Source organism: Tauraco erythrolophus, chromosome 5 (genome assembly GCF_009769465.1).
Source record: "Tauraco erythrolophus isolate bTauEry1 chromosome 5, bTauEry1.pri, whole genome shotgun sequence".
NCBI classification, from domain to species: domain Eukaryota; kingdom Metazoa; phylum Chordata; class Aves; order Musophagiformes; family Musophagidae; genus Tauraco; species Tauraco erythrolophus.
In genome coordinates this window covers 19569327-19857684 of record NC_141469.1, presented here as the reverse complement: position 1 = coordinate 19857684, position 288358 = coordinate 19569327, and the positions used below count along the sequence as shown (strand labels likewise).

Sequence of the window (288358 nt, the reverse complement as noted above, 5' to 3'; positions counted from 1 at the left end):
ATTGTGGGCAACACAGCCGGAGCTTGTCTGAAGAAAGAAGGTACTTTGCTCCTTGTGACAAGTAATTCTTCTCAAGCTGCTATTCATAAAATCATAAATTCATGGAAATGATTTGGGTTGAGATCATTTCCAAAGATCTCAAAGATCACCCAGTTCCAACTCCCCTGCCATGGGCAGGGACACCTTCCACTACACCAGGTCGCTCAAATACTCATCCAACCTGGCCTTGAACACTTCCAGGGATGGGGCATCTACAACTTCTCTGGGCAACCTGTTCCAATGCCTCACCACTCTCAGAGCGAAGAATTTCTTCCTTATATCTAATCTAAATCTTCCCTCTTTCAGTTTAAAGCCATATCCCTTTGTCCTATCACTACATGCCCTTATAAAAAGTCCCTCTCCATCTTTCCTGTAGGCCCCCTTTAGGTACTGGAAGGCTGCAATAAGATCACCCCGGAGCTTTCTCTTCTCCAGGCTGAACAGCCCCAACTCTCTCAGCCTGTCTTCATAGCAGAGGTGCTCCAGCCCTCTGATCATCTTTGTGGCCGTCTTCTGGAAGGAACTATTATGGAACTTCTTTGGATTTCCATGCCTTCCTTTGGAAGTCAGGGTTAGTATCTAGCACATCAGCCCTCTTTTGAGGTTAAAGTGGGACAATTAAGAAACAGTGATCTAGGGTTCACTGGTAGAGAGCATATGAGCAGCTGCCTACTTTAAGTGAGAGAAAATAAACGTGGCTTATGTTTACAAACCAAACACATGCAAGTGCTCTAGAATTCATGGTGTCATGGGTGATGGATTTCGAGGGGATAGAGAGGACTGTTAATACTAGAAGGAGGCTAAAAATGCTAGAGGAGGGATCAGTGTGTGTAAATGCTTACTTTACTCCGTCCGTTTGGTATTGTTAAAAAGATTACAATAATCTCCTTCCTTTGATCCTAAATAAGGATTAGGGGCACTTTTTTTTTTTTTACATTACAGCACTTGTGACATATTTGAAGTGATCCATTTGACCAATGAGACTGAGGTTTCAGACAGATTTTTCCTGACAGGGTGTCGTGGGTTAGGCCGACCTGGCAACTAAACCCCACGCAGCTCTCCCACTCCAGTAAAATGGAGAGGAGAAAAATATAATAAAAGAGCTGAGGGTCGAGACAGGAACAGAGGAGCAACCACCAACCACAGTCCCGGGCAAAAGAGGCTGTTTTCTTAAAGCAAAACAGTTTATTAACAGCTACCTAGAAAAAGAAAAGCAAACAAAAACGGTTACTTGAGAGGATAACAAGAAAACAAGGCCAGATCTTAAAAACAACACCACTCTCCCCCTTTGCCTCTTCTTCCTGGCTCTACCTCCTCCCCCCAGCAACGCAGGGGACAGGGAATGGGGGAGCGCAGGTCAGTTCATTCCGTGCTGTTACTGCCACTTCTCTTAAAGGAGAAGTCCTTACACCATTGTCCCTTGCTCCAGTGGATCCCCTACTCACGAGAAAGCGTGAGGTCCTACCTGCTAGGAGGCAAATCCTTACCCCATTGGATTGCCCCAAGCGCGGGCTTTACCAGTCCTGGACTTTTAAGGAGCTGTAGCCACTCACTCTGGCGTGGGTCATCATACAGACTTGAAATGCGCTCTGGCATGGGTCGTCATGTTGACCTTAAATGCGTCTCCGCACAGACTTAGATGCGTAAATGCGCCTCGACCTGTGCCCAGGATTCACAACAGTCTCAGGCTCAGGCATCTCCTTTAACAAAGCACCTCCCCATCGGCGGGGGTCATCCCACGGACTCTAGATGCGTACCGTGCTCAGGCTCTGGCATCTCTTCTCGACGTGGATCCTCCACAGGCTGCGAGTGGGTCTCTGCTTGCTCCACCGAGGGCTGGTTGCAAAGGGGCTGCTCGCAAGGGGGACTCAGCCACGGCACACGTTGTTCTGTTCCATCTTCACTGACCTCTTATCTGTGTGGCCGTTTCTCTCAGATCTCAGTCTTTTCTGGGTGAACTTGGCCTGGTAGGCACCCCGGGAGTGGGGGCCATGCCCCCCTCCCTTCTCCTTGCTCCTGGGCAAAGGCACACCCTTTCGGGTTCCTTTGTCCCGACGTAAATAGGGCAATTCGCAGAGGCGCCGATTGGCTCAAGCCCCGAGGAGGATGGGAGTCCGGTGTGATGGGCAGCTTCTGCCACCCGGACCTCCCCCCCAACTTCAAACCATGACACAGGGGACATGATTCACTTGTTGTTTGGTTGCCCTTAGACCACTGTGCTCATGATTCGGGACTGCTAGTTTTAACCAAGGAACAAGCTAATGATAAATTATGAAGAGGACTGTGTAAAAGAAATGAAACTAAAGAACAGTTGCAGTGTTTGATTTTCACTGCGAAGAGGAGGTTCACCTTTCCAGCTGGAAGTTCCTTTTTTGTGTGTCTTAATAGGTTTTATTTTTTATTTATCTCAACACAGAGCTAAGCTGTCCTTTCTAGCATCTGTTCTCCAGAGGCCTTCCTGTTGGGAAAACTTGTTCATGTCAAGTCATTACCTCTGAGAATGGAAATTCTATGTTCCCAGAAGTGTTCATGTTCTTGTGTGTTTCTTGTGTGCATCTGCCTATATAAGAAGCAAGCAAATGTTCCCTTTATACTGCCGTTTTTAATTGTTGCCCATTCATGCTTTTGAATGCTCTAGGTTAAGTAGTTGAATGACCTGATGTTCCACAAAATCTGTTAAAGAGCCCTAACACAAGAGATTACTCCTTCACAGCACTTTACTAGTGATCTTGAGATACATAATAAAAAAAATTCTCTTGAGATATTAAAAACAAATACTTATGAAATGAGGCCTGTGTACTTCATAATGTGACATGCTCTCCCAGAAACGTATTTCCAGTCTTAGGAAGTTGTACTAATTTAAGAGTTTGGCATCTGTAGTACTAGATTGATTCTGAGGCTGTAAAATCCGCAAATTCAGTGTAGTCCAGGCCCAGCTCTCTGAGATACTTCAATAACAGGCCATTATGTTTGCAGACTGTTGCTTGACGTCTTGACTTGTGTCAGAACTGATGGTTGGCTGACTCAGGTGGTGCAAACCAAACCCGCTCAGAAAACGTTTTGGATGATCTTGCATTACTGGCTCAAATGATGGAGTTGCTAGCGACGCAAAAAAGATCTAGTTGCTAGGTTTATTAGTCTTAAGTTTCAAACACTTTGAATTCTATTACAAATAGAAGCTGTTCAGTTTTAAGTGCTTTCATTATTTAACCACTTGCAGGTGTTTTAAGCTTCTTGCATAAAATTCAGTTAGTTGAATGCCCAGCAAAACCAACAGTTCTGCATACAGTTATTTGCTCATTAAATGTGCTACTCAGTAGATTTTTTGGTCTGCTCTTTGGGTTGGTGTTTCAGCCTTGTTGTACTGTACAGGTCAGTTCTGTCTTACCAGGATGTTATGGTTGTGAATTTAACCAAAGAAGTAAAAAAATCAGGGAAAACCCTGGTCCAGTAGTTGAAGCACAGGACTAGTAGCAAGGCCTGCTGAATTCCAGGCTGCAGTGCAGCACAGGTGTTACCATGGTAACTTTTTTAAAATTAAAAAAGTATGTGGGTGCACAAACTTCCCCAACAGAGGCTTGGGAGACAGTTAGTTCTGTCCATGTGAGATACAGGCTCTGAGCTGTATCGCAACTGGGCTTCTTACTGAAAGCCAGGGGAATTAGGGGCTAAACGAGCATTTTAAAAGTTAATTCATTAATAACACTAATTTTCTGAGCAGTTCCTGCAAGTGGATTGAATAGTACGTGTAATGGTGTCATAGTCTGTCCTTAACTGCAATAGCAATGGGGAGAGAAAGTATTTATGGGCATGACCTGAGAGTTTCATTGTTCAATTGCTTCTCTATTCCAAATTGTTTCTATTCCAAACAGATTTCTTGAAAACTTCCTGAAGTAGCAGCTGTTAAGGGAAGGACGAGTGTTTCCAAACCTGTGCTATGCAAGAGATTCATGGGCTGCCCAGGTTGGCTTTCAGTCAGTTTTCGCTGTGGTCTCAAGCAGACTTGACACAGGATATGGATGGCTGATGGGAAAGGGCAGCGTATCTGTCTTCTGCTGACTTTAACCCTTTAAGATGTTTGTTTTCAGTGCAATATGAGACTCCTGGCAGATCAAATCTGTGTTTGCTTTCCCAGAACACAGGAAAGCTGGCTCCCTGGCAACTGTTATGGTTTCATTAAGATTGGAGATTTTTATGGGGTAGAACATTTTGTATCAGTTTCACTGTCACTTGACACCCTGGTGATGAGACCAATGAAATCCAATTCTGTTTGTATGTGTGTATGTCCTGTCCTAACCTGGGATTGCAAGGATTATTTCCTTCAATGTAGTGGCTGGCTGTTAAGAAACTCCTTTCAAACAGATCACTGTTTTAAACATTCCTGTAGACCATCTCATGTGCCCTCCCCATACAGTGGTCTCTAAAGGCTCTCTCTAAAGCAGGCATAGCTGATGTTGGAATAATACCTAGGCTTTTTTTCTGGTGCTTCAAGAGGATTTACTGTAGTCTGCCTCCTAAACAGAGGTCAGACCAAGTGAAATCCAGAGAGACATTATTCATGACACTTGCTAGGAGGGAGCAGAAGAGGAGAAGAGAGGAGACAAAAGGACGCAGTCTCCTTACACGAACTGTCTGTCAGACCAATGAATGAAAATGGTCACTGATGTGTCAGGAGGTTGAGTGATAATGAATGACATATTTTCAGTTTCAACTTTCTGGAATGGCTGCATGATACAGCCTCCATAGAGATGACCTGTCTGGAAACCCACAGAGACCATAAAAAATTAGTCACAAGTCAGAAGTTACCTCTGCAAACCCCGTGGGAGATGGTTTACAGGACTTCAGGATGATGAGCTCATCAGTTGAAGGGCTGGAGGACTGGAGATGGCTGCCACCCGCTGTTTGCTTGTCAGCTCTAGTACATCCTCTGACCCTTCACCGTTCCCTTTGAGACTACCAGATCAAATGCCAAGGGAGGACTTTAAAGCTCAGAGCTTGTTTTGATTATGCTGACGGAAAGTTGTTTGACCACTATATGTTGTGTATTGAAATCTGCTGTGTACTGGTCCTGGGGCTTGGTTTTCGCTTGAGTTCCAGATCTGGTTGCTTGCGAGTGACACAAACTCTGAAACCAAGAAAATGAAATGATGCACAGTGTCCTTCAGGTACTGATGCCTTTTTGAAGTAGGTGAAAACAGGTTTTAGAAGGAAAGAAGGAGATTTAAGGCTAGGGTTTTTCAGGTTATACAGCCAGCTCTAGATTAAGAATCTAATGCATGTTTTGGTAAAAGATTCAAGCATTGTTGTTCCTTTATTAATTAGTATCTGAGTTCTCTATACCAGTTACGTGTACTTTATTTCAAGTGTCAGTTCACAGATAAGGTTTGTTTGCATTCATACTCATTCTTGCTCTGTGTCATATTTTTCATACAGTCATAGGAATGAACTTGTTAGAACATTCCTAGTTAAGTGTAAAAAAATTATCTTCCCGTGAATATTATCTTTTTGGCAAACATTTACATGAAAAGGACATGCTGTGGAAACTGTTCTATGTATTTGGGAAGATCTTACTTTGAAATCCCTTCATGTTGCTGAAGAAAAAAGTTTCAGTATCAGTCATTGCACAGAAGGCCTGCAGAAATACAAATTTCACCCAACTGTCTGTGATATTGTACTCTCTAAAAGATTCTTGAGGATGAGGCTAAAGGGCCACGTTTTCAACAGTATCTGAGGAAACCTTGTGACCTATTTGAGCAACCAGGATGCTCAAGTGCAAGTCATGTCTTGTGTTGCAAGGATTTAGTAACTGGGGAAATTTGGTGCTGATTTCTTGGGATGGAAACAATTCTGCTAGGTTAAATTGTCATATGCTAATTTTACTAATGTAAGCACTGTTCTAACGATACTGTAAGTGTATCACTTGCAGTGATACTGTATGATACTGTATATCACTGTATCTGAAAACTTCTAACATATTATGTTCTTGCTTTTGTTTTCAGTTTGTTGGGTAACACCATTATACTGAGGGAAATCTGCATTTTGTCTGGGATCCTGAACGCAGTTTGCTCCCTTTTGTTTTTGATCTCAGGACTGTAGGAGGTCACTGGAGACTATGGCTGGGAACAAACAAAAGTGTGATGTCACAGAAAGCTACAATGCTGTAATCAAGCACCTGTTGCTGTAACACATGAACATTTGGCATTATGGGACCTGGGACACGGATTGTTACTAGCTCCTTTCTGAGGTTATTTCAGAAGAACACAGAACAGCTGGCAAGGTCTGGGACAGGTTTAACTCTCTAGTGGCTTCCAAGCGCATGCTGTGTTAAAAGTTAAGTATGCACCAAGAAGCAGTTTTTCTCAGCAAAAGTTCTTTCTCTCCTGTAACTTATGCTTGACCTCAATACTTGGTCACCATCTGAATGGATTACATAGTGTAGGGCATGTAAAAACAGAAACTAGAAACCTGCAATAGGTTTTGATGGGGTTGGGTGATGGTTTTGAAACTGAAGGGTTGAGTAGGACTGAGCAAAATAACAGGATCTGTTTATTGGGAGCTGACATTACAGTGCAGCCAGACATTAACGGCCCTAGTAATGACCTGTAGGATGTAGGGAGACATTCTTTCATCAGTCATCACTGTGCTACCCAACTAGGTAACTGAGGTTACAGTTTGCCATTCTTTGTACAAAAGGTTTACTGCACAGCTGGACACTGGCAGCTAATAAATTTTAGACTCTAACATCTTCTTTCACATTTGATCTGAACTTCTTAGCTGAATCTTGGCTGGTAATTAATCTGTTTGCTGTTGGTCTTGTACTTTCACAGAAATCAAGACTGATTTCCTCTCCAGATGTTCCATAAACACAACCCTTGCCACAGCAGAGCTCAATTCCCCCATGACCTGCTTCATTACACTTGTCCTGGAGGCGTTCCTGTGTCTGATGGAAGGGCTTAGATCCCACTATTCTTCATTTCCCTCGTGTCTTTGTTGAGATCGGTGCTGACTGATAAGAAGCATGAGAATAGGGTATTGTTGCAAATACTTCTGCAGTAGCACTGATTATTTCGCACTCTTTCTATCTCTAGAAGAGTAACTTCCTTTCAATGCTGTATATAGAAATGTCATATGTTCATTTTAAGTCCAGAGCTTATTATCTTGTAGGTACCTGTGCTTGACTTGTAGACATGAGGAATCAGAGACCCACATGAGGAATAAGTTGAAAGTACAAATAAAATTGTTCAGTCAGTCCAGGCTATGGTTTCTAAAGCAAACTGAAACATGGGGATGGTTCTCTGGTGGTTGATGTAGGTTTGTTTGCTGCATATTTTTTTTTTGCTGCTGTAGGCTATATTTCTCCCTGCTTTCTCTGTTCTGAAACCTTGAAGATTGCCTGCAAGTGTTTTCCATGAATAAATTGTAGGTTTAGAGAAACAAAAAGATGAAACATAGCTCCTCTTGGTTTCCATTTTGCCTTTCCCATTAGGGAAATATAAGCAAAACACACATTTTGAAGTCACGTAGATACGGAAATTATTGGTGTGTGCTGTTCATCACCTCCTGTAATGAGCAACTCTGCTTCTCTGGCCTTCTGTTTTTCCTCAGGGAGTCTCAGGTCTCCCTTGCCAGACTGAAACCTGTTAGGTGCATGTACGATATGTAAAGGTTTTATATTGATATTCTTCCATAAATTTGGAATTAAACTAAATGCTGGACTATTGACGTGTCTCAGAAGAAATTCCTATTTCGACTTAATGCCATGCTTATTGATGTAGAAATTGTTCCAGTATATCTGCCATGATTTAGAAGTGATGTGAAACTCTGTACTTGTCTTCTTTCTGTATGAACGTGGTAGAAAAGGAAAGATTTTTTTGCTAAAGGTCTGATTTTATAAAAAGGTTACACTCTTTTGGAGGGATTCTTCTTGCACATATGCACTTTTACTGGGTCAGATGTGGGTTGCCTGGTCTGATAAAATCAAATATCTGAGTAGGCTGCTTGCGAACTGTGTCTAGATGTGTCTTAAAAGGCAGTCATGTAACATTTTCTGCTCAGTATATTGCAAAATCTTTGGTAGTCCTTTTTCAGTAATCTGCTTGCACTTACTGTATTATTACATCTCTGAAGCATTATAGAAAAAAAGTCTCTCTAATAACACCTAAAGTATTTATTTTCTCTTGATTAACTCTTCCTTTCATCTTGTGTATCAAAAACCATGACCCGTCCTCACCTTAAAGGGCTAGCATGAGCCAGGTTACCAGGATATTAATGCAGTGCTCCCCCCCCACAACAGCTTTTATATTGCTCAGTTCATATTTACAGTTTTCCTTTCATCATTCCCTGAGTGCCCACAGAATGTTGCAAGCAACTGACAGCTGTATTTTCAGACACTGAAAGGCTTCACTGTTTACACATCTTTGTTCAGTGATTGACGTGATCATAATTTCATGGTTTCAGGGTAGGTCCAAATACAGGTAAATTGGTAAGCACCTTTTTTAGTGAGGGAGGTGAGTACAGAGATGGTGTTTCATGAAACCCTGTGACAACACCTGGAATCACTTTTATATGTGTTGGGTAAGTCTCTTCTGTGCTGATAAACCTGTGGTCAGGGTTTGCGTACACAGTGTTTGACTCCCCCCTGCCAAGCCACCTGGGTTAGTTCAGATCTTAGGGGACATGGCTCGGGTTTGAACTGTAAATCTCTGAATGTGACATAGATGCAGAGAGTACAGAAGGCCTTCTTAGCTCCCCAGGCTTATGGGATGCTCTTTGATAGGGTTGCCAAGCCTTTCTCAGTGAGTCGACTGGATATCTGGGAGGCTTTGCCTTCTGTGGGTCTTGTCATTGATTTGTTCCAAAGATAGTTTGCTCTCTCCTGGTGTCCTGGCAAGGAGGACTGTGTTATTTTTTTCTGGCTGATTTTGCCCTTAGCTTCTGTCCAGCATTTCTCTTCTTCAGCCTGCTTTTCCTGAAAAGAGCCTTCTAAAAAAGTTCTTGTGGACATGTTCTGTCATTTGGATTTTTTTTAAAGGCACTTTGGAGTTCATAAAACAGGGCTCAAATGCGACTTTTAGCTCTGTATATTTGACAAGCTGCTCCTCCATGGTGATATTAATGTCTTGAAGAAAAAAGTAAGTAGAACTTTTCCTTCCTGGTACATCAGACCAGTACGCTCATAGATCACCAGAATTTGTTTTTTGTCTACCATGATTTGACACCTCAGTTAATACTGGGCTTGGAGAAGAACTCCTGCTTGTTATTGCACATTAGCAAGTTAAATTTTTAACAAATTAACTTGATAGCTCACCTAATTTTACTGCACACCTATAACTGAGATGTTTTGTTATCAAGTATTACCACAAAGCTGAAATAAAATATGCATATATAGTCAGTGAAGAATAATCGGTGTGAAATCCCTAGCTGCTAGCACACCTGATGACGGCTTCCTTGTGCATGAGAGATACTATCTTCCATACTTTTAGTGTGTAGGTTCTGCTCCATTCCAGCATGTTCTTCCATTTAGCTTGAGATATCAGGATATCATAGTGTCCAGCTTGCCCTTGGACAGCCAAATAAGAGGTGGAGTTGGTTCAACCATCAGTTAAGGTAGGAGGTCTGATGTCTGTGTAGCCACAAGGTGAAAATGATGCCTCTTGCTGGGTCTTTTTCTGCATGCCTCCTTGTCGTGACTTTTTTTTGTTCTTTGTCTGTGGCAGGCAGATGGGAGACTAAAAGCAGGTGTAAAGTTTGACACAGAATTTTGAAGCCACAGGTGGATGAGGGAGGGAAGCCCCCAACCTTTGCTCAGTATCTTTCCTTTAAGGCCTGATGTCTCTGCTGCCTTGTAGGCACTGCAGTTACTTACTCTCGTTCTGGCTGAAGGTGAAGTGCTCAATTTTGTTTCCTTGTAGAACTTGAAATGGTGGCACAGTGATAGGAGTAGAAAGTTGGGACTGAAATGAAAGATCTGTATTCCAGTAGTGTAAGCCACGTGACAGTCAGGTGAGAGAAACGAAATACAAAGCAAAAGCTGTTTCATAAGAAAACAGATGCAGTTCGTATCAATTTAATGGCACCAGCTGAAAATTGTTTATAAACCAGTGCAGTTTAAACTGATTTTAAATGGATTTAAGCACATTGATTTTAAGTGAAGATCAGAACACGGTGTCACACTATGGTAAAGTTAGAACAATTCATCTAGGTGCTTGTTTGTTTTGTCAGCATGGTGTTTGCAGCTGTTCTTGCTTTGTTTTATTTTATAAGAGAACTTGTATCCAGGCTGTAACAGACTGTCATTGTTTCAGCGTGGCTGCTGTGTTTTGCCTTTTCTTCCATTCACACCAGTCTTACGACTGCCTCAGAAGCCTTGGTTAACTGGGGCTGTCTACAAGGAAGGTGCTGTGAGCCATCGAGCCTGCACAGCTAGGGAGAGCCTCTAACAGGCAGGTGAAAACCAAAAATTCACTTTTCTGAGTTTCAAAAGCTCATGGGATGGAAAAGATTTGCTGAGCTAGCACGAAGCTCTGTCTAGGCCAGGATCACATCACAAGAGTTTGGGACACATTTTAGTCTGTCGTTCATTGAAAACTCCTTTCAGAGAGAAATAGGAAGTTTTGTTAAGTCTTGGTAGTAATAAAAGAAAGTGTTTTGGAAGATGTACCCTCGAGGTAGCAGCTACTGGATATTAAAGATCTAGAAACAAAACAAAACAAAACAAACAATTTACAGGTACTTTTAGAATAAAAGCAATGAAACTAAACCAAACTCATTCTCTCTGAGGTAAAGTTGTCTGAGCCTTAGGTATAGTATGGCTTAGTGTCATCCATGGAAATAAATAGGAAGTATACCTGGTTTACGCCATTTGGGAAATGGATGTTATCATCTCTGATTTTTCAGATTTCTTGCTCATCAAACACTGAGGCAGGAGCAAGGACAAAAATTTGACTTGCTGGTTAAAGCAGCAATAAAGCTCCCCATAGCTGTAATAATGAAGTTCTTTTCTGATTTAAAAGAACGGTTGAAATGTGAAAGTGTTGAAACATTAAAGCATATGGAAGCTTCCAGATGAAGCAAACAAATGGAACTAACTGAGAAGCTTCTGATTTATAGTACCAGTGGATACAAAGTTGTACAAGATTGTCTCATTCAGAAGCTTATAATTAGAGTGTCAATTTTCTTGTGGGAAACTGTTTCTTTGTATAACTGAAAGGACAAATTCCTTACTAGTTCTATCATCTATTTTTATTTATTTTTCATGTTATGATTCAGACAAAAGTATTTTTCAAAGGTTAAAAAGTCAGCAATTCATATTAGACAATCCATGACTCAAATCCATTAAAAAAAATCATACATCAAGTGAGAAATAGCACTCTAGACTGTCTGTATGACACCGAAGTTTTAAGAATTGGGGTTTCTGTAATACCTGAGCCCTGAAATTAATTCAATTGAATCTGTCTTTTAAAGACTGCTCTGTCTAAGCAGTCTAGTGAGGAAGAGGAGAGATTGTGAAATAGTCATTTGCCTAAGGACATGGTGCTATTTAATACCTGGATAGGAACCTCTGGCTCCTTCTTTAGACTCTTTGGCATAGCAAATGGGAATAACAACCTAATCCTAACCAAGAATTACAGGGTCACAACAAAAAACATGTGCGCACTCTGTTCTGCCTGAAACTTCTGTAGGTACATCAAGAACAAGTGGTGGTTTCCTCACAACTGAGGGATTATATAGCTCCTGTAGCCTTCAGTCATCTCCCATTTCTAAACATCTGATTTGTTTTGCTATTTGTTCAAGGTTTCTTCCTGTAGTCAAAAAAGTCTCCAGTGTAGAAGCTTTTGGAAAAGCCAGATGTTTTAATTAATTGACACTATTAAATATTGCTGTGCCTTCAAAAATCTAGAGGATTGTTCAATAGCCAGAATGAGAAAATACCAGACAAAAAAAGTAGGTGTTAAGAATTATAACTTAATGAGAAACAGATTTCTAGAGTGAATGCCCCCTCTTCTCACTTAAACTGCAGGATAATGGAAAAGAGCTTCAATACAAAGGAAAAGGAGCTAGTGGAGCTTTGGACACACATGAAGATTTATCAGCTGGTATTTGCCGCTGCCTTCCTTCCAGGACTTACTGCCTGCCATGTGGGTGCCAATGAGAGGGAACCTGTGGGTGCTCTGTTACTGTTTCACATTGAAGTCCTGTGTCTGAGCTGAAGCTGCTGTCCTCTGTACTTGCGTGTGGCAGGAGGGCTCAGATGAACTCTTACCACAAAAAAGAGTTGTGGGGCAGTAAGACCTACCTAACTGCTAGGAAGGAAGAGCATTGTCAGTCTTTCACTATGTAAATATGTGTTTAAACCTTACACCTCTGCAAAGTGCTCTATAGGAAGTATAGGGCACGTCTTAATGGTATTTAGCAATTACTACTCTCTGAAGGCATTTTCAAATTAATTTTCCCCTGCAGTCAGTTTCTCCACTGTACTTTTTAGTAACATATCTGATTGTTTCGAATGAAACAGTAATCATGTTTTCTTCCATTTACTATATGGAGTTGATAGTATTTTGTTAGTGAGTAGCTTACCATTTCCTTCCAAAAAGAATCGTCTTTTCCCTGTCCCTTTGTTCATCTGGGTTTGCTACCATAAAAAAAAAAGAGGGAATGGAGGTTGTTTTTTTTAAATGCAAAAGTTGATGCTAGACAACACTGATTATAAATGTAATTCAGTGATATCCAAAATGGCTAACGTCATCTTTTAACAGGAGTTCTAAAATGCTTGAACATTTGCAGTTGCACTAGGGTACTGTAACTCCATGCAGCATAATTTGTCATTTAGATTTTAGGTCATTTTGAGTGATAATTAAGTTGACATACCATATTTAGTAATATTGATCAGCATCTAGAATTAAATGTAAAGGTATGTGGTATGCTGGATTCCCTAGCATGCAAACTTCTATGTAATGGAAACAGGGTCAAATATTTTCTTTAGTAGAGGACAACTGCATAGTTGCATGTGTTTTATAAACAAACTTATTCAATTCCACTGGCATAGAGATTACACTGCTGCAGTGTAATTAATTCTCCTGTGTTGAACATTGCTGGAATTTAGCCTGTAGAGGTTTAAGTGGGATTTCAGATAGGTTGTATAACCTTATCAGCTTTGTGCTTACACTGGAAAGTGTAATTTTGTTTATATCAAAATAATGTGCAATTTTAAAATCTAAAAATGGTAGCTAGGATGCAAAATACCACTTTTCATTTTTAAAAGGACTTACACCTCCGAGCTGTGGATTTTCTTCGGTTCATTTGTACTGGTAAAATTACCATATTCAAATTCTAAGGAAAAAAACTTGATAAATTTCCTTTGTAAACACAAAGCAACTCAAGTAATTGGAAGACACAAAATAAATATTCTACCTAGTTTGTGATGAATCCAAATGTAGAACTTAAATATTTAAAACTCAGTTTAAAACTTTGATGACGGTGATGTATTCTTGCAAAGTCTGCATACTTATTAGAAATAACAGGATAATATAGAGCTCTTGATATCCTTTCTAAGTTGTTTCAGAAACTGAGAAGACTCTGGGGTCACAGTATAACTCAGGATGTAAATTAGTATCTAATCAAAGTATAGTTCGTATATTTCCCTTACGGATTAAGTAAGTAGAGTATGAATATTGTCCCATCTTAGCATACTCAGAGAACGTTCTTGTGTTGGGTGCTTCAGTATGTGAGGGTGGATTGGTGAGGAAGTGCAGGAGAAGTTTTTAGGAAGTAGAAATGCCAACTTTGTGCCTGTTGCCAGACTGACTTGTGACCCTTAGTATTCTGTACTCTCCTCTGTCTGTTCTTATACCTGGAGAGTATAAGCACCTGCCTGTGCTTACCTGGATGTCTTATGTTTCATGTCTGAAAGTCAATTTTGTAGAAGAGTTTAACTGAGAAAGGGGTTAAGGAAAGGCTTCTTGAGTTTATGCCTGAGTTAGGTCAGCTGTCACACATTTGAGAGCACAAGCGCTAGCCAAGGGCAGCCTGCTCTGCAGTTAGAGTAAACAGTCTTTTTTTGCTACCTTCCCACTCTGATAAACCTAAGCAGCTCTCACTGAACTTCAGTTAACTCTTGCATCTTACTTATATGCTCCCTGTGAGTTTGGCTAAGTCAAGACTGCCCTTTCTATAATAGCTCATGATCTAAGCTCCAGATAACTGCAGTAAAAAGAAAAAGAACTGAACAAGCGAACGATGAATCCTGAGATGAGATCATTGTGCAAAATAATGAACAGCTTCTTTCAGAGATGAAATACTACTGTAATTCCAGCGATGTTCTGGTTATCATAGTTGAGTTACTGGTGTCCCAGAGGTTTTGTAATCAGCCTACTGGAGCGCAGTCTCTCGTCTGCTAAAACACTCCTGTTAAGTGACCGTGCTGATTCAGTTATGCTCATTTATTCCGTGCTTACATTCACTGTAGGTGGAGACATAAGAGGGCAATTTTCTGTGCAGGAGATAATTACAACAGGACAGGCAAGTCAATATCAACAGAGGAGACCAATAAATGTGGAAGGGCCAAAACTAGTCTCTCATGAGATTCTGGCTGAGCAGCAGTGCAGGACGCGAGAAGGAGCTCACTGCTGAGGCCTCTGTTTTCCCTGTGCCAAGAATGTGCCTACTTATGGTTCTGCATGAACCAAACTCCTCGCAGACCAGGCTCTCAAAGCATGCTATGGTTATATTGCTTTAACTACTGTTTCTTCTGTGACAACTCAGAAGGTAATAAACATGAGGTTATTCCTGTCAAGTGTTTTAAGAAGTTTGGTCAGAAACCCAGACGAGGTGTGGGCTTCCCAGTTCCTGGGTTTGGCCTTACTCAGATGCAATAGCAACATACCAAAATGGGTGTAGTCAGCACCGCTGCGCACACCTGAGAGCTTGGCAAAGCAGCATCTTGCAAAAAGAAAAATGTCCTCTGAAGGTAGTAGGTGAGTGAAACAGATTGTCTGCAGGGCTAAAGCTGGCCCTGGGACCCTGCTACTGTTCCTCATGGTGAAGCTGAGTGGTCTGACAGCTTCCCTCCTGGGTGCAGCAGCAAAGGGAATTGCATTGATGGGAGCATGGGTGGTGGTGTGTCCCCCTTGGCCTTGCAGCATGGAGGACCTGACACAATCCCTCTTATGTGGCCAACAGCTGGTCTTGTAATAGTTCACCCGGAGAGAGAATGTTTCCTAAGTACAGCTGTAATTCGTATGGATGTTTCTGTTTGAATGCTCACTTCGTGATGGTTTTTCAAGAAATACTGGACATCTTTCTGGTCTTGTGAAATCCATTAAAGCTGCAGGTACTGAGCATCAGCGAAAATCTGTGAGCCTGTGCTTGAAATGCTTGTTTCTCCTCACCCAAAGAACTAGTGTTTTATATACCTTATGTTTTGTACTCTCACTTCGGAGTTGTGGGATGCTATAACTGTAATCCTAATTAACTCTAAAGTAGTAACTATAATCTGTGTACATGTTCACAGAGATTAAGGAAGTCGGACTAATAACCTAGAAAAGGTTGAGAAAGAATAGTTTGAAAGTAACCTTGTTAACTAGTGAAGTTGCTGCTTTTTTTCTGTGTGCTTTTGGGTGAAGGACAAACAGTGCTCTGTAGGGCCAGATCAGACCTGTAATAGAATCATAGAATATCTCAGGTCGGAAGGTACTCATAAGGATCAAGTCCAGCTCCCTGCTCCTCACAGGACTACCTAAAACTAAACCATGTGACTAAGAGCATCATCCAGACACACCTTGAACTCTGACAGGCTTGGTGCTGTGACTACTTCCCTGGGGAGCCTGTTCCAGTGACTGACCACTCTCTCAGTGGACCACTCTCTCAGAACCTTTTCCTAATGTCCAGTGTGAACTTCCCCTGATGCAGTTTCATTCCATTTTCTCATGTCCTGTCTCTGATCACCAGAGATGAGATCAGCACCTCCCTCTCCGAGTGGGATTGGGAGGAGAAAATATGACACAAGGTTCAAGGGACGAGACAAGGACAGGGAGGTATCACTCACCAATACTGGTCATGGGCAAAACAGACTAGACTTGGAGAAAAATTAATTTAATTTCTTACCAATCAAATCAGAGTAGGATAATGAGAAATAAACCCCAATCTTAACAGCACCTTCCCCCACCCATCCTTTCTTCCCGGGCCCAGCTTTGCTCCCAATTTCTCTACCTCCTCCCCTACAGCAGCACAGGGGAACACGGGATGGGAGTTGTGGTCAGTTTATCACACGTTGTTTCTGCTGCTTCTTTCTCCTCAGGGGGAGGACTCCTCACACTCTTCCTCTGCTCTAGCACGGGGTCCCTCCCGTGGGAGACAGTGCTCCATGAACTTTTCCAATGTGAGTCCTTCCCACAGGCTGCAGTTCTTCACGAACTGCTCCAGCGTGGGTCCCCCCAGTGGCATGCAGTTCTTCAGGACCAGACTGCTCCAGCATGGCTTCCTGTGGAGTCATGACCTTCTTCAAGTGCAGCCACCTGCTCCAGCGTGGGGTCCTCCACAGGCTGCGGATGGATTTCTGCTCCACCGTTAATGTCCATGAGCTTCAGAGGGACAACCTGCCATCTCACCGCGGGCTGCAGGAGAACCTCAGCTCCAGCACACCACCTCCTCCTCCTTCTTCACTGACCTGGTGTCTGCAGAGTTGTTTCTCTCACATCCTGCTCCGCTCTCCACTGCAGTCACATAGGCCCCAACTGGCTCAACAAACCCTGGTGGCCCCTACAGGTAGCCACCTACATGGGAGGGTGGGGACAAGGCTCCTGCCTCCCCTCCCTCTCCACTGCAGCTTTGTCCTCAGCAGTTTCTTTTGTTTTCCTTCTTAAATATGTTATCACAGAGGTGCACCCACCGTCGCAGATGGGCTCACCCCTGGCCAGAGGCGGGTCCCACTTGGAGCCAGGAAGCTTCTAGCAGCTTCTGACAGGAACCACCCCTGCATCCACTCCCCCTCCACCAAAACACCACCACACAAACCCAACACACCTTTCACCATATTGGTGGCCCTCCTCTGGACACACTCCCATAGTTTGATGTCCTTCTTATCGAGGCACCAAAAACTGCACACAGCGTTCAGGGTGGGGCCACAGCAGTGCACTGTAGAGTGGGACAGCCAACCCCTTTGACCAGCTGGCTACGCTGGGTTTGATGTTGGTACCTCTAAAGGGGCTGCTCTAGCAAGCTTCCAAAGCAGCATGCTGTTCTTTGGCATGGCAACCCCTGCCCCAGAGAGATTCAAGTGGCTGACAACCAGCCCTTTTTCTCTGGATAAGATAATTCCACTCTAGTGAAAAACAGTCAACTTTTAAGCCAGGTTGCTCACTGTTCAGCAGGCAAGATAGGCTTGGTGAGGGTTAGAGCAAAAGAACTGTTAAGACATGACTTCTACCTAATTTAAAACACTCCTGCGGGTAGCAGACACACCTGTTGGGTAGCAGAAACTTGTCTAGTGTCCCGGTTTCTACTGGGAAAGAGCTAATTTTCTTTGTGATAGCTGATATAGTGCTATGTTTTCAGATTTAGTATGAGAACAATACTGATATTACGCTGATGTTTTTAGTTGCTGCTAAGCAGTCAAGTACTTTCAGTTTCCCATGTTCTACTAAGTTCACAAGAAGATGGGAGGGAGTACAGCCAGGACAGCTGGCCCAAACTAGCCAATTGGATATTCCATACGATATGGTATGGTATGGAATGGCATGGTATTCTATACCATGCTCAGTATATAAACTGGAGGAGTTGGCCAGGGGTGGGTGATTGCTTCTCGGGAATGGGCTGGGCATCAGTCAGTGGGTGGTGAGCAACTGAACTGTGCATCGCTTATTTTGTATATTCTTTTATTATCATTTTTTGGTTTTGCTTTTGTTTTTGTTTTACTGTCCTAATAAACTGTCTTTATTTCTACCTAGGAAGTTTTTTTTTCTGATTCTCCTCACCATCCCATGGGGGGTATAGTGAGCGAGTGGTTTTGGCTGGGATTAAACTATAACGTCTAGTTATACTTGTTAGTCTGTCTTGTCTTCATCAAACATTACTAAGTGCTATATTTTCTTTTAAAACAAGCTTCTTGGTAAATACTTCCTCTCTGATGAAATAGCTTAGTCTTGACTGGATGTTGCTTAGTCTTTCTGCTCAGCGTGCTTTACTAAACATCTCAGCTGTACATTGTTTCCATTGTATTCTACTATTAATATAATTCTTCTGCAAGATAGAACTTTTTTGTCAACAAGCTGCTGGCCCTTTTCCCAATAGCTTCTGGTCTCATTTCTCTCATAGACCATATCTTAGAGAGTGCAGCAAATTCCTCATTACAATTTGACATAGCATGGAGCAGTTCTATGGAAGCTTCCAGAGGCAGCTTGGATGATTTTCAGCCATGCTCTGAAACATCTTCTATGTTTTCAGGCTTCACTTCCTTTACCAGTTACTTATATTTGCTTTATTATGTACTTAATCCAAAGATTGCCATGAATGAAAGAGCAGTGACGGACTTCTGTCACCAGGATGGGACAAGCAACTTGTGATTTCAAAAACAATGTGTAGGGAACAGTTTAGATATCTACGATGCAGGTTTACCTAAAACCATTTGCTTGTGTGAATATCAGTCTTAGTGTGGCATTTTGTAAAGGGTAAATCAAAAGGAAATAATTCAACACACTTCAGCAACTTCTAATATCTGTGTTTTACTATCACCTTTCAGAACTGTGGATGATCTGGCCGCTAGCTTGCTGATGTATTGGCACCAATGTACTACCAATTGCTAAGGAAAATGAATGTCAGTGCATTATCGTGATACTGATTGTCTTGCACCACAGGCTAGTGAAGATTTCAGAAGTAATGCTTGAACTATATGTTCTTTTAAAACTATTTGGCTTACCCTTCTCTTTTTTCAAAGCTGAGGTCAATTTTTACCTGTTTGGAAACCCTGGTACGAAGCAAATTCAATCTGTGACTCTGATATCGGTGTTTTGTCAGTTTTCTTACAGTGAAAATTGCAGTAGAGATAATACTCAATACAGCTAAAAAGAGAATTTCCGACATTTTACACAGAAGATGATTGAACACTGGCTTTGCAGAGCACTGTTGCTGTACAGCTTAAGATGTGTTTCATTGTCCTCTCTCTTTGTGTGAGTTTCCTTTCTTGGTCTGTCTGACCCTTCTGATGTTACTCGGCATAAAATGGCCAGCCTAATTGTGAAGCCACTGATTGATTCTGTTAGTTAGGTCATTGTAAAACAGATGACTGGTGGTATCGCATTCATACATGTACCAGCAGCTCAGCTGAAGTACCAGGCATCAGTGATAGCTCTTAGAAGTAGAGCTGTGAAGGTGCTCTGTGTGGTGGTGACGGAGGGAAGCTTTCTTGTTGTACAAGTAGTGGATCATAAAAATTACATGTGACAGCTGATAGGGAAACTTAGCTACTGCAGAGGCCCTGTGCAAGGCTGAGTAATGGTAAACAACGTTGGTGAGATATTGCTGCTGATTAAAACAAGAGGCCTGGAGGTTGATCTTGCAGGTATGTGTCTGTATATTCTTTCTATTATGAAAAGTCATTTACCAACAGCAGTAGCTGCAACCATAGCTAGGAGAGCTCTGCAACAAATGACCTGGAATTGGTCTACTCATGTGAATGTACACGTGGAGTTTAGTTTAATTAGCAAATACACAGTGTAGCATGCTAATGCAATTATAGCATGTAAAGGAAACCATGGTCATTGAAGATGGTTTTTCACCATCTGGAAGGTCGTAACTCGAGCTATTGTTTTGCTAATACCTGTGAAAGCTAAGACAAAACATATAATATGCAAAAAAGATTTTGTGGGAGTCTTGCCAATGGTCTCTGTTCTTTGGAAAAGGGCAAACAAGGAGTATGTTTACTTTTTTGGTAAGAGACTTTGGCCTGGGAGGAAAATTAGCCGTAATTTTCCATTACACATGGCTTGAAGTGGAAGAGCAAAGAAAAATGAGAGTCCTAACTTCAAGGAATGCCCGGATCATACCTGCAGACAGTAAAGCCAGATATGTCTGTATTCTACATCACATAGCAATGTTTTGTTTTCATGCAAGCATTTGTTGATAAACTGAAGAAAATGTATTATTACGTTTCACTAAGATGCTGTATTTTTTAATGATTTTTGACAAGTGCCAGTATGCCTGGTCCGTTCATCAGAACATGCTTTGCTTGACAAAAGCGCCTGAGGAGGAAAGAAACTTTAAGTATCGATTCTCTTCAGAAGTTTGGAGGGTTATTATAATTACATGAAAATATGTTCTAGGTAAGCCCCCTACATCAGCTGTGTTTCCACTGATTGATAGAGTAATTTCCATTGTAGGAATCTATATTAATTAAAGGTAAAAGGAGCTCTGGAACATACTGCATTGGGAAGGGAGCTTAAATGTGGTAGACTAGAGATCACTTAGAAGAACTCCCAGTAAGATGATACTGATGGATCTAGAAATATGCAGATGAAGAATGAAGAACAGGTGGAAATAAATTTCCCGGGATTTTGTTTTGATGGATGTATAAACATTAGATCATAGATCATAGCTTTAAAAAAAAAAAAGGGGGGAGGAAGGGGAGAAGGAGTGCATGTTGAAGAAACCTTTTATGCATCTAAGAAATAAAAATTTGTATGTCATTGTGTGCAGAATTTGAAGTGCTGGCTTTTCATCCTAGCTGTAAGTCAGATGAAAGGCCAGCCTTTAAATTGCTGTCAATGCTATCAGAACTGTGAATTTTTGGCCCATCAGTGAAAGACTGTGTCAAATGTTCCTCCTGACTGTCACAGACATACTTTGGTGCTTGGCAGAGAAGAGCTTGCGTATCGTCCCAGCTGCACTGTAGCCCTGGACTCTGGAGAAAGACTAAGATCCAGTTTGCATTTTCTTCAAGCAGCATTGCATCAGAGTGAACAAGAGTGATGAACCCTTTGTCATGGAGTAAATGGACAACAAATTATGTCCAGAATATAATTGCATTGTTATAAAATATACTTTTATTTCAAGAACGGTCTTTTACCTGTGCTGATCTTGCCGTGACCCAAGCAGTAGAGAACCTTGTCTGAAAAGTAAGTCCAGAAAGTCTGCACAATACATTGAATTGTTTAATATACTTTAGAGTACGGAATTGTTGTGTAGAGCACGTTGCACAGAGTGTATGTATTGTCTTTACAATTTCTGTTGTAAGCACTTTGCTTGTTTGTATGCTGTCACAGCGTGGCGTGTGGATAAGAGAGCAATATACATGTCTAGGAAATAACTGTTTCCTCTTTCCAAAATCCAAAATGAAGAAACTGAAATGTCTTTACTGAAAAATCATGGTCACATTTGTATTGGGTTTTGAAGTTGACTTTTCTGTGCAGCTCTAGCACTTAAACTTTCTTACGTGGATTTATAATCACCTGCACACCTCCTTTCAACACTTAGAGCATCAGCTTTTATTTCGTCACCATTAATCTAGGGCTACTCTTTCAGGAGGCAGTCTTTTTGCAGAATGAGGACAATTTTCCTGCAAATAATTTCAGTCTCCTGAAATGCTAACTGAGATGGTTGCAGCTTTAATGAGGGGGACATTTCTTAGTTCATTATTGGCTCTGTCATAAAAGGACATGTGCACTCTTGTTTGGCCAACAAGTCTCATTATAACATATGAGGCCCTCTATAGATAGAATGGAGCAGCCTCATGTTCACAAGCCCTGGTCCTCATGGGCTTGTGATATCTGTTGGAGGGACAACACAGCAGGGCACAAGCAATCCAGGAGGGTCCTGGAATGCATTGATGATAACATCCTTCTCCAAGTGATAGAAAAGCAAACAAAGAGAGGTGCTATGCTGGACTTTGTTCTCACCAACAAGGAGGAGCTGGTAGGGAATGTGAGACTCAAGGGCAGACTTGGCTGCAGTGACCATGAAATGGTGGAGTTCAAGATCCTTAGAGCAGTGAGTAGGGTGCACAGCAAGCTCACAACTCTAGATTTCAGGATAGCAGACTTCGGCCTCTTGAGAGATCTACTTGGTAGAGTACCATGGGATAAAGCACTGGAGGAAAGAGGGTCCCAAGAAAGCTGGTCAATATTCAAAGATCACCTCCTCCAAGCTCAGGAGCGATGCATCCCAACAAAGAGGAAGTCAGGCAGAAACACCAGGAGCCTGTATGGATGAACAAGTTGCTCCTGGTCAAACTCAAACACAAAAAGGAAGCCTACAGAAGATGGAAGCAAGGACAGGTAGCCTGGGAAGAATATAGTGAAATTGTCTAAGCAGCCAGGGATCAGGTTAGGAAAGCTAAAGCCCTGATAGAATTCTATTTGGCCAGGGACATCAAGTGCAACAAGAAAAGCTTCTATAGGTATATCAGTCATAAAAGGAGGACTAGGGAAAATGTGAGTCCTCCCTGGAAGGAAATGGGAGACCTGGCTACCCAGGATATGGAGAAGGCTGAGGTTCTCAATGACTTCTTTGCCTCAGCCTTCACTGGCAAGATCTCCAGCCGCACTGCCCAAGTCACAGGAGGCAAAGGCAGGGACTGGGAGAATGAAGAACTGCCCACTGTAGGAGAAGATCAGGTCCGAGACCATCTAAGGAACCTGAAGGTGCACAAGTCCATGGGTCCTGAGGGAACTGGCGGATGAATTTCGTAACCATTATCCATCATATTTGAGAAGTCCTGGCAGTCCGGTGAAGTTCCCATGGACTGGAAAAGGGGAAACATAGCTCTCATTTTTAAAAAAGGGAAAAAAGGAAGACCCGGGGAACTTCAGGCCAGGCAGTCTCACCTCTGTGTCTGGCAAGATCACCATCCAGTGATAGGCCTTCCGCATTCAGAGCCTCATACCTGTTGTACAGAGGCATCTGGGAAGTCCAGGTGGGCAAGGAGGGGTCCACCTGCCACCCTGAGTGCAGACTTGCCTCCATTCACTCCTTTCTTTTAAGCTACTGCTTTCTGCTTGGTGGGATGAGGATACAGGATCCCCTTGGTCTCGTTTTTTTTCTGGTGGCTGTTACTGTTTCTGTCTCAGGCAGGGCTGAGCAGGACACCACCAGTCTATCACTTTCTTCGACTCCCCGATGCTCCTGAACCTTTCTACTTCCTCTCGCAGCTCTGCCACCATGCTGAGCAGATTGTCCACTTGGTCACACCTCACACAGCTCTTCTCACTACTGCTATCCATTACCAGTGAACGGCTCAGAGAAGCTATAGTTAAAATTTAGACACTATAATCTAGACAGAACTTGTGGAAGCTTTTTTCACACTACAGAGTTGTCTCTATTTGAGAGTAACCATACTATTTATTATACTTTATTCAATACTGCATTACTCAATCACTTTCGTCCTTGTTCATTAACTCATCTTTGCTCCTTTCTGTATATTCAGGTCCTTAGATTCAGAGTGTAATCACTACTCTCATTTTCCATACTTTTCTCTTTTCCAGTATACATTTTCCAGATCTAACCAGCTGGCAAAAAAACATGGCTGTGCACCTTTGAGCATAAGTTTGAAGTTCAACAGACCAAGGAAGTGCAGGGAAAAAAACACTAAGATCAATGTTTTACCGAATCGATCTGCAAAGTAATGACACTTAGAAATGTAGCAGGTGTAGCCAAGGGCTAAGATTACTTTGAGGAGAGCATTAGATAAAATCATTAAGTAGGTGGCTAGGGTTGGAATAATGAATTGTTAGACAAAGGAAGATGTTTTAAATAAATTTGCTTATATCAAAGTGTCTTACTCCATTTCAACATCAGTATGCATGTGGCTTATGGTACTGAATATCCATGTTCTTATTCTGCCAGATGATGTTCATCTCAGAACAACCCAGTGATGAAGGATTGCATTTTACAGAAAGGCCTAGAGTTAAACACATGGAGTGATGAGCTTGAAATTCATAGTATTTGGAAGCAAGGATTCAAGATGTTACCAGACAAGAAATAACTGGAATCAGACTTCATGTTTGTATTGTCAAAGGCTATAGCAGAGTAGTTTCTCTTTGCACCATGTTTCATGAAGAAATCAGTTTTCCGTGCTTTTTACTTTGGACATACACTTTGAAGTTAGCTGTCATAGTGGAAGCTGGACATAACTTAGGAAGGTTAAAAACACACAATATTTCTACACTGCAGCAATTTTTAAAGACTTCTTTGCCTCAGTCTTCACTGGCAAGAGCTCTAGCGGCATGGCCCAAGTCACGGAAGGCAAAGGCAGGGACTGTGAGAATGAAGAATCGCCCACTGTAGGAGAAGACCAGGTTCAAGACCATCTAAAGAACCTGAAGGTGGACAAGTCCATGGGACCTGATGAGGTGCATCTGCGGGTCCTGAGGGGACTGGCCGATGAAATTGCTAAGCCACTATCCATCATATTTCAGAAGTCGTGGCAATCTGGTGAAGTTCCCAATGACTGGAAAAGGGGAAACATAGCCCCCATCTTTAAAAAGGGGAAAAAAGAAGACCCAGGGAACTACAGGCCAGTCAGTCTCACCTCTGTGCCCAGCAAGATCATGGAGCAGATCCTCCTGGTGACTATGCTAAGGCACATAGAAAACAAGGAGGTGATTGGTGACAGCCAACATGGCTTCACTAAGGGCAAATCCTGCCTGACTAATTTGGTGGCCTTCTATGATGAGGTTACAGCATTGATGGATAGGGGAAGAGCAACTGACATCGTCTACCTGGACTTATCCAAAGCATTTGATACTGTTCCACACGACATTCTTGTCTCTAAACTGGAAAGACATGGTTTTGATGGATGGACCACTCGGTGGATAAGGAATTGGCTGGATGGTCGCACTCCAAGAGTTGTGGTTAACGATTCAATGTCCATGTGGAGGCCTGTGATGAGTGATGTTCCTCAGGGGTCAGTACTGGGGCCAGTGTTTTTTCACCTTTGAGATAGACAAAACCCTTTTTCCCCTCATTCTGCTAACAAGATTTTTCTACTCTGTAATGATACTATGGGTTTGGTTTTGTTTTTTTTTGTTTTGTTTTCCTCAGGGAGTGTCCAACTGATTAATGTAATTACATTTCACTAAAACCTGCTGTAATTCCCTTGTATTAGATTTTTGCTTTGCTACTTGATCATACGAAGCCAAAGCTTATCATTCACTCCCTCAGTTATTCTCTTTATAAGTCCCATATTTCTCAATCCTGGTGATGACACATGTTAACAGTGTAATTCACAGAAACATTTCCTGGTACAGAGAAAGGTCTTCAGCTGGTGTACACTAGCATTTAACCTTTTGACTTCATTGAAGCCATAGTGATGGATAAAGTGATTTAATCTATTTGTAAAAACAATATTAATGCAGCAATGGTGAAGTGCAGTTTTGCAGGAGACACACCAGTCCTATCTAGCACTACATGTCTGACTACAGCACTGTTCCACAGTAACAGGGAGTGCAGAAATAACAGGCATAATGAGAGTAAGAAACAAGGTGGTTAGTACTACGTGCACTACAGATGGACAGGACTTGAGTCAGATCCCAGAAGAAATCTTACCCTGTTTGTCATCTGTGCTCCTATGGAGTGTGTAAATACCCACTGAGATCTGCTGTAGAGGAGATGTGGTCATCAGGTGTAACAATGGCATGGTGAATAGTCAGAAAAAGTGGTCTGTGAGGAGGTTGTGTCGGAGCTTTGGGAAAAGTCAGAAAAGGCACTTCAGTCTGTGCTCTTGTTTTCCGTCTTGAAAAATGATCTAAACGTCCCAAGGTACAGATGATACACAGCAGTCTGTATAGTGAGATCGTCCCAGATGGTAAGTGATGCTCATCAGTGGTGGCAAGGGAGTGCCCATGGTCTTTAAAAAGCTGAGACCCTCTGTGCTATAGGGTATAAGAGGCACCTTTGGATCATGTTGTGGATTTTGGCGATTTTACATGCTGATGTGCTTTCATCTCCTCTTCAGTGCATCTCAGAGATGTTTTTGCCCAATGGATAGATTTATCTTGGGCCCGTCTGTGTGTAATACACAATTTGATATAGATTTAACTCAGGTTAATTTACTGATGTGGAAGGCATTCTAGAATTTGTTATTTAAGTAACATCTTCTTGGATGTTGCTTGGGTTGAGTGACTTAGACTGTGTTATAAATGTGGTTTTCCTCTTTGTCTCTCTCAATAACAATGGGATGTAGTTGGTGGTTGTCTGGCAGAGGTGATGGTTTCATGGATGCAGTTCATAAGTACTATGCAGATGGCTTTGGGGAGAAATTGAGCAGAAGTATCAGCAGTGGGGTATTACCATCAAAGCATCTGTGAAATGGAATGTTTCTGCCTTTAGCTAAACTCTGAAAGGCATTTAATGCATGTGACTGAGCAGTAGTAAACACGCTTCTATTTTCTACTCTAAACCACAGTCTATGTTGTGCGTATCTATTTCTCCTTTGGGAGCCCCTTCTCATGTCCCAGTTGTCAGTATCATTTTAATAATCAGGATATCACTGCACGTAGATGCCCGCAGATAGATTAGTGAAACAGTGGTGTGTCTGCTGAGAGTTTTCTGCCCTGAAGCAGTGTATAGCTGGCCCTGCGTTTGCATGCTTTGGAGATGCTAAGTTACTGAGTCCTATCATTCATATTAGTGTGTATCTCAAAACCAGAGACATGTCTAAAGATGGTTTATTTTACTGAAGCAATTTCCGGCCCAGAGCTCCTAAGGGCAAAATGATGCCTACTTCTCACTTGCTCTTTTGAGACTGTTTACTCCACATAGTGGGACCAATATTGGGCTACATTTTCCTCCCCTCTTCCAGGCCATCTACATACCACCGAATATGGAAAAAATGATGAGGGCCTGCCCCAAGTTTTCCTGTGGCAGAAAAAGACCTAGAATCAGTGAGTTTTCTCTGATTGTTATGGTCTGTATAAAAATTGGCAAGATATGATTTACTCATGCTTTATACAGTTGCTTGAAGTGATACTAGATACATTTCTTGATCTGCTGAGATGGTATTCACAGTCCAAATTCCTCTTTACTTTGCTCCCGGTGCAATGAGTGGGTGACTCCATTCTGTTCCTCTGCAGCAGAAAACACAGAAAAGAAAATCCTGCGCCAGAATCTTTGAGAACTGAGCCTGGGTATCCAACAGTCACCTCATGCATTTAAGGTTTTTGTTGCTTTCTAATGGAAGCACAACATGTCGGGCATTGTAGCAACAGAGAGACATTGTCCTGGAGAGCTTAAGTTGAAACAGATGTGTTAGAAGCGGGGGAAGAAGAAGAAAGACACAGAATAGCAGTCTGGGTTGCCCAGATTCACTTGGCTGGCAGAAACTTGGGCTGGAGCTCAAATCTCATGGCCTCTAGCTCGTTGCTTTTTTTGGGCTGGATTCTGTTCTCTGTTTATATCACTTGCGACATCTGTCTCCCTTCTGAGACTTGACGAGTAGGTTGAAGAGAAGTTAATGGGACATTACCACTGCAGTACGGATATCCAGAAGTTCCCAACACCACAATTACATTTTTGGAAAGGGGAAAGTAATAGTGGGTGGGTTTTTTTAGCATCCAGATTTGCTGAAGTATTCCAGTTACAGGATTGACTTGCACATGACTTCTATGCAAGGATCAGTAGGAATGGTTTTACAGTCTGGGATGGATTTTCCTTCTCTGAATTTTTCAGCTCCATTGTCATGTTAGCAGTGAAGCAACTTGCTGCTGTTTGGGAAAGTGGAATGGCTGTGTCAAACTTTCATGCCATTGTATTTCAGTAGATGAGCCAAGACTGATTATGGCTTTTTTTTTTTTTTTTTTTTTTTTAAAGTGGGGAGTGGTGGGAAAGCTAATCACAGGAGTATTGCATTTTCTCTTGCATCTGGTCCCCAAGGTCTGGCAAGCAGGAAGGCTTGGGTTGCTATAAAGCCCCAGACTGTGTTTGACAGCTAGATTCTGACTGAGAACTGGCAAGGTTTCTGGCACCTTCTCTGAAAGGGATTTGGGTCCCACTGTGGGCTTCATGGTAGATGCAGTGTGATCTGGTTCCACAGAAAGTTTCTTTTCTTGTGTAGCCAGTTACATTTCCTTCCTTCTCTACAGTCTGTATTATATGGTCACAATTAGATGGGTGAGGGGGGCTTGGGTGGGCGTGGGGGGCTTGGATGAGGTACAACTCAACATCATACAGTTCCTCTGTTGGTTATAGAAATTGTAATTTTTTTGCCTGATAGCAAAAGTTTTACCTCAAAAAGTCAAAGAGGTTCACAAAATACATTAGATATATTAGAGCATCAGGTTGAGACTTCCTAGCCTGAGGCAGGGGGAGGAGAGTGACTTACTAGGAAAAAGAGTTAAAGAGAGGAGAAGCTTTTAACTTGTTAGAGCTTGGAACTTCCTGTGAAAGGCTTGGTGGAGATGAGGCAGATGATGCTATTGCTCTATCAGCCATTGTTTGTATGGCAAATGCTCCTTGTTAGTCTCCCTGTAAGTGGAGAATTTCTGGTTATTTGGTGTTGCCTTGAAGTCCTTCAGAACTGTTTCTCCATAAATGGAGATAAGCAGATCTCTAGCAGCAAAGACAGAGGGTCAGTCAGAAGTGTGAGATTGTGGAGACGTCAGGTGCAGAAGAGACCCTGAAGGAAACCTGGTATTGAATGCTGGGAAGCCTGTAATTTCTGTCTGGAATATAATCTCAAAGCTTTAAAGAGTTCCAGTAATGGAGAGTCACACACAACTGTTAGGATGTTATCCCATTGATAGTCACCCATAAAGGTAAATATTATCTCTAATTTGAAGTTTGTAGTTATTTAGTCTCACTTGCTACCTGTTGGGATTTAGTATACGTTTTTAGTCACTAGTTTCTGATCCCTGATCCCTGATACAGACAGTGATGCACAGTGTGAGGCAGATGTGAATCACTGGTAGCCTCTGTCAGATCACTCCCTTGTTTTCAGCATTTGTTGGAGAATCTGAATGCTGGAATTGTGTACTGACTGAAATGCTCCTGTCTACGAAGGATGAAATGTGGCAGCTTCTGTCTGCATGACCAAGGCCTTCCTGGGAGCAACTGGTGAGGTTCCTAATTCTGGAAATACCAGGTCCAGCCTTAGTTTTTCTATTTTTGGATCTGGATATCTATCATGAGAGGTTTCTTTCACAGCCCTGAAGAAGCTGGGACACAGTGACTGTTGATTCTCAGGCTTAGCTTGCCTGTGAGGAGCAACAGATAATCTCTGCTTGCAGTATGTACCGCAAAAATGAGTTTAAATTTTAAAAAGAACCACAACACAACCTGTATGCCAGGTCCATCATATATGTATTTAATATAAATTTCACCAGATCCGGTTAAATTGCTTGATGAAATAGTGGGATCGAAAAGTGAGAACTCTATGTCTGTATGTCTATATGTCTATGTATATAAATATATAAACATATGTAGATATATGTAAATATAATAAATATACCATATATTAGAATAAATAGTGTAAATATAATGAATATAAATCATAATCTTAATATAATATGTATAAATATATATGTAAATATATACGTACGTGTATATATGTGTATATAATCATCTTGGATTATGCTGCATAAAGTAGTAATACCCACTGTTTTGCCTTGGTGACTTGAAAGCATTACTCTGAGTACTTAAGGAAGGGAAGCATTTTTTCTTAAGAAACAATAATTATCTCATTGTTGCAAGAAGTGACACTTTTCATTTCTGTGGCTACTTGCCTAGAGGAAGAGGTCATCTGTCATGACACCTTGATAAAATCTCTGGAATTAAAAACTTTCTGAGTACACAGGTCACCAGACATACATTAGGTTCTGGAAAATACTCATAAAACTAAACGAGGCATGTGGAGATAAGCGCAGCAGCCTTTATTGCTGCGCTATTATTAGATATCCAATTACGTTGCTTCATTTGAGTATCTGATCCCATGCAGTCTCTGCTCATGGCATCACCTCCACTCACTGCATCTGTTTTGCATAATGTTGGGGAAACTCTGACAGGGTCTTAAGATTGACCTCTGTGGCAAGCATAATACAGATGCTTAAAAATATTCAGATGTAAAAATCATTTTCTTGTGGTCAGGGTTCTTCTTGGGTAAAGGGTTTTGATGAAGAGGGGACTATCCATAGAGAGCTCTAGGGAAGGAAGAACAAATGACAATGACATTGGAAGAGAGAAACCCAAGAGCTAGTTGAAGTTCTTTCTGTTGAAAAATTTTTATTAAGCACCTGGAAGGCATAAAATACAGAGGAAGCATTCTGAGTCAATTGAATGTCCTTGAAAACAGCTTGTATGTGGGAGAAGAATGGACAGATGCTAGAGTGGCATTCGTGTACGGGGTACCAGAAAGAAGTCCCTGCTTATGTTTGATCAAAAGGAAGTATGCAGAGTGGCAAATGGGGCTTTTGGACTATGAAGATACAAGCCTTATTTTGCTGTGCTGTTAAAATTACATGGCTCAAGAGCTCTCTAGTATTTTGGAGTAAGTGCCACTGTTTGAGATGGAGGATTGTCTGTCAGTCATGCCTCAGGATGCAGCCAAAAGAATGGAAGACAAAGGACTTTGGACTCCAGTGTTTTCTTTTAATGTTAAATCTGTTGCTAGAACTGTCACTTGACTCCCCTGTTGGAATTTGAAGAGCTTAGTTGGGAGATCCTGAAAGCTCCCAAAGGAAATAGTGGAGCAGAGTAAATGTTAAGCAGCTGTCAGTTAGTGCTTAAAACCTCAGCTAGCTCTCCAGATGAAGCAGGAAGCTGTCGCTGGGTTTCTTGTAGCTCTCAGCTCTGTGCTACAGTGCAGCAAATAGTTTGTGCTTATCCTCAAAATCTGGTCATGCTTTAAGAGCTCATAGCTGACTTACTGCAGAGCAATTGTGCGGACTGCATGCAATCTGTCTTCTTTAAATCCATCTGATTTCACTAGTTGTTCTTGATTCCTTTCAGAATGGTGTTTTCAGAGAAAAAGGGGACAAACATAGCAGGGCAAACATAACTGGAGAAAGTCTTATAGAAACAGGCCATGCTAATGAGTTTGGGAAGTAATGGATACCATATTACTTAACTATCTGCCTTCATAGTGTCCAAACAAGAGAAGGTTTCCTCTTGGAGTTAGGCAGAGCTTTTCAATGAGCCATCAAGATAGCTGTAATGCACCACCGCTGGACTGAAGTAGCACTCAGGTCTCACTTATCTCCAGTTCATGTGAAGTGCATGGATGAAGAATGGCAAACACTGCTGCAGCTTTGAGTGCTCTTGTTCTTAGTACTCAAGGTGTAACCAAGCTTACAATGAAGAGGTGATGAAAGTAGTCAAGATGAGCAATCACCAAATATGAGTGGGATTGCATCTCATCTTTTCTGATTTTCTTTTTTAGCTTTACTCTGCTAGTTTAAATCTGCATCATACGATGAACACAGTAAGACCTGATCTACAGTACTGAGAAATAATGTATCATGCATTAAAGCTGAGGCGCCGCAAGAACTGTTAGTGAGACTTGACAGAAAGTGAACACTCCACGACCAAAAGGCATCTGAGCTTTAACTATTTGAACTTTTATTTCAGTTTCATGTAGCCAGGACCACTGTTGAAGGGAAGCAGTAGATAACCAAGTGCAAGTGATCCATAGCGTTGGTGAGGCACTGAACAGTTCTTAACCATTTTTGACCTGAGTGTCTAAGCAGACTAACTGCAGAGGTACACCTTAATACATGGTTGAAAGAAGCCCAGGCATTCAGTGATACCACAAATAAAATAAAATCTAAAAAAGCAAAATGAAAGAAAGCAACAGCAGCCTTAATAAAAGCATTCTCAGTGCTAGAGTAATAAGAATGCATTCATAACATTAAAAAAAACACAAACCCACAAACAGTGAGTCTCCTAGAAGGATTTTGAGGAAATGAACAAATACTGTCCACTGTAGATGCAAATCAGTACTATTAGTATACCTTGATATATTAGTCAATGGCACACTGCCAGGATAAGCTATTCAGAGAGGTAGGAAACTATAACATATCTGGAAATATTTGTTGAAGTAAGATGGTGGATGTTACCAGCCTGTGATGTAGCCTACGTACATCTGTCCTTGAAGGAAGTGGTGATGGATATTCCAGGAACGCACTTAAATTATTGCATTATAGATTTTGCAGGCAGCTTCCTGCAAGCAGATTGTCTGTGGCTTTACCAAAGCTCTTTGAAAATGGCCGAGGTTCCCCTGGCATCCAATGTGTTGGTGATCAGATTTCATGCAAGTATTATATATTCACAGCACCTAACCTGTTACTATTGCTATCATGATGATGATGTAATGCGATAAGACTAGAAAGGATACTTGCACCTGGAAGAATGTCTGTGAAAAGATGAGATTTGCATGATCTGAGAAATTATTTGCTCAGTTTGTAAGGCATTGTGCAAGTCCTGATAGTAGCAGTCTTGATCCAGTAATTTTATTGGATGAATTCAAGGTATTTGAATGGTCCTCTTTGATGCATTCCTTAAAACAACCCTCCAGTAATATGGAACAGAGTTGTTTGTTTCCATCACCCTTGCTTACTGTTGCTCATTAATGAAAGCTGACCAAGAAACACTATAAATGGGTTTTTTAGTGCCTTATACAAGTCTTCAAAACCAAAATTTCTAATTTGTCCCTGGTGACTAAGCATGCTGTCTCATGCAGGAGAATGTTTTGTGGACAAATTGTGTAACAATTGTGCTTAGTTTTTGCTTTCTCATTTTTTGTTGTGATCTGGTCATGTTCATCTTGCCTCTGTTTCCCTTTGCATCTTAAATGTCGTATTTTACATGATGAGGCTTGTCACTCTTCAGAGCAGCAGTCCAACTGGTCGGGACTGCCCTTGGAGAATCTGTGTTGATATTGAACATTGGTTCTGTTAGATTCCTCCTTTTGACGTGCTACCAGGGTAAAATACAATGCAATGCTTGTGTTTGTTTCCTTAATTAAAAAATGCAGACATTTCCAAATGAAAGCTGTTTGAGACACTGATTTCCTGCCCCTCTATGTTTGTTCTTTACTGATGTAATGTAACAGCGACTGACTCAGAGGCTGATGTTTTGCTGCAGATATCAGCAGAAGTCGTTGTGATAGATTGGGACTTCGGGATTTTTAAATGGACACAAATTGTGCCTCATGCAATAACTACCTGTACACTTGGCTGTAAAAGCTTTTTGTTACAAGAAAGGATAGGAAGGAGTTCAATATCACCCCAGGAGGATGTTCTCTGTGGTGTTTTCATATTTCTACTTGGATATGAGCCTTAGCAGTTAGGCCAATGACTGCCCTCTGGACAAGGTGTGTAAACTCAGTAGAAGTCATTGGGATTGTGAAATACAGACACAGTGACACTCATATAATTTTATTGTTGAGGGTTTTCTGAACTCTTTACCTGTTGACTTAACTGTGTTAAATTCATCACATCTAATGCATTTATTCCTGCAGCCAGGTCCACTGTGGGGTGCTGTTTTTTCCTTGTAAATTTTCTGCTGCTTTATGGGGTGGATGTTTCAGTTTTCCCATCCAGCCTATTGAAAGGCAAAGTAAACTGGAGCTTCTGTTGGCTGTTGATGAATAACACTCATTTCCTAGTGACTTGAGAAGATTACTTGGCCAGTGGTGAGATCCTCTGAGCTGTTATGGCTTGTATTTTTTCTACTGCTTGAGCTGGTATGTTGCTTCTGAAAGTGGAGTTGCTCAGAGTCTGCATCTATAAGAAGAAGGTGAGACTAAGCATTTAAACACCAGTTAGCAGGAACGTAACTATACTATTAAGTTCTGCTTGCATTCTTGTGTATGTACATTTTAAGTGTATCACCAAAATAAATCCTGACACAAAATATTTTTGGGTTTGCTAATTTCAGCTATGCTGCTGCAGCTGCTAAATGGACAACTGAGGAGTTTTATGTAATGTATTGCAGAACATTGCAGTGTAGATGTTAATTTTTAAGGGGAAGAAATATTTTTTTGCAATGTCAGTGTTCCCAAGAGGAACAGGCTAAAAAGCTTTTTTTTCCATGTGAATTTCAGCTTCTAGAAAGATACTGTTCTTTGGGTTTTTTAACATATTTAAAAAAACCCACAACATTATTTTTGCATGGCATTAAGGACTCTGAAAAATATCCGTTATCAAATTAGGAAGAAAACTCATGCTATCTGTATATTTGAAGGTTTTACTCTCTATATAGAAAGGAACAGAAGTAAAATGTTCTGTTTCACTCTCAGTTCACTGACAGTTTTATTGAACTGTCCTGTGCAAACGGGATCCAGAATTCGTAGGTTTGAGCTTTGACATATTATAGTAAATCAAGATTCACTGTTGGAATGGCTACATTAGAAAGGGGGTTTTTATTTTTATTCCTTTCTACCTGCTGCCATGCCTTGTAGGGATACGTATGCTTGTGTTCTGTACTTCTGACCAAAGACACAAGCTCAGTTACCTTCCACCTGCCATGTGAGTCCAAATGAATTTTGCTTTATGGCTGGGAAAGAACAGTATGTTTGTGCTAGTAAGGGCTAATTCCAAAGTAGTCTTGGAGCAGTATTGGAAGATGCTTAGTCAAGTGGCATAAAATCTGATCTAATCTGAGATCCTGGCAACAGCCTTGTGAAAGAGTAAAATCTTGTAGTTACCAAGTGCTTAAACAAAAATGTTATTTTTAAAGCTTTCTATTGATGTACCTGATCTTTATTGTCTTGTTTCTACATTTCTGCATTGATCCATCACACCATAAATCATCGTTACATGTATTGAAGCTCTGTTCTATGTCTTCTGACACTTTTTTAGTTCTAAGGGATTAGTATAATTTGAAGTATACATTATGTGGGTGACCATCTTTTCCTCAGTCAGAGCACAGTTGAATCAGCTTCCTTCTGTGTGTCCAGGATATAACCTTGTTTTGTTTTTCATAATGTTTTTAGTACAACTCTAGACTCAACAATCTGGACTTCAAGGAAATAGACCAGATAAAATTGTTTCGGCTCTTACAAGAGGAGGAGAAATTCTCTGCTGAATACTGACATCCAAACTAAACACTAGGTTATTCTGAGCACTTGCACTAAAAAGAAGTGGGAAGTGACGTAAAGCCTTTTTTTTCAAATTGAATATTATGGTTCTCCCATGTGACTTGGTGTATGACATGCACATCTTAAGAATTCTGGTTTAGTCCCAGTTATCTAGACTGGAAAACAGAAGACGTAGTTAGGAATTACGTTGCTGAGTGCAACTAAAAGTTGCATGTGAAGTTCAGTTGCCAAGCACAGGGATGGAAGAAGTTGTAAGGCAGGGAAAGCAGAAAATCTATAAGCTAGTGAGGAATATCTTGCTGCAATTGAGAGAAGTGGATGTGAAAGTGGCTGGATTCCCGTGGGTTTTTTGAGGTAAAATGATTCCCGGCTGGACAGCTAGATTTTGATAGATTTGAAGATGCACAAATTATCCAAACATTCCCAATGTTTATGAGTGGAAGTTTCCTGTAAGTGTATGGAAGATCTTAACACTTTTCAACCCGTTTCCACATGCGTCAGGTTTTGGCCCTGTTTCTGAGCTTTTGCATGTCTGTGCTTTAGGGCTATTAGTGTAACATTTGTGAAACATCTTGCAGAATCTCTCCCTATGGAAACAGCACAGATTTAAGCCACGATTCAAGGTGTCATCAATGATTTCTGAGGGTGGCTTGTCCTTTTCTTGCTGAGGACTAATGATTCAGCAGAATACTTATTTGATGAGTTGTGTTTTCTACCTTGTGGCTTTAAATTTTGCTGAAACCTGCTATATTAAATTCCGGTTCTTTCCTTATTGACAGATGTAATATTGGATAAATGAAGGAAAGCATGGTGAGCCAGTACTCAAAAATATCCAATGAAAGTTAAAACAGTAGTGTTTAAAAATCCTACATCTTCCAAAACACTCCAGGCTCTAGAGAGATAAGACAGAATACATCTGCGAGTTAAGGATGAGGTGAACTGATATCCATGAAACTGAAAATGGGAAATGACTGTCCAGCCTGCTCTATTGCACAACATAATCATTGAGAATAGGATGAGAAGATATTTCCTGAAATGTGTAGTGAATTGCGTACTGCCTTCTCCATCAGAATTAGCCAACAGAATTCTGGATTTAATCACATTGAAAAAAGTGGTGTTTTTTCCTGCTTGCTTATACATTTGCCCACTTTGCTAACCAGACTGCAGTGATGCCTGCAGAGAAGCCCTGTTCCAACAAGAGTATGTGTATATACATGAACACATAGAGCAAGAACAGGTCTCTTATATATACTCTATGAAGTCCACAAGCTGTGCAAACCTACTCTAGCTAGATCAGAAAATTAAAGACCTACTGGCCAACTGAATTAAATTGGGTTTTTTTTGCTGTTTGGGTTCCTGCGAGTCAGAACCCTTCAGCATATATTTTCAGGTGTTAGTAAATTTAAAACAAATAAGCTGTTATGCTTCTGCAGTGACCAACTGAGAGGGTGAGTGTCGTGGTTTAGCCCAGCCAGCAGCTAAGCTGCCATGCAGCCACTTGCTCACTCCTCCATCATCACCCCTCCCACTCTCCACGCACAGCCATCGCTACAGTCTGGAGTCCCTTCCCACGGACTGCAGACATATCTCTGCTCCACCATCAATCTTCAGCAGCGTGGGAGTCCTTTCCCATGGAGGAAGGTCTTTGCTGACATTGATGTCTGCATAGCCATTTCTCTCAGATCTCAGTCCTCTCTCTGCAGCTGTGCTGGGCCCGACTGGCCCAACGAACTTCAGCAGTCCTGGCAGGACGAACCCTGCCCTGTGGGCACGCTGGGACCTGGGCGCTTCAGAGCTCTCCAAGCCATGCCACTGCAGCCATCCCCAGTTGAGCAGCAGCAGCCCAGTGTGGGCAGCTGCCCGGCCGGGAGGGAGGGAGGCAGTGCCCCCGTCTCCCTGCTCTCTCAACTGCAGGTCTTTCCTGGCTCAGGTTCCTTTGTCCCCTTCTTAAATATGTCATTTGCAGGGGCACTGATTGGCTTGGCCCTGGCCAGAGGTGGGTCTGACTTGGCCAGAGTCTGGTCCCACCAGTTTTGGAGCTGGGGAAGCATCTCACAGCTCCTTACAGGGGCTATCTCTGCAGCCCCTTCCCCGCTACCAAACCCCCACTGCATAAACCCAACACAGTGGGGCTCTGCACAAAGCAACAAAGACAATTTGCCACTTCCACTGATATAAAAGGCTTTAAGGGCAAGAGGCTTAGTAGTGGACTGTAAGTAGTTCAGTGGTAATAGTAATTACAGATCCATTTCTACATAAGATGAACAAGGAAGAGGGAACTTGACTAAGATGCTCTGTGACTCCCAACTAAGTGACCGCACTTGCCAAAAGAGCATGTTTGCCTAGAGGGGTGGAATTACCTTTGGAACTGCCTGCATGTGGTCAAACTGTCCCGTGCAAATGCAGATTTCATCCTTCCCATTTGTTTGATTGTCGGTAAAGTCTTTCTGTTTTGTTCTATTAGATGTTTTGGAAAAAAACAATGTGCTTTTCTTCAGATGGAAAGATTCAAAACCTTAGTTCTCTGGCATGCAAAGGTCAAGTCTTCGAAGTATCTCAATCTGCTCAGGTTTGGTATCCAAGGAGTTAGATAGGAGCAGTCGACATGGAAAGCTAAAACCAAACCAGGCTTTTCTTAGTCTTAATGATGTTGTGCATGGAGTTGGATAAATTGTTTCCAGTTACAGACCTGTTCCTACTGGCCTTTCCGTATTGTAGCTAATGAATGACTGGGTATCAATGACGTACACATAGAAAAGACAACTCAGGCTCAAGGATTTCAATGTTTATCACAAATGAGCCCATAAAGCTGCAAGTATGAATTGGTTTATGGTTTGAAACTCAGCTTTAGAAGAGTATCAGCTAGCAAACCCTAACCACTGCAGAGAGACAGTAGCAAAGGACCACCTTCCAATGAAGTAAGGAAGGAAATCTGACTACCATAGAGTCTCTTCGTTGTTATTATTGTAATTATGTATTAATAGCCAGACTTCAAACGTGCTGTTCTTCAAGGATGTGAGTGGCTTTGCAGCTCAGTTTTTGAACACACCTGTATTGTGAGCACAAGGCTGTGAGCTTTCTGCTGTGCACAAGCACGTCCGGCACAGGACCAGGGGGTTTGCATGTACCCACTGCTGCAGCCAGCAGTTCCACTCTGCCCTGCAGCTTGCTTCCTGTGTGTCTCTGCACTTAGGAAGTATGATGCGCCACCCTTCTTTCTCTCTGGTAGCTGGAAATTTCCCTGGGGTTACTTGTCTCTTAAGAGAACAGTACAATAACAGAGCAGTAATCTCCTATAATTTAAACAAGAGGTCTTGTGTGTTAACGTGGCTGTCCAAATAAAGGCGCAGAGCTGCAGAGACAAAAGTTACAGAAGTGCCTGAGTTAAGTTTTAATATAATGTCAATTACTGTGATGCATAAAGTAAGGCTCCCATATGTACAGGCACCTCATCAGAGCAGGCATGGTCCTTGATGGTGGAAGGCTTTCCAGCCTATTAAAAAATGTTTTTTCTAGTATGTCATTCTGGCTGTTCTCCCTGTGAGCCTGCATTTGGCAGCTAACCAAACCAAAGGCTAGCACAGGTATTTTGCTGTGTGTATGTTTAATTCTGTCCTCTTCCTCACCATCTAAAGTTCGCACATGTTTACTTTCTCTTCCTGAGCAGCCATATATCTGTGTACTCTGTTTACTCTTTGAAAAAAAATTATACTGGCATAGCGTGAGCCAGACTCAGTGGTTTCTTCAAACTGGCATGGTTGTTGGGACAAGCTGCGTTTTGGTGGAGTGCAGGATGCTGTCCCTGATGCTGAGGACCACTGTTGGCCTCATCTCTGAATTTGCCAGAGATGATAGGAACGGCTTTGCTCTGCCTCCTCCTTCTTTTATCTCTGTGGACATCTTTTCCCAGGACAGGAGCAGGGACCAGCCCCTGTGCTGAGCAGCTTGCTTAGTTCTCTTTTCTGGCTGGCTATCTCACAACAAGCTGGAAAGGTGAGGAAAGCATCTTGGGTATTCCTCTTCATTCATGGTATCTGGGCTGGCTGCTACAGATCTCAACCCTTCATGCAGCATTAGTGAGAGGCAGAGTTCAAAGATTTGGTTCAGTACAGATAACCAGGCAGCTGAATTATTTTTTTTCTGTTAAAAGTAGAAAGCTGCTCTAGAGCAGTGGTATCCCATTATCACTGCCGCAAGCTATAACATGTCATATGTTACAGTATGTCAATGTTCTTCAGACCTCATCTGTTGAAAAACTTCATAGATCTGAGGAATTTGTTAGAAAACTGATTGCTTTCAAAAGGCTGTAACATTCTTGTAGTACTCAGGATTTTTTAGAGCTGTCACATTGGGTGGAGCTGGAACCAGCAAACATAGAATTATGAGAAATGGGTCACGGGAGGAAAGTTGGTGGGAGTGTGTCTAGGTCTGTCCAAGCTGCACACTCATCAGATGCTGAGATTGTGGGTCATGCAAAACACTCTTCCAGCTTCTACGGATTTGCCAGCTCCAGTCATTAGAGGAACATCACGTGTCCAATACGTGTAGCCGAAAACAGGTAGGGTTTCGTTGTTAGTGTGCACGCCATGCAGAACCCTGCTTGGGCTTGAAAGTGGAATGTTGTGCTGGTGGAATGTTGTGCTGTTTTCAGCTATTATTATTAGTATTTTTTTCTTATGATCTTAGAAACTGCTTTTTTGTCTCCCAGTAAGGATCTGAAAGAAGAGACCAGTAACACAGAGCAATTAGGATTTTCTGAGAGGGGTTGTGTTTCCAGTTTCCACCTACACCCAGTACTGTGCGGTGTAGTATGCTGGACTGAGATGTTGGGAGGGAGGATGGAGGTTAAACATCATTCATTGTCCTCTCTGAGTATGGGGAAAAGAAGAGTGCAGTCTCATGCTCACTGAGTCACCCTGGAGCAGGCGACAGTTGTGCCATTCAAAGAGGGAACAGCAGCTCTTGAAGCCCAATTACAGCTGTACTTTCCATCATAATTCCCATTCTGATTTCTGCTGTGCAACTGAGTCAGAGCTGGGCCTGCGGAGAATGCACGCAGCCTTCCTTGTCCAGGTCCCGCGGAGACCTTGGTCAGGTCCACACAAGGTAAAATCCTTAGTCCTCCTTAAACCAGACCTTCGTTCTAAGTGGCAGAGGTGTAGATGAGTCAAGACCACTTTGTGTTGAGCTGACTCAAGAGATATCGCAGGCGAAAACAGAAAACGGGGGGGAGGGTGGGTGGCAAAAACCTGCGCAGGGTCGCAGGGTGTCTCCGCGTCAGGGGGCGGCCGTCTCCGACGTGTGCAGCGGGAGAGCGGCCCCTTGTCCCGAGGGCGCGATCCCGCCGCCGCGGCGGGGGCACGGTCCCGGCAGCAGCGCCCCGTAGCGCCGCGACAAACCGCCGGGCGCGGCGGCCGCTGTGTCGCCCCCCGGGCAGGGGTGCGGGCCCCGCTCCGGAGCACGAACAGCGGCAAGCGGTTAACGGAGGGTCTCCGGGCTCTGTCGCGGGGCTGTCCAGGGATGGCTGCGGAGGGAGCCGGATTCCCCGCCGGCGCAGCGGCAGTGCCAGCTGCCAGTGAAATCTGAAACTCCGGGCTGCGGCTGAGGGCTGGCCCTGGGAGGCCGTTCCAGCCCCTCGTACTGGATATTTACACATTCGTGCACACAGAGCCCGCTCTTTCTAACTTCTCGGGCTGCTCCTGCCGCGGCGGCGGGGATTTCTCCAGGACGTGCGCTGGGAGCGCGGAGCTCCCCCGTCGGGGTGGTAGCTCCGTGTGCGCGGATCGTCCGAGCTGTTGAGAGAGGCGGAAGGAAAAGAAACTTCTAAGTGCAGTCAAGCTGAAACAAGCTGTCACTGTTTCCGAATTTGTCTTGAGAAGCCACCGCGTTTATGGGTGAGAATATTGACTCTGCTTGTGGAAGGTAGGAGTCCTTGTCCGAGGCGGTTTTGGAGCTCTCACGGGACTGGGTCAGCGCTGCAGCTAACCCCAGGGTAGGTAGCACTGGTGTGATTTTTATCGTGGCAACAAAACCGGGTGCTCTGCAGGACACATAATCGCTGCAGACCGGGAAGCGGTGGCAGCAGCTGGCTGTGTGCCTTACGGCTGTTCTCGTCCGCCGGGGTGGGGGGCTGGGGGCGTGGGGGGCGTCAGGCAAGTGTTGCGCGGTGTTATTTCTTAACAATGTTAAATACTTCACAACAGGATTCCTTTTTGCTGGTTTCAGGGGTGCAAAGCAGAGGATGCGTCATCTGACTACTTGTTGGCTTAAATATAAGTAAAACTCCTTTGTGCTTTCTGCAGCCTCCGCGTTAATCGTCGTCTGTGGATTTGTGATGGTTGTCTTAAAATCTTCTTCCTCCTGCACAAATATCTGTAGCAGGCTTCCAGAGATAACGTCCTCACTGGGACAGACTTTATAAGGACTTTGATTGTAATCACAGAAGAGTTAGGGAATCTTCAGTGGATTTTTAGAGCTACTGAGTGGATTTCTTTTCAAGATAAGAGAGCAATTGTCTTTTTTTTTCTCCCCCCCCCCCTCCCCCCCCCCCCCATTGGGCTTGTATGGAATATTTATCTTTCTCAGCAGTAACATGCATGTATGTTTTCAGTTTGGGGCTTTTCTTCTTTCAGCAGGGTGGAGATTAGTAAATAATTCATGTTTGATGATGTTAGAAACATTTTTACAACAGATGACTGACAGCAGGGTATTTTACATAGGCACCCTTGTCCTGTATAGGTAGAAATAAGAAACTGGATTAATTCCCTGTGTAGCATAGTGACTTCATAAAACTGAATTTGTGTAATATTAATCTGAATTCTGTTTATCTGTGTTAAGTAGCATTGTTTCTGAGAAAGGGTGATAACTGTTATTAGATCAGCAGATATTAAGATATTATTGGGTTAAGTTTTCTGTTGTGAAGTAGTTCTCTACTTAGAAGGCGACAAAAACTTCTGTACGTTCAGGGGAAAATGATTCACTGTGAGGTAAGAATTAAGGGATTTATCGATACAATGGGCAAAGCATCTTGTCCTAGCTGAAAATCATTTCAGTGGCATCTCACACTCACAGAAGGCATGCAGAGTTAGAAGCAGAGGTAGAGAGAAGGACTGGAAGTCAAGTGCTTGTTTCCAGTCCCATGAAATTTTCATGTTGTGGCAGGTTTTGTTATTGCAAAAGGCACCATCTAGTACGTGATACAGTGACTTCTGTTAAAAATAAATGTGCTTAGAACTTGTGTTTCTTTGTGCATGGTGTCTAGAGTTATTTGTCTGCCTCTTCGATTGTCGTCCTGTCTCTCAGCTGCTTTTTTCTTCTCTTGTTCTTTACTCGGCTTTCATTCTTTAATGAAATTACATAGGTTTAATTTGGAATAAATAGTGTGCCAACCCTCCCCCCCCCAAAAAAAAAAAAAGAGAAAAAAACCCCACAGTAAGTAAAAAAATGTAAAGCCATGTAGAAAATTCACCTAACAACATGATTGTGTGTCTGTGTGGAAGGCACAACTTCTTTGTACTGTATGGCAATGTGCTTGTGGGCACAAGTGAGAGGGAGGCTGTGGGTTATTCCTTTAGGACATGCACCTCTCCTGTGTTTGCAGGCTGGTGCGTGAAGATTGCTTTTATTAGTGGTCCTATAGCTAGGTTCAGTTTTCTGAAGATGGAGTTTGGAAAGCTCGAAATGAAGATCCCCTAAAGGAAACAGAAGTAATAGTTTGAACTCCTGGTAAGGTCATGTCTTCAGAAGTGACTAGAACAGAAAACCCCTGTGAGCTCCATGTGCAGCTATAGCACACAGGCATCTCTCAGGATCTTTTAATCTCTTTTTGCTTGATTCAACATCTGATTTTTTTAAATACATCAGGTGGGGAAAAAAAAAGGAGTTGAAATTCATGGTGGGTAGTTTGAAGTGATTTGCATCCTGTTACCTTTAGTTGTCTTCTCTGCAGCCTGTTAGGTGTTTATTGTGGCCTGATGGCCTTCGGAAGTACGCTTTATTCCTGGAGCTATTACTTACTGGTTTTACCTGTGTTGGGCAGAAGGAATGCTTGACACAATTTGTTTTTAAATAACCTCCTGGAACAGAGTGCGACAGTTTATCGTATATGAGTGGTGTTTGTGTTGTAAACTGTCTTGCAGGTGAACGAACTGTATGTTAGCTTTCAGCCAGGAAAAAAAAAGAAAAGGAAAGGTTATGTTTTGGCATTCTAAAACAAGAAAAACACTGATGGAGAATATCTGGTATAGGTTTTCTTCGTTCACTGTCTGGAACTTGGCTTTCTGTAATGCTGAGGGCTCCAGGTAAGATGAGTGGCTGATACTGTTGGACGATAAGTAAGCACACAGCTTTTTATGACACTCGTTACTCCACTGCCAGTCTTGGGAGGAACAGAAACTGAAAAGACAACAGAGGCTGAATTTCCAGCTTAGATTCTCTTCCTCCATGTAAGACTGCAGAAAATGCTAGTGGTAAGATTTGGTCTGTGTTAATTTTTGTTGTTATGCTAAAAGGAAGGATTTCAAGTTAGAATATTTTTTATAGTTGTTGCCTGCATTTATTCAGAAAACCTTTATTAGGTTGCTGGTTTTTAATTGGGGGAAGCCAGGAGAGGCTGCCTTGCCAGGACACTGTGCGTGAGCTCCCAAAAGAAGCTGGATGGTGTTAGGAAGCAGCTCACTTAGGTCCCTGTGGTGTCCCAACCTCAGTAAGACAGCCAGCAGCTGTTGACTCCCAAGCCTCATGGTTTTGTCATCTTCGCTTTCAGTAGATACTCCCAGGATGTGCCCGCAAGCCAGCTGTGACAGCCAATCTGTAGGTGGCTAATCTTGGTATGAGGAGCTGCATGCTGAGAAACTTCTTCCTATTCTGCTGCTTCTTGTACATTTCCTCACTCTTCCCTTCTACTTCACCATTTTGCCAGTTACGTTTGGGCGATCAAAGTGTGGATGGTAAGGATTGGAGCGAAGCTGTAAATTTATTTTGTATTTAATTGATTATGAATCCAAAATGAATGCTAAAGGTCCTTGATTAGCTCCCATTATAAGCTAGATCATTTATTTTCAAAGAATATCCTGTTTTGCTAACAGAAAGTAATTTGATAGACTCTCGATGCTCTGCAATATATTCATTTGGTGCAATTATCCTCAGTCCTAAATTATGTGCTTTACTGTTTGTTTTATTTGACTGTCTTTAACTACCAGCTTTGTTAGCTCTGGTTCTTGTTAGCTCTTTGTATGTTTAATAGCCTTCTCTATCCAAATTTTGGCTCGCTCTAGAGTTACTATCGTGTTCTTTACCTTCTCTTTGTAAAAGTCGAAAATAGAGATCCTTCGTTATGTTCTCCTGTTCTTCAATTATTCCAACCTTTTTAAAATGGCTTCCAGTTTTCAAAAATGCTTCCGAATGTTTGAATACCAGCGCTGGAGGTAATAGGGTGTGGTCCTGTAAAATCCAGAGACACAGTGATCGTTATACTTTCTTTTTGCCTTGTTAAATGGTCTTGTGGTGACACCAGAGATGTGGCTGTTGTGTTGAACAGGGACCTCGGTTTTTCCTTCAGGAGGATGCTCCCAGCTACTGTCAGTTCTTCACAACTTGTGCATCTGCTAAGCAAGAACACACAGGCTGGTGCACAAACTGCTGTCAGTCGCCTTTCCTCTTTGTAATTAGCACCTTTCTTGGTACTTGTCACCTGCACAGTTTTTCAGTCATTATCTTTTATTTTTCTTTTCTTTTTTCTCCCAAGTCATTGGCTAAACTGCAAAATAAAATGGTTCCCCTGAGACTAGAAACCACCTGCAGTATGATGCTTTTTTGTTTATAGTCATGGTTTTTGATTTATCTGTTAACTGTTTGAATTAATTTTGTCTGCCTCATGCTCCACCAAGCCAGAGGCCTTGAAGGAGCTCACAAGCTCAGTGCTTTGAACTTTTACAAACTTCTGTTGTTTACTGTTGTACTGGTTAGTTTGGAGGAGCTTTCATGCTCTGTGGCTCAGTAAGACAAACTTCAGCAACATGTCTTGAATTCCTTTGCAATGTTTATATAGTTTCTTGTAATGAAATACGTTTCATTTTCTTCTATTTAGTTCTGTACAATTTTGTATAATAGCAATGATGATTAGTAGCTCTTTAGCAAAGACTTTTTCATGTCTGTTACTTCCAAGTGATGTGTTCTTGTCATCCTTTTCCCACATCTGCCTTTGCTTTTAGAGCAGCTTAAATTTTAACTGGACTGGTGTTCTTGACCTGCCGAATTGAACAATCATGAAGTGTCATAAAAAGTAAAATACAAAACCCCAGCAATTTGCCTGTATCTGAGAGGCAGTAAGATCCCTCTAGATGTCACTAAGTGGGAGAACCAAACATCTTTTTTCCTGAGTTACTGTGGTCTGGGCCATAATGTGTTGGCTATTTCCATATTCTGGGCTATTTCCCTGTTTTGCAAGGCGGTAAAGTGCTCCTTCAGCAGGCAGAAAAAGTAGCCTTCCAGTTAATCCTTACTCAGATGACGTGACTTCAGCTCCAGTGGCAGCATCCTGGATTTTCCATAGGCTTCCTTTCTAGTCGTTTCTTTAACCTCCCCCAGCTATCACATCCTTTATTTTGAGAAGAAAAATGTGAAGGATAGAGGTGACGCCAGGGGAGTCCCTTGCTGCCCAAAAGTGCTAGCAGTTTGCAGCTTAAGCTGGAAAAGGTTTTGAAAAGGGCAACAAGAATGGTCAAGACACAGCACAGCTTCTGTCCAAGAAACAGCAAAGCAGGAAGGAACTTTTCAGCCTGGAGATGAGATGACTGAGAAAATGACATTAATGAGCAGCAGGGAAAGGGTAAGCAGAGGCCAGTTCTTCCCTATTTTCCAGTACAGGAATCCCAGGGTGTATCCAGGAGGGATGATGGCAGACTCAAAACAAATGAAAGGAGGTAGTACTGTGCACGAGATGTAAATAAGAAGTAGTTAAGATGCACAAGTTGCCAGAAAATGTTGTGGTTAGTAATATGAAAACACAGTTTTAAGAGGTAGCTAGCAAAAAAGTATTGTTGCGTGCTTCTCTTAGTTATCCTGCTTGACTCTGAGATTTTACTTTAGTCACAGTTGGAGATGAGATGCTGGGCTGGGTAGACTCTTTCCCATTGTAGCCATCCATTTGTTTAGTTTTGACCCTTTGTTTGGATGTTACTTACGTTGGGGAAAAACCCCTATCTGATAATCTGTTTGTGTCTTGATGGAAGGGACATGAATGACCACAGCAGGCCATTGCTATACATGAAGGCTTGCCTTCTTCAGTTGGAAATGTGTGGACATAAGGAAGGATAAGAGCTGGTATTGCAGAGCAAGTTGCGATGAATCTTTGTGCTTTTGATTTTTAAAGATCACAGCCTTGTTTCCAAGTAGTGCTGTGGGGATGTGTGGGCACGATCTTACAGGATGAGTATTTAGAAAATGAATCACAAGAGCGTATCACATGAATTCAAGTGGAGCAGACCCCGTGAAGCATGCTGGAGCTTACTCAAGCAGGGAGTCTTTCTGTACGTACCCTGCTTGACACCTGGCACTGTTGAGGTGCAAAAAGAAGAAGTTGGAGTGCCACTGTGCTCTGACAATCCCAGCGTGCTAAATGACTGTTTAGCAAACGAGAGAGCACTACAGTCAAGGGTGACTTAAAGTATTCGTACGGCCCCGCTTGAGTTGCTTGAGAAAGAAAAACGATGTTGAGACTGCAGACAATTAGCTCTGCTTCTCATTCTTCAGATCCTACCCTGTGGATCAGCTGGATGTGGCGACTGCCCTCCATGGCCAAAATGGTTGATAATTCTTTCAGTATTTTGGGGAAAAAAAGTTTCAGTAAATCCCTAAACTTTGAGGAACTCTGCATTCTACAATAGCTCCAAGATCTTGTTGCCACCATAGCCATGTGTATTTAGAACTGGCTACTTTCATTTAGTTGATTTTTACTGTAACGGAGTGCTAATCATATTCACCTTACCTACTTGGGCTTGGACTGGGAAACAAGAATTGCGGTTATCAATATATAGCACAGAGCATGATAAAAATCATTCTTAACGCTTCCTGTTGGAACATAACAGATTACTGCAATTCGAAGACAAGTATGTGAACACAGACGTATATTTAGGAGATGGAGACAGACTTCTGGAAATTTATTTATTTAATTATACCATTGCCTGATTATCAAAGTATTGTCTTGGAAAGTGTGCTGAGTAATTTAGCATCTTGGTGGTGGTGTTAAATGTGAGCTAATGATGAGGGAAAAAGCTGTGCTGTACATCTACTTATAATTATAAACTACCTACCGTGGTATTTTGATTGTTCACAAGAAGTGAGAGGAAGCAGCTTATTTGCTGTATAAGCTTTTATATGGTGTAGCCTCTAGATGCTTTCTTCAAGGGTTTGGGTTTCTGGTTGTTTTCTCTGTGCGTGTTTGTGTGTCTCTCTGGTGGGTTGTGTTGATGTTTTACCTCTTATCCGTGACTGAGATCAAAATTGTGTGTCAGATGCATGGATAGTCACTGTGGTTATCCACTACTGAGTGGTCTTGCAAAACACATAACAAGAAATCCTGCATGCTGGAAAGAAGTCTTATCTCTGGCAGTTGCAGTATTTGTGCAGCTGTTCCCACAGATGTTTCTTTTTTCTTCTCTTTTTTAACTTCTCCTAAGAAGCAAGCAAACTGAGCAAGAAATGTTAAAGGGCCTGCCTGGAGAAAGAGAAAACTTGCAATGCCTTTTAGTTTGGAGATAGTGATATCTTGTTTTAAAGAGACTGTGAATTCTTACTTTATGTTTGCGAGTACAAAGACTGCTTAGGCTCTGTATTCAGAGAGCTAAATGGAAGTGTCTTAAATTGTGAGCTTTGCAAATGGGCTTTCAGAGTCAGAATCTGACTGTAGTAATTGGGGATCTTAATGGCATTGCTGGAACTCAAACTGGTTTGGTTTCAGTAACTCCAGTGTAAAATTTTGCTGAGTTTAGAAGTGAATAGGAAAAGTCCTGGTCAAAAAGCTTGTTCTGCATTGTGGCGAAAAACGAAGTTTCAGAATGAAAGCAGAGTAGCAACCCCTCCCACGCCTGTAAACACTAACTGATTTTGAGATTGTGGACTAATTTTCTTCATATGTATCGTAAAATATAATTCGGCATCCACTGTAAGACAGGTTTTAAAAAAAGCAAATACAGTTCCATTATGTGACAGTGAGAAGTCTTGAAGGTGCCAGTTCAAGTAAAAATTCTTCAAAAGTCAATAAATTAATCGGAATGTAAAACATCATTATTAACATCTGATGCATGATGCTGAAACCCCTTCTCCTCCTAGGAGAGTACAGGGCTCAAACTGGGAGTGAGTTAACTTCATCCTCCAGAAATGTATTATAAATTATATTTAGAAAAGCATACATTTGTATAAATAGAGATCAATGTCTTGATGCCAGCAGGCTTTCTTAGGTTGGGTTTTCCTCTCGGGGTACACAACTAAGTAAGCAGCAAGAGCTGTAAGAATGCACATTGTAAGTAGTGTTTTTGAGTAATGAAAACTTATGAAAAACAATATATATCTGTCCGTAAGCAAAAGAGACCTGGTGCTTTTGGGTTGTTTAGTTTTCCATGTAACCTGGTATGTGTGTGATGTCTGCTGCCTAGGCTTAAATAACCATGCTTCAGTCCTCTCTCTTAAGAGAAAATCATCCCTCGCTTTTGTGTGTTCTAGTGAAAATGAGAAAGCAGCCTTAATCACTGCTCATAAATATATCAGGTGGGTAAACATCAGGGAGGGAGCAGAACTATTTTGGGTGATAATGCAGGCGTAAATTGGTGTAGAGTGTCCATGAGTGTGCTGTAATGAAAAAAAATTTCTAACAGAGTAAGGAGTTTCTAGGTAGCCTTGGGACTGCTGGGTTGAGGGTGAGGGGAAATACTAAAATAGCTGCTTTGATGGTGTGTTTTTGAAAGTAACTGCATTGCTGGCTCCCATGGGGCTCCAAAAGCTGGGCTTAATGAGTTGGGAGCTCCTTTCCTGTCCTGCCTGTTTGTCATGTGTAGACAGTTGTAAAAGAATGGTCTAGTCCCTAACCATGGGAATATTTTACATTTATTGTAAGATGTGCCAGGGCAAAAATATAATCGACAGCAAATCAACATGCTCACAGTAGGACCCTTATTATTTTCACTGTAATGATTCTGTCCTGTAATGAGCCGACAAATAATTTCTGGTAACTTTACTGATTTTGAAGTAATTTACTAGGTTTTAGCATTGATTACAAACAATTCTGATCACTTGCCATGATGATTCGACTCCTGATTTGGTCAGCTGTTACTGGTAGGCTTTACCACATTTAGAAACAGTTGGTGACTCTGGCTTTTGCAGTGGTCTGTGGGTCTTCATATGGTGGTAGCCACATTAGTCTCTTCAAATGCTGCCTTCTGCCAGGTGTGAGGGGAGAGGGAAGCTTCAGGGAAGGGGCAGGGGACAGCTAGGATGATGGCTCTGTAAACTGGGGAGCTTGGCTCAGTTTCTTATGTGCGGCGCTTAAAAGTATCTTGTGGTTGGCTGTCGAGTCCTCTCCTGTTTAATATGTGCTGAATTTCATGTGTACCTCCTGCGCTTCTGCCGTCAGCCTGGGCTCACAAAGCTGGCGGTGCTCTCGGCTGGCACCAGGAAAGGACTAAAGCAGCCGGTTGAGTGTGCACCACATGGCACGTTCAGTGTCAAGACTATTTATCACATAATGAGATTACGCCGTCGTGCAGCACTGCCGTACAATGCAGGCTCGCGCAGCTCCCGATACCTTTCCTTGGCAACTGGGAAAGTGCAGAACAGGAGCCTGGTGTAGGGGTGATCCTCTGCTAGCATTAGAAATAAAATCCTAAATGCTGAGACTTCCTTCGGACGTTTGCATGCTATTTGATGGTGTCACTCCTGGGACACTGCTTCGGAGATCTTCATCTCCCAGCGTGAACAAGAAGGCTGTGAAACGTGAGTTTTACCTTTTTTTTACTTTCATAAGGACTACTAGAAAATGATATCTTAGCCAAACGGACATATTAGTTACTGTTAGTCTATATATGACTATGCAGTAAATATTTTGTACCTGATTTAGATATCCAGTAAGTAATGATAAATTGCTGTACAATACCTGGTGGAAATACCCAGTACAGGAAATAATTTCTAGTCTATGCTGTTATACCAAATGCTGAATGAACCCAGGACAATGAAACAATAAAGAAAAGGTCATGTTACTACAGTGGCAGGGATAAAACTGGAATAATGGGGTAGAAGTGGTGCTACTGAGAGATTTCGGAGGGACGTGCATTTGTGATATTTCAGTTTCTTTTCTGAGGGTATGAAAAACAGGCAGTTATCACTGAGGTGTTGCTGTGGACAGGAAGGTATGACAGAGAATAGATGTGATTTCACTTGTAGACCGATTGTCTGATAGTGCTGCTGGACTGCTAAATTGTAGACGAAGCGATCGGGATTTATTGATAGATGTGGAAACATGGCATGAGGAGCTAATTATTTCTCAAATGACTGGTTAGAAAAAAAGCTTTCACCTGCCATTTAGCTCTCCCTTACAAGTCATTATTACCTTGAGACAAGAAGGATCCTTAGGTTTCTGCCTTAAAAATGCAGAGGTGCTTATGCCTCCTCTGGCAAGGGCAGGTCTCTGCTGCTGGGCTGTCCACCGAGCCTCCGACCTTGTTGGATGGGAAAGGAAGGTTCTGTGTAGAAGCATTTGTAGTTCGTAACAGATGTTTTGTATGAGGTGATGCTGCTCAAAACACGCAGCAGGGCTGCCAGCCCATGGTGTCCCATAAGCTTAGACTTCTGAGGATAAGTTAGCTTTTGTAACTTCGCTCACCATTGTGGCACTATGACATACATCGTTGAGGAGCTGAATAGCCTCCTCTGCTTTATAGCTGCAGTGTCTTATTCAGGCTGGTGGGATTGTCTGCGTATAGACAAAACCAAAATTGAGTGTCCGGGGCCTGTGATACCACTCAGATAGGAGGATACTTTAAGTTAGGTCGTACTTATTTTCTAATGCTATAAAATATCCAACAATTCTCCATACAACATGGTTCTTGGGGCAAAAAGAGTATGGTAGCTGTCGTAACATTTTTTCACTCAATGGTTTCATTTTTGAGCTGCAGGAACATTCCTCTTCTTTTTGTACTTTCTTCTTGGAGAAAAAATCTTGGAGGTGCCACATGATGGACCGCTGTGTGTGTGACAAGTCAATGGGCTATTCAATTTCCTCTGTCACATACCTTAAGTAGAGAGCTCTAATGTTTATACAGTGTCACGTACCTTACTGATTCATAGTCTCATTACTCCTTTCATCCCTAGCTGGGGATCAGAGATCCATTGTGAGATATGGTTTGTACGCATCTTATTCACAGTAGTCTTGAAGGAGTCAGAAAATCCCATGATACTTCCTGCTAAATCTACACCTTTCTCTCATGGAAAACTTCTCTTTGCATCTCACTGAGCCTTATGAAGTCCTATTCTTTAATAGATATGGTGCACACCTCCTCTACGTCTTTATGTATTGAAAGACAGTGTTTATTTTCCATTTTCAGTTCTCTAACTTATTAAGTCCAGGATGGAAAGGCAGATAAGATAAAAAAGAAACCTATTTCACTTGAAGGATGGTCCTTGTCTGCCCATTTTTACTGTTATGGCATGCTCACATAAAAGAAAAGATGGAGCATTAGCCAAACCTTCTGCTGAAGCAATATTTGGTAATATCAGCCAGGTAAGGTAGTCTGGGATTTCCAGAGAGAACTACTCTTCTGCCTGTCTCTTCTACCTATATAGAACTTCTGCTATTTAGAAATTGTGACTTGCAGTGCCTACAGGTGGAAGTCTTGCATTTACTCACCCCAGTGCTTTTGAGAATAAGTAAATACGTAAGATAAAGTTTTCTTTTATATCCCTAGATAAGATTTATTCTTGCCTTTGATCCACCCTTTCATGATTTCGAGCATTAAAGAGGTAATGTTGCCCTGGAGAATAACCAAAGGTATTAGGGAATTGCCTAGAAGCATGGAAACCAAAAAGCAAGCATGTCTAAAATCTCTCTGTACAGGGAGATTACTGACAATTGCAGCTAGTATGTGTTTAATATTGGCTGTGGTATGACAGTATAGCTGAAAGGATATATGCAGACTTATGGATGCTAACTTGGAAAATATTAAGTGTGGAGCTGGTGGTAGCAAGGTCCTTTTTAGACTAGTGTGAAGTCAATGTCTGTGCTTAAAAAATAGGATGAAACTTGAGCTCAGAAACAAACTGTGTGTGCTGCTGGAGGTCTGGAAAAAGTACATTTTTTTGTGTGTGTGTGTTTTCAGAAGCACAGCTTTTTGACATTTGCTATAGATGGCTAGCAATGAAAGGGCTGAAGTCTTATCGCAAAACCAAAATGATGATTTATTGGAAATATGAGGGGATAAATCACAGAGCCTAGTAGGCCTGTTAAACAAGCTTCTTGGTTTGGGTATGTTTAAAAGCAAGGAGGCTTGAATAGTTCTTCTAGTTTATAAACTTAGATGCCTAGACAGATTGCTTGGAAACTGATATGAGCAAATAGTTTGTTCTGAGACTCATTGAAAGTGGAACAAAAAAAAACTTTGAGGTTTGACTACTCCATCATTTGCAGAAGTTTTGAGGCTAATAAGGTAGGAAAAAGAGATGTGGTGATGGTGGAAATCATGACATGATCATGTAATTTTTCCCTGTTTAACTAGCTTATTAAAATTTTACAGAGCTCTTTAAAGAGCGTTTTTAAGCTGCAACTTGTCATGTTTTTGATGATGGTGGTGCTGAAACGCCTCTGCAGAAAGACTGGTGGTTTTAGCTGAAAGCTTATGTGAAAATATATTAGTTTTGACCAAGTCGTCATCAAAAGGTCACTGAATTCCAAGATGATGTTGGTGAGACAGAAGATACTCATTTGCCATCCTGGGACAAAAGAGCACAGGGTAAAAATGCTGTTTGATTGCAATGATCTGAATATTTTTTTTAATGTTATGGGATTTTTACTGACCCTGTTTAATATCTCTTCTATGTCACATAGTATAATAAAATTGTCAGTTCCATTGGTTTAAATTACATTTGAAATGAAAAACAAATAATGCTTTACAATTGAGTAGCATCTCTCACTAAGGACTTGGTGGTCCACTGTAACATTAGAATGGCTGATTGTTTTGGTCACAAATTTTGTGAAACTGTACAGGAAGGTGCACGGGTTGAAAATAATTCTCATGGTAGGTATTTTAGAGATGGGAGAATAATACTAAAACCTCTGAGTTTGGGAAACGGGGAAAAAAAAAAGGAAGTCTTGGTCTTAACACTTATACACTCAGGACAGGATTGTTTTGACTTGATAAACTGGTGTTGTTCAGACAAGGAGTCTGTGGACAAGGAGGCAGTGATTTTTCTTGCATGTTTTGTTTCTTTGTAGATATATCAGAGCTGCTTTGTCTTAGAGATACTGAAAACATAGTCTTAGATCCATTACTGCCAGTTTCTGCTAGTAGCATCTAGTCTTAAATTTGGCATTGTGAGTGAATGATAACTTTTTTGTTTGACATGGCAACATTTCAACAGCTAACAAATGAAATTCAGATGTATGTGATTGATTATTGATGCCGTATCACAGTATTTTTTAGCATTACACATTTCCTTATGGACTGTCTGAAAGCGTTTAATTTTCTAGTTATAATGTTTTTCTACTGATTTTGACACCCGTTGATCTGTCATATGCCATGCTAATGCAGAAAACTGAGGACAGTTAGATGTGGATACTAATGTGCCTACAGCGCTTTTTGGACTTATTTTTGTTCAGTATGCCTACCTGCTGTACAGGTTAGTGACAGCAGCTACACAATCCATACTATTTTACCAATGTAGTTTGACACACCTTTCTTTCAGAAAAGCTATTGCCATTTGACACACCTTTCTTTCAGAAAAGCTATTGCCATTTGACTTAGTACTGTTTTTGTTACCCTGAGTGTGGATGACAGTGTCTTGGCATTCTGTTTGCATGAGGGATCTCGTTTGTGACCTCAAGATATATCTGCTATGGGCTTTCAATAGCTGATGTAGTTTTTCCCCAGGCAAAGGCTTCCATTTATATTGTGTTCAGTATCTCCTTAAACCTAATAAAAAAGACAGAAAAAGTATCGCTGAGAAAAATGCAATACATACCAATAGAGTCAGGTAAACATCATATATAAAACATGTATAAAGCCAGTAGTGAGCTGAAAAATGTGGAACATAGTTTTATAGTTATTCTAGTTGTTTGTGTCAGTCTACAAACTGAAAGAGGAAAACATCCTGCAAACAAAGTAATGTAGTTCGTGGAATAAAAATTACTTTCATTGTTCACGGGTAAAAACATTTTATCATTACTGCTGTTTTGTCCATGACCCATCCATGAGTTTTTTCGTATGCTTAAATCCTTGATTTTGACCTGTACGGGGTAGATCCTGTCTTAGTAAAAAAAAACCCACTGTAGAAATAGGATAATTTCTTCACATACAGTGGAAATAATTAGCAGTGAGGGGTACTAAGGTGTGTTTTCCTGAACTGCTGTATTCTCGTAAATTCAGAACCACATTTAAAATTTTGAGCTTGATGTGAAATCATGCAAATCTCAAAACATGGAAAATCTCTAACAATTGGCAGTAGCAATACTGAGAAATCTTTTGACTAAACAGTAAAATAAGCATGTCTTCAGAATACACATTTTGTGTTTGTGTATAGGGTCCTTATGAACAGCTTTGGGTTTATGGAATTGTAGTCATCAGGATGATGATGTTTGAATACTGTTCAGAGCATCTTTTTTTAGTACAAATTTGAATGAAGGTGTAGAGCATGGAAAAACTGAACCTATGCCAAATGGTAGACATCATTTCTGGCTCTGAAGATACACAGGAGTAGTCCTCACTCAACACTCGAAGGCTTTTGCTGGGCAGTGGAAAGGTGGTGCTCATTTTTGTTCTCTAAGCAGGGGACTGTTTAGTCACTTAAGTGCTATGGGAAAGTAACTTCGATGGTTTATATTGCTGCCAGTGGATATTGCTGATGTACTTCCCAAGCCACTGATTTGCTTGCCTTAGTGAGCCGATGTTTACCATCTGCCCCTTTAAGTAGTTGTTTTTCTCCTTGGTGTTTGCACCCTGCAAACATTCATGGAATGTTTTGTGTTCTTTTCTTGGCTGTCATGGTGTCAGTCCAACCAAATGCTCATCTTCATTCCTCTGCCCTGAACGTCTTCCAAGTTGTCTTTGTTGTTTCCAGTGGAGAAAAATCAAACTCGGTAAACAAGCCAATGATATGTTAATATGATGTATTATTTTCCATATTGAATTGGAAAGCAAGTTTGCAAATAATTTGTTACATATTACCACTGTTAGGGAGCTGTAATAAAGAGAGAGATCTATGTTTACGCTGTATTCCTTTCAGGCTGTTTTTATCAGAGAAGGCAAATTGTATTTTTCAAATGTGAATCTTGCAAGAAATAGGCCAGAGTTGCAGTGTCTTCTCTGTTTGTTCTTGTCCATCAAATGTGATTCTTGCAGTTCTCATGAGGATCCAGTCGTCTTATAAATCCTAAAGCAGGTTTCTATCCAAGAGCGACCACTTAACTGCCTTAGGATAGGAAGGAAAAAATCCAGAATAGCTTTGACAAAGCCTGAGTTTTGTAAATTGTTCCATCACTTCCAAATTACCACAACCAAATCCTTTTTTTCAGGGATACTAGGACAGCTTGCTAAGGTTTTGCCTTGCAGATTCAAGCTGTACTTTCTTGAAGAAAGGTTTGTCACAGGTCTGCTTGAATGTTAAATTCTTATGAAAATCTGGAGGATGAGGTGAATTATGCTAGGATGCTCCTCAAGTCCCTGACATGAGATATCTTTTTGGGTACTCCAGACTCCTCAGCTATCTGTCATGAAATGTCATGCTGCTGTGAGAGCTGCTTATGTCCTTTCTTCCTTACAGGAAACATGAAGTAAAATTTCCCAGTGAACCATAATGAAGATGATAAAGCACCTTTGTTCTAGAAGACTGTGTTGAAATCTCTTCCTCTTATGACTGGGCTAAGTTCATGGGCTTTTTGATTTTGCTAGCAGAAATTTGCCCCTTGTTCTGTTTGTTTGGGTTTTTTTTTGTATTTCTAAACTGCAATTTAAATAACTTGGGATTAATGTTGAGCACATCTACTGCATATTTGCCAGAGAGAAGAACTGGAAGTCATGTTTAAAATATTTTGTTTTCATAAGATCCAGATGTGTCTAGACTTCCTTTGTCTGTCAACTGTGGTAATGACATCTCCATTTTCTTCTTTTCCTTTCACTTAGTGTTCTTCGCAATTGAGTAATTCAAAGGATAAACTGTGGCTTAGTCCTCCATGTAAAGTGTGACACAGGGATGTGATCAGGTTCCCCTCAGCATCTGTTCTGAATTGAAGTCACGTTCTGTCTGCACAGAAGAGCTATTGTTAAGTGTGTGTGTGTGTGTCACCTTCTCATACTGTTGGATTCCTATTTCTAGGAGTTGCGCAACACTGCAGTTGGGTGTTGTATTGAAGAGGGCTGGTCATTACTTCCCAAAACATTTTCCCACCAGGAAGCACTTGTTAATGTAATTGTAACCATTAGTGGGAGCTTATCGCTTGCATGATGTTTGTTAATTGAAATATTGCATTACTTGATTTTGAGACTGTATTGTAAACTGGTGTCTAAAATAACAATACAGTGTGTTGACTTTTAAGATATTAGGATGTTTCTGAAGTGATGAGTTTCAATGAAAAGTAGGACTCAGAATCAAGTTTGAGATTGAAAATATTTAGAAAGGTGAGGGAGTGGTTTTTGGGTATGTGAAGTCTGAGGTTCAGTACTGAATGGTAGGAATGTGGTCATTATTGCATTTTTTAACAATCTTAAAATGATGCTATTAATCTTCTCAGGAGCTGTTATGCATACTTGAGCTTGTACATGGATTTGGCAGTAAATCACCTACAAAGATTTATTACTAGCTATCGACTTAAAGTGATCACCATGATAAATGTCTACTTCTTTGTTTATATTGTTGTTCATTTAAAATATTATATAAATCTAGCCTCTGTAATACTGTGAAAGAGCTGCCATCTGACAACTCTTTTTTTTTTTTTTTTTCCCTAGCAGTATCTCATTATCTTCTAGATGCAAAGAGCTGTTTGCGATGTTTTCTTCAGACTTTGAATTGTCTCTTGTAATTTCTGTGTGATGACACAATAGCTGTAGACCCTGGATCTATAGTGTCAGTAGTGTGTTGGTCACTAGGTTCATTTGTCCTCCTGACAAAAATAGATTTCTTCAGAGATGGTCTCTTCCTCACCTTATGATGGCTTTAGGATTGAAAAGGTTATAATCGGGCCCTAAAGTTACCACTCAGGCTGTGGTTCTCAGTTCTTTTTCTGTCCTCATACTCTGGTTATAACTTGCATAATTGGCAGTCCAGAGCAAATACCACTGGGAGAGTTAGGTGCTTCTCTGGAGTGCCTTTTTCAGGCTCCTTCTACAAAATAGTGTTTCAAGGTTGCAAAACCAAGTAAAATGGAGAGGTTATGGCTGTATTACTTTGTGTCATCTCTTCTCCTCCTTCAGTGCATTATTTTTCAGTGAAAACTCCTTCACAAAATTCTCTGATGTGAACCTCTGTTGCACGATTTTCGGCAAAGATTCGTATACCCATGGCTGTGGTAGATACTGTCCGTCTCGTTAAAGGACCAGCAAATCAAAATGCCCTCTTGGTACAGTGGACAAGTCTTTTTTGGTTGCCAAAAATGTGCATTCTTAACTCGTTACCCTTCTTAGGAAAAATGAACCATTTAGTATAAACAGGAGCCTTTTCTTACGCTGTTCTTTACAGTGTACAGGTATGTTTAGGAAGGAGAAGGACAGGAGGTGGAGACTGGTGTTAGCTTCTCTACTGCCATTTGAGAGAGACAAGTGGAATTTTTTTTGTGACTGCCTTTGCCCTACCTCCCTTATATTTCTCAACTGTTGAACCAGGTGTAGAGCTGTTAAAGGCTCAACACACCTGCACAGCTGTGCCAGTGTTGTTCTTGGATCACCTGTATGGGTGTTTGGGCAGGAAAAGCTGTGTGACTGAGCTAGATAGAAGTAGTAGTAACTAAATCATTGCCTAGTAAATTCCTGGGAACGTATTTTGCTTGTCCCAAAGTATTTACAAAGAGAATGTTCGTTTGCCAATTTCGAGCCGAAGAAATAAATTGAGATAAATTTACAAAAATACTGTTTAAGGAGGGGCAGGGAAAAAGGACATGGTTTAAAATCAATGGAATTAACTTACACGCTCCTCCTCCACCTGCAGTTTTTTGGATCCAGAAAATGAACTGAGGCCTCTTTCCCATTCATACTAGTTATTCAAAATGAGAAGCTTTATAGGTCGTTCAGCAAGCTTTGAAGAACAATGTGAATTGTTGCAAGTGAAATTTTTCAGTTACTTGCTTAGTAAGTAATAATAAAAGACATGTCAGATTTCTTTTAAAAAAGTAAAACTACTTACTAGATCTTGTCCCTTTCTGCCAAAAGAAAACATTGATTGGTGTCATCCTTGGGGATAACTTTGGTGCAACCTACAGTGATCTGATAATAGTGATGAAAATTAAGTAGAAGTAGTTCTCTCAGTGATTTAGCTCTACATATCTTGTGCTTAGCTTTAAAACTGACTGTATTCTTCACCCAGCCACAGTAATGAACAATTTTGAAAAATATGGGCTGTACAGGATTTTGGATGCTCAGCCACTGAAAATAATCTCATCTACTCAGTTTTGGTGAAAGTTTAGTAAGATCCTTAACTTGTTACTAGGGAGGGAGAGATTTCAAGATCAAAGAGGTAGTGTGTCTCAAGAACTTCTTTTCTTTAAGATTTTGCCAGGAATGGATTCAGTATCTCTCTGTCTTGCTAGCCAGTAAAGCAGCCTGTGAGGTCACAAGCTAGGTTAGATACCTGTTTGTAATTCATCATAAGAGCTATGAATTCAATAGAGGGGCAAACCCAAGAAAGTGAAGTGATTGACCTTGTTTTGATTCATCCTAGTTCCTTATTAAAATTAATTTATCTAAAACATGTGAACGAAACAAGTCACAGGTTAACTGAGCTGTATTTCCTGTGTAAACAATGACATTGTACTGGGCCAATTAATTAACAAACTTGTTTGCTGAATGCGTCCTAATCTGCCCAACCTGAAGATGTTACTCGGTAGACATGCCATTTTAAAGTACAGTGTCTGACACTGCCTGACACTACCATCATCCCTGATCGGGTCTTATTGTTCCTTTTCATTTTATCCATTGCAAAGTATGTAGGTGTCATGGTTTAGCCCCAGGCGATGACTAAGCACCACGTAGTCTCTCGCTCACTCCTTCTCCCCACCCCCCTCCATCCCACCCCTAGTGGGGTGGAAAGGAGAAAAAATGTAACAAAATGCTTCAGGTTCAAGGTAAGAACAAGGAGAAATCACTCACCAACTATGGCCATGGGCAAACCAGACTTGGCTTGGGGACAAATGAATTTAATTTGTTATTAGTTCATTCAGAGAGGATGAGAAGCAAAGGCAGGTCTGAAGTACACCTTCCCCCACCCTTCCCTTCTTCATGTCTCTGCCTCCTCCTCTCAGTGGCCCAGGGGGACAGGGAATGGGGGTTGCAGGTTGGTTCATCATACACTGTTTCTGCCACTCCTTCCTCCTCAGGGGGACTCCTTATACTCTTCTCCTACTCCAATATGGGACCCCTTCCCATGGGAGACAGCTCTCCAAAAACTTCTCTGACATGAGTCCTTCCCACAGGATGCAATCCTTACCTATCAGATTGCTCCAATGCGGGCTTTTCCCATGGAGTCACAGCTTCTTAGGGTGCAGCCACCTGCTCTAGTGTGGAGTCCCTTCCCACGGACTGCAGATGCGTCTTTGCTGCACCATCAGTCTCCAGCAGCACAGGGGTCCTTTCCCATGGAGACAGTCCTCTATGAACTCCTTTGGGTGCAGGCATCTCTGCTGCGGTGTGAGGTCCTTTCCCACGGGCCGCCGGTGGATCTCTGCTCACTCTGTCTCTCGTGGCTGCAGGGGGGCCGCCTGCTGTCTCACCTTGGGCTGCAGAGAAATCACAGCTACGGCACACCTCCTCCCACTCCATCTTCACTGGCCTGGTGTCTGCATAGTTATTTCTCTCAGATCTCAGTCCTCTTTCCTCTGCAGCTGCACAGGGCCTGACCAACTTGAAGAACTTTGGTGATCCTGGCAGGAACGAACAATTCCCAGTGGGCACCACAGGAGTGATGCGCTTTGGAGCGCCCCCAGCCACGCCATTGCAGCCGTCACCAGTTGAGTGATGGTGGCCCAGTGTGGGCAGCTGCTCCTCTCTTCACTGCAGGTCCCACATGGCTTGGGTTCCTTTGTCCCCCTCTTAAATATGTTTGTTCACAGATGTGCTGATTGGCTCAGCTCTGGCCAGAGGCAGGTCCAACGAGTTTTGGACCCAGGGAAAGTTCTCCCATCTCCTTACAGGGGCTACCTCTGCAGCCCCTCCGCTGCTACCAAAACCCAACCGCATAAACCCAGCACAGGAGGGCTAAGCATTGCTTTTTAATGCATTTGTAAGTTGTAGTTTGCACCTGCTGTATACACCAAAGAATGTTACAAAGTTCATGTATCTGTTTAAAAGCAGAGCTGTAAAGCAGTAACTTTTTGACCATAAGTGAAAATTTCACCTGTAGTACAACTAATGCTACTACGGAGCGTACTCTTGAAACCGTTTTGTAAAAACTCGTCTTAGAGCAACTTTTGCCCTCCACCCCAAAAGTCTAAAGCTCACCTGGGCTTAAATTGGATTTAACTTCTCATGGTACCTTACTGGCTGGCTGTCTTCTCAGAGTTTGTATTTTTGCTGGTACACGCACAAGCTTGAGCATATGTGAGTTTCCATTGCAGCAGTTGGATGTGCTGTCATTTGGAGCAGTAAATATCGACAGTTAAGGTAGATACACTATGGATAGGACAGTGCTCTAGTTGTGTTCAGTACCATAGATGATGTAAGATTGGAACAAATATACATAAAACCCAAATAGATTTGTATTTTTCTTTTGGTGAAGCAAGTCAATACTGGTTGTACTTGCCTTCGTGGCAAATTTATTTCAGAACATGTTCTTAAATAGAGATAGTTGCAAGAACATTCCGACATTCCTTGCATAGACAAAATCTCCAGAAAAAAAAAATCTATTAGAAATGGTGAGTTTTGGTGAAGGTTCCAACTGAATTTATTCATATCTGTCTTGCAATTGGAGTTGCATGAAAAGGAGGAAAAGCTGACAATGTGCAGATGGGTATTCAACAGTACTAGAACTGAAGGATTTTGAAAATAAACTTATAAAACTTCTTTGGTAGCTATACAAAATCTATATCCATGTGAACAGGATATCTGTATGGCTGGATCAGCAATACCAGTCATATTACATGTTTTACCCATGCAAAAAGTGGCACTTGGAGTAGGTGATCCTTGAATATTAATCAGCTTTCTTGGGCCCCTCTTCCCTCCAGGGCTTTATCCCATGGTATTCTACCAAGCAGATCCCTCAAGAGGCTGAAGTCTGCTCTCCTGAAGACCAGGGTAGTGAGCTTGCTGAGTGTTCTCCTTGCCGCCCTGAGGATCTTGAACTGCACTATTTCGTGGTCACTGCAGCCAAAGCTGCCCTTGAGCTTCATATTCCCCACCAGCTCCTCCTTGTTGGTGAGAACAAGGTCCAGCATAGCCCCTCTCTTTGTTGGCTTTTCTATCACTTGGAGAAGGAAGTTATCATCAATGCATTCCAGGACCCTCCTGGGTTGCTTGTGCCCTGCTGTGTTGTCCCTCCAACAGATACCAGAGTGGTTGAAGTCACCCATGAGAATGAGGGCTCATGAACATGAAGCTGCTCTTATCTGTCTGTAGAGAGCCTCATCTGCTGGGTCTTCCTGGTCAAGAGACCTGTAGCAGACCCCCCACTATAATGTCCACCTGTCCCTGCTCTCCCTTTAATCCTGACTCATAAGCTCTTGGTTGGCCCCTACATCCATCTGCCAGGCAGAGCTCCATGCACTCCTGCTGGTCACTGCCATAGAGGGTGACATCTCCTCCTCATCTCCCCTGCCTGTCCTTCCTAAAGAGCCTGTATCCTTCCATTCCAACACTCCAGTCACAGGAGCCATCCCATCACATCTCCGTGATGCCAAGAAGATCATAGCCCTGCAGGTGTGCACACACCTCTAACTCCTCTTGTTTATTCCCCCTGCTATGTGCATTTGCATAGAGGCATTTAAGTTGGGCCCCCGATGAAGCTGACTTACTGGCTGGAGTGGCTGGAATGCCTTTCTGCTGCTCTTCAGGTGCGCTCAGCTTGTCTTGGGCAAGCCTGATATTATCCCCCTCCCCCTTCAAGTCTCATTTAAATCCCTGTCAATGAGCCCCACTGGCTGGTGTGGAAATATCCTTGTCCCCCTTTGAGAAAGGTGGATCCTGTCTGGTGATAGAAAGCCTGGTGCTGTGTAGGTTGTCCCATTTTGAAAAAGCCAAAATTGTGACACCAGCCACGGAGCCATGTATTAATAGACTGGGCACGTGTGCTTCTTCCAATGTCACTGCCTGCAACTGTTAAGAAATATTTTACACTACTTGAACACCATAGTGTGTGTATGCTTGGAAATGCAGTAGTAATGATCAAACTTCCAGGCTATTCACAAAATTTTTGTGGCACTTAAGCCAGAAATAGCTGCTTCTTTGGAGAAGTTTCAAACGTATTCTGTCTAAGGACTAAAGCATCAACTTGTAGCATGGATAGACAATTTTCTGAATAATCAGTAAGTACTAGAGAAAGGAATCACATGAAAAAGTGTCAAAACTATTTGCTGCAGAACTTACAGAGCAAACTAGTTCCTATCAAACTACATACCAAAGGATGGGGCTTTGGAAGGAGAATTTGTTCACCATTAAATAACGTCTAATGTGTAGAAATATTTCCAGAATGAGGAAAAATCCTGGGATTTAAGTTTGTACTTTTACTGCTTTGGGTTCAGTCAACATGATGTTAGTATTTGAGGACTAAACACTGAGGAAGCTAATCATATACGCTGGTTAAACTTATGTTTGCTGCCTGCAACAACAGTTAAAAGAACTAAGCCACCTACGTATGGTGGAGGGAATGGCTTCTTTCACTGTGATAACCAGAAGTTACATTAGCAATGGACATACAGAAATGTTCTTTCTATGCTATGACTATCCAAATAATAAAATGAGCAAGGGTTGTATACTGGTGACTGAGACTGAAGACTGCAAGTGCTTGTGCTTTCAATTTCTCTCTCCGTTAAGTATCTTTTAGGCTTTCGTGTGTCTTGGGGATGTTGGGAAGGTGATGGATTTAGTCCTTGGGTCTTGGGTTTCCTGGGGCTGCCAGTACTAAGAGGTGTACATTCTTTCCCCTTTTGTCTAATTTCCTCCCTTTGAAGTGGAGATCAGGCTTCCATTGAAAGCAGAGGTTGTCCAGATACATGATACACGAACATCTGACTTTATTTGAGGGTACATGAAAGACTTTTACTACTTTCTTTTAACATTTCTGTCTCATAATATCATCCTAAATCACACAATGAAATTAAATCATAGTAGTGACTGCCTAGATTCCCTGTGTGTTGTAGAAAGCTTAATGCTTTATGTATGGGATCTTTCAAGGCCTAGCTGAGATTTCAGCTACATTGTCTTCTAAATGATTGGGAAAAAACCTTCATCAGCTGCATCTAATTTAGCAGAGAGCTGGAATGCCGGAAATATATTTTTGTTCCTGATGAAATACAGCTGCAAGTACTTTGTGAGTGAAAGCATCAAGTTGAAGTTGGAGGAAATCCTCCTCTGTCTCCCAGAGAGGATTTCCAAGTTCTAGCTGCTTTTATCTATTTATAGGTTACAGTCCATATCTCTTTGGAGTGGCCCGAGCTTAGAGGGCTGCAGTGAGCCAATGCCAAAGTTATCCGTTCAGCTGTGGTTCGACTTAGCTCTTGGTGTAGGGTAGAGGAGCCCTGCTGCTGCCTAGCTCTTGCTGAATGTATTTGTGTGAAGATATAAAGTCCTTAATGATCCGTCTGCTCCCGTGGGTTTCTTGCACATGCTAACAAAAGACACTTGGTGATGCCTGATACCTTAATATCTTGTGCTTAGCCTCCTCAGCTGGCCTTGATGCAGAAGGAAGGTAGATGATACTGCTCTATTACAATGCCTAGTCATGGAAAGCAACTGAATTAACAATTCTGGTTTTTATTTCACTGAGGGATGTGGCAAATTTTGTCATGCTAAGAGGCAAAGTGAGTTAGTGCTTGTAAGCATTGGTGTGTTTTGTGTGCGTTTCATCCAGATTCCTTTACCAGTTTATTGCCAGGGAAGCTGAATGCCTTCCAGCATTCACCAGCAGTCTTATATCTTCTAAAAGACAAAGGCCTCAGGAATAATTAAAAACCAAAAAAAAATGAAGAATTGGAAAAGCTATTCCAGAGCTAATGTAAAAAGAGAACTTGAATCACAAGACAATAATCAGGGCATCTGTTCTGCAAACTCCCTAAGTACAAAGTTCTTTGTGTTTTCTAGAAAACCCAATTGTTGCTGCAATGTCATCCATTATTTACACTGGCTAATCTGTTTTTGTTTTTGTTTTTTTTTAAAAAAAGGTTAATTATATTCTTCCATTCAGCTGAAAAATTGTCTTGAGAACCATTGTTCTATTGGAAGATAAGTTGAAAAATCTTACTTTGTCTGCATCTGTTCTAATTAAACTTGGTTCCTAAATTTAGGTGAGTGATGAATCAAGCTGATACAAAGCAGACAACTTTGAGCAAAAATTATTTCCTATGGGGTTGATATCTAGAAATTTTACCTTCCAACTTGGAAGAACAGACTCAACTTACACAGACAAATCATTTCATCTATCAAGAGTAGATGAAAATGTTGCAGATGCAGAGAAAAGAGAAGTCAAGTATGACATTACTACAAGAATAGATTAATTTAATTGCCTTACATTGGCTTTTCTGCAATGTCTGTTCTATGAGTTGGTTGTAAGTATAATTCCTTGGGAATTAATTGTACATAACTGATAGTTTTAAAGTAATAAAAGTGACAGTTGTAGCTTTTACTCAGCTTTACTGCACTGGCTTACATATGGAATAAACTGTGGTGCTGACTACTGTATTTGTCTTAGTAGCCATCTCACGTAATTCATACTTTCCAGAGTGCACCTTATTCTGCAAAAATAAATCCTGAAACAATCTGTGCTTAGGCAAGTAAGGAGCTGCTGATATTTGTGAGGCACTGCACTGATTTAAACTTCTGTTGGTTTCCTGCACTGATAAAACATGTTGCTTTTCAAATGCAGGATGGTGTTCATATAGGTTATAGGTAACCTAAAGGTTACAAGTAAGGGGAAAAAAGGTGTCCTTTCCTTCTTTCTAAAAAAAAAAGTATTTTTGAAATTACTATTTTGACATCTGCTGTAGATGACAGAGGAAGAAAAGAATTATTCTATGAAAGGAATTTGATTTTTGTCCTGATTTCCTTCACTTGTAGCCACCAAAAAGAAAGGAAAGATAGACTTACATGTGTATTATTCAGGGCTACTGAAATTCCTGGAAGAGCGAAACTGCAGGAACATGAGGATGAATTGGTCCTTGAACAAAGCTTGAAACTAGATACGGTAACTGCTGTGTACAAGTTGCATGAAATGCAAGAAAGGAGATAAACAATTCAGCTAGCAATAAGAGATTAATAGTATGGGTAGGAGTTCTTGTAAAATAGCGCTTGGGAATCCTGACATCTCTATTCATGAGGACAGTAGCATATAGAAGATATACTTGATATTGAAGTGCAAGGAGCTACATTGCATTATATTTCTATTACTGTTCTCCCTCTTTTTGTCTCTGCAAGTCCTGGATTGGAGTATGAATCAGATCTGTGCAGTTTTATTTTCTGTCCTTTTAAAATACGAAACCTTGTTCATAACATTTCATTTGTGATCCAGCTTCCTTGATTTTTATTGTTATGGGCATAGCATAGCAAGTACGTCCCTCTCAGGTTTATGGTGAGTTTATTAGACTGAGAAGATGCTGTTCATTCTGATGTGGAAGTGATGTTCTACATGTAGGAAGGCCTTTCTGTTTTTTTTCCTTCTTTACTTGATTATTCTGTGTTGTTTACTGATTAACATTGGCTGACCGATTGTATGTATCACAGAGCTGTTGAGGGTTCTCATCTCATGATGACGATTTGTAAAGGACTGGTGTCAGCAAGGAGATGAAGCTTAAAGAGCCAAAAGGAGAGTCCCTGGGAGAGGAACGCCTGTTTGTCATGTTGCATGAAACTGCTTTTCCACTTGAGGTGCAAAAGGAAGAGCAGTCTGCATTGAGACCAAGAACGTACTTTCCTGTTAGTCAGGAACAAGCTAATCCTGTGTTAGTACATAAGTCCAGGACCTCAGCTGACAGCATTGCTAGAGCCATTAGCACAGCAGAACGAGCAGATCAGCCTGGTAATCCTAGTTGTCAAACCATGCTTGCTTGGCAAGCTGATGGCTGTTGTCTGCTGTTAACTTGTATTTGTAATATCCATGTGAATGCGGTTGCTCGCTCCTGTAATTTATTGCTTCTGATGGCATGCTGCAAATGGGAATTAGTTTTATTAAGTCATGATTGAGGATGCAATTTGGAGGGAGGCAGGGGGTGAGGACAGGGATGACAGAGTGTTATTAGCTAGCTGAGCAAGCTAGTAGGTAATTTCCAGAGACTGTCTTGACATTAAGAGCACAATATTGTGTAACTTGGTCTCCAAGTATCTTGGTGGGTTAGCATGATGACTGGTGGCTTTCGGCAACTCCCCAAGCAACTAGTGTTGTTCAAGAGTTACCCTAACACGTTTGTTTCCCTGTTGATTTGTTACAGTCAGCAAATTTTTGAAAGATGAAAAAAAAAGCCGAAGTGTGATGAGTAACTTACACCATCACGAAAAGCAAATGTGTGTCTTGGAGATAAGCTGGCATTGTTTTCAGAGCTAGTGCTGAAAACATTTCAGAATTAAGCACCAAGTGTTGTAAGTACAGGTGTGAAGAAAAGGAGGCCTGTGTTAGTGAGGAAGAAACATGTTTTATTTCAATATAGCGCTGTGTCTTTCTGGTAGTGCTACAGAGATGACCCAGATGCAGATGCACATGCGCTCCTTGCAACTTCATGCTGTATAGTTAAAATGAGTGGTAACATGAGCAACACTGAAGTAAATTCTGCATGCTCAGGTTCATAAAAAGAGAAGCCTCAACAATGAGTTTTTTTTCCTTTCACACACAAACTAGATAAATCTGTTCATGGAGTTCATGTTCCAAGGTGTGCTTGTCCAAGGCAGTAGTTGTTAGACTTGTGAAATCCCAGCCATTTAAATGGAGAAAGAAAAATCAAGAAAGCAACAGCATAGAGCAATGATGTCCATATAGAGAGATGGGCTATTTTTTGAGGAAGGGCAGTGAGGTTTCTCTGTTGCTTTGTCTACAGTAATGAAGTAGTAAGGCCCTCCAAATGTAGGTGATAACCTCCTTTCCCTTGGGCACACTGATATTCTGCTCTGCAGATAGTAACTTACATAAAACACAGACTCTCCTTACTGTAAATGAAGTTAATGAGAGAAGGTAATCTTACTGGTTTGTTTTTAATATTATTTTATGCTGTTAATGAGCTCTGTCATTCATAGCAGGAGAAATTTATATTCTCAGGATACCTTGCCTCTCTTAAAGTAGATGCTGAAAACATGGACATGCTTAGCACAGTTTCAAAGTGGCTGCCAATTCAGGACCTGCCGTCTTTGGACTGTTTCTCTTCTGCTTTTGGGGCTGTTTCTCTGAAGTGTTAATCCTAGTTATTGCAACTGTCTCTTTTTGTAGCCTCCCTAAAACCTGGAGAGTGCGTCATGTTGCTTTGCTACTAGCCCGTGCTTTTTTTTAAGTAAACAAAACAAGAAACGTTTACCTTAAGGTTTGTGTAGGTAACCAACTTGTGGATGTCTCCTGTTTCTGCATCATTTACTAGGTGAATAACTTAATTTGGTTTTCCCTTTTTTTTTTTTTTTTATGGAGCAATGTTTACATGGTTTTAGTTAGCTTTCGGGTCGCTGAAGATAACCAGTTACTTGCTGAAGTGCTCGAGACTTTAGTTCTGCTTCTCACTCAATTCACACAGCAGACAAATGAATGTGAGGAAGGCTACCCACTATGGCAGCATGCAGTTATCCTCTGTTAACGCAGATTTCAAAAGCATTTTATGTGATGACCAGAAAGACATGCATGAACACAGAATGCTTTTAAAGAAGATGTATTCACCTTTTGACTTTGGGTTATAGTAACAGAGCCTGAAGACTGTGGGTGCAATACAGCAGAGGGTTGCATCTTTGACTTTAATGGTTCCTTCAGTACAAGCTGGAAAAGTTGGTGCTAGCATTCATGTACAGATTGACCTTTAAAGGATAAGGACCACATGAATTTATGCCGTTCCTCCATATGAATTAATTTCAGAGCCAAAGGGTATTGTCTCGGTGCTGGCTTAGGAATTTGGGGACAGTGTTCTCTTAGAGTTTTACTGGAAAGGACAGTGCCACAATGGCTTTGTTAGTGTAGTAGAGCCCAATTTTTCATTTACTAAGACAATTTAGATGGCATAACATACTCACTACTGCTTTCTGAAATATGTAGGAAGAATTGTGGACTCTATTTTTCTGATGCAAACTTGGTTTTAAAAAAGTGAAATGTTAATTCCATAAGTACAAGTTAATGCTTTTCCTCATGGAAATGTCAACTACAAAGTAATGGTGCTTATTTTTAGTTGCTTTTTCCATGGAAAGACGCACATCTGCTTTTAAAAATTTTGACTATATTATCTCCAGTGTTCTAACATGGAAATTTATGTCAATATGGTTAATGTTTTTAAGTGACAGAGGCAATTACCATTTATATAAAACATTTTTGAACAGCATTAAAACTATGCTGATTTCTGTTTAAAACTAGGTCTATTTTAAGTTTAGGTCCTGCTGGGGTAGGCACACAAAGAAGACACAAATCTTGGCTCTAGTGCTGAGTTTCATAGGAATGGAAGCAGATGCACCCTTGAGTGTGCCAAGTTTGAGCCTTTGGTTCCGACTTGCCTGTGTTTATTTCAGTTGGGACAGTGCCAAGATACTCCCTGAAGCTGGGTGGGTGCTCACTACCTGTGTACAGTACGTGCCTACCTGTTTACTATCCATAGGCTCTTCTGGATGCATACAGTACATGTGTAACATGAGCACACACACCCTGTTACAGTTTTCCCCAGGTGCTGCACTGTCCATGTGCCTCTGGAGCAGGTGAGAAATGGTCACGATAATTCTGAATTCAGTGCAGGCAGGTGCTGTAGTTCTGTCAGTTCCTCTGAGACACCGGGGTCAGATGCTTCCAAGCACGCGTTTCAGTGATGCCGTTGTCCTTCTGGGGAACACATTTCCAAGTGTGAAATGTCTGCTTCAGAGGATCTCTCAGCAAAATACCAAATGCTGCTGTTACTTGAGCTTCTTTGAACTGGAAAGGAAACACATTACATTGTACTTAACAAAGCAGAAGACTTCTGTTTATCAAATGTGAACTAATGTAAGACTTAAAAGGTAATTATGGGGTGGGTTGAGGTGGCTTGAATATTCCTTTGTTTCCACTGTGGCTTCTACAGAGACACCCAGAAATAAGGTTCCTCCAGCTCTGAACACCTGTGTATCAGGAGAGATGTCGCCAGCCAGTACATGCTGTGCTAGCCTCTTGTTGCCAGAGCTGGGACTTTGCTGGGGCTGTATTTGCTCTGAGCAAGAGATGAATTTGAAGTGCTGTGCAGGCAGCAAATGATCCTCTTCCTTCCTCCCACTCTCCAGCAACCACAAACCCTTTCTGCAGAACTCGTGTGTTCCTTCGCTTTAGAAGAATTGCAGCAGGTTTGGGAGGACGCTTTTGCTGCCGTAGATGAACTAGAGTGTATTTTTCCCATCTGTCAGCGTATTTAGTGAATGTAACTTGTAACATCTTAATTCTCTCGGTCAAATATACAGGGAATGTGGAAGGCCTAAACTGTTGTGAATAGGACAACATGGGGAGTCCTGATGCATTGGATTTCCTAAAAGAGCATGCAGCCTCATTCCTTTCTCAGTGATTCACTGTCAGAGAGCTGCTGACATCTGTACTCAGATGCCTTTTGCCATCAGTCTTTGAGAACAAAGAGTAGTGCCAGAGATTATTTTTATACTTTGAGAGATCATCTGTTGAGATCATGCTTGGACACAACTCTTAATCAATCCTTTTGTAAGTGAAGCCAGTAAGAGCTGAAGAATTCGCCACTCACATGTGGGAATTCAGTTGCTTCTAAGCTGTCCTTAAGATCACTTTCTCTATGTGAAGTATGAAGCTGTAAACAGGGTTTGAGGTTTTTTAGTGTCAGATGTTCAGAAGCAGCGTAACCCATCGGCTGGGAGAGACATCTGGGAGCTGGAAAATCTTTTTGCTGTTCCAGATGCTGCTTTTGACTTGCTCCCTGACCTTTTCACTGCTCAGTATTTCAGCTTGTGAGACTTGCCAACTGTTCTGCATTTCTTTGTCCATCTTGCATCACTTGACCCTTCAGCTACCAAAGGCTCTTCTCTGTCTTGTCTGTAGTTTTGTATGCTTCTCCAGATAGTTACAGCTGATTTTCTGCCATATGCAATTTCTCTCTAGCATTGCCAGTTTTACAGAATAAGACACCTGAAGTGGAAGCCCAGGCAGAAACCTGGAGGATGATTCACCATTCCATTCTAATCACACCTTCACATTTCCAATCACATTGGTAGCAGCAACCTTGTCTTGCAACTGTGTGCTACCATGTGAGGAAGAAGCTGAGGACATATGTGCATAATAAGTAACATGCAAACATGTAACAGACAGTGTTATCCTTGTAAGTTGCTCCTTAAGGCCTTCAAAACCCTTTTTTGTGGTGTGACATTTTGTAATCTTTGCTAAATCAGACATGGTATATCTGCACTTGACAAAAGATAGCCAGACAGATTGTATGTAAATGTCTATCAGTTACACAAGTCTTCTAAAGGTGGAGTCCATCTTGACTCAGAAAAGGCAGTGGGATTGGGAAGTGGGGGAGAGAACAGTGTGTCATTTCTACGTGTCAGAGGAGAATCTGTAATGGACAAAGCGCTCTTAGCTGTGCAATTTCATTATGTCTCCTGCTGCCACAACAGTAGTGTTAGGACAAGATAAGGTTTGTCTCAATGTTGCTGCATGGATTTAAACAGAATAGGACCTAATGATGAAGGCAGCAAAAGTTATCCTATGTGGATTATCAGTAGTCACAGAACTACTACAGTTGCTTGGCTTTACCTAGGAGCTGCTGACAGATATGGGGGATACTTTTAAATACTCTGTTACCCAGCTGTCTATACCAAGGAAGCCAATAATTTTTTGCTGTATGGGGAAGAAATGAGTTCTAGCAAGTAGATAAATGATATGTTTAGGACTAACTCTGAGCTCTATTCCGAGGTGACTGCAGAAAGGACAAAAGGCAAGAGGTTCTAACTCTGCAGTCCCCCATCTGCCAGCGTTTTGTACCAAAGACCACATTAAAAATGGAGGCACTACTATTGATCATTGTTGTTTCAAGAGCTATTGCAAAACGTCTGGCACACTGCAGCTTCCTGTCCACTAGCTTGGGCTGAGTGCTGTCCTGAACGTAATAGGGCAGAAAATTTTTTTGAGAGACTAGTTGTCGTGGTTTAGGCCGACCCGGCAACTAAACTCCACACAGCTGCTCTCTCACTCCTTCCCCAGTGAAATGGAGAGGGGAAAAAATATAATAAAAGGACTGAGAGTCGAGACAAGAACAGAGAAGGAGCACCCACCAGCCATGGTCCCGGGCAAAACAGACTTGGCTTTCTCAAAGCAAAACAATTTAAGAGTTACTTAAAAGGAGAAAGGGAAACAAACCCAATTACTTGAGAGGATAAAGAGAAAACAAAGCCAGATCTTAAAAAACAACACCTCCCCACTCCCTTTTCCTTTTCTTCCCAGCTCTACCTCTCCCCAGCGGCGCAGGGGGACAGGGAATGGGGGAGTGCAGGTCAGTTCATCCATGTTGTTACTGCCGCTTCTTTCTTAAAGGAAGACGAGTCCTTACACCATTTTCCCTTGCTTCGGTGGATCCCCTACTCACAAGGAAAATCCACAGACTTCTCCAGCGATAGTCCTACCCGCAGGATGCAATCCTTCCCCATCGGATTTCTCCACTGCGGGCTTTACCACAGTCTCGGATTCTTAGGGAGCTGTTGCCACTCGCTCTGGCGTGGGTCGTCCCATGGGCTCTAGATGCCTCTCTACCTTGTCATGCGTCCCATGCTTCATGACCATCCTCAGGCCCAGGCATCCCTTCCCCGACATGGGCTTCTCCACGTGCTGCAAGTGGGTCTCTGCTCCGCCAAGTCTGTCCTGGCTGCAGGGGGCCACCTGCCATCTCGCCACCAGTTGCAGGGGAAACTCAGCTCCAGCACACCTCGTCCCGTTCCATCTTCACTGACCTGGTGTTGGTGTCCTCTCGGGGTGAACTCGGCCCAGCGGGCACCCCGGGAGCGGGGCTCTCCCTGAGCTCCCCAAGCGGCTCCGCCACCGCCATCCTCAGCGAGTGGCACCGGCCTGGCATGGGCAGCCGCCTGGCCGGGAGCCGGGGAGCGAGGGCAGTGCCCTCCTCCTCTCTCCTCACTCCTGGGCAAAGCACCTTTTCCGGTTCCTTTGTCCCGACTTAAATAGGGCAATTCGCAGAGGTGCCGATTGGCTCAACCCTGAGGGGGATGGGAGTCTGATCTGGTGGCCAGAACTGGGTCTGACCCGGTTTTGAAACCAGGGAGGTCACAGGGAGCAAATCCCCTCTCCTGCCACCAGAAGACCCCCACCCATATCAAACCATCACACTAGTCCACTACGTGATTCCTAAAAGGTGCACAGTTTAAACCCTACAGATGAGGTCTGGATGCTAGTTCACTTCCCCTCACCATAATCCCACTGTACCAGCTGCATTGGTTCCAGTATGGGTCACTGATGGGCATCAGACCCCCTAGACCATGGGCAGATTCATACTGGGACCAATGCAGCTGGTACTGTGGGATTATGGTGAGGGGAAGTGAACTAGCATCCAGACCTCATCTGTAGGGTTTAAACTGAGCACTTGTATGCTAACATTAGTCACAACCACAGAAGATAAATGTGCACACACAAAAGTGGATGTTTTCAAAGGTACCTGACAGAATCTGTTAACTAATTTCCATTGTAATTCACAAGAAGTTGAATACCTTCTTATGTTCTTCATAAATTCTTTAGTCCCATTTTATTTGAGATATTTATAGCTGTGCTGGAATTCCTGTAAGTGAACCTAGGCTTGTAAAAGTTTGGCTAGTGTAGGAATATCTGTAGGATGGTTCTGATATGGAAATGCAAATCATGTACTGAAGAGTTATATTTGACCAAGACCTCAATTTTCTGGCAAAATTATTTGGTCTTGGTTTTGGAACTGATCTTAAAATGCATTGAAAAGTAATGGAAGTCTTTCCTCTTGGCTTTACCAGGCAGTGGATCAGGCCATCTACAGTGCTGATAACACCTCTCACAGTTTTTTATTGCTTAAGTAGTAATTATTTAGGCCTTGGAAGTGAAATTCTTTCAAGCAAAAAGTCTTCAGGCTGTCCCTAATAGGACAAAAACAGGAGTGGGGAATGCAGAACAGCCAGATGTATCTGTGATTAGGAGTGTTACTGCCAGTAGTACAAAAGGTTTCTCAGATGTCTCAGAAAACCTTCTGGATAAAAGTACAATGTCTGTTCTAAAGGCTTGTGGAGGAAAGCTACTGGCAAGTGCACTGCTGCTGTTTTTGAAAAAGAGCAAGACAGGAATGCCTTAAAATCTGTCCTTGCAGTGACAGAACTTGAGAATCCTCCTTGCAATATGCATCTTGTAAAAATGATTGCTAAGCACTGGCAGAAAGTCAACTCTCTTTTGAAGTATTTTTTCACCTCTTTGACATGTTTTTTCCTTCCATGTGCAATATCCTGTTGACACAACAGAGGAGTAGCAACTGACTTGAAGCACCCTGATGGTGAGAAATAGGCCAATCTTTTGCTTCCTGCAGCAGTTGCTCACAAGTGTATGCCTGTGTTGTAGCAGAGATTCAGGTGTCTTGAAAAGTATTATGAGTGAGATAAATGCAGACAGTGTTTTTACATATTAAGTGGTTTTACGAAGTTGTTACTCAGCCAGACTAAATCAAGAAAAATCAAAAGGAAACTCCCTGATCAGAGGCAGCACTCCATATGTGAAAGATACTGATAACCTAAATCTTAGGCACTTAACGCTCTATAGCTCATGGGAAATAAGTAGGAAGGAACCTAAAATTAGACATCACTTGGAAAGTGAGTTATATCTCTTCATGCAAGTGTTGCCGTGTTGTAATAATCTAATTTTATGTAGAATCATTGTGTCACAAACATTTTTATGAATTTTGCACATGTGTATGTGTGTGACTATATATATTTGGCAGATATGTTCATCAATGACATGTTGATCAACAAATATGTTCATCAATTGTTGGCAGACAGTTGCAGCCTTTTACTTGGACATCTGTTAATATGTCTAACATGGAGAAGTCATCTCCATGCAGCATTGTGTTGCTTGCCCTGTGGGAGAGCAAGGGGATTAGACCTTAGGACAGGCTGGAGGAGCACAGTTCTGGGGCAGGCGGTTTGGTGGCTTTCATCTTTATCCATTTTGTGCCAGGCTGACATTGGGCTGCAAAGGACCTCATAGAGCATCTGAGCAATGGCAAAGAGGAAGAAGGGTTGCTGGAAGTGAATGCTGATGATGTTTTGCCTGCTTGAAATGTGCTATCTCGGCCATGAGAAATTTCAGTAAGAATAAAAACATACCATAAACCATCAGGGTTTCTTGCCAAACGGGTCATCTTGATGCAATCCTGTGACTATTCATTGTAGCTGGATTTGCTGTGCTTTAATGACTTTCTCTGACTATTTCCTGGCAAAATGCTGGGATCTGGGGGAGCTGCCCAATTCCATATTTGAAGTATCGAGTGAGTGGTAGCTGAGGAGAAACACTTCCCTGCTTTCTGTGCATGGTACTGGCACAGCCCTTCCCCATAGGCGAGGAGAATGTAAGTGCAGTTATTTGCCTTCTAGACAGACTAGTGAGAGAGGCAGATGCTCTTATAGGAGCAGAAAAAGGTTGGATTTGGGCCCGCAGTGGTAGATGGCGATGGCCTCCGTGGAGCAGAAGATGTTGATGCAGAGCCAGTGCGTCAGGGAACATTTCTCATTTTGTTTACTTTGCACACCCGATGTCCAGACAAGCCCAGGAGAGTTAGCCCACAGCCAGCCCCGAACAAACAGACCATGCAGCACTCGTTCAGTTCTGGTCATTACCTAAACTGGAGGCTGGCCAAGTCAGTAGAGTTATTTCTGGCAGCAAGTACAAGTTGTGTTTCCCGTTCAGAAGATGAGTTTGAGGAATATGCTCATTTAGTGCTTGAAAATGCATGGCTTTCTGCCTCCTCTCATGAGAGTGAGAGGACTTGGAGTATGTTGATGTAATTCCACACTTTGTCATGTGTTATTTACATACTGTTTGCACCTCACTGTTCTCTGCATCAGTGCCAGCACCCTGATATTTCTGCCATTTATTTTTATGAACTTGGTGTTGAAACAGCTGTAAAAACAACTAGTGAAAGTGAGCCAGCTGCTGGAATTTCTGATTCTGAGTCTGGTTTGTAGTAGGCAGATTCCAAAAGGGAAAGAGAGATGGAAAACAACAAACTTAATCTCATGACTAAATAGAATTCCTCTTAACAAAGACAGGTGGCTGAAATTCTAACTGCTGAAGAGAATTAAATCACTGATAAATGAAATAATACAACTGTTTTGTACAGAAAGTGGCCAAGGATATACTACTGCTTTAAAGGAGATCTTACACTTGTCTGTGAGGACTCAGGAGCAGTGGGATGTCATCTCTCCTACACCTCATTTGTTTTAGTATTGCAGAACTAGTTTAAGATACAAATTTTACCAGACAAAGAGATGTAGATCAATTAACATTTTCTCTGGCTAGCTAAAATCCAAATACTTGGTTTGTACACTGGTGTCAACACTAGTGAAATGTGACTTTGTAAACAATATTAAAAATAGCCTTTTATCCAAGTAGTTAATTGCTTTTGACTTTGGTAGTTAGATTCTTGTTTGTGATCCAAACGTAATAGGAACCTGGTGTCCTCAACCCTGAAGTTATACACATAATTACTGTATCTAAACTCTTCCTTTTTTCCTGCCTAGAGGCTGGCCCAAGCAGCAGAGATAAACTGATCAGGTTAGCTGAAGCTGAGAGCCGAGACTTTCTGTGGTTGTGCAGCAAGGAGAGGGGGGTAGCCTATGGGTAACGATTTTGTTCCTTACTTTTTTCACTTGCAATAATTTACCTGCTTTTATAATGCTTTCCTTAAAATAATTCACTTTCTAAGGATGTGAGTTGAAGGACTGCTTCTTGCCATCTACTTTGGCCCAGCCCAAAACAGCATCCAAGAGATTTCTGTTTGTATTCAAAAAGTGCCAATTAGAGAATCACAGAGTGGTTTGGGTTGGAAGGAGCCTTAAAGATCATCTAATTCCAACCCCCCCTGCCATGGGCAGGGACACCTTCTCCTAGATCAGGCTGCTCAAAGACTCATCCAACTGGCCTTGAACAGCTCCAGGGATGGGGCAGCCACAACTTTTCTGGGCAACCTGTTCCAGTGCTTCACCACTCTCAGAGTGAAGAATTTTTTTCCTTAGATCTAATCTAAATCTTTCAGTTTAAATCCAAATAGCACAGATAAGTCTGTCCTCATTTCTGGCATGTTTTTACCACACAGCGTGACAAGCAGAGGTCGGGTACAAGTCAGTTTAATGCAGCCCGCTGTGTATGGATGAAGTTGGTTCTTGGAGATGGTCATTGCTTATTGCAAATAATTTCACTTAACCTGTCTTCCTCCTTTGAAAGAGCTAAGGTAACAAGTGAGAGAGCCTGGGCATCCACATGTCATGGTTTAGCCCAGCTGGCAACTGAGCACCACACAGCCGCTCGCTCACTACTCCACCCACCCCAGGTGGGATGGAGAGGAGAAAATACAACACAAGGCTCGAGGGTCAAGACAAGGACAGGGAGGGATCACTCACTAGTTATGGTCACAGGCAAAACAGACTTGACTTGGAGAAAAAAAAACAATTTAATTTGTTACCAGTCACATCGGAGAGGATAATGAGGAACAAAGCCAGATCTTAATAAAAACCACCTTCCCTCACATGCTCCTTTCTTCCTGAGCTCAACTGTGCTCCCGATTTTCTCTACCTCCTTCCCCACTGCAGCGCAAGGGCATGGGGAATGGGGATTGAGGTCAGTTTGTCACACACTGTTTCTGCCACTCCTTCCTCCTCAGGGTAGAGCTCCTCACACTCTTCCCCTGCTCCAGTTTGGGGTCCCTTCCCACAGGAAACAGTTCACTAACTTTTCTGATGAGTCATTCCCATGGGCTGCAGTTCTTCACATGAGGCAGCTCCAGCCCTTGGATCATCTTTGTGGCCTTCCTCTGGACCTGCTCCAACAGCTCCATGTCCTTCTTACTCTGCGAGCCCCAGAACTGAATGCAGTACTCCAGGTGAAGTCTCATGAGAGCAGAGGGGCAGAATCACCTCCCTTGACCTGCTGGCCACACTTCTTTGGATACAGCCCAGGATACGGTTGGCTTTCTGGGCTGCAAGCACACATTGCCAGCTCAAGTTGAGCTTCTCATCAGCCAACACCCCCAAGTCCTTCTCCTCAGGGCTGCTCTCAATCCATTCTCCGCCCAGCCTGTGCTTGTGCTTGCCCCAACTCATGTGCAGGACCTTGCACTTGGCCTTGTTGAACTTCATGAGGTTCTCACAGGTGTGTTGCTCACCAGCCTGGGCTGCAGCTCCAAGGATGCCATTGCATCTTCCACAGCCAGGAGGAAATGACCTGCCTTTTGTAGGCAGGGTCTAAACCTTAGTTAATTAGTTAATTATATTCAATTGAAGCCAGCTGGGTAATAATAATTGGATGCCACAATTCCCCCTTTTTGTTTTATAGTTTTTTGTTTTCAAAGGTGCTTTCAAGAAGGCTTTACAGTGAGCAGAGACCCAGTTCATTCATTCCAACTCCAGCACACTTCCCTCCCACAAATATCACATCGGGGCTTGCAGCTTTACCTTCTTCACCGAAGGACTCTCGCTCTGGCTCTGGGCTCAGGCTCTGGCAAGGGAGTCAGGGTCCTCAGGGTCTCTTGTGTTCATATCATGTCAGGGTCACCAGTTGCTGCTCACCAGCCTGGGCTGCAGCTCCAAGGATACCATTGCATCTTCCACAGCCAGGAGGAAATGACCCGCCTTTTGTAGGCAGGGTCTAAACCTTAGTTAATTAGTTAATTATAATTATATTCAATTCAGGCCAGCTGGGTAGTAATAATTGGTTGCCACGATGGTGCACCTCTCCAGCCTGTCGAGGTCCCTCTGGATGGCATCCCATCCCTTCAGCGTGTCCACAACACCACACAGCGTGGTGTCGTCTGCAAACTTGCTGAGGGTGCACTCGATCCCACTGTCCGTGTTGACAATAAAGATGTTAAATAGCACTGGCCCCAGTACTGACCCCTGAGGAACGCCACTTGTCATTGATCTCCACTTTTATATCATGCCCTTGACCACCGCACTTTGCATGTGACCATCCAGCCAAGTCCTTATCCACCGAGTGGTCCATTCATCAAATCCATGTCTTTCCAATTCATAGACAAGGATGTCGTGCAGGACAGTGTCAAATGCTTTGCACGAGTCCAGGCACATGATGTCAGTTGCTCTTCCCTTATCCACCAATGCTGTAACCCGATCATAGAAGGCCACCGGATTTGTCAGGCACACCTTGCCCTTAGCAAAGCCATGTTGGCTGTCACCAATCACCTCCTTATTTTCCATGTGCCTTAGCATAGTTGCCAGAAGGATTGCCATGATCTTGCCAGGCACAGAGGTGAGACTGACTGGCCTGGAGCTCCTTGAGCCTTCCTTTTTTTCCTTCTTAAAATGGGGGGTTTCCCCTTTTCCAGATGGTGGGAACTTCACTGGACTGCCACGACTTCTCAAATATGATGGATAATGGTTTAGTAACTTCATCTGCCAGTTCCCTCAGGACCTGTGGATGCACCTCATCAGATCCCATGAACTTATGCACCTTCAGGTTCCGTAGATGGTCTTGATGCTGATCTCCTACAGTGGGCGGTTCTTCATTCTCCCAGTCCCTGCCTTTGTCTTCTGCTTGCCAGTGAAGGCTGAGGCAAAAAAGTCACTGAGTACTTCAGCCTTCTTCATATCTCAGATAACCAGGTCTCTCATTTCTTTCCAGAGAGGGCCTACATTTTCCCTAGTCCTTTTATGACTGACACACCTATAGAAGCTTTTCTTGTTGATGAGGTGATCCTTGAATATTAACCAGCTTTCTTGGGCCCATTATATGGCCTTTAGTAAAACAAAACAAAAAGCCAGCCTGTCCAGTGGGGTGTATTAAGCTCCAGAAAAGCAGAGGCTTTAATATTCCCTGAAATCCCCAAGCCTGTGAGATAATATTAAATAGAGAAGTCCAGTAGTGAGAAGCGTGCCGCTTTCCTCAGTTTGAAGTTGTACTCTAAGTTCATCCCTTGTTACTGCCTGTAATCCAGCAGAACTCACGTCAAGAAACAGCTGACATCTTTCTCAGTGCCAGTTAAAATAGTTTACACTGTACTTGAATCAAGCTTTTGCCTCTTGCCTGCTTTTTAGCAACTCAGTTCATTATTACTGTTGTCTTTTATAGGCGAGTAATATTCTCTCAGCTGATGGGGTGCTAGTATGAGAATAAGGCAGATGGTAAATGCTTTTCTAGTACACCTTCGTTGTCGAGGCGTGTTTCTTTTCCAGCTGTGTTGAAAGGGGCAAATTACTGCCTGGATAATAATCTAATTATTTTACGTTCTCCTCTTGTTTTCTCAGCAGGAGAGCTGCCCAGTCCCAGTATGGAAGAACACAATGGCTCTGCAGAGACTCCCCTGCTGAGCCAAGGGCGGCACAGTGCCATCAAGTGTGGGTGGCTGCGGAAGCAAGGAGGCTTCGTCAAGACCTGGCACACACGCTGGTTTGTTCTCAAGGGTGACCAGCTTTACTATTTCAAAGATGAAGATGAAACCAAGCCCTTGGTAAGTGAAAGGAGGGGACAGGATGGGAGGTGAGGGAGGAAGATAAGTTAATGGAAGCAGCAGAACTGTCTGGTGTTTAAAGAACCAAACCTCTCTGTCTTTGTCACTGACTCAGTACGACTTGGGATGGACTCAAAGTATGACTTGGGATTTTGATTACAGTGAACACAAAACTGAGTCAGGCCTTGGCAGTTAGTGTGGTTTGCCTGTCAGGCTTGTTTCTCAATCTTCCTTTTCCAGGTCGCGTTTTCTCATCACAACATTTTAAAGGGAGTGAAGTGTCCATGGAGTTCAAGTAGCAAAAGTCAGTCAGATGGACTTGATTGAGGCAGATGAATAAGCTGTATTTATTTGAAAAGGTACTGCTTATTTTTCTGCTGTTTAAAATGTTGAGTATCCCTGCTTTGTGCATTCCCAAATAGGAAATCCCATAAGACTGTAGCCTGAATACATTGCCATATGTACTGTGGAACAGATCGCTGTCTGCTGCCTGGTTCTGTTGTGGTGATTTACTGCTTCTTAGTGCTCATCTATTTTCCTATTTATTTAGCTTTTTCACTAGCATGCTTTAGGGCCACCTATCCCTAGAGTGCCATAAGAACAGTGTAAATAATGCTGCCTCTCAGGTCAGGTCAGACCTGGGGCTCTGTGATGGTAAGTTAAGAGAGATCTTGTGCCAGCACCTACAGGAGTGTGATAATCTTATGTGTTAATCATTTTCGAGATGCTTGTGACTTCAGAAAAAGCTCTGACATCTACGAGTCACCTCTTCATCCATGCAGGCCTCCTGGTGGTTTCTGCCTGACTTCCTCTTTGTTGCGATGCATCGCTCCTGAGCTTGGAGTAGGTGATCCTTGAATATTAACCAGCTTCTTGGGCCCCTCTTCCCTCCAGGGCTTTATCCCATGATACTCTACCAAGCAGATCCCTGAAGAGGCTGAAGTCTGCCCTCCTGAAATCCAGGGTAGTGAGCTTGCTGTGCGCCCTGCTTCCCACTGTAATGATATTGAACTGCACCATTTTGTGGTTACTGCAGCCAAAGCTGCCTTTGAGCCTCACATTCCCCATAGCCTGTCCTTGTTGGTGAGAACAAGGTGCAGCATAGAATATTTAATACCTCTGTGCACCTCTGTACGGGTATTAAAATATAACCACACTCATGTTTTTTATGCCTACCAGATTTTTATTCCACCTATGTGTGGAATTTCACAGGGAGTTCTCTGAGACGTAAAGCCCATCCAGTCTAGCTTCCTGTGTGCAACAGGTCATAACACTTTGTCAAGCTCTACAGCTTGCATTTTGGTGCATGTGTTAAGAAAACAGCTCAGTCTTAAGGTAGTTGTTCCCAAAGAACCTTGTACAATTTAATTTCTAATAACCAATTTCACAGCCTTGGTAGCTGTTTACCCTCGAAATTATCCCAGATAGTACAGGTTAATTCAGGTTAATTATATAACACTGGAATTTATGAAGTATATGTTAGTATGACTATGAATATGAATATGAAATATGAATATGAAATAGCTGATAATTTCTGGGAAATCAAATGTCTTTCACTACATATATTTTGTTAATCACAAGTGTAAAAAACAGCCATCAAAATAAAAATGTTTATGGGCCAGAGCCTAGGTTTCCAGAATACAACTCTGCTTCCTAGCACTCGACATCTGCCAATATGTTTGCATGCAAGGACTTCATTGCTTTTTGAGAGGTGACACAATGCTGTCATTGCGTGGAGCTTTGTACAGCACTATGGAGCCCAAATGTGTCTTATTTGCCACTGATCTGTGGAATGACTTCAGAAGATCTTATTGACTTTACTGCTTCTGTTTTGTGAAATAAAAGAGGCTATTCTGATCCCTTTGGTGGGTTAGGTAGCAGTTGATTAAATAACTAAAAGTTTGAGTTTTGCACTGAAGTCTTCCGTACTTCATAAAGACACCTAAAGATACAGAATGCGGAGGGAGAAGTGGCAATAGAAGTTTAACTTAAAATATACCAATAGGGTTGGAAAATGAATGGGCCTCTCCACATTAGGATCAGTCAATATCTCACCTTGGTGTAACTTTGGAATGTTTCTAAAGCAAACTGCACAAGTGTCAGTTCCTGAAATATGTCCCGGGTTCAGTGCCATGTACAGAAATGTTTTTTTTTTTTTTTTTTCCCATTTAACTACATTGAAGGGTTTGCTGCATTAACTTTGAAAAGAAAATCATTATGACCTTCTGGGAACCCTGTTGTTCTTACTGTGGAGAGCTGAAGCAAAGAACTCCACTGATACCATGAATTTTCAGTGCGTAGGAATATCATTAAGAAATGGCAAGCAGTATTTTGTTATGTTATTATATTAGCCATGTAGTATTGGATCTGTATTTTGGATAAATACCTGTTTATTCACTACTGGATTGTACTGTCTGTACAACGTACAATTGTATAATAATTCTTTTAGACAATAATATAATGGAAGAGAGCTAAAGAGTTTTTTTTCCAAATTGGATTCTGGTTTTTATTTTGCTCACTGGTTGGTTGTCTTTGGAAGGAGGCAGAGAGTGGTGATTACTCATTCTGAGGAATACTCTAATTGGGAACCTTGTGTATATATATTTATAGAAGGTTGAAGAACTATAGCAGGAGAGGACACGACAAACCAGTGAGTTGGGGCTATTCAGCCTGGAGAAGAGAAGGCTCCGGGGTGACCTTATTGCAGCCTTCCAGTACTTAAAGGGGGCTTACAGGAAAGCTGGAGAGGGACTTTTTCCAAGGGCGTGTAGTGATAGGACAAGGGGCAATGGATTTAAACTGAAAGAGGGCAGATTTAGATTGGATATAAGAAAAAAATTTTTCACTCTGAGGGTGGTGAGGCACTGGAACAGGTTGCCCAGAGAAGCTGTAGATGCCCCATCCCTGGAAGCGTTCAAGGCCAGGTTGGATGAGGCTTTGGGCAACCTGGTGTAGTGTAGGGTTTCCCTGCCCATGGCAGGGGGTTTGGAACTAGATGATCTTTAAGGTCCCTTCCAACCCAAACCATTCTGTGATTCTATGTTCATAGCCTTAACGCAAATTAGATAAAAGCAGCATCTAGTTTCTGGTGTGAATTCAGCAGGTGTCCTGAGCACCAGTCTGCCTAACATTTGGGCTTGGATTCTGTCCAGTCTGTACCAGAAATTACACCATGATGTTTGCGTTTTTGAAAGCGATGGAGATGTGAATGGAACTGAATTTCAGAAAAATACTATTATCTATCAGATTTTATTCTACAAGTAACTGTATATAATGGGAGTAAAGAAAAGAAATAACATCTTGTGTTTAAACCATCAGTAAATTCCTTGGAATTCCTGAAGCATGCTCATTTCCTGATAGTAATATGGGTAGCTACCACATACGCTTTAGTCAATATGTGTGCATCTCTTTGGTGTCAGACTATTAAATTTAAAAGTCATTAACTATCAGTGTGAGTGTAGGGAAATGTCTCTGCCAAGCTGTGTCAGATGCTTCAGGCACACAGAGCTAGTGAAGAACAACAGAAGAAAAAGCAGTACGCAGCTGTTAGTCTTACAGTCAAGGTCAGTGAATTGCCATTGATTCTTTATCATCATCCAACACAAGAGTCTTTCCCTTGTAATGTTTTATCAGTAAGAATAGCAGCTATCTTTTGCTCCGATATCCTTGAAATGTCTCTGGGGGTCTGGCAAAGGTGGCATTTCTGTTTACTGAATATGTGAGTGTGGATAGCAAAAATCTAGTTAATTTCAGAAGATAAAAAAATAACAAATAAGTGAGCAAGCCATATGAAGAAATAAAATCTGTTTTCTGATAATTCTGTATAATTTTAACTTCTTGGAAGTGATACTGGATTTTGCCTTGTTAATTCTTTTTACTGCCTTGGTAAATCACTTTACTCCTGACAGCCCGTTGTGCTTTAGAAAACCAGTGTTATGCTAGATCTGAAGGTCAGCTATCAAAGCTTGAAATGCGGGCAGCTGAAACAAATCAGCATTTAGCATTCCCCATTTCAGAGTAGAGCTGTTGTTTAGATGCAGCCCATGAAAATCTATTTCTTGCTTTTTGTCTCTGCTTATGGTTAACTTCTCTAGCAGTGTCTGGGTTGGCATGGTCTTAAGTGAAGACGGGAGGAAGAAGTCAGTGCTTTCTCATGCTTTTTCTGTGATTTTGTGAGCAGCAGGAGGGAGCTTCCAAGCATCATTTCCTTGTTACAGCTTTGCTGTTGCTCTCTCCTGGTGTTTCTGAGGAAGTGAGTTTACGGGAGCAAAGCTAGGTGACCTGTACTGATGGAGCATCATTGACATGAGGTTATAAATGAGCAAGAATGGGCAAGTTCGTTCAGTTAAAACAGTGTTTTAGGCTTAGGCACCTGTTTGATGTCGTTGCTACTCAACTTGGTTTATGGACTTGGTTTTGAGGTGTGCACAGCAGAGAGATCTTGAAGAACTATCAACTAGCCTTCAAGAAATACTTGTTGGTATATGTCTGAAAGCAGATAATGATCTGCTGTTTCAGTTTATGTCCCATCCTGAACATTTTGGCATGGGGTTTTTATCCTCTCAATCATGTTGAGCTCTTAACTGTTTGGCGTAAGTAATGCTAAACAGTATTCAGTGGCTCACAGGATCTTAGACAAACCCTGGGAAGGGACAGCAGATTTGAACACTGAGGTGTGAATCTTAAACGTGGAATTTGAATCGATCTTGGATTGAAACTGAGTAAGTGGCAGCTTAAGTACAGGTCACCGTTTGTCTGCAAGGGAAAGACTATGTCTGATGTACCAACTGAATGTATTTTGAAGTATTGCTTTCTGGCAAAATATGTACTTCCTATTTAATTCAATTTGTGTAAAATTTCATTGACAGAAATATCCATTTAATAGCAGTAATAAGAAACATGACGAATTTCAGTTGCATTCTTAAATGAAAATAAAGTTTCTAATGAATGTGTTAAATTGAAATTAATATGATAATTATGTAATTTGAAACTTAGCCTGTCAGTAGGGGAAATCTTTCAGTGTTAGTACTGAATAAGATTAAAGACTGAGCATCATGCCTTTTTGCAAGTTAAAAAAGAATGGATAACATTTCTGGGTGGAAGGAAAAAACCTAATTTTACATGCACTTTAAAACTGCATCACAAGAAATGGCTGACTCTCCCTGTTGCCTGGAGGATTTTCAGTAGGGGACATCAGAGTATTATTAACTCAGGTCTTTGTCTTTCGAAAGCCACAAGAACCAGCTTTCCTGTAAATACTGAAGAGCTGTGTAGCAAGCAAAACAGCTTGTCAGTAGATACTGCTTTAACTTGTAAGAGCAGCTCCCTCAGTCTTGCGTGTAGGAGGATGTGAAGCACCAAGTCTCTGCATGCTTGGCTTCAAAACTCCACCTTTCATGGAGCAAATTCAGGGACTTGATGTGAAAACAGCAAGGAGTGTCCAGACCACTGATGATGTATTTTCTTTTTTTCATTTCTAGGCAAAATACTTGCTATTAGTCTAGGAAACAAAAATGGTCTTGGGATGGACACGTGCTACTGGGTGAACCCTCACCTGTGTAGGAGCGATGCTTTGAAATACTGAGTTACCTAAAACCTATTGCAAACTGTAAGGGAGAAATTAATCGAATACAACTACGCAGGCGTCACAAGAAATGGGGGAGGAGCGTGTGTTTGATAGAGAAAGCGTATTTCACTGAAAACTCAATAGCTTTCTATTATTGGCTATTGGATACATTTTTTTTGAGCATGGTGAATATGGAACTTAAAAACCAAACAAATAAAAAGCCTCCACAAAAATCCATCAGAAATCACACCTTAAACAGTTCGTGAATGAAGTGGAATGGAAGGATGTCCAACACACCTCAGGTTAAGGTTTTAAAAAAGTCAAATGACATGGTATTCTGCACAGGCAGTCAGCTACCAATGACGTTCTGAGACAGTAATGTGCTCTGGAGCAGTCCTGATAAAAGGTTTCCAGCTGGCGTTGCTGACCTAAAAAAAAAATACAAGTAGACAAGAAATAGCGGCCCCATTTTTCAGATGTCTGAATGGAGCCTCCTGTGACTGACTGTACGCCCCTTCTAATAATTTCTGCTCGTGGAGTGCTTGTTGTTGGGTGGACACTCACTCCGAGTTGCAGCAGAGCAGTTGGCTCACACTGAGCTCAGCGCAGTTGTGACCTGGTTGTTCTCGCTATCCCATTGCCATTCGGCAGTCTGGAGTGGGATCTCTCCTTTGTTTTCTTTCCCTTCATGGGTTTTGACTTTGCATCAGCTCACTATCAGAAGGTACTGCTTTTTGCAGTTTTGCATGCATTGTGCAAACTAGAAACAGTTAGCCATGTGTTCCTGGTCTAATGATGTTTCCTGTTTCTTGGAACGCTTAGTTGAAGGAAGAGAAGCCTCTGTGTAACATACTTTTCTATTTACGAGAAGTGCATTTTTTTTCGTTTTGGTCATTCTTGATCTCCATCCACTGAACATAATGTTTTAAAGTTTTAAACTGAAAATTAGCTTCTTAACTCTAGCACTGATTTAGTTTCAGATGAGGCAAGAAGATTTGTATCCTGTCTGATGTGAGTAGCAGAATCTGATGCTTTTTTCTATGTGAGACAGAAACAGATGACCTGGCATGACAACAGGCAAAGCAATCTAAAGTCTGGTCTTTCTCATGTAGCGAAGTGCTACAGTGGTGGCTGTTCAGTGCAGAAAGTGAAGTGAAACCCCCAGAACTTCTTTGGACCTTTTTTATGGGTTTTCAGGGAATAACGGCTCCCCAAGTATATGAATATAATCAGGCTTGTGCAATTTCGGGAATACAGAGATGGTTACTGAAGGATAGGTGTTAGCTTTTACATACAGTAGAAAGTTCTGCTGTTTCTGATACCTGTGTGCCTTTGTTAAGTTTTCAAGTCATTTATTGCTGCAGGTTTCAGCAACTTATTTGTAAAATGAGACACATGCAATGACTTGTGTCATTGCTACTAAAGGTGTAATACACTTTCGTCAGTAGATACCCATGGGAGTTTTGTGCAAAAGAGATTAGTGTGATAAGGTGAATTTTATTTGAAACCAGGGTGTTTCTAATGCCATTATTGTGTTGCTTGGGAAAGGTTTCTCAAATTTACAGGACTTAATTTCTGTCCTCAGCCTGAGACGGATAGCCACAAGGTCAGTCACTGAGGTGCTCAATTTGGAGTTGATCAAATTTCAACTTTAATCCCTGTTTCTGCTTCTTTCAGACCGAAAATGTGAACTTGAATTTTCAATAACTGTTGTTATGTTCCTTTGAAAAACTCTGGAGGCCTTGGGCTTGGCTTAGTAGAAGTCTTAAAAATTTTCACGGGAAGAGAAAAGGTTTCTGCTCCAGCATTAACTGCCATGTTAATTACAGGAGCGTCACTGTGCAAACATGGATTCTGTGCCCAAATCAGGCAATTCTTGCACAGTGCCTTGCCCCACCTTATGCTGTTTGAAATTCAGGTGCCCCATGACGATGGTTTTTAGGTTTCAGTGCACTGCAAGGAGTACTTAGTGTCTCTCAGTCAGTTTTGCATGTAGCAGTTGTGTCGTTGTCTGTGACTGTACTGCTAAGATCTACAAACTGCTATCCTGCTATTGTACCAATGTGTTTAAATCCGTGCGTACTTCATTCCAGAGGGCTTGTAGCTTTTCATTCTCCCTGAACTTTGGCGAATTTTCAAAACAGCTGTCAGGTGTAGTCTTTGTCTTCCTGCACTGCTGCTGTTCTTTCTCTTCAGATCCAGCTCTGACCCCAGCTGCCCCTGGGTTTTCCTTTGCCTCTGAATATGTTGGTTGGTGAAATAACTGAGCCCTCCTCTCCCAGTATCTTTAGCATTCGTAAGGGCCAGCTGTACAGTTGGTGCTCTGACATGGTTCAGTGTCTCATGGTTCAGTGTCTCCATCCCATTTGATGACTTGGAAAATAACAGATTAAATGGTTACCTTCCTACTCCCCATGCCCCCAGCTGTTCCACCAGCTTCCTGAGTATATCTTCAATTTAAAGTAAAACTAAAAGTTTGTAAATATGTTCCACAATCAGCCTTTTGATGCATTTTGAAACCCACTTGCCCCAAAACAAACAAACAAAAAAACCAAACAGTGGACCTAGATGCTGTGCAAATCTGAGAAAGTGTCTGTCTCCTTTTAGGCTTCAGAAAACCAGCCCAGTAACTGAAGTTCAAAATTCCTTAAGTCAAGACAGTTTGTAAGTGGGAAATGTGCACATTTAATGGTGTTTGGACTTGTGTCTTCCACTGGGACTTTTTGTTGTTATAACCAAACTCGGAAAGTCAGGATGATAAAAAATGATGATCCCACCTGAGTCTGCCTGTTTATGTGGCAGGCAGTTCAGCCCCAGGTCCACTTCCAAAGCCATTTGGGAACAACAAATACATGTTCTATACTTCTGTATCTTTAATCAGTCCAAAATGGGAAATTAGTTTTAGTAAATATTTTTATAATAGAATAAAGCAAAAATGCCTGATGGCTTGATTGAAAATGCTAGCACCATTGACCCATGTGCTTTCAGAGCTAAAGCTCTCAAGTATGCTACCATGTGTTGTATAAACTGTGTGTATAATTAGACTGAGCCAACAGCTGCTGTTAGATTGGAAAAGATAGGCGCTCTAATAAGATGCAAACTAGCCAACAGCTTAATTTCAGTTCTTGGTGGCCAATGCATCTGCTTAGTCCAAATGTTCAGAGAATTGCCCCCGCCTTTCGCTTTGTGGGACAAGGGAAGTAGCTTGTTTGAAATTGCTTGCTAACTCTGAAGTCAAGTTAAACTCTTCGTGTGCTTCGCTTCATTTCATGGATGAACAATACTTCCAGATGTAACAAGCTGCTACATGGTACTAACCTGCTTTTCCGTGGTGGTGGGGCTGCCTAGTCTGTAGCTGTCTTGAGTATCACATTTCTTTTTTATGCTCGCACCATCTTTCCCTCCCTCCTTTCCTCTCCATTTCTGGCTTGTGCCAATTGACAGGGTTTGGGACAGGGAGGAGAGCGGAGATACTCTCTGTCTGCTTTTTTCTGTTGCCTGCCAGATGAAAAGCGCGTTTCTGGTGGGTGATAATGAACGTATATTTAACAAGTTAATGAAGTTGTGTGGAGAGGAGTAAGGATGGTGTCAGGCTGAAGGTGTTTAAAAAATATACCTGATGTTATATTGTGATGGTTGTCATTGGTAGTCTTCTTACTACCACCTTCTTGTCTGAAAGACTGCTGATCTAAATTCCTAATCATGCCAGTGGTTTTGTAATAACAAAACCAATGCAGTGCAATGCATTTTGTCATATTCAGTTGGACAGCAATTGTCTGCTCTAGATGTTTCTCTCTAGCTTTCCTTGCTTAATAGCTGTTGTAACAGTAGAGTAAAGCAACTAACATGAATACTGCTACACAGCATGTGTGAGGGTATTAGGTGAAATTCTGTGGAAATCAGTCTCCAAATTAATCTTTAAGTAAATATAACGTTTTCTCTTTCAAGCATATGTGGAGCCTTAACCATTATAAAAGTAAATATTTTTTTTGCATTCCATTAATTTGGGTAGCAGAGGCTATGTGATAAGTTTTTCTTTGTCTACAGGCAAACACTTGAGATAATAGATACGGATGTTGTGTTTTGGAGCCTGACTGATCAAATTCAGGGACATTTGATCAACCCATAACCTAGAGCTGCTGCAAGTAGCTTCTAGCTTACCATACTCTATTAAGAAAATGCTTGAGATGTGGAAAGTTCAACTGGTGCTGTGTTATTTTGTGTAGGCCATAGTTAACATCCCTAGTGAAAGAAATCCTAGGTGTGCTTGCTATTTCCTTGCATATTGCTAAAAGCCTTAATGTTGTTGCTGTAAGACCAATTCTAACAATAATTTTTAGCAGCATTTGTACAAGTCCACTGATTTCAGCTTCATTCAGCTGGAGTGAGCATAAATGCTCTTCTGTGTGAGCTTAGGCGCATCACATGAAAAATGAATTGAATCCTATACGAGTTCAAATGCAGCGAAATGGTGAAGACATGCTATGTAACATAGACACTGTGGACAAAAAAAACCCCTTTCTTAGTTATTAGAGCCTTTGGGTTGCCATGTGTTCCTTGACAAGCTGAGCCAGACATTTCAAATCCCTTCTACAGAACAAGTTTATGAGAGTGGCCATCACAGGTGGTATTTGTGTTGGCAGCCTCAGAACAGAGGCCAAGGGTTGAATGGTAACAGAAGCAGCTTAATTAACTTCTAATACTGGAAGGACATCCTTTTCAGCAGACTTGCAGCACAAAAGTTGAGCTAACAAAAACTTTCTTTGTTGCTGGTTGGCTGCAGAATAAAACCCTTTAAAAGCCTATGTAGCTACCCACAAAGAGCTCCTGCTCTGAGTGAGTAATTGCAGCATTTCCAAAAAAAAAGCAATTGCTTTTAACTCTTCAGTAATGACCACAAGCAGTTGAAGAGTACTAAGGACTTTCATGACATAGGCATGTGTTTTGGAAGCGTGTTTTGTTGATGTGAACCAAGCATTACTGTAATCATCTGGTTAGGCAGGTAATAGAAAACGGGCATGAGGCTGTGATTTAAGTAATGAGCGATACTTTAGGAAACCACTGTATGTGCATTTAACAGACTACAGTGAGGATCTCACAAGAATCTTCTTGTACGATGGCTCAGCAGTGTAGACTTTCCTCACCTAATCCATAGGTTTCAGCTCTGTTTTAGGACAACTTACTTAAGTTTTCCTTTCTTTCCTTTGCTTCAAACTTAAGTTTTCCTTTCTTCCCGTAGATCTCCTCTACTTTGGAGGGATGCCTGTTTCAGTCTTGAAATAGTGCTAGACATATGAAGGATGGGGAGCAATGAAAAGCCTGCATGCCATGGTCCAATGTCTATTAGAGCAGTTAATGTGTTTCTGTCCTTATGTTGTGATGAGCATAGAGGCCACCCCTCAGGCTGCCCACTTGGTCTTTGGTGAGGACCAGCTCCATTTTTGGCCTGTTTAATCAGAGCTTTAGTATCCTAAAAATAAATTTTAAAAAGCAGAAACACTAGCAGGATGGGGAAAAAAAAGAAGTGAACAGCTTGAAAAAAACATGGAAGTATTTTGATCTTTTGGAGCCATGAGTAGGGCTTGGATGAGACGTACAGTGGTGTCAGGAAAGAAAAGGAGACATAGCAACATGAGGTTTACTGTGCTGTAACCTTCTTTGTGCCTCTTGAATGCCAGATCAGTCTCATGAGCATCAAACCTGCTTCTTTCCATTAAATGAAGGTGTGTTAAATTCTATACAGTATCAAAACTTTTCTGTCCCCAAGTATCTTGCCAGGAGCGAAAAGCTACATGGGGGTGAGGCTTAGCAAGATATGTGTAATAGTGGACTCCTGAAGGTACGTTGTTTGGTATGAGAATTCACAGATTAGTCTGGAAGAAGTCCAGTGTTAGATTTCATTCACAGTCTAGGCTGTAAAACATGTATGTTGCATTTAACTAACTTCAGATTAACAGAAGATCCTTTTGCTTTTGCTTCCTGGGTTTGATTGTTATTTCAGGTGTGTTTCTTCATTTTCTTTCTGTATTTATATAATGTCATTTATATAACCAACCCTATCTGGGAAAAAGAAGTACAAGTCACAGCTGAAAAATAAAACATATAGAGCCTCTATGTCAGCCTTTTTGATGTACTGAAGTTTTTGGCTTTCAATTTTCTGGCCAGTTGCCTCATTTTTGAATCAGTTAATCTGAGCTGAGGTGGAGGGTATAGAGAAGAATAAACCTTCAGTATTTTATAATGTGACAATAAGAAATGCATAAAATAAGTTTCTACCCTCTGGCTCATACCAAGGTGAAGGTAAAATCTACTGTTTTATGAGTAGTCAAGCTGTTCTCAGCCAGTTGCAGACAAAGATTTGAGTAGTATCTTATGTCGAGGAGATGCTAGAGAGGAAATGGTGAGCTTTTTTCCTTAAGGTAGTCTCCAAGTTCTAATAAAGCACTTCTTCCAAGAAAAAGACTAAGTGTAGCAAGCATCAATGCTATCACTGGCTCTTGTCAGCTATGGAGCAGTCTTCACTGGAAAGAGAAGGCCCAATCCTTTTCCCTTCCCCTCTGCAAGCAGTAGCTTCACATTTTCCAAGGCACTTGTGACTTTGGAGCATGAAAACCCAGCCTTTACTCAGGTGTGAAATCAAGATTTTAAGACCAATGCATTATGACCTGTGGCTTTAGGTGATGTTTCTCTCAAGGCCTGTGGATGTGTTTGTGATTGCAAGAAACAGATTACATCCAATTTTAAAAACTAACAAGTGTGCATGATGGCATTTGTTTTAACCTCTTTAGTGTGATAGCTGGTCTGGTAAACACAGTGATTATTGTGGTGTCCTTTTGCTACACTGGAAAGAAGTATCCAATTAACTGAGTGAAGAGAACACATCTACTGCTCTGGATGCATAAAACGCTGATCTAATGTCTAAATCTGAGAGTATTTAACATTGTGAGTAAAGCTAATTAAGCTATTAATCTGACATGAAGAAAACACAAAGTAAAACCAAGATACCTGTTCTTGGCTTGCATTCACAACACAGCTGTATTCTTGCACTTTTTTTATGACTCATACATAAGTATAGTAGTATTTCTAAGGAAATGTTTAATTGAACAGAAGGAAGGTCTGCTAGGTTAAATTGTTACTGCTTTTCTTGGTATCCTAGAAGATGACAGCATTGGGACTTCTCACGGTTACTTGTGTCCTGCTGAAAATACCGATGCAATGTTTGGAATAGCTCTATGTGTGAGCTGTTGTGCTTTGAGTCGTTGGAGCAATTTTATCCTAACTAAAGCAGTGCTGTGTATGGAGTCTGTACTACACATGTGTCTCTCAATGTCTTTTCCATTGCCAGAGGTCCTCCTCAATTTTCTGTCTCTGCATATTTCAGGGTAACATGGGGTCTTTGTTACAAAACCAGCAGTACCAGTACTGCTGTTAAAAGATATCAGGTTTCAGAAGTTAGAAGAGTTTCATTAGTTGAATGATACATTTTCACTGTATTTACAAAAAAAAAAAAAAAAAATTCCCCAAATATTCCAATATTTCTCAAATATTTTCCTTCCTAAATATGTTTAAGTATCGGACATTTAATACAGCTCTCAAAAGCAGTGCATGGTAATTCAGTTGTGTGATGTTCTCTGTAATGGCAGCCGTATGACTTGCATCCAGTACAGTGATCAAGAGCTGTATGTCTCCAGTATGCTACAGGACCCTGGAAATGCAGGATGCTTTCCACACGCTCTTCTCTTACTCTGAAACACTTGAGTATAACTGTGTGCCTAAGCAGGTATTCCTTCCTAAGCTTTCAGATTACTCTATTATCCAAAAGTATTACCATTGAAGAGAAGAGCAAGCTCGTGTACTTGACTGGGATGGAGTCTGCCAGAAAGCATCCATTCTTTAGTTTGGTTTTAATTTATATTGTTTTCTCCACTGGAAATGTCCACAGTGTGCTCCTGCTCCTCTCCCTGCCTGTCCCATTGCACTGTGCTTTGGGAGAGGAGAAGAGCTGGGGAAGCAGGAGCAGGGAGGCAAGGGTGAGAGGCTCTTAAGTACTATTCACACTTGGCTTCCTCTAGCAGCATCCATGTGTCAGGACTGAGACCATCTGCAGGGCATGGATAATGGATTTCCATCACCCCTGTCCCACCATCTCTTTGCTGCTGGAATGCGAGTACTCATGGAAAGACAAGAGGGGAGAGATGCTGCCCAATACTGGGAGCACAGTGAGAAAGTGCTTTGTGGATCTGGCAGCTCAAACAGGACCTAGTCCAGTTGATGTGTGTAGCTTGCAGAGTGTAATTTGAGCTGGCAGCATTGAGAGGGAATTTTGGAGAGCGGTTAAATAGATGCATGCGGAGCTGTGCAGTCTTTTTCAGACGAGGGGCTTGAATGTGGTACTGTGGGAGTTTGGACGCAAATTAAGCATTTGACCTTGAGAGGGAGGGTGATGTGGTCAGAGAGGCCTGTATGAGAAAATTTAGCTGTGCTGTGTAGGCTCAAAGAGTGCAACCTGAGACAAAGGGAAGAGCATGTTAAACGAGTGGCTAGAGGAAAGGACCAGGGTTTCACAGCAGGTGTGGGGAGGAAGAGCTGGGCTTCCAGACCTAAAGAGCTAGTAGAACTTTCATTAATCTGTTAACCACCATTCTTCACATTCTCTCAGTTTTCTTCAGAGGATAATTATTTGCTTGCAGTATTCTGCTTTGGCTCAGCTTGTGAGACCGTGTGCATCTGTAAATGGCATTAGCTTCAGTATTTAGCTTGTAGTGCTTTCTCATAAAAGACTTCAGCCACCATTGTTTTTAAAACCTTAGGCAGCTCACAGAAGAGTTCATGAACGTATGCTCTGTGCATGATACAGGGACAAAGGGGCTTTTTTACAGAATGGTCTCTAAGTCTCAGTGTGTAGACACTTTTAAATTAATGTTTGACAATAGAATAATAATGTTAAACAATCCAGACAGTAAAATGCCAAGGCATTTCTGAGATGTTAAAACAATACATATGCTCATCTCAAATTGGTGGTAATACCAGCAATGGGACAAATGGCTGCTGAAGATTGAAAACAGCTAAAGGCACCCCGCCCCCACCCCCCATTATCCTGTGAACTGTGTTCAGCAGGTCCCTAGTGTGTTGCAAATGTTCATGACGTGAGCATAAAGGCTTTTTATGTAGTGTGGCCATCAATACTATATACCATCCAGAAAAGAATTGCTGCACATTGTGGAGTTCATTAATGCATGCGTAGTCAGCGAGAAAATTGGATGACAGATTCCTCTATTAACTGCTTACACAGACAGCGGACAATTTAGCCACTGTGTGCCCAGCAGGAATGAGGTGGTAGAAAGTCCCTCTGGAAACAAAAACCATGATCATCTGCTACACTACATCATGAGAGATGTAGTGGTTAGTGTTGTGAGGGGAGAGAAAGAGATCTGTAAGAGTAGATACTGGGAGAAGGCCTTCTCACTTGACTCAAAAGACAATGTTGCAGTAAGGTAGGGTTTGCTCTACTTAGATAGTTTCAGGAAGAGATTTGCTAAGGGATACAATTATCAGTGTGAAATTTTGGAAAGCCCACATAATTTTTTCTTACGGCATGGCTGGTGTATATTCCTCAAATAGTGGCAGTGTCACCAGAAGCAGGGAAAGCCATTATCGCCTGCCTTCTTGAGGGCCATATGTGGAGGAGAGGGGGAAGGGAGGTTTCAGGAAGGGTTGCCGAGCTCAGACTGCCTGTGGGTCTGGCTGCGTTTTGGGCAGCCAAACATAGAATCATAGAATGGTTTGGGTTGGAAGGGACCTTAAAGATGCCCAGTACAAACCCCCTGCCATGGGCAGGGACACCTTCCACTAGATCAGGTCACTCAAAACCCTCATCCAACCTGGCCTTGAACACTTCCAGGGATGGGGCAGCCACAACTTCTCTGGGCAACCTGTTCCAGTGCCTCACCACCCTCAGAGTGAAAAATTTCTTCCTCGTGTCTACTCTAAGTCTACCCTCTTTCAGTTGAAATTCATTACCCCTTGTCCTTTCAGTGCACACCCTTGTAAAAAGTCTCTCTCCAGCTTTCCTGTAGGCCCCCTTTAAGTACTGAAAGGCTGCAGTAAGATCACCCTGGAGCCTTCTCTTCTCCAGGCTGAACAGCCCCAACTCAGCCTGTCTTCATAGCAGAGGTGCTCCAGCCCTTGGATCATCTTTGTGGCCCTCCTTCGGACCCGTTCCAACAGCTCCATGTCCTTCTTATGTTGGGGGCCTCAGAGCTGAATTCGGTACTTCAGATGGTGTCTCACAAGAACAGAGAAGATGGGCAGAATCGCCTCCCTCGACCTGCTGGCCATGCTTCTTTTGATACAGCCCAGGATATGATTGGCTTTCTGGGCTGCAAGCGCACATTGCCGGCTCATGTTGAGCTTCTCATCCACCAACACCCCCAAGTCCTTCTCCTCAGGGCTGCTCTCAAGCCCTTCTCTGTTCAGTCTGTACTTGTCCTTGGGATTGCCCCGACCCATGTGCAGGATCTTGCACTTGGCCTCCTTGAACTTCATGAGGTTTGCACAGGCCCACTTGCAAGCCTGTCAAGGTCCCTCTGGATGGCATCCCTTCCCTCCAGCGTGTCCTGAGTGACTCCACACAGCTTGGTGTCATCAGCAAACTTGCTGAGGGTGCGTTCGATCCCACTGTCTATGTCGCCGACAAAGATGGTAAGCAGCACTGGCCCCAGTACCGACCCCTGAGGAACACCACTGGTCACTGAAGTGACTGGAGTCTTTAAAATGTTAAAGACTATCAGAAAGGAAAGTGCTGAAGATAGTAGTTAAAGAAAGAGTATTACAGGTGTTTTGACTTCCCATCTGAAGTGTAAGTGATCCTGTATGATGCTTTGAAGCTTCTAGTTCACATTACTTTTCAATGAATCTGATGTTTTTCTGTGAGCTCTTTCTAAGAAATCTAAAATTTCTAGGACAAGCCATTTTACATGTAGAGCCTGGTAAAAAGATTAGAAATTATTTTACAACAGAGGCTCTGGGAAGCAGGCATATAAGAGGGAAACTTTGGGCTTTGGCCTTGCTGATTTGCATAAAAGCAAAGGAAAAGACTAAACAGTGATGAGTTTTAGATAGGTACCCACATGCAGACCATGTTTATGCATCTCACACTTGTTGAGGGTGAAAAATATGCACAGTCTAGCTGATAGTGTTGAGTGGGTGTTCAAAGTAGGTCATTCAGTTAGCACCATTTCATTGGTTGTTGCAAGGTTTGTTTTCTTTCAGGTATCCCAGCTTTACTTCACTGTAGACTTCTGTGTTGCTCACCAGCCTGGGCTGCAGCTCCAAGGATGCCATTGCATCTTCCACAGCCAGGAGGAAATGACCTGCCTTTTGTAGGCAGGGTCTAAACCTTAGTTAATTAACTAATTATATTCAATTCAAGCCAGCTGGGTAATAATAATTGGATGCCATAATTCCCCCTTCTTGTTTTACAGTTTTTTGTTTTCAAAGGTTTTTTCAAGAAGGCTTTACAGTGAGCAGAGACCCAGTTCATTCATTCCAACTCCAGCACACTTCCCTCCCGCAAATATCACGTCGGGACTTGCGGCTTTACCTTCTTCACCGAAGGACTCTCGCTCCGGCTCTAGCTCTTTTGGCTCTGGCTCTTGGCTTGGGCTCTGGCTCCGGCAAGGGAGTCAGGGTCCTCAGATGTATCACGTCGGGGTCACCAGTTGTTGCTCAGCAGCCTGGACTGTGGCTCCAAGGATGCTATTGCATCTTCTGCAGCCAGAAGGAAATGGCCTACCTTTTGCAGACAGGGTCTAAACCTTAGTTAATTAGTTAATTATATTCAATTCAAGCCAGCTGGATAATAATAAATGGATGCCATACTTCTGCTCAAGCCTCGTATGCCTTAATGACTGCTGTGGCATTGAGTATCAGTGTATCTAGGTCCTTTCGCAGCACCGTGGGGGAAGAAAAGTAGGACTGGTGTAATGATGGTAACGTCACCATTATCTTAACAAGCAGAGATTACATGCCATTGACAAGTGCCTTACTAGTGTTGCAGTGTTTTCAGGTAGAAGTAGAAAATATTTTAGGTTTTGTATCCAGCTTGACTGACATAATACTCGTTAAGTAGTGTGAAAAGCATTGGCTGTGCACAACACAAAGAAAACACAGGTGCTGACAGGAGTATGAACTTGAAGTCAAACTTGTAAAAGCAACTTGTACCTTTGCTATTGCAATGACCTGGTAGCTGTGTGTCTCTGAGTAGAGGTGTCACTTAGGGGCTTATGAAAATTGTAGCAGTTTGGGAGCTAAATTTGCTTTTTTTTCTGACACATCACAGATGTTCTATCACTTTAATGTCTCTAGGTACAGTTTCATTTACTTAAACTTTACTACACAAATTTTCCAAACCTATATAAATAACTTAGTCCATATCTGCTAAAACAGTTAAATTATTTTTTTTTGGTGGTAGTGATGGTGACTTTTTTCTTTTCCTATCTTTTTGGTTTGAGGCTATTTGGGTTATAACAGTGAAAGTAGCGTCATTGAGAAATGCCTTAAATCCTGTTGTAAAAGCAGATCCTGGTTTTCTACTTTTTTTTTTTTTTTTTAAAAAAAGAAACATCAAACCAAAACCAAAAAGACAACCAAACCCAATAAAACCCAGTAAGGTTGGTAATAGACTGATACACAATAGTGATTACTCTAGACCTTTGACTGGCATAAATGGTTCTGAATAGACCTTGATGTTACTTGCCAAGAAGGAGCACTTGCAGCACCTTCCATGGGACTCCTAAATTTAGAAGGTGGCACTGAAATGGGTGCCTAGGGAAGTTTTCATTGGCATGAAAATGGAGTAAGATCTGAAAAGACTCTTCCTTTGTTTTTTTATTATGCTGGGCAATAGTAGCTACAGCTGAAGGGATATAAAAACAGATTCTGTAATGGTGGAGGTGAGTTCCTGAGCAGCAGTGTGCGCCACGCAGACTGTGACCCATGACTGTTTTTCTCTGGATTTCTGCAAATGCTTTTCTGAAAAACACAGTTGTAGGAAGGGCGTGAGTTTGGTTGAAGTGATGTGGAGACACAAGTAAGAACAGGGGGAATGTCAAAATAGATCACTACAGTTTTTTCTGCATACCAGCAAAGGGGCAAGGAGACAGTTTGCTGACAACCAGGAAAAGCAGCTTTGAGTGCAGGAGACAACAATTGGTTCTGATCACGAATGTCAGGTGTAAGTTACTGGCTTGGCCAGGGATAATTCTTTGTAAAGCTAACTTTCTTCAGCTGTGTGCTGGCAAGCTCCTTGCCCTGAGCTGGGTGAGTAGTGCAATGCAGATGTTGCACAATTTCTTTTAATGATTGGGTTCTTAGACAGCATCTGTGTCGCCTAGGATGGCTTAAAAGCATATTGTGGGCTACACTTTATCTAACCGCTGGTAGGACAGGTTTTGCACTGACCTTGATGTGCTTAAGAGATCTGTAGTGACCAGTGTTCAGGCCCGGGCATGTCTCCTTTCTCTCTTCAAAGCAATTAGTTGTTGCTCAAGTGTGTGTATCTCCTTCTGAACTAGCTTGTTACTTAAGGGAGAATAACCACTGGAAAAATGCATGCTTCGGATGTGTGGGAGGAGAGTTGTGCTCTGTGTATGCCTGTGTTTGTCCTGAGTGGCAGAAACTTGAATGTCTTTGTCACTTAGCTCTGGTGACGAGTCCCATTTTGCACCTGATGCAAAGCATGCTCAGGATGCAGTTGTGGTTTGGTGTAGTGTTACCCCAGGTAACACTGTCCTTTCGTGTTCTCCCCTCTCTTGTGTTGGTTAAGTGGAGTGGAAAGACGAAGTGCCAAAAAACTCAGGATGAGAGCGTGTTGGGCATGTTTGGAAAGAACAAAAGTGAGGCTGGGATCTTGGGGGAGAGAAGGGCAGGAAGCCTAAGGGCGTAGATCTGGACAAATGTTCATCCTTCAATGATCATCTGCCCTACCTAGTGTGGCAGGTGTCTGAATGAACAGAGAGAGTTGCTGAACTGTAATTTCAGAAAGTGTTACCTATTATGTGGCTTGCAAAACGTATGAAAGCTTGTGCAATCTTCTGTGGGGAGAAATTTAGTATCTCAAAAGGAAAAGCCTAGGTTTGTTGTTTTCAGATATTTTCAATTATCCACAGTTAGTTTTAGTGTATGAATAATTTAATAAACATTTTTTAACTTGAAAACATTGCGAAGTGTGAAAGCAGGTAGAGATAATATTTTTAATAGGCTTTGAAAGGAAGATTCAACTGTAGTTAACATTTTGAAAATATACAGACCTCAATTTGTGAGGGGCTTGTAGCATATTGAAAAAAATCAAGTGGAATTGATGATGATTAATTTAGTATCATCTGTGGATTAAGTCCACAATAGGTTGCATGTTTTTGTGCACTGAGCGTGATGTAGATTTTTGCCTAACACAAAGCCATGGACTCTGTCAGGGACCTGAGGTGGCGTGCTAGGACTACCTTAATTAAAATAAGACCGTTTCAAAACTGCCAACTGCATGCATAGAAAAAAAATTCAGGTAAATTAAGTCACCGGTGTTATAGTAGTTGAGACAATGATTTTTAACCTAGGTTGAGACTGCCATTGCAGGACCAATTGCAAATGCTAGGCTCTGTCATCAGCAAGATGGACAAATAAATGTCCCATTTATTTTTTTCCTGCAGGATTTTATAGTGGGTTCCAGAAATTACATTTTTTGTTGTTGCTATCTGCGCAAGGCCTGCCTTTTAGTGGAAAATAGAGAAAACATTCCTTCAGAAGAAAGCACAAAAAGTTTCATGCATTCAGCGCTTGCATGCACAAGGAACCTAAGCAATCCTGTGAAAACGAGCAGAGGAATGAGACTTTCTGTTCACCTGGAAGAGCTTGTTGAAACTACAAAGTTATGTTCCTAAAAGAAAATGTTCTTTTAAACCCATGGAGTATGTTTGGTAAGGGACAAAGAGCGCTGAGCTCCCTGCGGCTGCAGAGAATGGGGGCAGTATCTCATGTAAAGACTCCATGAAAACAGCAACTATTCATTGCAGCCTGGCTCTTATTATCCAGGATCACAGTGGTGGAAATGGCCTTTTTAAACTTGCTTAAGAACATACAGATCTGAATGTGTTTAGAGCTCGGATGCGCTTGGTGGAATTGCATAGATGTCTTGATGTTGCCTTCAGTGTGTTCTTAACGGGCTGGTGAACGCGTGCCAGAGCTGGGGAGTACTGGTGCTTTGGGATAATACCCTCTTCCATAGCATGGCATCGGAAGGCTGTGGTATGGCTGCTGGTGGTGACAGTTCTGTGCCAGTCACCTATGAGAACTGAGTCGTAACCATTTTAAGGACGAGTAAAATGGCTTTTTTTGTTATCTCTAAATTAACAGTAAATGACATATAAGCGCAGCTGGCAGGAATCTGCAAATCTGCACTTAGATTTTCTAGTGAAGAGCTATGAAATTCCTTCTGTATGATGATAGTTTCTTTGGTCTGCGTTGCTTATTTCACTTACCTGGAGGAGGGAACCATAAGCTTAGTGTGGGGTAAACTGAAAAGAAAACTCACTGCACTGTTGTCATTTCTAATTTCTCACAAGACGCAGTAACTGCCCTGTCTTGAAAAAGTAGAGGGCCCTGTACCTTCAGCTGTGGGGAAGTAAAAAAGAAAGGACTTTTATAGCTTCCTGTGAGACTGGAAATGTGTCATTAATACAGAGTGTAATGCTAAAATATGTTGGACCTTGCACACTGTCCATGACTTGTACAAAGCCAGTGACACAGCGAAATAGTATGTGTATCAAGTGTTTTCATCTGGGCAATTATGTTAAGTGTTTTCCTAAGAGATGACATCTGTAGGAACTGCATAATAACACTGGGATTAATGCAGTCACTTAGCATCAGGCAATGCCCAGGCAGCCTCTCCATCTGCTCTGGTTTTGCCTGCTAAGTTTGCTGGTGGTTGAGTGCCTGACTCTTCCAGCATCACATAAGCTGAATGGGCAGGGAAAAATCACATGCATGTGATGGAGTAGTGCCAAAACCCTTTCTTTGCCAAGTTTATCCAGTTGTCTCTGGAAATATGCATTCTTCTGGTCCTGGCTTAGGTCATAGATGAAAATGAGCCTCTTATGTGCATGCTTTTATAGACACTAGCACTGTGATATTAGAGGCTGGTGGGTGTTTAGTTCCTGTAGGTATTCTCACCTAGGCAAGTACAGAAAATAATTAGCATTGTGCAAAGACGTGTTTCATGTGGTCCTAAACTAAAAGGGACATGGCTTTGGGATGTTAAGATGTTCGGTGCAGGAACTTGCCCACTTCTTGTTTTCTTGAGTCTTGTATTGAAATATAAATGTTGGAAAGATACTTCGTATCTTAACTGTGCCGTTTTGCTGCTTGCTGTATAAGTACTTTCTGCTGACGAGTCTTATTACTTGTTAATTATTTAATATAAACACCAGATGAAGAAGGGCCACTATGCTTTGTTGCTCTGTTCGATACCATTGTAAAATAGCACGTGGATGTGTGTGTTCATACACTTCTGTAGGAGCCTAGTATCTACCTCTTTTTCAAGGAGCAATTTTTGATAGGGTTTTAAGGTAATTATGAGGAACTTCTAAACAGTACTGTGTTGCACTTAGCACTTTTCATTACAGGATTGTTCACTCTTTTTGTGTAGGCAAATACTGCTACTGCACTATTTTACCAGACTGTGAAACTGCGAGCTGGTTTCTGCTTAAAGAGAGGAACAAACAATGGATTAACATTCAAGTTTATTAACTGTTTCTTCCAACCTTAAAATTCTTCATAACCTTTTTGGAAATGTTGTGTATCACTTAAAATGAAAAGGGCGGAACAGAAGTTTCACTATTGTTTTATACTGGAGATTTCTCTGTAATACTAAAATATTTAATGACCTCCGAACATTTCTGTAAGGAATATATCATTCCCTATTGACTTCTACAGAATCATTTCACCAAACTGTGAACCCCAGGTTTTTACTAACTCCTGCATGAGTTTTCTAGAAGCGTCTCCCCTGTCCTGTATCATTAAAATACAGAAGGCAAGTGAACGAGGGTGACAGCTCCCAACAATTTTGGATCAAGACAATATCCCAATGTCTCCATTCATCTCCTGTAGTATAAAGTAGAGCTTGCTGGAGCAGAAGGGATGTCCTTGATTGTGGTGATGAGGCTTATAGTGGGATGCCTAAGATAACGTAGCGGCAGTGGGAAGAAAGCCTTGAAAGCTAAGGGAGCGTTCTTCTGTGCGACCAGGTGCCCTGCGTGGAGGCAGCGCAGGCGGTTGTCCAGGTCAGATAGCTTCTGGTGAGGTAGCCTGAGATAACACTGTAGTTTTCAGCCATTGCTTACAGTTTGCAGACTGAGGGGTCACCACTGGTGTTGCCAGATAAATTTCGGCAGGTAACTGCTGTGTTTTATAAGGCAATTTTCATTTCACTTCCATTTCTACTGGCACACCAGAAGCTGATGTTTTCTCACCAGCTGACTTGTTTCTTACTACGTTTACGCTGACTTGTGAAAGACTTTGACTCGGTAGCCTGTGCTTTTAGATCGGGAGTCAGATTATGTTTTGCTTACTTAGAATTTCTTAACTGAATCATAGAATCATAGAATCATAGAATGGTTAGGGCTGGAAGGGACCTTCAAAGGTCATCTAGTCCAACCCCCCTGCAAGGAACAGGGATATCTCCAACTAGATCATGTTGCTCAGGGCCTCGTCCAACCTGGCCTTGAACGTCTCCAGGGATGGAGCATCCACCACCTCTCTGGGCAACCTGTTCCAGTGCTCTACAACTCTCATGGTAAAAAATTTTTTCCTAATATCCAATCTGAATCTACCTCCCTCTATTTTAAAACCATTACCCCTTGTCCTATCACAACAGGCCCTCCTGAACAGCCTCTCCCCATCTTTCCTGTAGGCCCCCTTGAGGTACTGGAAGACCGCTATAAGGTCACCCCGGAGCCTCCTCTTCTCCAGGCTGAAGAGCCCCAACTCTTTCAGCCTGTCCTCATAGGAAAGGTGCTCCAGCCCTCTTATCATCTTCGTGGCCCTCCTCTGGACCCTCTCCAACTGGTCCATGTCCTTCTTATGTTGGGGGCTCCAGAACTGGACGCAGTACTCCAGGTGAGGTCTCACGAGGGCAGAGTAGAGGGGAAGAATCACCTCTCTCGACCTACTGGCCACGCTCCTCTTGATGCAGCCCAGGACGCGGTTGGCCTTCTGGGCCGCAAGAGCACATTGCCGGCTCATATTGAGCTTCTCGTCCACCAGTACTCCCAAGTCCTTCTCCTCAGGGCTGCTCTCGATCCATTCTCCGCCCAGTCTGTATTTGTGCCTGGGATTGCCACGACCCAGATGTAGGACCTTGCATTTGGCCTGGTTGAACTTCATGAGGTTGGTACGGGCCCACCTCTGCAGCCTGTCGAGGTCCCTCTGGACGGCATCCCTCCCTTCCAGCGTGTCGACAGCACCACACAGCTTGGTGTCATCGGCGAACTTGCTGAGGGTGCACTCCATGCCACTGTCCACGTCACCGACAAAGATGTTGAAGAGGGCCGGGCCCAACACGGACCCCTGAGGGACGCCACTCGTGACCGGTCTCCACTTGGACATTGAGCTGTTGACCACTACTCTCTGAGTGCGGCCATTGAGCCAATTCCTTATCCACCGAGTGGTCCATCCATCAAACCCATGCCTCTCTAGTTTAGAGAGAAGAATGTCGTGCGGGACAGTGTCAAAAGCTTTGCACAAGTCCAGGTAGATGATATCCATTGGTCGACCCTTGTCCACCGATGCTGTCACCCCATCATAAAAGGCCACCAAGTTGGTCAGGCACGATCTGCCTTTGGTGAAGCCATGTTGGCTGTTACCCACCACCTCCTTGCTCTCCATGTGCCTTAGCATGGTTCCCAGGAGAATCTGCTCCATGACCTTGCCAGGCACAGAGGTGAGGCTGACCGGCCTGTAGTTGCCCGGGTCCTCCTTGTTCCCCTTTTTAAAAATGGGGGTTATGTTGTGCAAATAAAACTTGAGATAAACTTGTGGAGGCATGATTGATGAGTTTCCAGTGCTCATTTGGGTGCACTGACTATATGAAAAATGAGGCTCCTTTCGGGGATGAGTTGACTGCCTAAAAACTACAGTTTGCTGCTTTATCATCTCAGCCCTGACGTGGCAGTGGATAATTAAAATACATCAATAAGGCATTAATGATGAAAAAAAGCTTAAAAAAACCTCTTTGTTTAAAGAAAGCACATGACCATGTGGAAATTATTCTATATTTTAGCAAGGTTCTGTGAAACTGAACTAGAAAATATTCAGTGTCTGCTGAGCTGCCTGCCATGTTCGCTACAGAAAAACCTGAGTTTCAGCAGTGACTTGCGTTTGGAGGAGAGTCTTTCAGACACTTGAATTTGTTTTTTGCTTTTTCCTTAATAAAATGAACATTTCTGAAAATGGTGAAAGTGTACTAATAACTTTAGAGTCTGAGGCCTAAGGACAAGTGAGGAATACAACTTGGTCTCCTTTTTATTCCTCAGTTTCTCTGTGTGTAATGAGCTTGGCCTCATGCAGCATTTCCTAGGGAATTCACTTGTCTCTGCTTCTGATTATCAACTCCTTCAGCTGGTTGTCAGTCTCCAGGAAATGTTATGGAGCTTAAGCCTTATTACTTAAACAGAGTTCATCTTGTGGTTGGCTTTTCATGCTTAAGATGTTGCTCTTGCATGCTGTGTTTCTTAGTAAAGAAAAGTTTCTTTGGGGGTGGTTATTGTGAGTTACACTCCGATCTGTTTGACCAACTTGGTGTACTGGAAGATGTCCCTGCCCATGGCAAGAGGTTGAACTAGGTGATCTTTAAGGTCCCTTCCAACCCAAACCATTCTATGAATACATGTTGTTCTACATATATACGATACCTATTTCATGAGTTCTGGGTATCTAATGAGAAGCTTGATTATGGATATGTCTGTGTAATTAAAAGGAATGAGGCAAAGGCTGTCCCATGTCTAAATTTGTCATTCATTGGTGGATGATAAATGGCAAAGAGGAAACGAGCAGAAAATAACAGCCATTTCAAAAATATTATGTTACAGGTAGCCCCAGGAGGTGAACATGGGATGGTCTGGTCTTGGAGAAATAAAACAGCTTTTGCAAAGGATTTTATTGTAGTTTGTTTTGCTGGAAAATTGCTGGAAGTGGAAATGAGATGAAGCAAAAAAAAAAAAACCCAAACGGTGGAAAAAGGTTCCTAGGAACCTGTGCAGCAGTTGAGATGGGATTGAATGGTGGTGCATTGCTATCTCTGACCATCACCTCTGCTCTCTTGTCTGTGCAGGCATCCTTAAAAGACTCAGATCTATTTGTTGTAAACAGCTGAAAAAAAGTCATGGCTGAAGGATTTCGGGTGTCATGACTGAGCTAGCAGGAGACAGTATTAGATATAGATATCCATTTTGTCATGGTGGCAGAGAAAGGAGGGACCTAGGGGCACACGTTGTGTTTTGTGCTTGGCTAGCGCTATAAGAAGAACAGCCAGACGGAGCTAGAGGAGCGTGAATCAAATAGCAGTGACTTTGGAAACAGATATTTTATTTTCATGGCAATAGCATGAAGTGCAGTGCTCAATAATGGTGTCCTAATTTTCTCTTGTACTTTTTTTCTGTTTTGTATCACGCTTTCAGTGAAGTGTTAAGAAACTTCAGCAGCAGCAGAGGCCGTTTTATTGGTACCTGACTTGCCCAAGAAGCATTAAATGTATTTGTTAGTTAGAAGGAATAATAGAATATGGAAAATGTACAGATGTTGACAAAATAGTAGGGTTTTCTTCCGCACACAATATACACTATGTTCCACCTTGTTTTCAAACACCAGAAATAACTTTTTGTCCTCCAGTGTTTAGCAACCCCCCTTATGTGTTTTAAGTTTTTAAAGGTGTGATTAGGGGCTTGTGACAGTCAGTCTTAGGTGGCCACAGAGGAAGATAAAGTGGGTAGCCTTCTCAAGGACTTATTTCCCAAAGTGAAGGTGACAAGCTGGTAACAGTGGTCCTGTTCCTTGTGATCTCTTTATCTTGTCAGAAAGAAGCTCTTCTGCATTAGACTAATCATGATATCAGGTCAACATCGAGTGGCCTGAGAAAACCAGCACTCAAGTGGTTTCCATCCCATGCTCAGTCTAAGTGCTGAAATGTTGCTGTAAAAATTCCCAAACGATTAGGGATGGTAAGCAGTTACATGATAATCGTTTTTGTCTCTACAGCGTGACCCTTTCGTGCTGCTCTGTGTACTGTGATGGGCTTCTTGATGATCTTTCTCTTTTCCTGTTTAAAGGGTATTTCAGCACTGTAGGAGGTCTGTGTCCATTAAAAGGGCTCATCGTGATGACTTTTTTTCTCCCTTCCTTTTATTTACTTGGATGTGGTACAAGTGCCGCATGGTTCCTGAAGTAACAAAATGAATAGCTCGCAAGAGAGCCTGGTTAGTCTTTAAATGAAAATAATTGAGTTCTTTTAGCCTATTAGTGCTTAAGAATAGCCTTCTCTAAGTCCATTACCTCTGGGATAAAAGCCGTATTTGTAGCTGAATAAGCAGCATGTACAACATGACTTGTTGCTAGGGAAAGAGGCTTTCTTAGTTCTCTGACAAGCCAGTGGCTTGTGTAGTAGATAAAAACTGAATGACCTCAAACTACAGTTTTGAAATCCTCTTTCCTCTTCAGCTGGCAGTCTGAAAATATTTCCATAAGTGACTCTGGCTTTCTGGAGCTAGTCTTGTTCCTTTTCCAACTCGAACAGTCAGCAACGTGGGAAAAGAAGCCCCTCCTGCCTGTCGGGGCCAAATCTACGAACGCAACACTCGCTGCAGGCTCTTGTCTCTTCCAAATGACATGCCCAGAGTGTAGCTCGGTGGACGCCTGTGAGATGTGGGCAGAATAGGCTGTTAAATTGGCAGTCTTTCCTGTTTTCATCACTGCAGCAAAGGGCCAACTTCTTTGCAGTGCCAAAGAGCAATGGAGAGTATGTCCTGTGAAGGCCAAGTTTCGGTAGCAAAACATGTAATAACTGACTGCGAGGAGTGAAATAATTGGGAGCACCTTCACAAATTTTTTAGTGTAGCCTTATTGCTACACTATCAATTAAGTCAAACTATCAATTAATTGATAGTAGCAATTATTGATACCATACTATCAATTGAGAGCAGCAATTGATTGCTGCTACAATCAATTATAGCAATTGATTGCTACACTATCAATTCATCAAACTATCAGGACCTCACAATTGCTGGAGTCCAGAGCTACAGCTGGAAAGTGTGTCCATGGTGCTGTTGCTGGATTTGGCACCAACACTATGTGTACTAACCCAGTGGTCTTGGGTAGTGGTGGGCTTTTCTTTTTTTTTTTAAATGTTGAACTCCAGTTTTGGTGGAGTCATTGGTACTAGTCTCATCAAGATTCATCCCAAGGTTGTTAAAATAAACCAGGCAGTGTGAAAGTGTGTTGAGAGGAGTCTTGCCAGAGAGCCTTTAAACAAGACATTTAACTCTTTATCAGCAACAAGGCACATGAAAATGCTTTTTGCCCTTTAACAGCTGAAGTTTGTAACAACTGCACAGAACACAGTGCAGTGGAGAAGAAACTTCAATATAGCAGATCTATGGCATTGCCTTTTTTTCAGCATGGGTTTATTAGATGGGTCCTTTCCCCCCTGTGGAAATGAGGACAGTTTGGTTTTTAGAACTCATCCTTTTCCTTTAAGAATAGCAAATTCAGGAGTTGATACTGGATGGATGAGGATAGGGTAGGCAATAGTTTTTAAAAACTTAAATGCTAAAAAGGGCTTGATGATTATTGCCCTGACATCCAGTGTCTTACTTTCCAATGTCTGTTTGTTGCAAAGTCATTGCACAGGACAGCAGGGACCAGGACAGACTGTGACTCGCTCCATACTAGTGTGATATTTAATGAGTGACAGAAGCCTGAAAATCCTGACAGTGTCTATAATGTGAGGCTGTGTCCTGGATGCTGTAGCTGTCTCAGTTTAATAATAGAGACAAGAATCCCACAATCCTGATAGTGACTGTCATTTGTTTGACTGGCACTCAAATCTAAAAGGTCTCTTGGCCAGAGATATCTTAAGTCTTGAATATATGTTATGAAACAGATGTGTATTGGTTAAAATGCTCTGAAACTCAGTGGCAAGGACTGTGGGCTGAATATCAGACAGGAATGTTTGCAGGCTTTGGTGCTTGCATTGATTTTCCTAAATGATAAAGCCATTTGTGTCTGAAAATAATTTTATCCTAAATTCTTCTCAGCACTTGAAGCTTTTTTAATCTTTGCGTAAATGGGAACATGAGCCTTTATCTTATACTCGGGAGGGAGGTCATTAAATTGTGGTACAAATTTGTGTTTCAAAATGAGAATCTACTCAGTCCTCTAGAGTGGAATAATATCTCATCAGTTGATCTTCTCTGCTTTAAGGAGGGAAAAAAAAAGGAGGAAAGAAAAGTTTTCCTGGAGCAATCATTGATACAAATTCTTCTTATGAGATGGAAAGGAGGTAGTTTAGAGATGTGTGTTTCTAATTCAGAGTTGTGGGAAATAGCCTTTTGTTCTATAACACAAACCCTGCCAAAAATAGAGATACCGTTGCTTCAAATGAATTTTCTACTGTTTGTGTTTGAGTGACTATAATGTTTATCATCTTGCAATTCAAGGGAGCTCTCAGGCTGGAGAGCTTTTTTGTTCTGTTTGTCCCAAGTGCATTCCAGGGGGTCTTATTTCTTGACTGGGGCTCCGACAATGGATTGTAGCAGTAGAAATGATGATAACTTGCTTCATTCTGCATAGCTCCAAGCCTTTCTTCAGATGTCTCCACTGACACAGGAAGAAAATGAGTTTGAACCAGAGTCTTGTGTCTTTTAGATTTAGGCTATCACTCTCAGAGTGGCTCTCTAGGTTTGACTAGTTTTTCATAGTATACATACTTACATGTTTGTCAGGCTAAATAGCAAGCATTTGTGAAAGGCTCCAAGCCAGAGGGATGGGATCTGAGATGTGAGGCCCTGATGTTCTTCCTTTGCAGTGGGAACATTGAACCCCTTTGTTGTTCCGAGGGGTTATGTACACCCCATCTTCCCTGATGTGTCCCACAAGGAGAGACCTGTCCTTCAGGAGCTCATTGGAAGAGGTGGGCATTGTGCCTGGCTTTTCTGCTTCTAGGTGCACATGCAAATAACTGAGTTTCTGAGTAAAAATGGGAAATGATAGCAGCATAATCCCTTTTCCATTAGACAGATGTTTCCCAGGACAGCTGTTCAGTGAAAATCCTTAGAATGGCTGAAATCTTGCTTTTCCATAAAAGCAGCATTTCATATCAACCCCCCATCCAACTCCAAAATCTGCCTGTGAGTCTTATATTGCTATGGGGCACGTTCAGCTGCCACTGCACATTGCTCAGAGTGTCAGCCCAGCAATGAGTTAACCAGTTTGTGTTCAGTATTTCCTTGACAATTGCCGATTAAAATGTAAAAATTACCGGAATTGGAATAGAGAACTAATGAAGAGCATTCCAAAGCTCTAAGTATGAGATGCCGATTGTCAAAACTAATGCTAACATTTTTACAAGATAATTTGATAACAGTTAAAACAGCAGCCTTGAACAGGATACTTCTGTGAACAAGATAATTTATCTCAGCAAATGCGTTCACATAAATGTTTTAAAATGAGAGGCATGATAAATCTGTTTAGAGCCTACACGCAGTAGAGCTGCCAAACCTGCCACCTGTTAAAGATTTTAATGAACTGTTCTTTATTTAACAGAAAAAGTCAAATTAGTGCTGTCACTTGCCTTTGCAGAGACTTCCCTTATCCCAGGCACTCTGAGGTATCATTTAGCAAATGCTTCTAAGTGGAGCAGCTCTGGTGTTTTAATTAGAATTGCAGCAAACTGGTGAAGAAGGCCATTAAATCTTAAGTGTGGCTTTTTGCACAGCTCAGCTGTGAGGATGGGCTTTTTGTTCAAATCCACAGGGACTCAGTGTTTTGTCAGGAGTCGAAGGATGCCCAAGCTCATGTGCCATGAGATGAATGGGAAATTAGTTCCTCTGGATTTTCCAAATGGAAGACGATGTGTTTCTCAGAGTAAACTGAAAATGTTATGCTTTTGTGCGTGTGAGAGAGAAAGCCTTTGAGTGCATTAAGCCCTGTAAAGCAGGGCTTAGTGGAGTGGGGTTTTTTTTCAGCAGGAGAAGGGTTCACCCAAGTCTCCTTTCTGCAGCCTGTTTTCTGGGGGGAATTGGGAGATGTGGAATACATCAGACGTGAAACATCTGCATAAGGACAAATGCCACTCTGAGAATGCTGTTTTTTCACCACTGACTTAAGGGCCTTAGGTTGGCAATAGTTTGGAAGGTTACAGTTTACTAGGGTCTTTTTTCCTATGTTCTTCAATGAGTCACCATTCTTGTTTTCCAACCAGGAACATAGTGGATGCTTGTTATGTAGTTCCTTGGTTGTATTCACTTGCTGTGGAAATGGAAAACATTTCTGGCTGAGTAAACAATACTCAACTTCTAGTTAAGCTATGCAATGAGCAGACTGAAGCTCTCTGATATTGTATAAGGGATGTGGAAGTAAAAGTAGTAGGTGAGGAGGTAGAATAGCAAGGGAGAAACTCATGAAGAGATTTGTGGGGTACATATGCAAAGTAATGGACACGATCAATAATAGCTGTTAGTAGCAGCACAGGAGTAACCACATTAAATACTTAGAAAATAATAACAAAACCTTACTGATTACCTTCATTGTCTATTCTGACTTCAGCAGGCTTTGAAGTGGCCTGTTGAAGCAGCCTTGAGCCAATGGCTCAAATATGAGATTGGAATTCAGGAGCTTTTCTGTTTTTCTTTTGACTGAACTACATTTTGTCCCATGCGACAAAATAACACAACAGTTTTCACAAACAACTCTAAATTTGAGACACTCCCTCCCTTTTTCTTGCTGTGTCCTAATCAGTACCTCGGTTTCCCATGATGATCCCAGCTGCCAGCTGTAGTCAGGATGGTCTGTAGCTGTGAGCATGCCAGAAGATGGGGCCACTTCTGGTTAGGCTCCAAAGTAAACATTTTTACTTGCAGATTGGTGGACTAACAGATTTGACATCTTTGCCCTGTGTTTTCACTTTGAAGAAAATAAACGTGCAACAGCAATAAATGTGCATCTAAAAATGCTTAAAACTTCAGGAGCTGTCTCTCTTTCAAAAAAACAGATTCCAGAGTGTTGACAGCAGATGACTGATAGGAACTGTTTACTTGTTAGTTGGAGGAAAGGCGCCTTTTCAACAATAACTCCAGGCAGGGAGCAGTCCTGTAGCCAGAGTATTACTGTGTTTGCCAGAAAACCTGGAGTTTTGTTTCTGTTCACCTGCTGTGTGAACTTTGTCTTGGTTTCTCCTCTTGCATAAATTGCAGTTCATCCTCTGCTTTTTTAAGAGATACTGCAGTTTCTCCTCTAGACGGTGAAGACATTCATGGTCATTTACATTTTGGTAATTTATTAGAATAGCAACATGGAATCTAAACTATTTATATTAATATGGTGTGGAACAGAGCAGCTGCTACAGCGCAGTTGATGATGTCGGCCTCCAGTCACCCTGAACCCGTTTTTACCCTAGACTGTCTGGCACTCTGCAACATACTCCCCCACCCAGGATTGCAGAAAGCTTGTCACACTTATGGAAAAGCGTATAAATGATGGTTAAATATGAAAACCCATAAAAAGCTGTAATAAACCCAGGTACACTCAGTTATTCTTGCTGTACCTTTACTGAATGTTGTAAAATACCTTCAGTGTTATTCAGTGAGTAAAAATCCAGATTATGAAAGTCTTATTTATTCTGACTGAAGTAAAGGCTATTTTGAGATAGCATAATCTTGAAAAATATTGGCTATTTTTAAAAGATATCTTTAATTCAAAAGGTCAGCCTCCCTGTGGTTCCTGGTGTAAGGTCCAGGAGCGAGTCCTTCTGGAGCCTTTTGCATATGGAGAGAGCAGCTGTATAGCTCAGCTTCATCAAGGCTTTGGATATGGTCTCCCATAGTGTCCTTATAGCCAAACTGCTGAGAGAAAGGCTGGAAAAGTGGACTTTTTTTCCATGGTTACCTTTTGAGTATAGCCCTTTCCAGCCTGTGTTAGTCTATGACTGTATGATTTTCATCACACACTTTGTAAATTCCTACTGGAGTAGCAAACTGGCCTTCCTGTCCTGGCTGTCGAAGGGAGTAAATAGGAAACGGGGAAACGGGGAAACAATAGTTCAATTAAACTAGCGCTGAGAGGATTTGTTTGTGATGCTCCTTGAGTGGTGCTTGCATTATCCTAGGTTGATTTTGTGATCCAGATCAGTTCATGGATTTGCTGCGACTTGAAAGAGTCCTGAATGCAGGGTGCAAGTTGAGAATTATGGAGAAACTGTGTTTACACAGAAAAACCTCTCACCCAAACCTGTGCAAGCAAAATTTCAGAACTGTGCATGTGTTCTGCATAACTGAACTGGTCCAGAGGTTTGGGGCTGTTGTGATCTGTTGGTACTTGACTTGACCTAAACCAGTTCCCATTTAACCCTGCCTTGATTTTGTAATTATTTAAATTAAGGTTATCTGGCACTTTTTCTTACATAGTGAGTAATTTAAGCATTGTCCTTGAAATACACATCAAAGGATTGTATTCTGAGCAGACTCACATAAATGTAATGGAAAGCTTTTACTTTTTTGAACAGTGAAACCTGCAAGACCTGTATCCTACAAAGCTCTTCCTTATGATTCCGTTCTTCCCAGAACACAGGAAAGCATTAAGGCAAATTCAGCTATAGCACAATGCAGTAACTTCCACGTGAAAATAAGAAGTGTTTGATTTATGTTGTCTCTCCAAAATTCAACCTCAAGTTGTGAATTCACATTTGAATTCATAAATATATTTGTGTAAGTATCTATTTCGCACAAGAGTCTAATTTTTAGAACACCTTGCCAAAAGCATCTGCTTTCCATGGCAAACTCAGTATCTTTATAAACCATGCCAGTGTTTGTATGCTTGAATCCATCAGGTATCAAACAGTTCAGTTCCTAAGGCAGCTTTTAATCAGACAGGATTCTCCACTCAATATTTAGGTTGCATAATAAAAATATTTATGGATATTTTCCAACACATTACTAATACTTTGATTAAGAAACAGCTAGGTCTCGTGCTAAAGGTATAAAAATGTGTGATTCAGATCAGTTTTAAAGACAAGAAACTATCTGAGAAGTCCAGTTTTAAATTGGAAATAGTATCACAGAATGGAAGAAGCAGACTAATACACTGAACTAAAAGTAAAACCTGGAAAAAAACCTACTGTACACAAATTGTATTACTTGAGAAGTAATTTGTAATCAGTGAATCAGGATTTTCCAGTTGTTAATTGTTCAGATAGCACAGAAGACGTGACCCCAGCCTCCCTGAGATAGGATCACTGCTAATTAATGTAATCCCTTAGATGAGGACCAACAGAGTATCTTACACTAGATGCCAGAAAGCTAAATGAGCTATGTAATTTATGTCAGTGGTATTTGTAGTGCAGTAGTGCTCATAAGCCATGCTTATAAAACGTTTACTATATAGACAAAATATAAACAATGTTAAAAAAAACAAGCAATACAGACACTGAAAAATCTTGCAAAAGAAAGATAACCCTTGCCATTAAGGTCGGAAATTTTTCCATGTGAAACTAAATTATTTTTTTTTCTTCAATAAAAACCTGCAAGATGATTATTCAGGACAGGCAAACTCCGTTGGAATATTCTTGCTAGCCAAAAGCCAAGAAGAACATTTGGACAGGAGAAGAAGAAAGTTCTGATAACTCTGAATGTTTTTCTTTCCGTCATGGACTAGATCCTAATACTTTGTCAACTGTGGGAATTAGACCAAGTAGAGTATATAAATGATATCCACTTGAACCTTGGAGGCAAGACAACTGTGTGCAGCTTGTCCACCTTCTCAAAATAAGAGAAAACAAGGTGGAATAGAAAGTTCAGTTTTTAGAGCCTTTTTTTCTCCCTCTGCATCTTACCTTGAAAAATGTTTAGTTCAGTATTTAATGACTGATTTGATTTAACCTGCTCAATCATATATGCTACATTCTCTCACAGTGTTTCTGTATCAGTCAGGACTGTCATTGGAGAGCTCTGTATATAAATGAGAGACTATACTTTAAATTTTTCTCCTGCCACGTATCATCTTTTTGGGGAATAACTGCGTTGCTTCCGCCTAGACATTCTCAGGACTAGAACTCAGTAAATTTCCTTTGAAAAACAGATCTGTAAAGCAAGACTTGGTCCTCTATGTTCTGATGTTTTGTGCTTTATTGGCTTTTGTCTTGTGAAAACAGTTTTATCTAGTAACAAGCTAAATTTCTTATTGACCAGAGCTACTGGAAGTAAGATTTTTTTCATAGCTGCCTTTCTCTTCTATAGTAATTCAATCATGCCCAGTCCCATTGTTGCCTATTGATCAAAATTTAATGATCATTACAAATCCTAATTTTATCAAAACTTCCATGCATGCATCTAATAATGAGCTTAGCTAGAACTCGTGAGTCCTTAAACTCAGTGCAGTCTCTGGTTTTAGTTGTACATCTCCTTTTTCTTTGCCTTCAGAAAGTACTAAGGGGTCCTTTTTGTGAGCAGCACGACAATTGCAGAGTGGCTTCTCCAGGAGGGCACCTCGTATTGTAGGGCTCCCGCAGCATCTCTTGGCCACTGGACCCTGTGACCTGTCCTATTCTGTTAACTGAGCTCAGTCCTATCATACCTGTGTCCCCTCTCCTGAATCACAGTCCTTGTTACTCCTTCTGGAAGTGCTTGTGTGGAGCAGATGCACACCATACCATCATGCATGAGGTGACTTTCAAGAGCGTTGCTCATGAATTGACTCACCCCCTATACTATCTCCCCAGCTCCTTATACCCCTCTGTGACAAACCTGGGGAAAGAGAAAAGCAAAATCTCTGCAGGAGGAGCAGTGTTTCTCACAGAAGCTGGCGACATATAATTGAATAAGCTCATTCATTAGGGAGAAGCCAGGAGAGGGTGGGTAAAATAGAGGTGTTAAAGCTTCTCTAGGTACCACAGAAAATCTGATTTAGAAAGGAGAGCTGCTTCGTGCTAATCTAAGATCTGTCTGAAACTCTTCAAAATAGCAGGTAGAATTTAGAGGTGGGAAGAGAGCATATTAAGTTTTACTTTCAACTGTAAGATAGAGGTTGGTGCTGGGAAATAGATCAGAAAGAGAAAACACTTTTAATAATTTAAGATATTGTCTCAGATGTGCTCGGAAAATGGTCACTCTTACCCTTACTAGAGAAATGAAGACTGTAGGCATGCCATATACCTGTAACTAGTCTCTGGTTTTAGGCAAACTTAGTTTTTTTGTGATGTTACAGCTTAACTTGGTATGAGCTTTCTTTCTCTTGGGGAATAAAAAAGGGAGTTTTTTCTAGTGGCTGCTCAAGCCAAGGTTGCTTCATTCTGGAGGGACGAAGTTTCTCTCAAGCAGAGAGGCACTCAACCATTAAGTTAAGTGTATGGCAGGGGAGGAAGATAGAAAAGTCTTTAAAGAAACTGTAATCACATCCTAGTAAAATTGCCGGCTCTATCTGTCATGTCAGAATAAATGTTTTGGTGCTCATTGCCAAGCAGACAGTACATGTTTTTCACCACCACAGGGGTGCATTTACTTCTTGTTTAGAAAATTAAGCTATGAGGTAGGTTTGAACCTTTCCTTAGGTAAAGGAAAAAAAAATCTCCTTTATATTCCTTATTCAGCAGAATTTCTGAGAACTAAACAAGAATTCTCATTCTTCAACAGAAACAAACTGTAGTAATGTGTTAACATATAGTGGGATGAGAAAATGTCAAATGCAATGGAATTTATGCCAAAAAAATGTATGCTGTGTATCGACTGAATGTTATCCAGCCAACCCTGTTTCTTTTCTAATTTCTCTGTCCTCCTCTGTCTTCATTCCTGCATGTTATGTACCCCCTAAAATCTAAATAGCCTCTCCACCCCGATGTCTTACATGTTGTTCTCTCCCTGTGCATACTGTAAATGGCTACAATAACGGCAAGACAGAGACTGCATCACCTCCTGTGGTAACTGTATTTCTTCCAGAGCTTCGGTTGCTTAAATAGTATAAAAATCCACTCTTATAATAAAAATAAAAAAATCTTACTCTTTTATAATAAAAAATTATTATAAGAGAACATCTGGTTCCTTCATTCTCTTATAATTATAGCTTGTATTAACTTTTTTTATTGTCATGTGTGCTAGAAAACCTGATATTGCATTTATATAACAGTAGCAATTCAGTAAAATCAGTAAAACTGGATTTCTTTATGTAGTGTTTACCAATAAGACTTAAACCCCCTTATGTACATGAGGGGTAAGAGATCTCTGGACAAAAATACTTCCTGTTTAAATTGAAAAACATCAATTATGTAGCTTCAAAATATCACTGGAGAAGAGTAGTCAGAGCATTTCCACTGTTTGAGTCACAGTTACAACCTTGTGGGCCTGCTTGTGCTAGCTACCTGTCTATAGATTTGTTGCTAAGTAATGGCACCAAATTACTTGATAGATTGTAACTGTAGGACAGCAACAGGAATGACTGAAATGTTTTGAAATCGACCATTGTTACTCAATTGGATAGAGAGTCCAGTGGATTTGAAGAAAAAAAAAAAAACAAACCTGGCCTCTGGCAGAGGATGCTCTTCTTGCAGAAGGGGCCAAGCGTGCTTGGGATCTACTGGGCTTTGCCCAGCTAGAGGCAGCTGAGGCAGTTCTCTGCCTCTGCCACAGCCTTTATCTGGGGCTTGGAGCCAGATGGTGAACTTGCCCAGGTCCCAGTTTGAAATACAGATATCTCTGCATAGGGAGTTCAATGACAGGACTGGCCTTCAGAGTTGCTGTGCCTTTTTGCAGCAAATTTTACTAGAATCTTGGAAATCCACATTGTAATGGTGGAAATCGAGTTGGATTTTTAAGAGGTTAGCGCAGTCAAACTGTGCTTGTAGTGAGCGTGGTGCAGGTTTCATTATTGACTTCAGTATAAGTGGATTTCTGCCTGTGCTATGAATTTTCCTCCTCACCTAATATCTGTAGGTTCCTAATATCTATAGGTTCCTGACAGTGCAGAGGGCTCGCTTGGACTTGAGATAGATGGTTTAAAGGCAAAAACAGTAGTTACGTGAGGAGTGAGGATTTATAGTTAACTGGTATCAGCTTACATGTTCACTTATTCTTCTTTGCTATACATAGTTTATGAATTCACAGTACATGAACACGTCTGTATGTACTTGTAGAAATACACATGTACGTATATATGTGCATACGTATCAGGAATATTATTTATTCCAGATTGATTAACAGGCTTTACTGTGAAATACAGTGGATGCCTTTCAGGTGACCTTGTAAATCCTAGTGGCATTGAGAGTATTATCCACTAAATGTAGTAGTTTTCAGTTTAAGATGCCATCTGAGTTGAAATGTGCAGTTGTTTTGAAGTGTGACACTCAAGACTTTCCAGAAACAGCAACAGTGACAAAAGAAACCACACAGCAGTGCTGCGTTGTATGTGGCTGTGAGTCATATAACAGACATATGTACCCAAAGATCCTTTCTGCCTCTTAATCCTCCCCATCAGCTTGCCTCTTCCTGCCTCTCTGAGAGCTGATTCTTCTCTACCTCTTTCTGCCTGTCAGAGTAAACCTTTTCTGAGAGCTGTGGAGATGTTTAGTCTGGCACCACCTAGGGAGGGAGAGGGCTTGGCATGGGGAATAGCCGTTGATCGTGGGCTGCAGATCTTCTTAGCACTATTTCTGAGGCTTGTTTTTTTCGAAGAGACGTACTCCAGCTGATTTGGGAGCCTTCTAACAGCAAGGCATGAGTAGCTGGAGTGCATTTGTTCAGGGGCTGCATGCTGGCAGGTATAAAACCCTGGAAACCTTTGCTGCCAAACCAACACAGTTACTTCTGTGTTGTTATGGTTAACCAGTTAACCAACCTCTAGCAACAGACAAAGAGGAAGAAACTATGTGAAGATCTTCTAAGTTAACTGAAACTATACAAAAGTACCAGAAAAAAATTCCTGAGAAGAGTTTCCCATGAAACAAGAAAAACGGATACGTAAATGCAGCACTTATCTTGAAAGCTCAAGTAGAATTCAATAAATAAACTTTGATAAATCATCAAAGTTGGAAGGGTAAGAAAAACATGTGATGCAACTGCTGATACCGTGGGCTTCTGAAGTAACTGTTTTAAGAGGTGGCAGGAGAAACTACAGGCAAGCAAGTAGACCAGTTAAGCCTTGGGGAACTGTGTTAGAATAAATACTGAAGACATTATTTTAGCAAGAAAGTGGTTAATTTCCTCACGTCTCTACATGCTTTTTCAGTAAAATCCATCTAGAGGTATTGAAAATTGTGCTTTTGTCTTCATAGTTGCCAGCCAGCATCTTAAAGGCATGGGAATTCCTTGTATCATAAGCTTTCTTGGGGAAAACCTGGTATTTCTTGAACACAGATGATAAGAAAGGCTAGGGAAAGTGTACCTAGGGAAGAGTAATGGAAAAGAAAGAGGCACAGGGTTGCTTCACTGTTACAGAGTGTTACACAAAGCATACAAACCAGAAATACCATCTGTCAGCTGGTTGTCGTGAAGCACTTGTGGTCATCCTGTCTTCTCTTCCATGCTTCCTCATAAAGTTCAGCTGCTGAATGGTGCTGAAAGTGTTGCAGGGGACCAGTATGGGATAAAACACCTCTTTGAGCAAGACTGTAATGCTATGACTCTAATCCAAAGTAGATTTATGTCATTCTTGCTGCACTGCAGTATTTTATCAGGCACTTTGTTAATTGAGTAGTAATTTTTCTTCAGTTAAAGGCCTCATATATGCAAATTCTTAGTTTTAACAAAAATGATGTTGTTCTATGTAGGTGATCTTTGGTTTGAAGCAACAGTGTACTGCAGTAAAAGCCAGATGTATGAGAAGCTCCTTTGAAAGTGGGCTTGAGATACTTGGTTAGGGAAAAGGCCAGTGCTTCTTGAGCAACCTAAACAACTTCTGCATCCCGTGAGTCACTCTCAGTGCTCGGCTAGAGAAGCAGAACTGCCCTGGTAAGGACAGAAGTGTTGGAAGTTGAAAAACAACCCAAGTTTACCGCAGCAGGAGCTCTGCAAACTCTGCTGACCTGGTGAAAGCACAGCCTGTGAACAGAATGGCAATGGGAGTGAGTCTTGGGTCGGGACCATGTTTTTCTGCCACTCCCCTTTTTTCTATATTTCTGTAGACTGTATGTCTTATACCCTGCTGGCACCGTGCTTTTTTTCTTTCTTTTGTGAAAACAGAATATTAATTTGGTCCATATCTGTAGTCTTGGGTTGAGATTTTTTTTAAACAGTTTCGAATTATTTGTAGAGTTTGATATGAAGCAATGTGAAGTTTTCTAATTATGGAACATCTGCATGCACTGATACCCAAGTCAAAACATGTATTTCCTCTGGAAATCACCTTCATCTTTTACATGCAAATTACTATCTTGTTAAGTGTCTAAGACTATATAGTTAGTTTTCTCTTATTTCCCCCTGGAATTAGAGTCTGGGGGGGGAGGGGGAGGCGGAAACAGACATTTACCATGTTGAACCTTTGCAACTCTGTGATAGTCTGTACTCTTTGCATTATCCAAGATGTAAGGATGGGCCAGATGTTGCACCTTAAGGGCCTAGAAAGACAACTGAGCAAGTGGACTGATGGTGAGGTGGGTACTGGGGTTCCCCTGCTCATTTCAATACCCGGCAACCAGGGCTGTGCCACATGAGAGGCTGCAGGGGTTTTGCTACAGTATGGATGTGTTCCCTGGGTGTCAACGTGCTCACGTGAAACACCCTGCCAGCTGCTGAGAAACTAAGCAAAGGAACGCTCCAGATAGCCTTGGTACAGTTATGTAGATAGCTACAAAACTTACTGAAGGGGAAGTGTTGCCGTATGGTGAAGGCAGACAGATGAGTGTGAAAGCAGACAGAATGAGAAGTGAAAGAGCTGCAGTAGCTCTTAGGCTTTCCTTGCCGGTCTGGGGCATCCAGGTGCATGTTGCACAAACAAAGCTATATTCTGATTTTAAAAAACCCACCATATATATATATATGTTCATTTACACTGATGTTTTCAATAATAGTTCTGAAAATAGACAGTAAAATAAAATGGCCATTTGAGGACATGTTTTCTGTTTGAACCACAGCAATGTTCTATATGGCATTGCTGTCTGGATTCCCTTCGTATTAACTTAGCTGTCGTGTGGCTTTAGGCTCTACGTTTTAGTAGATGAGATAGGTTTCGTCTATGAAATGACGGCACTAAGGTTATAAATATTATGACTGTTTCATTCTTATGTTCTCAAAAATCTGTCATTAAGACAGCTCACTGTAAAGTAACTACTAAAAGGGTTTTGCTTCAAAGAATCAGGAAGCATCACACTGTAATGAGACTGCAGCACGTCTGTTGCTAGTGAGCTGACAGCAAAGTTGAATGCAGTTTTCATTTACTGTCTTGTAAATTGATTTTAGTTTACAGTGCTGTAGGCTAGGTCTCCTTAATTTTGTATTTTTGTTTAATTGAGTAGCAAGACGTATAATTAGCTTAAATATGTTGTATGCCTCCACTGACACAAAATCCTGAGCCAGTGAAATTTACTCCAGCACGAGGACTCTGATCTGCTTGTTCTGTGTGCCGAGTGGAGCCTGTTTTAGGTAAAACCAACTCAAGCTGAAAGTTAAAGTGGGCAAGAAAATTATACCAGCCTTAAAGGTCTATTACATGTGACATAAAATACATGCAGTTAAAAATGATTTTTAGAGATTCTTATTCCTGGTCTTCCATAATTCTCAGAAAAATGTATTCCTTATATTTACTGGTTTTTCTCCAGCTTCTACATGAGAAGTTGAGTTGTTTTGTAACTTATCTTTTCCCGTTCATATGATCATTTTTGTTTATTATACTATTCTTGCCTAATAAGGTATTTCACAGGAGGCTTTGAAGTGTGACAACTATTAACAGTTGCTGCTTGTAGCGGAAATGAAGGAAAATAGCTTCTAGTAGAGCTATTGGACCAAGGCACTTAATGCTCATAATACATCTATACATGCAGTGAGTGGAGGACGTTGCCCACAACTGCTAATGCTGCTAATACCACCTCGGCAGAATACTGTTGTTTGATCTGTTTTCAGTAAAATTATTGTAACGTTTAATGGAGGTGATTTTGTATGACTGATAAAATAGCTGCACACCCTGTCTTTGGCTTCTTGTGACACGCTGTACCTGCTGGTAGATGGCAGTACGCTGACAAGTCAATGTAGAGCTCAGTCTCCACATCAGGTGGTCTAAATACTGATTTTGTGAAACATGTGTTACCTCTTTCTACAGAAGACTTTTTTCTATCAATTTGTAAGGTCTCCTTTGCAAGAAGGCTATAGCATTCTCCTTGTCTTGCCTTCCCAATAATTGTAAATGCTTCTGCTCATAATGAAGGTTACAGACCATAGGAACGAATACTGGATATCAGAATAGATGTTTTTCCTGTGCAGGAATATCTTTACTGCTCTTTAGATGAGGAGTCCGACAGATATTTAGAAGCAGTGTTTGGTGAAACTACTGTGGAAAACAGTGCTCCATGTTGGACTCAATGATCCTTATTGGGCCCTTCCAACTCAAGATATTCTGTTTAAGCCATGTAAGATATAGAAGTTGTTTACTTTGGAGATAGAGGCCCTGTTGTGCAGTAATTGAAGAATATTGGTAAGAAGGTATTATCTCCCATTAACAGTGATGGAGAGCTTGTACCTAACACGGTTCCTGGGATGCCGCTCTGAAAATTTACCCCTGGACAGCCATGCCAACATAATTGCATTAAGGACTGCCTGCTGACTGAAGAGGAACTCGTACTAGGAGGAGCTGTAATATCTGAAAATGAAAAAGAGCTCTCAGAGGAAAGGAGTGTTCTATCTATCCCACATGACTGCAGAGGAAAGAGGGAGGGGAGGAAAAATAAAAAGGTTGTGTCTTCACTCCACTGCAGCTCCAGAAATGTTTTGAGGGTTGCAGGCATTGTTTTTGGTAACCAGTGTTACCAAATATGCACAGCTTAAATTCCCCATCTGCCTTCTTAAGGCAGTAAAGTTGTGATAAAGATGTTCAGTACTCATCACAGAGATTATCCAACATCTATCCGCCTGTAGCAAATGCATTTTTGAACAGGACTCTCACTGTGCCTGCTGTGGCTTTGCAGCGTGCCAATCCGCTGGTGCTTCCAGTGGGTGGAATTGAGATGTTTTGTCTGTGCTGCTTCGCTGGGATGGTACAGCGAAAGGGCACAGAGCAGGAACTGGGTATGCACCCCACAAATTGAGGTTACTGTTCTGTCCATATATGCTTTGGCTTTAGCCAAGAAGCCTAGCTGGTAAGTTCCTGTGCCTCACACATGCAACTTCATAACTTTTCACCGACACGGTCAAACTAACCCTTTCTTTTAGTCTCAAATTTTCCCTGCAACACAGTGGAATTAATGTATGTGATTAGTGCAAAAATCTGCATGGTATTTAAAAACCAAGAGATAAAAAATTGAATGCCTCAGTTAATTAAAGGGATCTATGATGTTCGCATTTGGGATAATCCCTCCTCAGTTTCACTTTGGAAGTCAGCTGCCCAGGCACAACACCACAAATTCATGGATATCCCAGTCCAAGAAGAGGAAGAGCTGTCAGAAGCATGGTAGGAGTTTTAATCCTATGTTTGTTGTTATTTTTTTCTTTAGGGTACTATCTTTCTGCCTGGCAACAGAGTAATTGAGCATCCCTGCAGTGAAGAAAGTCCAGGAAAGTTCCTTTTTGAAGTTGTTCCAGGTAGGGTATTCTACTCCATGTAAAAAGTCTTTGCAGTTTTGTTCTCAGTGACAAATGGCCACGTCTCTTCTGCCAGAAGAGAAGCTGAAGGTGATTAATGATTCAATTTAAAGAAAAAAAATTGGTTAATTTGTTAATACTTTCATTCATATTTTTTTCATTCACCTCCAGGCAGCGTAGGAAAAGGATGTGGTTTTTATTTGTCAATGTAAAGCATGATTGTTCATGGGAAGGGGCTGCACCACTGACTGGCACAGTGACAGTACAAGTGTATTTGGTAATTATTATGGATTATACTGGACATTATGAAGTGGTGTGTCCTATGGCAACAAAGGAATCTGTAACTTAGCATCAACAACTTGTCAGTATAGCACATGGGCTTGACGACGTCAGTACTGGCACTTAAGAATGGTCTCTGGTCACTGTGGGTGGGTAAACAGATTGTAACAACAGCAAGCATCACTGCTTTGAAACCCTAAACTTGGTTTTAGTGGTGGTTTGCGTGTGTTGCCTAAGTGATTTCCTAGCTTTCTCTTTGCTACTGTGGACTTCTGGAGGGCAGACTTTGGGCTGTTCAGGGTCCTGGTTGACAGAGTCCCTTGAGAGAAAGTCCTGAAGGTCAAAGGAGTCCACGAAAGCTGGACATTCTTCAAGAAGGAAATCTTCAAGGAGCAGGAACTGCCTGTCCCCACGTACCAAAAGATGAAGGGAAGAAGACTGGCCTGGCTGAACAGAAGAACTTTGGCTGGAACTCAGGGGAAAAAAAAAGAGAGTTTATGACCTTTGGAAGAAGGGGCAGGCAACTCAGGAGGACTAGAAGGATGTTGTGAGGTTATGCAAGAACATTAGAAGGGCCAAAGCCCAACTAGAACTTAATTTGGCTACATTGGTAAAAGACAAAAAAAAATGTTTTTATAAATACATTAGCACCAAAAGGAGGACTAAGGAGATTCGCCGTCCTTTATTGGATATGCGGGGAAACACAGTGACAAAGGATGAGGAAAATGCTGCAGTACTTACTGCCTTCTTTGCCTCAGTCTTTAATATTAAGACCAATTGCTCTTGGAATCCTCAACCTGCTGAGCTGGAAGACAGAGACAGGGAGAAGAATGAAGCCCCCATAATCCAGGGGGAAATGGTTAGTGACCTGCTACACATCTTAGACATACACAAATCTATGGGGCCAGATGGGGTCCATGCAAAGGTACTGAGGGAGCTGGTGGAAGTGCTCACCAAGGCACTTTCAGTCATTTGTCAGCAGTCCTGGCTAACCGAGGAGGTCTCAGTTGACTGGAGGTTAGCAAATGTGATGCCCATCTACATATGGGACAACTGTGTGATTAGCCCAGTCAGCAGGGGTTTATGAAAGGCAGGTCCTGCTTGACTAACCTGATCTCCTTCTATGAGAAGGTCACCCACTTAGTGAATGCGGGAAAGGCTGTGAATGTTGTTTACTTGGACTTTAGTAAAGCCTTTGACACTGTTTCCCACAGCATTCTCCTGGAGAAACTGGCTGCTCATGACTTGGTTTGGTGTATTCTTCTCTGGGTGCAAAATGGATGGCCAGGCCCAAAGAGTTATAAATACAGATTCAACAAGGCTAAGTGCTGGGTCCTGCACTTGGATCACAACAACCCCGTGCAATGCTACAGGCTTGGGGAAGAGTGGCTGGAAAGCAGTGGAAAATGACCGGGAAATGTTGGTTGACAACTGGCTGAATATGAGCCAGCAGTGTCGCCAAGAAGGCCAATAGTGTCCTGGCTGTATCAGAAGTAGTGTGGCCAGCAGGACTGGGGGAGTGACTGTCCCCCTGTACTCAGCACTGGTGAGGCCACACCTCAAATACTGTGTTCAGTTTTGGGACCCTCACTGCAAGAAAGATATGGATGAACTGAAGCATGTCCAAAGAAGAGCAACAAAGCTGGTGAAGGGTCTAGAGAACAAGTCTTATGAGAAGCAGCTGAGGGAATTGGGGTTATTTAGTCTGGAGAAAAGGAGGCTGAGGGGAGACCTTTTTGCTCTCTACAACTACCTGAAAGGAGGTTGTAGTGAGGTGGGTGTCAGTCTCTTCTCCAAAGTAACATGTGATAGGACAAGAGGAAACCCCCTCAAGTTGTGCCAGGGGAGATTTAGATTGAATATTAGGAAAAATTTCTTCACTGAAAGGGTTGTTGAGCATTGCAATAGTCAAGTGGTTGAGTCACCATCCCTGAAGGGATTTAAAAGACATGTAGATGTGGTGCTTAGGGCCACGGTTTACTTGGTAGTGTTAGGTTAAGGGTTGAGCTCTATGATCTTCAGGGTCTTTTCCAACCTAAATGATTCTATATTCCAATATCCATTTAGGCCACTATGTATATTCAATATATTCTGTTAATCCTCGTATTACTTTTCAATTTACTTTCCCATTATCGCTATTTAAAAGAATAAATAGAGGATAATGTTTATTGAAATTCACCTCCATATTCTTGCTCTGAAGCCGTCTCAGTGTTAAGGCACAAATGTAGTTGTCTTGACTGATGCACAGAGATTTTGTTGTGTTATAGAAGTGTATGAAATATGAAGTAGATTTCAAAGCTAAGGTCACTCACTGGAATTTGCAGATGCAGCTCAACACAGTGCAGCTTTATTTTTCTGTTTATTTGTGGCAAAGCATTTGAAAATTATAAAGAACATGAAAGCTCTGTGCAGTAAGGGGTTAGTATGCAAAGAAAGCAAGCATGATATCTGTGAGGTTTGCCTAACACCTCAGCTTGAATCAATCACGTTTTTAAAACTTTCTCACTGTGGTCTATACCTTTTTTGTATGTTCAAAATATTGAAAGAAACCCATTATTAACATTGCAAGTCTGAGATTGACTAAAATCTTGTTTCCATTGATGATTAAGAGAGTTCTTTTCAGATGAAGAAGTGCCTTTTTCCTGCCCCTCATGCCCAGAATGCTTTCTGACCTAAAATTTCCAGGCAAAATGAGACTTCCAGTCAGTCATTGCATAAATTAGGCCTGTATTTCTTCTGGATGTTGTAGATGATAGAAAAGAGAGAAGCTGAGCTTCTGTAGTTGTAGCTGTTGCTGTTATTGCAGTAGGGTCCATGCCCTACAGCAGTGGGTGTGGAGGGGACACCTTAATGTGTCTGATAATGCTCACCCTGAGTGTGCTTATGCTTATTATGTCTCTGGTCTATGTGAATTTAGTATTGATTGTAGAATATTTAACTGTAGGTTCTTGAGGGATCTGCTTGGTAGAGTACAATAGGATAAAGCCCTAGAGGGAAGAAGGGCCCAGGAAAGCTGATTAATGTTCAGGGATCACCTCCTCCAAGCTCAGAAGTGGTGCATCCCAACAAAGAGGAAATCGGGCAGAAAAACCAGGACGCCTGCATGGATGAACAAGGAGCTCCTGGACAAACTCAAGCTCAAAAGGGAAGACTACAGAGGGTGGAAGCCAGAACAGGTAGCCTGGGAGGAATATAGAGAAATGATCTGAGCAACCAGGGATCAGGTTAGGAAAGCTAAAGCCCTGATAGAGTTAAATCTGGCCAGGGACATCAAGGGCAACAAGAAAAACTTCTATAGGTGTGTCAGTCACAAAAGGAGGATGAGGGAAAATGTGGGGTCCTCTCCAGAAGGAAATAGGAGACCTGGTTACCCAGGATATGGAGAAGTCTGAGGTACTCGGTGGCTTTTTTGCCTCAGATTTCACTGGCAAATGCTCTAGTCACAGCAGCCAAGTCGCAGAAGGCAAAGGTGGGGACTGGTGGAATGAAGAAGTGCCCACTGTAGGAGAAGATCAGGTTTGAGACCATCTACGGAACCTGCAGGTGCACAAGTTCATGGGACCTGATGAGATGCATCTGTGGGTCCTGAGGAAACTGGCAGATGAAGTTGCTCATTATCCATCATATTTTAGAAGTTGTGACAGTCTGGTGAAGTTCCCACTGACTGGAAAAGGGGAAACATAACCCCCACTTTAAAAAAGAAAAAAGGAAGAAACCCAGTAACTACAGGCCAGTCAGTCTCACCTCTGTGCCTGGCAAGATTATGGAGCAGATCCTCCTAGAGATTATGCTACGGCACATGGAAAATAAGGAGGTGATTGGTGACAGCCAACATGGCTTCACTAAGGGCAAAGTGTGCCTTACTAATTTGGTGGCCTTCTATGATGGGGTCACAGCATTGGTGGATAGGGGAAGAGCAACTGACATCATCTGCCTGGACTGGTACAAAGCATTAGACACTGTCCTGCATGACATCCTTATCTCCAAATTGGAGAGACATGGATTTAATGGATGGACCACTCGGTGGATAAGGAATTGGCTGGATGGTCGCACTCCAAGAGTTGTGGTCAACGGTTCAATGTCCATATGGAGGCCAGTGATGAGTGGTGTTCCTCAGGAGTCACTATTGGAACCCGTGCTGTTTAACATGGACAATGGGATTGAGTGCACCCTCAGCAAGTTTGCTGTTTGCTGACCACACCAAACTATGTGTGGTGGTTGACACACTGGAGGGATGGGTTGCCATCCAGAGGGACCTTGACAGGCTGGAGAGGTGGGCCTGTGAGAACCTCATGAAATTCAACAAGGCCAAGTGCGAGGTCCTGCACATGGATCAGGGCAATCCCAAGCACAAATACAGGCTGGGCGGAGAATGGATTGAGAGCAGCCCTGAGGAAAAGGACTTGGGAGTGCTGGTGGATGAGAAGCTCAACATGAGCCGGCAATGTGCACTAGCAGCCCAGAAAGCCAACCGTGTCCTGGGCTGCATCCAAAGAAGTGTGGCCAGCAGGTCGAGGGAAGTGATTCTGCCCCTCTACTCTGCTCTCGTGAGACCTCACCTGGAATATTGCATTCAGCTCTGGAGTCCCGAACATAAGAAGGATATGACTGTGTCAGAACGGGTCCAGAGGAGGGCCACAAAAATGATCCGAGGGCTGGAGCACCTCTTCTATGAAGACAGGCTGAGAGGATTGGGGCTGTTCAGCCTGGAGAAGAGAAGGCTCTGGGGAGACCTCCTAGCAGCCTTCCAGTACTAAAAGGGGACTACAAGAAAGCTGGAGAGGGACTTTTTACAAGAGCATGTAGTGATAGGACAAGGGGTAATGGATTTAAACTGAAAGAGAGGTGATTTAGAGTAGACATGAGGAAGAAATTCTTCACTTTGAGGGTGGTGAAGCACTGGAACAGGTTGCCCAGAGAAGCTGTGGCTGCCTCCTCCCTGGAAGTGTTCAAGGCTACATTGGATGAGGCTTTGACCAACCTGATCTGATCTAGTGGCAGATGTCCCTGCCCTTGGGAGGCATGTTGGAACAAGATGATTTTTAAGGTCTTTTCCAACCCAAGCCCATCTATGATTCTATGATTCTAAGACTCGAACTGTTGAACAGTTACATTTTGAAGACAAACCCTTCTGTCCTTTTTCAAGCATCTTCCTCATCGATCACTCCTTTTCTGTGTGTGATGCTATCCCAAACACCACTGATGCCTGTGGGATGCGTACAGCACATTTGGAGGTCAGACCTTATTTTGCTGATGAGTTTGAAAGCTTTTATCACAGTACCTGGCACAGTACAGAAAATACAGCCTGGTTTTGAGTGACCTGTACACTGTTAAGTCTCAGCCACCATCTGCATTGCTTCTGCTCCCATAATTTGACTGTTTATTGCTGGTTTTCAAGTGTCAGCACCTCTCACTCGATTTTCTTCCAGCCCAAGCCCTTATGTGCCAAGCCTCAGCCCGAGGTCATCCTTCATGTCAAGTTAAAAAGCCTTGGGCAACATAGCTGATAATGGGAGTGCCAGCTGCTGAACTGATGGACAATGCTGATGGGAGAGCGTGATCGCTGTCATGATTTCGCAAAATACTTGTTATGCCATCTTTCTATGCAATCAAGTCAAAAAGTAATTTGTAATTAGCTTTTGGGCCACCTTCAGTATTTATCCGGAGCCTCCCTGAGAATCAGGTAGAGGATTTTGTTTCGTTTTGGTTGCTTTTAATTCTGAGTATGGGGTTTTGAATGTGTTTAGGATAACACCAGTATATTTATTTTCCTCTCCTTGCTAACAAGCATGCAACTATAGTGACTTCATACTGGAGGAATTTTCCTGGTGAGATATTATGCTAAGGATTTATAACCAAAAAAAAAAAGTTTTTCAGAAATCAGATAGGTCATTTCATGCCACAGCACTGGTCTTTGGTGGATGAAATGAAAATTGAGACTCAGACTGACTGTGGAGGCATCGCCAATGCCTGTAGAAGTGTTGTCAGCTGTATGTTAAGCAAAGATGAAGTTGTGTCACTGTGGCTTCTCAAGACAAGTACTGTCAGCCTTCTGTAATGGAGCTGTTTGTCATCTGTATCTTCGTAGTGTCTCAATATAAACGTCAGTTTTATAGGCTGATAGCAACAGAACTGAGCTCACTGAGTGTAATAAGGAAAAAGGTATTGTAGCCAAGGTTCTGTTTAGCTTTTTTTAGCTTTTGTCTGAGAAAACAGCTACATTGCAACAGGATCTATTTGCAGGTTTGTTTTTTTTTATTTTGTCAGCTTAAATGAACGTTGTGTTAAATGTATGGCGCGAAGCTCACGCTGCTCTTAGATTCTGTTTTCCCTGTATTAAAAGTTGAAGTAATTTTAGTTATAATCTCAACAACAACAGTGATAAGTCTTCTTTTTCTCTGTCATGTCTGTGGGCAGCCTGAAAACTTGTGTGTGTGTTTGTTTATTGGTAATACATGCAAATTATTTTGGGAATGTACGTGGGAGTAGGTTTATACTATGAAACTAATTCTCTGTATGCAGCCATCTCTGAAGATGAATGAAAGAAATGTGTGTGGAGACAAGTATCTTGCAGTTTTGATGCTGTAATTAAAATACAGATGCCTTTAATTTGCATTTTGAAAACATTCTGTTCATTCCTTAAGTCATGACATGGTTTAATAATTAAAATTGTTCCTTTTTTTGCTTTTGCTGTGCTGATGAGGTTAATTTATAGGAGTGAAACCGTCTCCTGTAACAGCATGAGGCCCACGCCACAATTCTGTGCAGGAGTTATCTGTACTGGCGTCAGTGTGACCGTGAGGTCATCAGTGATGTCTGTGGTTACTAACAGCTTCTCTCGCACTCGGAGGAATGTTTCATACTCAACAGAAACCAGAAGAGAGTTTGAATAAATACCTTTTTCAATGGGAAATACACACATACAGCAAAGTCGTGTGATGAGGTTTGTTCAAGTGATTGTGTTTTATTTGCTGATTGTTACTAATGTTATTTTGAAGATAAAATCTCATTCCGTGTATTTTTTCCTTTCTAAAGGAAACCTGCGTTTTTTATCTTGGTATGCAGGTGTAATGGGGGAAGGCGTTTGTGTTCACAGAGACCTGACTCAGGTGACCCAGCTGTGTTTCAGTGACCTAGGTGTCACCCATAGGTACAGAGGGGCAGAACAGAGGCACATGAAAGCACTGTAGTTTGTGTGTGCGGTGGTTTGCAGATGGGGGACTCGATTCCTGCATGAGTCAAGTTGCTGCACACCATTTGCACCAGGAGGAGCTGAGCACAGAGATCTGGGAAGTTCAGACTTGTCCATTATTTTTCACACAAGGCTCAAGTGTCCCAGGACTTTCCAAGGGTTGCTGCCTGAAAGCATTTTGAGCAGGGGCAGTATGGAAAGCCTTGCAGTAGGAGCCTGTGGCTTTCCCGGGGATGTCCAGATGCTTGTAAGAGCTTCCAGGATTTGAATCCCTATCTCCTGATGCACTCAGGAAGCACCAACAGCTCAAAATAATCTGGGACTATGTAGGTAACTGTCTAGAAGAGATGATGCTTATTGAATGGGTGAAGGAATGTGCATCTCATTGACTGGATTTTGATTCTGGAAACTAAACTGCTCATACTGCTAGCTCCCCAGTTGCTGTTATTTAAGATCCTTATGCAGTGGCTGCTGTCCTGCTTTATGAAAGTGATAAATCATTTTACAGCTTGGGACATCTACCCATTACTTCTTCATAGGTAAGAAGCCAGATCACCACTCCAATGGTATTTCATCATTTGAATGTTATCAGATCATGTATTTCTTTGTCTCTGTCCTGTATTACATGCAGATTTCATGAGAAAATGGCACTGACGATGAGCTTACTTACAGGACCATGTTCCCTAGCATGTAGTCTCTTTGCGTGCTCTGTTTGAAGGCACAAGCTCCCCTAGAGACACAAATATCCTAAAGATTTCTCTGATGAGTTGTTCTGTTGCATGAGTGTTAATATTTAATTAGTACTGTTTAAACTAAAACATACGTTTCCAAACGTTGATCTTCAATACTCCTTGTGGAATCTTTTGCTTGTAAACTTCCTATGTGCGTACTGTATTTTTCACTGTTGGCAAAGTATCATAATCCAACGTATACATCTGTGTGGATGAATTTCTACTCTAGTAGTACTGAGTTACCAAAGTCTGTTCATCCCTCTGAAAGCATTCTCAGTGCAGCCCCAAGTTATGTGTCTGCAGCTTAAGCCATGGTTTCATTCTTAGGGTTTATTCAGATTGTTAGGAAATAACTAATATTTCAGGGAAGTTCCTTGTAGTCTCTGCTGCTGCTTTTTTTCCTGCACTTAGGTGCCTGCTGATATCTGGTGTGTATGGCTCCTGGGCTATCTCCCTTGCCATGAGGGAACATGAGATCTTTCTTGAGTCATGAATGGGGGAGACGGCAGAAGGCAGGAATGACCTTCAGCACTGTACCCTTTCATTTAGAATCATAGAATCATAGAATGGTTTGGGTTGGAAGGGACCTTAAAGATCATCTAGTTCCAACCCCCCTGCCATGGGCAGAGAAATCCTCCACTACACCAGGTTGCCCAAAGCCTCATCCAACCTGGCCTTGAACACTTCCAGTGATGGGGCATCCACAACTTCTCTGGGCAACCTGTTCCAGTGCCTCACCACCCTCAATGTAAAAAATTTCTTCCTTATATCTAATCGAAATCTCCCCTCTTTCAGTTTGAATCCATTGCCCCTTGTCCTATCACTACATGCCCTTGTAAAAAGTCCCTCTCCAGCTTTCTTGTAGGCCCCCTTTAGGTACTGGAAGGCTGCAATAAGATCACCCCGGAGCCTTCTCTTCTCCAGGCTGAACAGCCCCAACTCTCTCAGCCTGTCTTCATAACAGAGGTGCTCCAGCCCTCTGATCATCTTTGTGGCCCTCCTCTGGACTCGCTCCAGTAGCTCCATGTCCTTCTTATGTTGGGAACTCCAGAGCTGAACACAGTATTCGAGGTGGGGTCTCATGAGAGCAGAGTAGAGGGGCAGAATCACTTCCCTCGACCTGCTGGCCACGCTCCTTTTGATACAGCCCAGGATACGGTTGGCTTTCTGGGCTGCCAGCGCACATTGCCGGCTCATGTTGAGCTTCTCATCTACCAGCACTCCCAAGTCCTTTTCCTCAGGGCTGCTCTCAATCCATTCTCTGCCCAGCCTGTATTTGTGCTTGGGATTGCCCTGACCAATGTGCAGGACCTTGCACTTGGCCTTGTTGAACTTCATGAGGTTCTCACAGGCCCACCTCTCCAGCCTGTCGAGGTCCCTCTGGATGGCATCCCTTCCCTTCAGCGTGTCCACAACACCACACAGGTTGGTGTCATCTGTAAACTTGCTGAGGGTGCACTCAATCCCACTGTCCATGTCTCCAACAAAGATGTTAAATAGCACTGGCCCCAGTACTGACCCCTGAGGAACACCACTCGTCACTGGCCTCCACGTGGACATTGAACCGTTGACCACAACTCTTGGAGTGCGACCATCCAGCCAATTCCTTATCCACTGAGTGGTCCATCCATCAAAACCATGTCTTTCCAGTTTAGAGACAAGGATGTCGTGTGGGACAGTGTCAAATGCTTTAGATAAGTCCAGGTAGACGATGTCAGTTGCTCTTCCCCTATCCATCAATGCTGTAACCTCATCATAGAAGGCCACCAAATCAGTCAGGCAGGATTTGCCCTTATGAAGCCATGTTGGCTGTCACCAATCACCTCCTTGTTTTCTATGTGCCTTAGCACAGTCGCCAGGAGGATCTGCTCCATGATCTTGCTGGGCACAGAGGTGAGACTGACTGGCCTGTAGTTCCGTGGGTCTTCTTTTTTCCCCTTTTTAAAAATGGGGGCTATGTTTCCGCTTTTCCAGTCATTGGGAACTTCACCAGATTGCCACGACTTCTGAAATACGATGGATAGTGGCTTAGCAACTTCATCAGCCAGTTCCCTCAGGACCCGTGGATGCACCTCATCAGGTCCCATGGACTTGTCCACCTTCAGGTTCTTGGACCTGATCTTCTCCTACAGTGGGCGGTTCTTCATTCTCCCAGTCCCTGCCTTTGCCTTCTGTGACTTGGGCTGTGTGGCTGGAGCTCTTGCCAGTGAAGACTGAGGCAAAGAAGTCATTGAGAACCTCAGCCTAAACTAATTTGTTTAAGGTCAGTGTCAGGCCTGAGAGCTGCGGTCAAGAGAACAAGCCTGAACATATTGCTGAGGAAAATCACACCGTTTTTATTTGGGTTTACATGAGCTCTCTCTGAGCACAATTTTTCTGTACGTACATCTTTTCAGAAAGCAGTTTCTCAGAGATGCTCTGCGACAGAAGTGTTGGTTCCCTTTGTGGTACTAATTGAAAACAGGCCAAACGAGACAACTTACTACTTCTTCTTCAAGTAGAAGTACAGGATATAAATCAAAATATGACATGTACTTAAGCTACCTTCCCAGATAGATGCTTTGGCTGGAAGGGATGTGAAACAAAAGCAGTTTCGCTGGACTGCCATGTACAAGCCTGTCTCAGGACTTAGTTTTGATACTCTGGCAGTCTTTACTTCTGTAATCCTGTTCAGACATTTGACTGCTTTTGCATCACAACTTTTCTTGTAAGAATTATTTTCGGGTAATTTAGAAGTCTGCAATAGGTTTTACAAATTGATATTAGGAAAGCACTCCCCAATGCTTTTCTGGAGAGTGCCCTATGAAGGATTTTTATATTATTTTTGAGGACTTGAGCTGTTGCTGTTCACAGCATGTTTGAATCTCATTTTTCTGGCATGAAATTCTTACGCTGTGCTTTCTCAGAACAGTGAGTAGTATTTCATCAGGTTTCCAGGCTGACTTTATGGACTCGTGAAGTCTTTGATTACAGAGCATCTCCCAAAAGCCTGTGGCTTTATTGGAGAATCTCTGCAAGGGAGTGAAATATTTATTCCCAGGACTTTGAAATTATTAGAATTATTTTTTCATTAGTCTGAAAAAAAAATGGGTGTCCACAGGCCTTTTTCTTTATTTCTTTATGTCTTTAATTGCATACCGTATGTCAAATGAAGTTTCCTGCAGATTAACTGTTCTGGTAGGGAGCATGAGGTGGGTTTGAGATATTTTTTTTTAAGCTTCCTTTACATAAAAGTTTGGATAATAAATTATTTTGCTTCTTCTGCTGCAATAGGCTTTCACTCCTCAAAGTTTGATGAATTTTTTAGTTCCAAAGGACGATGTTATTTCATTTCTGCAGGATAGCTGTCTTACATTTAAGTCAGCGTACATTTGCTTAGGTCTGTGCAGCCATGGCTGAGAGTCAGGAGGGATCTGTTTTGCATACGTGTTATGTCACACTGATTTCACTGTCGGTAAACAGGCCCTTTAGCCTCCACAAGTGTGTTGTGAGGTTTGAGAAGATACATGGCTGCCAGTGTGTTGTGAAGTTACTAAAAACTCTCCAGTTCCCTGTTGATGCACAGTGCTTACCAGGTTAAGCCCTTCAAGACTTTTGCCATGAGTTCTCAAACATCTGAAATGGGAAAGCCACAGTAGGTGATAATTCTTGTCATTAGCATTAGCATCTTGTAGCATTTTTAATTAAGGGTCCATGAAGGCCTGGAAAGTGTGGATTTTATAAGTTTACTTGCAGTTTTTCCCTAATGGACACAAGTAAGACAAACCAGGAATTACAGATAAATCTTTTTTGGCTAAACAGTTTTCTTTGTAGTGCTCCCATGTACCTTAACAGGTTGGATAAAGGATACTTACTGTAGCTTCTATTTCAATATTCTTCTCTTCTGATGTTGTAGTCCTAGAAGTTACATGACAGTAGGACTTCTGTGTGATGGGAAAGGTTGGACTCTATGGTGAGCACCAGACAGGGCAGATGATTAGCTGACATACTTGATTGACTCTGACTGGTATAATTGAACGTGATATCTCAGGGATGGAAATGTTCTAGAAGGGTTTGAACCATGTTGTTTTGAAGCAGAACTATTTGTTTTCTGTAAGGATATAGCCTTGTGAGAAAAAAGAGACGAGAGTTGCCTGCCTTATGTTCTCAGGAGTAACGTCCTCATGTCCAAGGTGAGGATACACTCACACAAACGGCAAGCAGCTTTCCTTGAAGGTGTAGCAGAGTGTTAGGAACACAATGCACTAAGCAAATTCCCTTCTCTGGATTTTGGGAGAAAATTGTTTGTGTGTTAAGAGGTTTCCTGCCCCGCTGCAAAAAACACCTCTCCATAGTGCACATGCGTGCACACCGGAGCACAGAAGTACTCTCTCTACCTTTGGTGTCATGCAGGTGCTCCGTATTCCCTTCACCATCAGCACGGCTAGCACAAAATTGATTCTCTTTTCTCCATGATATAAAACCCCAAAATGAAGTTTTAAACCAGTCAGCTGCTTTGACTCGTTGCCTGCACTGAATTCTGATCTCCTCCTGGTGTGACCCCAGTGGATTTAATTGGTGCTGCCACAGAGATGAATGCTTCCCCTTGCACGCGCTGACAGCCAGCAGTGCCTCTTCATTAGTTGTCAGGAGCACAGGACTTCAAGGGCATTGCTGATACTGCCGACTGAACTAATTGTACCTCTGATCTCTTCTGGAGAGAGCAGGCAGGCTGTTTTATCAAACGGGCACCAGCCTTACTGCGCATAGATATCCCCGGGTGATAACATGTTGTGCTAAAGCAGCTCTGAGCGCTGCTCGTTTCCTATTGAAGACCTCCTGCACACATTGCCATCCTTATTAACAGAGAGATCTCTCAAAAATGTATTTGGTAGGGAGCCACCTCTCTGCGTGCGAACACATTGGCACACACTGTCTCATTTTCATCCTTCAAAGGAAGCTGTTAACAACTCTAAACTGCTTTTTTTAAAGTGACCCTTGGAAATGCATGGAGTCAGCGAGCCAGAGAAATGAAGCTGGCTGAAGCTGTGCTGCTTGTTTCTCACAAGGTTAATGGTGGCTCAGTGGGAATTAATTATTTTCCATCTCGAGCAGCAGCTCTCGTGATGCACAAATATTTGACGTGCCCATCGTAGGTTTGCCTCCTTCATAGCTTTTAGAAAAGCAAAACCCAAACCATCCTCAGTTCTACATCCCTGTGAAATGAGATGGTGGGTCATGTCACCAGGCTGTTTCGCTGGCACCATAAAATCTGCTAATTTCAAGCTCTGTTCCCTACAGGTCAATGCATGTAATATCCCTCTTAGCCATGTTTTTCATGCCTTTGTTGTAATGGCTACTGAACAACACCAGGGGACGGCATCGAGTTCAAGAGACCTGCTTTTTGTTCCAGTTCCAGCAGTGACTCCTTCCGTGACATTGGACCAAGCACTACCTCTCTGTGCCCTTGTGTGCATGCATGTTTAATTGAGATGATACCTGCATCCTTGTGAGAGGTACAAGCTTTGAAAATTAATGATGTTAAGGAAATGGAAATCTGAACTGGTGACAGCCAGCGAGTTTTTATAACTTTTATACTGGGGATTTGAGGGAGAGGGACAAGACCAGGATCGTGACACGCTTGCAGTATGATAGCAGTTTTGCCTCCTCTCCTTTGTATGGAAGATCTCCTCATGATATCACATCTGTTTATGGTGTGACTCAGTCTCAGGCTGCTAAAGAACTACCAGAAAATATCCCTTTTATCCTGCAAGGGGAAATGGGGCACCTTTTCCCATTCAGAAGATGTGGTCCCTTTTCTGGTAGAACTTCAGCACTTGTTTCTAGCATAGAAGTGCCTGCAATAGCTAACTTAAACATAATTTCTTTAAATATAGGAAAATTCATTCATAGATTTATTTTTTTTTAGCCTAAAATTAATCTGATAGAAATTACAGCTGTTTAGACCATCTGCTTTTAAAGCTGAAGGAATTAAATCTAGATGCAAGAATTATTTAAAAGAAAAACTAAAAAAAGCCCTTTCTAAAATGTCTTCTTGAGGTATGCAGCATGTGCAGAATAGACAAGTTATACTCACTCATATGGCTCAGGTGTGTAACTTCGAAGTTAGTGAAACATGAGCCATCACAAAGTTTCATATATCAGCCCTGCTATCTTGAATCCCTTCTGTCTTTGTGAACGAGTACAGGTTATAGGTTAAAACTGTGCATATTTATATCAGAAGAAGTAGTAACATTGCCTGCTTTCGGAATGCCATTTCCTAGTTAACGGTCTGTTTTGAAGATAGGTGATAGATGAAACACTTCTGAAAACTCCTGAACACTTGTAGCTTTTATTTTCTTTCCTGGAAAGTAATTCCACTTACTTTTCAATCATCTATTCTCGGTGGCATTAATTTCATGTGGCAGAAGGCTGCACAGACTCTATAAAAATTTTGAATGAGTGCAGTTTCTTTGCCTGCCTTTGCCATTACTTAAGCATGATATATAAAGCTGAAGTTAAAAAGTTATTTTTCACTTGTGTCTTTTGATTTAGAAGCAGACTGCTTTTATTGGCCCTGCTTAACACATGGTGCATGTGATCTGATGTGTGTTTGCTCCGTAGGTTGAGTTAGCAATTTCGTTCATTTGGACGAGCTTCTCTGTGTGACCCACTGGTGTCACTCTGAAGGCCATCTGCTACATACAAAAGTTTGGAACATAATGGTGGTGGCATCTTTAAAACTTAGGTGGCATAAAAGCAAACTTGGAGGTCGAGTTTGGGGTGAACGTCTTCCACCATCAGCGTATGCGTACACCAGATTTGCTCTTAGTGAGAATGTAGGTCATGTAATGAAAATTACATTTGGGGACATGGTTTATTCCCACCCTATCTTAAATGCCACAAGTTGTAATTGCAGCAGCGATGAGGGTTTTTTCCCTCTGCTTGAGCACTGGAGCTTGACAATCAATATCAATGTTGGCAAATGGCTTAGGTGGTGCCAGACATGCAGAGATAGTTCCCACAAAGCCAGGTGGTCTGTGGGAAGTGAGAAGGGTAACTGGAATGAGAGCTTGTTGGTCTGACAATTTTTGATAGTAATTTGGTGACCAGATGTGGTGGTGGGGAAGCAATATTGGCTTTTTCCATTGTTCTGTTAAACTGTAAGGAATTTCCTGAACTTTGATAGTGCAGACTCTGTGAGGCTGAAGATAAATCACACCCCAACTGTACGGCTTGAGTGAGTTGTGAAGCTACAGTATGTCTTCAGCAATGTCTACATTAATGTCCATTAACTATATGCCATGGACACACCATTTTGTTTGCTGATACAAAATCATCTGCATTCATACTTTCAGCATTCTCTGGTGTGAGACAGACTTGTCTCAAAAGAAACAAAATGCCTTTTATCTTCCTAACTACAATATCAGTTTGAATGGCATCTTTGACAGCTACTAGCTTCATTTTTTTGGCTTCATGTGTGTCCCTCCAGTGGTGACATCAAAAAGTCCAGTGAAGTAATAGATGTACTTCTGTGTTGGATATCCTGTTCAGGGCTTCAGTTTTTAGCTTGTTTCATGTCAGCAGTATCCTTGGCATATCATGAAGCACAGCTTGAAACTTAGATTCCCAAACAAATTCTGTCAAGTGGGAAGAGAGTACTAGGAAAAATCAGAGACAGTGGTAACTCAAGCTTTTTGAGAAAGGATTTTGCTAAATATCCATCTTGCAGATATTATTTTGATGAATTGTGATAACGATTGCTTCACTGTCTACCTCTGCTCACAGAATTGAGGATCCATCACCTTTAGTCAACACGCAAAGTTTAGAGATAAGATGATAACGTTTTTATTACAATTTCCTGTATGCACTTTCTGTATTTCAGTTGTTAAAACATGATCTGTACTTAATTGCATTAAGTAATGAAAACAGCATTGTGGAAAGAAGTGAGACAGAAATGTTATGGAGGGATGCTCCAAAGTATAGATATTCAAGACATTGTTATCTGGTGGGGTGGTCTGTAGTACAGATGTCTTTTGGTCTTCTGCAATAATAATAATAATAATAATGAAATTCCCGTGCTTGTTGCCGTTTTCAGCAAGAATCTCTGCAGATGCAAAAAGTAAATCCGTTAAAATGCATATACCTCCTGTCAAATAGCTGGTGGTATCCCACTTAAAACGGCTGGAGAGACAGGGAATAGGTGACTTGCCTGAGGCTGTCTGGAAAGCCAGTGGCTGAGTCTGAAGGCACATCTCCCCTCCTTGGTGCACCGAAGAGCTTGTGTCCCCGACAGGAGGCAAATGTATGCCGGCAGTGAGCTTGTGAAGCCCTCTCATCTCTGAAAGTGATGGGAAATGCAAACTCCATTTGGATTAAAGGATGGTTTAGCAAAACATCTTCAAAATATGGTACTTCCTAGTGCCTGGGTCATCTGAATAGGAATTGGATTATTTTCCTAAAGTTCACAGATCTTAAGGCAGATATGCTTTGTGTTTTCTCATGTGCTTGGGTGTTGCTGCCTGCCCTAATCCTCTGCGCAGTGGCTGTGGTGGTGAGAGGCTTGCAAGTCCTTTGCTCTTCATCCAGTCCTTCTTCAGACTCTTTCATCTTCCCCCTTTTCCATCACTGGTGCTAGGGGAACATTGATCCCTATTTAAAATAAAGTGTCAGCTTTCTTCTTTTTCAGCCTTTTATTAGAGGAGTGGGACAAAACTTTTTAAGCCCATGGTGAGTGTGAGGACCTTGCTTGTCTTTGTTCCTTCAGCAGAAAATCAGAATTTCTACCTCATATCTCCCAGTTTCACAGTTGTATCATGTACTAGTACATGGTGCTGATTTGTTATTCAGTAGGGTAAAAGCCGGATTAGCCTGACTCCTTCCCTTTGACAGGAAGGGAAAACCTTTCTGTGGGGTGGGAACGTCTTTGCCCAGGGCAACATTGGCTCATTTCTCCTCATGGAGGCGTAGCTTGTACTGCTACCTCTGGAGATGGAAATCTGTGCTAATGATATCGTGTATCTTTTATAAAGCTGATGGGCATAACCAGTTGTGAATTCTTGATCTTCTGTGCTGTATTTCAGATCCTGGTTGTATTCCTAACTTCAGTGAGTGGTTAGCTTTTATTTTGTGGAAGAAATAACAAGGAGGAACATGTGATTGATCTATGTTTGTGAAGTGATAACTTCAAACCACAAGTGCAAGGTTGACTGTCAGGTCTTAATGAAGCTGGTCTACACTGTAGGTGATGATTAATGACAATGTCAAGGAGCAGCGGTTGATGGTATTGTGTTGACTTCTGCTGCAGACCAAACAGTCTCTTCTGTGGGAGGAGAAGGACTGCTGCTCTGAGCTGAAACAAGCTGTATCTGGCAGCCAACATCCCTGCTCCGGCGCGCGTCCGGGGGCAGCCTGCCCTTTTGTCCATGCGCTGGCGGCACACAGCCAAGGCCGGCAGGAGGACCCGCTCTGCAAAGGGCTTCTTTCAGCACGATTATGGAAAATGTGACAGCCTCGTCAGCTAGTCTGCTGCGTGCCAACATGGAGGAGGGAGAAGGAGAATACCCAGGGAAGGGCGATCTTTGTGGCTTGCCAACTGCAGTGCCGCAGCTCCGGGGTCTGGGAGGGAAGACGCCATCTGCTACCATTTGGCATGACTTGGCTGCGAGAGCACAGAGCACGTTATTGTCCTCGACCTTGGCGCAAGGAGCTGGCAGCGTGCCTGCCGGGCTGCTGGCTTCGGCAAGAGATAGGAGCAGGAGGGAGCATGGTGGTAACACAGCAGCCACGTCTGTGCTTTGCGTGCTGCACTGGTGCGAGTGCTGGGGGAGAAGGATGGGGGTGCCTCGGACACTGCACACCTCTGTGCTCCTGCTGTGCAAGGACATGCCTCAGCAGGAGTGAGTGGGTCCTGCTCACCTGTGGGGCCAGCTAGGGACTCCGGAATGGTGGTGGAATAACGTGCCTGTCAAGGACAATAACACCATTAAAGCTCTTAGTAATGTTAGAGGGCTAATAACATGAGGTTTACACAGGCTGCTGAGAGAATGAGCTGGCTCAATGAAGACCTTGCTGAACTTGGATAAACATCCTCAAACAAGATTAGTTACACCAGGGGCTGGTTTCCTTCAGGACAGGGCGCCTGCAGCTTCATGCCTTTCGGTTTGTGTTGTGGCTTACTGTTGTCCCTAAGTGTGGACATCATTTTCTAGGGATGGAGAAGAAGAGAGATTAAGAGGGGCTTAAGGAAAAGCTTCAGACAAATTGCCTAAACCACCAGGTACATCTTTGCTCACAGAACAAAATACTAACATCTCACAAACGGAAATAAAATGGCACAGAGGTGGGAAAGTGTACTTTTAGCAGCGGGCACACCAAACAGTGAAATCAAGGTATGACAGACAATAATGTTTGGAGCTCAGGAGAATGAGTAAAGGAATTAAACAGAGGGCTACTAAAAAGGTATATAAAGGGGAGTGTTTATATTGGGGGAACATGAAATAATTTGGACCATACCCTTTTTATTTCCTTATCAATGGAAAGTCAAGTTAAACTATGGCAAAAGCAAAAGAATAGTCCTAGTATAAAACTTGTTCGTGCAAGGCATGCATGCATGTGAGTGCTCTCTTTCCATTTGCAATATTGCAGAGGAGCACTTCCAAAATGGTGAAAGAGAATCCAGGCAGGGAGAGCAGCCTACAGTTTGTTATGGGCCCGTGATGGATAAAAGCACGTTTAGCTTCCATCTGTTCCATTTTGGACGATGCCGATAGAAGGGTCATAGCTTTGGCAGTGATGGATATTTGAAACCATTGCCATTTTTAGCTGTGCCAAAATTTTTCCCGTTCTGTTTGATATGTATTGCCAGATACACTGCAGGTGGTGATTAGCTACAAGTGTTAGATAAGGTGAGGCTCTCCTTGCTGGCTCTTCCTCTTCCACTGCTGTGCTTGGTACAGAAATGGTGGAGAATGGGATAGTTAGGGATATGTTTTGGCACATTCCAGATAATTGTAATTTTGCTTTCCTGGAATTATATGCATCATTACCTTACAGTTTATGTTTATGAAATATTATTACAGCTTGAGTGTAGCTTGATAGTAATAAAGAACCTAGATGTTCAACTATAGTGCAATACAAGAAATGGATTGCTTGCCAAATACAGTATTTTCTATAATTACTGAAATGTAAACATTTGTCTCTTTTTTTTTTTTTTTTTACATCCGTGCTGCCTCATGATAAAAAAAAAGAGGCTATATCTTACATAATTCTGCTTTAATTTAAAATAAAAATGTATCGTGAATATGTAAAATGGTGAGCCACAGACAATTACAGCACTCAGTAGTTTTTCCTGGAAAGTGGCAAGAGGTCAGCAGCATGGGCACATAGGAGAGCCCCGGATGCTACTTTAGAAAGTTGTCATTATGGCAGGAGCTGGGCCCATGGACAAACATTCTTCTCTCCAGAGGTTTATTCTCTCTGTGTATCTCTAGAGGACTGAAGAGCAGGATTTTGCCACAAATGACTGCAAATCCATTTATTGTCGTTCCATATTATTAATGTTTATAAATTTTTGTGATACTGTACTAGCTTTTATTTAACTGTTGACTCCAAATGCTTCAGTGAAATAAAATGTGTTTAAAGAGTCCCCAAAGGCTTTTTACACATCAGTCCTTTTAAAGTCACATAGATTTGTGGAGAAGGTGCTGTAATAGGTGTACGTGTATATGTTGATTTATTGTGTTTTGACTACAGTTTTGTCCACACATCCAGATGATGGGAGAAGAAAAATGTGAAAGTTAGTTTCCACCTGAAAGTGCTTTTGATCTCTTGGGACTCTTACGTACCTTAGTGATAAAACCACAATTCAGATATGTTTGGCAGATTGTGTCAACACCAGAGCCGGGATAACTGAGGTTTACGTTCTCGGGGTACCAATAAGTACTGTTGGATCTGCAGCTGTTTTTTTAATGGATCAGCTCTCTTAATTCCTTTTCTGTTTTAACAGCATCAACTATATATCAACATGTTATTTAAAATAAATAGACAGAGAATACTCCCCTAGAAATGCCCTGAAGATTCAGTCACGTTCATAAGTTTCCTTGTGCCAACAAAGGCTGGGGAAGAGATTTAATAAGGCTTTTATTCCACAGTAATTAAATGTCTGACTGATGACACCGTAACTCAACAGATTAAATTGCTGTGTGAAAAGACGTAATCTGTCATGCAGAGATGCACAGTAGTAATTACTAGCGCTGGGCGGCACGCGTGGCACCCCCTCAAACCATGTTAGCCCTTGGTTGAGTCCCCATGTCTGAAATAGAGGCAGTAATGTGTAATATTTTTCCTAAAGTGTTTTGTGCTTCTTAGTCAGTAAGTGAAATTGAGACAGGTGTAATGCTACTGAGTTACGTGAATTTAAACTTAAAACTGTCATTTTAATTGGTCACCATCCTTATTCTTTGATGGTTTTTGATTATTGTTTGGTTTAATATCAATGTTGTTATTATTTTCTAAAGCAAGTAATTCATACAGTTCAGAGTCCAACTAAAATCTCTACCAAAAGCATTTGTATGCTTTCAGCCTGGATGTAGCTGGAGTACATCCTTGGAGGTCTGTTGCACTTAACCTGCTTCTGTTTCTAAGAGAATAGGTAAAGATTAAATACTGTGCTTAGCTCTTCATCTTGCCCTTTCCTCCTCCAGTGGTGTAACTTGCTGCAAAGAAAAATACCAAGGTTTTGTACAGTCCTACTACTTGGTAGAATTCATGTTCTCTCTAACAGTAATGTGAAAATGGCTTTTTGTGAATTGATGGTGAGATCAATGTTATGCAGAGTGTGTGGCAGTTCTTTTAGTGTTCACTTCACTAATTTATATATTTAAGTGATTAATCTCGGCCAGCTTGTAAACAAAACTAGGTTCGAATCTAAGCTGGATTTTTGTGCGTCTGAGGCAGTGATGCCTGACCTCTCTCTGTGCTCCACAGCAATATTTTGTTCTGCAGCACAACAAAGAACCTCTCTCCTAATTTCTGCTACTAAACAGGCCTACGGAATAGTTTGTCTATGCTTAAAATTAATCTAAATACTCACAGAGCAGCTTCTCCAAATCCATTTATTCCTTCTGCTGAGGTGGGTGATGAAGTAGTATATAAAGACCTCTCGAATGTAAACACCTTGTAAACAGGCTGAACTGTGCCCTGATATGGTGCCAAGCAATTAGCTGAGAGCACCATTTGTTTGCTGCTGGTTCCAATTTACTTCAGATTTTGTATCCTGTGGCAGCAAGCAGGGGTGTTGTATCCAGGCCTTTGGCTGTTCCTGTACTCAGGAGCTTTTTCCAGCTCTCTCTTTGTCCTGCTAAGGGAAAGAATTGCAATCTCCTTTTATCTCTGATGAGCCTTTGCTTCTGCTCTCCTACATCTTCGTGCCTTAGAGCTAGCTGTGTTTCTGCCCTCACTGTGGTCTCAGAAAGTTGGCAATGCCAGTCCTGCCCTTGCCACTCCACATCCCAGTTACCCTTTATTGACCGCAGCCTTCATGCAGGCTCACAAAAAATATCTTGCTTCTGGAAGTCTCGTGATGGGGGACACATGGGCACGACTGAAAAAGGTGGTGTCCCAGCTTTCATTGTCAAGGACGGGTTATAGTGTCAGCATGTACAAAGTCTGATACTGTTAAGAGTCCGCTGGTTTTCAGGGAAACCTTAAAATCAGGGAAATGTTGTGATCCATGCAACTATGAGGTTAATAAAGTTAATGTTTCATTTTTATTGCCTGTGATGTACTATGCTGGGTAATGCAAGCCAAGTGCATGGCAGTGCTGCCCTCTGCAGCCTCTCGATGGGGAGTTGTTTTAGGGCAGCCCTGCCCAGCTAAGGCTGGAAAGATACCCATCCTCAGCAAGGGCATCTTAATGCTCACTCCTGTCATCACCCTGCTAGTGTGCTTTTCGACAGCAGGTTATTGTACTCCTCAGTCAGCCTTTCCCATTCCTGTTAAGCAAGCTGGACTTTTCAAGTTTTAATGGGATACTGAAAGCCTTAGCCGATGTTTATGATGCTCCTAACGTCTGTGTAGACTTAGGCAGCAGAGCTAGTGGAGTAACTTGACATGCGGTGGGTATGGTGAGTAGGTACCCTCACACACAGTCACAGCTGTGGTTTGCTCCCTGTTCATCTCTGTCTGAAAGTTTGCACTTTTTGTGCCTGTTACCAGTTCTGGCAGCCCCTGGCAAGATGACCTAATTGCTTTGTAGATGGCATTTTTTTGTGGAATACAATTCTTTGCTTGGAAAAAAAAAAATGTTTTGGGAAAATAGGTGCAATGTCCTTAGCATAGTTTGTTCATTTGTCTGGACTGTGCATTAGGATGATGTTTAGAAGAAAAGGTTGGATTTCTGTATGTTTTCACAGCAGTAATTTTGAGCGGGCTGAAGAAGAGTGGTTGAATCTGTTGAGATAACTTTGAAAAAAGCCAAACAACATTTTCCTGCTGTATTTTTGTTTCTGTACTGGATAATAAAGTCTATTTAATTCATTCAATGTCTCACGTGAGCAAAGAACATGGTATTCTGTCACCAGATACACTTGATCATCTCACCTGTGTTTGCTGGTGCATGTAGTTATAGTGTATATTTATCCTACTCAACTTAATCTGCCTCATTCAGATACAGATGCTCTTCTTCAAAGTTCAAAGTTCGTGTTTAGACTTATTCACCATGTCTAAACGAATTGAAGTCATCCTGCATTTTCTGCATTGTGAGGAGAGAGTTTAGCCTCAGTGTAATTCAACTTAAACTTAGCCCAGCAATGTAGTTAACTTCCTAACAATTATGCAAAGTCCCATAGCTGTGTAGATGTTGACTTGGAAGAATTGAGCCAAGCCTTGACTTTCAAGCTGGGGAATTCACTTTTAATCTATCCAGCAGCTCCTCACTGCGTGTTTCTCAGAAGAGCCCTATTCTTGACTTTATTGTTGTCGTTTTTTCCTGACTATTTTATGTCCAGAAATTAAACATGAGCAATGATAATATTTTCAGGAAAGCAGTAGGGAAACTCCAGAAATATGTTAAATTTATTAAGTTGAAATGATCAAGTCATGAGGCTTGCAGAACCAATGCAGGATGCTGACTATGATTTTGATATTGACTTTATTGTTCTGTAGTCTGAGTTGTGAGAATACCCAGCTGCCAGAGACAGCGAAACGTGTCTTTTGGTAGCCAAAATAAAACCATGATGCTGTGTGCTAGAAGGAAAGCAGAGATTGATCCGATGTATTATCAGCTGTGTAAAACCTAGTGTGTCTTGGCTTTCCCGCCAGTTTATCTACCGAGGTGAATCATCCCATTAAAAAGTCTCCGTTGAGTAGGAAGTAGCCTGAACAGATGGAGGGTTTTTCATGGGCGTCCTTAGATGTTCTATCAGGTCCTGGAAGCAAAACTGTCAAGAAAGTAAAGGCAGTGAATGCTTAATAGAATTTCCCACTAGTATAATCTCAAAGCTGACAAGTTATGACAGGCAGCAAGTGAATGCATACGTGAGGATAGATCATTTTGTCTCTCTCTTGACAGGCATGTAAACCTGCCTTCAATTAATAAACTTTTATTACAAGAAGAGAAGGTAAATATGTAAACAGTTTCTTCAATTTGCATTTAAATTACAAATTATTATGAAGTTTAAAACTCCACTGATTTATGCAAGCAGAAAGTTTTCATATATGAATGTAAGTTTAAGTTTCAGTGGGCTGCTTGCATTCTCCTCACTTGATTTGTATAAAATGCTTTCCAGTTGCTTTCTTGGTAGGCAGTTGTACTCCAAAATGCTCTCTATGCTGTCTTGTAACTAAAAAGAGTATCTTAGTGATACCATCTAATGCCATTGTGTCTTGTTGTCCAGGGCTACTTGAAAACTGGAGAGCATTTGAGGTAGTATAGGAGCTGCTGTAACCATTTTGTGTGATGAACAACTAGGATTTAAAAAAACCCTCAATTCTAGCTGCTAGACTGAATTTTCAAGAAGTGTTGGCAGATGACAGGTATAAAGACCAATTAATCCCTATGTACAAAAAAAAAAAATCAAGGTAATCAGAAAAAGCCCACCTCTCTGGAAGATTGCAGTAGTTCAGCCATATAGCAGATGGAAGTAGTTAATGGAATATAATTTAGAATTAAAAAACATACTAAGAAATAAATTATAGATGCTAATAAAGTGAATTATTGAAAATCATATCTATAAATGCCATAAAACTGCTAAATTAATTCAAATTATTTTTCTATACTTGCACACATGTATTTATAGGCTGAACTGTCCTATTGTATTGTGAACAGTAGTCAAATGGAAAATGATGCATGGTCTTCACATTAACTTTGATCATCCCTTGTGTCCCCTTGGAAGGTAACTGTTGTTTCTAAAATTGATATGGTTTCTCAGCTCCCAGCCACCTTGGAGCAGCCATTCTGCTAAGCATCTCCAGAAGCAAGGCCTCTGACAAATGCCAAATGCTCCAGGCTGCTGGTCCTCTGCTCAGCACTAACGTCTCTTAATTCTGGAGCTGGCAGTGGCCTTTTCGCTTCAGTGAGTCCTGGCATGCTGCAGGCTGGAGGGTCAAGCAATCATCTGCAGGCTCTGAAAAGGGTAAATTTGAAGCTGTGTTTTGGACTGGATTAGAAATGCTCATTCTCAGTCCTGAAACACTGCTTATTTGCAGTAATTTACTGTGATTTGTTATTTGCAGTATTTGCTTATTTGCATTGCCATAATCGTTCCGTTAGTGCTGGGAAAAAGCTAGATGTACTGTTTCGCACAGAAGCGTGCATGCACAAGAGAGATGCTGCACGCTGTGGTTACAGCATTTCTGTGACTGATTGTACTACATGAATTCTTTACCTAGGATGTATTTTGACACATGCAGCTATTTCAGAAAAGCCTTTCTTGAATTCTTGAATTATCTTGAATAATTTAATAATATTTATTATTAAATAAATAATATTTAATATTATTAAAATATTATTGTTAATAATAAGTAAGTATGACACGTTCCACCTTGTACTAACATATTTCAAAACTAGCTTACGTTTAAGAGGGATGATTCACTCTTCTTGTCGAAGGGAAGTGCACCCACACAGTTACTGGAGATTGCTGAATGTTAAATGTGACACTTGACCTTAATCTCTGTGTGTCTGGGAACACTTGGAAGTCTCTCACTGACCCCGTTGCACAGACAAGTTCAATTTGTAACAGAGAATCCAAAGCAGAAATGCAAACTTGGAGTGGGAGAATTTCCTTCCAGTTACACAGCCTCAGGCGAGAGGGAAGAGCAGGCGGCTCCATGGGTGCAGACATCAGCTCGTCAGGAGAAGCTTAGGGTGCCACTTCCCCCGTATGCTCTGATGGGCAATGCTAGATCCTGTGTTCAGCAGGGTAGATGGGATTGAAATCTACTTCAAACATATTGCTAAAGATTCATTAAAAATAAGCAGAGTGGATGGTAGAGCTGGAGGGAGAATCCCAATTCCCTGGGGCCTCCAGGCGCTGGGAACAGATTGCAGCCTGCGGTGCCAGGTCCTGCCCCAGTGTCAGCTGAGCTATCTTCTCATTCTCTGATGTATTTGCAATGTAAATAATACTAAAAGTGATGTGTGATGTTTTGGGGTTTTGTTTTTTTGTTTTTTGTTTTTGTTTTTTTTTTTTAAAAAGTGTGCACTGTACTGTCTGGGATAAAGAAATGTTTGAACTCGGAATAAAAGGTGAGCTTGACTTGAAATTTCCTGGTTGCCTCCAGCTTCAGGCTGTAGAGGGATAGGAATATAACTTGTATGAACATGAGGACAGTGCTGTGACACCCTTCTGGTGTTTGAACCACTTCTCTTTATGTGTAGTTCTGTAATAAGTGGATGGATTTATAGGGGCTTGTTTTGGAAAGTCAGTATCTGCATCTGAGAAGCTACAGCTGTGTTGGTCTGTGCTGCTACACCTCATCTTTCAAATACGTCAAAATGTTTGGCAAAACTGATTTCTCAGTGGAGATGAATCTACATTTTTATCAGTATTGCAAAGCTTCTGCATGTTATTGTTGAAATAAATTTGCCCTAGAAAGGAACAGAAATTTGTAACAAATCGGAATCCTGTCACAAAAAAGTTTAGTGCTTTAGCACCTTGCGAGGGAGTATATGCCCTGCTTGTTCTTATTTATAGCTGGCAGTATTTTAATATTTACATAAGAGACAATGTTGTTACGAAAACATACAGTTTCATTAATGCAGAGGGAACATAACTTAGTCAAATGCTCGTGCTTTGATCCTACTTGTGACCATCTCACTAATTCCAGTAATTGCACTTATGAGCAAGAAGCAAGCTCCTAATACTTCAAAAATCTTAAAATATATTTTCTCTTTTTTTGGATCTATTGGAAACATTTAATGACCTCTGTCTGGCAAACCACCACCTAGAATTTTGCAGCATTACATCTGACTCCTGATCCCAGTGGCAAAATTCCCAGCAACTTCAATATAAACACGACTGCAGCCCAGTTATGACAGGATATTATGGAAAATACCATAACACATTGAAATGGGAAAGAGGATTTTAGGTTGAAAATTGGTAAGTATCAAATTTGAATTTAGCCATAATAGCTAAGTTTAAACATCCTCTCTCCCCTGTTTCCCCATGTGAATGTTCGGGGGGGGGGTAAAGTCGTTGCAAGGACTGGAATAAATGCATGTCGTCAGGAAGTCTGTTCCAGATTGAGTCCAAAAGCCTTACATGTAATAAGATATACCACAGCTCTCGGAGTATGTTCTCAAGTGGAAAATCAAGCAGTAACATTGAAAGCTAGTCTGTTGTTCTTTGTGGATCTTATTGCATCATAGAACTACATGAAAAGAACAAGAAACCCACACAGCCATGCCCTCTCTAAGCTCTTCTTTTCCTAGAATTTATTTTACTTAAAAAAAAAAAAAAAAAAAAAGTGGGGGACCGTGAGGTTGAGTTACCTCTGAAATGCGTTGACCTTTAAATAAGAACGATATCTAAAATTACACTTTTGCTGGCTAGAAACTGATTCTCTTAAACTGGCTTAGAACAATGTTTGCAAAGATCAGGTCCTATTTCAGTGATAAGCAACACAATTTTAATAATGAAAGCATCTACAGGGTATGCTTATACTCAGCAGAGGGATGTGTATGTAGAAATACAAGTGTGTATGTATATTTGGTATTGTTTATTTATATACGTGAGGACATGTTTAAGAACAAACAACCTTCTTCTTTGTGAGGTCAGAATTTATGCCTGGTATTGATAAAAGCCAGCTACATGGTGATGGTTTTCAGAAACTTCAAACAAATGGTGCAACATTACAACTCTTCCACTCCTGCCCTCATCTTCTACACAGGGATCCTCCTGGGAAGCTCTTTTGCTATAATGTATACATACCAAACAATTCAGTGTTTTACATAGTGTAAGATTTTTATTCCGTAGAAAAGAAACTTTTTTCCCTAAAAAATGAATTTTTACATACTATTAGATAGACGAGCGTCATATTTTAAAATGAGGAAGCAAGTGTAGTTTCATCTTTATAAAGCATTTATCAGTTATAGAAATGCCACTTCAAGATAGTGTGTAGCTATTCTTTACCTTTTTAGCTTGTACGCAAAATTTGACAACATTGTAGCTTTGGAAATATTTGCTTTTTGGGGTTTAAGTAGTGGGGGGAAGGAGATGGCAGGTTTTCCCTTGATGCTGCTGAAATTTTTCAGGGAAGTTAATATGGAAATACAGATATTCTTGTCTTGTATCTAACCAGCCAGTATGTTTGACAGTGTTCTGCGCATTAGAAAATCTTATCAGTATGTCCCGTGAGGCTCACCTGAAGATGAACTTTATGTTCCTTTAATGGCAGGAAATAGAAGAAAAGGAAAAGGGCATTTGTGTACAGACACTTCCCACTCTGAGCTGACTCTCTTCTTCCCCCCCTCCTCCAGATGGTTTGGTGGTGTAGCTACTTGATGACTTCAAATAGCCCTAAAATAAACAGCTGCTCCCAGTACTTCCTAGGTAATACAGCCTATCAGCTCAACGATTCATGGGGGAGTGATTATATTCACTTCATTACTGATGGAGTGACTGGGAGACTGTAGGCAAAGGTGTTTCCAAGAATAGCAGGCAGTTAACATTAGTCCCATGTCTCGGAAATCCTGGACGCTTTTCAGTGGATTTGTTTCGGGAATCAGAGGGAAGAAAATTTGGGAGTATTTGTAGCTTCTGAGAAGTACAGGCAATAAATTATGTGATGCCACTCTTGAGTTTTTACAGTACTCTTTAGATCTTGGTCATCTTCAGAAGCTGCTTTCTAGTGGCATAAAGTGAAGAGGACACTATTTCAACTGGGGAAGTGTCCTGGTGATTAAGGGCTGACGATTAAAGGGAAGGCTTCAAGATCTTCTCTCTTCCTGATCTGCACTGCCTGGGGAACAAGACTGCTCAAAGTTTGGGAGAAAAATTTTAAAGAAATCTTTATAAAGAAATATATATATATATTATAAAGAAATGCATGTGTTTCTGTTCTCAGCACTTGTGAATGTTGGAGCCAATGCTTAGTTGGGGAAATACGCATCCTGGAAGCACACATTTTGGCCTTTAGATGATTGCTGTTGGATACTACATGAACAAAACATGCAGGTCAAGAAACTGGTTGTTCTCTCTCCAGTCCCACAAGCAGGGAGGCCTTGCTCTTACTAAGGTCCAGCAGGAGCTGGGGATGCTCTCCCTCATGGCACTACATTTCAGCTCCCCTCTGTTGGTGTCCCCTGCTGCCTTGGATAGTGGCCCTGAGCCAGCTGCTTGTCTTGGACCTTCTTCTCCTTGCACTTAGTTTTTTGCTGGGAACATCAATGCAGCCAAACCATCTCCACTGGTGGAGCTCTTCTCCTGGAGTGTGTGTGATTGCCATGAATCTCATTTAAATTGCCTTCGTGATGTCGCTGAAACTGAACTTTCAAACAGCTACCTACTTGTGCAGCCCTTGTGGGTCTACTTGCATTTTCAGACTTTCCCTGCTGAAGTACCTTGCATGTGCCAAGCAGTGAAAGGGACAGATGACACAGTTGGTGGAGCACTGCTGGAGGCAGTATTGACAGCTAGCTGGTTTACCCCTTTTTACCTTATGATGAGATATCCCTTGCTGATATCATTAACCAGATAAAGCTATGGTTTGAGTCTCTCAGTGTTTCAGTGCTGTGATACTAACTGGGAGTGCAAAGCAGAGTTACTGAAGGCACCAAGGTGTTGTTGACATTTGCTGTTGACATGGCTTACAACTATAGTTCTCCATCATTGGCAGACAAGGAGGCTTAGAGGCTGTCCAGCTTCCCTTAGCTGACTTGTGTTGGCCAAACACTGCTGCCTTCTGATGCTGAGTGGCCCTCCTGCACCTGTATCGTGAGCACATGTGCCATTTCAGATTGCACAGCTCCATCAGAAGCAAAAGCCAACGGTGTTTCCCCTTCAGGAGTGGACATTTGCTGGAGTGAAGTAGTGTTGGCCAGATAAATGTAAAAAAAAAAAAATTGTGTTGCTTGCAAGTTGCTACTGCTAAGGCTCTCCCGTCCCCGCGTTCATCATCTCCTTTTTTTTTTCCTCTCCTTATCCTCCATGTGGTGATACTCTTCCAAATGCTTGGACCATGTCATTGCTTTCTTGGTGGTGGTGTCCAGCACATGATGGTTGTGGTGAAGTCATGGCTTACAATGGTTGTGGTTTGAGTGCGATGCCTTTATCTCGGGGGTTAAAATGTGCTTGGGAGCTATGAGAGCATCATTTATTAATTTGAAGCCTCTAAAGTGAAAGAAGAAAATGGTGAAGCGAAAAGGATTTCTAAAACCAGAAAGTAAAAATTGTCCTAGTTTTAGTTTTGGTTGTTAGGAAGCCCCTAGTTTTTCTGAACATTGAGACAGTGTTGCTTCTGCTTCATGTGTGTTTTCTGGTATGTTTTATAGCATGAAACTGGATGTCATTCTGCTCGTCTTTGGCACTGAAAAGCAGAAAATATAACCAAAACACAGTGGAGCACCTGTGCACCATGACTGCTTTCAGTGGTTTCTAGCACAACTCTGATTTGCGGGATGAGCTCCCAGAAATGGTACTTCAAGCTGTCTGCTGGTTGTTTCATGTTGTGGATGTGTCGTGGTCCTAAAATCTGGTGGAACAAGGTATGCAAAAAGAAACTCAGTGGAGGCTTTGTTGAATTGGCCAAATTTAAGTAGTGCTGTTTGCTTCAGAAACAACACACAAAGTTGTGGCCAGCAACAGCGAATTCAAATGCAAAGCACCCACTGACAAGCCATGTCGGAAGACTGGGTCTCCTGTCTGCATTTGACCTGGATGCTTATTTACTTACTGCACTGTAGGAAACGGCTTGATCTTCTAAATAATTATTAGCCCAGTTATTCAGACCTACAAAAACGTACGACAGCAGCTGAAAAACCTCCACCTCCAATATATTCATCATGGCATAATTATTATTAGGGTTGTTATCTGATTTTTAGATCCTTTCAACTGTGTCTGCTTGTCATTTCTCTCTAGGAGAGACACACGAAACGGCATTTTATTTCTGGCAGTAAGAATGTAGCCTAAAGATCTAGCACGAGAGAATGCGTTTGTCTTCAGCGCCACGTAAACGTTAACTTGATCCCTCCTAAGACAAGCGTTTCTTGACAAACGAAAGTAGTAATGATCTAGTACAGGAGGTTGTCCTAAGACAGTTTACATCTATGAAAAGATTTTTTAATTTCTAGGAGAGAAGGTCTGTATCTGCAAACTGTGGTGCCAGATGGACACTTGTATTTCCCCAAAGCTGAAATTTTTGGAGGCCGTTTGAAGGTTTTACATTAACTCAGAAAGTAAATAAAAGATAAATTCAACTGGTATCACTAGCTGGAAAGTTATTTCCTTAAAAGTTTTATTGTCTGATGACTGTGAGTGAAGTTATATTCATGGGATATTTGCACTCATAACTACGATATCTCTTTGATATATCTACCCATACTAGTTTCATGATACAGTCAGAAACTCGGATCTTTGCGTGACTGGTACTGCAGGCACACAAGCAAAACAAGTCCTATCGCTTAGTCTTTCAATTTTTCATTGATCAAGTAAAAAGCTTTTATACAGGATAGATAATCCCAGTTTATGCTGCATTATTAAGACAAGAAATGTGAATGGGTTTTTGTCATTTGATTTATTAATACATTTGTCTTTTTAAGAACTAAAAATTCTGAGGGATTTTATCATACCATGTTTATTAATTCTATTCAATGAAAGATTCAAACTCATGTTACAAGGAAAATAAGGCACACGCCTTGCAGCTGCATCTCTATAACTGTCTAGAATTGTTCCTTTAAGGCCATTAAGGTTTGTATGTGAATGTGTGTCCAATTTTAGAGATTATTTCATAGAGTATTACGCACAACGTGAATTTTGTTATCAAAAACACTGAAATACCTGTTAGAGCCATGTGGTATTTGTCACACACGAAGGAACAGGCAGGCCCAGTATGTCTAATTGTGAGCTCCCAGTGTAGCCTTGGCAGGGAGGCTGCTCTGTGCCCACCTTTGGAGAAGAGAGCTGTGCCTTCTCCATTAGTGCCTAAAAACTCAGTTGTATTCAACATGAAGGTCATTGGATGTCACCAGACTGAGGCAAGGATAAATTGTTAAATAGAAGCACTTTTTCTGGCTGTGAGTCACATCTATTAGCTGTCTTGCAGCAGTGGTATACGCAGTGGCCAGCTAAGCCTGTTGTAAGCCTGGAATTAAATTACCTCATCTGTATTTCCCCCCTTTTAGTAAGGATGCAACAAGTCCTTCCTTTCTGACACAGTGCTTTCCTTTAGCATAGCTGCGTGTTAAGTGTAAACTATGCCCTAAGATACTAGGATGTGAGCACTATATGGAAGTCCTTAAGATTTGTGTATGTGTGTGATGCCATGTGTGGTGAAGTCCTAGCACCAGTTAGGGCATTAGGTACCTGGAACAATAAAGGATTTGCCATAAGGTGTGGAAGAGAGGTGACCATGATGTAAGCTGGGATTTTCCAGTCTGCTGAGACTCGTACTTCCAGACTTACTCCTTAAGAGATTTGTTATAAAAGAGCTAAAAAGATTTATTGAAGGTTTATTAAAGATTTCTTAAAAGAGAGAGAAATGCCCTTCAGAGACACTTGCTCGCTGCCTCTTCCCGTGGTGACTTTAAGGCACTGTTGTAAATAGCTGAGTGCACGATAGAGCAGAGGTTTGAAGAAGCCCTGTACTGGGCCCGAAACTGCCTGGGCAGGCAATTTTAAAGCTGGGATTAAGAAATGTAGCAGGTTTCTGCAGAGAGCAAGAAGGATTGGACTCTGGGTGCAACATAACCTTTTATTTCCACCCCAAGTGGGCTTTGCCCTGCAAAGGGTGCGATTGAGCCTAATGTGCATGACGGGTAGTTGGGCAGGATTAGGTTACTAAGCCTTAGGGGGGAAGCATTATAAATCATGCTTCTCCTGGAAAATAACTTGGATATGCTCACTTTTGTCTTTGAGTAGGTGCCAGCATGGAGAGAGAGAGAGAGAGGTTATTGCTTGTTGAGAAAAATGAATGGCTTAACATATAAAACATGGGAATCTTCCAAAACTGTATGCGTGTTTGCACTGGGAAACTACACAGTCAGGAATCCAACCCTGGCGCCCCTGGCCCTTCTCAAAGCAATTCTTTCTGGTAACCTGGTATGCTCCTTCTTTAAATGGCAATTCTGTGTGTGCCAGATAGTATATTTTTATTAATGCATCCAGCTACATGGGAAGAAAGGAGTGACCTTGACTGATTATCTAGTTTCAAGATGGGAGCAGGGATCTTGGGAACAAGAATAGTCCCAGATATCTCTCTTTTCACTCACCACTGCTCTTTCTCAAAATTCTATGTTAAATGTGTAGAAATCTGAAAAACTGTTGCCTACCTGTATAACGTTAGTCATGAAACATATGATGAGCGTATGCGCTTGTCCCTTAGTGCCATTTTAAACTGATAAGACAGCTGAGATATTGTCAGACTGCATGCAGCACAGGAAGCTGAAACCATCATCCTGGTGGCATGTCCCAGGGCAAGGTGTGTTCTTGGGAGTATTTCAGGGTAACGACCTTTATGCTTAGGTTTTTATGGTTCTGTGTTACAGGATACGTGGATCTGGTATTTGTGTGTGTAAGTCTTTGATACGTTCAAAGCATGTGTGCTTTTAGACCCAGTTGTGTGCTGGTTACTCCTGCAGAAACCTCTAACCACGTGTGCGTGAGCAAACACATGCTCCAGGCACTGGATGGAGACTGAAAGACAGCTAGAATAGAGTTAATAAATCTGGTGGAAAAATCTGTTTGAGGAGGGTCAGCATGGAATGGGCACTTATTCCCAGAAGGTAGAAAATTGTGAAAGCCAGAAAAAGCCCACTCTGGTAATTTGAGCCCTGGGACCTAAAACCTGGGAGGTAAATGTAATTCGTAGCTTGCTGGAGAACTCAGAGTCAACACAGAGCAAGCCAAGATAGGAGACTGAACTATCTATAAAACTGCTCGTGCAAAATTATTTGCTTTCTCCTTCCAAAAATGTAATAAACATATGTTTAAAATACAATTTTTCTTTATTCTTAAAACATCAGTGACTGAAACGAATCACTTTAAAATTCTCAGTAACGGGGAGACAGTATTGTCATGAGTCTGCTATTTCGATTAGTTGAACTCGTTCTGCTTAAGAAAACAGTGAAGCCAGGAAGCATGGGAAATAAATGTTGAGCCAGAATCCTCTTACTTCTTGTTTAGAGAAATGGTTGCTCTTTTAGGCTATTAAAAAGTGTCCAGAGCATAAACTGTGCGTTTACCATCTGAAGAGACTGGCAGTTAATAACTTGTGAGCTTGAACTTAGAAGAGGTGAAGAGATAAAATTGTCCATCTGTGTTGATAGTCTTATGTCGTCTGATTCGTGTTCACAGCTCATATTTCCTGTAGTGTCTGAGGACAGAAGTAGTTCACACGTGTTTCTAAAGACATCAAAATGTGCATGCTCTGGAATGCAAAAGATTATTAAAATGTCATGGTTTGCTGTGTACTGTAACTAATCAGTCCAGTCCACTGAGTATTTCTGAATCCCTCACTGACATTTGTGGAAACCCTCTAATAAGGTTTTTAGTGAAAATGCTGGGATTGAGAGTAAACATTAAATATTTGAGTAACGTACATGCTTTAACGTCAAGTCATAATCAGAAAAAGAATGAAGTACTGCATTTCTTTGAAAGACTAAAAGAGCTGTTAAAAAATATTTTCATAATGCCTGGTACCCTTGTTTTGCTACTGGTCTCAGTGGAGAAGGACAAGAATTTGAAACTGTTCCTCTGTCTGTCCGTCCTCTGTTACTTTGCTGACTGAAACCCAAGAGGTATTGTTGGTCTGCGTTCCCTGGATGAACAATTAAGAAAAAACAGTGTCCATCTGTTGTTTATGAGAAATTTGGATGGGAAAATGCTGATTTACACATCGTCAGAGAATGGATAAACTTTGTTTTGCAAGGGACATCACAGCAGTGCACCCTTGGGTCTGCAGCTGCCCAAGGAAGCTTTACACCCCAGCCAGTACTAGCCAGCAGCCTGTTGATGTTTAGCTACTGTGCTGTTGCAATCCCCGCCATCCAGCAAACAGCAGCACAAGTCAGTAGTGGGCCTGGGCAGGTGGCTGGGTTGCTGCATGAAAATGTTAGTTTTGCATGTGGGACCTCTCTGAGATATTGGCAAGGGACGGTGATTCTGTGTTTTGCCTGTCTGACAGGACACACAGTGACAGCCTGAGTCTCTGGCGGGGGAGGTTTGCTGGAGTTCTTGATAACCTACAGTGCCTCTAATTCTGAGGTGTATCCATTTTTTCCAGCACTTGGCTTCCATGCCATTCAATAAAGCACAGTTATTTGTGTTGTTTTCAATACTTCACATGCACAGTGCAGGAGCGTGCTGCCGAGGAGTCTCAAACTCTTGTCATCACACTAGAGCTTCGAGTCAAGACTTGAACAGCAAAAAGTGATTCTTGGTGCCTGTGCTGAGGTACAATTGAAGTTAAATGGGAAGGTACTTTGTATTTTCAAATTACAGACTACTTTTAATTGTCATTTGTCTTTTTTTTTTTTTTTCCCCCCAGTTTTTTGACCACTCCTTTGTTATTCAGGATGGCCAAATACCAGCAATCTAGGGCTGCCTAGCAGCTGGAAGATGCCAGTGCTTGGAGACTTGATCATCTCCTCTGTATTTAGACTGTTTGTGAAGGCTATGGAAAAGGCTTGGAAGCAGTGCTGATGTTCACTGTAATTAATTTTGAAAACTTAAAATTATTCTGGGCATACAGTGTACTTGTTATGCCTGTCTTGCACCAGGTGGCATGAGGAGATGCAATTCAATGAGCTTGTTCTGTGAAAAGGTCACAAAATCAGCATGCGCTTTCGCTGCATACTAAAGAGGCAGGAAAACCTGAAGCACTGACAAGCTTTTGCTCACCTGCTCTCTTAGTACGTGGTGGTATTGGTACTGCTTATGTTTGTTAGATACAGTTTCTGCTGGTATTTCTGTGAATTTTGTACCTTAATGGATCTGTTCAAGGTTACAGTTTTCCCAGGACCTCAAGCAAATGTTCTCTGTTTCTCTAAGCAACTAGAAATCTGATGTAGCATAAATGTGACAATCCTTTTCCTCAAGCAGTTAACCTGTAGCCCCTACCAGTTGTCTCTTCTTTTGTGGAGATTAGAATCATAGAATCATAGAATGGTTAGGGCTGGAAGGGACCTTCAAAGGTCATCTAGTCCAACCCCCCTGCAAGGAACAGGGATATCTCCTACTAGATCAGGTTGCTCAGGGCCTTGTCCAACCTGGCCTTGATTGCATTTATGCTTAAAGAGAATACAGTTTGCATTTATTTGTAGCTTGATCTGAAGTATTTCAAATGCACTATGGCATCCTCTGCTTTTATATGTAGTTGTAGGTGAAAAGCCAAACTACTATTTTCCAAAGGCAATAGTAATAAATTATAAAAATGCATAGCATTTTTAGGAATCAGGAGATAACAGGGCATTATACAGCAAGAAGCAGCAGAAACGTGAGTTATCTAGTCTGTCATGACATTGTTGACACCAGACAATCACTTTGAAATCTTTCACATTAATCCCTCAGTGAGCAGTGCATGTGGGTGTTTTCCCATTGCTTTTTGAAAGTGGATTGATAATCTCTTAAGGCAGTGCTGTTGTCTACTCAGACTGCTCAAATGAGTTGTACACCAAAGTTTAGATGGAAATTCTTGCCTTTCCTCTCGTGCCAAGGGATTTCAACTAGTCATTTTAGCTTTTAAAATACTTTTCAATGTTACACAACACAAAATCTTGTAAAGACTTGTGCTTCCTAGTGTGGACATACAACCAGCCTAGCTGATGTTGGCTGTGTGAGTGCAGTTTGGAGTCCACATGGGCATCATTTGTCCCACTGGATTTTCTGTGGAGCTCTGCATTTCTCACTTGAATTGGAGTTTGTTGTCTGCATGAACAAATCCATTTCTCCTTTCCCAGACCGCATCCTACTGGCATCCTGACAACAGAAAGCTAACGAAATGAAACATTGTACAGATTACCTCCTTTTCTATGTGCTTTGAGAGTTAGGGATTTTACACAAACTTCAAATTATTTCCTGAATTCTTCTTGCAGTAGAGAAACTTAAGGCCAGATTTACGTCGAAGAATCCTGACCTCCTGGAAGGAGACTTGGTGGACATGGTGAGCAAGGGGCTCAGTAGGCATCAGCTGGACATCCTGGGGTGCGGGAGGCCAACTGCAGCCCAGGCTGTGTTAGTGGCAGGGCGAGAGAAGGGTGCCTGGTCCAGTTTGGGCTCCCCAGCATAAGAAAGTCTCTGATGTACTAAGTGGTTAGGAGGATGGCTAGAGCAGTGACAGAAGGTTGCTCTTTTCATCCTTGAGAAGGTGAAGGGGTGTCAGTGTTGCTGTCTGCAGCTACATGATGGGGGAGAGTACAGAGAAGGGAAGAGAGATACAGAAATGCACGTTTTTTTGGTTTTTTTTTACCTAAGCGAGCATTACAGCAGGTTTTTGATATAATGGGTAGCAGAATAAAAGTCTTGTCTCACAGGATAAGGCAAAGGAGATGCGCACACTGTTTTTTGCACCAATATAATTGCTAGAGGTTTATTTTGTTCCCTTCAAAGTAAGGCAGCCTAAATCCCACAGCATCACAGCAGCTCAATACCTTCCTCTCTTCTTCTACTCTGACGTTCCCTTTCTGTGTCAGAGAGAGAATTTCCATTTGCATTCAGGGGAACAGCCCCCTCAGCTGCAGTGCTTCCAGGGATCCTTCTGGGTATGTGCTGTGTCTGGGCTGGGGCTAGCCAGCAACAGCCATCTATATGGGAGGAATTTATATTGTTTGAGACGCCTGAACACTGCAGTACTCTAACTGGTGTTTTCACACACTGCGGTTAATTCCCACAGTTTCCATTGCTTTAGGCTGTTGATTCTGATGAAAAACAAACAGAATGGTCTGGGAGCTGAGGAATGTAGTCTGAAGCACAGTCAGCACACGGCCTCCACCGGAGTGTGCAATTGGAGTCAGAAAGGGAGCTGGGTGATGCCTGTGCAAAAGAAGGGTTTTCCAAGCACAATGCTCACTGCTTCTCAATGTCAAGGCCACAAATTTCGGAGTCTTTCGGAGCTTTAAGGACCCGGCAGGGTAATCCACCTCAGTGGCTGGATGCTTTACACTGTCAGCAAATTAAAGTGATTCCTTGAGGACTCAGAGCGAGTTTCAACACTGACCCTATAGAGTCAGTAAAGCAGTTTTCCAGTCATGAGTGAGTAAATGGAAATAGTCACTATTAGGGATTCTTTCCCAAATTTCTTACTGAAGAAGAAAATAACTCTGGTAAGAGACAGTGACTTTTTGGAAGTACACTGAGCAAGCACAGTGAGCATGTTGTGGCTTTGTATTCTGTTAGGATGACCATGTATGTAGTAATGCTGCAGCTTCTCCTTTGTACTGCTGCCTTCCTTTTGCTCAGGCCCTCCTGTTCCTCCCTACACCCAGTCTTTCCTATAGTCTGTTGCTTTAGTTTCCCTTGCAATTTGCATGCTGCATTTTCTCATGAAGTGAAATGTATGCAAAAAAAAAGTGGTTTGGACACTACTTAATAATTCTTCTAGTGTGCATGATGCGCACTTCCAAATGCTGATATTGATGATTAGCACATGTTCATCACACCCACAAATAATTCTCTGATTCTTACACTGGACAAACTCACCTTTTTTTGAGGCTGCCCTTGCACAGCAAAATATCTTGCCGCAAGATATCTAGGAATTTTTCCTTGGCTAATTCTGCCAAGCCTGTGGAAGTGCCCTCTTTATTCTGCATTCTGTCAAACTGACTTACTGTGGTTTAACAAAAAAACTAATTGAATATTTTTTTCCATCAGTTGCTGGTGAACATCAACCAAGTCATTCTTACAGTGTCCAGTCTCTATTGTGAAGAATTAGCCATGGTGGGTTTTTGAGGAAACCCTTTCATGTTTTACTTAGATGCAAAAATAACATTGTGCACCAAGAGCTTGTTGCCAGTGCTACAAGGACCTTTCCACTCCTCCCTGAATAAAAATTAAGTCAATCCAATGAAACTTTAGAAGAACAAACTATATATAGTCAGTGAAACTTTAAACAGTGCACATCTGCCTTTGGTTATTTGAGTGCTAGGAAATACAGGAAAACCTGCCTTGTTATGTAAAATATCAAACAAGGTCCACATTTTGTTGGGAGTGAGTCCTCAAGGTTCAGTTGAGTTTTCATGACCAGGGTTGGCTGATACCTGATCATCAGTGGCAATAGCTTTTTGAGACCCACAGATGTCCAAAGACCTGCAGGATCCTCCTGATAGATATTATTAATGCGTTTGCACAGTCTTGCAGAAGGCTGTTTGTAGGCGAATGCCATAGACTTGTGTCGTACATGCAGCCTGAGCTGAGATGTGTGAGTCAGCCCTGGGCCCAAGAAGGAAACTGGTTTCTGGGTAATAATATGATTAATGTTTCTGAGCTATCTGGGAATGGCACAACCAGCACTTTCCTTTCACTCCCTCCGGGAAATGCTGTAGCTGCATGCATGCATGTCTGCTGTAGAGGTCAGGAGAAAGGAGCATGTACAGTTTTGACTGCTTTTCCTCCTTTTGACTGCATTTGGAGAAAAAAGGGGGGGGGATATTTTGATCGTATTAACCAGATGAAATGTTACTGCTTAGCATGGCTACCAATGCATAGGCTCTGACTTTGTGATTATGACATGAGCTCCCCGCAGGACAGCATGGGCTCATATGACAAGAATCCCTGGGGACAGAGTATTCAGTGCTCAATATGTTTAGGAGTATTTCCCTTGTGACCTGTAGCGCTTCTCATTTTGGTCATGGTATTTGGAAACTTCCTTTGAGGTCGCAGAGGTTCCTGAGTGTTGTCTGCTGGGGATGGTCAGATTGTTCCAGGATGCAGCTGCCATGGTAATAAGCAGTCTCGTGTAGGGCTGGTCTTTGGCCATTTTGTAGGGAAAACCAGCAGAACCAAAAATACGTTACTCTGGAGATGGGGAGAATTTCTGCTTTATACTACACTGTCTCTGTATATGCATCTATAAAATCCCATTTTAATTAGGATATGAGTGTAAAAGGGAATTCTGAACAGCAGTAACGCCTTGCACATGTCTGGGAGGTTGAGTTGATAATAATTATGCTTATGAGGTTGTTAATTTTTTCAGTTGGTAAGTTCCCTCTCAGGAAAAGAGGATCCTGGTTTCCAAGCCCTTTGTGTGTGCTTTCCCTGCCCTCTCGCAGTAGCCAGATGACCACCCTCTACACCTGGCTGCAAACTGAATACAGTTCCCTGTATACAGGGAAATTGGAGTGGGTAGTGTCCAGTCTGGAAATCTCTGCTGAGAAAGTCACTGGCTGCACCAGCGTAGTTGGTCACCTCTCTTTGTGATGGCGTTACAGAGCATGAGACTGAAAGTCACCAAAAACCTGAGTACATCATCTTTTATGTGTATCAAATAAATGTTGTAGTTTTCCAAAGTTAATGAAGACGCAGAGCAGATCAGGGACAGGGGCATGCGCTCCCCTCCTGCATGTCTGTTCCCAGAACTGCTTCAGCTCTGGAGTTGTCATGGATGCAGCCGTGGCAGGCCATACTAAACTGGTCCAAAAAAAGGGGAAGCTATCCACTTGGAGACACATTTTTCCCATAAGCCCTAGACCTTTAATCCTAATAACTGTAAACAAACCCTGACCTGGAAAAATCTTTTCATTTTTGATTCTTCTTTTCCCTTCAAGTGTGGGAAGAGAAGTCCCACTCCTTAACCTTTTGCACAGCCACATATTAATCTAATTTCCCACTCATCATGACCTAGTGATTTGGAAATCGCAGCTACGTTTAATTTGATTTTTCTTCCTATGTTTTTATGTTATGTTTTTGTTGTTCCCCCTATTCTTGTTTTCGGTTCAGTGCTGGTTCATTAAACTTCAGTCACAAATACCAGCGGGAGAGCACATGGCTTGTTGTCATTTCAGCTAATCAGGCATTTGTAGATCAGAAGAGGTTATTGCATACGCACAGGACAACTAGAACTCTCTCCTATTGTTCCTTCCCCTTCTTGGGAGGCTTTGGCTGATCACTATTTTCTTGTTATGTTGGCCCACCAGGATACATACTCTTTAGAGAGCTTAGCATAATAATACTCTTTTTTTTTTTTTTTTCTAGCTGATTCAAAAAGCTATGCCATCCTCTGTTCCCTGCTGTTGTCTTTGCGCAGTATTTTGAAAGTTAGCACAAGCATACCAGCATGTTAGAAGGCACCTTATGTTTTGTTGTGTTTTCAGACAGCAAGTATAATGCAACTATTGCATCTGAGATACGAGGCAGTCAGTAGGTCCATGCTTAGTCATATATTTATTTTTTGTCTTTTATCACATAATTGAAAAAATAAGACAGAATTAAATTCATGTGAGAAGAAAATCGTGTTTTGTATTCCTGTAAGAAATGCTGTAAGATGCAGTTAAGCTGTCAAGCAAAATGGCAGTAGTTTGAATGATCAATAGCTGCCACTAGCTTTGCTTTAAACCGTTAACAGCAAATGCTCAGATCTCGAGATGTTTTAACCTTCCCTTAGCAGAAATGTTCTGAAAAAATCAGAAACTTATGCTGCTTTAAATTAAAAAATAATAATAAACAAATTGAGTTATGGGTTATGATAAGCAGTTTGCGCAAATGTTTTTTTTAGGGACTGAACTCCATAGGTGCACACCTCTCCGAAGAGGGAAGGAGGTGACTTTTTGTTTTCTCAAATGTCTTCCATTTGCTAGAGGCTCCACACAAAATGTTCATTTTAAGCATAATACTAGCAAGACTTTAGCACAATACCTTGAACTCCCTGTCACTGCATAGCATAACATCTTTTCCCATGCCTGTGTTTAATTGCGGCAAATCCAGCAGTTCCCACGGCTTGTTACAAGTTCTTTCCACTAAAATTGCTGAATCTTGGAATTCAAGCTACCAAAAATTGCATCTGTGAAAGTAATGAATCTTACATCATAACAAATCCTGAATGATTTGAGATCGCTTCCTTAACTGTTTTCCGTTTTCCACCGTCCCTTGCAAGTTCTCTGGTTTTATTTTTTTGATTTTTTTTTTTTTAATAGAACTCTGCTATCCCATCTGCAAAAAATATTGTTTTTTTCGGAATGCTTTATCACTTATATTGGAAGGACAATGTCACCTCAAATACAGTTGGTGTTTTGTTATTTTGTTTGAAGGATGTGTTCTTCAAAACTTTGCATGAGTAAAAATATTTCTAGAGGCCTTTCAAAAGTCATAGTGGAGACTTTACAATTATGAAATTCCTGGGACCAACATGTGCAACCCGAGTGTGGTGACACTGTGCTGTAAGGGAGCGGATTGCCTTCACTAAGATTCAGTGGCTCAATTCAAAGAAATGCAAGTGTAAATGATAATATAAATTGTGAACAGCTAGATGATATTTCAATGTGGGTTTTTTTAATGATACCAGATATTATTTTTAATAAAAAAGGTAACTTTGACAGGGTTTACTTTAATAATGTGATAGATGGTAATTTAGATTATCTCTTCATATTTGCATTGCCGCGTATAGATATACATACTGAAAATTCAGTAGCCAAGTGAGTCCCAAAGGATTTGACTGCATAATCAGATCACTCTATGGCTGAGCAGTCTCTAAAACCCAAAGTTCAGTAGATGTCTTGCTCCTCCAGAGCATATGTACCAAAGAAAGGAAAAACTTAGGAAAATCGGCCTGACTTCTTCCAGAGAAACACAGTGGCGTGGGGATGTGCTTGTTCCTTCTGTGAAGTAAAACAAGACGTCCCTGAGAGGTTACTCTGTCCTGTATCGATTTTTTCTTTTTTTTTTTTTTCTTCTCCCTTTAAAGTAAATAAGATCAACTTGAGCTTTCTAAAACTCTTATTGGAAATCTTTTTCCCAGAGGTGAAGAAAGTGTTTCAACGAGTTTCCAACTAACAAAAAAGCCCCTTACTAATATCAGCTAGCTAACTACCTATTGAAGTAGTGAAAAAACAAATGAGTGTCAAGCCTGCGAATGTATTGTATTTCCTTCCCTTGTCCAGCACATAGCAGGTGGCAGTTTAGATGCCTTGATAACTGCAGGCTGGGGAGGGATCTCCAGCAGCTGGTCTGTTACCTGCGTCCCAAAGCAAAACTGGCTCTGTGGGTCATTCTACAGGTAGTGAGTTGCACAAAGTAACAGTGCAGAAGTAGCGAGGGTGTATCAGCTAAGTGAGGACAGGCAGTGGAGTACCCTGTTGCCCATTCTCTGCTTGACAAGGTGCATCTCCTCTCTCACCTTTTGGGAGCAGAGCCCGCAGTCTCTCCTTGTGCATGTGTTTGGGGCACTTGCATGTCGCTGTCGTGCCAGGGACAGAGAGAAGAACGACACAGAATTCAGGTCCAGAAGAAAATGCCAACGCCAACCAACAACAACCAGCAGGAGCAGCAGCGGCGATCAGCAGCAGCGTTTTATTAATTACAAATCCATATATATATAAAACATTGTTCACAAGGATGGCCAGGGCTATTTATTGGTCCCTTGACCATCCACCTCCCAGAGTGACTGGCTAAATGCTACAACACCCATTTCAAAACAACTTTCCCAGTGTGCCATAAACAAGACTGCTTAACAAGCTACAGGTGCAAGATAAAGTCTTAGTTTACAAAACCTCAAACTGTTTCTCAGCTAGCCTGCATGGGAAAAAGAACTTTCACAGGATGCTGCAGTAGCTGGAAAATTTCTTTGCTTCTAGCTTTTTAGTATCCACACCTGCCCTTGCCGGGCTCCTTCATGAGGCTCAGCTCTCCTTGGATCGACAGTAGTGTATGCATACCCTGCACCCCGGAGTGTTCTGGGGGAAGATACAGATTGTTTTCAGAGCTATAGGGATATGTTAGAACTCTTTCACAAGGCATTTGTTTATCCTGTACAAGATCAAAACAACACAGTGAATGATCCGAGTTCATTTTACTCACAGCTACATTTGAGGAGTGCACTGCAACATATGTTTCCCTACACTCACATCTTCCTTTATTCCTCCCAGTTATGTACTCTATACATTATCCAAAGAAATTACCACTCAGCTATTTCCTAGCAAGGGTAATTCCTCTGCTGAAAGACATTGGTTTGGACAGTCATCCCTACATCAAAGCTAGGACAACTGGACACACATTTACTTAGAAGAAATATCTTTACCTCTGTTATAAAATTAGCAAACAAAAAATAGCTTTAGAATGTTTTTGAAAGAACAGACTATACAGGGAGTAAAACTGGATACCATGCCACTTAGTGCAGATGCATAGTGTTTCAAGTGATCCATCTGCCCTTAGTGCAAATAGATAGCACATTAAAATGGAAGATTACATTTGCAATTGTTCAACATTTATATTTTTCTTGAAACATTTATGGTTCATGAAACATTTATACTCATTTATGCTAAGAAGCAAGTAGAAAATAAGTGATTGCACAGGGTCTTAGTGTTCTGAGACAGAAGTACACAGTTGTGTTCAGTAAACTTGAAAATGAAGGAATAATTTACCAGCTGTCTTAGAGAGATGCTCCGATTCTTCTGCAAAAAGGTACTCCAGCTTCTCTGAGAGCTGAGTGCAATTGGATTTTGTCATAAAATAGCTAAGAGTAAGTGCTTAATAAGGAAGGAATTACTGCTGGTGAAATTATGCATAGACAATGACCAGTCCCTAATTAATCAGGGAACTTACTCCATGTTCATTTCTTTTGTATTAGCCCGTAATGTGTTAACTTCGAGCAGAAAACAATTACTGTGCATATAGGGCACAATTAGGGGATCCATGATGGCAGAGTAACTAGTGGTCTGTGAATCTCCAGCCTACGCCTGGAGCACTGACGTGCTCCCTTACTGTGACAGAGCAGGGTTGGACCAGCCTTTTAGTCCTGCCCTTTCTTATATTCTAATCCACCTGCCTGTGAACTGCTGATCTCCAGGCACTTTCAAGATGTAACTCTTTCCTGGGTTGAAAAATCTTTTCTAGCTCTTGAAGACATCCATTATGCATTTCCATGAATGAACTAATAATTCAGTTCTTCTTTCGTTGTGTTATGGGAATGGCAAACTCCACCTGCTGAAGTGAAGGGAGGCTAGGGCCGAGCCAAGGCAGCTCTGATAATAAGCAATATCTTAAAACCCAAGTGTGAGAGAACCTTCAGAAGGAAGCTGTTCATTTGGTGGTTCTGTGTAAGTGCATGCTTAGATAATGTCAAATGACTTAGCATTTGCTGGTTTCAAGCTACATATGAGCAATGGGATGCTCCAAGGTGAGCGTAAAAGGAAAAAGAAAAGTTGTACAGTAATTTTATAAATGGATTTTGCAGGATCAATGATGTTAAAAGATGCTGAAGATCCTTTCAGGTCCTTTTAAGGTTTTGTTCCTCTTATTTTTGCACCTTCCCTAGTGCTATGAAGTATAACTTTGCATTTACAGCTTGCGAATCACCTTAGGGTGGACCCAGGTTGTTTTTCAACCTCTTCTTATCTTTTAATATTCACTTGAAATCAAGTGAAGCACTTATTGCCTAATTGCTTTAATTTGTATGCTGATAAACTGAAGTGATGGTAACTGAGTTTGAAAAGCTCTCTGAGCAATTCTTATGGAAGACAGGTAACGTCTCTGTTAACATTGCTCTCCTAAACTATCATTGTTCTCATTGTCTTGGAACATCTCAGATTCAAAGAACTTCTGCATAGAATCACAAAAATGAGAAAATTTGCTTCCTCAGCCTGGAGTGGTCTTTGTTCAAACAGGCAGGTCTCTGCTAAGGGAGAACTGCGCCTCTGCACGGTGCCTCCCTCGCAACTTGACAGCTCTGACTGTTTCTTTTGAAAGCCCCTTGCCCTTTTTCATTGTGTGGCTGACCCTGCAGCATTCCTGTGTGCCTCTGGCTCTTTGAAGAGTATTTTGAGATAAAACTGTTCACTGTGATACATTGCATATTTTACTCTTTGGTAGTGCAACTTCCCTAACTAGAATAGAAAACGTTGCTCCATCAAAATGTAGTATTTTCTTACACAAATTCATGTGATCTGCTCCATAAACAGAGTGTGGGGTCACATTTGCTTCAAACAGTTGTGTCTTCCCTTTGACATTTCTGGACATTATTTTGCCTTCATTGGTAACTGGATTGCTTTTTGTAATGCAAATGTTTCAAAAGCATTTCATGTGGTTCGGGGCCCTAGGGCAAAAGCCTGCTGGCACCTCTGCCCTCCCTTGTCCAGATCTGCCCTGCACAGAACGAGTAATCATGCACAGGTCTCATCTCTGGTTTGCATGCCAGGGTGCACGGTGAGACTCTTCTGTGCACCTGCAGATTTCACTTTGTCATGGACGCTCTTGATGCCACCAAAATGTGGATTGTGATACAGGCCTTCCCTTGTCTTAGCTGAGCTGATCTCCAAGTTCTTTTTTCCTGTCTTAAGTCATGACTGCAATGTTTCATGGGAATCCTGAACAGATAAGATGAAAGAAATTGTGGAGAAGGGCCTATTTAAAATTAAGGCAAAAGGTTTTTCTCCTGAAATCTTAAAAAAGGCTGTCTATAATCATATGGTGTTTTCTCAAAGCAAATGTCTTTCACCAAGAAACTTGGCTTATGCTGTCCTGTAGAGCAGCCAAAGGAGAGGTAATATTTACCAGATTTGACATGAGAGATCAGTAGGAATGTAAACAGAGTAGTCCTTCAAAAGACACCATAGTGAGAGCAATCATCCTGCAGCTTTGACAAATTTACTAACATCTGTTCTGGTGCCGTTTCTGCTGTACAGACCTGCCATTAACCATGGAGAGGAAAGGGTTTTAATTAAATGAGCAGATTGACATGTTAAACTTTGATCAGATTGTGCCATCTGGGTGGGTTATATTTACAGGTCTTTCCACAGCTTCTTAGATTTAGGATATACTTTAGCGATGCCCCGGTTATCTGCCTCGGAAAGATGCACTGACCCTAGAGCACTCAGCCAAAGTGTCAGGCTGTATTTGTAACAAGATGTACATTGCAGCATCTCATTTCTGAGCTGCATAATTTTTCTTTTACAGTTTTGATTTTGCTTCTAGGTCTTGTGTTACTAGCACATTGCTACCTGATGCTAGCCACAACTGCTACTGCGGATTTCAGGTAGTACAAGGTATATGAAAATTATTTATGTACTGTAACTAAACCTTAGTCAATAGATGGTCAGTGTGGGCCACAGATTAAGAAACATTTAAGAGATGCCTTAACCAAGGCCATATTTGTGACGCTGTGTCTTGGGCGGCTGCTCCTGTTCCTCAGGGTGGAAGAACAGTGTGGCTGGTGCAGGAGGCAAAGTCTGATGCTGGGAAGCTACTGCATTTAACTGGCAGCGTAGTACGGAAGGCTGTGCAGGAGCTGCCTGTGTGGCTGTTGCTGTGCAGACAGATGACTGTCTGCTGGTACAGTCACCATTGGTGAGGGTTTCAGATAAGCCAGAACAGCCATGAAATGGAGATTAATGAAAAACCACATTGTTCACCTATTTATTCCCCGCTAGCAATGTGTCGCTGGGTTCGTACAAAATAGTCAGCTCAAGAGAAGATTGCTCTTAATTCAGATGGAAATTGATAAGTAAAATTTTGCAGTGCTTTAAATGCATAACGTGCTGAGTGTATTCAGCGTATGCTTCAGTATTTGTCATCCCTTCAATTTGTAATAGATTATAGCAGGGTGTTTAATATGATGAGAAGCAGCTATAAATAAAAGGCTTTTATAGGTTCAGAGAAAATCTTTATACAGTTTAATTGTGTAGACAGGTTCAATTCCCAGGAAGGCCAAGAGGGAAATCAACTGATAATTTTAATGTAGAATCAATTTTGTTTAAGTTTTCAAAAAGTGCTGATTCAGCTTTTTCATGCAACAGACTTTCTGCTGAAGTAGCAAGCACATTGTTGCTGGGCTGCTACTTGAACAGGGCTCTCCTTTACACAGAGCTGAAGCAGCTGGTGAACAGAGGAAGCTTTTCGGGAGCTGGTACTGCTATACTGGTATTAACCTATTTAAGCTCAGGTAACTACTTATCCATCTACCAACACTTAGGCACACCTCCTCCTGCTCCATCTTCACTGACCCTGGTGTCTGCACAGTTGTTCTCACATCCTGCTCCTCTCTCCCCACCACCACTGGCCCAATGAACCCTGATGGCGCTGGCCACCCACCCATACAGGTGGCTGGGGACAAGGCCACCGCCCCCCCTCTTTCCGCTGCAGGTTCCCCAGAAGTTTGGGTTTTTTTTTCTTAAATATGTTATCCCAGAGGTGCTACCACCGGCACCGATTGGCTCAGCCTTGGCTGGACTTGGAGCCAGGGAAGCTTCTAGTAGCTTCTCACGGGAGCAATCCCTGTAGCCCCTCGCCTGCTACTAAAACCCCACTACACAAACCTAATGCAGGAATGATACACAAAATAAGGGAAATTTATGCTTTTGATAGCTAATGCACGTCTGTAATTTGGAACGTGCTGCATTTATAGTATTAGTGAGAAATTCATGTATGCTTTTGAAGTACTCTTACTCCAGTTGAAATTATTTAAAGGATTTTTACAGGATATAACATACTGTGTGCGTGGTACTGGATCTGAAGGTTGCCCCTCACTGTACAACTGCACTGGTTGGAAAATTTTTCGTTATTTATCCTTCAGTAAATAGTACTGGCTGTTTCCAAATGTTATTAAACAGTTATGTCTCCTGGTGTGATAGTGTGTATGATATAGGTACATACAGAATACCTGAGCCAAGGCTTTGTGGGTGCTTGTACTTGTGGATTGCGTGTTTATGTGTGTGTCACATGGGGAGAATGATCCTCCTTAACACAGAGTTGGGTTTGATTTTGCCTAGTTCCTCAAAGTTCCCAACATGCTTGTAATAGACAGAGGTGCACATATGGTATAGCAGCCTTCAGGGTTTTTCAGCTTCTTGGCACTCCATAAGGGTTACATGTTTGGGGGAAAAGGGAAAAGAAATCGTGCTTTATCTCATTGGAAAAGTGTGCAGTTCAGGGAAGTATAGGAAAAGGTTATCCAAACAGTGTAAGACCATGCTGAGCTGGGAAGTATATTGGATTGGTTCAGGGGTGATTACAGTATAAAAAGTCACGTTCTTGTTTCCCAAAGGAGGAAGCGAAACTGCATCTTGTGTTCACGTCCAGAGGTGTCAGGGTTGCAATGAACCTGCTGCACAGGTCAGGGAAGCACAGTGCAGTGGAAGACTCTAACAAGCCCTGTCAAAGTAAAAAGCCCATAAATATCATTGAAGCTGTGAATCTATCCCCAAGCCTCAGTTTGTGTGTCAAATAGATCCTTCACAGAGTGCTGGCAACAAGCCTAGATGTTTTCTGACAGTGCTCTGCTCTCGGCACATTTTGGTTTTGCCCTTCGGAAGATACTCATAACTTCTTTCTTCTCTAATCTGGACTGACCAAGAAATTAGGAGGTTTTGAGTAGCTGCTAGAAGTTGGGCAGTGAGTGTGACAGCTGAGGTCCAACCGCCAGCAGAAAAGGTCCGTTCAGGCAGGAGGCTCTTTGGAGTGGTCAGTTCTGGGATTCCTCAGGCATGTCCACCTCACACTGCAGCTGAGCAAGCCAAATTGGAAATAAGATCATGACTATCCTCCGTGTTCACTGCAGAACAGGGGTGTGTCTGCTGAGGGCGTCTCTACCCTGGGCAAAGCAAATATGTAATTTATTATTTTTAGCCCAGTTAGTGATGGAGAAGCAGCAGTGGAGTGAGTAGTGGCAACAGCTAGGGAATGAATGCATTATATTTCTGTTCCTGGAGCTGACTCTCTCATGTCTTAGATGTTTCACTGTTGCCTCATTACATTCGTTTTACTGTCGGTGGAAAGGGGATAAAAATATTTATCTGCTTACTGCAGCCTAGAGGAATAATCTGTTTATGTTTATGTAACACCTTTCTCAAACATATTTTATTAGCATTAGCCGTAGGAAAAACTGTTCTCTTGTGTTCATCTCTGGAAGACAGTACTTAATACCAGTAGACCCCTGTTATTTTAGGATTTACCTATGAGACGTGGAAAATGAGTATTCACTACTCTTCTTTTGTCTCTGCCTATGATCTGCACAAAAGCACTTTTGTGGACAGAAGCAAGATTTCTGCCTTCTTACTGTATTTTCCCTTGACCCTTTCTCAAAGTTAGAGCAATGCAATAAAGAAATTTAGCTTTACCTTCCAGCCTGCTGTGAAGTCCATGTTTTTGGAACAACCTACTGATCCTAGCTGTCGAGTTGCAGCTGAGGTGTCCGTGTGTGAGTTGGGAAACTCCATCTTCACCGACCTTGGTGTCTGCGTGGTTGTTCTTCTCACACCCTACATTCATCTTCAGAACCTCTGCTTATTTTCTGATTTCCTCTCTGGATTTGAAACCAAAACAGTGCTGTCACCAGCATTTCACTGTGATGCAGAGAGAGACACAGGTGGAACAAGCATATGGCCACTTCTCAGCATATATATGACTTGATTTTGCTTAAGCTCATGAGATACCGAAGTCCATACTTGGTTATGTCAGACAAGATGTTAAGGGCACATGTAAATAAAGGACCAAGCTACCACTACTGAGAATACACTGGAGTATCCGTCTTGTCTCTCCTTGACTCAAAGTTGACGTGATTGTGTAATAAGTTTTGAATCCACATCTAAGCTTTCTGAATTCCCATTTAATTAATAACTTTTTGTTTACTCTTTTTTCTTCAACCAAGCAAGTAACAGCTGGTGTTTGCTTATGTCAAGAAGACAGATGCATCACACAAATACCATACTTTCCCAGCATCAAAACTGAAAGTGAGTTAATGTCTGAAGTGCAATTTGCGTATGAATTTGCCTTTATGAACCTGTGTGTTTCAAATGTAACAAACAGATGTAAGAGGAAGATAGAAAAGATGTTGTCCTTATGGATTACAACAGCACAATAATTTTTTTCTGATGTTTTCTTTCAGACCTGCTATAACATTTCTCATGTCTCCAGTTCCCCTTAGGAGTAAGCTCTTTGAAAAGTAGCATTTTTTGGCAATTGTTTCTTGTGACCTAGCTCCTGGAGAGGGTTTCTGTAAGCTGCAAGGCAGAACAGCAGCCAAAAATGTAATGGGGCAAGTTAAATGGTTGTGCAGCTGAGAGCCCTTCACATGGTACAGCTGACAGAAGCTTCCATGAGAAGACGTCTTGTTCAGTTATCTGGACATCCTTGTGGACTGCATAAATATAACCAACTGAAACCTCAAATGCGCAAACATGTGGAGGAAGACTTGTTTCTTACGTATCAGCTGAACTGGATTTGGACTGCAGTGAAGTTGGAAGGGAATGGAGGAAAGCACTTGGGAAGATTTATTCCTGTGTTAGAATATGCAAACCGAGATGCTGCATCTGTGTCTCATGGGAAATGATTTTTGTGCCTGATTCGCATTTTCTGTGATTGTAATCTTGTCTTCCTCTTGATATGTCCTTTAGTTTGCAGTTAAGGTTGTGCACGTGACTGACTTTTCATCCACCCGTGGAATGTGTATAGCACAGTTTTATCCAGCAGAGTAATTGAGAGAACAGTTCAACTTCTTATAGGAACGTCTAGTAACGCCTGTCATCGTAATGCTGCTTTTAGTAATTTTGAGGGCCAAGCTGGCAGCTTTACTTCCTTGAGATTATTTTATTGACAGTGAGAGACTTGCTGATAATGTGGAGGGCAGACCCAAATTTGGACATCCCTATGTTTTCTAGGAGCTTTTAGAAAAGAACCCAAAGTGTTCTTGTCACACTGAATTCCTGAAGGAGTTGAGGATTGATGGGTATTTTAATGATTCCCCTCAGTAGTATTCTGTGAGACTGCTTAGCTGTCTTCCTTCATACCTCATTCTTTACTGTATATGTGATCATATTATTAAACATATGTCATAAAACACAAGGGATATGCTGGACAGCTAAATTTACATTAGCATATGATCCTTACAATTCACGTTTCTGGGTGTTGCTGCTTTTTCGCATGGGTGTAGCCCAGCTGGCACCTCTGAAAATGTTCCTGCCTTAAACTACTAAAACCGAAGGGAGGAAGAGGCTTGAGTTCCATTTAAGCATGCACTATGAAAAAAAAATTGCTTTCTGAAGTCATGTGAAGTATTAAAAATAATCCCAGGGTGCTCAGTTACAATCTCTCCAGTAGCAACGAAGGATCTTTTCATTAGGATGTTGGAAACGTGAAGCAAATACTTTAAGCAACAGGCCCCGGACCTTAGAGGCAGAGCAGAAATTACTAAGCAGTTTGTTTCATCAGGTAAGAAATGTAATTTATTGCTGGGGATGGTAGTAGGGAAGAGAGCAAAATGTCTGGCAAAACAGGAGAGGAAAACTTGTTAAACAGTCTGGACGCAGGGAGCCGCAGTCAGAATCGTGACATTTGCAGGCAGCAAAGTCGTTAAGTTTCCCATCTCCTTGTCCCTCCCCTTGTTCCCTGCCCACCTACACACGCAGCTGCTCCCTGCCCGGGTGGCCCTGTTGTCCACCAACATCCAAAAACTTCAGGAACACAGCCCCACAGTGCCGTGGCCAGTGCTGCGCCAGACACAGAAACATGTGCTGTTTACAAATTGCTCTAAATATTCCCTAGTGCAACAGAGAGCAGAAGTGTGAGACAACAAAGGGAACAGGCAGAGATTTCTTGCCTGTTCCGTGAACTGCAGGAAGGGTGGAAAGCTATTAATAGTGTATTTTTTATTGAGGGAATTCAGAATTTGAGAGCCTGATCTTGGATGTAGTGCACCTGTGAGGCTATTGACTTGCTTAGGTGAAATGTGTAATTCATCATTCACACACAGAAATGGTGTTTATCTACTTGAATTGCTGTGCTCGATCAGGAGCTGTAACTCCTCTGCTTTAGAAACTGTTTTCAAAAAGGTTAAGGTAGCCTGAGTGTTCACTCACCCTTTTGCTTTTACAAAGTGCGAAGACTCAAGGTTGTGATTTGGACACTGGACAGGTTTGAGGCATTAGTCGTGCAGTTGTTGGGGACTTTTTTGAGTTACCAGACCAGCCCTTCAGAATATAGAATTATGTTCTGTGTCATGCTTTACACTTTTCACCAGTGATTAATCTTCATTTTTTTGATGGTGTTATCTTCCATAAGTCATGCTCCGACAGTAGCTACCTTCTTCCCTATCACACACCCTGTTGTTTTGTGTTCCCCGAAACTGTTGGGGAACAAAAGCAGCATTGCTGAGCTACCCACAGCAAATTGCACAGTCCACTTATCTAAGGATTTGAATATGACTTTGTGATGTTGATGACCCATTCTATTGCTTTTGATAGTTTTGCAGGTGGGCAAATTGAGGCATCATAGCAAATAGAAGTGATAACTTCTAAATTTGTCCTGGGAGCAGTGATTTATCTAAGTGCTGATCACTCGCATGCAGAGTCTTCATCTGTGAGCCCTGGGCAGAGCAAGTGTCCGGAGAGCTCTGCAGGCTCATGGCACAGCTTTTCCCTGGGCTTCTTCAGTGTTCTCCCAAGCTCAGCTGATTCGCTTAGGTGTGGTAACAGAAAGGGTTGAGGCTGACCCTGACTGGTAATGAGGAATCCTAGAGCACAAAGCTTTAGAAGTTTTGTCTCAAGCAGTTATAAAATGACCACTGTTTTCCAGGGCCCAGGAGGTGACTGTCGTTCCTGCACATATGCTTTTGACCAAGCTACGCAGCAGACTTATGGGCTGGCTCCCAACCAAATTCATCTTGTAGTCTGTCCCACCACTGCATGGGACCACCATGCTCTGAGGGATTCAGGTGGATGATCAGAAGGCATTTTCTCAGGACAGGGAGGTTTAACCTCAGCATTTCCAATGACAGATGCCACGTACTTGCTGTGATATGGTTCAGCTGTCTGCGAGGCAGTGGCAGTAGCAATCTCCTGAGTTCAGTAGTGAACTTCTCTGAATCTTGGCAACCACTGTCCTGTATTTCTGCTCTTCTTTCCCTGTGTAGTGTCAGCCAACGTCTGACTACTTGGACCGTGGCTGCCTGTTGAATGCTTACATCACTGTCCCACTGTTAAAACAGGAGAGGTGAATTAGTCACCAGCAACACTGAAAAGGCAGAGGTTTTCAACACTTTCTTCACCTCTGTCTTTACCAGCACTGTTGGGCCCCAGGCCTTGGGAAGAAAACCGCAGGTTGATGCAAACACAGGCCCACCATCACTGAAGGAAGAGTTGGTATGTGAACTGTCACAGGAGCTTGACTCCTACAAATCAGTGGGCCCTGACAATACCCATCTGAGGATGTTAAGAGATCTGGCTGACATTGTTGCAAGGCCACTCTCCATAATCTTGGAGAAGTTGTGGAGATCAGGGGACATCCCAGAAGACTGGGAGAAGGCTAATGTCACCCCTGTCTACGAGAAGGGCTTAAAGGAGGATCCAGGAAATCACAGGCCCATCAGTCCTACTTCAGTCCCTGGGAAGGTTGTGGAACGAATCCTCCTGGGGGCTGTCACAAGTCAAATGAAGCACATGATTTGGGAAAGTCAGCACAGATTCACCAAGGGCAAGTCGTGCTTGACAAACCTCATTGTCTTCTACAACAAAGTAACCTGCTCCATTGATGTGGGGCAAGCCGTGGACATTGTCTACCTGGAATTCTCCAAGGCTTTTGATACGGTTTCCCACAGCCTCCTCCTAGAGAAACTGATGCATTACAGTCCAGACAAGTGGTCCACGCAGTGGGTGGGGAACTGGCTGACAGGCCACACAGAGGGTGGTGGTAAATAGCTCCTTTTCAAACTGGCAGTCTGTCACAAGTGGGGTCCCCCAGGGATCGATATTGGGCCCAACGCTGTTTAGTATCTTCATAAGTGATCTGGAGATCACCCCGGAGCCTTCTCTTCTCCAGGCTGAACAGCCCCAACTTTCTCAGCCTGTCTTCATAGCAGAGGTGCTCCAGCCCTCAGATCATCTTCGTGGCCCTCCTCTGGACTCGCTCCAGTAGCTCCATGTCCTTCTTGTGTTGGGGACTCCAGAGCTAAACACAGTATTCCAGGTGAGCTCTCATGAGAGCTGAGTAGAGGGGCAGAATCACTTCCCTTGACCTGCTGGCCACACTTCTTTTGATACAGCCCAGTCCAATACCTAAAGGGGACCTACAGGAAAGCTGGAGAGGGACTTTTTACAAGGGCATGTAGTGATAGGACAAGGGACAATGGATTCAAACTGAAAGAGGGGAGATTTTGATTAGATATAAGGAAAAAATTTTTTACATTGAGGGTGGTGAGGCACTGGAAGAGGTTGCCCAGAGAAGTTGTGGATGCCCCATCCCTGGGAGTGTTCAAGGCCAGGTTGGATGAGGCTTTGGGCAACCTGGTGTATAGTGGAGGATTTCTCTGCCCATGGCAGGGGGGTTGAAACTAGATGATCTTTAAGGTCTCTTCCAACCCTAACCATTCTATGATTCTATGATGGGATCAAGCGTACCCTGATGAAGTTTGTCAATTATACCAAACTGAGTGTGGAAGTGCACACTTCAGAAAGGAGAGCCACCCTGCAGGAAGACCTGGATAGTCTGGAAGAGTGGGCTAACAAGAACCTTATGAAGTTCAACAAAGACAAATGTAAGGTCTTGCACCTGGGAAAACATAATCTGGGCGTGCAGCACAGGCTGGCATCTACCTGTCTGGGGAGCAGCCCTGTGGAAAGGGACCTGGAGGTCCTGGTGGACAACAAGCTCAGTATGAGTGAACAGTGTGCTACTGCAGCAAAGAACGCCAACAGGATGCTGGGTTCCCTCAACAAGGGCACCACCAGCAGAGACAAAGAAGTCATTATCCCACTCTACTCAGTGCCTGTCAAGTCCAAGTCACACCTGTGCTCAGTTTTGGTCCCTGCTATACGAAGAGAGATGTGGACAGGCTGGAGAGGGTCCAGAGAAGGGCCACAAAGATGATCCAAGGACTAGGAAGCCTGCCATATGAGGAAAGCCTGAGAGAACTGGGTTTGCTCAGCTCTGAGAAAAGAGGGCTTAGGTGAGACCTTACCACCATGTTCCAGTATTTAAAGGGTGGCTACAAAGATGGAGACTCCCTTTTTACAAGGAGGCACATGGAAAAGACCAGGGGTAATGGGTATAAGTTACTCCTGGGGAGATTCGGATTGGACACAAGAGGAAAAATTTTCACAATGAGAACAATTGGCCATTGGAATAATCTCCCCAGGGAAGTGATGGATTCCCCAACACTGGACACTTTTAAGATTTGGCTAGATAGGGTGTGGGACCACCTTGTCTAGACTGTGCTTTTGTCAAGAAAGATTGAACCAGGTGATCCTTGAGATCCCTTCCAACCTGGTATTCCATGATTCTGTGATTCTGTGATCACTCTATATATGAACACACTGCAGGAGAAGCAGCTGCAGAAAGCTGGCTGCTCAGGCCTGGGGGATGGATAATGTTTGTAGATCATTGTCCCTCTGACCCGATAAAAAGTTGTGAATTATTGAGAAAAACAATATTGAGTGGAATACTTGCTCAACATGACTGCAAGAGGTTGTGACTCAAGGCTGTGTTCATGTTAACAGCAGCATGCCCCTTGATTTCAGTAGGGGAAGGAGCTGCTGCGTAGCATTGGAGTGTGATGTATTGGGAGGGGAATATTCCCCTCCTCTGGTGACTTCACTGGGTGCAGCTGGTGCTCAAATGTGTTTTGGTAGATTCTCATTAGGATCAACTCATGGGAAGTAACAGATGGTGAAGTGAGGCTAAATTAGTGGGAACTTTGTGCTCTGTTAATGCTTTTTCTCTATAAAAATAATAGCTGGGGAGCGGAGCAGGAATGAAGATGCTGTTATGTTTGTGGCTACTTCTGCTGCTATGTAGATGTTATATGTTGCCTTGCAGCATGTTTTGTCAGCAATAGAAAAGAGTAGGAGGAATTTGCTGGCCCTTTCACAGGCTCAAAAATATTGCAGGTCTACTGCAAAATGTTCAAAGACATATGAGGGGAAACAAAAACATGGGAGACAATTTTACAGTAACAGCCAAAGAGGCCACATCATAACCACCTTAGTCTTTTTGGTTTCAATGTCTTCCTATGAAAATCAGTGAAATGAACAAAAACCAGTGTCTCTCCTCTGATAATTTCCAGTAACTCTCCAAATTTTTAGTGTTTATTTCCATCCTAAAATCTTCCTTTAAAATATATGTATCTATAGCTGTCTCTTTCTCTGTGTGGGGGTGTGTGTATGTATATATGTAAATACATATGAATGTACAGTACTATTCTAGTTTGGAGAGCTACCTCTGAAGCTTCTTGGCAGTGGCTGTTGATTTGTTGAGGTGGAGAAATAATTTTCTTGCAAATTTATCCTGACTTATAAAGTCACTGAGCATAGTTGTATAGTGACTCAGTGTAGCACAGACTAAAGTTATAGATGCCACCTTCTGACTGGTGTATATTATGTGATAGGTCTGGATTTCTAGATACTTTTACAGAGTAGTGTCCACCAGCAGTAGTAAAACTGAACTCCCTGTGGTTCAGACATCCTGGCTTGCCATTCAGGCATGCTCTGGTGCCCACTTCACAGCTGAAACACCTACCAGGAGAGTGATTGTGGCTTTGCCAGCCTTTTAAAATGCCACAAGTGCTTGTTGCCAGCTATCACCTGCACCTTCTCATTTCTTGGCTTATCTACCTGTGTGCCACAGTGTGAACATGGGTCAATCTGGTGTGCACTGACTGGAAGTTTTGCATCTAAATCTGCTTCTGAGATCCCAGCTTCGATATTTGCAGCAGCACTAGCATCTGTGTCTTGAATGACATTTTTTGCAACTTTTGTCTTCAGTGATTGTTTTCAGGCCACAGTAATGAAAAACTTTGCAAAAATAATTCCCTCAGAGATTTTTTTTTTTCCCTGGACGTGTCAACCTATGCCATAAACTTTAATATGCAGTGTCCTTAGAGGCCACTCTTTTCCACGGACCTTATTAACAGCCCTGCAAGACAGATGCTTCTGTTAATAATCCTCCTGAAGTGTTAGCCAGTATGAAATCCTGCTCTATTTCACATGATAGCACTAAATCTGCAGTGGGAGCAGGTGTTAAACTATTAAAAAATAAACCACACAAAACTGAAAAACCTAACAATGTGAAACTTCGTTTTTCAGGAGGGGCATATGGATCTCTGAACAGCTCGGAGACTACTAAGGAGATACAGTTCCTCCGAGGATCTTTTATCGTAAAAGCAGCTTAAGTGACTCACTCTTTCCCTTAGGATATTCTTAAAACAACTCCACTCATTTTGTCTTTTAGCAGTCAGAAACAGGATTTATTTTGTGCTGTCTTTAAAAAAGAAAGTTTGCAAAAAGTCAATGGCCATATTTCCAGGAGGATCTGGGCTATATTTAATATTGAAGGTCTGTACAGCTCGCCAACGGGGCTGACTGGCACTACGCTCACTCAAGCAAGTGCTTCAGCAAAAAATTCAGCACTATTTTTAGTTCTCTTACAACAAACCACTTGATTGTAAGGCCTGGGAGCTGCGACATTGTGATTGCGAGGGGTCTGCTGGAAAAGGCAGGAGGACAAGCCATGGCAGCGTGCTAGCTACGCCAAGGGCTCGCAGCTGATGCAGAGGAGCACACATCACAAGCAGGTATTTTAAATCATCTTGTAAGCCTTGGTCTGCCCACGAAATGAATTTGCTGGTCAGAGACAGGGCATGAAAGTGTTAGCTGGCTGGCTCTATCCGCTCCTGCCCTTAAAGATTTCATTCCATAAATTCCGGTCCTGACCGTCAGCTTTCAAATCGTCTCTTCTCGTTTCCTAGCCTTTTCTGGGATTTTGCAGGATCCTAGGCAAGTTAGCAAATGACAATAGCAAACCAGAAAGAAGCTTCCCAAAGCGAAGGCGTTCTGCTTCTAAAGAAATCCAGCCGTTTCGGTGCCTGGGTGAGTAGCCCGTGACAAGTACCACGATCCGTTCCTCTCCGCTAACTGCATTAACGTGTCAAAGAAAACATCCCGCCGGTGACCGGCCCGCCGGCGGGGCAGGGTTTGATCGGGCCCGACCGGGGGGCGGAGGGTTTCCTGGCAAACCCCGCGGGTGTGTGAGCGTGTGCGTCCGTCCCGCGGTGCCTGGCGCCGCTCGGCTCTGCCCCCGCTCCCCGCGCTCCCTCCGGCAGCAATCCCGACCTCCGGGTGTCCCCGCGCCGCTTCCTGCAGGTCGGTCCCACGCGAAGGAAGCTGCTCCCGGGAGGTGTAGGGTCGGCTCCGGGAGTCTCTCGTCCCCACGTTGGCGGGCCCCCCCAGCAGCACCGCGCCCTGCGGGGCGAGCTGGCTGCCATTCCCGGGCGATGGAGTCACGGGAGAGGCTGCTGCCAGCGAGCGGATAGCGGCAGCGCGGGCAGGGGCGGCGGCTCGCGGCAGTCCCGGCCGCACGGGCCGGCGCGCGCTCGTGCCAGGTGAGAGCTCGAAGCTTGGGATGTGTTTCCTGGTGCGTGGTGCGTCCCGGCCCGTCGCGATAGCGGCAGGGAGGTGAGCCGTCGGGTTTCGGCAGCGTCCTGCCCGCCCCCTCCTCGGCTCGCAGGAGCTGGTGCTGTGTAGCAGCTTCTCGGAGCGTGCCTTGCTCGAAGAGAGAGGGTTTGTGCCTGCTGCTCGCAGGAGCTCCCGGCTGTGCAGGGTGCTGGAGCAGCGGCCGGAAACTTTTGCACGTGTGATGTACCTCGGGTAGCTGGGCAGTACTTTCCTGTCTTGCGTTTTCACCCTTTTGGTTTAACTTGGTGTGCGATGTTTGCAAATTCTTTGCTTCAGAGACAGACCCAGACTTCAGGGTGAGCCTTCATGCAGTGTAGCTGCGTTGCTGTGTTTTAAAATAACTATTCTTATTTTGCCCTGGCTGATACCGTTATCTTAAAATAGCATGACGTGCCACCTCTTTTGATTTATTTGGTAGAGAATGCAAGGAAGGGAAACTGTTGAATTCCCATGAACTCTGTGTTTAAAGATCCTGCCAAGCTTTCAACATGCTGAGCTGCTGTAGCCTCCTCTGTGTACTAGAAATGGGTATTACCAAAATGTGCTGTTCTTGCACTGCTCTCTGCGCTGCTGTGGTCGTGTTCTCTGCCTCAGCTGCGCTTTAGGTGCATTTGAAAAGACAGGTGAAGTGGCAGTTTCATAATCGAGTTTTCAGTGTATTCCCGCTAGATATGTGTGTTTGTACGTAAACATTGCAGATGTCACAAGCAGAGTAGATACAGTGTGTGTTGTCTTACATTTGCATGAACTGAGTTCAGATAATTAGCTAATAATTGGTCATGTTCATGTGAGATTAGATAATCTGTGGTTTTGGGCTTGTTTAAAAAATATTCAAATATTAAAATATAAATGCCCTGGTTTGCTGTCATCAATTCTCGCCAATCCAGATTTTTATCCTCCAGAAACAGTCTTCAACACTGATTGCTGAGTTACTAGTCTTGACACTGATGACTAAAATGAAGGCGAGTGGAAGTTAATCCATGACCTGAATTCAGTAAACTGGCTCTGCATGGTCTAGAACTCAGTGTACTTTCTGAATAATTCAGATTAACTGGTTGGGTTTTCTTCTGGAAAAAATAGAAGTGGATGAGATTTCATTAAAACTTCACTGAAGACAAATGTTTTCGTGCTGTGGCAAATAGCACTTGTCTGGGGGACACTGTACATGTCTGTGTAGATTAAAGCTGTATGTCTGCTTACGGTGATCAAACGCACGAACTTTACCAAACTGCTAGAAAGGTTGACTGGATGTTTCTTAATCAGCGTTGTATCTTCCCATCTTCCTCCTCTTGTTATCCTGTGTTTCATGGGTGGGTACCAAACAAACCACTTCTGGAGATGCTTACCAGTATGTGTTAGTACCATATTTGTATTTGCACAAAGGATACCTGTGCACACTACAGTCCTGATACCTTTTAGGTAAGTGATACAGTTCATGACTGGTATATGCTAGATTCAGCCTGGCACAGGAGACAGTCCGTGTGACTAAAGGCATCATCTAATCTTGATATTCTTGTACCTCTGTATTGGAAAGATGTATGGGCCTCAAAGCAAAAGACAAACTCCATTATCTCAGAGATACTACAGTTATTCTGAACTACCTACAGTTATTGTCAACAGCCCAAACTAGCAACAGTTGAGTTGGTTTTTGGTAGAGTGGATTGCGCAATATGAGAGGTAAAAAGAAGGTAGTTGTAAAGCTCCTGACAGCTGTTATGAAGTGAGCATGTGCTTACACAGTATTTGGATATAAAATCCCTTCTTTCTCTTCGCCCAGACCCTTAAGCCTTTTAATTAGGTCAGTGGGTGTGATGCTGTGCTGCTGGTTGCCTGTCATGCCCTGAGCACAGCCAGAGAAGGTGGTACCACGGTTTGTATTGTAGCATCCCTATTCTGGAGCTGCTTATGGATATTGCAGAGCTCCCCTTGCCTGCTCTGCAGATGGCCTGCTGCTGCCTCTTGCCTTCTTTGCCCAAAATGGGGTTATGCTTGTACTTGAACATCTGCAGGCTCAGAGATGGGGCAGAAGTCTTAGTTCAAGGCAACGCAGTATCTTTCTGGCTTTATTGTTCCAGTTGGGATGAAAAAGTGATGGATTGCACATAAGCTCTGCATCTGATATCTCTTGCAGGCTATAAATCCAAGCAATGCAGCTCAAAAGCAAATGTGAAGTCCAGACTGAGTTTGTCATTTAAATGTCAATTCCAAGAAATAGTAGTTTCTGAGCTATTGGTGAAGATGAGCAGTTGTCAAATTTGTTCTCTTCTCATGTCCTGTAAATGCAGAGCTGTAAATCAGAGTTACACAGTCTGGTTTAAAACTGCTTTCTGGGTTGTTTTTTTTTATTGTTGTTGTTTATTTGTTTGGATTTTTTTCCCCCCCCCTTAAACTTCATTAGCTAATTTTAACTTGAAGTAGCTTATTAATTACACTTAATTTTCTAATGAATCCAGCTCATCCTTCTTAAGCCAAGTCTCATACAAAACCAAACTCATTCTAATCCTTAAATCATTAAATAAAGTCATTGACTTTTCTGTCTGCGAATGTCAGATGGTAGCAGATTACTGAAGTACTTAACCTGAACATTATCCATAGACCTCAGCTCCCTCTTCTTCCAACACGTACTTATGAAGTGCTTTAATACAGTGCATGTAAAAAGTTGCAAGTTCTCAGTGTTCATTCCTGCTGGCAGAGGAGCAGTTATAACCTGCTCTTAGGAACAAATCTTGTGAAAAAATACATTTTTGATTTAATGACAAAAGTTAAGTGGCAGACTTTCAAAATGACCAGGAACATATTGGGGTCATTCAGTCTGTGACAAGAGCTGCTCTGTCTATGATGCTTCTGAGAACCTTCCACTTTTCCAGGTGTGCAGATAGATTCTTAACTCCTTCTGAAAACTTGACCCCAACTGCGGGAACAGCACTCTTGAAAACATGGCCATGAATTTTACTGTCAATGAAAAAGTAATGTAGTTCTCAGGCTCCCGGAGATTTTTCCTGTCTACTGATTGGATGCCAGAGTGCTGGGGACTGAACTTTGGATCTCCAGGCTATGTGTCATGGGCATCTAAGCTCAGGAAAAAGAGGAAGGCTCCTGACTTGAGGGTAGGAGCAGCGCACATCCTCCAAGGGCTGGCACAGAGCACCACTGCTGCAGCGCCTGCCAGTGGGCTGCAGGTTTCCTGGCCCAAAGCTGTCCCCTGTGGTGGCAGCTCTCTGCTTGGCCACGATTAGGCTTGTCTCTGCACATAACATCTAACAACTCCATGGGTCACCCACACAGTGCAGTCACTAGGAGGGATGTCTGGCTGGGAGAGATTGCTTAAGGAGCTGGTGTGGCAGCTCTGAGAATATGCAGGTTGATTAAGACGGCAAATCAATGTTACTCGTAGCTCATAAAGATACTGAGCCAAACCTGGAGATGCTCATGTTGCTGAGTGTTTCCTGGTGCTCTTCTTGGATGATACCATCTTTGCATGTAGCTGATTTTACCGGTGAACTTTTCAGCCCATCTGACAGCAGGGTAAAGAGGTGGCCTCACTCATACACAAAAATAAAAAGCCCAGCTTCTGTGAAAGGGAAAGATGTCAATGAATACCTCAATTGACATTTTGTGCTTAGCAACAACTGAGGCAGCTGGAAGCAGCAAAGAATGTTAAAAACAAGTATCATATGCTTGGGGATAGAATAGAATAGAATATTTCAGTTGGAAAGGACCTTCAATGATAATCCAGTCCAACTACTTGACCACTTAAGGACTGATCAAAAGTTAAAGCATATTATTAAGAGCATTGTCCAAATGCCTCTGATGGGGCATCATCCACCTCTCTAGGAAGCCTATTCCAGTGTTTGACCACGCTCTTGGTAAACAAATGCTTCCTAATGTCCAGTCTAAACCTCCCATGGCACAGCTTTAAACCATTGCTGTGAGGGATAATACAGATAATACCCATCTATCCATGCATTTCAAAGTGTTTCCTGAAAATGTCTGGAAGAGCTAACAACATCCAGCAGTTGTTTCAGCTTCCTTGTTTACATTCTTCTTCAGGCTTTGCTTTTGCAACTGAGCTGGATTTGTAGTGTGAAAGTACTAAGTTTCCAATATTAAGTGGACAAAACCTCAAAACATTTCTTCTAACAGTAAAAACCCACTGTACTTGTCTGTGGGTTTTGAACATGTGCCGTTTGGGGAGCCAACTGATGGTGATGTGTTATCGGACAAAAGATGGTGTGCTTTGGCCTGCCACTGAGATCACTGTTTCAGTATAGAAGAAAAGGAGAGTTAGTAGCTTTGGAGATCTGTTAGTTCACACTTTTAATATGATAACTAATGAAATGATAGGATGAAGGTGTAAAATGTAGGTTCAGCGTGACTTAAAATATGGGAGAGATAGCCATGCAGTCAGAGCCTGCAATAAGTTTTCAGAGATAAAACGGAACAATCTATCCTTATTAAAAGTGGTGCGTGAAATATATTTCTTTAGGCACTCGGAAGAGCTGTGGCCGCTTTGAGCGAGAAATGTGTCTTCAGGGAATACTTTTTTTTCATTTAAGCTTAATTTGAGAAGGTTTGAAAGTAAAATTCATTCTTGTGGAATTGGATTGTGCCTTGATTGTTCTATTTCCCTCTTCTACATCATCTTTTCTTTCTCGATTCCGCAAGTAGCTTTTTCATCCTGGTTGTTACTGGCAAAAGCCTGTAAGTCAGATTTTGGACACATAGGAGTGAATCAGAAATGCTGTAGTTGGAAGTTTTGCAGTCATTAGATGGAGGCGCTGAAGCAATACAAGGTCAATTGGTCAGATTTAAGCAAACTCTGAAGTTTTTCAGAAACGTGGTGATGAGTTAGTGCCAGCAACTTCACTGCTGAATCACAGTATCATCTGCCTTTCTGCAGCCTGCATAAGTTGTACCACACAGTCCCTGGAGAAATTAGGCTGCATACCTTACCCACATCACACATGTATTGTCAGGTGACCATTGCTGGCAGGAAGGCTTAACTTTGCTTTTTTTCTGCATCTCCAAAAGATGTGATGATAGGCTGCGAAATACACAGCTCACTTTGCCTTTCCCTTGGGATACCCTGGTACATGGCAGAGCCTGTGGCTTGTGGCCGGAAGAGGTGAGGGAGAGGCTGCTGCCCAAGAGCAGAGGAAACTGTCAGATAGAGCAATGGAAAGAAGATGCTGAGATCCTTCATTATAGAAGTTCTTACCTTAAACAGTCACTGTGTGCTCCTAGAAGAGTGTGAGGCCACTGCCGAGATCTGCTTTGTAAAGGGCTTTGGATACCCTGAATAGTGTGTTATTCCCCAGCCAAAGCAGGAAGGGTGGCCGCTTAAGTGCTTCATCCCTACTCCTATGCTCCTTCCAACCATATGAAATCTGACGTGACACCTCGAAGTTCACATGTGGTATAGGGAGGACTGTTAGGGGGAAGAAACAATGCTGTGGGGACTTTGGGCAGAGAAGATAGCAAATTACATAAACTTTTGGTAGCTTTAACGGCACCCAAATGAACTGTTGAAAACATTCGCTGGGCCACCTTTCCAGCAAGAGTACCGGTCCTCACTGTGGCTGTTGTTTATAGACTGAAGCATAAGCTATCCAGGCTCTCCTGGGAGGGTTGCCCTCACCTGCCAGCACTCCCTCGCTGGCCAAGCTGTGGTCCTGACTGCATTTGCATCCTCCAGCTTAGCAAAAGGGTCCCAAGGCAGTAGTGAGTTCTTGTGAAATGGTGCAGTCATGCTATGTAATTATTACATCAAGTTCTGCAAAGTATTTGCCCTGATCCGTGACTTGACTTGTGATGCTGGCTGGTGAGGCTGGCAGCTGGCGGGTTTCTAAGCCAGTGCACGTTATCTCGCTTTACGTGTGAAACACCTGGGGGACAAAACGTACAGCAGCCTGTCCCCTGCCCATGCACACACCTTCTCCTGTCCCTGTCTGCAGGTCGTTCGCTCCCCTGGCAGTTCAGGAGAGCCTGTCTTTCAACCCTGCAAGAACCCATCACTGTCAGCTTTCAAGTTCTGACGTTTTGAAAGGAGCTGATTTGTCTTTTTTAATGCCGAAACTTAGAGGCTTTCACTTAAAGCTAGTGGTAAGTAGTAGTGAGAGGCATTTTTGCTTGTGCTCGTGTGGGCCCTCACTCTGTCTTTTTGCAGTTTAAAGCAGATAATACAACAACATTTATGGTTAATAGTTTCTGCCAGGTATCTCTGATTGCAAATCACCTTTAAATACATGCCTTCCAGTTCACCAAGTAGCATTACTACTCTGATTACTTATTACCTCTCTGGTTACTGTGTTGTAAAATCTCAGTTAAGGTATGGTGGGAAAGCACGTTGTAGTAATTTAAATTAAGACTTTTTTCTTTAAATCTAAACGAGTTCTTTATTTGACACACTTCACTAAAGATATGACCTTTGTGTCTGTGCTGGGTCATTTTCTGGGTTTATGACGCACTTCACATTCCGATAAAGCCCTTTGCTGGGTGATCTTGAAGTCTTTACAAGCTTTAATTAACTGAAGTTCTATGTCTCCCCTATGAGGTCAGTAAATATTCTTAATTACTTTCTGCAGAAAGGGGAAAACGTGGCAGGTAAATTTTAAAGGAATTCACCAATGCTGGGTGAAAAGCTGCTGAGGAGGCAAGAGCAGAGGCCGCGATTCCTGATCCCTCTTTCATGTGCACCGTTTCTCTTTATTACGTAAGCATGCGCAGGAAAGATGTTCCATAGCGTAGTGAGGCAAGATGTAGGTCAGGTTTCCTTTGTCAGTTCATCGTCCGTTTTTTGACCCGTAAGTTGCTGAAAGCAAGAAAAGCCTATGGATGAAGGAGTCTTTTCAAAACTGGTTAAAAAGGAAACAAGCAAACCCTGAAAGCCTCATTCTCCTCTAAAGAGCTATTTTTAGGATGCAAACGCAAAGACTATCCTAAGGGGTCTGTACGCAAAGTTTCTGTCTGGCTGCCTTTGGATAGCTTAAGTTTTAATGCACTTGGCCGGCTGTCACCATTTGTGCCTGGTGAAAAGCAGGGACCAGGTGGAGCAGACCATGCTGATGGCACAGCAGAGCTGCTGCGTGCTGTGTTGCTCTACAGGGAGGGGACGGATCCTTCTTCGAGGCTGCTGGTGCAAAGCCTATTGAGATTTTGTGAAGAGGCAATATGCAGTGTTAACAGGGCTCTCATTGCTGTTTTGGTCGCAGGATGTTGTTGGCTCTGTCCTGAGCAAAAGGGGAAAAAAAAATTTCAACTGTGCTGTTGTTGACTATAGAATCATAGAATGGTTAGGGTTGGAAGGGACCTTAAAGATCATCTAGTTCCAACCCCCCTGCCATGGGCAGAGAAATCCTCCACTACACCAGGTTGCCCAAAGCCTCATCCAGGCTGGCCTTGAACACTTCCAGGGATGTTATCAGAAAAATGGCAATGCGTAGAGCATGAGCAGAAGGTACCATATTTATTGATAACAATATGTGATTCCCTTTTTTAAGGACTGCCAAGGTGGTCCTTAAGGAGGTTTGACAGGGCATCATTGTTGTCCTTCCACAGCTGTGAAAATCAATGGTGTCTGTCACTTCAACTATGCTCCATCCCGTGTGGAAGTTCTTTTTTACCTTTGGGTACATGGTGGTTAACTTTTGCCGAAGGTAGAATGACAGTGTTGGAAGGACTTTGAAGCTTTGTTCTGCATTTGAGTGTCCTGAATGCAGGATGTGGCTTCCCGATTCAGGGCAAGAGAGGACAACACCAGCTGCTCTGTTGTTGAGAGAAAGGGGAAAAAAAGCACTCGCACTGGTGTAAGGCAGCAGAAGTGCCGTGGGCAGGCAGTACTTGCTGCTGGTGCTCGGAAACACTGCACTGGGAGCTGGAGCACTGGCTTTGTGCAAAGCAGGCTCTCGACTGTGAAAGTTGAGAGCTGCTGGGGCAAGGAAGGCAGAACTTTAATTTACTGAAGTTCTTGGCAGTGGTTGTACCATTTTCTTTTACCCAGCACATAATAAGTAGATATAATAGTAAGTGCAGTCGTGCAACAACAAAATTAGATGAGCTGATTTAGGTGAAATAAGAATTGTTGAGGAGTTAGCTCTAGGTTATTGTTGCTTTGACGTTTGCAGCTCACATATTTTCTTCCTCTCCTATTCTTCCTAGAAAATAAACCCCTTTTTCCTACAGGGACACTAGGAGGAAGGCTTAGGCACAACTGATTTTTATTTCAGGTCAACAGATCAGTAATAAAGCAAGTCCATCTCATGAGAGTGCAGCTGCTCCCTCCCCCCCGCCCCCTGAAAGCCTCATTAGAGGAGAGAAGGCTGGAGACATTACAGCAACAGATTCCTATGACCTTGAACTCTGTTGCCACAAGATAGTTGTTTAGTTTTGAAACAACAGTTATCATATTTTAAAATTACTTTGAATTCTGCCCTTGAGACTTTAATTGGGGAGTTGATACACCACTGGCTGATAGAGAAGAACTGTGATAGATCGTGGGGTGAGTTAAGACAGTATAACTAAAACAAGAGCAGATGATGGTAATATTAATTTAAAACAAGACAAAAATAGCTTCAAAAGGAAGAGGGGCAGATCCGCAATCTGGTATATAAATGCTGGGAACCACTTTATTAGCAAACAGACCAACACAGTCAGCCATCCCAACTGAAAGGAAGCTTGAGGGGGCTGCGTATTGCCTGAGGTATGGGGAGATGCTGCAGCCTCTCAGTTCACAGGTACTGGCACGGGACGTGTTTGGTATGGTGTTCTTCTGTATAACAAATTCAAGTTGTGATTTTTGCATTGAGGATGCTTTGCCTTACCTCCTCTGGCTATTGCTGTTAAATTTGGAATGTGGCAGTGATTTAGCTGGTTAAGTGAAACTTAAACTGATACAGCTGAATTGACATTTTGCCTGCTGTAAGATTGTGCATCTGTAGTTATCTGATAATTTGTAAATCTAAAAGGTTGGTTTGCAACATGTTTTAGGGATGCCTTGGGGTGTGTGTGTTGGATACTCGATAATTCTAGGTTAAGTTCACAGCTTCGGTTCAGTGTTCGAAACTTTTTAGCACCTCATAACAGAAACCAGGCAGCAGTCCTGTATTAATGAATTCATATTTGCATTCGGTGCCCATTACAAAAACTGTCTGCTGACATGATGCTCTCTGAGGATGCCACTGTCTGACAGCAGCCTGACGTGGCAGTGTGGTATTTCTCATTGTGTGGCAGGGAGCTGTGGTGGCGGTGTCGCTGCCCCCCCTGCCACTGCCCACCCTCCAGGACAAAGCAAACCTAAAGGGAGGCCCTGCTGCTACTGGGAAACGGAACAAGGCATTGCAGGCTGGGACCTCACGCCTGGCAGTGCCCTCATTTGAACTTAAGCCTATAGGAAATAGTTAATTGTTAGCAAGCTAAATGCCTGGGTGTTTGTCAGCCAAACCCGGGTACTGACTATTTGGAAAATACCAGAAAGTTTGAAATTCCCTTAATCGTGACAGCAGGAAGTTACTAATACTGGCAGCGAACTTTTAGAACTCTTCCAACTTGGAAAAAATTGCTTTTTTGGGGGAGGTGGGGGGGAAAGCCCCCCAAACCCTGCTGTTGCTTATCCCATTTTCCTGTTGTCTGTCCATGTTGTGTCTGCTGTGTTGCAGATGGAATCAATATTTCTCTTGCATCTTGCTATGAATTAGGATAAGTCTTTTCCCTTAAACAGGCAGCAAAGAGTCAGGAGGACAGAGTGGACCTGACCTTTATGTTTGACAGCCTATCTTCAGAATTCCTGGTAGCATTCTCAGTGTTGGAGCATCTACTTGGGGAAGAGAATCTTTCCCTCTTACGTTTTTCTCTAAGGTGACTAAAGTCACTTAGCAGCCACAGTCTGAATTAGGAAGTGCTTCTTGGCAGTAAGCAGGCAAGATGTGGTATTGCACAGCTGATTAATTATCAAATCTGGAAGAGGAAATGCTGAGGTGTTACTGCTTAAAATTTTCTTTGGTGCTCTTTAGCTTACAGTTTGGGGTGAATTGACAGGCTTGAGGATAAAAATGTAGCTTCAGTCTAGAAAGTGTAGCATACTGAATAACACCCTGTTGGTGGTCGGTATCTGAGCATTTTTGCTACTGAGATCCAGTCATTGCAAGAACAGATGACAGGCATGTTCTTTTTCTGTAATCTGTAGGCCCGATGTAATTTGTCATCATTGTAAAATCACTGCTGTGCTGTCCATCCCTTTTGTTACATGCTCCTTTGGGTTTTGTAGCTATTTTATCTGCTTCAGCACCTGTCAGCTCATTGATGTATTGGATCAGGATTTTGGCTAATTCTAAGTGCATTGTATACATTCAGAGCACCCAAAATAATCTCCTAGTGCAGACGAAATCATACTGTGATCTGAATTGCATGACTAAACTGAAGGAATCCCCTTAGATTCATTTTTTGCACTTAATATGCAGAGAACAAGGTGGTTGTACACTCATATAGTATAAAAGAAATAAGTGAATATATCTGGCCCTGTATAATGCTGTGGATTTAAATAGCCCGCTCTCTTCCTCTTCACCAGGCCCCCTTGCAGGCCGCTTTTACATCTGGCAAATCATCTGAAGTGGCTTTTTGAAAAGCCTTGAACAGCAGCCCCGAAGGAAAGCTTGTTCTCTGGTGGTTGGCAGCCATATCTCGCTCCCCCTGCTCGCTTCAGGTCACAGGGTTGTGCGGCGCAGCTTCGTGCTGCTACAGGCATGACAGGCATTAGCAAGAAATGGCTCTTCCATGTAGAAACCGCTGTGGCAGCATAATCTTTGTCGGGACTGTTTAGGCAGCAGACTGAGCTGCCCTAGTGGGAATAAAACCTACATTGGACCAGTGGTGGAGAGCTGCATGGATACAGCCTGTTAACAGCAGAAGCTGGGGCTGTGCTGGGACAAACCGGCATATCTTGCTGTTCTGAAAAACTAGAAAAGAGGTTGGGGGTTGAAAAGAGCAGCAGCAGTGTCCTGATGTCAACTGGGACAGAGCTAGTTTTTCTTTTTAGCAGCTACAAGAGCTATGTGTTTTGGATTTAGTCTGGGATTTGTTATAAAAAGAATATTGATAGCCACTGATGTTTATAGTTGGTGCTGAGACATCAAGGACCTTTCAGCTTCCTGTGTTTTTTCCAGTGTGCAGGAGCACAGCAGGCTGGGGGGAGCACGGCCAGGACAAAGGGCCCACAACTGCCCCTGTGATTTGAACTTAGACTTGAGACTGAGGGCCAAATGGGCCAAGCGAGTAGTTGATATCATGCAATGTCATGCCCGGCAACGTCATGCCTGGTATATAGATGAGGGTTGACTGGAAAGTTAGAGTCGTTTCTTTATCTTCTTAGGGCTCTGTCTCAGACTCTGAGTTCTCTCTTTCCACTCACATCCCCCCCCAACCCTGCCCCGGGCCTCTCGCTTTTCTGGGATTGCAGTGTTGGGATTTATCTGGTTTGAGATCATGTGCTGGGTCAGGACAGGCGTTGGTCACCAGGTGGTGAGCAATTACACTGTGCGTCACTTGTTTGTATGTTTTGTTATCATTATATATATATTCGTATATTATTATTTTAATCATTATTACTTTAAATTTTATATTATTATCATTGTTCTTACTCTCAACCCACAAGTCTCCTTCCCTTTTCCCCTTTAGTTCTCTTCCCCATTCCCCAGGGGTGAGCGAGTGGCTGAGCAGCTGGATTAAACCACGACAAGCAGTCATGAGCAGAGGTACTCCGTGTGCTCTTTGGTTTTGTACCAGTCAAGTAAAAGGTGTGCTTGTGGCGGACAAGACCCTTTTTCAAAATGTTGTGCTGAAAGCTGTAAGTTGTCCCAGGGTAAATAGCATCAGATGAAGTTTGTTGCATTTTTGGTTGAATGTGTTTACCAGCACTGCCATCTGTAATCATATGAAGATGTTTACATCACTGCAGCATATACTGGAATATGTTTGCAAAAGTCTGCATCTGCTGAAACTTTCTGTAATGTGGAAATTTTAACTTATGTCAGTTCCTCAGAACGAGCACATCGGAGCTGTGGCTATACTGCACCTCCAGCTGGAGGGTAAAGCAGTCCTTCCTGATGAGAGATTTCCCTTGTGCCTGTGCTGGAAAAGCCTGTGTAGATGTCAGCATGTGCTAAGAATAATTCCTAGTGCTCCTGCCAGAAGAGAAGTATTATTTAGGAGTTTCACAATTTTTAGATAGCAGAAATACAAATTATTTTTCTTTCCTGGAGAGAACTGTTTCAGTAAGCCCTACAACAAGAAAGCAGGATTATTTGTGGGTATATATTACACACACACACACACCCCCCCCCCCCATCAAAAAGGAATCATGAAATTAAGGAAAAACATGGACTTCTCAAAATAACATCAGAATTAGAACAAATCAAAAGCGTGTTAAATCTGTGCTGCAGCCATGCCAGCTGTAAAATGGTAGCTGTTATACGCCACAGTGGCATAGAATTGTGGTAGTTTGGAAAATTGTCACCAAACAGCGATATTAGTGTAACTGTCACACTTCATATATAGTAGCAGCTCCTTGTGTCAGAGACTTCATAAAAATCACTTTTTTTTTTTTTAACATGAGCCTGCTATGAGAGAGATACTAATGCAAGAGAAAAAGAGATGCTCGGATTTAAAATGAATGACATGAAAAAGAATTATAGGGTAAAGTGTTTTTCTTGTAAGTGTATTCAAGAGTGTTCTGAAATACAGCTCTGAGGAAAAAGCTAGCCATGTAATTCAAGAAAGAAATTTGGATTTATTGCGATTGTCTCTCAGAGGACGACATATTGAAGTGGCACCTCTTCCTTACTTCAGCAGTCAACCTTTTTATCTGAATAGAGCAGTTGGCAAAATGGGAGCTGTTAGGGAGGAAACATGGGGGAATAACGTGGAAGGAACGGCTACATCTGTGTCACGTCTGTACCTGGGCTGTACCAAAGGCTGGGAGAGGTCAGTGGCCTCAGATGCTTTAGTTACCTGAAAGCAGAGCTCCTCAGGGAAGGCTGGGATGAGCTGTGACAGGCTACTTTGCAGGGGTTACAGATGTGGTGTTTTGTATCGTTTCAGCAAAATTTGCAAGCTGCGGGCAGGATGAAGTTAGGGGTAGTACTCAATGATCGGTGGCAACTTTTTAGATCTGAATAGAAGACTTCTTACTCTGATGTTCAGATTCCTTATTTTTTCCTCTCCTGATTTTCATTCTTCCTTTTGCTGGCTTTGGTATTGAACTGCATGTAGCCTTTTTGTCATCCTCTTTGCTACCACCGAGTTGGAAGGAAATGTCTCCTCCTGTCTGTTCAGCCAGCTGTGCTCATAAAGGCCTTTGCATCTAACCCGGATGTCGAGGAAAGCAGTTTTGCTTATGGGTCAGCTCCCTCAACACACTGGTGTACTGAGACTTGCCTGGGTAACTCCTTTGGTATCTCTCTCTATATACGAGATATATATTATATCATATGCATGTGCTTGAGCTGTCTCTCCGTTTCAGGAGCTGGGCTTATATCAATGCATTCAGAGAAAAGGCAGTAGCATCTCACACCCGCCCTCTCCTTAGCGCTGTTGCCACATCTGCATTAAGGTTACGCAGTGTGAACTCTAGAATGGGATCTGGATTGGCTGAGGCCAGTCCCTCTGAAGAAAGCAGGATCCCAAGGGGTGTAAAAGCCGTGGAAGCACAGCTAGCCTGAATGCCCGTCTTGCTGTTAGTGCAGGTTTCTGCTCTTCGTTATTAGGGTAGTGTAATTCTGCTGCAAGGCTTAGCTCATCAGTTCTGCTGGGAGCTAGAGGGGATTTTGTGTCTTAGGCCACCTAAAGGATGTGGCCACCTAAAACTTCATTCAGCTGTTGTGAGGCTCAGCTTAAATGCATGTGGTGTAGGGGGCAACAAATATTCTGCTTTGCTCTAGTGTTGCTCACAAAAATGCACTTCCTTTTCCATTTATTAGGCCTTTCAAGCTTCAGTATTTTATAAACCACATGTCCACCAGATCAGTTTGTTAAAGGCTTAGAAATGTTAGTGGCTCATTTTTGTCATAGCTTGATAGCACAATACGGGGACTGTATGGGATGCCTGGGACAAACGAGATTCTTTATAGAACCTGCAAATTGTACTTTCCTGCCCCTTTTCCAGCACCTGGAGGTTTATATTCCTTAGTTCATGTTTGTTTGACTGTGAGCAGAGGCTTGTACTCAGAAACTTGCTGTTCACATGGCTTTCTGGGAGAAATGTGAGCTTGATGAGTGTCCCTGACCTTTCTGTCCTTGGCCGTAAAAATCTCTCCATTGTATGCAGCCTCATATACAGCAGGTTGGCGTTTGCCTCCTCGAAACACGTCAAGGATTAACCTGTGGCAAAAGCAAACTGCAGAGAGCCAAACCTGCCCACTAGTGCAGACTGCCCGTCGCTGCCTCTCTCCTTACTGGGAAAGTAATGGCCTGGGACTCCATTTGGTTTTCTGCAAATAAAAGCATCTGCCTTGCCCTAGTGAAAGGAGTGTTTTAATGAGGTTTGGAGACCTTCTGCACTTTCCCTTGAAATCTAAATTTACCCAGAGATGGAGATTATTTTGGAAGAGCAGGGGCAAGAAAATGATGCCTTTGTTTTGAAGATGGAGAAAGCAGCCTGGTGGTTGTGTTAAAATGCCTGCACCTTTAATTAATATTGATTGAGACTGCTTGGAAGAGAACGGTTATATTATGTGCTGTGGCTGAGGGAATGTTGAAATACAGACAGGAGTTATCAGGCAGGTTTCAGTCAGGGCTGTCATCACTGTTTTGTTTCTCTTTGGCTTTTAAATCCTTTCCCTGTTTAAAGAGCAATTCACAGAACAACTTTCCTTGTGGAAGCTTGTTTTATAGTCCTAGGATCTGGCTTTCTGTTCCCGACTGAAGAACTTAGGCAAAACACAAGCAGAAATGGAAGACTGCAAGAAAAACAAAGTGTAAATGAGTTGGAAATAAACATTTTGCAGTTTGTTAAATACTATCTGTGTGGGCTAGGAGGCTAAGACACAGCCTCCCTGTGGTGGAGAGCGACAGAAGCATTCCTGAGAAAATCAGGACGGGTCCCTATGGGGGAATGGGTGGGAGAGAAGGAGAGGAGAAACGAGACCAGGAGAAGCTGTTAGTGGCCAAAGGTGCCTCAGAGGGGCAAGTGCGGAGGATGAAGAGGAGCAGAGGGAAAGAGGCTGCACTGCGGATTGCCTGTGTTAGCTCTGGAGGTCAGCTCTGAAGGCCAGAATTGAGAGTCTGGGTGTTGCACAGTTTCGGCTCCTGTGGCTGAAGGTGACCTCCAGGAAGTGCCCCCAGACAAAGAGCATGGCAGTGCTGGCCCCTGGAGCTCAGCTAGCAAAAGATGCCGAAGTAAGGGAATAGCTTTGGTGTTCGCTAAGTTGACAGATTGTCATTTTTATCCCTTTTCTGCGTAACTTTTAAGCAAGATTAACTCAGCACATGGAGCGTGAAAAACAGACATGCTTTGTATGTCTTCTAGCCTAAGGAACCCAGGAATATTGTCTTACAGATAGGGCAGTTCAGGACAAGCCAGGGAGTGCCAGGGGTTGGGATGAAAACCCCTGGGGCAGAGCTGCCCCACTGAGTACCAAAAAAGAGAGGCCTTTGCACAAGGATGTTACTTAGTGGCAGAATCCAGGTGAAGGACTGACGTTGCTGAGTGGCAACATGCAAGGGAGTGAATGCGTTAGTGTGAGTAGCGTTTCAGAACATATTTTGCCTGTTTTCTAAATGTTTTTCCTGAATGCAACAATGAAATGTCGTGGTTGAAAGGTGCGTGCAACTGGCTGCCAATTAGGGGAGAGGCACTACCTCAGAAGTATCCTAGTGTAAGATTTCCAACCCAAAGTCACCGGTTTGGGATATTGGACAGTAGTTCACGATTATTCATTTTCCATCTCAGTGATTGTGCATTTCTTTTCAGTTTGACTGTTGAGTACACATTGAGATTGAAGCTGTGAGGGCAGAAACTTTTGTTTGCATTATGATGAACAAAAAGATTTTAAATCATCCTTTGGGAACATAGAGAACTCAGATCAGCTTTCACGCTGACAGTTAGCTGCCTGACCCAGGGCAAGAAACCAGGCTGAGTTTTATGGCTTCCCAGGCCAGACCTGCTGGCCCAGGGAGCCAGGTGCCATCCCCTTTCTTGCTGCTAGGATTCTTCTGTTAAGCCAAACACCACAAACACATCTGACTGGATCTGTGCAGTGACAGACCAAAGAAATTGCTCCTGCTCTTTATGCCTTGTATTTCATTCCCCATACTATGTATTTAATTGCCATCTTAATGGTTTATTACTAGAATTACAAAATACCAGTTCGTAAAATAAGCAAAATAGAACAGTTGGCAGCCAGGTCCCAGGTAACGTGTTGCCATGGTACCAAACTGAACTGGCAGTGATCAGTGTGCCCATGGACAAGTTATCAGTGTGATAATGAATGTTTAAGTGTTTACACTCATTTTACTCTAGTTGGTAAGACCAGTGTATGTGGAGGAGAGCAGAGAGGAACTTGGCCATTGCATGTGACTGCACAGTTGCTGCAAGCCTTGTTTGATTTATTCAAAACCAAGTTTCTGAGACTAGAAAGGGAGAAAGAGTATTTTCTGTTGAACTGATGCTTGAGTGCTGAGATAAAAAAGGGCTGGAAAAATTGGTTGATATACTTGATTGACTGAAGCTGTACATGAAGTTGAATTGAATTCACCAGATGGGTCAGGTAAAAAAATATGAGTGGGTTTTGTTTGATGCTTTCAAGAAATAGTGGGTTTGGAGGTATTTTTCCTTTATGAAAGAACCTTATCTTGCTTTTAAAATTATCAAGATTGCTATTAAAGTGTGGCATAAAATGAACAAAATAGTTTCATATTGAACTACCATATTTTTTTATTGGTCTAAAATGAGCTTTTTGGGGTTTTTTTACCAAGGAAGCAAAAAAGCTTGTCATTTTGAGTCAGTGAAGTGAGTGGTTTTCTTTGGCCAGTGCTCCACAAACTCACTTATTCACATAGCTATAAATAAGGATATCTTAATATTTTCATATCTACACAGTTTGATTTAAAGCAGCAGCAGCTAAGGAAGACTGCTTTCCCAGTCTACAGCAAACTGCTGAGAAATATGCTCACATATGTGTCTTTTCCTTTCTTAATTGAGTTATACACATGATGGAAAAATCCTGATTATATGAAAATGTGTGTTGCCTTTGGGCTACAGCCCTTGATAGATATTCAAGAAAAGATTTATGTGGGGATCAAAGGTATTTGTTGAGAGATTTTCATATGCAATAGTAACAAAAGCAGACGTCCCTCAGACTCCACGGTGACACAGAGCAGACTGTATTCTGAGTTGTGGGGTGATTGAAAGAAATATTGACTTTCCCACCCTCAGTCTCCTCCCTGGCTAAGAGCAGGTTCAATTGAAAGCAGACCTGGTTGTTACAGCTGTTAATTTTCCTGTCTGAACCACGTTTTCCTTCACCCTTCCTCCTTGCTAGGCAAGTGTTTGTGTGTGCATGTGAGGGACACAGAGCCTGAAGGTCTAGTGTCCTCTCCCAAAGGCTCCCTTGATATTGCTTTTCTAGGCAGGGTGCTGCAGGAGTCTCGATGACTGTGTTTACCCTTGTACCTTGCAGCCCCATTGAAGGAGCCTGTTGGTTTTTGCTGACTGGACTGGAAACGCATTTCAAAACATAAAAACATAATAATCCTGTACGTCACAGGTCATGTCTTTCCTGTGGAGGGTTAATTCCCAGAGCCTGGGGCAGGCTGTTGACACTAGGCTGGAGAGAGAATGGGGAAAAAGGCATGCTCGCGCTGCTAAATGTAATCAATAGAGCAGAGGGCTTTGCTTGGCATGGAGCCGTTTGTCTTCTCGTCGTTCTGATTTTTTTAGGGAAGCAGAGGTTTATTTCTTGACTCTCCTTCTGAAGCAGCAGGTGATATGATTTGATGAAAATGGAGTGGCAGTGTTTCAAGGACAACACAGAAGTGATGTATTCTTTCAATCTTTGCAGCCCTGGAGGGAACCAACAGCTACCTGGGTGGGTGCAAGGCTGTCTGGGCAGCGCCACTGCTGGGCAAAGGCTTCTGACATTCAGAAATGGCTGTAGCTGCTACTGGTGCATCCCCTCCTGTTGCTCCAAGAAAGCCAGCTCCAATGGCATATGCTGAGGCTGTTTGTTGGTCAAGTCCTGACTCTGTTTTCATCTTTTGGGGGTCATTATGAACTCGCTATTTGCTAGCTGCTACAGTCCTCGCCTTCTCATAACTGGCTTTTATTCACAGAATCACAGAATGTCAGGGATTGGAACGGACCTCAAAGGATCATCTAGTCCAATCCCCCTGCCAGAGCAGGACCACCTAGATCAGATCACACAAGAATGCGTCCAGGTGGGTTTTGAACATCTCCAGAGAAGGAGACTCCACAACCTCTCTGAGCAGCCTGTTCCAGTGTTCTGTTACCCTTACTGGGAAGAAGTTCTTCCTATGTTCCAGCTTATATCCATTTCCCCTTGTCCTATCATTGAATGCCACTGAGAAGAGCCTGGCTCCATCCTCATGACAGTCACCCTTTCCATATTTATAAACATTAATGACGTCCCCCCTCAGTCTCCTCTTCTCCAAGCTAAAGAGACCCAGCTCCCTCAGCCTTTCCTCATAAGGGAGATGCTCCACTCCCTTAATCATCTTTGTGGCCCTGCGCTGGACTCTCTCAAGCAGTTCCTTGTCCTTCTTGAACTGAGGGGCCCAGAACTGGACACAATATTCCAGATGCGGCCTCACCAGGGCAGAGTAGAGGGGGAGGAGAACCTCTCTTGACCTACTAACCACCCCCCTTCTAATACACCCCAGGATGCCATTGGCCTTCTTGGCCACAAGGGCACATTGCTGGCTCATGGTCATCCTGCTGTCCACCAGGACCCCCAGGTCCCTTTCCTCTGTGCTGCTCCCCAACAGTTCAGTCCCCAACTTGTACTGGTACATGGGGTTGTTCTTACCCAGATGCAAGACTCTACACTTGCCCTTGTTGTAGTTCCTTAAATTTCTCCCCACCCAACTCTCCAGCCTGTCCAGGTCTCTCTGACTGGCAGCACAGCCTTCAGGTGCATCAGCCACTCCTCCCAGTTTAGTGTCATCAGCAAACTTGCTGACCATGCACTCTATTCCCTCATCCAAATCATCGATGAATATGTTGAACAGTACAGGTCCCAGTACTGACCCTTGAGGGACTCCACTGGATGCAGGCCTCCAACTGGACTCTGTCTCATTGACCACTACTGTCTGGCTTCTGTCCTTCAGCCAGTTCACAATCCACCTCACTATCCAATCATCCAGACCACACTTCCTCAGTTTAGCTGTGAGGATGCTGTGGGAGACTGTGTCAAATGCTTTCCTGAAGTCTGTTGCTCACCAGCCTGGGCTGCGGCTCCAAGGATGTGGTTACATCTCCCACAGCCAGGAGGAAATGGCCCACCTTTTGTAGGCAGGATCTAAACCTTAGTTAGGAAATTCAATCAATTCAACCCAGCTGGGCAATCTGGGCAATAGCCACAGTTGCAATAGCCATAGAAGTAAAGATAGACCACATCCACTGCTCTATCATCATCCACCCACTGAGTGATGTCCTCATAAAAGGCTAGCAGGTTTGTCAAGCATGACTTCCCCTTAGTGAAGCCATGTTGACTGCCCCTAATGACCCTCTTATCCTTGATATACCTAGAGACAGCACCAAGGATAAGTTGTTCCATTATCTTTCCTGGGATGGAGGTGAGGCTGACCAGTCTATTTACCTGGGTCTTCCTTCTTGCCCTTTTTTGAAGACCGGCGTGACATTTGCTTTCCTCCAGTCCTCAGGCACCTCTCCCGTTCCCCACGATTTAGCAAAGATGATGGCGAGTGGCCTGGCAATGACATCTGCCAGCTCCCTCAGCACCCGCGGGTGCATCCCATCAGGACCCATGGATTTATGGATGGTCAGGTTGCTTAACTGGTCCCTAACCAAGTCCTCATCAACCAGGGTAGACTCCTCCTCTATCCTGACTTCCTCAGGAGCCTTAGGGTTCCGGGGCTCATCAGGGTAGCCTCCAGCAGTACAGACTGATGCAAAGAAGGCATTCAGTAACTCTGCCTTCTTTATTACCCTTCCACAGTTATAATGGCCTTTGGTAAAGAGGAGCTCCACATGTGCGTTACAAGAAGTCATAGCTGTGAGCCAAAGCTATGCTGAGGTGGGAGTTGTTGTCACCCTGAGAGCTGAGAGTTAAGTCTCATGTTCCCTTCTCCTCCATGATGCTTGCAACGCAAACCCTACAGCAATTGTTGGGTGAAAAATAGCATGGACTCAAGGCATCAAGTCCTGATTCAGGTCTCAGCTCTACCAAAGTGTTTGGAGGAGAAGGGGCTCAGATGCTGTGTTCTGGTCCAGGGCTATCACTAATGAAAATGCTTCACTTGCGTAGTTAGTGCATTTCTGTCTCTGTGATTTTGTCTGCCTTGATGCTCTGTTATTGTCCGGGTTGCTATGGCTGTGCCAGCATGAGGCCAGCTACCCTGCAGGAAATAATGAAAAGAAGTGGCTGCCTTTCTGCTCTCTTATTAAAATATGCCGGGGTGCTCAGCAACCTGGAAAGCCTGTGTTTTTTTAAATAAATCCATGACTGTAGTAGCCAGTTGTTCAGCACCTCTCCATGCCTTTTCACTGTAGTAATTGTGGTGGTTATTAATGCCTTTTCCAGGTGCTGAGAATAGAGTAGAGCTGCTGCTGTTCAGCAGCTCATCAGAAGTAATCCCTGTGTGAGGCAGCCCTGGCTATTTAGGCTGTTTTAGGGGTCCTTATTTAGGAAGAGCATCTCCAGTGAAAGCCCATCAAGCTGCAGAAAACAGCACTGCTGATGGCAGCAGCAGTCTGCCTGCTTCATTTATTGTGACTGGATGTATTTCCTTGGGGTGTCACTCAGAGTACAAGGTGCCATTATAGGTGCTGGTTTATGGAGAGATGAGGACGTTTGCTTCCTACATAAGCTGTTGCCATGGCAGCTATGTGCTGTAAGAATGGCTCCTTAATACAATTCAGGTATTTAATGGATGCCATAAGGGTTAAATGTAGAACAAAACAATCAGTTTAAGAGCTAACATAGTTGGACCTTATGCTAAACCATGAGCATAACTGGAATCAAACTTGTGGGGCCAAGTCTCCTTATCCAAGCATCTCCATGCCCATCACATCAGCAGTAGGTAGGCATGTCATGTCCAGAATTGCCTGTTGTAAGCTGACTTATATACCTGCATTAAAATAATATCACACATTACTTTTACTGCAGCCTAGGAGAGTGTGCAAGTCTGCACATGTTTTTCATGACTAGGCAGATTTAACCATAACAAGAACTTAAAATGTTTTAGTGATGTAACTAGACCAAGTTTAAGAATGAGCCACCTGAGTCTATGGAAATGATGGTAGCAGAAGTGGGGCTGAGAAAGTCAAGACAGTCTCGTTTGCACATTTTTCCTCTGCACGTATATGAAAAGACATACTCAGAAAAAAAAAGGAGGCTCAAGCTGCAACTGCCAGGCTGCAGCATGGTTAAATTCCAACTGACTTTCTTTTAACGCTATGCCATGTCTGATACCTAATTTCTACCTACTGGGAGAAGGAATTTCAGTGTAAACTGTGTTTTCGTTCTCTTCTTGCCATGTTAGCATGGAAAATGGTAAAATGTCATTTGTTTGTATAAATATTTTAGGTTTTCATTCTTCGTACATATTGTCTATACAAATGAACATTCCTTAGGATTGTAATAGCCTGATTTTACTGAGGTCCTTTTGTGAATCTGCAGTGAGAGGTTAAATGAGAAGAGGGGAAATGAGGGATTTGTCAGATGCTTGCAGCTCTTGGCATAAACCGCAAAATACAGGCTCAAGACCATAAATCCCAGGGGCTGGGTGCAGTGCAGGGTTACGTTCTGAGTAAAATCCTTGTCAAAATAGAAATGTCATCTGTAGCTGACTAATGGGGCAGAGTGCTCCTTTGTGTGCATGGTCCGGCTTTATGCTGGGGACCACACGCATGGTCTCCTGTTAGCCTTAGTTGTCATGAACAAGGCCAAACATCACCCTGCACCTGCACACATTTTGAGACTGGTTGCTTTCTTCCTCTGGTTTCTGTGCTGTAGTCAATAGGTTTTTGGAGACTTTTTCTTCAATAATCAAGCTTAACTGTGACCGTAGAAGCACCACAGCTGAAAAAGGATGAGGTCAGAAACGTGGCACCACATGGGCTGTTTGTGGAAGTCCTCTAATACCTGTGTGGCAGGGCAGACAGGTGACTTTCTGTGACTGTGTTCAGAGCAGATGCTGTGCCACCACAGCAGGTAATAAGTGAAGTGTTCATGTAGCCCTGAGGCAGGCTCCTGCCCATTACCTGCACTGAGCCGCAGCCTGCTTCCCCACCATAGCTCTCTGCTGTCTTTAGGGGACCCATCTGCAATAATTATGGCAGCACATATTTATCCATATCATAGAATGGTTAGAGTTGGAAGGGACCTTAAAGATCATCTAGTTCTCTAGATCATCTGGCACTCCCTGCAGCCCGAGACCTGGATGGCTGCATGTGTTCACGGGACTTCTGTCTGCATTACCACATCCACTCTGCCGAGTGCAGAGGACACAACTTTCTGCCGGGTTGATGCCACAGCTAAGCTGCTTCTGAGTGGGTGATGGCCACCACTGGAACTCCTCTCTTGCGCTGACAGGTGGCTGTGCCTTCCCTGCACGCACTGCTGTGCACTGTCCTGCACTGGTCAGCATGAATAATCTGCTTTGCCACCATGGTCCTTGGGTGACTCAGAGCCAGAGGAGTCAGCACGTGCCTCTGTAACCTGCCCACTCCAGCTCATTTTGCGTAGACACTTGCAGATTTGGACTAGGAGCTGCGATACGATGTACGTTATTACATTTCCAGCCCCAGGCTCACAATTTCTACTCCATTGATCTCACAATTTACCAACTGTATATTTTTTTTTCAAATATGTCACAGTAAATTAAATTTGTAATTCCATCTCATTTTTCTTTGGTAATTATAACCTTGAGCATACAGTGAGGTATATGTTAACTGAATCTCACTCCTGAATTACAGATAGAGCATGTCGAGTTGGAAGTATCATCCTCCACAGTATTGCAGTCCCTGTGCAGTAATAGTATACCTGTCACATCAATATGTAGGGAAGCCTAGCAGCATGGTTTAAAGCTGTTTCAACTGTGTTCTTTCTACCAGAACTTACTGCGGCAATTATATGAACGAAATCTAAGGTAAAATGTCTATTAATATAAAGAAGGCAACTGCACTCCAACTTGAAATGCCGTCTTGGTATGTTTTAACATGTGCTTTAGGTGAAGAACTGGAACTGTATCTGAAAGAATGAGCTCTGAATGAGTGTAAGAGGCAAGCTTCTTTTTAATAAATGATAGCCTAAATCCTGCTTTCTTCCCTTCAGAGCTGTGGGTGTTAGTACCGTCTTCATAGCTGGATCCTTGCTGCCCTCTAGGAATTTTCATAATGAAATATTGTCAGCAATACCACTATACCTGTAGATTCCTTTATTAATGTTCAGTCATAAAGTTATTGAAAATACTTCAGATTTCTACAGGGACTGCTGAATTATCATATCCTATTTTTCTAAGACCTTCAGGAGTTCTGCAAAGCCTCTCTGTTACTGCTGAGTTCTTTAAGGCATTGGTAAAGAAAGCAGAAAGTTACTTGTAATTTAAATAAACTTAGAATTAAATCAGCTTTTTGTTTCTGCTTACCCTGCCTGTCAGCAGAATAGAGGTTGTAGCATTGAACGACACTCAGTTTCAGATTTCCAGTAGAGAGATGATGTGCAGCGAATCTAAAAGAAATGTCACTTCTGTCATTAGAAAGGTTTTCTACTCTAAATAGTCCTTAGCAGGATGTTTAGCAGGTGGTGGGCATAGCAGCTCCATGTGTTATAATGAGAGGCAGATTTCAAGCAAATACCAAACCTTGAAGAAAGTTTTATTTCAAACTGTCGTTTTGTGACTCTGACAGTTAGGACCAATATTGATGCCTCGTCATTTTCTTTAGATCTCCCCTCATAGGAAAGAATAAGTGGTATGACAACATTGTGTGGGATCTGGCCTGTTATGAAAATAGTGGATTAAGTAATTGTCTGTGGTTAATGAATTCAGCTTGATTAGCTAGGAGTCCAGAGATATGTGCAATTAAAATGCCTAACCCTGGACAACTGAGTATTGTGAAAGATCTTTTTTATAGAATAACAAATTTCAGTTAAAATTAATGTTTGAGTATGTTTCAGGATAGATATTCAACTAGTTAAAGAAAATATTTTAATTAATATTTAGCAAGTGGGAGAGACCCTATCAGACACGGTTGACCTGTGGTATTTGAAAGCACACAGCATCAAAGGTAGGATTGACTACCCTGAATTCCCTACTCAGGAATGACATGTGGACAGCAGAGCAGAGCCCGACTCTTGGCAAGGCCCATTGTGTCCTTATGTCCAGGCTTGTCAGGGCAGTGGAAGACAGCAGAGGGGTCAGAAGATTGAGTTATGTGTGGTGCAAATCCGAGAGATGGATCAGTTGCCTGGTTTCGAACCCAAGTTTTCCAGGATTCTTGCACTGAAATAGGGTGTTCTGGCACCATTTCACATCATGAAATGGTGTGACAGCAGAGTGTCTGTCCTTCTGCGCTGTCCTTAACTGTGTCACAGTGTTCAGTGGGCTTATTTTTTTTTCTGAATAGTTTCTCCCATAAAGTTTGTTTGAAAGCATAATTAGGTAGTAAAATTAATTTCTACAGCTGATAAAAAAAAAGAAATCAATTCATCTTTTATGAAGGCCAGATGAGAAAGACTGCAGTGTTTTCCATAAAATTGAAAATGAAAGATTTTTGGAGTAATCTTTTTGGCTCCAGTATATTCAGTTGTGCATTCTTGCATGACATGATTACCACTGATATCAACAGGTGTTTGAAAAAGAAACAGGAGTGAGTTTTACATTCTTATTGTTAGTGAAAAGATTAGCTTGCAAAAGCCTGCTGCTAGTGTATTTGAACCAGTTTAACCCTATTTTCCAGTGAAAGTATTCCCAACTTGCACCTTGTGTTGGGGTTAGAGTTGGCTGGCTGCTTGTTGTGTAGTACCATGATATATCTGTCATCGTATGTGACACAGGAAAAGTGTTGATCCAGAAACTTGTGTTTCTATTTATACATTGTAATCAATGAACCAGTGATGTCTAAGGTGCAACAGGCAGCTTAAAGTCAAGGTTGGTGAAAGCTAATACCATTCCTTGTAGTGAAATTAGGGATTTAATTTGCTATAGACTCATTTACATGAGGAAAAACATTATCACCTGCCCATAGTTGTTAAAACACTTAACGAATATATGCTTATTGCTGTTCATGGATGTCCCTGAAAGCTGTTTGTCTTGCATCTGACTTCTGTCAGCGGATGCACGTGAGGTTGTTATAGAGAGGGAATTTGTTTGTTGAGGAGCAAATTAAACACCAGCACCTTTTTGAGCAGCCGACCAAATTCTCAGCATGTCTCAAATCAAGAGGAGCAGCCTGAGCAGCCTCTGGGGGCAGACGGTGGCATGGGGAATGGGTCACAGGGTCGCTACAGCCACTGACCCTCCTGTAGTGGTAAGGTATGTGCCCCACTGGTTATGGGGGTCATTTCTGTATAATACTTTGGAATTTCCAGCCCTGACTCCCCCCATTGCAGTGTAGCATCACTTCAGTCTCTGGTTCTGGGGCGTGCGTGTAGGCTTGGGTGCTCGTCTGCTACAACTGCTATTCTGTCTCTTTTTCCTGTCCATCCTCTCCGTCCCCCGAAATAACGCCAGCACTTGGCATTTCACACAGCTCAGTGATTCTCAACCCAGAGAGGTTCTCTATGCCCAGCTTTCTTCTTCACAGACTTCACACACGCCAGCATCATTTGGGACCTGCCCTTTCTTTCTGTTTGAGGCTTGTGGATATTGCTACCACGTCTCACATGTGATCAGCGATTTTGATAACCTCAGATGCCTGCCTCATGCACCCTCCCACTGCTGTGTTTCAGTCATGTTTGTGCTTTCAAGGGGGGAAGCAAGGACTGTTTTCTAGGTCTGGTTAACAGCAAAGCAGCAAGTGTCAGCCCATTGCTACTAGGCAGGTAGAGCCTGCTGGAGTCCTCAGGTGTGTCCTTCAGGAAGCACTGGGGTCTAAATGCCATTTATTCCCCATGCAGAAGAAACTAGATGCTTATCTTTTTGTGGGCCGCACCTGAGGCTTTTGTTAGAACTCGCAGAAGAAGTTAATGCTGCTTCTGCTAACTGGTGTTCCCCTCCTGTTGTGTGGCTGGTGCACCTCACCAGCCCAAGAGGAGACAGGAGGCATGGAGAGCACACTGGCTGTGCCGCTGTTGATTCAGTAGGGTCGGCTTTCCTGTTGAAACTGGATCCTGAAGCTCGAAATGGGATGGAGGTTCCCAGTGGGCAGCTGAGCTCGAAATGCCTCCGCTGGTGCTCCATGAGCATTCAGCAAGCTCACGGAGACATGGAGAACTGCTGAGTCGGTTCTTGGGATGAAAAGCAGTGAGTTTTATGACTCTGTAATTGCATTAATATCTCTGATGGAGAAGTTGTACTTTGGGTTTACTTGGATTTCTGTTGTTGGTTGGGACTTTTTGTTTCTATTGTTATGAATCACTGAATTTTTCACTTTTAATTTCAAGTACAGACTGTTTGCTGTGTGTTTACAGTATTTTTCAGCAGAGGATTTAGGCGGAGAATAGCTCCATGGCTGCATACAATATAGGGTCCATTCAGAAGGCAGCTTTTTCGTATCAATAACCATCATACGTGCCTTGAAAACTGGTCTGTCAGTAAATTTTTCTTCTTGTGGTAGGCCAGTGGAATTTCTTTGCTTACTTGATAAGGCTAAATTCTGCTTATCTCTATCTCTGTAACCTCACAGACCACACATGGATCTTACTTTGATCAGCAGTTGGAGTAGCCCCTTGTTTTCTAAGTCATCACAAACACTGAAAAATTCACAGAGACCTTTTAATTAAATATTTCTGATTATCTTTTCACCATTTGCAGATCACATGATAGAAAAAGCTATTGAAATTGTGTGCAACATTAGATAAAGGTCTTGCCAGCGGCCTGTATTGCAGATCTATATAGCAGCCTCCTTGTTTTTCCAGTACATTGAACTTTTGGTGATTCTGCTGGAGGAAACCATACTGCATGCAGCAGTGTGTTCAGCATGCAGGATACAGAAAGGAGAGCGTATTTCTTGTGTAAACGTACCCAAATGTCACCACCTGGTATACAGGGTGGTGATATACTTCCTATTTGTTAATTACTGTTTCCAAATACATTGTCATCTGAAATTTTATTAATCTAATATTCTGTGTTTTAGTGAGTCTCTCATAAATTTCTAATGCAGTGTAGCTTCTAGGTCCTGGCCTTCACAAATGAGCAAATAAATTACTGGTTCCCAGAAACTGGCTGTGAGACTTAGCAATTTCTCTGGTATCTCTGCCAAAAGTGGCTTTCTGAATGTTATTTGCTTTATGGAGTCCATGGTCAGGATCAGCAACTCCTTTACCTTTAAATTAACAGCTCAGGGACTAAATACAGAGGAAGTGGGTTGAGGTATAGGAAACATGTTTGGCTAATTTGGTTGGTTGTTTTTTAAATAAAGCCTCTCTACATTTGCCCATGTTACAAAATGCAAGGTTTTCTTTCAGAACTTGAGCCAGTATATGCATTCTTCCTCCCTTCCCTGAATGCAGCCTGGGAACAATTTCAGCATGGTTTGTCCTCAGAGAGGATTTGCTTTTTTAAAATGGTTGGCTGCTGGAAATCCCACAGTCTCCCTCAACTCACTTCTTTTCAAGGAAAGGCTTTTGGCTTCAAAGGAAGGTTGTTGTATACCTGGATAGCCCACAAACTGGGATAACTCATATGGATAGCATTTAATTCCTTTAAAAAAAACCAAATGCACACACAAACAAAACACTTGGCAAAGATGTTTGAGATGACAGCTATGTTTTGATTCCCAGACCTGCATCTTAAGCCCAAAATTAATTTCCTCATTTCACTCAGCTAGCTGAACTGCTTCACCTCACCCTCGTACTGCAAAGAAACTGCTTGACCTGTATAGTTTGATGCAAATGACACAAACCTCCCAATTTCTTTTCTAACCCTGTATATTGGATAGGATTAGCAGTTTATCCCAAGCACAGTCTACCAGCGTAACTCTTCTCTAATGGAGTTGCATATTGCTAGCCCAGCGCTGGAGTCCATCTCCCCACTTTACCTTCCAGTGTGGTTCCTGCATCTCCATGCACACACCAGAAACCTCCTTTCACCCTTGAGAAACACCATCAGCTTTTCCATCGTTCTTCATCTTTGTCCAAGGAATGATTATGTTTTCAAGGCTAACAATACCTTTAAAAATACACAAGGACACTGAATTCTAAGGCTGGAATGGCAAGTGACCTAATCCCTACTGATAGGATGGCATCCAGGCAGCTGACTTTGAGGACCCAGCCACCTCCTATCATAAAGTAACTTTTCTGAATTTACTCTTGTGAATTTACTGTTGGGTTGGTTTGTTGTGTGAGAGTACTTCTTTCTCTCCATGTTAAACGTCCTTCCGGCTAATCAGATACCCATGCTGGGAATGAGATAAGACGTAATTTTGTTTTGACTGCTTCCAAGGTCAGAGCTGTTGTTTGCATGGCTTTGAGCAGATTTGGTAGGCTGCTGATATCCTTGTGTGTCTTCTTTTGATCGTAAGCCTCCTTTGCCCCTTGCAGGGAGGGGAGATGGAGAGGCAGACTGCAAAGAAACATGTGTTTTGCAAGAAACTACAGGTGAATGCTATGGATATCAGAGCAAAAAGCTGTAGAGCTGCTGGAAGGTTGCTTGTGACCTGAGCTATAGCCAGCATCAGCGCGTTTCGAGCAGCGTTTCCCTGTTCCCACTTGTAAAATAGTCGAGGTCTCCGTGAGAACCACACGACTAGATTTGACAAGAGCAAGGGTCAAGGTGAGCTGCTTTGTAAGGTACGCAAAGCTTCTAGTGGTGTTCCGGGGTTCTGGTAAGCCGTGCTGTGATGGTGATGGGAAGTGGTTGGAGTGGTCCATCTTCTGGACACATAGTTACAAAACCTGGCAAGTGACAACAGGGAGTCTGTTCCATTGCTGAAGCTAGCACAGGTGATGTGTGTCTCTGGCCTGTGAGTAGCAGTAAAAGGGTTCTCTTGGTTCATACCAGTACTAGTTACTGAATGACTATATTAACTGAGGTGGGTGAGTACAGCCTGCTCTAGGATGGCTCTGAAGTGCAGCACTCTGCAGAAATGTTGTGCAATAACTTCCTTTTCAGTGCCTTTAGAGAGCCCACCTGCATGAAAGTCAGCTGAGAATTACCATCTGCTGAAGATGCGAGCCTGGCACCTTCCTCCAGCAGTCTCTGAGGGCAGTCTGGCAGTCACAAGCCTCTGACACAGCAGGCTTTGTGCCTGGCTGTGGTTTTTCCCAGTTGTGTGCTTAAATAGAGAAACTCGAGTGGTTCTGTTGCCATCTCAGAGAGAAGAGTGGATGTGCTGTCAAGGAGGTTCAGTTTTGTTTGGTGGTGTCCCAGAGAAATTTAGTTTGTTTTGCAAACAAACTCTTGTTCACAGGTCTTCTGAGACAGCTTGCAGCTGCTTCAATAGATTTGAAGCCTTATTTCAAAGATTAGCAAAAGAAAATAAATGGTTGCATTTGTCAAACATGTCAGTGTCACAGCTGTCTCACACCAGCAGACAGCGAAATGGAAGATTTTGTGCAGTACACATACAAGCCTGGCCTTTGGATAACCATTTTGGTACCTGCAAGATGGGTTAGGAGGGGTGGTGGAGTGATGAAGCAGTGGGACCCCTGGATTAAGGGATTGGAGTTGACACTGTCCAAAATGTAGAGAAAAGAGCAGCTGGAATAGAGTGTCTTAGATGATTGTTATATCCACTGATTGCTTTCCATCTGCACCTCGTTAGAATATAACCATTTTCTATTGCGCTATTTACCAAATTCATCCAACACCTCATTACTTCAGGAGAGGATTACTGTAATGAGCTCTGCATGGCGCTACATCTTAAGATCATCTTAAGATCACTCATAAACTGAAACTGGTGCAAATGGCCATGATTTGCTTACTAAGTGGAGTTGAATGAGGCTAACTTGACCATAGTGCTTTGAGATGTGCAGTGGTAGCATGCTGGTATGGAGGTGATAGCCATTATACCTTTTACAGTTAGGGTGACAGTTAACTGCTGAGCAGATCTCTTCCTGTGCTGGTCTGTGTTTTGGAGCTGTAAGGGAGGTCTTTTGTGGTGCTGTGAGGAGGGGATTGCCAGGAGGAGATGCTCCTCTCCAGTTGCAGTAGAATGCCTTTCTCCTGGTGCAGTGTGACTGGTCTGTGTGGATCTGTTGGTCCTTGTTTTTTCATTGTGTGGTGGGAGGATGAGTGATGCTATTCCACATGTGCTGCAGTTGGTTGTTAGATTCAATGTGCTTGTTTTAGCCTGGGAAAAGTAATACAATAGCAAAATTAAGTGAAGTGAATATTGCAGATGATTTGGTTTATGGGGTACCCGAGTTAAAGTGAGTAATGGAGCAAAGCCAGTTGTTCACTGTTGGTTGCCTGTTCACATAAGCACATATGTCTATGTGGAGTGTTGATGCGGAGTCATCCTGAGGGCCAGGTTTGCTGGATGGGCAATCCAGGTGCTTTAGATGTCTGGAGCCTAAACAGAAAGAGCCCAGGCACCACAGCCACCCTCCCCTCCCTTGGCTTTTCCAGAGTATGTGTGTCCTTGTCCAGTAGTAGCTCCTCCTTGGAGCTGGAACTTGCACCCATTATCCTGTCCTCAGAGGTCACTCCTGAGATCCTATCTTAGCACAAACACAGCCTTTTGTGGGCTCTCTCCACAGGTGATAGCCTTACAGTTTACGGGTTACTTCTTCAGACCCATGAGGTCAGGAGCATTAATCGCATTAAAAAAAAAAACAAGGTGGCTAGACCTTGTGTGAAGTTACTAAGCACACAACTGTGTATACTTAGGGATAAAGCACAAGAGATTAGAAATCATCTGAAATCAGTAGCATTCCTAAATGTATTGGGTTTTGTTTGGTCTACCCTTTACGTACAAACTCTCTGCACATCAGAGTTTAGGATGGCAGGTGGGCAGGCTGCTCAGGGTGCCCCTTCTCTGCCTCTGGCAGAGGTGAGAGTGGCTCGTTGCTGTCTGAGACTGTGTACCCTGAACTTTACCTCTCGCCTGAAGGTTTTTCCTGCATCTCTGACAACTCCTGAAACCTTCTTTTGTCACCCACCTTTGTCATATGAATATAGCTTTTCCTTCCTCTCTATTTTTACACATTCCCCCTTTCCCCCTTTGCAAGGGTGGGAAATACTTTATTCCTGCTCAAGCAAAGATGTAGTCCAAGGAGATTCCTAAAGAAGCAGATGCTGAATGTAGTGACTCCTGTAATTAATGTAGTTGGCTCATGATCATTTCTGGTCTGTCATGGATCAGTCCCAGTCCTGGTAATCTCTGGTGGATACACAAACGGAGGCATTTGATGAGAAAACAGCTTTCAGACAAGCTATCTATATTCTCAGACAGATTTCAGAAAGTCCATCAATGGATTTCACAGATCATCGCAGTGAGTGTATATGGTGTGGACCTACTGCTGAAGTAAAACAGGGCAGGATGATGGATAAAAGAAAAATACAAACAAAGGGTAAGGGCTATATGACTTGGGACACTGAAGCACACAAAAAGTAGGGAGAAAATAAGAGTTAAAAGGGAGGTAATATGAGAGTTTGACTATGTTTATCTGCCACTAGACTAACATTGTTTGATAAGCCCTAGCTCTTTCTTAGCTTCTTATTGAAGTAAGTGTTAATCGATCAGTCTTTTTTAGAACTATTTGCAAACTGAACTGTAGCAAGTTAGCTGGTATTTCATTAATATTTTGTCTTCTACTCTATCACTGTGTATGTAATTCTGAATTATACCAAATTTGAGCACCTGTGGTTTATTTTCTCATCATCTAGCATTCCTTGGCAGAGGCTTAGGACTCTTTGTGTTGTAAACTAAGTCAGCCCTTTGCGTGCAGCAGAGGGTTGCAAACAAGGACAGAGCCCTGTGCTAGCTAACATGAAAGCTGAGACCACCAAACTGTGCTGGAGTAGAGACTTGATAGTTCAAGGGCAGAGCCCCAAGCTTACCGTTCTTCTGAGCTGTGCGTCAGGATGCCTTGTAGCTGTATCACCAAAGAAACCTTGTCATGCCTGATCGCATGATGTCTATGGAAAATAAAAGGGGGAAAAAAAATTGCCCTTGAGAATGCATCTTCTCCATCAAGTTGTTTGGATTCAAAGAAAGAATTATTTTGTGTTCTTCTAAACATGGCAATATTGTCCCTCATTTTAGCTAAGAGTTTGATTTTTTTCATAAGGACTTAAGCTTCAAGAGCACCATGTGGAAGGAGACTTTATCTTATTTTGAGGAATCTTTGTTTTGGAAGCCTCAAGTTTTGATGCCTAGATGCCTCTGTTAGGATTTCATCCCACAAACGGAGTTCCATTCCTATCCACCCATTCATGTGTAAATAAACACCTTTGTTTTATCACTGCGAGATGGAGAAGAGCTGCTGGACTTCATACCTGAATCCTGCTGAGAAGCAGTTACTGAAAGAATTAACCTTTCAGTGGCCCGGCCTCTGTGACGACAAGTCTGTCTCCCAGTCCTAGGAGCGTGGTGTATATTTTAGTACAGTCTTGGAAGTTGCCCTGGAAGATCAAGAGCAGAGATCTGTAAGCTTAGTTAACATGGCTAAGCAAAATCTATTTTAGGTAGAAAAGCTATTAAAGTGCAGAAATCTTATTAGCAGTCCTGGATGCTAGACTTTGCTATTAGTTTTTTTAATTGCAGTCTTGGTGTGTTTGAGTTCATCAGGGTTGTTTAAGGTATTCCTGTGAGAACTATGCCTGCGCGGTAAGAATGCACAGTGACATTTAGTTTAATATAGTGATTCATTACCTCTAGATTTGTTTACCACTCTAATTGCATCATTAGATTTCCACCATTGTTTTGAATTAACCTACACTCTCCTTTCAAATCCTGCTGCCTTTTTAATTTTCTCTTCCACGGGATGTTGACTCATTTATAATTATTTTATCAGTGTTTAAACAGAGTGTTTCATCTCAAAATAATGACCAGAGTAAGGCACAAGGTATTTGTCCCCGTTTCGCTAACAGTGTCTGAAGCTCAGGAAAATGGCATGACTTCTGAGATTCCTGGGTAAGTCAGCAGCAAAGAGCTATGTGACTGTGGAAAACAAGAGGTTGTTCTCTCTCCTCTCCTGTGCCCAACTATTGAAAAACTTACATGGCAATTCAGGCATACACAGCATAACTGCTGTAGGAACTATCTAGTGGAGAAAAGGAGCAATCCGGCTGCTGGGGGTACGCAGCTGGATCTGTGGGCCTTTGGGACTGTGTTAATCCCTTTGTCCATCTGTCAGCATACTGTTGGCTGGAACAGAAGTTTCTTCTGTAGTAGTCCAGCCCCCTAAGAAGGAAGGCTTGCAGATTACTGCTGCCAGATGCCTTTCAAGGCACTGATAGTTAATCCTTCATTAGAGGAGAAATCATCAAGTTATTTTGTGTAAATGAAGTTTATTTACTCTGCATATACCAGCTACAGAACAGATGAATCTGAATATCGAACAGGCCATTTCCTCTCTCAGAAGTCTCTATCCAAGGGCTAAAACCTAGTTCTCTAGGAGTGATTCTGCATGAAAAGTAAATCTGGTCAGAGACGGCAAAGAGAGAGATTGCGGCAGAAAACAAACTCCTCTGCCGTGGCTGACTCGGGCAGAAAGTCCATCCTACAACAGGGCAGTGCAGTGTTTCTCACGGGCTGACTGACGCATCTGCGTGAAGGACTTTTTCTGATGTGCCACATAGGTTTACCCAGGTCAGATTTCATAGAATCATGGAATCATAGAATGGTTTGGAAGGGACCTCAAAGATCATCTAGTTCCAACCCCCCTTCCATGGTCAGGGACATCTTCCACTACACCAGATTGCTCAAAGCCTCATCCCACCTGGCCTTGAACACTTCCAGGGATGGGGCAGCCACAGCTTCTCTGGGCAACCTGTTCCAATGCCTCACCACCCTCTGAGTGAAGAATTTCTTCCTTATATCTAACCTAAATCTTCCCTCTTTCAGTTTAAATCCATTGCCCTGTGTCTTATCACTACATGCCCTTGTAAAAAGTCCCTCTCCAGCTCTCCTGTAGGCCCCCTTTAGGTACTGGAAGGACGTGGCTCACTTAGGTGTGGCTAGCAGCCTGGCCACAGCCAGCACGGGTACTGCCTGGTTCTTGTGTTATGTACTCTACTTCCAAGTGGGGGATTTTTAGCCTGGTTTGAGTTGCTTCCTCCCGTTGCCAGCTCACTTCTTTCTCCATCTGTGAGTCCCGTAGCAGCTCCATACAGATAAGGTGTAAAGTAACATGGCTTCTTGTCTTTTTAGCAAGGTGTCCTTTGCTCATTCAGCTCACTTTTCTTGCCATACATTTTGAATAAGTCTTTTCTGCTCAAAAAAACCCAGCTACTGGGCAGTCAAGCATTATTCTCTCCACTTCAGTGCTGTGTAGTCACAGAGTAATTTGTAATGCTGGGCATCAGCTGACATTGTATTTAATATATAAGTAGCATGGTGAGATTAACTGGATATTGACCATCTGTCTGTGGCAAGAAGATCCCTTATACAGATCTGCAAAAATTAAGTTGTAGTGAGCTTTAGTCTCTTCCCCTGTGTAATTAGCTGTAATCAACTTGGGTTTTTCTTTTCTTTGTGAGGTTTTATTATGTAATAAAGAGTTACTGTGTAGTTCTTCTAGGGATATTTGTGCTTACAACTTAAAAATGTGTCATGTGTGAGGGAAACTGTATTCCCGTTCACCTTCTTATCAACAAATGTTTTTTACAGTAGAATACTCTCAGAAAGAAACACGGAGAAAATGGTTCCAGGGCATTTGCTTAAAAATCTAAATGTTCAAAGTGACTTTGTGTCCGATTTATTTTCTTGACAGTTCAGAAGGTGACAGGGAAATGTGCTTGCAAAGGAAGCACAGCCCTAGAGATTAAATCATAATGCTTTTTCCAGGGCAGTACAATGGATTTTTTTTTTCTTCTGTAAAGCTTTGAACAAATTATTTACCTTTTTGATGCTTTTATTATTTTATTTGTAATTTAAATATGCTATATCTCTAACCATAGAGATGTTCTGAAGACGAATTCTTTGAAAGGAAGTGAAAATTGTGCTGCAAGCACAACACGTAGTTGGGTCTCATCTAAACATCTTTCAAGTGTTTTCATTTGCTCTCTTCCATTTTTCATGTTGAAAACCTACACAGGCACTGGAACGTAGGAAAGCACTTCTCCTCCTGCATCTCTTGGCACTGGCCAAGCAGCCCTTCAGAGGAGGGTTTGATGAGACCAGTTGCACTCAATGTCCATGTAGGAGCAGGGGACCTTCAAAGTGCAGTCACTCCCACGGACTGCTCTCAGGCTGCTGTACTGCATGACGTTGTTGGCTTTAGGCTTGTTAGCAAACTTACAATTTAGGTCTGTGTGAGTGCATAAAACAATGCTCAACTGAATGTTCCATTTTGGAGAGAAAACTGCAAGGGAGGAAATGATTTCAAACTAATCATTTGAATTTGGAGGCTAATTGCATTGCGTCTGATAGATTGACCACAGCATCCAGTAAAGTCTGAGGCTGTTCTGTGCCACGTGGGAGAAGCAATTTGGCTTTCATTGTGATAGGGAACTTCTCTTTGTCTGGCAGCTGCTGGCTATATCATAAAATACTTGGAGAAATAATTTTGAAGTGCTATGTCAGGTTTAACTGGGATTTCTGCTCAGCTCTTGGGAGCGCAACTGTGCCCTTATGTTGGATGTGTCACCTAAAACCACCCTGCTCTTGAGGGCAGCCTCCCTCTCTCCCCACGGTGAGTGCCTCAGCATGCTTCAGAAGAGCTCAGTAGTTCAGCTTGGGTGAACATCAGAGACTTTGTGTCCCTATCAGAAAACTCAATTTCTAGAAATTACGTGGGAAGCTTTACAAGAGCCGACGCTCTCACAAGCTTTCTGACACTTGCCAGTTCAAGCTGTGCCACTGATACTGAGAGAGTCTTTCTAAGATACCAGAGTCACTTTTCAAAAACAATCACTTGGATTTTGGCAACACCCATGCACAATATGGTATGGGATCCTGCTATGTTTGGAATAGGAGGTTGGTGATGAATTTAGTCATCTTACTGGCAAATATTTATCTCTTACTGACTTCTATTTTATCATATAATTTTTATTCCTGTTCTTTTAAAAATATCTTCTGCCGTATATGCTGCATGGCTTAGAGACAATTGCTTGTTGTATCAGCGCACATAACAAAAAAAATATTCCCTACCCTCCATATGGAAATAACTTCCTTAGTGAATAGTAACCCTTTTATTGAATTTATAAACTTAGTCTAAGCTAAGACAGAATTTTAAAGAATCCTTCAAAAGAACATTCCATAATTTTGTAGCTTTCAACATAGCTAGAGAGCCTTGTTAAACTTCAGTGAAATCTTTTGGCTAACTTCCAACTACCATTAGCACCCTCTTCTGTTATTCTGTGAGGACATCAGAAAGTTATACCAACTTCTATATAGAAGACTCAGTTTTCAGTGCATGTGGTGGTTACGAACAGTAGATTTTTCAAAGGAACAGATGGCAGTTAAATTCCTGTCTCGTGTTCTGTCAGCAGCAGATATTTGCACGTCATCGTTGGGTTCTTATCCTAGGCTTATAACTTTTTCCTGGTTCAGCCTTTGTACTTCTTGAGAGGGTGAGTGATTACCTGAAGGATAGATGCTGTCTCTTCAATATTAGCCAGTGTCTGCTGAGTGCATGGCTTTGTTGGTTAACACGTTACTGGGGTCCATGTTGTCACTGATGGATTTTTGTCACCTTTTCCATTGTCAGGGTTTGAAACTGACATACAGAAATTTCCTAAAAATCATGTGCCAAAATCAGAAATGCCTACTGGTTACTTCTCATGTTTGTCATGCACTGTCACGACTTTATTATGTGAAGTTTTTCTTTCTTTCCTAGTAGGAAGAGCAAGTGTCTTGAGTAACTTTTTCTGCTTAGTTTACTTCGTTTATTCAGAAGTTTCATAGAGTTAATTTACTTCATACGTTTACTGATACTTGTTAGTGAGTAGATGGTTTGTAGCTACTTCAGGGATATGTTTTCAACCACCAGGGATATGTTGAAGAAATACTAATACTTCTTTGAATCCTCACAATCTGTTAAATCCTCAACATGCAACTGTGCATGTCTAAAAGTTCGTATGCAGTCCAGAACAGCCCAAGGAACAAGGTGCTAGCCTTTTCTTGTAGAAATGGACCCTTGGAGCATGTGTGCACACACAGACACACATGTATGTCCATGAACTCACAAAGAAAGCCAATGTGAGTGTGCCTGCGTGAACAGCTCAGAAAAGAAGTGATACCTCCATAGCGTGATGCATCTCATCCTAGAAGAGGATCCAAAGATAGCTCAAATGAGTCACCCTCTGGCAGTTCTTCTTCCTTGCCATAAAAAGAGCGTACCGTGACTAGTTCAGATTTAACTATCCGACTGCTTTCTTAAAGTGTGTCATAGGAGCACATCTGTGAGTTGTTCTCAGATGGAATGAAGATCTGGTAACAAAACCACTGGTATGAGAAGTTGAAGCTCTGTTGCTTCGTAATGGCCCTGAAACCACTTAAGCCTATGAATAGCTGAGCCTGAAATCTTTGATAGTCTCTGACTAGCCCAGTGATATACTTGTGAGTGAGAAGATAGAAGAAACAATAAACAATTTTCTTTTAAGCTAAACAGCTACCGTAATATTATCCCCCCTTGCCACATCTGCTTGATGGAGGGCATTGATGTCTGCTGTTTCCTCATTCATACAGATGGCATCAGTCCTCAAGTGTTGTTTTGGGACTGAAGAATTCCTGGTACTTCTCCTAAGGAGTGGACCTCCCGATGACCGTTTCCCATGTTGTACATGCTGCTGCCAAACAGTTTTTGGGTTTGTTATGCGTGTCAGGGTCTCTGTGGATTTCTTCTGTGTGAGAAGTTGACCAAGTGTCAGCATAGAGGAAAGGAGGGGCCATCTTCACCTGTCAGAGACAGGTCTGTGGCTGGCAGGAGTCTCACCTCATTGGTGTCCTCTTCCAGTGTTTCAAAGAAATGTCAAGTAGACACAAGACAATCTTTGTAAAAGATCTATCTGTGAGAATGCATATATGTTATCTGTTTTATGTTTTTTCTGTACCGTGAACCAAGTTAGCATTTCATCCCATATAATGTCCTTTAAAAAGCAATACTGGGTTTCTCCTTGCAAGTACTTTCTGTTATCATACGCTACCAGAAATGAGACCCAAGTGATCTTGGTCTGAAAGAGACATCCTGTGGTATATAGGCTCCAGCTGTCAAAGCGAAAGTATAGACCTACCCAAATTAGAAATGAACGCACTCTGGGATCATTCCGTGCTCATGAATGAGAAGGGGAAATGTGGACTGTATTACCAACACATGTCTGTGGCATATGTATAACAAAACAAAGCTGAAATGAGGTTTCTGCTCATTCTTCACTTGATATGCTGTATTGCAAGGTATGGAGATTTACAGAACGCTAAGCACTGTTTGTGCTCTGCAGGTAACTGATGTATGGTGGCTCTTTCTTGAGGAAAGCTGCACTTAAATTAGAAATTCCAGAGACATTTAAAGGACTGGAGAGTTGAGCTGATAGTTCAGTAGCACGTTTCTGTCTGAGTTAATACTGAGCTGCTCTCCAAAGTGGTGCTAAGAGACACAGTGTTCCTGGAGATGGTTGATTTCAGATGAGCTATGTAACAAACATCCTGGACTGATGACTAAAATCTCCTGCTACTTTAGATAAGCAAGATTGTCCTAATGCTGAGACTTAACTCTGTATTAGGTAATTGTCTTCTGCATACGTCAGTCAGCCCACATGTTTTATTAAATAACTTATTGTTGGTTTATTTTCTAAACAGCTAAAACATGACTTTGCATTATTAAAGCAGTGATGTTATGATGAAGATGAAATAATGTATATATATATAATATATACTTGCTCAGTTAGGATATTTGCATGTTTTCAGTTTTGTATATATGCCACAAAGCTATTTTTTTTCATCTATGATCAAATTTCAAGTCGGATATGAGCTGAAATAACTCTGTTTTCTGGAGAAATGAAGTATTTCTCTGGGTGTAATTCAGTGCGGACTGGAAAGCACCATGACCAGAAATTGGGAGACTATGGTCAGTTCGTTCTGGAAAAGAGAAACTGTTTTTCTTGGAAGCTATTGGAAACATAATATTTTTTCCGTCTGTGTACAAAATCACTGTCTGTAAAATTAGAAAAAATACAGTATTTTCCGTGTTTGGCAGATCAGTTTTGTTACCTGAGAATTAATAAAGAACATCATTGTCTGCTTGTCTGTATGTAGCAATGGCCACAGACCACTGTATGAGGCAGAATTTCAAAGACTGGCTCAAGTTATGGCTGAGCCAGAATTCACTGTCCCAGGACACCAGATGGTTACCTAGTCTTTTTGGCTAGCCTCTTTCTAAAGAAATATCTTAAGAATTTAGTTGTTCAGCTTTGTTTTTGTACTGAGTTAATTCTACACACCACACACACCCCCGCCTTGTGTTGTGCACACAAGAGCATGTTTAGACTGATAAAAGAGCATCTCGATTTGTACCTGCTGAAGGCTCAGGATGTTCCATATTCATGAGGAACAGGGCAGTTAATGAATAGATGCTGAGAGCTGAAGCGAGCACGTGCTTTGAATGTTGTTCGTGTTAGACTCTGAGGACAACCTAGGTCTAGATGGATATATCCATCTATATATATCTAGATGGATATATGTTTGCAGAGACTTTCTCTAAAATAAACATAGAGGTCAGCCAAATTTGAAGTAACGTGATGGTCGTTTTGGGTGTCCAACTTGAGACACTTCAAAGAATGTTCTTACTGTCAAATAACAGGAGTGCAGTAATTTATCTTTAAGGTGTCATTTCCGTGTCATGTAGGACAGGGAAGATAAGTTTGCTGTAATAATTTGTATTTATGGTCTTCTCTTAGAATAAATCAGTTACAACAAGTAACAGTGAAGTCAACTGCTAAGTCTTGCACCAGCACAAATGTTTTGACATTATGTGACCCTCACACTCCTTCCCAACTACATAAATGTATTGATTCCCTCTTGGCAAGTCATATGACAAGCCATATTTTCCCACAGATTTTAGCTGTTGTTGGAAGGAGCGAGTAAAATAATCATTTCAGGGAGCGAGAACTGTTAAATGTGAGAAATTGTCTATCGACACTGCAGCAATATTCCAACGATTAGATGGCAACCAGTGAGCTGATGAAGCAGTTAAATATGGAGCTGTTTCTGTAGTTCTGCCCTCCCCCTTTTCTGACATGCGCATAACAGTATCTGAAAAAGGTTTCAGTTTTGTAGTGAAGGCTTCCTATAAAAGACAATAGGTCTTCTTGGTGGAATTCCTCAGTGCTGAGGACACTTGACATCTGATTGATTAACATCTATTTGCCTGGAAGTCTTCTGCATTCCTCCTTAAAATCACCTACTCTATAGGTGTAGCATCAAATACAACCCTGTGTAGTTGGCGGCTGGTTAAAGTGCAGTGCCACAGAGCTGAGACTTGGCTGCAGCAATCCACTCCTTTCTTGTGACTGAGATGTAGAAATGGCATAGCTGATGTGGAAGTAGTAGAAATAAAGCAATAAAAGATTTGAGCATCACAGGTCATTGAAAAACCCATGTTCTTCTGTCTATGTTGTTTCTTCTGGGAGGTCACATGCAAGTTCTGCTGTCTGTAAGAATCCAAACTATGGTTCAGAAAGCAAATCTCTTTTGTCTCTGTCCCCAGGAAACTATTGCCCAATGTCAGAAGAGTGAGGGAAGAAAACTCAACAAAGATCGACTTAGTCTACTTTCTTTGCCCCCGCTCCCCACCCCCCCAGCCCCCCCCCCCCAAAAAAAAAATAAGGCCTTGACAACTTGATTTTATATCTTTTGTGTGTACAAGTTTTAACAAAAAAGCCATATTATGTTTTTGATAGTTTATGGCATTAGGCAAGACTGTTTTATTTTTACTTTCTTAAACTCAGAATTTCAGAGGAAAACTTTTTATGGTTGAAGTTTTGAAAGCAATGCTTTTTTCTATAACTGGATCAGTATTGCATATGTCTCAAATGGTAGTAGTAATGAAGGGCACAGAGGAGTGAACTTATGGCCAATGTCTGGGTTTTTTTTTGTTTATATATATTTTTCACATCTTCCTACCAAAAAAGCCCATGTGAGATTCCACTGCGAGAGATGAGGAGTGAGAAGCCTTCTTGAGAAGTGATACTGAGTGTGTCATTTGCGGAGCCACCAAACTATTTCTCTGCTTCCTGGCACTAAGTGTAATAGTTTGTCAAGACCAGGTAAAATTGTAATACATGCTTTGTCAGAATGTTTGCTAAGTTTCATGTTACTGCCAGAGTGTGTGTTCAGGATATTTGCAGTCAACTGAACTGAAGCAGTTTCTTTTCTATAAAGGTATAACTTGCATGCTGTAAATCTGACATCTTTTTTCCCCGATTCATCTGCTGCTGCGAGTTCATTGCCAGTCTTCACTATACAGGCAGAAGAATATGATTTCGTCTTAGTTAGTATGGCTGAAAAAAAATGTAGAAAAATATTTTATTGCTGTTGTGTAGTATCACAGAACTTTAACGTAAATAAGAAAGTGGAATCATTAGTGGATGCGGAAAATATTACCAGAGACTCCGAAAACAGCTGAAAGTCACAACAATAGAACAGCAAACATGACAGTTCAGACTGCATTTTATATCAGAACGATGCTGACAACATTGAAAAATTCTGGAAAGCTGAAAACTAGCAACAGCAGAGCAGAAGAAGCATGCCTCTGACTTCTACGTGGTGCTGACTAACTGGGAAGGCAGTGATGTGTGCTGCTGCTCAGGGGCTGGGGAGGTGGGGTCCACACAGCTTGAGGGCGTTTTAATGCAACCCGTGTTGGTTGCATTAAGTGTTCTGGGTGGTGTGCCTTGAGCAAGAAGAGAGATGATGTTATTTCTGGTGAGAATGTCAATGGGAAAGGGCAAGGTACAAAAATTAACTGTGCTGGCATCAGCATCTTAGTGACAGGAAAGGGTAGGAGGAACAGACTCTACGAAATAGGTACCACTTGGGATCTGTGTCTGAGTATGAGGTGGAAAACTGTGAAATCTGTTTGAAGCATAGCAGAAATTCGAACTAGGAATAAAGAGCAGCAAAAGTAGGGGAGAGCAAGAATGAGACGTGCCCGAAAAGATTAAGTACTCTGAAAAAAACAGTTCTTATGTTGTACAAGAGATGATTTGAATTCATATCTTTCTTTTCCTTATTAATGACATCTTTCTAACACAATTATACCTGCTGATAAGCAAGCATCGCAGGTTTTTTGCTCAGGTATTTAAGCAATAATTATTGTGTTAGGAGAAAGACTTGCTAGCTGTGCAATACGCAAAATGCTTAAATATGACACTGATTTTATGTTTTTATTGTGCAAGACAGTAAACTTACCCTTGTAGACAGATGTGTGCAGTTGTAGCCCTGCAGTACAGAAGAAAGCTACCCGTACAGAGTTTTTGTTGTGTTACACATGATGAATACATTTCCTGAGCCTTATTTCAGGTATCCAAGAGCGGCTGATTCAGAGCTCCATGAAAACAACTCTTTCTAATGAAAAAGCCCTGCTGTCTTCCAGGCATTCTCCAAGTGGGGAAATAGTGATGGAGGACAATGTCCACCAGTGAATATACTTGTGTTTGCAATTTTTTGCCGTTTAGCACTTAAATTAGGTTGCAGCCTTTATGTTGAAAAGCTAATATGCCCCCAAACCAGTACACTCAGTGCAGAAAACTGCTGTTCAGGATTGTTAATGCAAAAGCTCAGCTTGGATACTAGCAGCAGAAAATTATGTTTGTACTGAAGTATTTAAAAAGCAGTTTCTTCGTTATTGACTTGTTTGCAGTTACTTAATGCCCGTCTGTAGGAAAATGTGTTAGTTCTTTGTGAAGAGAGAAATGAAATAGTACACCTGATATGGTTCGGTAGTGAAACAATGGCGAGTTTGATAACTCTTGTTTTTCAAAGCTGAAGTTTCTCAGTGGTGGTGGTATTAGTCACTTAAAACACAGGTGGTATAAGTGTGTCTTCTGGCCATCTCTGTCTCTTTTCAGAAGGCAGACCAGCATTGAGCCAAGCAAGAACAGAGGATGTAACAGGACAATCCTGGGTAAAAGAACTGAAATTGTAATTTATGTATCTTCCTCAACCCGGTCTGTTACCTGTTATCAAGGCTCTAGAGGTAATGCAGCTATGTGGTGGAAATCAAAGTAATGCTGGGTCTGCTGCCTGCTCTGGTTTTAACAGAACAATAGAGGGTATTTTTCAAGTTTTATAGAGCACCTTTTGAAAATGCTTAGGAGTCAAGTTCTAATGGTAGCCACTCCTGTGTTGTAATGTCCAGCAATCTAGATGGATTTATCTTTCTAAACATCTGTGGAAAACCAGCCAGCATATTATTTCACCTAATATTGTTATGACTTTTAAAGTACATAGGACTTTCCTCTTAGTATCTTTATGATCTTTGGAATCTGGTTTGCCATATATTACATAATAGGGCTAGTGAGAAGTTCCTTGTTTCAATTATTGGTATGTCTCAATTGTTTCTTACTTTCACATGTAAGTGAAATGTTTCAGCTTCTTTTTCACCATCTCTTGTGATGGGATACTAAGAAATGCTACAGTAGTGACAATATGTTAATTTATTAGCGTAAGTTTGTTTTTCTAGGAACAAGTTTCTGCACTCAGTTTTGTCAAGAAGGTCTTCAAAACACAGGTCCTAAAACCTCAGGAATCATCAGATAATACGCTAAGATCCATGATTGAGCGAATCTTTTTGGTTTTAAGCTGAACAGTGTTTTTTGTGGATCTGAATTAAATGCTAAGAGTTGATGGGTTGTACATTCAATTTAGTATCTGGAGATCTCAGTGCAAGATAAAATGATTGAACGTTTTAGAATTTGATGGTTTAGCATGCAAGGAGCCTGTAACTTCCTCAGTGCAGCCTAGCTTAGTGTTAGTTTTCTATTTCCCTTGGCTGTTGGGGTTTCCATCACTGATGGCTCTGATAATGTCTCTTAAATGGAGACCATTCCAGGATGCTTTCTTTTATACTCCCAGTTCAAGCTCTTCTCCCTGCCACTTGCCTTGGTCTTAGCCTCCCTGGTTTTCAGCTTCACAAATTTCAGCATTGCATCTTCAGTTCATGGACATCTTTTCTGCTTTATGATATAGATATGTTTTAGACAAGCTGTGCCATGAAGGATGTAAGTTGAGTACTGTTGGAAAACACAACAATGTTCTGTGCAGTTTCCATGGAGCAGGTCTCTTCTGATGGGAAGATGCAGCATATGTTCTGTAATAGTCACTTCAGAAGTAATGCTGAAGCTCCTGTAAATACAGAGTATTTGTCTCTGATAATCATACAGTGTGGATTATTCTTTTTGACATGATTTTTTTTCATTATCATTAAGAATTTGGTTCTCCAGACTACCTTAATTTTGTCTTAAAAGAAAAAGGTGGTAGCGACTTCAACTTAAGCTATGTACTCCCTTTTTCGTCCTAGTTGAACTAAGAGGGTGTGATAAATTCTTGGTAAAGTTTACACAGCCAGGAAGAGCAGAAGCAATACCAAGCATGTGCAGAATGAAGAAGCTTTTAAGAATTATAAACACACAAACCAAAAGAAAAACGAAAACCCATTCCCCCCAGCTCTTATCTGCAAGCTCCATGTTATACCTGCATCATGAGAAATAAATCCTCAGCTGATATAAATAAATTCATTGCCTCTACTTCCTCTCCACCAACACATCTGTAACAACGTATGCTTGGCGGCTTAGCAAGCGGAATGCGCAGTTCAGTAATGTTGGAAGTTTCAAATTGGTCATGTGAGATGCAACAGTTGCTAGGCATTCAACATGAGTTCTCACTTGACATGAAAAAAGGTTTCTCAGTGAATCCCAGTGCCAATAAGACATTAAAATCTCATTAAAATACGATTGCATCCTGGTGCTTATCTCCTTCCTTTTGCTTTGCAAATTTCAACCTCAAGTTTTTTGCAGTTAGGTTTTCCACTGGCCCAGTTGGAGTGAACTTAAAATGTTTTAGTGCTCAAACCAGTCTAACAGTTTGAAGACAGTTTGAAGGGCAAATTGTCCCATGTCACCTCAATGCAGGAACTGGAATCATCCTTGAAAGACATCTACATGTGGTTTTCTTCAGACTCAAGGTATGCAGGGCTCATGAGCACAGGTGGTGGCCAGCAGAATAATTCTTATGTTACATTAAAGTTGGGCATGGTTGTAAGATTTAACAGCTACAACAGAGTTTCTTGACTCACTTGAGGATAGACGGATCCTGTAGCTGCCTGTGTGGGTATACGGAAGATAGATGTATAGATTTCAACTGTCTTCAGTAGCTCATCAGTATGTCAAGTCAGACTTCTTTACTTAAAGCAGCAGTGGTTAGTGTTGAGTTAATATCAAAATGGGATAATCATAATTTCTGTTTTGTTCTTAAACAAGGAGTTACATTAGGGAAAAAAAAGGGAGAAAAAGGTTGTTCATCTTGGTGTCTGATATTCTAGCATCCTCTACAACTTGCAGAGATGATTTTTGCTTAGGATTAAAAAGTCTGAATACAAATGCTGTAAAATGAAATTTGATGAAGAAAGTGTAGGTGGGTTTTGCCAGAGAAATAGATTAAATATGTCACTTAATGTGCAGTTCCTTTGCCGCATAGAGGAAAATTTAAGAACACAAAGTGTAGTGAAAAAGTAATGAATTCTATTGTAATTATTGGTGTTTTGCTTGTGAAGAAATACTAATTGGAGTCCTGATCAGGAACTATAATTTGCATAGTCTGATCATGCATCTGAATGGGGAAGAGCACGCCTGCGTCACTGCGCACAGGGATGGCACTTATTCTATGCTGGGCTACACTTGAAAGATTTATGTAGAACACAGATGTGTACGTTTCTGAGTTGCAAACAATTTGTATGGAATGTCAGTTGTACAAAGGTCGCTTCTTCTACCTTAAAGGCTGATACAATTACGAGGCTTTGAGTGATAGAGGGATGTGTGGGAGAAGAGGGTGGTGGTGTTCAGTGCACATGTGCAGAAATGTGGTGATGGATGGTAGTAGCTGAAAGAGAATTCCAGACCATATAGCAGCAAGAACTATTTGAAAGACAAACTAAAAAAATAAAGAAAATAAATTGAAAACACGGTGCAGTGGAAAGAAAACAAAGGACTCCTGAGGCAAGATTTTCAGAAATTAATGCCTGAATATCAGCTCCTACATCTTTTTTGTAAGTGTATGGCTTGATTTTTTTGTGAGGTGAAGAGTAGCCAGGAGTTCCTATTTGAATACCATATGGAGGAGCATTTAGTGTCTTGATCTGAAACAGTAGAAGGCTAAAATTTTACTATTTAGCATTTTTCTGAGAAATTAAAAATTTAGGAAACAAATGTGAAGCATCCAAGCAGGAGGATGTTTCTGAAGAAAAGCCAGTGGATTCTGTTGTAATGCCAGTCTGCCTTTCACCATCTTTCAGTTCCCAAGCAAGGCTTTCAGAAACTGTGGCTAAGAGAAATGCACAAGGGAGTAGGGAACAGTTTCACTTCAAAATTGGCCCCCAAATTTTTTTTTGTTGGAATGTGAATATTCTTTCAAGGTTGGCCGTGGCATTCTCAGCTCAGAAAAATCAGATTAATCCTAGATTTTGATGTTCCTCCGGGGAGAAAATTCTCTTTTAAACGGTTGGTATGAATTTAATCCCTTCGCATTCCATTCTCAAGAAAGCTGGAACTGTTAGCAAGAAATCCAAGATGCTTTTAAAAGGACAAGTGAATATTTCATTCAGAGTTCAGTCTGGGTACATTCAGGTAGGAGGAAGGTGTTGGGTTAGACAGGAAGAGACTGCACAGAAAACCCTCTTTGCACTACTACCGCCTCCCCCCGCCCTCTGTAGCCGAATGCAAAATGTCTGTGCATTCCCATTTAATTGACAGACGATAAAAAGCAGGAGAGCTCTTGAGCCTGGTGTTTCAGTAAACAATCACCCTTAAACGCAGTCACCACCGCTTCATGCTTTTCCGAGTGTGTGCCATGGTGCTGCATGAGCGAGCGCAGGCTCTTCCCTTTCTTTTCCCCTACGGAGCGGATCCCTGTAGGACTTGGCCTGTCCATATTTTAATTGTTTTTTTCCGGTTGCTGGCAAGAGTTGTTAAAATATGTCGCTGTGCTCATATGGAAGTGGTGCTGGCGTGGTGCACAGAGCTGCACCGGCGCAGCGCTGAGCCGTCGCAGGCGGTCCAGGCAGGGGAGCACAGCAGCCATCTGTATTCACTGGTTACTGAGCCCCCAGAGGAAGGAGCTCCGGGAAGGAGGCCTCGGGAACCTGTAAGTCATTGCTAGTGCCAAAAGGGGCAGGAGGAGAAACGTGACCTGTTCGAAGTGGGAGATTCATCATGGTATTGTGCTATTTCACTATTTCCGCTCCATATGGATGCTACGGATAGGTTTCTTCAGTAAAGAAGAATTCAGTTCTGATGCTGGCAAGAAAATAAAACAGGTTAGGGATTGGTTAGGGCTGCAGGAATAAAAACATGTGATAGTACACTGTAGCTTTGAGAAACAGTGTAGATTCCATTGCTTTTGGCTGTTACCAGAGGCTGGAAGAAACAGGATATACATGTTAGTTGTGTAAACAGTAGCTTTTCATCTTGAATATGCCAGAGTCAACTTCTTTGGTCAGGTAGACTGGGCTCTGCTCCTTCCAGGTCCTGTGACCCCTGCAAAGTAACAAGGGGAAGAGAAGGAGGGGGGGGGAGCGGGGCGGGGGCGAAGCAGAGCTCGTATTCCAGCCTCTGGAGTTGCCTATTCACAAGCAGGCGGCAACACGCAGGATTAGGCATTTCTTGTACTTGGACTGCAAAAGCAGGGAAGGAAATTCGAGAAGGCATAATCTGGAGCTATACAACAGTACAAGTAAAATACATTATGATTTGCACGCCCATGGGAAAGGAGTAAGGATGCATTCACATCTGTAATGTGCTTCATGCTGAGCACCACTTTCAAGTTGACATACTTAATGCCAGTATCTATGGTATGAATAGATGTCTGATTTTTGGAGATTATCATCTACTCATGCTTCATTATAATCATAACAATAGTATTATAAGGAAAAAAAGGTGAAGTGGAGGTTTTAAACACCATCTTTCAGAAGTGTCTTAGAATCATAGAATGGTTAGGGTTGGAAGGGACCTTAAAGATCATCTAGTTCCAACCCCCCTGCCATGGGCAGAGAAATCCTCCACTACACCAGGTTGCCCAAAGCCTCATCCAGGCTGGCCTTGAACACGGTTGACCTTATCCTGAGCCTACTGAAGATTCAGAAAGGTCCTTCTAATTCTATCTCTGTTTATCTGATATTATTTATCTGAGATGGCTCTTTCCTGAATCGTGGTCATTGCTTCTTGTCTGTCCCCCAATCTTGTTAATTTTGTATTTAAAATACAGTACCACTAAAAATTAACATTTGCAGTAAAACACAAATCTAACATGTGCTATTGTATCCCAAAAAATCTTTTAGCAAAGCTTCAGTTCTTGACGAATAACTAAATTAATGCACAAGTAGAAGAACCCTTCGAGATCCGATAATTGTGGTGTGAAAGACAGGAGTTGAATTACAAAGCAGACAGATCCGGAATTGCTATAAAATGGTGAAGCTCCTTTTGTTAGGAAAGCTTTACTTTCTTGTACCAAAAGATACTGTAACCAAACATGATGTTTTCCTTCTCTACAAAATTAAACACAGATTAATTGTGTATTAGCTAAATGGGTGTTTACCTGAGTTAATTGTTTAGAGTGTGCTCTGGAATCCACACTGTAAATGACCTATCTAGACTTCTGGGATTAATCCGGTTTATCTAGAGAACACCCTCAGATTTGCCATAACAGGATAACTGAGTAAATCTCACATAATCTGCTGAATTAAAAATATGCAGGCTATTAAAAGAATATGGAGCAATCTGACAGACACCTGAGAGGAGGACCGTCACTTGGCTATGGCTGTCATCTTTTTTTTGTTGTCTCTTTAGTGAGAAAATCAAGTCATCTCTTGTTTTATTCCTGGATCTGAGATACATTTTTGTATGAACACACGTTTTTGTTCTTTTTGTACAGCACCTGACAGGATCCTGGTCCATTTAAAAAAAAAAAAAAAACATAAATAATTTTTTTTCAGTTTTTATCAGCCAGAAAAAGGATGCAACTGTGTTGCATGCTTTTTGTCTATGTTATATTTATTACTATTATGTTTAATAGCTGTGACAATGTATTGAGACTTTCTGTTTATATCTTTACTTTCGGGTCTTTTCAGGATAAGAACTCTAGATGATATGAAAAATATGCCAGTTTAAGTAGACTGTAGACAGTATCATGTCTGCTCTTTGTGCTTGAGTGAGAGAGACATGTCTGCATTCTAATCAAGATGGCTATGTAAAAGGTAGAGATGGGGAGTAAATTTCCAGGGCCTGACTATGTGCTTTGTGCTGGGCAGGGTTAATGTGGAGTGCAATCGTTTGGGATGCTAAAGCTTCCCACTCCCCATACTCTCGCCTCTGCTTGAGAGCATGAAAGGTAAAAATGAGAGAACATAGCATAGAAGTAAGACCCATGTTTTGTACCAATTCTTACGCTGGTCACTGAAAAGATTCCAAACAAATACTATGCTGTTTAGCTCACGCTGATATTTCTCTAGCATTGGCACTTAAAATAGGTTCATCCCTACCTTTTCACTATGTGTTGGAAAAAAAGTAGTGTTCTTCAGACTTTTAAACTGCGGCGTAGTCTAAAATGTGTTGTACTTCAGGTTGTTGCATTACTACTTTGGGTGCCTTTTTGGGTAACATATGGTATATGAATGGCTGTATTTTGACTCTAGAAAACCAGAGTCTCTTTACCTCCAATTTCAAATTTAAGTTTCGAATAGTGATGTAAACCTTCAGAATAAGTCTTCAGTGGAATCTGCCTGTGTCTGGGAAAAATCTGGCTTTTGTGTTCACCAAGTTTCAATTAAGTCCCTTTTGCAGTTGTGCGTCTTGATTCTGTGAAGTGTGGACTACACGAGTAGGTTCATTCAGAATGGTTGTGCCAGGAAGTCGCGGTTGGATTTTCTAGCCTTTAAGAAATTTTTCGTTAGAAATCTAGCTGGTCCAATGGCCAGCACTGAGCATAGCACTCTTCAGAAGACCTCTCAGAAGTAGTATTCCCGCTGTAATGAACAGAGGTACTTTCTTTAGATATGACTAGAATGAAAAATAGGGATGGAAGCAGCTAGAAAGAGATGAACACAGAACTTGGGGGATTTCTGAGTGCATCGCATTTGTCTGTGAAGTATACATGCATGCCCTTGGCTCAGTGAAAGGGCTTCAGAATGGCTGGTGCTTTCTTTCTGGAAGGGTTTACTCCTTCTGCAGTGCTTGAAAGGTAGTTTGAATCCCCATATACTCTTGCACTAACATGCTACCCTTCAGGATGGAGGTGAAGCAGTACTGCAAGTGTGAAAACCTGGAGCTGTGGCAAGCCAAGTTCTGGTTTTGACCTTCTTAGCGTCAGGCCATCCTTTAAATAAAAGATAATAAGACAGTGTGTTCCCTCTTAATCTAATCCTCATCAAACCTGTCCAAGGCAGTGGGTTGTACCATGTCAGCTGCAAGCATTGGCTGCCTTCTCCTTAGAGATCCACAGCAACACCTGGGTGTATCAAATGTCATCGCCACGAATGTGACACATTGTGCTCCTGAAAATAAAAATGGAGCCATCCCTGCTTGTTCAAAGCACGCTTATCTCTCTCTGCATTTATTCTCTCTGTCGTGGTCCAGTAACTGCTGCAGAATTCCCAGTGCGTATATCAAGTTACAGATTAGTGCAGGCCTCCGTGGTTCTTGGAACGGCATGGGGCTGTTTGTGTTTACCGATGACATTTATCCTCTCATTTCCTTTTGGAAGCATGACAGCTTCTCGCTGTCTGATGGGGAATGTACTTACAGGATCTTCTTTTCATGCCATGTCTGACGATAAACACTCCACTGCATAGCATCCGTGTCTGCTTGCTATGGAGCCGCTATTCCTGCTTTCAGCAGTCAGTCTGGCAGGAGCTTGGCTGGGCAGGGAAGCAAAAGGGTTTCTAAGTGCAATTATCTTCTCTTGCAGGAGGAGACCGAGAGCGGATGACAGCTAATCATGAGACGTATCTTCTTATGGCGAGCACGCAGAATGACATGGAGGATTGGGTGAAATCCATTCGCAGGGTTATATGGGCACCGTTTGGAGGAGGTGAGTCAGCGAGGGAACATGCAAGGCTCTCAGATACACAAAGGCACACAAGGGTGGTTTTGTCACCTCTCAGTCACAGCCAGAGTTTTGAAGTGGAGAAGAATGGTCTACATCTTTCAAATAAAGTGGAGTAAACCCTTTGGTTTCACTTGCAATGCAGGTATTAGGCCTGTTCCCATGCAGAGGGCTCAATTAAAAGGCTTTACACTGTCTGGAACCACTTCCCTTGATGAGGATAGCACATGATAGTGCATTATCAAGGTGAGGGGAAGTTTTCACAGAAGGCTGGTCTTCTGTGAAATCAGCTTTCCTGCAGGGAGAAGCGGAGTAATTCCTTTTGTCACCAGCTAAAGGACTGCCCGTGTGTTTCATAAATGCCTGTTACGAGAAGCCGCCAGTGATTCTTCTGTAAGTGACAGCCAAGACCAGTAATGGTATTATATAAAGCTATGCACTCCAGTATAAGCCTCAAAATATTAGCACTAGCGGTATAGGATAGATTCTTTTTCTTTTGATTGGCATACCCAATAATTTCAGTAGTACTGGATCAAAGTTGTCTTTTTAAAAAGCTCTTTGATGTTGAATGAACTGCAAATTATTGTCATCATTTTCATCGTTATTATTCTGGTGATAATGTCTATACTATTATAAAACAAGTATGATTGATATGCTCACACAAAATGTCAGTACGTTGATCAGCCTGGTCCTTGGAGCTCTCGAATCTCCAAGTTTGGGGTCAGAAATATTTTTCTACGGTGAAAAAGCACCCGTATTGCATCAGATGCTTTTTGGTCTTGTCTGCAGGTTGCTGGAAAAGTAAGTTTGACAGGATTGTCTGTGCTGTTTCATGACCGAGAAGCGCATTTATCACTGAAAACTGTGCTGACTGCAAATGTCTTTTTCTCAACTGCCAGGTAGACCGCAGGAGAGAGGATGGGAGGGACTGAAGGAAACTACAATTTTAAATAAAACTTTTCTTGTAAGCCACCCGACTTCCTTTGTGCTTTATTCAGATCACACAGTTCTTAGGAGGTGGCTTTGGCCTTGCTGGTGGGCAACCCTGAGGGACTTGGTCAGTTCGGCCTGCCTGGCACCTCTTCAGACATGCCTGGCATCTCTTCTCTTTGGCTTCTCTTGGGGAAATGTGCCCTGGAAAGATGGTGCTAAGCAGTCATGTCACTGAGGTCTGGCCCTGTATGCTAATAAGCTGGCACAATCCTGCATCTGGGCATGTAGGGCTTATAGGAGGATGCTTAAAAAACAAACCAAAAAAACCCCAAAACTCGCAAAGTGAAAGTTTTGTCTTAAAAGGCATGATCTTCTACAGGCATGTTAAGTTGGTTTGGGAGAAGGGGGGGTAGGAGGAGCACAGCCTCCTGCAATTAGCCTAGGTAAGAAATCTGCTTGTTTATGTAGCATGAAGGTGACCCATCCTGAACTTTCTCTTTGTAAAGCAGACCTCACGTTGAGCTCCTCAGCGTTGTCTTACTCCAGTCCAGTAGCAACATAAGCCACTGTGGCAATAATAAATTTGGGGGCGTAACGTAACTAGATTTTTTGAAGAGTATCTTTGTGGTTTTTTGCACTTGGCTTCCCGCTCCACAGTATCTTTCTGTGGCAAATAATGAGGAAAGGCGACCCAGCAGTTCTTATCCAAGTGGAGAAGTGTCTGTATTTTACAGGTGGGGAGTTGAGATTTGGTGAAACTCTGTTTCTAGCCCAAATCCATGCACAGAGCTATGAATAGAAAGCAAATCTCCTGAGTCCTGACCTAATGCTTTCTTCACCAGCCCCTCATTTGCTTTTATAGGGCAAGAGCTATTTCTGCCTTACAGCTGGGAATCCTTCCAAGCACCATGAAAATTCTCAGGACACCATCATCGTTGTAGGAGTGTTTAATCCCAATTACTGAGGAAGGCACCTCACTGAAGACTTTTCATGCTGATTTGCATAAAACAAGAGACAAGTGCAATCCTTGAATTACTGTTTAAATTCATTTGTAGTTAAAACACTTCTAAGCGCGTTCTTTTTGGTTTTCCTATTTGATTTCTTGAGCAAATGCGCTGACTCAGGGTTATTTTTATTGGGAAGCAAACAGTTAACTCCCTAGAAAACATGAGAAGAGATGGAACATGATTTTGGTTTGAAGTTCACAGAGAGGGTTTGACCATGATTACAAGGCAAAAGCAGTATCATGGGATGTGTCACCATTAAGAACTGTGTTTGTAGCATGTCCCCTGTTCTATTAACTACTTATTACTTAAGTTGATAGTCTGAGCTATCTTAACACATTTTAATAAGCACTATTAACTGTTCTGTAATTATGTGTGGCCAGACACACTCATATTTTTGTTAACCCTTGCTACATGGATGTTGTTACAGCTGCTGCAACAGTCTGGCTCTTCTAAAGGAGAGCACTTCTGGCTTAAGTTGTCTAAAAGCCTGCCTTTATGAGCTGCAGCCACTTAAGTTAAAAATCTTTTTATCTATTCCATTAGCTGTAAACAAGATATAGAAAAGTTGCTATCACATGAGAGTGACTAGCCTAGTAACAAGTAATTACATGGAATTCAAAATTATTTCAGACAGCTAATTAATCAAAATACCAGTTTTATATCCACTTTCTAAATTTCAGTACTAGATGGTAAACCACAATAGTCTGGTGTCAAACAAGTCAAGTGCCACTTTGAGTAACATATTTGAATCTTCTGGTTCTTCTAAGCATTGTAAGCAAGGTCTCTGTGTGTGTGTATGTACACGCTCACGTGCAATGGATGTGTCTGAGCCTTGGTGAGCCTCTAATATTTAAAGTTTGTCTGGCAGTGGGAAAGGACTCCTGGTACCGGAGCAAGGAGCTCTGTAAATTATTAACCATATCATTAAATTGTTATTTGTTAACCTGTGCTAGAAAGGGAAGGTGGGAGAGGGGCAGGTGGGAATCCACTCAGGTGATCAGAAACAGCTTGTTTTTTGCACTGAAAGAAAAAGGTGACTGTGGAAAAAATTCGGAAAGGGAAAAGAAATTCGGAAGGAAAATGAGCCAGGGCATGTAGTGCCTGTTTGCACATGAAATTCCTTTCCTGATTAGATTAAAAAGGCAATTTTTTACAGGAGGGAAAAGCTTGAGCTTTAATTGCAGAGCTTGCAACTAAGGGGGAGGGAGGAGGCAGAAGAAGGAGCGTGAGCGTTTCAGCAGGGGTAGCAGCGTAAGGTCTGGCAGCTCCTGCGGGAGCCAGGCACAGCCTGCTTGCACACGACAGCCGCCTGAAGTCACCTCAAAGTCACCCGGAGGAGCAGACAGATCTGTGCTGCGGCGGCTCCCTGCTCCACGGCGTTTCCTTGCACCTGCTGCGCGCCAGGGGCTGGTGCAGGCAGCAGCAGCAGCCGTGGCTGCCATTGCCAGGCGTGGGACCGGGAGGGAGGGAGCAAGCAGAGCATCCTCGTGTGCAGGCACGTATTCCTCAGCAGCTCCCCGGGATTCTGCCGGCAAAGATGCGCTGCTGCCGCATCTGACGCGCCTCTCCCATGAGAGCTTCTGGTAGTTTGAAGGCAATAAAACGAACGAGAAGCCCATGAGAACATCATACAGGGAGCTGGGCATATAAAAGGCCTTTTGAAAGGAATCTGTTCTGGACAGAGAGCCTTTCAGGCGAAGGGGCTGTTGTTTTTGCTTCTCGGTTGCAGAGATAAAGGGAGCAAGCAAGGAGTACCGTATCCTGGAGGATTCTTCAGTGGCCTTTTTGGTATTGTTCTTCTCTTTCCCCTTGCGCACTGCAAAGTGGTGACCTTTTCCTGTGGAATTGGAGTCCCTGCCACTCAACTCACTGTTCCAGCTGGGAGGAAGAGGTCTTTCTCCCCCGCTGTCTGTGCAGGCACTTCTGTTTGAATGGAAGATATATCTTTTTGCTGAAACTCTTTTGTTGTGACATTGCATAATAGACAGTTGTCTCGCCGCAGGAAATAAAAGAAACGAAAGGAAATAGAGAGACGGAAGGAAATTGTTCCCCAAAGCAAAATTGAAGCAGGGAAGAGAACATTAAAATCACTTCAAGCCCTACCCAAGATCTAGAAGACCACAAAATCTCCTAGCTCCAGAGGAAAATACGCTATTATAAAAACTCCTCAGCAGTCAATAACGATGAGCAGTCGTGGCGTTTCGTCTGGATGCAGCTGGTAAAGGAAAGCTTTGGAGGGACGGGGGGGCTCTGGCCTGTATGATGCCTGAAGATAGAAATGCTGGAGTCCGCAGCCCAGGTGCCTTAGCAGCAGCTCCTTTCATTCCTAAAACTACTTATAGGAGAATTAAGCGGTGTTTTAGTTTCCGTAAAGGTAGGTCTCTTCTGTTGCTGTGTTCTGCTTTGCTAGTGAACTGGTGGCTTCTGAGAAGTCAAGGGGGCTGTGTGTGCAGGGGCAGATGAGAGTAACGAAACAAAAGCCGTTAAACAATGCAGATGCCAACGTTTTAAGAATGATTTATTTACTTCTTTGTTCATTTGTTTGTAGCTGGCCAGCTGATACTGTCTCCTCTACATAATAGCCCATGAATGGGCTGCCTGAATGAGGTGGCTTGAGACAAGATTATTGCTGAGCCTGTGAGCAAAAACCAGTGAGAGCAATGAGGCAATCAGACCTGAGATGCTCTGAGTCGCCTAGTTGTCTGGCAGAACATCAGGGAAAAGATTTGGGTTCGCATGTTTGTGTGGGAGGTGGGGGGAGAAGAGAGGGGGCAAAGCAACATGATAAATGTGCATCTGTGCAGAAGACTAAGTCCTTGGATTCAGAGATTTCTGATGGATTGAAGCATGGCCTTGCAATGCACTGTCCTGTTGGAAGTGCTGCATTGCCGCTTCATCCTGCTGCCCTGCAGCCTACATTTGCCTTTCCACCTGCTGCGTAGAGATCTTTCAAGGCAGTTTTCTTCTGCATTGCACATACTCCTGTTGAAACAGAGCATGGCAGTACTGGGGGGAGAAGGCTGGCTTTCAAGATATGTCAGCTGGAAGCACTGGAAGGGAAACACATGTCTGAGAAAGAGACGTAACTAGTGATGATATGATGCCATGGTGCTTAGGAAGGATAGAGAGAAACTACCTCCATGACAAGGGCAAAAACTTTGTGTGAGGGAGGAGGAGAATATTGGTGCTGCCTTAAAAACTATGCTGGACAGAGAAATCCAAGTGAAAGGGCTAAATTGTCATGTTGTTCTGAAGTGTGAGAAATGATCTTACACAGGGCTTATACAAATACAATCATCTTCATCCTCTGCTCCTCCCTAAGCTGTTTCTCTATGCTGCCGTTTGTCCTTTTGCAAGACCATGCAGCTCTTTGCACGTAAGACCGATAGTGATGTAGTGTCGTCATTGCTTTTGAGGGTTGTGTGTGCACGCAGTCAGGGGCGATGCCTTGAAACAAGGGCTCACAACCAGTGAGGGACTCACTGCAGAACTATGGCAGAGATCAGCTGTCACCTGCACCTGAGAGAGCATTGAAAGCTGGTTGCCCCCTGTACCCCCCCTCCCCGAGGCCAGCGTTTCCCTTGGTTGCTGGAGTTCAGTCCTTCTGGAGACTGGCCAGGATAATGTGGATGTGTCTGTGCAAAGTGTGATAGTGCATTTCAAGCTGTCGGTGTGAATTAGAACAGTCTGTGCCCCGTTTATACACTTAACGATTTGAGAAATGTTTGGAAGTCAAATGAAGGATTAACTGATAATTTTGCAGACAGCTGCCTGTGTGCCTGGGATGCAGCTTTAGCTGCTCCAAGAAGAACTTCAGCTGTTGATTCTTTCCCTGTATGTTCTGACGCAGAAAGTCTTCATGTTAAAAACTCCAAGTGAAGCTGCAGCGCTTGGGACAGAGGGCAGAATGGTGGAGGAATAATTTGCTTTATTTGCTTTCCTCTACATATCATTTATTTCAGTTGCTTTCTTACTTGTTTTCTGTCAAGAACATTGTCATGAGGCCCCTGGATCAGAGCTGCAGAATGTTGGGTGCACATGTTTAACTAGGTCTGTGTCCCACTGAAGTCAACAAAAAGATAAACATTAACTGGACTTCTAGTCAAGCCTTTGCTGCAGTTGCACAGGCAAATTAGGCTAACTACACTTGTCTTATTAATTGGCATACCAAAGTCTTATAACTTCATTTGCAGATTGTGTACCTAAGTATAAAAAAGAGTAAAATGAGCCTTCTGCAAACCTGGCCCATACTTACATAAAGCAGATCAGTTAGTTCTAAGATGTGTAACATGATGCAGAAAACTAAATGAGCAGGAGAAAACCATTGGCTACTCATTGGAAGCACTACAAGGGAATCATGACATTGTATGTTTAGGCAGAGATACATTGTCATCTTCACTGATGATACAAGGTGTAGAACCCTTCCTGGAAATCAAGATCAAAGCTGCATTGTGGTAGGCACCAAAAAATTAAATGTCAGACCTGTTTGGATGTCATGTTGTAGAAGAGGTCGGTGTTTAGAGGGCAGTATCTGAACAGAGACAGAGCCAAGCGTCTTTAAAATCCAATTTAGAGAAGATGCTCTCTGTTACTTCTCTGTTTAAGTACCACCACAGGCACCTTCTGAGAGCACATGCAGGGAAGTGTAAAAGCAACAGCTGAAGGTAACTTTGCTGGCTTGTAGTGCTGAGAACATTGAATAGCATGGTGAATTTGAATTAGCCGAGTTTTGGAGGAGGCGGCGTTGGCCAGAGAAGTGGTGCAAGCCCTGATGTGATCGACTGTGATGAGTTCCCAGTGATGTTTTAAAATTGTCTCCCTTCCTTTCCAGCCTGTAGCTAGTTCTGCTCTTATTTCAGAGTTGTTTTTTCTAAGCAGTAACCTCTGGTGTGCAGCTGTGCTAAACTCCAGGGCAGGAGTTTATCCTACCTTATCCGCTGCTGGCATCACACTGACTGTGGTGTAGGAGAAGGCTTGAAGGGAAGAAAATTAATCAGGTGGGACCAAAATTCTGCCACTGCTATTTTTGGTGGGATTTTTCCTCTCCTGTACATTAGAAAATTCTATAGAGAAGAAGAAAATACTCCCTGCCTTTGATCCCCTCAAAATGGCACTTAGTGCTGGGGAACACTGGAGCAGAAAGTTGTTGAGAAATAATAATTTAAAACCTCATATTAAGTGTTACATGGCCATGACAGCCACTTCTTTGTGTTATTCCAGGACCTTTGTTCCTGGCCCTGCTGTTGAAAGCCGTTCACCTGATGTGTTTCTTCACTGTCAATGAATTACTGATGTAGAATTGAGAGCTGCTTAAGATTCTCATCCCGATCCTAAGCTGAGATCAATTCCTTTGACCTTAACTGACCCTTTCTGATCCGTATAGCCCATAAACTGAGAACTTGTTTTGGAAGGACGGAGATCCTCTGCTGCACGTTGAGAGAACACACGTACAGACGTGGGCCCTCTGTTGAAAGCATTGGCTCTCTGTGCTTTGTGCTGTTGGAAAATTGCGCTGTCATCTGAATTGCCGAGGGGTGGGAACGGCAGAAACCTTTTGGCTCCCTGAGTTGGCGTGTGCTGTAGTAGCGTTGGGGTGGCAGGTGGGCTTTTTTAAGATATTCTTTACAGAGCGAAGAGACAGAACTGCTGCCTAGATCTTTCTGCTTTTTCCTTACTGAATCAGAAGCTTGGAGTCAATAGACTTGAGATGTGACCCCTGCCTGTGTTCAGTAGCTGAGGAAATCATTGACTAACAGCATTCTTAGATTGTAAAACATACTCTAACTGTGAATATGTCCCGTTGAAAATACCACAGTGCTTTCACAACTCTTGAGTAGACATACACAGAATTTGGTTATAGCACTGTAGTGTCTTTCATAAGCGTTATGGGTGTCTGTTAGGCTTGGAAATCCAGTTTCTCAAAATGTTTACAAAACTTCTGCCACGGGAATGTTCTAGTTAATGAATAACCGCTCGGCATGCCCTTTACTAGCATGTGATTTTCCTCTTTGATGTTATGCGTGATCTTGGCTTAATTGGATATAGCTTTAAAGACCTACAAGGGCCTCTCTGAAAAAGCAGTTCTGCTGATTAAATCTAATGACTAGTCAGAACCAGAATCCTGTGTGTTTCCCTGCCTTCTGCCAGCTATGGGGAAGCCAAGCTGCTGCCACTCTGAATCTCAAGGTTTCTTGTTTGGTTTGTTTGTTTGTTTCCCCTCTGGCACCCTATCCCAAGGATAAACCATACCACAGGTCAGCACTTGTGCTTCTGTGCATTTCTGGATTTTGGAGACATTGAGATTTAGGACTAGAACTTGGGTTTGGATTACGACAGGAGTTATGAGGGCTCTCTTTTATTTCCTTCTCCACAGAGGTGTTCTTGTTTAATTACTGTACTGGAAATCTACTTTTAAAAAACAGCATGTGAAATTTTCTCTGTTGTTTTGATTTTGTTGTAGTCTCCATAACTTGGACTGTGTTTTCCTTGCTTCTCTGTAGAGGAGACTCTAGTAGTTACCAGGTATAGCTGATAGTGTTCACCGCTGTCTGCATCTGCCAGCCACTAAGGTCACTGTGTGTTTGCAACCATAATTCTTCACAGCGTTGCATTTGCTTCATATTAGTCAACATCTTAGTCTTCTAAACTATTAATCTGCAATATCTCTGTAATAGTTAATTGCAATGTAAAAGGGGATGAAATAAATATGTAAAGGGTGACTGTCATGAGAATGGAGCCAGGCTCTTCTCAGTGGCATTCAATGATAGGACAAGGGGAAATGGATATAAGCTGGAACATAGGAGGTTCCGCTTAAACATGAGGAAGAACTTCTTCCCAGTAAGGGTATCAGAACACTGGAACAGGCTTCCCAGAGAGGTTGTGGAGTCTCCTTCTCTGGAGATGTTCAAAACCTGCCTGGACGCATTCTTGTATGATCTGATCTAGGTGGCCCTGCTCCGGCAGGGGGATTGGACTAGATGATCCTTTGAGGTCCGTTCCAATCCCTGACATTCTGTGATTCTGTGAAAGCATTAGAATGGGACAGTGGAAGAAGGTACGCCTTACAGGGCAATGATCATGGCTTTTATTACAAAACATTGAGAAACCTAACAGACACCAGAAGGATGATGAACAAGATAAAATTTATGTCAACATGATGTGGAAGCAGAGCTGTCATGTTTCTGCCACTTCTGTCCCTGGCAACAGAGTACTTTTTCCATACCGCATCAGCAAGTCTGCAACTTCAAGTCAATATTTATGCAGGCTTATCATGACTGATTCCTTTCATGGCCGATTACTGCCTCATGCCGTGTTCTGCTTACATTAGGTGAAGGAAATACATCCTTTGGAGAAGTTCAGCCTAGACTTTGAAACCAAACCAAGCCTGCCTGAGATGAATTCTAAAGCCAAGCAAATTGGAGGATGCGGAGTGTAGTAAATGGTGACTTCAGAAGCACTTCAGGGTGTGACGTGGTGATTCTCCATGAGGCTTAGGTCTCAACTTTAGGTCATTGCATGGTTGTCAGAATTGCCACACTAGCTGTGAGCTTCCCAAAGTTCATTGTGGAGATCCTCGTGCCTGTGAGGTAGATATGGTATTATCATCATTCATACAGATGGGAAGCCAAGTTCCTGAGACTATCTGACATGTGAGGATGAGGGGGCATACACCTACCCCTCCGGCCGTGAAGTATATACGTGGCCAGACTCAATGCAACTGTGTTCTGAGGATTGTGTAGGATCTGAATCCAGTCAATCAAATCCGAGACACCTGCTGTAGTTACTCTGACTCTCCTTCAGGCATTCCTAGCTATGTGTATTTTAAGTGTCTCAATAAAAGTCTCTTAATTTGCAGTGTACCTTATTGCAGTCAGCAGTAGAAACAATTCAATGTTTACACTTAAGGGACCAGAACCGGGAAATTTTAGGCTCCTGTTTGGATTAATTTTATTTTGTTTTCTTGACAGTGGTTACATCTCCATCATACCAGGTTTTGTTTTTCCTCAGATACAATTTTTCTAAGGTTTTCTTCATTCAGTACCCCTGATTTGCTGCTACAATACGGAACCAAGTTTGTCCTACCTGTTTAATATGTCATCTTTTGTACGTGAATCACTTGTTACTTTCTACTTGCCTTAAAAAATACTGTTTGACACTAGTTTTATCGTTGCCACCTCTTCTCAATACATTTTGTGTTGTGATGCATCAGCAATTTATAATATATAGAAATGGGTTTTGCTCCCACCGTGAAAAAAACCCCTTATTCTGATTTTATTCATCATCTATTAGACATGCTTTGAAAGCAAATTCTAGAATGAAGAGGGGAAAAAAAAAAGGCTGCATCCCAAAAAATGTATTAATAGAAGGTGATGTGTTTTGACTGCAGTGTCATTACTAATAGGAGTTTCAAAGTTTTCATAGTTTTCTGGTAGGTTTGAGAACTTACTCTTTCCTCTGCAAATGTAAGCTGTAATATGCACAGTACTGATTAAAGAATGTTTGCATGGAGAGAAGAAAGTATAACCAATAGGACAAAGCTTACTTTACTAATTGTACTGTCAGTGGGCATGAGTTGTAACTGTACATCATATAAGTGAAATATCCTATCTTATTAATTTTGTTGGAAAAGAGGCAAAAAAATCTCGTGTTTAAAACCAAGACATCTCACGGGCTGTTGAAGGGAAGCTCCGACTGTATGTTCTTAGGACAAACTGGAGTAGGACAGACAAGTCCTACACTGAAGAATGAAGAAGCCCAGGGAAAGAGCTCTGCTGAAGGGACTTGGGTGCCCTGGGGGACAGTAAGCTGGACACCAGCCAGCAACGGACCTGGCAGCAAGGAAGGTTTGACAGCTGTCTGGGCAGTATCAGCAGGAGCAGAGCCAGTGGAGGGAGGGATGTGATTAACCCCCTGTGCTCGGCAATTTTTAGACCATATTCCAAATATTAGGTCCGTTTAAAAAAAAAAAAAAAAAAGCAGAGAGGGAAGATAAAACTGGCATGAATTGAGCAAAGGGCCACCAAGATGCTTGGGAGCTGGAACACATGCCCTTTGAGGACAGGCAGAGGAAGTGGGGCTTATTCAGCCAGGAGAAGGGACAGTTTTGGGGGCACTGAACAACAGCCTTCTTGTATATTAAGGACTTTGAAATCCTCGAACTCCCATGATCACACAGATTCCTTAACTGACTATCAGTGAACTTTCCTCCTTAATTCTACTACTTTCAGAAGGAGGGTCTAGAAAATTGAGGGACTTCAGAATTTCCTCCATGTTGACCCGGAGCAACCCTTAACTCAGACAAATACAAGAAACCTGAATTCATCTAATACTCCTGCTACCACCATAGGCAGTTTGCAGGAGGTCAGAAAGGTGTGTAAGAATTAAGAAAACATACTTTAACTCCTCTGCCAGCATGAAGAGGCCGAACTTTGCAGACACCAAATATTCCACATCAGTCAGTATTCTTCTAAGCTTGACTCACTCTGAAATTTCAAAAATTCCTTCTTTAATTGCTAATTGTTGGGTTTTGTACAACATGAAAAAAAGTGAGCTAATAAAAAGTGACTATATGATGTTCAGTCCCTTTACTTACTGCTGGTTTTGGCATCCACAAGTGTGGGTACCATGGAAATAACAAAATATGCTGCTCTGCATCTCATAGTACTTTCTGGATGCCTTAGCTGGGCATCAGTTACTCTTTCCAGTTATTTCCTGTGCTACAGTAAAAGTAATTGCACTTAAATACAGACGCCAGACCTTCAGTATGAGCGACTGACAGCTTGCTACCTACTTGCTGTAACATCCTGAAGCATCTGCAAGGCAACTTTCCCCCTAACAGCTGAGGTGTGAGTTATCTTTCTTCTGTTGGACGAAAAATGTACACATTGAAGGTAACACTGAAGGATGCTTCAATATGAATGCTGCCTTAGCAGGTGGTTACTTGTCCGTGTAGTTGTAACGTAGGAGTGAATGAAGTTTTTGGGCCAAAAGCAAAAGATGACTAGCTCAACTTTGGACTTTGTTTAGAAAAAGCAAACCAAACAACTCTGTTCTCGTTGTTTAATGTTTTTAAACCAGTGTGAACTGTGTGCTCGGTGAAGGGCACAATTTGACTTACTGCCTTTTTTTCCCCTACTTTATATTGTACATAATTGGAGCCTTCCAATCATAGGTAGTTATTTGGTCTTTAGTTTCTAATCATAACTGTTTCAGAACTAGTCATTGTCTTGCTATATATAGAAATTGAACTGCCTTGCTTTAGCCCTGATGCTGTTCAACAAATGGTGGTCTCAAGGGAGAGCTTCCATCACAGATGACATGTCTGAAAGTATTGTGATGCTGTCTATGATGGCTGGCTCTGCAGTTTAAAAGGGAGAGGCAAAATAAATTGTGAAGAGTAGCTGTCTTTCCAGTGGTAGCGATGATATCCTCAGATCAGGGTTGAAGTTCATTCTGTAAAAAAAAAAACCCTCCATGCTCTTCTGAGGTTAAGTAGAAATGCAGGTTTCCTGCATTTCATCTGATGTATTTCACCTTTCATATCAGGATCTTTTTTCATACACAAAATTTATTGTTGCTAAAGCAGACAGTGATAATGCAGTTGGTAATACATTATAGGAATGATCTTTGTTTATGCAAGAAAACTTAATTAATAATTTGATTTAGTAAGAACAAAATTCTGAGTTATAAATCTTTTGCACTCCATACGTAAAGGTAATGTTTATATACCACTGAAACTTTTACAGGATCTACTTATTTTTTTTATAGATAATAAGGCATGAACCAAAGAAGATGGAAATGTGTATCACTTCTGAATTTGAAGTTTTGTGATAGAAGATCCTATTTGTATTAGTTCTATGTTTTCTGTGCTTATGGTCTGAAAAAATCATTTACAGTATCTTACTTTAAATAATGTTTTTGACCATTGTTGTAAAATGTGTCAGCATTGTATTTCATGAGAGTATCAAAGATGAAATTGAGCGTTTTATTCTTAAGAAAGGAGTAGATTGTGCACTGTAAATTGTGTGGGTTGTAATAGAAGACACGGGCTCCTGAAATACTTTTTATGAACCTCAACCAAGTCACATCTGTCTTTTTCATGCAGGTATTTTTGGCCAGAAGCTGGAAGATACCGTCCGATATGAAAAGCGGTATGGGAACCGCCTGGCTCCTATGTTGGTGGAACAGTGCGTGGATTTTATCCGACAGCGGGGGCTGAAGGAAGAAGGCCTTTTCCGACTGCCTGGGCAGGCTAATCTTGTCAAGGAGTTACAGGATGCATTTGACTGTGGAGAGAAGCCTTCTTTTGACAGGTAAAATCCTCCAGCTATCCCAGACTCCCTGAAGCCTAGACAGGACACAATCTGCTGTACGGGCTGACCCACGGTGCTGTAGAACATGTGGCAGCAACGGATAGAATGCCATGTTTTTGTAGGTTTTTCTGTATGTTTCCTATTATCACTCTAAAACATCGTCTTTTTCTTCTGGCTTTGATGTCTGATTTCAAAGCATTTCTGGAGAATTTCCCTTTGTGAAAAGCTGGTTAGGAAAAGTATTGCTAAATGGTTTGGCTTAATCAAAAATATCTGGGTTGCCTTGATCTTAATATCATTTGAAATACAGGGTGATGTTGGCTTTTAGTCAGTTCCACAAAGGAAGAATTTCTCTTATCACCAATTTCAATATGTTCTGTTACCTATAAAACTGACTGGAAGGGAGGTCTGCTTTTATGTATTCGTTTATAAATTTGGGTCTTTGGGTCTTTAAAATAAAAGTCGCTGTGACCATAATAACAAACCTACATGGCTTTGAAGGTCCAGGTCCAATTTGTTTTCCAATATTTATACCTGGGAAGGAAGAATCCGGTCCTGTTCACACAGCTGTTTATGAATTCAGTCTTTTGTAAGATTGATTTTTTTTGTGCAAGTTCGGCTCTCCTCCTATAAGCATTGGTAGCAGCAGCCCACATATTCAGATCGTGCAATCAGAGAAACAGAACCAGTGGATTATGAATGCCGCATAGGCTTTTTAACTCTGATCACAATTAATATGATGGTAACAAAATTGCAATTCAAGCGACTGTTAAACAGTGGTTGTCCTCAGTGTGTACCTTAAGTGACGTCCGTAACATACCTCCAAAATGGAATTGGGATACTTCACTCCAGTGGAGGGTCTAATGTGAATTAGGAGGAAGAAGCAGGTTATATTTATTTGTGAGACCTTTAACTGATAGCAATGCAAGTAACAGGAAGGAAAGCATAGCTCCATCTTCTAGTGCTAAAACATGCCATGATATGAACTTAATTGCTGGAAATCATTTACCTCTCTTCCCTCTTCCTATGAAGTGAGCAAATTTGTTATGCATGAAGGTGTATGTATCACAGATGCACAGAAGGCAGACATCTGTAATGCTGTTTTATCTCCAACGGTTTCCTCAGTCCTGACCCTCACTTTAAGAAATGTCAAGAATTTTTAATGCTCTGGAAAAGAGAAGTGAATTGTCTTCCTTGGAGGTTTATTAGTTTCTCATCAGAAGGTGAGAGTTAGGATAATTGACCAGAAAATAGCTTTAAGGAGCGAGAGGACGTGGGAAGTGACAGTGTTAGCTGATAAATGTTTGTAGCATACTCACTGACTGTTCAAATACTGTGTAACTTATTTAAAAGTGATAAAGAAGTGTCCGTGGGTTATGTTTTCCTTACTTGGATGTTAAGATAAATATTACTGGTCATGTCTCTAGCACTACCTCTGCCAGAGATAAAAGTAGGCGAATGGCAGAAACAAAAGGTTATTTTTTCCATGCCTGTAAGCCAAATAATTGTGGAGGAAATGCTTAAGAGAACAAGCCACCCCCAAACTCCAGGAAGATGGTGTACTGAGCACCCCACTGAGAGGTACAGCTTGAAAGAGGTGCACAAGTTCTATCTGTTCAAAACAAATGAGACCAGGGCTCAGACGCTTAATTTTTATTTTTTTTTTGCAAGGTTATCTAGCAATATCTGTAGCACACACTAATGAGCCCCAGGAACAGGCATGCTAGCTGAGCTTTAGCAGATGAAATGGAGAGGGAATTTTACATGGTACTGCTGTGAAGGCAGCACATAATCTCTACTATAGCAATTAGAAACATCAGCAGGAATTGCCTATAAATCTCCGGTCCTGCAGTTCTGCTTCTGAAGCTGAGAATTTATAGAACACTGACCTTGAATGTCTGCGTATCTTGTTGTGAAAGGTACTTTTTCTGTTACTTTTTCACATTTGAGTTTGGAGAGGTGTGATTTAGGTGTAGCAATGGTCCATAAGTCAGGCAGACATAAATTCTGTTCTGATCTCTGCCATTGTTTCCATTGGACATCTACTTTTTTTTCTCCAACCTTTTGTTCCATTTGTAAATTTTTGAGGTGAAGTTCCTTTCAGTGTTTATAGACTGCCTGTGTATTACCATATTTTGGGGTAACTTTTCTTTCCATTGCGCTGAACAGCAGCATGGTCTCCAGGTTTGATGCAACCTGTTTGGCAAGTTGAGCTCTTGGAAAATGGCCACAATATGAAAAGTTGCTGGAGAGAGAGAGAGAGAGAGAGGGGAAAAAAAAAAAAAGCCTTAGAGGTTTGTGCTTACTTTCTCTCATGAACTTCCAGATCCACTGTTAATCTGTAATTATATGTTACTATTAGTCAGAAGTCGGGTAGTGCAAAATCTGCCTAGGTTCTGTTTATTAATTTACGTTTTGCCTATTCTTATACATCAATAGTAATAAAGATTTTGCAGTTAGACCTGAGGTGATGGTTTTGTTGATGGGGCACGAAACCCAATGGAATCCAGGTCATGCTTCCATAGTGGTGCCGAGTCACCGGCTCTGACTGGGAGAAAGACTAGCTGCTGTCATCAGTGTTGGAGCTAATACAAAAAGCTGATGTTTGAGGAGTTCGTCATTTTTCATACTGACCTTTATTTTTGTATATAAGTGCACATAAGTCAAATAAAGCCTCCAGGACAAGTGAACTGAGGAAAAGGACTTGGGAGTGCTGGTGGATGAGAAGCTCAACATGAGCCGGCAATGTGTGCTGGCAGCCCAGAAAGCCAACCGTGTCCTGGGCTGCATCAAGCGTGGCCAGCAGGTTGAGGGAGGGGATTCTGCCCCTCTACTCTGCTCTCATGAGGCCCCACCTGGAATACTGTGTTCATCTCTGGAGTCCCCATCACAAGAAGGACATGGAGCTGCTGGAGCAGGTCCAGAGGAGGGCCACAAAGATGATCCGAGGACTGGAGCACCTCTGCTATGAAGACAGGCTGAGAGAGTTGGGGCTGTTCAGCCTGGAGAAGAGAAGGCTCCGGGGTGATCTTATAGCAGCTTTCCAGTACTTAAAGGGGGCCTACAGGAAAGCTGGGGAGGGACTTTTTACAAGGGCATGTAGTGATAGGACAAGGGGCAATGGATTTAAACTGAAAGAGGGCAGATTTAGATTGGATATAAGGAAGAAATTTTCACTCTGAGGGTGGTGAGGTACTGGAACAGGTTGCCCAGAGAAGTTGTAGATGCCCCATCCCTGGAGGTGTTCAAGGCCAGGTTGGATGAGGCTTTGGGCAACCTGGTGTAGTGGAGGGTCTCCCTGCCCATGGCAGGGGGTTGGAACTAGATGATCTTTGAGGTCCCTTCCAACCCAAACCATTCTATGATTCTAAGATGCTTTGAAATGTGTGTGTAGGCTTATATGTATGTGTCAGATTGTATAACCATGACTAGTACTCCTTTAAAATATCATCTCTGGTTTAATATGGTTGTACCATCTTAAAACACCTTACAGCCGTTGGGAGATGTTCTGTCCATGGATCTGTGGAGACCCTGCCCTTCTCCCCGCTTGCATTCCTATCCACACTCCTTTGGCAAAGATGACCGCAGAAGAAATGCAAACAGAACAAATGTGGCACATTTGAAAGAAGAAGTGAAATAGCTTTGCTCAAGAAAAAATGCAGCCATGTTTGAAAATATAAAACACGTTTGAGAAATGGTAGCTCTCACGTGAGTTAGCAGCTGGATGTTCCAATACTGAAGTCAGTTGTAATGCAGAGTGAATCCAGGACAGATCAGTATTAATGATATTAATATAATAATAATTAATATTAATATAATATATAATATATATTGTATATTTATATATTATTATATAATAATATAATATAATAATAATTAATATTAATTATTCATGTATTAATCTGATCTCGATCTTACAGTTGGATAAGATGTTGCTGAGGAATCATGAACTCTGTGTGTGAGAATGGAACCAGTACTTGAAATTTCTCAAACTCAGAGAATGAGAAAACCCAGTATCTGATCTGAAACATCCCTTGCCTCTCAGTGTGAAAACTGGAACATGAGCATCTCTTGCAGTCTTGGAAATGGAAAGTACAGCTGCTACAACTGAAAACTGCTGAGGTTTTTTGTGTGAAGAAAAAAAAAAACACACCTGAAAATTGTGTGTCAGTTTAAAAACCAAAAATCAATAAATACCTCACTCCTGTATGTATCCGCACATATTGTGAAATCTGCTTTAAGGAACTAATAGTGCAATCAGACACTACTATTTGAAATATCCTTGGTATTTCCAGTATGTCTCCATCTCTGTGTAAAATTGTCCCCTCCAGGGAATCCGTTTGCTTGCCCTTGGGGTATTTGCTTCTCTCTGCTTGTGTGGCACTTACTTTAAATTTAAGTCCCTCAGCTCCTTTACAAATCATACATCTGTAATGATACAAAGTGGATTATGACTATTTGTTCTGTAAAATTAGCATAGTGAATGTGGAACTGCATAAGGAAAATAACATAAGGATTTGTTCTACGATTTTTACCTAGAAGGGTACAAAATTGGATTTATCTTTTTATATTACCTCTTTCTATCTACTGTTCATCACAATTACTAGCAGATGATGTGAGAGTTAAGATTGCTCAGGGAGAAAAAAATATTTGAAATGTCACTGAAACAAATATTAATACCTATGTGATTGATTGACGTGTGTGGCATGAATTTCCATAACTATTACTGATGTATATAGTCAGTAGTTCAGAAGAGTTTAAAATTACATAGCTCACCTGCCTGTGTTTGTGTGTATGCACAAGAGAGGATGATAGCACATAAATGAGTATTTAGCAAAATAAAATCCCCATTATATTCTCTCATGGGTATGAATTCCTCTAAAGAAGAATGCAGTATGTTATAGGACAAAATATTGCTTACTGCACTAGTCACCATCACAATCAGCTGAGAAAAGGGTATGTAAGTGGCAGTATGTCATAGCTGGCAAATGCTAACTGTTATTTACTGGAGCCAAATAATGAAGAATTTAGAACTGGTATGTTCCTGTGCATTCGATCACTGGGATTGTTGGAGGAAAGTAAGACAATAACAAAGATGGTACTAATGTAGCAGCCTCGAGGTGATAAGGATCACATGCACAATTATTACTCCTCTCCAGAGACAAAGAATGTTTTAAAATTTTGGTGAATGCAAGAAATTGGACCTGTCCCAGTGGGGCTGCAGTCTGCGCTGGCACTGCACAGACCACAACTAGGCATTGACTTGGAAATCACTGGTTATGAAAATTGTTCTTTCATTTTCCAAATACAAGCCTGTACAGAAGAATTTCTTTGTTTAGAAGCGGAGAGTTCCCCACAAGGAAGGGGCTTTATTCCCTTCCTAGTGGGAAAGTGCGATAATACCTAAACAAAACATTTTTATGTGAAATGAAGTCTTTAATAGAAAGCTGGTTCCTGCCAAACACAAATGGCCTTAGGCCTGTGAAAAATCCTGTTTGTTTCTGCCTGTTCCAGGCTTCCTTCCCTGATCATCACAATCTGCTCATCAGTTACGCCTCTGGAGCCACTTCCACGTCCTTTCTAATTCCAGCCCTCTTTCTAACCAGCTAGCAGAAATAACCTCTGCATATGGCACAACTTAAAGACCTAGTCTAGCAATTAAGTACGCATTAGGAGATACGTTTCCAGCATGATGCAAGGGTCATTAAATCAGTTTAATTGGTGTCCTGCTGTAGGAGAGTGTGTTTTTAGTTATTGGCAGTGAATGAACATTTGTAGTTGCTTTGCATGAATTCCTGTTTCAGAAATAGAGTTGGTATGTCAGCAGTGATTTTTTTTTTAAAAAAAAAAAAAAAGCTGCCATGTAGTTCAATTGCCAGTAACAAATGACTTCTTGCATGGCCACGGTCACCTTAAGAAAGGATGACATTTTGTTACTATGTGGAAGGTCTGAGAGTGTGTTTTTTAAAGCATCCTTAGTGTTGCAAGATTTGTGGTTTTCTCTTCCAGTAAACAAGAGCAGGTAGTTTATTTGTGGTGTTTTGCCATGTTTTATATATACTTGCAATCCCTGGAAAATCTTGGAAAAACTTAACAGCCTTTCCGAACAACCTATCAAATGATAAAATAATTCAGCAGCGTATTCACTGGAGCTGATTGATTTTTTCATGATGGGAACCCATCTGTTTCTTAGGCCTGTGCCCACCTTACCTGAAAGCACTTGTGTCTCTGTTTAAGGATCTATATTCTTCTAAGTAATTTTTAATGTCCTTCCATAGAGTTTGTCTTTTGATTTGCCCATCCTAAATTGCTGTCTCCATCGCTGCTTTTAAAGCATCGCTCTCTAACTAACCTGAATGAATTGGCTGCTGTTATAATTACTGAAGCAGATGTCTAACTTGGAAATAGAGCCTGTCAAGCTTCAGTATTCCTTGCAGTGCTTACTCCCTTAGTCCCTGGAAGGCAGCATAGATTGTAAAAATCATGAGCACAAGGACAAAGGAGCAGAATACATGTTTGGCTTTTTTCTCTGTCTAAACAGAAAAATAATATTTGAGATCAGTGTTAACTTGAAGTAGAGCCAGGCTCTTGCGGTAGCAAGGACAGGAGGACAGACAGCTCAGGGCTTAAAATGGTAAATGCTTTCATATATGTTCCACAAGTTGTAGGCAGGATTTCAGCTGGTACTTAGATTAGGCACGATACTGTTTGTATTGTATACAGGTCAGAAAGGAAGATGATACAGAGAGCAATGCTTTGAAGGTACAAAGGGAACAAAAATCATATAGGGCATTCAACCAGTTATGTTATGCATTTTACCAGACCTTTGAATTTCTGGACCAAAGCCTGACTCCAGAAATCAGTCGAACCAGTCCTGATTCGCCATAAGGTTACTGAAGACAAGCTTTGCCCTCCTAGCCTCTGAGTGCTGGCTTCCCAGCAGTAACAGTGCTCTCATTCTCTCTATACAGTTGTGCACATTTGTAATATTCCCCTGATGTTGCTTACTCAGTGTCTCATCACCAGTTTATCATGGGTCGTAGCATCTCACTTAAGCTGCCTGCAGACCGGTAGCAAAGTGGCGCACTGGGCATCCAGTTAGGAGCTCATCCTCCCATGGCAGGAAAACATCTATACTGATCTGAGAGTTGCTCTCCAGACCTGAATGCAGCTAAGCAGGGACACGGTCAGCAAACACTGTGGTGGCTACAGGGTATGTTGGTGAGGGAGACTCTGTTTCCAGGATTGTGATCTGTACACATCTGAAACGATGTGATCTGAAATGTAATTCTAGTATTCCGGGAGGTACCGATAAGCAAACTGTTTGAGCGTACTGTTCTCCTTCATTTTATTACCAGAAGTCCTAAATTGAATTATAGCCTCACAGCTTGTTGTTCCCTACTTTGTTCTTTATGCAAACTGTTGATGTGTCATCATGATCTAGAGCTATTTTTGGCACAGCATTAATCCTTTTGTAATGTGACCTTGCCCCGTTAATATTTCCTCTCTGAGAGTTCACGAGGAGCGTGTTGGCTTTGCCCTCTGAAGCGCCGACTCCAGGTCTCTGGACACAGAGTCAGCCTGCTCCTCCGAGCGCGAGGGTTATGCGTGGATTGCTGGTGACCTGCTGGGCTGCAGTAGTTCTTGTTTGTGGTACAGAGGGTGAAAAACTCTGGGCAGTGTAATCGGTCTGACAGCCACTTCCACAGTGTCCATGGTATCACAAAGAAAAGTGCTGTCAAAACAGCAGTGCCATGAGCGATGTTCATGACAAAGTTGGGATGAATAGGGCTTTGAATACGTGTATTCTGATGACTAAGGAGAGGCTGCGGTGCGTTCGTGTTTGTAGTGCATTTGCATGGACAGTGGTGGAGTGGGGGATGCTCCTTTGGAAACGTATCAACAGTAAAGCTGTATTAATGTTTCAGTGAGGTGATTAATCTTTCTCAGGCCTTCCAGCGTGACATGCCGAAATAAGACTTTCTCAGCTTGCTGATGTTTTTTGTGTTGCATTCAATTTCTGCTTCTGCTTTGTCATTCCCATTTCAAGCTCATAATTACTCATTGTGCACTGGAGAAAGTCCGCCTCAAGTAATGAGGGTTGTTCCAATTCAGATAACAGAGGATTTTTGCTGGAATTGACATACTCTATTTAATACTCGTTAATGAGTACTTTAATCATGTTCATTATGATGTGTAATCATGGAACACTTGATATTACACTGCCAGATAGCAAAATAAATACCAAGATACGTATAATCATGAAGTTCCTGTAGCTGTAATGGTCCGAGAATATAAGCAAGGCCAGGTTTGAAGGGAGAATTTACTGCCTTGTCTTAAACTGATCAGTTGTACCTAGAAAAGTCCAGGAGGAAAAGAGCCCGGAAAGATCCACGTCTTACAACTACACAATTGCCCTCAAGGCAGATATTTAAAATGCTGTTGGTTGACTTCGATTGTGGATAGAACACTGCAGAACTGAAAGGGAAGTAAATGCTCCCCATCCTCAAGAGCGCTTGAAGTTCAGCACTCCTTTGAACTCCCAGCTTTCCTCTGTGGCTGAAATGCACTTAATGGTGTTTGTGATTGAAACATCTAAAGTACAGATGGATTAAAACTACAGTCTGCCTTTTTAAAGTTTATGCTGTATTTTCAAAACAAAAGGTGAAAAAAATACTACTAGACTGTGAGATCTAAACAGCTCTCAGATTATATGAAACACTCTTTTAGTTACATTATTATAAAAATATTAACGTATTTTTATACCAATATTGACATTGAAAGAAGAAAGTTTCTAGCTTTTTTTCTAGCTGTTGTTAAGTAGAATTTAAAAATCCAATTATTAAAAAGTTTTATAAGCAGTATGCGCGTGTGTGTGCGCGCGCATGCGTATGTATATGTTGCTAAAATCTGTATGATAATTTCTGTACAGATGGATGAAGTCCTAAGCAGTGTTCCAGTACAGTTTAGGAAGAAAAGGGTAACAAAACAAATTTTCGGAAAATCTTATTTTGCAATCCCACCATCTTGTGGCAGTCTGCAGTATTGCCTTAGCATTCGGCCAGCAAAGCAAATAAAATAAAAAAAAATAAATTAATTTAAAAAATTGTGAATGTGTCCCCATCAACTAATTGGGACCTGAGTTTCTAATCGTAGCTCAGAAAGCACCTTCCTGTAGGCTCATATAGAGCATGTACTCCAGGAGGTTAGTTTGAGAACACAAGGCTTCTCATTGTTTCCTTCCTCTTCGGCATCCCGCCTTCCCATTTCTCTCTCAGTTTTTCCTTGGTAAGTCACAGTTTTTAGCACTCAACTAACCCTTTGCAGTGATAGTCTATCAGTGCTTCACATTAAAAGAGAAAGTTTATAAGTTGCATCGGTTTTCAGGGCTTCTCTGAAAGAAGAAGCCTCTTCTTCAGCCTCTTACCTCCATGTGCTGTGCCCTCAAGGAGCAAGTATTCCACTTCACACTGAGGGACTGGTGTAAAATTATTCTTGTGTGCAACACGGAGCATGATCCTGGCAGTACAAAGAAGAGAAGATGATCTTGCTTATTCCCCTCACTGGGAGACCTGTGTGCTAACTTCTATTGTTCTTCAGTATTTCTCTCACTCAACCTGTTTGACTCTTGTATTTGGAATGGACTTGTCTGGTTTTATTGCAAACGCTCTCTGGAAAGACACTGTTCAGTCCTTCAGCAAGGCCTGGGGAGTTTCCTTGTTTAAACAATAAAAATAGTAATAATAAAATCTTCAGAAAGACCATCAATGCCAAGCAATCAGTTAAATTCTCGGCAAATTGATGGCCTGTGGTCTCTTTCGTGCTGCGATGACGTACGCGCTGTCCTAAAGCTGCCAGTTCTCATCTGCTCTGTGGCTGCTGCTCTCCTTCAGAGTCTGACTAGCAAAAGCTTTCCTTCTGTATTTGCTTTTTGCTTTCCTGAGCACCGATAAGTTAGGACACTGAAGATCTCTCTGTAAAATTTGCTTCTTGGCTAAGTGCATGCATGCCGTCGTTGTGCTCTGATAACCAGTACCAATGGCAATAAGATGTGTAAGCACCTACCTGAGAGGTTATTGGGGTCTGGGTTTGAAGTCCCTGGGTTGTGCAGTCTGGCGAAGAGTTTTTGTTAGCCAGGATGTGAAGAAGATCCTCAGTTCCCTTAGTTTGCATCTGGATGCAAAGTTGCAAACAAGTAGTGAGTTGCAATCAAGGATTAGAAATTGAACCTTCCTTAGAAATGCAGATTTGTGTTAGTGCTTTGTTTATAGAGGTTCTCTTTTGGAATTTTGGCTGAGAGCTGTTCATGATTGAAATAGAAATGTTTCTTGGGAATTTATTTTGAGGAGGGTGGTGGTGGTTAATATTAAGTATATACAGTGCTTTATCATTTCTCCTCTTCTGTTTTGACTTAGATTGCTCATACCATACCACATTAATCTACGGTCATTCCCATCATTCTTGTTAAGATTTAACTTAGTAAAATCCATTATTGTTTTAACAGATCATTCCAAAATAATGGATTAACATACCTCGTAGCAAAGCTTAAGTGCATCAAATGCACTGGTTCCCTTTGAGAGATTGAGTTTTAAAAAGTTCCAAGTATGAAATCTTCAGAGAAAAAGAAGATATATGATAATGCCCATTGTAGAAATGTCTGTGCATTTTCTGTTTCTTATAAATGAAATTAGCATAATTCAGTATCTGTTTTTTTTAATTTTCAGAAGACAGGGCGAAAGATATCAGCTTGCAGTACAACTCTTTATGTGAACCAGGGAAACCATGTAGAACATTCCAGTAAGGATTTGAATAAATGCCTGAGCAGCTAAACCCAGAGATGGAATCAGAAGTAACACGAGCGAGATTTCTTCATGCTAACTTGTAGTTTTTATATATTTCTACTTATTTCTTTTCAGAGTACGAAGTTAACCACAATGTAACTTCACACATCACAGAAACATTTAAGCAAGTTTATTGCATATTCTGCGCTTGTGATTTTGATCTTCCTCCCCGTCTTCTTAGTTTTAGTGCACCAGATATACAGCCTAGGCTCCTACTGGCTGTATTCAAAAAAACCTTAATGCAAATGTAATGATGAAAAAGTATAGGTCATACCAGGTCTTTGACTGTCAGCCCTATAATGTTACCCGTTGTGCTAGCATGCAGACGTTTTCTGTGTAATGTCTTGCAATGCCTTAGCTTGCTAGGCACAGGACAGAGCTAAAACTCATTTCCCATGGATTTATGGTTCTGTGTGTAAAGTATATCCAGGTTTTCGGTCTAACGGTACAGTGAAAGGCCCAGTAGTCATTTCATGGGAGCCCATAGAAAAAAGATGTAAGCCAGGGAAAGAACTGTAATTCAGATGGGGAAGTTTCATCTAAATACCTGTGGTGTGTATGGTCTCCTTTAAAACTTGCTCACTTAATACTGATAGGAGAGGAGATGGTGAAAACAGTGGAACTGAGACATACTGGCAATGTTTTGGGAGCTGGGGCGATCTCTGGTCGGAGAATAATCCCTGCTGTGCAAACATGATGCCTGGTTTCTGGCTCAGGTGAAAATGAAAAGCATCAATTAAGATGGGTTTTGCATGCCTGATGTGAGATGCCTGTCAATGAGATCTTCTCCTGTGCTTAAAAAAAGTGCTGTATGTGTAATTTTATAGTAATAAATCAGCAGAGTTGACAGACTCTTGCTTTCGGTATCCTAAGTTCTTTATCGGACAAAAACCCACCAAAAACCAGATTACTAGATGATAAATGTATGTACTGCTGATGAGTAAAATCTGGGGACAATGAACTCAAGTCAAGCCTGTCAATCTACCAGTGTCTCTGATTCACAGTAGTAACTTCTTGTATCAACAGCAATACAGATGTGCACACGGTGGCCATGCTTAAGCTTAAAGGGAACTCCCAGAACCAGTCATACATACGCAAAATACGAAGATTTTCCTGTGCCAAAATGCTCAGCGAGGAGCGGTGAGTTGACAACTTGAGTAAGATGAAATAATAAGGCTCACATGTTATTACAACCTGTTCCGATTTTGAGGAGGAGAGCAGCTGGTGATTCCTGTCCTAATTAAGATACGATCTAATTGAAGCTGGCTTATATAAAATTGTTGCCACCAGGTCATTTGGAAGTCTAAATGAAGGCGCATAGTAAGACCTTAGCTGTATTTATGCCCACGCTGAGTCTCGTTAAACCTCATTGTGGTCAATAGCTCCATCTGCACAGAAGAGACATATTTTTGTGGATTATCATTCTGAACTGTAAAAGGAATGGTCTTAGTAGTGCGTTCAACTTGCCATTAAATCTGGGTCATTTTCTTCTAAGTGTCAGGATGCCAACTTTTACTGACTTTTGATTGAAGGCCAACAGACTCTATTCATTGCCTATTGTTGAATCAGAGGGCCTCAAAAAGATGGAAGCAGGCCACCTTACAGCCTCTTTTAAAACAGCATAACACAGATAAGCAAATAAGGATGGTTATTTCTGGTTAGTTCCCTTTTTGACATTGCAAATCCTGCTAGAACTGGAACTCCTCCTACCTAATCTTCTAATTAATTAAGATGAGTAGGAACCCCTCTTTTCTAACTGAGAGACTCCTTTCTGAGCCTTCAGTTGATGACTACCAACAGCAGAGGTGGCAGTTGTTCCCATCTGATGGAATGGGGGGAAGAAAGATCTGTGGCAAACTGTCTTCTATAGTCATAATCTTGACCGCTGAAATCAGACTGGTTTCTTCTTCACTGTCCTTTACAGCTTGCTACAAGGTGCGAGTTTTTGCCAGCTGCTTGCAAAAGGTGGGAGTGGGCTGTTCAGCTGGTTTAATTTGAGCCGCTGTTTGCACAAGTTATGGCAGGGGACCTTCAGAGCTAAAGTTGCAGCTTTTTGCTTGTGCATGTTGTGTATGTCTCTAACCATTGATAACTCCATTGTAAAGCAACCTGGAAGCTCCGCAGTTAGTGATCATGCAGTTTATACTTAAATTTGTAGTCATTTTATAGTGGCTTAGTCCAGAGTGTATTTACGTAGTTTGTCTGCAACTGTGCCAGGAAGCACTTTGTTAAATTCAGTTTGAAAGCAAGATTCGAATTTTGGTGCTGGAGTTGGTGTTGGCAGTTTGTTAAAAATCAGTACTATAGGTAATGAGCCACCTCAGTCCTCTTTATAGGAGCTTAGCAGTCCAGCTGTAGTTGATCTTTCTCTATGCAGAAGTTAGAAGTGCAGTAACTGTTGAGGGAGACAGCTGTGCGTCGTGTTTCCTTTCTGAGCCCACACCAGCGAACTGTGCACTATCATGGACCACCCATCTTGATTTGCATTTGTTCTCCTAACGTATCGTAATCATAACTGCATGATGCTGGCAAAGTACCAAAACCCCATAATAAGAAACAGTCTGAAGGCACTTGTTGGTAAGGAGCGTAGCCAGGGTCTCTTTCCGAGGGCACAGAAATTAGTGTGTGATGTTTGCTTGTCCCATTCCCAGAGTGAGCACAAACTGAAATGTGTGATTGGTCTGATTCTAGTATGGACCAGAACTGGGTAAAATACTCAAATAGTTTCTCATATGAACATGCCAACTAGTTCAAATCAGAACTGTTCTTGTCAGCCTCAGCCTTGTTTATCAGCAGGCGGAGGAATGGAGCTGTTGGTCAAAAAAAGAGTGAAAGAGAAGGGAGAGACAGGATGAAACCAAGTTATTTATGTTTTTACTTGTTGATTTTTATCCAGAGCTAATCCTTGTTAGCCAAATATAGCTTTCCCCGTCCAAAATGGGTTCTACAAGCTTTCTGGTGGTAACCTGGATATAGCGTTTAACGCTGCATTTTCAGCGATGTGTTTATTGTCTTGTAATTGGAATTACTGACATTTTTTTAAAGGGCCTGAAAGAACTGGTGAATCAAGTGAAGAGCCTGCCAGCTGTCAATTATAATCTGCTGAAATATATCTGTAGGTAAGTGCTCTTGCAAGAATATCACAGTGGTATTTATAACTGTGAGCTGACAGACAAACTGTCTGTGATGTGTGCCTGAAGGAAAAGCATTACTCACAGTCGGAGGATTAGTGAACTTAAGTGAATGCACTAAAAATACAGGTTTACTGCATGACTAATTACTAATTTGCTCTATCAAGCTGCTTAGTTATGACTTTCATAATCAGGCCGTGCTCAGCAGAAACACAAGGTAGAAGTGAATATATTCTGTCCTCTTTATAGGACCCTGGTTTTCTCATTTCTAATGGCAGCTATTGGCCTTGGCTGTGCACTCCTGAAGCATGGTATCCTTGAAAACTGTGTATGTCTTAGAGCATATAGAATAGTTTAATGCATCTAAGATCTTAAAAAACATGTTACACAGTTGCTATTTGTGAACTTATAGAAAGTTCCCAGCATAAAAAAAAAATGTTTTTAAAAGAATATAAACTTTTTTTCTTAAATTGACAGTTTGCATTTTGAGGATATTTATGAGCTGAGTAGTGATTAATTATGTTGGAGAAAGTCACCATTTTCAACAGAATTATCTTGTAGACTGTCCAGATTGACATTTACCTTTTGTTATCAATGTATCATTCTGAAGAAAATCTGAAGAAGTTGAGGAGAATAGCCTTGAGTTTTCAAAATGTTCCATGCAGATTTGGAATGGAATACTTGAACTATGTTAAGAAACGATCACATGCTTTGACTTTTTTTTTTTTTTAATTTCATTTTACATGTTCCTTAAAGCCTCTTTCTTCCCCACAGATTCCTTGACGAAGTCCAGTCTTACTCAGGTGTAAACAAAATGAGTGTGCAAAATCTGGCTACCGTTTTTGGCCCCAACATCCTTCGCCCCAAAGTGGAAGATCCTCGACTATCATGGAGGGTGAGCTTACTGTACATAACTTGTAATAGGAAGAAGGAATGTCTTTAGATTTATTAACAGTACATGCCAGTCCATGCAGGCCGTGCAGTAAGTTCCATATATCTGTTTTATAGACACAGAATTCTTCAACCTGAATGAACTTCAGGGTTAAATCTTGTGAGTTCCTGTAAAAGTGACTGAAATGTGCAGCATTGTGAACAGACTTTGCATGAGATTGTGCTGCCCTGGCAACTTCACTAGAAATGTACTTTTTCTCTCAGCACTTACTGCAAATATGGCATTCCACATGTGGTTAGAGTGCAGTTAATATTTTACTGCAGTTCTTAAGGATGAGAAAAAGCTACTACGGGTTCATACTGCAGTGACCCATGGAGTATCCCCCACAAGGCAGTGGTATCTTGCACAACAGTTATAAATTGTCAGCTGCATTCTGTTGTTTATAGCTGTAGTATTTTACTGTGATTAAGACAAAAATATGGCCATGACAATCTCCTCCTATAATTTCTTCTGAGGCCTAAACTTTGTGACTTTAATTCTCCATAAAAGACATGACACCTTTTCTCCCTCCAAACGCTTTTGTCTTAATATGTAGGATTTACTTCGCTTTCTCAGAAATTAGGGCTGTAAACAGACCTGGCACTGAAAATTTTACCAAAACTCAAAAAAGCAGTGTTCATAGTTTTAAGAGTGTGTAGATTTATTCTTTTTCTGTGAGTTTGATGCTTTTCTCTTCCCCGGATACAACAATTTCCCAAATACTTTGTTCATTTACTTTTATTTCTGAAGTCTTATGTTTCCTCGTTCCTTTTAAATCTAAACACAACTACTATGTTGTGAGCAGAAATTCAGCACAGAACAGTCCATGTTCTCGGAAGAAATACAGATAAAGGTGCCATGGGAGTAACTAAGTGAATTTTCCTGCTACGTAGTTCTGCCGCGTGATTTTGCCTTAGCAAAAACAGGAACACAAAAAAGGTGTTGTTGAGTACCCACACTGAATTGACTCTTAGTAGTGTGTTTTAAAAGAGTGGGGTACAAAGATCCAAATGTTGCAAAGGAGCTGATGTGAAACGATATTGCACAGTGGGAAATCATTGATTAGAAGAGCACGCATGCCTCTGAAAGCTCTCTAGAAGCTTAAAAATGGGGTGGTGGTTATAACTACCTTGACCTTGTTCCTGAAATATTCTTAATAATCCTTAATGAGGGTCTGCTTAACGAAATAGATTTACACATCTTTATTACCCCAAGTCCAGTTATAAATGCTAGTGAGTAAATTACAGTGCAGTCAAGTGGTGTGCACATGAAGGGGTTGTTCTTTAAGAGGAAAGGTAGCCATTTATTACAGCAACTAGCAAGCCGTGGCCCTGCATTAATTGCATACTGTGCTATAACGTGGCATAGTTTCCTGTAGTCTCACCGCAGAATGGTTAAAGGCATTCACATTAAATTAATTGTCGTATTACTGCCCTGTTTTGCTCCAAAAGACTAAAACATCTGTGTTCCAGCAATGCAAATCCCTTGCCTGCCCATTTGCTGTTAAACTACTAAATACAAGTGCTGTGCCAGAATAACACTTCTGTTTTAAAAAACATTGCCACATTGAGCTGAAACACATCACTTACAATGATGTTATCCTTTGCTACTCATTATCTTCTCCTGTGGTCTTCCTGGGATGCAGTTACTGTTGTGGTAATAGCTTCTTTGAAAAAGTTTCTGTCCTGGGGGTCTGTGAGGGCTGCGGGCTGGGTCTGATGGAAGGAGGAGGTGGTGCTGATCTGTCCTGGTAGCCAGGGGCACTTCAGGCATTTTACGCATTCAGGGTGTTACATAGGTGGATGCATTACGTCAATATTTGTGTAAGCTGAATGTTTACTAAGTATTTGTGGATAAAGCATGTTTATGCCCTAAACAAAACAGATCACTAATGACCACGTGCTCGGTATCTCCTTTCAGGTACAGTAGTAGTCCAGCAGCTAATGTCAGTGATGATTAGCAAACCTGACGAGTTGTTTCCCAAGGATGCAGACCCTCAGATGGACCTGAGGTATGCAACAACAACAATGAAACGCCAAAGAAAGCGGACTGCGGGGCAGCTGCAGAACAAAAGAGAACAACAACACCAAGGAGACAGCAGTGAGGCGCTGCTCTTGGGACAAGCCGGAGTCTCCCCAAAGGGGAAGCATGGAGAACGAGTCTCCGACTGCTCTGCCAGGCAGCAAAGACAAGTAGCCCCAGGAACAGCATCCAGAAACTAGATGTCACCAGAAGCCCACCACTCATGGTGAAAAAAAAAATCCTGCTTTTAATAAGGGCAGCGGCATCGTCACCAATGGCTCGTTCAGAGCTCCGTGGAGGGCCCTGAGAAGAGCCAGACCTTACCAACTGTGCCCTGCAAACCAGGAGAACGTCGTCCCTGAAGGGACCAGTGACTAAGATGGGCACACAGAGCGTGCAGAACGGAGGTGTGCGGATGGGTGTTCCAGTACCGACGGGCACAGCGGTGCTCTCAGCAGCCGGGGCGCAGGCTGGGTGCCCAACGGCTACGTCACGCTGATGGACAACAGGCAGAAGGAGTCGGTGAATGAGGCAGGCCAGCACAACAGGCTCTCCACCTACGACAACGTCCACCAGCAGTTCTCTACGGTAAACTCTGACGACAAACAGAGTGTGGACAGTGCCACCTGGTCGACGTCCTCTTGTGAAATATCCCTCCCTGAGCACTCCAACTCCTGTCGTTCATCCACCACCACCTGCCCTGAGCAGGACTTTTATGCGGGTAACTTTGAAGACTCTGTGCTGGATGGACCACCCCATGAAGACCTCTCTAACCCAGGTGATTATGAGATAGAAGTGACAGAAGGAGCATGGGGGGCCACAGCAGCCGAGCCACCAGCAGCAGCGATAACAGCGAAACGTTTGTGGCCAACAGCACTAATAATCACAGTGCTTTACACAGCCTGGTGGCTAGCTTGAAGCAAGAGATGGCCAAGCAAAACTGAGTATGAGACAAGGATAAAAAGGTAAGATGGGTTGGCTCTACCATCTAGCTGCCTTTTGCAGAGTAAATCCAAGAAGTTTTCCCTCTTGTTACTTACTTTCTAGTCATCTGCACTAGCTGCAGTCACTGGGCGCTCGCCACCAAGTTTCCCATCTTTAGTGTTGACATACTCTGACATTGCTTTTGTGGTATCATGATCCAAAGGGGTTCAGAGCAATTTCTTGCCATGCTTGTGACATGCTATCCTATTGACATCAAAACCAAAGCCAGAACCTTGAGAGTTTCTGTAGAATCTAATTAACAAAATCAGTAGGCTCTCACAAAGTTTTCATTAGTTGATGCCTGTTCACCTTTCAGTGAACACAGTGCCATGGCTTATTCCACCTGTAGTTTTTGGGGACTGGGAGGCGTCTGGAATGCCTTTCCAGAGTCCTTGTTTCCTCTTGAGACAGTGCTGCATCTGGGATTTACCTCTGCTCACGGTCCTGTCTCCACACGGCTGCTTTGCCGGAGCCTTTCCTTCACAGCTCAGATCTGTTAAAGGCGGCAAGGGAGAGCCGTGTCTTTCTCTACGGATAGTGCAGACTCTTCTCGCACACAACAAGGTTGCTAGGGTGGATGGCCATAACGATCAAGGAATAACCTCCAAGTCTGGGCCTAGCATTAACTGAGCACTGCAGAGCTGAATGCGCTCTCTTTGTCATAAAGGTTCTTCAGTAAAGCTGCTCAGGACTTGTCTTCTGTTCTCATCTCTGTTGCACAGCACCCCTTGGCATTGGTACCTCTGGCACTGCAAGTCATAGCTGGATCTCAACATGGGAGAGCTACGGGCAACAGCAGCTGCTAGCGGAAGTGCAGCGTACAGAATATTGCAGTCTTTCGCCCACGTCATTATTGTCAGCATAGTGTGCAGTGTAGTAGATCATTTCTTATAATGTTTAATATGATGATGATTTTGTGTTTAGTACCACTAGGATTTCTAATGTTTTCTGTTGCAAAGCTAAATCTGAAACAGAGTCAGATTTTTTTAGACAAAAACCCGTGCTGATTGGAGTTTTTTTGAAATTGTCAATTTGCATATTTGCAAATAGATACAGCAGATAAATCAGCTGCAGAAAGGAGATGAGCAGTGAAACAAAAGCATTCAGGGCGTCATTCTGACCTCGTAAGTGATACTAGTGCAACTACAGCAGGAGCTGGGTGTCAACACTTCCAGAAGTAAAACGAATACTTAGCCTATTCCTGGAGAATTAGATGGAGCTGTTTACTACTGTGCACCTTGCCAGTGGCTGTTATTAGGATTTTTCTAAATGAGCTACCAAAAAGATTGCCCTGTGAGAATGGTTTATTGATGAAGCCATGGTTTGTAGATCCACCTCTCAAAAATTCAATCTGAGCTTTGTAAATGAAAAGACAACAGGTATGAATTTGTCGGTGGTACTTATTTCTGCTTGAGTGAGTGAGGAGTGCTGCTCAGGAGCTGTCTGCTTTTGTTTTGTTTTTGCAGCTTGGAGCAGAGAAATCTCACCCTGGAGACGGAAATGATGGCCCTGCATGAAGAACTGGATCAAGAGCGGAAGAAGTTCACAATGGTAGAAATCAAAATGCGTAATGCAGAACGGGCCAAGGAGGATGCAGAGAAGAGGAATGATATGTTGCAGAAGGAAATGGAGCAGTTTTTCTCCACTTTCGGAGAACTGACAGTGGAGTCTCGCAGACCAGAAAGAGGCAATACAATCTGGATCCAGTGAGCGTTGGAAGCATAGACTGTGGGACTTTGGGGAAGGGCTTGGGGGTATTATACTGTATCAGGTGGCTGGTCACCTGTCTGAGGCTAGTACTCAATGTAATGTTATAAACCCTTGAAGGAAGAAATCATACAGACATTAACCACTCATATCTACAGTGTGTACTTAACAAGTTATACTCTCTGAATGCTTCATGAGACTACTGTCAAGTGTTACAACTGGATACGTGTATATAAATTTTAAAAAATTCACCTTAGAGAGCAAAATATGTATCTCAAGAAATATTTAATGCAAGTCTTGTATTTAAACTGGTAAATTGAAATGTTGTTGCAATCAAGCTTTATATCAAGGCTTTTCTCCCTTGCACTTAACATAATAAGCTATTTTTGGCATTGTGTTACCATCAGCTTATTTGTATATCAAATGTTTTTCGTTTTTATTTTTTTTTTGTTACCCCTCTTGCTGGGGAGTGAAGATAAACAGATATGTTAGGTATGTGTGCCAGTGGTTAACTCTGATTTGCGTCGCTTCTAAAAAGAAAGCAGGATAAGAAACAGCAGCATTTCATGGGCAAAATAAAGTGGTACTAATTTGACAGGATTGATGGCCAGGGTAGAAAGTACCAGGGCACCCGTATTGTAAAAACCAAATGAAGACATCAAGTCAGCAAAATTGGGAACAATGGAAAAAAGGGTAAGTGGATGCTTGTTTGGGAGCAAGTGTGGGTGGCAGAGTAAGAAACTGGAGAGCAGAACTTATGGGGAAGTTAATCACATGACCAGAGGTTTTTGGGGTACCCTAAAGAAGCCCTGTGCCTGATCACTGCAGCTCAGAACAGGAATATGAACTAGTTGTTCTGACCATATTTGCATCTGACTTACATCTCTACTCTGAGTGAAAGCGAGTCCTTTTTGTAATGTCGGTGAAGGGGACACAGAGGGGATGAACTGGACATCCTGATAGCCTTGTGAAGGGTGCTGAAAAAAAATAACAAAAAAAATTATGTCCAGAGTAGAAATTACTGGAGCAACTGTATAACAAAGAGCAAATAAGGAAGAAAACACACCAACATATTCACCACCCATATTTACAGTGTGTATTAGCAAGTTATCATACTGCCCGAACGCTTCGTGAGATTGCTGTCAAGTGTTAGAACTGTGAAAGTTCCCGGGCGCTCAGCATCACCAAGGGAACACCTGGAGACAACAGCTGGAGCGTAACAGCATGCTGAGTGCCAATGAAAAAGAAACAGCAAAGCTGTGCTGTAAATTAATCATTTCTGTGGCATCTTTACATATAGTAAGTATAACTGGTATTTTCTACACCATGTTAAAGATTTTTGGTTTTAGGTTTAGGGCTGCGAACTGTATTAGAGAGGGTTGTTGAGATGTCTTGGCTTCCCTCTAGTGTCTCATAAATATATTGCAATTATTTTCAATTCCAATTGAGAAAGAACGATGAAGGTACCTTCAAAGAACATTCTTGGTTATACCATGTGTATTAGACATGTATTAATTAGATGTGAGAATTATACTGGGAAGCAGGCATGAGGTTTATGTTTCAGAGAAATATTACTTCCAGTGGAGCATTTACGTGGTGCTTGTGGATTCATTATTTGTGTCTGGTGAGGTTCAGAGTCCCCAGCCAGCATGTCTACTGTACTAATTACTGTGAACATCTAGTCTGTGTGTAAATCAGAAAAAGTCAGATGAGGAGAGATCAAGGTAATAGGAAGGAGCAGGTTTGATACCAGTTAGCAGCAATCATAAGATGTCCCCACAATCGTGAGAGAAGGACACAGATGTTCATGTACTATGTTAATTCCAATTTTTAAATTGAATGAGAGAGATCTTGATATCTGATGCAGTAAGCCTCTAAGTCAACTCACAATTTAAGCAATATCTGACATCTGTTGGTGGCAGGATCACCGAGATAAGTATTTTCTTAACTGGAATTCATATTTTTACACTAGATGTATACAGTAGTCCCTGCAGCAATATCCTGAGGTGGAGAAGGTCCTGCTCTCTCACTTGGACTAAGCCATTTTCTCATTTAGTTTCCTCTAGCAGCCGCTATGTTGTTCAAGCTCTGTTACTCTCTTTAGCTTTAAAGGAATACCCAGTTCCTAAGACTAGTCGAAGGACCCATGTAAATGAGGACTTAAAGTTTAGTCACGCAGGCAGGGCAGAAGGTGGCCAGCGAGGCAGTGGGCAAGGTGATATTACAAGGTAGCTGAGAAAGCCGATACGATGGCAAAAATGACAGCTACTTGATGAAAATTTTTTTCTGATACTTGTTCAAAATTGACGAGGAATAGGAATTTCATTTCACATCCACATCTGCTTCCAATGCCCTAGGCTGTACAATATGCATGGAAGAAAGGAAGGTATTCATAGTTCATGTACTTAGCGTTCTGTGTTCAATTTCAATTATCCTTGGTCCTCGCAGGAACTGACTGGAGCCGTCCAGTGATTGTGTGTATTGCATGTTTCCATATTTGTTTGAACAGACTTCTTAGTACACGTCTGTTTCTGAACTCAGATTGTTTGGTCAGTGATTGCTTTCTGAGGGTTAGTTGTTGGTCTGCCTCCAAGTCTACCCACAAGAATGCAGTTCAGAGGGGTTTTTTGCTTATCTTCTGGTCTTTGCGTTTACCATGCCTGAGATGGTTTATCAGACAAACTATTTCAGCGAAACAGCTTTGGTTTTGGTGCACATAGATCCTCCTCGTTTTTATATTGTTTGAGGATTGACATTGAACACTCTTGACTCAGACTAAATGATGCTACTGCAGTGATTTCTTTAGGACATGATCCTTGGAAAAAAAAAAAATTCTTTTTATAGGGACTCTGGGAAGGTGGTTCTCCATGTGAATTTTGTGCAGGGCTTAGACTAGAGAAGACCTGGCTCCTGCAGGCTGATGCCAGGCTAAGAAATCAGAATTTCTGGTTTGTTTATGTATCAGAGGGATCTTGACCTGTTTTGAAGTTAGGACTTAGTCTTGGAAGAAAATACAAAACATCCACATAATTATAGGTGTTAAAACTAGCTAGCATTTTTTTTACTTTTCTGAATACAAAATTCTTTACGCACAGAAGCAAAATTCCTTAGTCAGAATATCTACCAGGAAAGTCTTTGTTACTATGGTTGCAGAGCAGCAGCTCAGGTTTCTGTCTGTTTGCCCAGCTCATTTTGGCTCTGATTCCTTGAGGGGTTTAAAACTGTTCTTGGTGCTGCTGTCACCTTCCAGCCATCTATTCCTGTACCCTACTTCGTAGTGCTCTTGACAGTCAGCTCATCCCATGGCGGTCCGTGCCTTGGAGCCGAACCTGCACAAACCCTGTTCTTTGGGTTAGCTTTCTGGTGGTTGAGGTCTCAGTGGTGGCTCAATAAAATATCAGACAAGTTCACCATAGCTATGCCATTTAGAGTCAGCTTAAAGGGATCACGCTGTTAAAGTATCTTTGAATGGTTTTTTGAAGCTTGTGTTAGGCACGATTTGTCTATTTGTTTGAAGGTTGTCTTTGTCTAGATTTGAAGCTTGTCTTTACGGTTGAAAAGGTATTCCAGTCAGTTCCTCAAAGAATGCTCAAACTCCAGTTATGTGGCTAAGTACTGGTATCCCAAATTCCTTGCTTTGCAATCCAGGACAAGATTTCACCTCGTTGTCTCTGCAGAAATCATCTAGACAGACTGGAAAACTTGAGCAGGCACAGAAAACTTAGAAAATATTACCAACATATGTCCACTCCTGTCATGATCTATCCAAAGAATCCCACTCCTCTCCTCCTGTGAGGCTTTATCAGCATTTAGGCTGTGGTGATAAAATTTATTTATGTCCTTAATGGCCATCATCATGCTTCTATTATTGTCCTACTTCTTTAAATTAAAAGCACAAAATTAGCAATGTTTCTCACATTCAGAAGCAAGTAACAAAATGCTGTTCTTGTAACGTGTAACTTCTCAGCTGTATGGTACCGTTTCCACGTGGTCCACAACCAGTTTGTTTTGTCCCATTTTGCATGTCCAGCCTGTGTGTGAGGTGACCTGCTTGGCAGAAGCAATGTTGAGTGGGCATGCTGATGGATCTCAGTAGCCAAAGGATAAAATCATGCTTCGTCTCATGCAGTGGAGTGGAAAGGGGCAAGACTTCTTCATGAGGTTGAAGTCAAACCGGACTGAGCCCAAAGGCTCTGAAAAAAACGATAAGAATATCATGCAGAGTATTTATTGATCATTGGACATCTCATGAAGGTAATTTTTTCAGGCATCTTACTGTTAAGGTATTGGATGAAACTGAGGCATTAGCTGAGACAACTGGTTTTATTACCAGTCTGTGTAATGGAACGAGTCACGTTCTAAGGTCAAGTGGATGGTCTTACCTACTATGAGAGGACACTAAAAGTTTCAAGTATCAATTAAAAAAGATATAATAATAAATTTGCTTCCACCTCTTTCTCACAGGTGTTTCTGTGAACTCCCCAAATTAATAATCTGTTGCAGGAGTTCACCAGCCAGCTCCAAGCTGAGAATGGCAGTTAACAGCTCAGCTCTTCCAATGCATTGTCGCTCTCTGCCTCGTGCACAGCGCACAAGACACAATGCCTTTACAATGCATCAATACGGAGGGCAGAAAAAATCCTCTTGGAGCTGATAACCTCCTGTTCCAATCACAGAGTATGATTACCTTACCTTACATTCAGAAGGGTAAGTCTGGGACAGCACACACGTTTAAAAGCAGGCTGTCGGAATGCTACAGTTGAGGGACAGTGAGTAAGAGAGGGAGGCACGCTTAACCACTGTTAATCCCATCTCTGGCCATGTCATTGGAGGACCATGGTGGGTCATGGTGCCCTATGTGCCTTTGCACAGTAGACTGGAATAGTGGTAGGCACTCACCATATTTTTTAAGTGTTAGATTCAGATGCTTTGCTTAGAAAAGCTTCTGTCTCCCTTTCCGTTTGTGAGAATCCTGCTACACGTTTGGAGTGTGGTCTGGTGCAGCAGAATGATTAAACTTACTACACTTCTTTGCTACATGTGTTTCTTTCAGCATCTCATAGAGTAAGTTTCCCAAATATAAAATTTAATGAAATTATATGCAAAACTGGTATGTTAGGTTTTCATAAGAATGAGGAGGAAAGGAGCTTGCTAAGATTACCACTCCTGTAAGCAGTACTTGATCCAGTAGTTAAAGCGATGGTTCAGACGTTTTTGAGAGAGATCCAATTTGCTAAAAAGAATGAATATTTAACACATATTTATTGTATGGCATCCCCAGAGGGGTGGAACAGAGGTGGGGTAAGGAGATGCTGAATAAACAGGTACAGTGATTTGCATGTTTTGACAACCCAGTCAAAACAGTGAGTTGGCTCTGGCTGCTGTAGCTTGAACCCTTCCTGGTAGAGCAAAACTCCTAATTAATTTCCTTTCTTATTCTGAGTTCCCTCTGGAGTCTGTCCATTAAAGAGGAGAGTGTCTGCAGACTCTGGGCCCCTGGCAGATCTGCAAGGAAGTGGTGGGGAGGGAAAGGGGAGATGGGAGAAAAGAAATTAACATATGCTTGTGATGTGGGCATGCAAGAATGGAGGAAACAGATGGGAGAGATGAGGAGAACAAGGAAGTGAATATACCTGAAATTGCCATGTGTAGGTTGTAGTGATTTGCCCTCAGTTAAGAGCATTCTTCTGAAAGCTTGTCTCTACAAAAAGGTTACTACAGTTAATGTGCTCTTCTTTCAGAGCTCTTTTGGCTCTAAATTACTTTCTGGGATGACACCAGTAGCTAGGTCAACAGTTTCACAGACTGCCCTCCTTGCTTTTATCAGTCTTGTGCGCTAACAGTGAGAATTCATGCGGAGAAATACCTAGCAAAGCCATTGCTGTAAAGCCCCAGCAGCCAGATGGTTCTCCCGGGATTACCAGCACTCACTCTGGGAACTGCTGATGGCTCCTGGACTGTCCGTTTGGCACCTCTAGAGCAGATGCCCTACTGATGCAAACTGCTCTGCAGAGGTTTAGGAAGCAGTGAAAGAAGCTGAGGAGCTTTCCCTGCTAAGCTTTTAGAAGCTGTCATAATGCATGTATTTACAGTTAGCATTGGTGGTCTAGTTTTGCCGGAGAAATGCTTGTCAGCAAGAAAGCATTCTTTAGTATGCCAGTAATAACAGAGAGGGCAACAAATTTTTGAGGCCATGAAAAGGAGCGTGATGCAAATATATTCCTCCCTTTTTCCCTAAGGGATTCAGTATAATGAGCTTTATATGCAATACAATTCCATTTCTGAATCTCCTAAATACAAGAATGGAAAATCCTTTCTGCCTCCATGTGTATTACTCTCTTCATGCGAAAGAGGTTTAAAACGATGCATGTTCAGCAGGACTTTATTGTGATGTTTAGAGTACTATTATGAGCTGTTCAAAGTACTATTATAAGCATGGCTGTGATTTTTTTTAACTGTAGAGGAGGTGACTTGGCTTGACACCAAACCAGGTAGTTTTGAGCACCAGTAGTTTCTCTGTTGTTTGAGTCAGAAAGGCACGTGCTTTATTTTCCTTAACAGCTAACCTTAACAATTGGGCAAAGGATGTTTCTTAGTTTTATTTTGATTTTTTTGATTAAGTTTAGGTTGCTGAAACGTAGTCTACAGTTCAGTTGAAATGGTAGTTATTGTTGCATGCAGCACTACTTGCAAATCAGTTCTCCAAACTTCGTAACAGAAAGCGCTCTCCAAGTCTCCGTCACTGCTAAGCTGTGCCAGTAACTGGTATTTTTAATTGTGCATTCTTTATATTGGGCTGAACCACAGCACCTGGATTTTGGCAGAGCAGGATGGCTAATGTAGTTCTAGCTCTTCCTGTAGCCACTTCCAACCTAGACTGAGCGCTCTGGTGAGGTTTTAGTTGATTCACTCTTGCAGATGTGTATTTTGTATAATAGTGAGAACTTATTCAGGGAGTTGTGTGAAAAAGTTACAAATTCACACCTACCTAATTCCATAATAGTTCCCATCTGTAGTTACACCCTAATACTAATAGTGCAGGTGGATAATGGAGATACTTGTATAATTTAATATTAACAGTGAGTGACAATTGACTTAATTTATAGTCTTCTGTCTGACTGCAGGGACCTACATCAAAGGAGGCTGTAATGGAAAGTAAGCAGGGTATGAACCACGACAGAAGTGAAGGCTCTCTGGAAGCAATTCCAAAGGCCATTAAGAGAACAGTTCATGAACTATTAATCTATTTCTGTGCTGCCAGCCTGTTTTTCCCAAGGCCAGAACCTGAGATCAAAAGCCCACTAAGCTACTACAAACTTTGTCTAACAGGGAAGGAGGTGGAGAGCTGGTAGTATCAACTCAGGAGGACATGCTGAGTAAAGATGGACAGCTTTCTACACGCGGGAGCCAGCAGGGGCTGGGTAAATTTACAGAACTTTGCAGGACCAGGCACACTTACCAGCTTAGGGTCTCATTCTGTTTGATGTCCCTGGAGTGCTGCAGTCCAGCCAATATGCCATGTGGCAAAGTGGGTTTTATTGGCTTGGGCACACAGCAGTGTACGAGTATTGCTGTGCTAGTTCTGGAGGTGGCTCAGCTCATGCAGAAGCAGCTCCAGTCATCATCAAGCTCCTCAGCATTTCAAGCTGGAGTTTCTTTCATTCACAATGTAGACATTCCCCAATCTGTATAGCTACAGCCCGAGTGCTTCTCCTCTGTCTCTCTCCTTAGCTCTGTGGCCACAGAAGAAAAGTGGAGGCAGGTGGGCTTGAGTGTCCTTTGAAAGAGGTGGTGGGTGGAGAAGGGAATCCACCTGATCACTTTATACCTCCAGGTAAATGAAGTTTGGAAGACACAGGTTTATGTAGCTATATTGGTAGCTTGCCACAGGCACCGAGAGATGAGTTCCTGGCAGTTCCCAGCTGTAGTAGGGCCTGCTATGTTAATGCAATTGGAAAGGACTGCCAACTCCCAACCTTGGGATTCATGCTAACCGCTACAGCTTCAGCTTCAGACAAAAATGCAGATAATGGCTAAGGCAAATGCCTTCCCTGTGACTGTGGCTGGCAGGTGAGAACAGGTTTGTGGTAGGTTGACAGCGCAATTTAGGTCTATGCTGGGAAATATTTAGTAAGAGCTGGTCCTTTGGGAAGTGTTCCCACAAGGAAGAATGAGGGGGAGAGATCACAGCTGAGGTTCACCTCTGAGCCATGATGACACTATGGCCTGTACTTGAAGTTGGAGGGGAAGCTATTGTGGAACTCAGCTACAAGGTCTATTATGTGTGTAGACTGGTAGAATGACGGAACAAACTCCAAACGAATTTAACGTTGAGAACACAGCTTTTGCTATTGAGGTCTGCATTTTAAGTCTGAATTTTATGTTGATGAAAGGAGCTGGCTTGACAGATCTAAAGATGTGTCCTCTGTTTGTTCAGGCAATGAGTACACGGCATGTCGTAGTCATAAAACTACTACTACTGTGCACACAGCAGTAAATTTTAGTCTTTTCTGGAACCTCTGCACATAAAAGTGACCTACGCTTGCCTATAGTGACTGCATTCTTTCTGTTCATTCTGCCCACACAGCAGTAATTTAAGTCAATTGAGTGCATGTCCTCAGTCACACAGCTATGCCTGATTCCTGAGTCAGAGCTGTGTGGTACCTGGGGGATCACTTTCAATTTTTTTTTTAGGTGATGTTGAATTTGAGCCCATGCTCTGCAGGTAAACAGTAAATGGGATTGGTCAAGATTACCGAATTACTTGTTCTTTCTGAGACCTAACACTTTTAAAATGCTGGGCTTAATCATCTTAATATTGAACCCGAAGCAATTTTTGCCATAGAATCACAGAATAGTTAGGGTTGGAAGGGACCTTAAAGATCATCTAGTTCCAACCCCCCTGCCATGGGCAGGGACACCTTCCACTAGGTCAGGTTGCTCAAAGATCATCCAACCTGACCTTGAACACTTCCAGGGATGGGTCAGCCACAACTTCTCTGGGCAACCTGTTCCAGTGTTTCACCACCCTCAGAGTGAAGAATTTCTTACTTAGATCTAATCAAAGTCTACCCTCTTTCAGTTTAAAGCCATTGCCCCTTGTCCTAACACTATATACTCTTGTAAAAAGTCCCTCTCCAGCTTTCTTGCAGGCCCACTTTAGGTACTGAAAGGCTGCTAGAAGATCTCCCTGGAGTCTTCTCCAGGCTGAACAGCCCCAACTCTCTCAGCCTGTCGTCATAGCAGAGGTGCTCCAGCCCTCGGATCATCTTCGTGGCCCTCCTCTGGTCTCACTCCAACAGCTCCATGTCCTTCTTGTGTTGAAGGCCCCAGAGCAGAAAGCAGGGAGAAGGACTAGGCTAGTTCAAAATGATTTACATGAGAATTATAACTATATTGTTACCATAGGTCAGAAATTATTGTTGTCATTACAATGGGGGAACTGAGGACAAATCCTTCGCGATTTTTTTACTATATATTTTAGGAATAGTTGTTTAAAAGAACTTTAATCTTGATTACATACACATTAGAGGTAAGTGGTGTGTGGTGCTGTGGTTTTTGTTTCCTGGCACGTAGTTTCTGGGCAAATTTTAAGAAAATTTAAACAAATTACTTGTATTCTGCTTCTCTGTTATTCAAGCTGTACTGTCAAGACAAACAGGAAAAAAGGAAGAAAAAGAAAGAAAACTGAGCTACAGTTATAATATCTGTTTCTTTGCTCAAACCTTATCATCTTAGTGGACCTATATGTACTCTTTTGTTTGTAAACTCATAGTTCCAATACGCTCTAGTAGTAACATAATCACGCGCTGAAACATGCCCCAGGCAAGCCGTGCTTTCTGGTACTTTAGTCACGCTTTGCAATACTTCAGTTAACATAGTTGTTACTGTGGGGAGCCAAATACACTGCAACTCAGCAAAGTGTCACGGAGATACACCAAAATGACTCAACACAGGTAATAAATTCAAGCAAACTTTACTTTGTAGCTGAAACTAAACGGCCAAAGCTAGCAAGACAGTGGGGGTAACTAAAACAACACTCCAATAACATTTAATAAATTATAGGTTTAATACACAGGTCAAGGATGCCATTACTACATGACAACACGTGACAATGATGACCACAAAGTGTGCATGCACTCATTCACACGCAAGGGGGACCCAGAAGATAGAATCACTCACCCGAAGGGGCGAGGGCTCCCTCCATGGTATATCCAGAAGGCATAAATCACTCATCGAAAGCAGTGTGAGGGCACTCAGACCTAGGAAGTTTCCTTGGGTGTCATCCCAGTCCCAAGGGGAGGGCTTCCAATCACATATCTGTGGCTCTGAGGAGAACCACACCAAGGGGGGTCTCTGGCTGGGGCCCCACTTTAAAGCCTGGTTGGATCTGAACTGTGGTCATTTATTGGTCGTGATCCAGAGGCTTCTCTGGGCTGGGGCATCCTGCTGGCTGGGACCCTGCCTACTGACTGAGCGGTCCTACCTTTCTTATTCCCACCACTGCAGGGGGCGCAGGAGCACGTGCTCATCGGCACTTGACTGGAGTTCTTACATGACAGCGGGCATGTGACATGTGACACCAGAAGCGCAGAAGATAAGAGCGTGAAGGAGCTGGCAGCTGCTGCACCAAAGGCCTTGGCCTCCATCGTGGGGGGTGGTGGGGTGGTGAGGTGCTCCTGCCACGCAAAGGCAATAAAAAAATGGCAGGTTGACAGGAGGTTAATGTCCATGCTGATGAACACAAATCAAAATACTTATTGCAAACATTGATTTTCACCTTAAGAGCTAAAATATTAGGAAAGAATCAATTGTGAACATTAGGTATACATTTTAAATTGATTTTGAAATAAAATATTCACCTGCAGAAAAGGGATAGATAGTAAACTATGTGTTGGGTATTGAACACAGAATGTTTTCTGAATACAGAAAAACAAGTCAGCAGAATGACTTTGATTTGGACTGAGAAGCTGGAGTCAAACCAGTAACCCTTCTAAAGACAGCAATAATGGATCATGTTTGTATGATGGCTAGCACTGAGAGTGGTAGTGCTTGACTGGGAGTCCTGATGCTACAGCAATATAAATCTGCTATTGTCTTCCATCCTTGGCTGCTGTGGCTTAAACATAAACAATGGATGTTTTTGAACCTGCGTGTCAGAAAAGGATAAATTATCTGCTTGTTTGAGGTAAGTCAAAGTCTCCGTGACAGGTAGCCAAACATAATCTGGAGCAATTCTAATACACTAACTGGCATTGCTTCAGAATGGCATAACTAATATAACCAAGAGCGAAGTATTGCTCAAGCAGTAAATATTTGCTAATAAATTATAGTGGGCTTTGGAAATGAAAGAGAAGACGCGAGGTTAAAGGAAAACACAGAGTCTTCTCTAATTCATGCAAGGCCTGATCTAATTCTTAAAGACTTTATTTGGGGTCAAACGTGGCCTACAGTCAACAGAACTCTCCTTCATAGGAAGAATAGGATTTCAGTGAGACACCAACACGAAAACCTGCAAGAAGACTGTATTTCTGGTTCGTTGCCTGCAAAACCCAATTTAATTCATTCGGTCTAACCAGTGTGACCCATGTTTTCAAGAGCTGTGCACTGACAATGAAACATCATTAAACCCCACAACTGCTAAGGAGGATTTTAAAGAAGCAGTTACATAGGTTTAGCCTAGAGGGCAGCAGTGAAAGCCCAGCACACGCTGCTGTAGCAGAGACAGAAGGCAATGAAACAATCCATGCAGCCCACTTGTGTGCCATGTAATATGCAGTAAATATTTGTAAGTCGTTTAAATTTACCCAGGTTTCACACCAAGCCAAGAGATAACACACATCAGCTGTAACTTCTGTGGCTTCTCACACTTGGTATTACAGGCTCTCCATCATTAAACATGGCTGTTTGTGACCGAAAACAGCTGGGTTAAACTTTTTCATAAACTAGCTTAAGTCCTGCAATGCATATGCACGCCCACACTGACCCCTGCCATCAGCGTGTGCTGTATCCCGTTACTCAACAAGAATATTTGCCCTTTGAGCAGTGACCCGGGTCCCGTGATATATGACAAGAATTACTGTTGACACCTCTTTCCAATGCTCGTGTCCCCAAGCTGACTGGGCAAGGACGAGGCAATGCTTCTCTGCCAGATCCCCAGCTTTGGTCTGACTGCACGGCCTCCTGCTGGTACCAGCCTTTTTTTTCTAGGAAGAGTGATGCTCTCTCTACTGACAGTTTACATGGGTAATTTACTGATCCTAACTCTCATACTAATAATCTTCCTCCCTTCTTTATTTTTCAGGTTTTTTTTGGTCAAACTTTCTACTTTCTTAGGCAAGACCCAAAAAACATTTTCTTGCTACGATTTTGACAACTTACTGGTTGTTCAGTAGTTAATCTCTGGGCATCTAGTGTGTTGGGCTTACTATCCCCCTATCACTTCTTCCTGATTCTTGGTACTGATTTTTAGGGGGAAGGTTAGTTTGCTTCAATTTTTCATACCTTAGAGCAGAAAGCATCGTACCTGCATAGAGGGTTGACATGAGATGCACAGTATATGTAGTCATTTTGTGAAGTATAGGTGCTCTGAGGCAAGGCAAGGTGTTTTGAGAAAACCTTCAAGACTGTACAGCCATCTTAGAATGGAGGTATATCTTATTTTTTGTAATTGCTTATTTTTACTATCAAGATATCAAGTATTTTATTCTATTGCTGATTAAAACATAAGCTATCAGGAAAACTGAGGATGAAAGCTATTTACAAACTTGCATCTCCTGGTCTACAGACGGAAATACAGACTACAGGTAGAAATATTCCAGTTGGGATTGTTTACCTTTTCCTTTTTTTTTAGACTTTGCTAAATACACTTTTTCTGTAACACCAAAACACCATTTTACAATGAATATTTTCTAACTTCAGGTTAAGAGCCTGTCAGAATAAAACTCCTCCTTTCTGAAATCTTTGTTATTTCTCACCATGAGAGTCAGGAGGGAAAGAGGTTGCATTTATTTTACATTCTTAGTAGTAGGCAACAAGTTGCCATGATTTGAGGAACGCCAGAGGTAGTACAATACTTACACCTCTGCCATGTTTAGTGTTATTCATAGTCCATAGTATGGTTTCTCTTCAAAATGTCTCATATTATCTAAATAAAATGTATTGATTTTCATACTATTAATATTATAATTTCAGCATCATCAACACTACATAAATGCATTATCACTATGATAGAAATGTTTTTTTCAGTAGAAGCATCCTGCTGGGCCTGACACTGGAAAAACATGTCATTTACATTACACTATACTGGGGGGGGGGGGGGGCAGGAGAGTGATACAGTCAACAGCTTTTTATAGTAAGAAGCAAGCATAGCAGTGTATCAACTGGCACGTTGGCAGTGAGAAAATTTAATGATATTTCTCAAAAAAAGGTACAAAATTTCTTATAAATCCTGTTTACACATACAATTTTAAAGGGGTTAAAGGAGTGTTATACCATCCAGAACAAAAATAGCTACCAAGAAAGGATATAATCCACATGCTTGCCAACACAGCCTTTCAGATCTGAACTGCCAGCCACTAGCAACTGCTGACCAGATGGTAACTGCACTAGCCCAGGAAATAGAGTTTAGTTTTTTGTTTTTCAAATCCCTCACTGCTGTTAAAGTTTGTTCAACACAGCATGGCCACTGTAAAGTGGTCTTCCTGTGATTGAGCAGCATGTAGTTGCAGAGTTTTGAGGATCCTTAGTTATTCAACTATAATGACAAGCTGTGAGGATATGTGCCAGCTCTGAGTTCGATCACAGGAGAGAGCAATGAGACAAACATAGGGACACTGTCAAGACTCTTGCCTCCATGTAATACCAAAAGCCTATGGAACTGATGTGGCCGATACTGCTCCCAACACTGCATGGAGCTCCACTGAAAGAAACAAAGGTGCACTTAATAATTATCCCAGGCCAAATTCTTCCTGGTTTTACTATATTTTATTTCCAGTAGAATTGTGTAGTATTAAGTGACTGCAATATAGCATACGAATATTGAGGGACGCTTTCGACTGTCAGCCCAGCTATGGCAGCAAGAAGCTCAGCAAAGTCTATTTCAGTCTGCTTTTGGTACAGTAATTTATCTTTTGGCCATCCAAAACTGAAAAACCCACTGGAAACCTGTCATGGGTTAGGCCACTCCAGCAACTAAACTCCACACAGTCGCTCTCCCACTCCAGTAAAGTGGAGAGGAGAAAAATATAATAAAAGGACTGAGGGTCAAGACAAGAACAGAGGGAGCACCCACCGACCATGGTCCCGGGCAAAACAGACTCGGCTTTCTTAAAACAATTTACTAACAGCTACTTAAAAGGATAAAGACAAGCAAAACCAGTTACTTAAAAAGACAAAAAAACCAAGGCCAGATCTTAAAAACAACACCTCTCCACCCCTCTTTCCTTTCCTTTCCTTCCCGGCTCTACCTCCTCCCCCAGCGGCGCAGGGGGCAGGGAAGGCCAGGTTGGACGAGGCCCTGAGCAACCTGATCTAGTTGGAGATATCCCTGTTCCTTGCAGGGGGGTTGGACTAGATGACCTTTGAAGGTCCCTTCCAGCCCTAACCATTCTATGATTCTATGATTCTATGAGTGCAGGTCAGTTCATCCATGTTGTTACTGCCGCTCCTTTCTTAAAGGAGGAGGAGTCCTTACACCATTGTCCCTTGCTCCAGTGGATCTCCTACTCACGAGGAAAAATCCACAAACTTCTCCAGCGTGAGTCCTACCCGCAGGATGCAATCCTTCCCCATCGGATTGCTCCAGTGCGGGCTTTACCAAAGTCTCGGATTCTTAGGGAGTTGTTGCCACTTGCTCCGGCGTGGGTCGTCATATAGACTTTAAATGTCTCTCTATACAGACTCTAAATGCATCTCTACCTGTGCCCATGCTCCACGACTGTCCTCAGGCTCAGGCATCTCCTCTGAACAAAACACCTCCCCACCGACAGGGGTCGTCCCACGGACTCTAGATGCGTATCGTCCTCAGGCTCAGGCATCTCTTCTCCGACGTGGGTTCTCCATGGGCTGCGAGTGGGTCTCTGCTCCACCGGGACCGTCTTTGGCTGCAGGGGGGCCGCTACCCTCTCGCCACCAGTTGCAGGGGAAACTCAGCTCCAGCACACCTCATCCTGTTCCATCTTCACTGACCTGATGTCGGTGTGGCCGTTTCTCTCAGATCTCAGTCCTCCCTGGGTGAACTAGGCCCGGTGGGCACCCTGGGAGCGGGGCGCTCCTCGAGTTCCCCAGGCGGCTCTGCCACCGCCATCCTCAGCGGGTGGCGCCGGCCCAGCGTGGGCCGCCGCTTGGCCAGGAGCTGAGGCAGTGCCCCCTCCCTTCTCCTCACTCCTGGGCACAGGCACACACCTTTCCAGTTCCTTTGTCCCAGCGTAAATAGGGCAATTCGCAGAGACACCGATTGGTTCAAACCCCGAGGGGAATGGGAGTCCGACCTGGTAGCCAGCTCCTGCCACCAGAACCTCCCCCCCCACATCAAACCATGACAAAACCTGAGAAGAATAAGAGAAGCAATGGCGAAGACATGACAACTCATGGGATGCGTGAGATGGGGAAACAATAAGAAGGTGAGAGATCGTCATCCTGCTGGAAGCAATGTAGCCGTGAAACCCTATTCTTCATGCTGCAAAAGCTTTCAGGTGGCTTATCTGTGCACTCTATGTGTACAGACAGACTGTCACAACCAGGACAGTGCTGTGCAGGCAGCATGTCTTATTTTTCACAGACCATTCAATGCTGAACTGTCTGGTGTGGTGAAGCAGGAGGTGCCAATGCGTGACAGGATACAGGGCTTGTAGCTCAAACAGTCAGACTAAGAGCTCACTAATTCAGAGAGGGATTGTCCAGGAATTTAGGTTTAAATTCTAAACTCTTTTTACTAGCAGTTCATACAGTCCCTGGCCTAACTCCTCCCTAGGAAGCAGAGGGGTAGAGAGTACATAGAGTGAGAAGAGAGCTGAAAGCTCTGCATTGGATCCTCAAGCGGACTTTGTTATAGATATTGTTCCCACTGCTTTATTGTAATTTTGAGTATGTTTTATTGAGCTACCTGGAGCTTGTGTACATGGTCATATTGTGGAAATAAAAACAAACAAAACATATATCTTCTTTTCAAAGCACAGATCTCGATAAAGCTCTCAGAAAAGAAAGTAAAAAAGATTGAGAGAGACCCTATCCTTGCAAATATCAGACATGCTTCCAGTTGCAATAACAGGGTATGACCTTCTTGCTTCAATGTGATAGAAAAAAAACCCTGCAAGTATTTATCATATGCTACAGCATACTTAATTTGTTTCTAAAATGTAGTATTGTGCTCAGAGATGAGCAGATATATTTTTCAAGTGGACATCATTGTATATCTGCGTATGGACGTCTGCAGTCTCCCATGTAGCAGCCTTGATTGTTTTCATTGCTTGAAAGATTAATGCAATTTAAAAGATTTACTACGTCATCAACCTAACTAATTGTTTAAAGTGTCTTTCTCTGATAAACTCATGTTCATAGGAGTGGCAGCTATATAGAAAATACAGAAGATTTCTTCTTACCTCTCTTCAGCATAATACATGTTCTACTATTAACTGTAATGCAAGTCATCAGGAATGGAAACACAAACCCCAAGCCTTCTACACTATGAACCTAAATCCATTTTCTGACTCTTCTGGTAGACAAGCTAGAGATCTCCTAGATTTTTACATCTACGTATACAGGATAGAAGTTAGTTGTAAAAACAAATAAAGATAATGCTAGCTTGTGCCTTGTAACCCCCTAGATAATTGAAACCTCTTTCTCACTCCCATCTTTTTTTTTTTTTCCTTGGTGGAGGTGGGGGAGTGATTGCAAGGAAATAAAGTAAAAGAAATTTAAAAAATTAACTATATTAAGACTTGAGTGCCTGAGATGATACAGTATTGGGAAATTTCTGTGTACCAAGTTGTACAGTCTGGTAAAACAGGCCATTTAAATGTTATTAGCAAGATAGCTATTCCGGTCATAGGTGTATACAGGGCTGTCCCACAACAACAAAACTCAGGTAATTGCTTGGTAGTGCCCAGAAACTCAGAGGGGAAAGAATCAGTTGAGCCACAGACTATTTCTCTTTGCCCAGAAACTGTGCAGAGACAGTGAGAAACTGAAGGTCAGGGAAGTTTTCTTCCGACCTTGGGGATGTACGTTGCACTTGATCATACAGCAGAACTTTCTTTCTCTTGATGAAGAATGCCTGGCAAGAACAAATTCCATCTCCAAGGCAGACTCCAAACCTGCTAATTTTTTTGGCACCAGAAGAGGAAGAGCATCTTGGAGGACCTCTCTGGAGCTTGACTTCACTCTTGGTAGTGACCCTTTTATCCTCATAAAATTTCCTCTTGGGCAATTGTAAGTATCTTTCACTACAGAGTCCTGATAGCCATTGTTAAAATCTTCCACCATCTTCTTTCCACCTGCTAACACAGCTGATTTCTCAGGTTTTCTGCAGAGTACTAACAGCTCAGACCAGGTATCTGCACTGATGAAACCATATTGCAGAAAATGACCAATGCTAAAAGAAAAGCAGCTGCAGAATAAACTTTACAAATATAAATAGCTGTGATCCAAACCCAGGAAATGTGTGTTTGAATAAAACCTGAAGTCTTGAGCTCTTCTTATGTATACAAATTTTAGCAAGAATTGACCTACCCTTTTGAAATTCTGCTAGGATATTATCAGGCCAAGAATAACTTAAAAACAAAACAAAACAAAACACAAAATCAAAACCGACATCTATCTTTAAATGCTTTCTCCCATGCAATTCAAGCGTTTGCTCCTAACACTGAATGCCATTACTTGGCACATAAAACTTTTTAAATGTGTGAATTACCAGTTTTTCAAAATCATGTAGTGGAAGGAAAGGCTGGTCTCACTGTCTTCAATCTCAGTGAGAATCATGCTTTAAAAATAACCCTGAAGGACAGAAATGGTTTCAAGCTTCAAAGATTTTTTTTTTTTTTTTTTTTTTTGGAAGAGTAATAGATAAATACACAAGGATATGAAAACAGAGAGTACTCCAACTGTATCTGAAAAGATAAATGAGACTTCCTGAGAGCTATATGACAAGACACTGTATTCTTTTCTATTTGCCTCCAGTAATCACAGTATTTCTTCACTGGAACTATCTATTGCTGCTAAGTAGCAAAGTTTAGCTGTAGCAGCCGTAGTAACATAAATGATATCATCAATGAGGCAGTTCATCTGAATACTGATGCAATACAGATAATAACTAAACCCTCACAGCCTGTAATGCACATTAGGAAATCATTTTAGGTGGTAAATGGGAGAATGTATTGTTGCATCTCATAAATACAGACAAGAGTAATGACATTGCACTATTTAAGCAGACATTTTTCAGGGGTGGAATTTAGTTGTGCAGGCTTACCACAAAACTGCAAGGGTCAGAGTGACTAACAGAGTCACTTTATTCACTGAGCAATTTGCTCATTGGCTCTGAGCACAGAGATTTCATTTCTCATTGGAGTTGCTCAGGTGCCCAACTTAGATGTGTAGTATGTTCTGTGGTCTGTGCAACACAAACAATCCAGTAAAAGGTAAGACACAGTAAGTAAATTCAAAGCTGTCCAAAAGTGTGAAAATGGTGATTTTTCTGTGGAGGAGAAGTTTGGGAAATGTGAAGAAGAATTTCTATAAGCAACAAGCTCTTCGTTGCTATAGTAAATTCCAAACAGTTTTTTAAGAATGCTTTATGCCTTGCAGATTACTTCTACCTTTCCTTTAGTTCCCAGCATAACCTGCGAGGCTCGTCAGTTTTCCAGAGCAAACCCAACAACTTGGCAAACTAGCTTATATGAGAATGAACGAGGTTCAGGGGAAGGCATGGGTATTGTCTCTTACTCCAAGTCTTGTGCCTCTTACCCAAGTCTTGAATCAGTGCTTACACACCTGCTCTTAGGGTGCTTTGTTGGCCCTTTAGGCTGGGACTGTGTAAATATAGAATGTTATATTTATCTGAAGCTACTGCGGCCTATAGATATTCCAGTGTCTGCTGCCAGTTTTACGAACGTAAGACTCATGTTGCACTAACGGCAATTAGATGTTCAATCACAAATGAGGAGGACTTTCAAGAAACTCTTAAGAGCACTGAAGTATTAGATAGCTAACAAGCAAAAAGTCCGAAGAACTAAAGAAGGCAAACAGCTGTGGCTTTTCAGCGGAACGTCACAGCTAGCTAGCTCTGCAAATATCCTTTCTCTGCAGCAAAATCTCAGTAAGTCTGAGACTTTTCAACAAAAAAAAAAATCATAAAAAAACCCACCCAAACAAAAAGCAAAACCACACCATTCTATAATGTTTTGTGAAAGGTGGTTATTTAGTTCTGCCACCATGTATATACCACCGTGTGTACAGCGAAAGGGGCGTTGCTTACATGATTTCTCCAATCTCTTTGAAAAGCAAGTCAGCTCTCCTCTGTGTGCTTCTACTCAGAAAAAAAAAACACGGAGTAGAGTCCTGTGTAAGAGAGTTTGCTGGCTAAAGCCTGATCCAGGCCTTAGCATTCTCTCGTGAGAAAGCCAATCTTACATTCTCAATCTATTTTACCCAGTGTTTAATTGCCTGGTTACCTTATTCTTAACTTTCTTAGGTCTCCTTGTGCCTTCCAGTGATTAGGAGAGATGGGATTCAGTCATATTCTTGTCTTATCGTCTGTGCCAAGAGGTTTTCTGCACCTGTGCATACGCTTTTGTAAGGGGTGTGGGATTTCTTTCTGCTGGCTATCAAGAGTGTCACATTCAATATTTGCAATGCAACGTGTTCCATAATAGTATGATTTGCTCATCCTCCTACAGCTTGCCTGACAACTTCTCAAATTCTTTTCTGTAGCATACTCCCCTTCATGCTACAAAGATTGCAATTAAATGTTGAGGGTTGTTTTATATTTATTTAAATAATTAATTGGATCATTATCAGAAAAGCAAGAAAATTCTCTTTTCTGCATGTGCAGAATAATAGTTGTAATACAGCAGTTCTTCTTAGAAAATCTGGATGTAGAAACCGATAGACTGGCGTAATGATCCTGATCGAAGACCTTGTACGCCGAGGAGGTAGCGATTCACAAAACAGTGAACGTGAGTATGTGCACGTCTGTGCTGTGCTCCACGTGTAGCTTAGCCTTCGAGCCTGCACTGTGCT

The 288358-nt window shown here is 42.2% G+C and overlaps 1 protein-coding gene across 1 annotated transcript; it reads left to right on the top strand.

The window, feature by feature from the left end:
• Positions 1-80315: 80315 nt before the first annotated feature.
• ARHGAP24 (Rho GTPase activating protein 24) lies at positions 80316-268126 on the top strand. Its single transcript, XM_086612044.1, is given in 23 exon segments — positions 80316-80495; positions 123995-124082; positions 235118-235240; positions 248300-248507; positions 260375-260409; positions 260412-260435; positions 260438-260458; positions 260461-260488; positions 261752-261758; positions 262394-262467; positions 263254-263357; positions 263360-263374; positions 265331-265408; positions 265411-265463; positions 265466-265594; positions 265596-265661; positions 265664-265715; positions 265718-265753; positions 265756-265851; positions 265854-266219; positions 266222-266372; positions 266374-266397; positions 267883-268126. Coding segments are annotated over 23 exon segments (2202 nt in total).
• Positions 268127-288358: the final 20232 nt, after the last annotated feature.